This window comes from Falco punctatus (assembly GCF_963210335.1).
Source record: "Falco punctatus genome assembly, chromosome: 15".
NCBI classification, from domain to species: Eukaryota; Metazoa; Chordata; class Aves; order Falconiformes; family Falconidae; genus Falco; species Falco punctatus.
The window spans coordinates 1,819,179-2,098,048 of NC_137595.1; the positions used below are offsets into that span (position 1 = coordinate 1,819,179).

The following is a 278,870-nucleotide window of genomic DNA, read 5'->3' on the forward strand; positions in this document are numbered from 1 at the left end:
GTCTGCCTTGTCTCAGTATTTCCAGTATTACTGCACTGATACTCTGCTCTGTGATCTTCACACGAGGCTTGTTGAGAGTGGTGTGGGTCTCTGCTTTTATGTTGCACTAGCAAGAGCATCCCAGGCGGTAGCGGGAGAAGACAGACTAATGTCCACATTGTCCTAGCCAGGCACTCCTGCTTCTGCACACTAACGAAAGCAAGAAAGGGGGTTTCTGGTTTTCCGCCTTCCCAGTTGGAACTGGAATGGCTGCGGGGTGCGAAGGGAGGTGAATAAGACAGGGTCAGTGGTGTTTACATTCATCCTCAGGAGTGCGAGCAAAGAAGGCGAAGTGCCTCTACCTAGAGCTTGGAAGCAGGCTGCAAAAGCAGTAAGTGCAAGAGGAAGATGAATACTTAATAGAGCAGGCTTAGCAGATAGGAAACTGCCTCCACATTCCAGAAATATCACAAAGTCCCAAAGAAAATGCCGATTACCGGTTCCAGCGCCTCTGCTACTTTCAGCTCCTGCCATTACCCCAGAGGTATACCTTGCCCTAATGGGGGCTGCCTTAAAGTACTGCTGCTGTTACAGCAATTTGTGTTTTGTTGGGGGTTTTTGTTGGGTTGGGGTTTTTTTTTGGTCTTTTTAATTAATATTTTGCAAACCAGAACACATTTCTACAGGCTTCACCCAGCCATGTAGAGCAGACACAAATACTTGTGAAAACACTCTGAAGAAGTTTGTCATGTTTAAGAATAAAATATTCAAACAGGAAAATTTTTTTCTGTTTTAATAGCAACTGTCCCACTTTTAGATGTGGTTTTTATCCTTCCCTCCCCCCATCCCTTTCCTTTTGGCACCCTTCTACCTAAAATGTTCTAATAAGTGGTGGTGATGGAGTCTCTAGCAAAAAAAAAAAAAAAATGTATTTAAAAAGTCTGGTCCAGCATGAAGTCACCACTTTTTCTTTTCTCTGAGCCCTGCTGAGTCTAGTCATAACTCGATTTCTGGTGACTAATAGAAGAGCTGGGATGCTATTGTTTCTTTTGGCTTCTTGAGCAACTCTCTCCCGTTACCTCCCCTCAACTGTGGAGACCTAAAGCTATAAGATGTGCTCGAGCTGAGGAAGAGGCTGAAGCGCTAATTGCTCTTTTGTGTCATGCCTTGGCTTGTTGCTTGGTTGTGTCGGTTTTGTTTTTTTTAAACTGGATTTCTTTTCAGAACATGTTTTTTCTTTGAAAACTAAAGAGGGTGATGAAGTTTCAGCCTATGTAGCGAACGGGACAAGTCACGAACCGGCGTCTCGGTGATGACCTGCATCTCCAAGCAGAGGTGTCTCAGCCGTGGTCACCTGCAGGGCCATGGGAGCAGACGTGTCTCAGCACCGTGCTGTAGTGACTGATCTGACCGCAGAAGGGTCCACCCTGGCTGAAGCATTCTTGGCTCCATCGCTTTCCCCCATCCGTAGTGAGTGATCTCACTTGCCAAGTATTGCAGTTATTGGGAGATAAATATTTCTTGGGGGCACCCAGCTTTGGCTACAGCCTCGCTATTCACAGGAGGCGTGCAGTTTGTAAAATAACTGCTTGAAAAATTGCCTGCTATTTCTTTTTCAGTATGTTCTTCTCCTTTCTAGCCTTAACATGTTGGGCTACCAAGAGCCTTAGGGGCACTTAACTAGCCTTTGTGGTTTATTTCCTTTAAAATGGATTAAGAAGGACATGTTCCTTTGACAAGAATGAATCGGGACAACTGTGTATAGTGAGAACATTAAGCAAATCGTTAACAGAATTGCTTTAGAATACAGCTTGAACAGCAAGACTTAGGGCAAGCATAAACCATGCGAGGGGCGGCTTGGGAGAGGGCGATGGGTGTAGTTTGCATTCCTTGTCCCCCACTGGCAGGGTCTGTGATGTGCTCCTGACTGTGGCTGCGGGCAGGAGGAGGCAGGGGCCCTTCTCTCCACCAAAGTCCTTTGCATCGTTGCTGAGTTCCCTCTCTGGCATGTGCCTGGAATGCAGGACGAGAGCAGAAGGGAGAGGTTCCTGCCATGGAAAGTGTTAATGGGCTCTTTCTGATGCTGGCGTTACACCGAAGCATGAGCTTGGTGTAGGTGAGTTGGAGACGTGGAGTTGGATTCGGGTATGGAGTTGGAGAGCAGAGACTACCTGACTGCAGGTGGCCTTGGTGCCACAAGAGCCACGTTCATCCCGGAGATGAGCGGGCGGATCGCCAGTCCTGCAGCAGCCGAAGAGTCTGTATACTTGAAGCCCTTTGGCCTCTCCAGCAACAAGTTCTCGTTAGTGTGGTATTACAGTGCAGGTTACCTAGGCTGTAGTATAGACTCTTCTATATGATGCTTCTCCAGATGGTGTCCCACCATCTTTGGTGCCTCTTCCCCATAACTGGAGCCAAAAAGGGCCTGGAAGCAGCTCAGAGGAGCATGAGGAGGATGCGCATGGGAGGTTTTAGCAAACTCCAGCAGGAACAGGGCCTTGCTCCAGTCTTTCCGTCTGATGTCTTTGAATGTTGGTGTATCTGGGTTCCTAGTCTGGTTGAGAAGGAGGTGCTTCGTTTATAGACAGACTTCTGCGTATCTGAGACAGCGGACACACAAGCCTTCCGTGTGCCAGCCTTCCTCTCCGGCGGTACTTGCTGGCTCTGCTCTTACCTGCGTGCCTTGGCTCTGCTGCCCAACTTTCGGCTGGACTCCAGCTGCAGAAACATAGCGAACAGCTCATCGGTACGTAACGCGTCGTCCGAAACCCTTCTCTCTCCCGAGCTCCTCTCTACAGAGGCAATGTCCAGGGAAGCTGGCTTGGCTGTTGTGTTCAGGCCCCTTTTTGAGGGAAGGATTCCTTTCAGTAAAGGCTTTAGGTCACAGCTCCTTGCCCAAAACTACCTGGCCCTTGCTCGCCTCCAGCACCCGCCTCGCCCAGGTAGGCGGCCGTGGTCTCCCTGCCACCCTGTCCCCATCAGGGGACATGGCATCATCCTGCCACTGAACGCAGCATTGGCTGGTTAGAAAAGGGCACCGGAGCTGCCCCGGGAGGGGGATGGGCAGAGTGCATTGGCTCATCCGTTTTTCTTCCCCTCTTTCACAGTAAGAGGAGGAGTGCGGGGGGTCGGTCCCCCCCACTGCAGGCTGGTGGCCGCTGGCTCCCGTCCTGGCCCCGGGCTGTCCTGGCGCAGGCTTTGGGGGAAAGGGGAAGGGACAGCTGCAGCTGCGCCTCGTGGCTGTGCCCACTTACAGCCTCACCCCCACCGTGCCATCCCCACCCCCCATGTCCATCACTCTCTCTCAGACACCCCAATGAAAGCGTAACGGTAGAGGAGGTGTGGGAAGAGGGACACGAGTCCCCCCGTTACCCATTAGAGCTGCACGGTGATATACTGATGCTGTTTTGTGCTTCGGCATCTTTATTCAAGACACTATCTGTATATAAAATATACATAATGTATATAAATTAGGATGTAAGTTTATGTAAATTGTCAATATTTTCTTTGCAAATAAAGCTTTTTCCTGATCTCAGTGTTCTCGGTGGGACGTCCTTCCTCAGCCAAACCAGGAATTTCTCTGGAAAGTCTTTACAGCTAGTGCAAAGTATGTCGAGTGTGCTTGTGCAATGGGACGCAGCTGAAAGGCAAAGCATCTCCCCATCCTTTGGGGAGTAGTTGATACGCACCTGCTGCAGCCACCACCACTGATGCAAGAAGACCAGTCCCCCTCATCGGGCTCAGAGCTGCTCAGCGTTTGGCTTCCCAACTCCCTGCTGCTCTCTGCAGTCAGGGATATGTGCAGAGAACAGTGTTGTTATCGCTATTTCCTGGGGAAGTAGTACAGAATTGGTGTACCTAGATAACCAGGTGCCCTCTGCCTCCATAACGCCCAGGCTGGAGCAAGCATCTGTCACCCCACGGTAAGGCTATGACATTAGGCAAGTGGCTTTATCTGCTGTTCTGCTAAGCCTTTCATTCCTCCTGTCCTTTGGAGACCTCTCACATGAAAGCTGGGGGGGAGCAGGAGCATCGCTCTTCAACAGACCACTCCAGAGACTGGGGAGCCAGTCTGGAGGCTCAAAGTGGCAGGAAGCATGGGATGCCCTGGGATTTGCAGGAGCAAATCTCTTCCCGTTCATGCTGTGAGGTTCACTCTGCCTTCAGCACGGTCCCTGAAAAGCCTCTCGGTATTTGCAGGGCACCTTGGAGGGCTCGGTCCACGCCCGGCTTGCTCTGCAAAGGGAGTTCACAGCCTTGGGATGCAAATGCCCAGGGATTCTCCAAAGTCCCTGATCAAAATCAGGGACTTTACAGCTGAGTTCATGGGCTGTGCCCACTGTGCGGACCCGTGCCCAGCAATTCGGGGTGCAGGGAGGAGCGGGCCGGGGTTCCCCGGGCAAGGCGGCGCCGGAGCGGGGGCTGCACCAGGGGCAGGAGCAGTTGCGTGGAGCCGTTCCTCCCTCACCGCCTTCCGCTTTTGGGGCTCCGCGCTTGGCCGCCGAGGGGAGGCAAGGGATGCTGGAGGCGAAGGTTCATCCAGAGGTCGGTGTTTCCCTGGCCAGAGCCTGCAGAATTTCACATCTGCACAGATGTGCTATCCTCACCGCACCTCCGAAAACAATGGCAGGCTGTGCACCCACAGCTGCCGCTGGAGCCCGGGGCTGCTGCGGTGAGCGGGGAGGGTGCCAGCCTGGGACACCAGCCCTGGCCTCTGGCCCGAGCCTGCCTGGCTGTCACCCCCACCCGGTGTGCCGTGGCTGGTGACGCTGGTCTGGCTCCAGACTGAACCACATCCCGGGGGTGACAAAGTGTTCCCTGCCACACCAGCTGCCAGCAGGGCAAGGGGCTACAGCAGCAGAAACCTGGCTGTGTCATCTTCTGGGTGTATACGTGTATATACATTTTGTATATACGTATATGAATTATATATATTATATATATATTATATATATGTTTATATATGTCTGGCAGGAAAAATAGATGACATATATACGTATATATACAATTTATTTATTTTTCCTGCCAGACACATCTAGGACTAGAGCTGAAACTACAGAAAAACACGTCCTGAGGCAGCCATGCAGCAGCCTGGAGGTGCTCCTTCAGATGTGAAGGAAATCGGCCACAGTGAGCCAAAAACCCCAAAAGCATGTGTTTTGCAGAACGCCCCATGAAGCATGCAAGGAGCATGTCCCCGCGGAGTGTGTCAGCATTAGGCGGCACAGGGACATGGAAATCTCACTGCAAAAAAACCCACGTGGGTGGGGTGCAGCTCTGGGCACCCGGATGCCACTTGGAGCTGCCGCAGGGAAAGTCCCCACCTGGTTCCTGCCTTGGGCGAGGAGGTGACCCAGCAGCTGTCCTGCAGCCTGGCAGGGACACTGGGATGTGGCAGCGAGGAGCTCAGCCCCTGCAGCACAGCGGACGCCTGGGGAGGAAGACGAGGAGGAGCAGGGGAATGCCAGGTTTGCACATCCCGCTGGGAATGGGTGGTAAACCCTGGGGAGCCATTGCTTCACCAAGAAGGAGCAGGTGCAGCAGGAGAGTCCCCTCGGCTGGGCTCGTGGCAGTGCCGGGAGGGGAATTTGCTCTGTCTTCGGGCAGCGAGCTCACCTGCAGCCCCGGTGGTGCTGGCAGCCCCACGGTCATCCCCAGCGGCTGCAGCAGCAGCTCCGTCCCCAGCGCAGGGTGGCCGGGGAGCCCTCGCCGGCTGCTCCCACTGTACTGGCACTGGCTGCCCAGGGGAGCTGGCACAGGGCATGGTTTGGCCCTGGCATGGGGCAGGGGAAGCTGGAGAAAGAGCAGATCCACGCAAGGGAACTCCCCCAAAACCTCTTGGCGTTCCCAAGTACCACCTCTGCTGCCTGGCAGTTCGTTTGGGTGGCCGGTGCAGCCCATCACCTGAGTGCTGGTGCAGCCCTGCCTCCTCCCCATCCCGCCATGTGCCTTCCTTGTGGCTTTCTGCACTGTTTTTCCCCCTCTGTAATCTTATGTCTTTCTTTTCCCACTTCCGTAGCTACGAACACCCACATGCGTTATCTCCTTCCCCTGTCCCATCCTGAAGGCTATTTATACAGAGCCCAGCTTGCCGGAGAGTGCTGCAGGAGCGGAACAGGGCTGGCAGCACCCACAGCCCAACATGCTCTTGTTGGAACACCTGCTGGCTGGACGAGGCTGCTTGCTGCTCTGGCTGCTCCTGTCTGTGCTCAGAGCCCAGCCTAGCGAGGAGGCGAGGCCCAGGTCCATGCCATGCCAGCAGGTAGGGCTGCGTTCTGAGGAGCCTCCGGGCTGGGCTGGCCCCACCAGCATCACTGGGTCTAAGCGGGGCTGCAAGCATCCCTCTGCGCAGCACAGCGTGTGTCCCCTTTGCATGGCTCTCCCCTCCCTCCAGCTTCCATCTCTTTAACCTTCCCAGCCTTGTCTCTCCTTTCTCCAAACCGGTCTCCCACTAGCTGGTCCCCAGCACCTACCTGCTCCAACATCCCATGCAGGTGGCACCTTCTAGTGGTCCCTGCCACGGGGGTGTCAGCTCGAGATGCTTGCTCAGAGGCAGGATGGAGTGCAGGGTTCCGCAGGGATTCAGACAGCTGCCACGGATGTTAGCGAGGCAGTCAGGAGCCTGGATGCGCTGGTTTCTGTGTCGCACACACACACACGGCTCCATGTCGAGGCTCCCAACTCCAAACTGGCAGAGGTAACAAGTCTGGAGGGAGCAGGAAGGTGGAGCCCAAAAGGACGGTGCCTTTCCTGTGCCCAGACAGGACAGGGATGCTCTGGAGCAGTTCCTGGGCTGTCCCAGTGCTGGGTTTGCCCCACCAGCCTGATGCACCTCTAGTGCTTACACTAGCTTTTTGCCCATCTTCCTTGCTGGGACGCATGGGAGGACAGCCTGTGGGGCCAGAGGCTGAGCCTTCTCCTTGCACCGTCAGAAACAACTCCACAGTGTCTTGGAAAGCCCAGCTTAACCCTGGGGACGAGCTTCCTGTCTCTGAGCAGTGGCTTTAGGTGGTCTGGCCTCTTTCCATCCCAGGCTTGGGAAAGGGGAGCAATGCTCCCTTCCGCATTGCTCCTGACCCTCTTGGACAGCAGCTGGCATGGCTAGAGCTGTGGTTTGTAGACCCTCTTGTGCTGACAGCTTCTCCTGTCTCTCTGTAGAGCCCCATGAAGGTGTCTTGCAAAGGAGTTGGCCTGCGCAAGTTTCCAAAGGAGTTTGGCCAAGGAGTTAAGTACCTTGAGCTCTCCAACAACTTCATTCAAAACCTTTCGGGCAGCTACCTGCCAGGGTTTGGGCAGCTTGAGTACCTGGACATGTGCTTCAACCAGCTGGAAGCCGTGTCAGCCACGACCCTAGCTCAGCTGTCCCAGCTGCGCTCCCTCCTCCTGGGATCGAACCACCTGGACCGCAATTACCATGCTAACGGGCGAGCCTTTCGACTGCTCAGGAGTATAGAGGTCCTGGACCTGTCAGCAAATAACCTGGAGAGCCACATGGCAGGCTGGTACATCAGCAACCTCACCAGGCTGAGGATGCTGGATCTCTCCAGGAACAAGATGACCAGGCTGCCAGTGGGGATCTTCTGGAGCACGCCACAGCTGCGCGAGCTAAATCTCAGCAACAACTACATCATGGAAATCGAGGAGGGAGCTTTTGAGGCTCTGGAATTGCTGGAGGTGGTGAACTTGGCTTTGAATTCCCTCCACTGTATCTCTGGCTTCAGCCTCACACAGCTGCGAGTTTTAAATCTCAGCCACAATGCCCTGGAGCTCTTCATCTCGGAGGAGGGAGCGGAGCCCTACCTGCTTCAAGTGCTTGACTTGAGCCATAACAGACTCCTCTATTTTCCAGAGCTCCCCAAAGCCCATTATCTCACACACTTAAACCTCTCCAACAACCTTATTGCTTCCCTGCTCCCAGGCTCACGCCATCCGGAGGAGTTTGTACCGCGCTACACGGAGATGGCGAGGTTTAATAGGACCTTGCATACCGCAGCTGGTCTGACACATGTAGCTGACTTGGATCTCAGCAATAACCGGCTGCAGCTGTTCCCATTTACCTTCTTCCACAGCCTGGGCTCTCTGCACAGCCTCAGCCTGGCTATGAACTGTCTCCAGGATGTAGCCAGGGAGCCGCTCACCGGTGGCACAGAGCCCAGTGACCGCTCGCCCACACCGCTGGAGCATGCCACCCTCTCTGTGCACTCACTGGACCTCCACAGCAATGCCATCTGCGTGCTGCCGCGCTGGTTTTTTGATTATCTGCCTCAGCTGGAAACAATCGATCTGGGCTCCAACAGCCTCCAGCCTTGTGAGAGCCCGGGGAGTGATCGGGGAGGGAATTCGGGAGAGGGCTCTCCCGTGCCAGCCCCAGGAGGCACCTGCACCCCCTTCTACAATGTCCCTCACTTGAAGCATCTGAGCCTTTGCAAGAACAACATCGCCAGGCTGCAGCCCTACGCCTTCAACCGGACGTCACTGCTCTCCCTAGACCTGTCCGGGAACAAGGACTTGGTCATGCCTAAGGAAGCCCTGGGGGGGTTGGAGTTCTCCCTGCAGAAACTCTCTCTGAGGGGTAACCAGATGGACAACAGCAAGGCAGAGTTCCCCTGCCTGGACACACTCAAAGTTTTGGACCTCTCAGGCAACAATTTGAGCCTTTTGCCCACAGGTCTTTTCTGCTGCCCGCTGGAAAGCCTGAACATCCGCAATAACAACCTGCTGACGTTGGAAAAGCCAGCGCTCGTCAGCTGGTCCCACAGCCTGAAGGACGTGTCCGTCGCTGGAAACCCCTTCAGCTGTTGCTCGCTGGCCTGGCTGGACACGCTGCGGGCCGCTGGTGTGGGTGTGCGGGACCTGGACGAAGCCCTCTGTGCCTACCGGGACCAGAGCAGGAACTTCTCAGCCAAGATAACCAGCAGTCCTCGGTGGCTTTGCCCACCTCCCAAGGACACCACCTCGCTGGCTCCATTCGTGGTTGTGATGAGCCTTTTCTTTCTCAGCTTCGGGGCTTGCTGCCTCCTGAAGAAAGGGCAGAAGGTGCCGGAGTGTGCGGGACTCCAGAGCAACAGGGTGGGGGTCTTCCCCCCCCCATCCCAAAATTGCAGAGCCAGCCCAGGTGAGGCCAGAAGATAGTGTCACCAAAGTGTAGCCCAACCCTGGGGAGCAGGAACTGTAGCAATCGCTCAGAACTCTAATTATTATTAATAATATTAATATTATTGTATTTTAGGTCTCCTCCCCTCACCAGCATCCTGCGTGTTTTGCAAACCAAATAAAGGGAGTGTGGTTGGTGCTGAGCTCCGGGCTGGGCAGAGGTGGTCTCTGGGCCACCTCTCCTTCTCCAGAAGGATGGTACCCCCATCTGCTCTGTTCCCTACAAGATGTTAAATGTGCTATAAGCACTCGGGGGTGGGTTTTCTGCCCTGCCATCACACGTTCTCATCACCCGGGGCAAGAAACCAAGGCTGGGGCTGGTTGAATTGATCTGCCCCACGCTGAACCCATCATGCTCTCCTTGTGGAAAGGGAATTGTCTCCACTGGTGCTACCTCAGCGTTTGTTTCACAGCTTTCCCAGCAGCCCCTCTCTGCCTTTTAAGCAGATGTAATTCCTTGCTAAGCGGCTGCTCCAGTTCCCAAAGCACTCGCCAGCCTGGTGGGGGGTGGGCAGTGGCAGGGAGCAGTGCCTGCTGGTGGCTGGAGAGGTGGTGGGTCACGGTGCCGGGATGAGGAGGGGGTTCTGCAGGATCCTACCCACCTCCTTTCTGCCCTTTCCTGGCAAGCTGTCATCTGACCAGAGCGGTGGAGTTGGCAGGGCTGAAAATGACCCCAGGCACTGCTGTGGAGGAGATCTGCCCTGGCCTCACCCACTGCGACAGCGAGAACGAGAGACGCAGTCCTGTGTGTCCCTGGCTGATGCTGGGTCACCGGCTCTTTGCGGTGGGTGCACAGCATTCCCACCTGCAGCGTCTGGACTCCCACATTGCTGGTGGCAGGGGCAGCTCGGTCTCCATCGCAGGGGTAAGTGCTGGCAGGGCCTTGGTCCTTGGTGCATCTGGCACCCTCTGAGCATCTACAGGGGGGCTAGGAGCCCAGCTAGGGAGGGCGGCAGGAGAGGGTGCTGAGCGGGACGGTGAGCTGCAGCAGTGATGCGGGATGGCTGTTGGCATGATGTGATGCTCCTGGTGCGCACAAACAGCCAGCTGTCTGTCCTGGCTGTGAGGTGTCCAGCAGAATGATGCTGCACCCCCCCAGGACAGCAGCCAGGTGCCTGACAAGCACCTGAAGGCTGGGGCTGGCTCTGGGGAAGGGTAAAAACACAGCTGTGACGAAACCTTTTATGTTTCACATCTCTTTGCTTCCACCTTGAAAGCCCCCAGCTGGCCCAGGCCACCTACTTGTCCACACCTGTTGGGCTAGAGGCTGAGAGCAAAAGGGCTTGGAAGTCACTTAAAATCCCAATTACTTAACTTTTTTTTTTCTTCCCCCTTTCAAGCTTATCGTGGTTTTATTATGAAGCAAAGGGCATTTTTGCTGTAAAACATATGCCTTCCCCATGCTGCCTGTATTGCTGCTGGGGCTGCAGCTTCCTGGCCTTTGATGGGCATCCAGCTCCCGAGGGACCCCCAGTGCCTTTGATGGCCCCAGTTTCCATTCCCGCCTCAGTTTCCCTTTGATCTGGCACTCTGCGCCTTGTCACCACGAGCAATCAGCCATGCTGGTGCCTGGGGCATCACGGGGGAGCCTGGCGCTGTGTGTCACCACCCTGCAGAGTCCTTAGGGATGGGCAGGCAGCCATTGCCGCTGGTAAAAACCCAGCCTCCTGCTCAAGGGTGGCTTTTTGCTATATCTCCGCTTCCACACACACTCTTCCCCTTTTTGCTCCTCCTCCTGTGTCCCTCTGGTTTGCCAAAATCCCAGTGCATGCCGGCCACCCTCCCACCACTACTGCAAGCCCTCGTCCTCTGTCATGCTGGTGCTCCCTGGCTCCATCCCCTGCTCCAGCGCAGGTCCCAGCCGATGTCCCTAAGGAAACACAGCCAGCTGGGCTGGGGCATGGAGTGCAGCGTGCCAGGAGCTGTGTGCCCACTTTGGTCCCTTCTGCGCTTATCCTCAGCAGGGTGCCCTGGTCTCGGGTGGCACCTGAGCTCCCTGGGCAGGGACGTGATTTCCCGCATGCCTATGAAGCACCACAACAGCAGGTGGGTAAATCCAGCTTCGGTGAGTCCCTAAAGCTGTGCCAGCCCCCTTCCCCAGCCCAGGTGCTTGGTGACATTACAGGGACACTCTTCGGGGCCACCCAGCCAGAGCCCAAAATGCTGCTGTTGCCTTGGGTGGGTGTTTCTGGTACATTTTGAGTGGCCTCTGTTCCTCATTTAAACCCCCTCCCAGGCTGTACTTTCCACGCATGTCGCAGTAAGATGTCCTGCCCTTTGTGCTCCCCCTTCCCCAGCTTCCACCAGCATCCTCCTCGCACTGGGCTTGCGGAGGGCTGGAGCCAGGTGACAGGCAGGGACACTGCGTACTGCTGGGTGCTTGGGGACGCTGTGTGCCTGGGTGCTCGGTCAGTCAGTGCCAGGCGCTGGCCCCAGCTTCCCCAGTGCTCCCGAGCCGTGTTTATCCAGTGCTGCTGACGCAGGCTGTGTCACGTCCTCACGGGCCAGCAGCAGCTGGTGGCTGACCTGTGCGGAGATGGTGGCACTTGGGGACAGCGGGCTGCTGGTGCCTACGTTTTCTCCAGGGATTAGAGCATCTGCTAAAGAATGTACTAAAATTAGGAGAAAGGGTCCTGTTACTGGTTTTGCCCTGCAGGGAAGGCTCCCAAAAACACATAAAGCTTAAGGTAAGAGGGGTGGAGGAGAGAAGCTGGCCTTGCCAAGGGACAGGGAGCCTGCCGGAGCCCGGCGGAGAGGGGGGTAAGCTTTAAAAAAGACAAGAAAGCCTGGAGAACCCCCGAGGTCCAAGAAGGGTAGCTAAGGCAGGGAAACTGAGCCAGGGAAATGGCATGTCAACTTATCATCTTTATTGGTGTTCATGCGCTTTCCCGATTCAAAGAAAAACAGGATTCCAGGCTGTGGTCTCGTGGGTACTGCAAGAGCTGAACCTGCCCCAGCGCGAGGGCAATGCCCCCTTCCCCCAGTGACTGGACAAGTGACGTGCCAGGAGCAGGACACGAGGTGAGCCCCCGGGGCTTGGGCTGGCACAGGGGATGGTGAGGTGTGACCGGGCTGGCCGGACCTGCCCCTTGCGATCCGCACCGGTGTCAGCAGGAACCAGCACGACTCACCCATGAGGTGAGAGGGACCCGGCGGCCACACTGGCTGGTGTTCACAGGAGGGGTATGTTCTGGGTTCTTCATTGCTCCTCCACCTGAGCTTCCCACAGTTCAGGGGAAGCGGTCCCCTCCAGGGACCTCAAGCTTTTTCTAGATCAAAAATGAGAATAAAAGATCTGTAGAATATTGAAGTTTAAACAAATAAAGTGACAATGCCAAAAGTGTTGCATTTTTCATGTTAAGCTGTAAAGTAGTAGGAGTAGAATTTTGTTCTTAAAAAAAAGCAGTGGTGGTTAACATATTGTGACCATTTACAAATTTTCTAGAACACTAGTTGAGAAATCCAGCAAAACTCATTCTTTCCAGTGGAAAGCCTTCACATTTCACTGGATCTGCATTTTCAAAGAAAAATAGATTTTATCAAAAATTTCCAACTAGCTGTTCTGCTAACTCATGCGGAAATTACCTCGTCTGCAACTAACTTGCAATTAAAGCACACTTCCCTCCCCCCCCCCCCCCCCCCCCTTTTTCCCTTTTTCTCCATGGAGATGAGAGCCAGAGCTTCCCCTGCTTCAAGAGGTGAAGAATTTCCTGGTTGCTGGCTGGCTGATACCAGTTCCCTGCCTGGCAGAGCAGGGAGAGTACTCCTCATCCTCATGTTCGGACGGAGCACAGGTCAGCCTAAATGTCCCCAGCTCTGGGACAAGACAATGCAACATAATGTCCTTTAGGCTATTGCAAGGCATGAAACCGCTGCAGCAGAGAATGCCGTTTTCCTCCCTCTGCCCAGCAGCTCCTGCCCGGGGTTTCACCTGATGAAAGAGCTCGGGTACATCCACTTCCATGCAGACAGCAGCAGAATGGCTGCTGGAGGCATCACGAAGGTATCGCATCTTTTATTTTTTGCTGATGTTGCTGCAACGTGTTCCCAAATGCAGCTGATCTCATAAACCAGTGTCCTCTTACCATAGCCTGGCTCCCTGCGGCAGGATGCCTTTTACGTGCTCTCAGCTAACGCAGCTTTGCTCTGTGGCTTTGGGATGGGACAGTAGGCTGGTGGCAGTGGCTCATCCCCATGTGTCACCTCCAGGACATGAGCCCATGTGTTCCTCCCATTCGTTGGGCTGTGCCGCCACTGCTTTCCATTATCACTCACTGTCACAGCCTCTTCTGCGTGACTCAACAAAACTCCCCTGGCAGCTATTTCTAGCCTAGTTAGTGAGGTCGGGCGTGTTATTCATGACACTTTCTTCCTCTCTGGTGGGGCTCCAGCCAGGCTGGGACCTGCCACTGGCTCTCCAGCACACAGACCTTCAGCCAGAGGAGACTCTGGCAGGGGGCAGATGGGGAACGCAGCCCCCAGCACCTCCTCTGCCTTGCAAAGTCCTGTACTGCCTTCTGCAGCATCCTTGCCTGGGTTGTCCTGAGGTTTGTGGGGGGAGCGCAGATGCTGACACATGTTCTGCAGCTGGATCCCCCAACCCAGCTGTCCCCAGGCCCTGGGGACAGGATGTGCTGCAGAGCTTGCTCTGAGCTGCCTTGGTGTGTGCTGCCCGCAATGGGTCTCTGCCACATTAGCACACGAGGTGTCACCAGGTGCTCTGTCTCCTTACAGTTGGAACCCCCAGGCAGGTGCAGCCCCACGGTCCCTGGTCGCAGCTTTGGGGCACTGGAAGGCCACGGGGCCAGATGAAGCATCGTGTGTAAGCGGTTCTGGAGGAGATAGGCTGGCAGGAGCTGGTCCCCACCACCCCAGCCTGCTTCTCAGTATCCATCCTGTGGTGAGGTCACAGACTCCACACTACATCAGAAAGAGGAAGGAGGATGGTTTCGCTAAAGGAAAGCAGCTCTCTGCAGCAAGACAGTCTCCTACCACCCAGGGAGACCCTCACCAGCATCCCCAGCCTCCGGAGGGGATGGGATGCTCCCTGGCACCCCCCTGCAGCAGGGATCTCGTCCACAACCTGTGGGATGTGGCAAGAGCTGGCCAGGGAGCACAACCTGTCTCCTCGCCAAGACGTCAGTGCTACATGACAGTGTGCCATCACCACCTGCGTCACCACAACCTGGTGCTGTCATCATAACCAGGTGCTTTCACAGCCTCCCAGGCCAAAGGATGTGGCTCTTCATGCGGTTGCCCGGTAGGTGAGCGTGGGCTGGGGAGCTTGAGGGGAGTCACCAGGGGCTTGAGGGGACGTGGGGCACTTTGATGGCAGGGGAGCTCTTGGAAGGTCCTCATACAAAGCTGCCTCTCCTGAGCCTGGAAGACAAAAGCCATTGCAAGCTGGGATGGTGCATGGGGAGGGGTCCCCATGTGCTTACGCAGGTCACAAACCATTCATGGGCATTTGCTTTGGCCCCTGTCCAAGTCCCAGGGGTGGAGGACATGAACCTTTGGCCATCCAGGACAACTATTTGATGTTCTTCCACTAATTAGCTTAATCCCAGAAGCAAGCTCTGTGCGCAGGCAAGCCCCGACCCAGCAACAGGTCTTCTCCTTGCCCACCTGTGAGCTCCTCCTTGAGCCTTCCCCTCCTGGCTGTGCCCCCAAGGCAGCCAGCACCAAGCAGGCAGGTGCGGGGGTGACATTTTCCAATGTTCCTCCCTGCTCCCCACTGGTCTTTCCCTCTGCTTAGCACCTGCAGGTGAAGCCCCAGCACTTTCTCCCCACAGTGGCTCTCCATCACGAGCAGGCTGGGGAAGGGAAGCCTTTCTCCCGGGCTGGGAATCCCCTCCTGCTCTCCTCCTTCCCCAAGAGAGAGACATGGAAGGGGAAGGAGTATTTTTAGCACTTACCCTAGAGTTGTTCCACAGATGGAGCTAAGAGGAGGAATTGACATCAAACGTAGGACTACTTTTGCTTTAAAAGGAAGCCTTTTTTGCGTGTGTCCTACTACTTAGTCATTGCAAAAATTTTCTGTGAAGAGGGGTTGGTAAAAATCACCTTTCATCAGAGGCAGCAGGCTTGAGCAGGAGGCTGACATCAGAAATCACTGGACACCGTTCCCTACGCTGGCACTGGCTTGCCATGCCCTGGCCCCGCTCCCACAGGGACCTTGCATCCCAAGGAATGGGAGAGGGTGGTGCGTAGCCTCTCCGGTCACAGCTCCCAGCACCTGCAAGATGCCTCCACCTGCCAGACCGCCCTCGCACACCTCCTCTCTGCATTCCTGCTCTCCGGCAGCTTTTCCTGACCCTTGTCCACAGCTTCCCCTGAACCCCTTGGAACCCAGATGCTCTTGCTTTCCCATCTGCCATCCAACCCCAGTATGAACTGGCTGTGACAACCCATCTGAGGTCCTCCAGGTCCCAGAATAAGACGCCATCCACATCTTGAGGAGCTTTCCTGAAAGCAATATGGTTAGTAGGGGGGAAAGTGCCTGTGAGACTTGCCAGCACCAACGCGGCAGGCAGGAGCACGGTGAAAGCAGGTTCTCCAGGGACCCGAAGGGGTGGTGGTGGCCCTTAAAAGCAAAACCACTGGCCAGAAGGTGGCAACATCCCCTCTCCTTTCTGGGCCTCACACTGCACAGAGCAGAGACCCGGTCAGCCCCTTGTGCAAGGGATGGGTCCATTCTGGTCTGGAAGCTCTAAGCGCACTCAGACCAGCCTTTGGACCGAGCAGCTTGGGCAATGGCAGGGCAACGCTCCACGTCCCACCCGGGTGGTCGGGCATCCCTGCTGTCCGTCTCCTGAAGCTCAGCCTGTACCAGCCGCAGTGGGTGCTGGGGCTGTGCGTGCCACTGCACCATGGCCAGCAGGGAAGAGGGTGTTCCACGGTGGGGGGCTCTGGGGAGGACCAGGGCCAGGAACCAGTGTATGCTGGGGCCACCCAGCTGGAAAGCAGCTTTGCCTAGGTAGCAAGCCCAGACCTTCCTCCCCCTCCACCTGCACAGAGGTGGGCTTGCACTTTGCCCACCTTTGTGTCTCAGGAGAGATTAGGGGACTGCTGACCCTCCTGACCCTCTTGTCTGAAATCCTCTGTTGCTGGGTCTAGTTGTGCTGATGGTCACTTTTTCTTGGGCCGTGTGGGCAGCTGATGAGATAACGTTAGAAATCACCCCAGAAGGATTAGCATCTCCGACAGAGCCTGCAGTCCCACCGAGACCTCCTCATCCCTCAGCAGAGATGTGGCGCTGGGACACTTTGGAGCAACAACCAGGAAAGCAGCTCGTTCTGGCAGGCTGGATGCAGGACACCTGCCACAGAGGAGTCCAGGGCACAGTGACTGTAACTGGGAAGGACTGGAAGCCACTGGAGGTCCTGCATCCTTCTGGCCGGAGTCTGAAGAAGGAGGTGTCTGGTTAGATGTGCCCAGTGCACGGGATTGTTTTTGCTTGGCAATTCCTGCCTTCGCTGCCCTCCCTCTGCCCACTGAGCACATGATGCCCAAAAAAGTACCCAGACACCTCCCAACACTGACAAAGGCAGCTTTTCCTGGTCAGAAAATTCCTAATCCCTTCAGAAGCTGTTCAGATTTCCCCGCAATGTCCCCCTCAGGGCCCAAGGCATTTCCCCATTCCCCAAGGCTGAAAGGGGAACTTACAGAGAATATTTCATAACATCAAAATCCTCAGGGTTAATTGAAAGGAGCGCTTAGGCTAGCACAAGGGAGAAGTGCGGACACCGTATCTGATTTTGTGTCGAGGTAAGAGAAGGATCTGCAAAAGCCATGATCGGGAAGGTGGGATGTCAAAGAAATACCAGGGACTTCCACAGCACAGTGAGTGCCAGCAGGACTCAACCGGCTCAAGGAAGGTGAGAGCTGAACTATGTCGCTGTGGTGAGACCAGTCTCACTTGGGTCTTTCACCAAAGACAATGAGTAACTTCACGGCGAAGGAGCCCAGCTTTACGCCAGGCCCTCGGGAGTCTCGCAGCACCAAGCTGCCAGTCACGTGGCAGAGCCCCAGGCACCCAAGGGTGCTGTCACCCCGTCCCACACCGCACCAGCATCTGGCCCCAACAGCAGGTGCTGCTTCGTGGGGCTTTTCTTCCTCCACCCTTGGGATCCTGTGATGTGTATAGGCAAAATCCACCATGCCAGGGACTTAACAAGGACTATCTCTTACGAGAGAGCCCTCGGTAGAAGCAGACCAGGTTCAGAGATCAGGTTTGTCTCTGCCACATGCCACCTGGGGTGGAGGCTGGAGAGAGTTTGATCTTACACAGGACGGCAGGACTCAGGTACCACTGGAGCAAAACAAACAGCGGCTTTCTTAAATAGCTGGGGTGCTGGAGGAGACTTTGGGCTGATGACGGAGCAGCTGAGTCAGGCTGAAGATACGGGGACTTGCAGATATCTGAGGAAATGGTCTCCTGTCCTACAGTGCTGGTCAGTTCTGGCCCTTAGGGGGTGCACTGAGGTTGTCTCAAAGCTCAGGGACTGGGGTGGGCAGTGGGTCTTTCCAGCAAACCATACGGGACGTGAGCTGAGCAGTGGTGAAACCCTTCACAGTCAGCTCTGCCTGGCTCTTTCTGTACAGCACGATGCAGCTCTAACCCTTTGCACGCACTTGTGCCTCAAACCCGTTTGTGGGTTTTGTCACGGGTACTCTGAGGCCAAGTGAGTTCTCCAAGAGAGAGTCATTTCATGGGGATCACTTAATGGTGACATAAAAAAGAGTAAATTGTATTCTGGAAACAGGCAGGGTGCTTGAACCGCGTCTGGGACCATAAGGAAGCCTAGGAAGTGGAAGATGCTCTAAGGGCTCCCCAGGGTGGATGCCCTGTAGATGGATGAAATCTGCCCAGATGCCTGCGCTCGGCCTCCCTGGGGAGCTCCCTGGGGAGCACAAACTGTGCTAGCTAGGGTCTGACTTGCCCTTACATCTTCCTTCGTGGGGCAGTATTCAGGGCTGGAGAGGGCAGCAGTCGGGCAGGACCTGCCCTGATGTCCCACAGGTGCTGGAGGACTCTGTTGTACTTGCTGCTTGGTCTGCAGTGGTTGGGAGCAGCACGTGCTATAGGACTGGGCATGCTCCTTGCTACCTTATCCCATAAAAACAGGCAGGCTCTTGTTATTCTAACCAGCTTTGCCCTCATTTTGGGGACTGAAACCAAAATGCAGGATTTAGTGTTTAGGGAATATAGACTTGGCTTATCCCTTGTCCTCTCCAACAGATACTCTGCGTTCTGCAGCCGGGAAAGCATTTCACACCCTGAAATACTCGGGTCAATTTTCTAAGTACCGACTGCAGTGAGAAAAGGCCCCTGTTGCCCCAGACCAGCGAGTCCCAGCCCAACAGTGCCAATGTTCAGCCAGTGGCATTGCAGCCAGTGGGACGTCCAGAGCTGGACAGGCTTCCTGCTGAAGCCACTCCAAAGCAGAAATCCGTGGATGGTGGTTGCTGGCCTCCACATGCCCCCTGCAGAGACATCCAAGCTGTGCGCCCCGACAAGCAGCTCAGCAAATTTGCTTTTATCCTGTACCTTTCCTCTTCCTGCTGAAAAATCATTCCTCAGCTGACAAGAGCTTGCTGTAACTTTGGAGCCTTTTGGTGTCAGCCCACAGGCATGAGGGAGAAGAAGATTAATGGGATCAGGGCCAGCCAATTCCAGGGACTGAACACAGCGTCTCTTTGCTTTTCTCTCTGCCCTTTAATTAAGCCCCTTGTAACTCTGCTTGGGATTTGGGAGTGACCTCGGTGCTTTCCCAGCAGGACCCTTCCTCATGGGCCATTGCTCTGGCACAATGCACCTTGTGGCCTTTTCATCCCACGGGAGTAGTGTGGGAAGGTCATCAATTCAAGCTGCGTGTCCTAGTTTTAGTGCACATGATAGCAAGTCAAAGGGAGGTCATGAGGGGCTGCTAACCAGCCACCCAGTTTTGTCCTTTAAAGGGAAAGCACCTGCCAGTGAGAAGGGAAGTTGCACAGCGAGGGAGAAAGTGAAAGCCCAAAGTAGAGGTCTTCAACTTGTGGCTGTTACCAAAAGAAGCTGGTGTCAGCTGGACTTGTCTCTCAAATGTCACCTCCCACAGTGGGAAAATATCAGCCTACCTGGTCCCTGAAGGTCTTCACAGCAGCAAGGCTGCACTTGTGCTTTTCTGCTCAGGGAGGGGAAAGATTCAGAAAAGCACACCTTGTGACAAGCATGTGCAAGCCATGGAAATGTCACACCAAACTCGCTCCTGTCCAGGCAGATGCCGTTTTCCTGACTGCATCATTTCGGTCAGCTGTAATCTGGTCCCTGCAATGACAAGGGCACTTCTGCAGGTGACACCCATGCCCAGTGCTGGCCCATGGACATGCACACATCAGCTTGCCCACAGCACTGGGCAAACTCCCCTTTGGGCTGTCTGTGAGACAGCCAGTGGACTTTAAGCTCCTTTTCTTGGCCTGGAGAGGCAAATTGCTGTGGAAGCTGGTTACGCTGCTTTCAGGAGCCTGGAATTAGCGGTACCCATCAAAGCATTAGTCCTGACGCAGAAAGCCCAGCAACAGAGGTAAAGCGAAGCCCTTTAGCTGCCCCTCCTGCCCCTATGCACTTTGGGGTACTGAAGGCAACAGACAGCCCAATGCCAACTACAGACTGGGGTTTGAAGTGCTGACAAGCTAAAGACAGCCCCACGCTGAGTTAGATCCTGCTCTGACCACATGTCTTCTAATGGGCGCGTTCAGTTTTAGGGCTGTTTCTCAAGTTTGCATGGGCAGGGCTGTAGAACAGGGTGCGGCAGAGGGAGTCCCTGCACTGCAGCCCAGCACCTTCCTGCAGCAGGGAGAAGTTGCTTTAACCCAATTGCTTTGGAATGAGCTTGTGGGCTACGTGCTGAGAGCCCTTCTACATGTCCCCTTTCTGCTCACCCTCTTCCTCCGCAGTTACGAAACCTGCTAGCAGATGCCAATGCCCCAGCTGAGGATGGGGCAGTAAAATGGTTTGTCTGTAAGAAAAGGGGCTGGGGCTGAAGCTGTGAAGTTGTGTCTAGGGGCAGGATTTCCTCACATTCAATCAGGTTCAGTCCCAGCACAGCCTTTGGCTGGGTCCTCTCCAGGCTGAAGACACCAGTGCCCACACCCTTGATTGACACATATACATCTGGAGTTTTGGTTATTGCAGCATCCTGGCTGTTCTCATGGGGCTCTGGAGACAAGAGGAGGCAGGCAGCTGAGACTTTCACTCTTTCTGGGTCAGAGAAATTGTGTTGCTCAAAGCTTCTTGCAAAGAAAATAAGAAAAAAGCCAGAAATTACTACCAGCCTATGTCAACCCCTTCTGTCCTTTACTAATGTCCCCCTCTCTTTCCGATTCCTGCCAGCCAGTTACAGGCATGTTTTTACATCCTGAGCAAAGACACATGTATCTGCTTTGTGATCCGACAGCTCTCCTGAAGATGCCAGAGGTGGAGAATGCCATGGCTCTGGTCTCTACGCCTTGCCAGGGCGTGAAGGGGTATGCAGCATCCAAGCACTTAGTGGGGTGACGTGCCAGACCTGATGCCCCGCAGCTCCCCACCCTTCAGCCGGTCATCTCTTCATCAGTTCCCAGGTGCTGTTTCAGGGATGGTCGCTGCTGCTAACAGCTGTACCTCCCTCCACCCCCCCACTGCCCTAACCCGCTGTGAATGGCACCGAAACTGCCTTTGTTCCCCTCCCCGGGGGGGGGGGGGAGGACAGGACAGGACCGCCCGCGGCTATAAAAGGGGGCGGCAGCGCAGAGCAGCCCCAGCCCTGGTCCTGGTCCCAGCCCGGGTCCCAGCCCGGGTCATGGGTCACCCCACGGCCGCTGCCGTGCTGCTCTGCCATCTGGGGCTCTCCACGGCCATCCAGTGGCTGTGAGTAGTGGGATGCGCCCCACCTCCCCCGGTGCCCCCCTCGGCGGCTCCCTCTCCCCGGTTGGGTCCCCAGAGGGATGCCCGTGCTCCCCCCACCCTGCTGACACCCACCCTCTCCCCACAGCGGGCTGACGGAGAGCAGTAGCGGCGTGGCCTGGAATGAAAGCCACCACTGCCGGCTGCTGGCTGGGCTGGTGCCCGACCAGTTCCAGATGTGCCGCAGGAACCTGGAGGTCATGCACAGCATCGTCCGGGCTGCCCGCCGGACCAAGAGCGTCTGCCAGAAGACCTTCGCAGACATGAGGTGGAACTGCTCCTCCATCCAGCATGCCCCCAGCTTCGGCCCTGACCTGCTGAAAGGTAAAGGATGCTTTGTCTGCTGTGTTCATGCTCCTCTTTCTGCCCCACACAGCTTCCCAGGCCGCCTGGCAGCGCTTTTAACGTGCAGTCCTGCTGTTCAGCTGATGGGCGTTAACTTTGCCTTAGGTATATATTTTGGGGAAAACCTGCTGCCATTACACTGGAATTAGCAGTACACATCAAAGCATTAGTCCTGATCCGGAAAGCCTAGCAGTGTTAAACCTGTAGTAACTGTCATTTCAAACAAAAACAGCTGCTAGAGGCTCCAAAAAAGGCGGGGGGGGGGGGGGGGGGGGGCGGGGAGGGAAGTGGTGGGGACACAGGCTGTATACTGACAGTATAACATAATGGGTGGCACAGGCTAAAAATATATGCAAGAAAAACACTGGGCCTTGGTTTTATCCTGCCGCAAGAAAAAAAACCCTCATTTACATTGTGAGATCTTTGAGAGGAGTGTTTGGCTGGGCAGGGAGGAAGGACATCTCCCCCTCTTCTTCCCAGGAACCAGGGAATCCGCCTTTGTCTACGCCCTGGCTGCCGCTGCCGTCACACACTCCATCGCCCAAGCCTGCAGCTCAGGAGAGCTCCCTCTCTGCTCCTGCGGCTCTGTCCCCTCCGAGGTCCCCGGGCTGGACTTCAGATGGGGTGGCTGTGGGGACAACCTGCACTACGGCCTCCAGCTTGGCTCCGCTTTTGCTGACAGTCCTTTAAAATCCAGCAAGTTGGGGACACAAGCGCTCAAGGCCATGAATCTGCATAACAACGTGGTGGGCAGGCAGGTGGGTATGGTGCCCACCAAGGACTGCTGGTGCCCAGCACACCTACAGCAGCCTGGGGGGCAGAGGTGCCTAATGTGAGGGGGTAGGCTCTGGCCAGGCTACTGGGATGCTGTGCTTAAGGTCAGGAGGCAACTAAACGGTTAAAATGGAGTTACGTGTGTTTGCAGAGGCATCCCCCACTGCTACCCACCTCCCAAACATCCCTGCACCCTTTCCACAACAAGCACAAGACATTTATCACTTCACACCAGCGCTTCCAGCACTTATTTCTGCCCCTCTGACGGGAAGCAGGGGCCCATCCTGACCCTCTCCAGCTGGGCACCCCAGCCCTGCAGAGAAGTGGGTGTGGGTGTGCTTTTTGTGCTTTCATGCACTCACTTCCCCAGGTGAGGATGTGGCCATTCTGCACTCTGTTGGCTGGAGAGGCCACCAGCCCCACTGCAAGCTCCAGCAGGGAGTTCCCCAAGTATCAGGTTCTTATCATAAGGGGAATGGAGCAGGGCTGAGTCCTCGATTGCCCCATTATATTCATTTAAAGGTGGCAGTAAGCAGCTGAGCTCTTTCATCTCTTGAAACTTCCCATGGATGCTCTTGCAAATCGATCTGTAGGGTGGATACCAGGAGAAAGCAGAAGCAAATTCATCTGTTTTCCTGTCCTCTGCAGGTGCTGAGTGACTCCCTAGGTACCAAGTGTAAATGCCATGGTGTTTCAGGCTCCTGTTCAGTGAAGACCTGCTGGAAGGGACTGCCAAACCTAGATGAAATTGCCTCTGACCTCAAGTCCAAGTACCTGGCAGCCATCAGGGTGACCCACCGGCTCATAGGGCCCAGGAAGCAGCTGATACCCAAAGGAATGGATGTCAGGCCAGTGAAAGAGACGGATCTAGTTTATCTCATCAGCTCTCCCGACTACTGCACACTGAATCTCCACCTGGGGTCTCTGGGGACACATGATAGGTAAGAAACTGCACTTAATACGCTGTAACTCAGCCTCTGTTTTCATGAGTGTTTGTACCACTGGATCTGAAAGCGTGCTGGTGTGGATGGGCAGTCCCCCGTCAGATGGGACACCACAGGCACTCCTGTGAAATCTTTGCTTCTTAAAGCCCCAAGGAGGGCAGGAAGGCAGGTGCCATGCAGGTGTAAAGGCAGGGCAAAGCCCTTACCGAGAGTGCCTCAGCTCCACTCTCCAGGACAGGTCCATCCAGTGAGGAGTCAGAAAGGGAAATACCGCCTCTCCCTGCAAGCCTAATTAGGGTGCTGTCTGCCGGTAACCAGAACGGTTCAGCAGACCTTGGAGGCTGTGGTGCTTCCCAGATGTCTCCTTTCTGGAGCGACTGCAGGGCAGGCAGGGAGTTTTTAGAAGGATGGGGAAGCCTCCTCTGAACGCTGAGCCAGGGCTGCCTCAGGGCTGTGACGTGCAATCCCTGTTAGATCTAGCAGTAGCAGTTCCTGGTCCTAGCCATCCACCCCTCCTTCTCCCCGGGAGGTTCCTTTCCCCAGTGTGATACAGACTGAGTGTGCCCAACCTCAGCCACTCACACGCTGCCGTAATAACACCAGCTGACATCCACGCCAGTCTGCAAGCAGACCCGTGCATCTCGCTGCCCTCTGCTATGGGCAAGTCAGCTCTGGGAGGAGGTCAGGGCAGAGAGCTGTGGTCAGCGTCACTGCCATGGGTGGGCAGGTCCATGCCCTCAGCTCCCGCTTGTGCATCCTCCTCCTGACAGGCAGTGCAACAAGACCTCCGTGGGCAGTGACAGTTGCAACCTGATGTGCTGTGGCCGTGGCTACAACACCTACACGGAGGAGGTGGTGGAGAGGTGTCACTGCAAGTATCACTGGTGCTGCTACGTGATGTGCAAGAAGTGTCAGCGGAAGGTGGAGAGATACGTCTGTAAATAATGCCAGAGGCATCACGGCAGGTGGGAGGACTCTTGCGCTGGTATCCTCTGGGGCACAGCTGGAGACAGAACATCATCGCAAGGGATGCGCCGACCTCCGGCAAGAAGGGGGCTATGCGGGAAGCCTGGACTCTTGCATTACCACAGAAGACCTCAAACTGAGAGATGCCGGGAAGCCTAAGACCGGAGGCCGACCTCTGCTCCATCTCTCCAGAGCAGGACAAAGGGCTGCCCTCCTGCAGCTGGCGGGGAGTGTCCAGCCCTCTGTCTCCAGCTGGGGACAAACCATCTATCACTCCACATGCAGCACAGCCCCTTTTTTCCAGGGGTGAATGGGGACCCTGGGCTGCCATTGTCTCTTTGCAGGAGGTTTCTGACAGTGGCCTGAACGCCAGGAGTGATGGATGGGAAGGGGGGTAGAGACTTGTCTGTTGGGAGAAGGCTGCAGGGAAAGAAAGCTGCTTCGGGTGAGGAGGTCATGGGCAGCTGCTCTGGGGACAGGTTTCTGCTGTGGGCTCACCCAACTCCTCAGGGGCAAACACTGGTCCAGCACCCTTTGCAACATCTGAAATGAAACCCAAGCTTGGACACAGGCAGAAGCAGTTATTGCTGCAGGAGACAGAATCATCAATCCTCCCCATGACCTGTATGGAGATTGCTGCTGCTCTCAGTGATGGTCCACAACAGCAGACAGACCTAGGGACAGGAGCGGGCCCGGAGGCTGCCGACACAGGGCAGCATGGCAAAACTGCACCTAGAAGCCTTGTATTAACAAAGCAGCCATGGCAGCAGAGTAGCTTCTGCCCTCTGGGCTAGTGTTGGAGGTGGGTGCTCGCTCAACTTGTGGCATACCCATGGCTTGTCCTTCCTGCCCCTTCTTTCAGACCACTAAGGTCTTCAGCCCAGTCCTTCCACCCCCTTAATACCAGATGTGCTGGGACTCTGGCCGGGAGGCAGGACACAAGTCCAGGACCCTAGGGAAATAAGAATGAACCTTTAGTCTCTACACTTCATGTAAGTGGGATTCTGGTGTACATTTTTAAAATAAAAAAAATTATATCATACCTCTCTGTGGCATGTTTCCTAGGACAACCCCTTTCCCTCATGTCTTTCTCAGCTGGCCACAGAGGAAGCAAGGCTGTAAGGAGAGCATAAAGCCCAGTATCCATACCCTCACAGGCAGCAGCAGGGGACCGGTTCGGTTTTAACTCTTTCTGCTGCTCATTGGCCCAGGTTTGCCTTTAATTACAGATAATCTGTCAGCCTCAGGTGCCGTGCAGGTAAGGAAGGTTTCTATCCCCTGCTTCCTCAGGTCTCTGACCAGCCAGCAAGGAATCTGGCTTCCTGGGATTCAGGCTGGAAACAGAGGCAGTCCAGGATTATTTCTGTTCCTTTTGAATGCAGGCTGGACTAGCCAAGCATGCATGTGTGAACAGCAAGGAGCTGGGAGCCAGGGAAGGGGGCTCTCATGGTCCCCCATTTCCCCTAGCGCAGAATCTGGCAAAGCGCTTGCATGGGATAAGAGACTCATGTTCGTGCAGTCTTTCAAGAGGAAGGATGAGAAGGCACTGAGAAGAAACCATGGCACAAAGAGGACAGGTAAACATGATGGAAATCCTAGAGCAATTTCCTGCAGCTCACACCATGACCTAGAGACTCTGGTGGCTTTGCGTGCGCCTTGGTTTATTTGTGGTTTGCACTGAATGGAGTTGGCCGCCTTCAGCCCTGAGTCCAGCTGTACAATTACTCATTTCCATATTCATTCAATCATTTTTAATAGCCTCTGCTGGGTCACGGAATCAAGTCATGAGCTTTTATTGTAAACGGTCCCCTCCACTTAATGTGCTCCAGGTTTCTCTGTTAATAATGAATAAGAGCCAAGAGTCAAAGGTGGCTTGAGACAAGCCTGGGAGCTGGAAGTTGAAATGCTCAGGGGTGAAGCATATGCTCACATAGTTAACCAAGTGAGTTAACTATCATTATCAGTTGTTAATGTGCTATTGACTTGATCTGGCTGCTGACATCTAGCCTTCCCAGAGTGACAGTAAAGCCACAGCTGCGAGGCTTCCATCACGACTGCCAAAGGCCAAAAAGCTATCTCAAGTTTTTCTTTTAAAATGCAATTAGAGGGTTAGTCACTGGCATTCCTCGGAAAAGGGAGTCTTCAGGGGCCAGGCTGCAAAATAGCTGCAGTTGCTGTGTCCAGAGCCAGGCTGAGCCCAGATGTGATGCAGGTACTTAATTAGGAGGATTGCTTAAATACCTTCCCTACAGCCACCTTGCTGTGCATCACCAGATCTGAGGGAGGTGAAACCAGGAAGAGCTGTGAACTCAGCAGAGCATTGCAAAACTAGCTGGTGAGAAAAAAAATAAAAAAGAGAGAGAAAAAAAAAAAAAAAGACAAAACAGGGGAAGGATCTTGTGGAGTGAGAGATTCAGCCAGGAGGGTGGGAAATGTGATTTGCATTTGGTAACTACAAACACACATAGCCTGGGGTAGAGGAGAGGAGCCACAATAGCTAGGAATGCCCTGGGGAGATGTCGTGATCCCCTCCTAGAGAGGTTCCATTTGAATTTCTGCCTCGGAAAAGGCAGGGTCAAGTGCTGAATATGCAGAGTCCTCTACTCTCCCTCCTCACATCTTCACTGCGAGCCCAACCAGGAAGAGCTGGGGAAGGACTGGAGGGGTCAATCAGTAGCGAGGACCTTGGGCTCTGTTTGTCTCCTGCAGGAAATCGGAAAGCACTGTAATTAGTTGAAGGGTGCAAAGGGTCAGGCTGGCAGGAGGGACCATTGTGGGGAGGTGACAGTTATGTGACAATGCTCTGAGTGGGAGGTGGTGTAATCTGGGCTCACACCTGGATTTACCAGGGTTGTGAGATCTGCTGGACTGGAAGGGTCTCCTAGGGACCGAGACCCAGAGCAAGGCAGTCAGCATCAGGCTATGGATCTGGAGGGAATAAACACTGCACTTGGCCCCAGGGATTGAGGAGATCCATCTGGCTGGATGCATTTTTCTCTCTCTAACCCTGCTTGGACAGAAAAGCTAGCGGGAAGGTGCCAGGGGAACACAGAGCCCCATCCCCCAGACCAGACTAGCACAAGCACCCCCTGATTTAAAAAGATGGGAAAACTTGGACCCTGATATCACCCTCCGGTGGCTTCTAGCACCAGTCAGTGCAACACTGCCAAAGAAATTGGTGCAGGAAGGCTTACCTCTAACCTCTGCACCCTTGCTTCCACCCCAAACATCCCCAGCTGGGGCAGATAGCCCTTCAGGACCTGAATAAACCTGGGCAAGGCTGGTAGCAGTGTCCCTGAAACCAAGAACATCTCTGTAACAGCTGTGGCTTTTCAGCCCTTCAGACACTTCCTCACGTGTTTCTTTTGCCCCACTTTCACAATCGGTCCCCTCCAGACTGTGGTAGGCTGCTGTCATTACCCTCTGCTTCACGAGCCCTCGTCAGGCTCACTGCTAATGTGATGGATCTACCTCTTTGACTTTCCTGTCATTAGCCATTTCTCCCAATGTCTTGTGGCTTTTTGTTTATCTGTCTCTCTGGGAATGAGGCTCCCCAGAGCTGAATTCTCCATGGCCATGGCAAAAGTCTTTCATTTTCTGGTGCTGTGAATTGACATGGGAGACATGGCTCTGAAAATGGCTTGCCTAGAGAAGAAAACCATCCCTCCACATGAAATGTGGCGAGAACCAGGCAAAGGGTTTGTTTTGAAAGCCTCCTCTCCCTTACTGCCTGACTTTTAATTTGGGTTTGAAAAGAGTAACGCTGGTATGAATGTGATCATCTCCTGCTGGTTAGACTTGTGCAGACAATGAAGTCTGGAGAAAGGCGAGTGATTTTCATGGACTCTTGACTTTGCTGCTAAAGCACCAGGGTTTGGTGGGGTTTTTTTGCCTTTTATTTCTTTATTCATTGAGGGATGACACATAACTTATTCCAGGAGGATAATCTGAGCAAGGACAAAGACTGTTGGTAATCAAGTAAACATTTTGGAGGAAGAATGACTCTGTGTTCAAGAACATGTTGGGATATTTCTTCCCTTCAGCCCTGCATTACAGCTCAGACTGGACTGTGGGTCAGGACCTCCACCTGCTTTTTGCTTGTGCTCTTTACAAAGAAAGCTGAGCCAGAACAAGGAGAGGGCAAGGGATGGGACCACTGTCTGGGTGCTCAACTGTTGATCAGCATCTGTACTGCTGTAAATATTCGGGGGATGTTGCTTTGACCTTTGGGATGGTTGGTGCCTACACTGTCACACCGCAAGACACAAACATGAGTAAATGCTTGTATTTAAGGAAAAACCCTTGCATCTCTGTTCTCCTTTATTTCTGGGGTGTTCAGCAATATTGTGATGCCCTAAAGATGACAAATAATAATAGGGATTGTCCTTATGGGGATCTTCAGCCAAGGGACAAATCAACATAGGTGAGTAACAGCCATAAGACCAGAGGGGGAACCAGGCTGCAGACTGAGGGCCCTTGGGCACAGCTTAAAGGACAGCTGTGGCAACGGCTGTGTGAGGTTCAGAGGGGAAGCAAACCTCCATCCCTTCTCCTAGGCTGGGCAGGCTGGCATCCCTTCCACCTCTGAACCCTGTATTTCAACCCTGTATTTGAGCAGTTGCTTAATCAGAGTGGGAAAATCCCAGATACTGCAGGTTTGTGATATCTCCATCATGTCTGCAGGGGCCTGGAGGGGTGGGGTGGCATTTCTGAGCAGCCAAACCTCCCTTCACCAGCCTGTATTTCTCCCTCTTGCTTGCTTAAACTCATCCATGTTCAGCATGGGCAGCATCTTGGAGGCTGCTCACGGTGCACTTTTTGAATCGCTTTTCTGCCAGTGCAGAGAAGGTGCCATGGCTGCCTGGTTGAATCACTGAAGAGCAGCATCTTCCCTTTGTGCTTCCCTGGGGACACTGTCTGCAAGGTCCATCGGACAGCGAGTTAAAGCAGGGAGGGAGCTGCAGAACAGTCTCCTCTCCGGATCAGAAGCCATCCTGGGGCTGCCACTCAACTGGGCTTTTCCAGGAGTATCCTCCCACCAGCCCAGAACTGGGGCCATACAGATTTTGAGGACTTTCTCAGCTTGCATATGGGTCAGCTGTGACCACCGTGCACGTGCTGTGTGGTGGAGTAAGGAATTTCCAGGCATGCTTCTGGCTGGCTGGAGCAGCACCCGTGTGCTGTAGGGTGACATGCAGAAGCTCTAACACCTTCCAGGAAGACTGGATGTACATGTAATGTGCTGGAGCTCCTGGGAAGCGCCAGACAGGCCTTCTGGATGTGCATGGCCAGATGTTCTACACATGTGCGTTAAATGCAATACGCCACAGCGGTAGGTTTTACTACCTGTATAAATGGAAAGCACATGGTTACGTTTCATGTCTGGAAGTGTAAATGTAAGAACCCTCCAGAAGCTGAGGCTGATCCCTAGACATTGACTTTATGCTGAAAACCTACCGCATTGAGACACCTGGCAGAACTGGGGAGTGGGAGAGACCAACCCCCGGCTTGACGAATCCCTGGGAACTCCCCCTCTTCACATGCAGTGGGACTAACCACAGCTACTATTCCTGTAGTCTCCAGCTTAAGGCTTATTGTGGTGTGACTAGGGACTCGCTGGGTAATTATGCCTTCCAAAGAATCGTTTATTTTTTCCTTGTGTTGAGAACATTAGCTCTGTAATTAGAAGGGGCAGCTTGAAAAACTGTGTCCTGCCAGGCAGACCTCAGGCAGGAGGAGAACAACATGTGCGGGTACATGCAGTTTGCTATGCCGGAGTTGAAGAGCAGACTGTGCGTGATTCTGGTCACTAACCCTTTATGATTTCATGCTCCCACGGTGTAAATGAAACCTATTCTTGACTAGTTGGGACAGCAGATTGAAAACAGGGGGCTGAGTAACTTCTAGCAAGGAGATTCAGGGGCTTCCAGCCAGTTAAGCCACTCGGCTCTTAGAGGCAAAGCTTCTCCATCTCAAAGGAAACCAGGCCTCACACGATTTCCTATTCTCTTGGTACAAGTTGCCTGGTGAGCTGGGATAATGTGCTGCTCAAGGCCTGTTCTGTGCTGCCCTGACAATCTGGGTCAAAACTGGCTCTCCCACTCCCCCAGTCTGAAGGGAAGGGGAGGCAGGCTGAGATCCCATGCTCCATCATTAGCCTGTTTACAATTACTTGGAGAGCAAGCCCATGAACCTGCCTGGGCTGCTCGGATTGTTGGAGATGCCAAAGCATCTTCTTCTAGTGAAGAACAAACAGCTGTAGATTCCTGGCCCCATTCCACTCCCAATCGTTATACCAATTAATTTTCCCACTGCTGGACACAGCATTGCTCTTCACCTCTTGCCTGGTGTGCAGGAATGCCACAGAATGACGCAGTCAGTTCTTGACATACCTCACACTACCCGTGGCTGCCTTTGCAGCCTGAGCAAAGCAGTCACCCTGAGGAGTGTGAAGGGTATGCAGGGCACAGCGAACAGGAACCTAAATCCACAGCTTTTCTGGTTTTTATGAATAACTTTTTATCGAGCTATCTCAGGTAGGTATGAAGAAAATGGAGTAAATAGTAAACTGACTCATTCTTGGAGGCTGAGTGCTTCCAGCCAGCCCTGAATTATTATTACACCATATATATTTTTCACATCTGGATCAATTACCTGTGTTCCTAAGGGACCAACACCAGTTCCTAAAAGCTCAGCTTTAGCCCTTGCCTGCCTTATGCCTGTTTAAATTGCAGAGATATTGTGAGAAGGGACTTTGGAGCTAAATAAAAAAGAAATGAGAAAGGCTGCTCATCTTCTGTTAGAAAAAGAATACGGACAGAAGAAATGAAAGGTGCTGTGCTTAAAAAAATAAAATGCAGCAGTGTGCTACCGAGTGCTCATGCTGTGCACTGTGTTCTGCCAGGATCATCTGTCAGATGTAGGTCCCAGGCTAGGAAGTGACAGCCCTGAGCAGCACAAGCCCGTGCTGAACCCAGCTGGTGTCCTAAGGCTGCACCTCATCCGGGCTCTCCCCGGGGCAGAAGAGAGCACATCACCTGCCGTCCCAGGCTGAGGATCTGCCCTAGCACCTGTGGCGGGACATGCTCCCTCCGTGACCCCCGCACCTGCCTGGCACGGCCGCGGGGTGCTGCCTGCGTGGTGAGGTGTCGCGGCCAGCCCCGGCCTGGCTCCCTCGGGCCCGGCACCCCGCAGCAGTGCCAGCGCTGGGGCCCGGTGCGGAGCCGCTCGTTAGCTGAGCTGCGGGTGGGCTCAGCAGGGCCGCGCCGACCACACCGGCCGCTGGCGGCTCCAGAGCTATTTCACCGTCGTCAGGCCACCCGCACCCCTCGCTCCTTTTTCTAAAGGGGGAAGGTGCGCGCATCCTATCAGTTTATCTAATCAGCCTCACTTTTGCTCATTTATTGGAGCACGTCACGAGCACGCCTTCCCCCGGAGCTCCCCGGTGGGTTCTGGGGAGGCCGGTGCATCAGGCAGGAACCAGCAGGAGCTTTGGGAGTACCGGCTGCGTGTGAGGGTCCACGGCTCCACCGAGACTCGTAGGGGCGACACCACCCGCCCGCCGCCCCCGCGGGGGTCGTCGGGCGCTGGCCCGTGGGGAGGGGCGAGCCCCGAGCCCGCTGCCGCCTCACCAGGCCCTGCCTCCCGCCCGCCCCTACTAAGATACCGGCCCCGCTCCTTCGGCGGCTCCGCTGACCTCACCAAGATGGCGGGCGGGGGCGGGGTCACACGCGGGCGCCCCGGAAGTGATTGTGCGGCGGCGTTCCCGGCCCGGTATGGCGGAGGGGGCCGGCGCGGGGCTGCGGCTGGCGGAGCTGCTGGCGGCGGGCCGGCGGCTCTGGGAGGAGGTGGAGACCGGCGCCGAGCCGTCCTCGGGGGCCCCGGCCGTGCAGGATAAGGTGCGGCAGGGGCTGGACGCGCTGCAGCGGGCGGCCGCCATGGTGGCGCAGCTGGATCTGTTCAGGTGAGAGCGGAGGGTCGGGCGCGGGCCTGGGCGGCGCGGGGGCCCCAGCGAGGCCGTGCGAGAGCCCTCGGGCCTTCCGCCGCCTCCACAGGGGCCCCCGGGCCGCCGCGGAGCGCGCTGGCTTTGGCCGGGCCCAGGCGGAGCAGAACGGGAACGGGGGGGCTCATCTCTCCCCCTGCAGCGAGAACGAGGAGCTGGAGGAGATCGCCTCGGCCGACCTGAAGTACCTGCTGCTGCCCGCCTTGCTGGGGGCCCTGACGCTGAAGCAGGTTGACCTGAGCAGGAGGCTGGAGCACCTGGAGAGCGCCCGGGCCCACTTCTGGCGCTTCCTCAAACTCTGCAGGAGCTACGGGCTGGGCAGCTTCCACCTGCCCCCTGCCGCCGCCAGCCCCCCTGGAGAGGAAGATGCCGGGAGCCCCTCCCCGGGGGGCCCCGCTGCTGCCCAGCCCAGCCTGGTGGCCATGGCGTCCAGTAGGCAAGCCAAAATCGAAAGGTAGGCTCTTGCTTCGCAGTGTTTTTGTAAAGGGTTTTGGGAATCAGTTTAAGAGAAGGTGAGAGCTTCGGGCAGCGCGAGGTTGCAGAGTCAGGGAAGAGCTGCTTCCCTTGATACTGGAATAGTTTGGTCATGAAACATGCATTTTAAGATATGCACCACATATTATTTAATGGTGTTTGATTGTGCAAACTGAGGATTTATGTCTTCAGTTTCTGGTCTTTGAAGAAGAACTGCACAAAAGCTCTTATGGTCAGTTCTTTAACCACCGCTAACAGTGTAAAGCCACGCGTGTTGGAAGTTACCTACCAGTGGGCTTATTAGATCTTTAAAAAAGAGGTGATTGTCATGCTTTAGCTGGGGATTTTGACAATCAACTTGTTGTTTATTGTGGTAGCACTGGGAGGCCCAAGCTGGGCTGGAGAGCTGTTTAAACTGCATGAATACAAAGGCATGATTCATATTCTAGAGGGTAATTTAACTGAGGTAAGTTTGACATACTAGAATACACCTACTCTGTGCAGCGAAGCCTTTTCAGCGTGGGCTGCTCATCAGCAGTCTCTGAGCTGCACATCAGCTCCTGAGCACAAGTGAGTTTTGCTGGAGCTGCAGGTAGGACTTTGGCTACGTGTGAGCTGCCCCCTTGCTGAGGGCTTGTGTTTGCCTGTATGGCGACTCGTTCCTCTTGGAGACAAACGCGAGGAGCCTGCTGTGTTGGGGCTGGCACCCTCATAGTGCTGTGCTTTTAGTGGTAGCTAGAAGGGTGGTGGAAACACAGCAGTGTTGTGGCCTCTGCTGAGCACAGCATCAGGGCTGTCTCTCCACCTCTTCCCACCCCACCACCACCAGTAGGCTGGGGTGGGCAAGATTGTGGGAGGGGACATAGCCAGGACAGCTGAACAAAAGTGACCAAAGGGATATTCCATATCACATGATGTCTGCTCAGATGTAAGAGCTCAGGGAAAGGAGGAGGAAGCGGGGGCATTAGTTATTTATGACATTTGGCTTCTGGAGCAGCCACTACGGGTACTGAGGCCCTGCTTCTTGGGAAGTGGCTGAACATTGCCTGCTGAGGGGAAGCAGAGAATAACATCTCTTGTTTTCCTTTGCTTCTGCTTCCACAACTTCTTGCTTCATTAAACTGCCTTTATCTTGACCTGCAAGTTGTTTTTTTTTTAAAAATCTTACTTTCTCCCTGCTACCTATTCTGAGGGCGGCAGTGATAGAGCGGCTCGGTGGGCACCTGGCATCCAGTCAAGGTCAACCCACCACACCTGCATTGTGAGTTCTATTGCAGGCAGGTTAGTACTTGATCAGGTGTTGCAATGATATTCGCTTTCAGTAAAATGTGTGGACTGCATGAACAAAATTTTCCTAAGGCAGCATGTATCACCACTTTGCCTTCAGACCTGTCTCATCCTAGCTGCTTTTCACTTTGTTCTCTGCATAAGCATGCAATCCAGCATCCTAAGGAGCAGGTTGGGATTGCAGCAACCAACTGCAGAGAACTTAGCCCACTGTGGAGTGTAAAGACAAATGGGAATAGAGTGGTTTGCTTTGCTTCCCTGCGGGGCAGGGTTGGGCAGTCAGGTGCTCACCGGTTAAAATGTAGTTTTCAGGGTTCTTGTGGAGCACTTGTGGATGGGTTTGTTTTTTAGAATATCTCTTGTGTGCTCCTTGTCCTGTCAGCTCCTGTAGGTTTCTAATCCTTGGTTCTTAGTATTTGTTCTTCAGGTGGCACTGTAACTGGAGGAAGTAGGACACAAGGATTTAGCCTGGAAGTGTAGTATATAGGTAGTTCCCCCCTTTAATAACGTAACTCCTGAAGAGGTCAAAAAATCTAGAAATCCAAAATTATATTAAAAAAACAACCCACACCCACAGAAACACCTGAGACAGAAATTGGAGAAGTGTTTTCATCTGTCTTGTTAGTGGCTTCTGGATATCTTTTGCGTTCTACAGAAGTAACTCAAAATATCTATTGCATTGGTTTTTCTCAGTGAAGGAGGCAATGAGTTAGTTTTGTTTGCTCCAGGAGACTAATGTTGCCAAGCTTACCTAATTCGACCTGGGAGGCTTAATTTTCAAGGATTGCTTGACTTTTAGGAGAAGAAAAAATAATTAATAGAGATGTCTCTAAATTTCGAGTGTTGTCTTAAAGCTGCTTTTAACAGACAGGAGATACTTAAATTACAACAATAAACAATCGCCATCTCCCTTTTTTTTTTATACAATTTTCTTATTAAATACTTGAAATAATGTTAAACCTCTTACAAGATGTAGTGAAGATCCTATGTAATGCCTAAATTTGAGTTGTCAAATGGAAGGGATGGGAAAGATGCGGGGGGAAAGGTTTTGGTGCTGCGTGTATGTATATAACTGTGCATTTTCAAAATCGTTTGTAAGCAGATTGGAACTCTTCTGATTTTTGTAGTTTTCATTGGTCAAAGACCTGTTGTCAGATGAGGTGGGGAGATGGATCCTCTGCTTGATATTTTGCCTTTTGCTTACGCATTGTGAGAGGTCATCAGTAAATGACAACCAGTATGGTCTAGTGCTGCTCCTTTTCTTAATAGGTACTTCCTTCCTGTAAGTCTCTACTTTACTTCTACAGGACTCTTACTCAGTTGTTAAATGATTGGGGGTCCTTGCACAAAGAAATTTGTCAAAGACATGAGGAGCTTTATGAATGCCTGGGATTTGTGTACTGTAATGAGCGCTGGTCAGCAACTGGCACTACTGTGAAGAGGATTTAAAAGGGCAGGAAGTATCTCTCTTAACTACATTTGATTGAATTTCATGAACTAGGAAATTGTATATTTTGGAAAACGCTGTACCGGGGCTGGGCTAGCAAAAGGTTATTTAATGATCTCATTTTGTTCTCTTTGAGACAGATATAAGCAGAGGAAGGAACTGGAGAACAGGCTGGCCTCTATGAGAAGCTTTGTGGAGAGTGGGCAAGCAGATGAGGATCAGATACGGGAATTTTACATACTACAAATCCAGAAATGGATCAACACCAGCCTGGAGGAAATCGAGAGTATTGACCAAGAAATGGTCATCTTGAGGAGCAGAAGTACAGGGAAACAGGTATGAAATCTGTCTTGAACTGCAAGTCCTGTGGACTGTGGATAGTTAGACATGCTGAGAGTCACTGTTGCGGGTAAGTGCACCCTAGAGGAATTCAGTAGCAGAGCTACATTCATGTTCTATTCTGTGAATTCTCAGTTGAAATACAGCTCAATCGCAGCCCAAGCAGATGGGGTTTGGCTCAATTCTGGATGAGCAGTGGTCTGATTTTTGGATTAGTTGCTGTCCACTGCTACCACGTGTTCTAGACAGTCATGGCTTATGAACTGCTAGAGCACTGAATATCGGAGCTGAACTGGTCTGCGCGCAAAGGCTTTTGTCCACTTTGCTGGGTTCTGGCAGACCCTTACCTGTAAAGAAGTAAGTACATTTGTAAATTGAAAGGAGACTCTTGTGATTTCTTTCAAACCTGTGCTTCTGGTCTACAATGTGTCCAGATACTACAGAAAGAAACGCCCATTCTGAGTGATGAAAGCTTCTCATAGACCTGCAATTCCTGTGTAGAATAGTGTTTCTGGGCTTTATGTTACTCACCTAAAACATCTGCGTGGAAATGAAAAAAAAAAAATCATAATGTGCTGACATAGACCATAGTCCAGCTTGGTTGGCACAGCTCATTTGTGCAGTTCATTTTTGACATTGCAGAGCTCTGCTCTTCTGTAGTGCCCTGGGTGATACCATTGGGAATGACGAGCTCAGCTTGCTCCCTGGGAAAAATAAGCTATATTTCATGCTTCGATCTGAGCTGATCTGGTTTAGCTTTGTCAGCTTTCTGCTTTGATCACAGTGGGTGTAACAAAGGCACAAAGAGAAGTGATTTGTAGATGCTCACAGATGGAGTTCATGATTTAAACTGGATTAAGGCCCGAACTGTCTGTCTTAGGATGTTGCTGTGACAGCAGAGGCATCTCTCTTCTATGAGACCTTTAATAACTTGTTGTGGGGTGGGAAGCAGAGAAGGGGGTTCTCAACTAAACTATTATCTTGTGACTATTGTTTGCATCTTCAGTCTTCAGCACCACCGCACGCTACTTCTCGGCAAGTCAGGGCTCCGCTGAAACCTTTCATTCTTACCCGGGATGCTGCTCAGGCGAAGTATGTTGTTTTCTGATTACTTAGACATAGTATGAGGCAGTGCTCTGTTCTTATATCAAGCCTAAAATACTCTTTCAAATGCAGAGAACCAGTTCATCGAGATGGTGCGTGTTGTGCATCTGGGCAGGGGATCGGGGGAATGTCTAATGCATTTCTTGAACTTTCTCTGATTTCTTCTGTTACTGGCATGCTGCAGTGTCTTGGCTAATGCTGTTTCCTGCTGTTGGGGTGGCAGAAGAGGAGATTGTATTAAGCAAATGTTACTGTGCTAGTTTATAGGCCATGTGCTTGCTGTTTGGTAAGCTGTGGAGAGGCAAGGCTTATCTGCCCCTCTGAAACCACTGTGTGATATAACAGGATTGCTCTTCACTGTTAAAGAGCCCTGCAGTGAAAAGCGTATGTGGTCTCTTAATCTAACGTAAACTTTGGAAGATTTCAGTGAATTCAAATAAGTGGTCTTAGGGGCTGGGAAGATGTGATACCTACCAAGAATCATCAGTCACAATAATTAACTGTAAGGCTTTCCTGAGGGCGTCAAGATCTTAGCGCTTTGTGGCCCTGTGAGATTCTTGCAGGGAGTGTGGCAGCTAAAGCACAAAATGGGATAGAAACAAGATTTCTTGTCATGCTTTTGACATTATTTGCCCTGAGCTTTCCATATATCTATATAGCCAAGCCATGCCTAATTTGGTTCCCAGAGGCCTCCTTGGCAAGCTGTGCCAGCACAGAGTGTTCTGCTTTGGGCTGGAGAATTGGTTCAAGGTCTTTGGGCTATAAGAGTCCTCACCTCTCTAAACTAGCAGGATGAACTCTTTAAATGCCACTGTGGCTAGGTTACCAGCAGGTTTGCTGCTGAAGGCCCAGGCTGTAGGAAAAGGTTTGTTCTCAAACCCTCCTTGGTAACACACCTTTTATTTTTAGTACAGATCAGGTTACAGAGTAGTTCTGTGCATGGTTGTCTGTTTCTGCTCATTTGTAGCAACATAAAGTGCTGCCTTTGACTTGTCTTTCTCTCCCGGTAGAGTGTTTGGTGCTGGATACCCTGGCCTGCCTACTATGACTGTGGATGACTGGTATGAGCAGCGCAGGAGGCAGGGAGTCGTGTCTGGTCAGGGTGCACCTCAGAGAACACCAGGTACAGAGTGGCAAAGCAAAGATTGGAATAGAGAATTTGGGAAGTCTCATGAGGGGGAGGGTGAACAGGCATGTGTTCAGGGTGTAAAACACCCAGTGACTGAGGAAGAGTAAGAGCTGACTTTATTAGGCTGAGAATAACTGGGTTGCTAAACCGCTCTTTGGCAATTCCTGCTTTCTGTCTCAACTGGCAGGGCTTCTGTTTTGAGAACTTGACTAGGGACCTTCTGGTGTCTTACTGCCCCTTGCTCCTGTTCTTGACCTTCAGCAGGTATAACTGATGAAGAGTTGCAGAAGCAGCAGCAGGAGAAAAAAGAGGAGGAGGATGATGAGGAAGCTCTTCAAAAAGCTCGGAACTGGGATGACTGGAAAGATACACACCCAAGAGGCTATGGCAACCGGCAGAATGTGGGCTGATGCTCTTGCTGCAGAGTGGGCAGGGCCTGGAAATCCTGTAAGAATTGCCTGTGTCCTGGAGATATAGGAGTAAATACACTGTACATATGCAGAGGTATACATGGCTTCTCTGGGAGGCACTGGAATCAAGCGGAGTAAACATGACCGTTTGCTTTGGTTTGCATTAAATGTCAGACTGAGTGCACTGGTCATGTACAGTGACACCACAGAGCTCCTGTCAGGTGGAGCTCTTTCTGAGGGGTCAGGCTGCCTCTGTTCTCCCAGTCAGAGGAAGTCCTTGAAAGATAAGTACATGAATTTGGAAACTGCTCTGTGTATTGTGGGTGGATGTATTTATTTTTTTCTTTATATTTTAAGCAAAATAAAGTCTCTCGTGCTGCCTAGTTCTTGCGGTAAAAATCCCTTGCTCTTCATCCTAGGCTCTTCCAGAGCATGTCCATAAGGCTGGTTTCCAGCAACCAAGGGAGCTGGGGATGGGAGATAGGCAGTGTCAGATGGCCAGGGTTTTTTTTGAACAAGGCTTCTGAGCACAGCAGCTTGCAGTGCAGTGTTCACCTTGGCAGGGAGGTCTGTATGCAGCCGGGTGTTCGGTGGCCTTTCCGCAGGCTCATCCCACTGTTCCTCCCAGAGCAGCACACTGAAGTGTTTAGGATTTTTTGTGTTAAGTACATGAGGTATTTTGAGGGCAATGTCTTGAAGTGCTGATACTACACATAGTACAAATGCCTTAACAGAAATGTTTGTCCTTTTACTTAGTGTGATGGAGGATCTGCATGGTGATAGCATACAGGAAGTAACGTGCAACATGTGTGTTTACTCCGGACCCTCTTGCGGAGCCCTACAGGGACCAACACTGGGACAAACAGTTCCGTGTTCCAAAGCAAAGTAGTGCACTAGTTGTCAGTGTGCTTTGAAATCTACTTGCAGAATAACCATGAAGGGGTGAAAAACTTTTCTGGATTCCTCTGAAGCTAGTTTAAATAGCTGCTGGCCCTAATTCTGAACTGAGTGAGAAGAGAGGGTATGTCTGGTCTGCTGTACCTGGCACTGACCTGGCATGTGGCAGGCGTGTTACTGGGCAAGAAAGTGAGGAATTGTGGCTGGAAGCTCTGAAATTGCCCAGCATGGGCTGGCAGCTGTGATTGCAGTTGTTCTAAACCTGTTACAAATGTTGGGATAAAAAGCCCCAAAAAACTATTGCTGCTGTTTATGCATGTGGCAGTGTTACGTGGAGCAGGCCACGAGGCATTTATTGTCTTCGATTTGGCACAGTTGCGTTCATCAGCTCCCTTATCTCTGGGGACAGTGGGATGTTGAAGGAATTTGGATTTTTTTCTTTCCTCTTAGCATGATTCAGGCACGTGTGAGGGGCCAGCTAGGCTACAGGAAAGATTAGATGTTTCACATGTAGCAATTGCAGGTCCTCTTCGCTTCACAGGTGTACATCAGTTGTAGCCTGCAGCGAACCCTTTTTTTCCAGGTACTGAGTCTCTACAATCTACAAGAGCAGACAATGAGGTTTTGTGGGTTCCAGACCTCCTGTGAAACACATTTTCTACTTCAACAACACATGCAATTCTATACATGCATTTATTCCTTTCTTACATTTGATGTTAGCTGCCTCTTCCTGGTGAAAATTTCTGGAGAGGTAGATCTTGAGGAGTAGCTCAGCTGAATTAGTTCCTGTGCATTTTCACTGTTCCATTGGCTGTTGGCCTGAAGCCCCATCTCAGTGCTGCTTTTGTGCTGCACTAGTTTTCTTCTCATTCTTTTTCTTCTCATTTCCCACCTCTAATCTTCTCCAGGCAGCACTCCAGACTTCCTGGGCTAGCAGGCAGGCTAGCTGGCCCTGGCAACCCCCTTGGGGGTGGAAGAGGAGGGGATGGTGCTGGGGATGGCGGTCAGAGCCTGTCTGGTGGGCCGTGGTCCCGTACCATGGAGCAGGAGCTTTGGGGTGACATTTTTGGGCAGCTCTGGAGGGGAGTCACACCAGTAGAACATGACAGCGGTTTGTGACATGCCCAAAGCATGGACAGTACCCTTCCCCAGAGGAAGGTGCCCCCCGCCCAAGCCCCCACTGGTGCTGGCAGCAGTACCTTTCTGAGGAGCAGCAACTGCCCTTCGTGACGGCAGGCTCTCACCGCTTGTCGTCACTCCTTGTCCTCCCAAGGACCATCAGCTCTTCTTGTTCTGGCCCTGGCTTGTAGAGCAGGTCCACTCCCCTCTGCAGCAGACAGTTTACCTTGGATCAGCTGATTAAGGCAGCTGGATACACAATCAATCGCCCTCCGGTATTTCCAAACTCACCTTTCAACCTGCTGAAGCGGAGTCTGGCGTGGGGCTTGCCACGATGAAAACAATTATTGCAGCCTGTTCCCAAAATCTTAGTGGTAAGATATTTCCAAAGTGTGTTTGAATGGTTTCTGATGCTCCGGCAATGCGAGGAGCTGGTCAGGCAATGAGCGTTTGTTGTCACTATTGTGTATTTGCTTTAGGCTGCTTAGGGGAAAGGGAGGTGTTCGGAGCAATTTGGGGTTAGCGGCGCCAGAAGAAAACATACAGTTGCTCAACGGGAAAGAAATTTCTGACAATGCGTTCGGTAATGTTATTCCTGCAAGATGCTCTGGAGTGCTGCAAATTCCCCTTCGTCTTTCCTTGCTGCTCCGGGCTGCAGAGTCTGAGTTTCTGGGTTTGAAGAGGCTGTGGCCAGGGCCGGCAGCAGAGCCCCTGGGGTTTCTCCATTTTCTGTCTGCGGTCTGGGCATTGATGGAGTGCTTGAGGAGAGAGCTGGAAAAAGCAACTAAAAAAAAGCAACTGTTTGGTAGACACAAGTTTGCTAGACAAGAGCTCTGTGTCTTCCCTGGAAAAAAGAAATGGGGCTTTGGAAAACTGATGGCGGTGGAGCTTCTGGGGATGCCTTGCTGGGTGTGCGGGGACAGGCGGGAGGGATCGCTTAGAGCATGGCACACTGCTTGGGGGAGAGGAAAAACAATTTTTTGGTGCTGGTGGTGGCTCCAGTGTTTCTTTATTTCAGTTGTCTCATTCATGGTTTGGATTGAGCCTGGGAAGAGTTGAACCTCCACCAGCCACCTGAACCAGGGTTTGGTGGTTCTCCTCTGCCCTGGGGGTCCTGCTGCGGGCCTGAGGGTCCCTGGCCTGGGGAGCCGTGGGGAAAGGTCTGCTCCCATTTCACCTTGAGCATCTCTGTCTGGCCAGCATGGTGATTTTGGGTTGTTTTCTTGGGAAAACAAGGCTTTTGTAACACAAGAGGTAGCTCACTGCAGTCGCAGTGGTGGCTGTGACAGGTGGTCTCAGTTACAGTGGACCTTTGACCAGGAGCAGTGTACTGGCCGAACTGGTGCCGTGCGCCTGTTTCAGGGAGTAGGGATGGGGCTGCATGTGGAGTTTGGATCCTGGATCCTGGCCCGGGGCAGTTAATGGTTCACCAAGGTCAGTCGGAGGGAAGGGGGCGGCGGGGGGAGTGGAGCGGCTGCAGGCTGCTGGACTGTCCCTCACGGGAGCCAAGGCTCAGTGGGGATGGCCATGGGGATGGCCAGCTTTGGCCACCTTGGCTCAGCCCCTGGCCACTGTCCTTGCTGCTCGCTGGGAGGCAGATGCTGCCCCGCACCTCCCTGCAATGCCAGCTGAGAAAGCCCCAAATTCTCTGTGAGCCTGAACGAGGAGGTCACGGGAAAGGTCCTGGCCCTTCAGGAGCTTGGCCTGGTGCGGGAGCTGCTGCTGCGCTGAGCTCCCCCGGTGCACCCAGGCCGTTTGGGCTTAGGTGTGCCCAGCCTGCCAGCTGCCCCCTGCTTGGAGGGGGCATGAGCACCCCCCACCTAATCCCACCCCATCACATTCCTCCTTGTCCAGCTTCATCCTTCACATCCTACATCCCGTCTTGCCCCCATACCCCAACCCTGGCAGCTGTGGGTACCACTGGATTCACCCCCCTGCCAGCACGGTGGGGCAGCATTTGTGCAATCCATGCAATTTTGGGCTGGGCGCCGTGTCCCTCCCCGCAGGCAGCCGTGCCAGCATCCAGACCGCCCTGCGCACCCTGCTCACAGCACCCTGGCCCTCGCAGCGGGACATCCGCTCCTGGCTCCAGCTCCTCTCTGTCCTGCAGTGGGTGCTCAGCTTCCTGCTGCTGGGTGAGTAGGGGGCTGCGGGGGGTCCTGGTGGGGGTGGGTGCGTGTCTGCTCACCCCCTTCCCTGGCTTCCACAGGAACAGTCAGCCTGCTGCTCCTCATCTACCTGGTGTTCACCAGCTTCTGGCCCATCTCTGCGCTCTACCTGGCCTGGATCATCTACGACTGGGACACACCAGAGAAAGGTGGGGATGGGCACCGTTCCCCCTTCCTCCCTTGTTGCAGCAGGATGGGGTGCAGCGTCCCCCATTTCTCCGGATCCATCCCAGCATGCCCAATGGGGAGCACCACACTGTACCTCCTCCTGCCTTCCTCTTCTCCATCATCATCATGGCGGAAGAAGGACATGGCAGATCCATGGGGAGATGTGCCCAGCAGGGTGGGCATCATCTCCTGGGGTCCTTCCCTGGTTTGCAGGTGGCAGGAGGCTGCCGTGCCTGCGGCGATGGCCTGTGTGGAGGCACTTTCGGGATTATTTCCCTGTGAAGGTATGGTGCGGGGAGCTGGGCTGCCGGGATGGGACATTCACACAGGTGATGGTGGTGGTACCACCCAAAAGTATGTGCCACCGTTACGTCCCCACGACCCCTTTTCGTCCCCGCAGCTGGTGAAGACGCACGACCTGTCCCCCAGCCACAACTACATCATCGGCTCCCACCCCCATGGCATCCTCTGCGTCGGTGCCTTCTGCAACTTCATCACGGGCTCGACAGGCTTCGGGGAGATGTTCCCAGGCATCCGGCCCTTCCTCACCACCCTGGCCGGCAACTTTCGCCTGCCCATCTTCAGGGAGTACCTGATGAGTGGGGGTGAGTGTCCGTGGGTAGCAGGGTGGGCAGCTGCCTGCCCCCTACCCTCACAGGCAGCCCTGCAGGCACAGCTGGTTGTGCTGGCTTGAGCTGAGTGGGTGCCCCAGGGACGCACCCCCTGCCTGCCCCACTCCTGCCCAACTCTGCCCGCTGCAGGCAATGCCCATGGGCAGAGGGGCTCCAGGGGGGCTCCCCGGTCCCATCCACGGGAAACCTGGGACTGTTGGCCTCTGTGCCCCCCAGGAGCAGCCAGGGCAGGAGCAGTGCTTTGCCTGCACCCTGTCTGTGCCCTGCCTGAACTCCACCCTCACCTTGCTTGCACCCTCTCCCCACCCTGCCTGCACTTTGCCTGCGCCCTGCCCCCAGGGCTGGGAGCCTGGGGGACCCATCCCTCCCTGGGGGCTCTCCCGCAGCAGGGGGCGCCCTTGCACTGTCCCGTGCGGGGTCCCGCCAGGCACGGTCCCGTGCGCGGTCCCCGGCCCTGGGCACAGCGCGGGCTGGCAGTCCCACAGCACCAGTGGTCTGTTCCGCTGCAGGCCTGTGCCCAGTGACACGCCGTGCCATAGGGTACCTGCTCTCCAAGAATGGCACCGGCAACGCGGTGGCCATCGTCATTGGCGGCGCAGCTGAGTCGCTCTCCTGCCGTCCCGGTGTCACCACACTCATCCTGAAGAAGCGCAAGGGCTTTGTCCGCATGGCCCTGCAGCACGGGTGCGTCATGGGCACTGCCGCCACTGCTGCCACAGGGGTCTGGTGGTCCTGGCACACCATGACTGCCCACCGTGTCCCCTCCACAGGGCCTACCTTGTCCCCTCCTTCTCCTTTGGGGAGAATGACCTCTTCCGCCAGGTGGTCTTTGAGGAAGGCAGCTGGATGAGGAGCATTCAGCAGCGCTTCCAGAAGATGATGGGCTTTGCTCCCTGCGTCTTCTATGGCCGGGGCCTCACCTCCGTCCGGTCCCGGGGTTTCCTCCCCTATGCCAGACCCATCACCACCGTGGGTGAGCATTTCCCGCTGGGGTGGAGGGGCCCCCCAGAAGGTGGAGGGGCCCCCCAGAAGGTGGAGGGGCAGAGAGGAGGATGCCCCACGATGGGTGGTGTGGGAAGGCAGCCCTCCGCTCGTGTCCCCAGTGAGCCAAGCACTTCCCTGCGCTACTGCCCTGACCTCCCTTTCCTCCCGGCAGTGGGGGAGCCGGTGATGGTGCCCAAGATCGAGGACCCAAGCTGCGAGATGGTGGACATGTACCACGAGATGTACATCCGCTCCCTGCTCAAGCTCTTCAATGAGAACAAGACCAAGTACGGGCTGTCGGAGACGGATGAGCTGCACATCCTCTGAGCACGGCCAGCGCCGGTGGCCAGATCCTGGCTCACAAGGGCAGCCGGCTCTTGCGGGTGGGGATTTCAGCCAGCCTGGCCTGGGGGACTCATGGGGGACGGTTGCCACTCCAGCCCTCTGCTTCTCCATCTGAAAAACCTGAGCAGGAGGTGGGAGGAGGCAAGGGGAAGGGAAGATTGGGGGCCCGCCTTGAAATGGGGTTTGGAGGGGCTGTGGGTGACACAGCTGTCCCCTGAGGATGTGGGGCTGATGGGGAGAGCTGGTGCAAGGCTGGGGGCCAGCAATGGCCATGGTCCCCCCATGATAAGCAGGACACCACAAGCTGAGGGAGGGGGGTGTCATGGGAGGAGGGAATTAGATGGGCTCCTTGGGGTGGCGTCCCAATAGCAACCGGGAACCAGGCTAGGGAGACATCCTCCCCTGGAGTGAATCGGGGACACTCCCAGATTTGGGCATCCTTGGAAGTGGCCTCAGCCAGGACCGTGTGGTCCTGAGCAAGGGGTGGGCGCTGCTCTGGCCACAGTTGAGCCTTTTCCGCTCCCTCTATACCCAATACAGATTTCCAACCACGCCACGGCTGCCTGTGTGTGCTGGGGGGCACGATCGGCAGCACTGCAGCCATATCCCCGCACTCCTCATGTGGGTGGACCTGCCACCCGCCTCTGTCCCCTCCCTGGCACCCCCGTCTCCAGAGCTGGGGGCATGCATGGTGGGGACCCTTGCACTGCTCGGGTGCAACCCAACAGCTCCTGGGTCCACCTAAGCCATGTCGGATATAATGGGAAGTGAGGGGCGGCAGTTGCTTTTACTGGGCTAACTGGGTTTAGGAGGGAAGTCTCCTCTGTTTTCAGCTGAGCGGTGAGTGAGGGGCAAACTGGGTACCACTGTCTGGTGGAATGGTGGTGCAGGGCTGGCACGTGGCATCCCTGGGACTTTCTCCCTCCCCAGGTGACCTGGGCAGCTCCTGGTGGGATGTGGTTGTGTGTGACCGTGCCCGGGGGGTGGCACCCCGACGATGCTACGGGTATCCCTTCCCTAGGCATGTGCTGGCAGGACTTGTGGGGAGACAGTGGGGGGCAACCCCGCCTGGGACTCCCTGTGATGGGGACAGCCCTGTCCCATCCCTGCCCGTGGGAGAGTCAGCAGCACCGATGATAGTCATCTCTGCTGTGCTCCTCTGCGCAGGCACTTGGTCAAACAAAAGGGCTGGGTAAACATTTGGAAAGCAAACACCCATAAAGGCAGATTCCTGAGGACTTTTCCGTCACAGTGGGTGTCACCATTCCAGCTCTTTGCTCTCAACCTGCACCAGCATTTAAGGTGGTGGGTGGGTTTTCTCTGCTCTCAAACGCTTTCCAGGGTAAGGGTGGGCATCTCATCCCTCTTCTGCCGTGGGAAGAAACGGGCCTGAGCACAGAGAAAGGGGAAAGGGGCTTTATTGGGGAGTGATGGGCAGCAAGAGCCCTGTGCCACGTCCCTCCCCGCCTCTCCCAAGGCCAGCAGTGATGGGGATGTCCCCGAGAACCTCCACCAGGTACGTGGGCACCCAGCATTGACTCTGTCCCCGGGTTCAGTCCAGTCCCCACATGTCACTGTTGAGCAAACTGAAAGGGCTGTGTGTGCCCAGGGAGGGACCAGTGTCCCTTCTCTTTAGTCACTTGTCAGCCCCCACATGTCCCCAGAAGTGCCCTGGGATGGGATGCCAGCCTGCTTCCCCAGAATGGCTTTCTCAGCATCCTTCCCACCCCCACAGGTGCCCAGTGGCTGTCCTGCCCCGAGTGGCACCAGCATCCTCCTCCCATGGTAGCCCAGGACAGGGCTGGGATGAGCCCCATGGCCACCAGCCCTCAGCCCTGAGGCCTTTGCCCCTGCAGAGTGGGTCGGGTTTGGGGACCTGGGGGTGCCAGGGTGCCCACGCAGAGCCTAGAGGGGCTGCACCTTGTGGAGACCAGGGATGAAGTTACTGGAACCCCCTTTGGCCCCTCAGCACCCGCCTCCGCTCTGTGCTGTCCCTCGTCTGTCACTGGCAGCGTGGCTGCCACCCAGGATGTTCTCCATGGAGGGGGATACCAAGGCCAGGTCACATGTGGGCACAGGCCGGAGGCGCTGAGCTGGCCCCCGGCGCAGCTGCCCCCGGTACTTGTCCCCGACCATGAAGTACAAGATGGGGTCGAGGCAGCTGTTGATGCTGGCCAGGGGCCGAGTGATCTTGTAGGTGAAGTTGATGATGTTGAGGGTCGAGCAGTCGGCTTGGAAGTAGCGGGAGGTGTAGTACATGGTCCGGGTGATGTGGAAGGGCACGAAACAGATGGCAAAGACGGTGAGCACGATGATGATCATCTTGATGGAGCGTTTTTTGTAGGAAGGCATTCGGGGGCTGGGGCTGGAGAAGCTGGGCTTGCAGAGTCTCTTGGCCATCAAGCAGTAGCAGAGGACGATCACCAGGAAGGGGACCCCGAAGAGGAGGGCCATGATGGAGGAGCTGTAGTGCACGTAATGGTCAAACTCCTCAGGTTTGGTGGTGTCGTGGCACAGGGTGCTGTTGCCCTTGGAGCTGGTGGTGACAAAGATGAGGTTGGGGATGAGGCAGATGGTGACGACAAGCCAGGCACCCACACAAATGATGCGGGCGTGCTTGGTCTTCACCCACTTCAGGGAGCGGATGGGGTGGCAGATGCCCATGTAGCGGTGGATGCTGATACACGTCAGGAAGAGGATGCTGCTGTAGAGGTTAGCGTAGAAGAGGAAGCGCACGATCTTGCAGAGCCATTTCCCAAAGGGCCAGTTATTGCGATCGGCATAATAGTAGACCAGGGTAGGGAGGGAGAGGACGTAGAGTGTGTCGGAGACGGCCAGGTTGAACATGTAGGTGGTTGTGGCGTTCCAGGGCCTCATCCTGGAGATGAACATCCACATCGCCCAGGAGTTGAGGGGCAGCCCCACCACAAAGACGATGCCGTAGGAGATGGGCAGCAGGATGAACTTGAACTCCTCGTTGAAGACGCACTTTGCTTCTGCCACTGTGGTGGTGTTTCCTCCTGGCCAGGGAGCCAGAGTCGGTGTCCACAGGGCAACTGGGAACGTCCTCACTGAAGTGGCCATGTTCCCTGAGCCAGATCTAGGGGAGACGTTAATAAAAGCGTATTAGTCGTTGATCCTGACCATTGTCAGGCACAAAGCATGGAAGGGAGCCAAAGCTGCCAGATTTCCCCCCCCCTCCAGGAGCTCCGGCCACTTTGATGGTTCTCTGGTTTTTCTCAGCTCGTGCGTTCGAGCCTCACGGGGAGCCAAGGGGGACTTGACAAATCCTCCCCTTCGCAGCCCCCGCAATGACACCCATTAATCATCCCTTTGAGCAGCGCCAGTGACACCAGCACCGCGTGGAGCCAGGAAGCGTGCCTGAGACAGAGGACCGCGCCGGCCCCGCCGGCCAGCAGCCCCACGGCGCGCCGAACAATGAGACCTTTATGAGCAACAGCAGCCCCTGGCCGGTGCCAGCACAGCCTCTTGGAAGCCGATTCAGCCTAATTGGCACCATCCTGACAATGCTGCTCGTCCCAGGGGGCTCCTTGACAGAAGAAAGGCGGGAGGAGAAGAAAGGCTTGTCTGGGGGAGTATTATGGCCCAGGGAAATCCTCAGGGGGCTGTTAAAGAAGCCTTTGGGAGAGAGTGTCCCTGGACGGTGAGGGGCCTCCAGATGCTGGGTATTCTCCGTAGGAGAGGGATGATCTAAGCCCTGTGGAGAGGGGCTGCGCCAGAGCCAAGTTCCAGCTCAAGACAGTGCAAGTTCACAAGGCAGGCAGGACGTTTCCTTTCGCACAGAGTTGGGATCAAAGACTGGGATCTGCCTCCTCCTGGAAAATCAGGCCCCCAGGCCGAGGCGTGAGGGCAAGCTGTCCAAGGGTTGCATTCGCCTCTCGGGACATCTCAAGTTCGGAGCCCACTCCTCCAGAGGGAAGAAGGAGCTTCTGCCATCGTGGTGTCCAAGCAAAGGCTGCTCGCACCTTGGCCCCTCCATGCCTGCCACCATCCCTGGTGAAGCGATTTTGGAGTGGCTGCTTCTGCCAGCTGAGGATGGATGCTCAGATGAGTAACCTGGGAGCAGGAGCATCAGCCACGCTGCCAGCAGAGACCAGGGTGTAGCCAAAACCGTAACTGACGGAGGGAGTGCTGGTGCGTCTGCAGTTTCTGTTGGTCCAAAGCTCACACAGGAGGTGATGGGTGCCAGGACGGAGGAGGGCTCGGGGCTCAGGGAGACGATGTGCATGATGCTGGTGTCAGTGGCACAAGATGGAAAGCTGTGTTCTTTCAGGCTCCCTCATCATCATCATCATCCTGTTTGCCCCTTCACCACGGAGATGGTGGTGACAGCCTGACAGCTTCTCATGGCAAGCACCGTTGGCACGAATATCCCATAGGGTGTATCCACGGGGTCAGCTGAGCTGAAATCCATCTCCTCCCTTGGAGATGAGATGAAATCCATCTCACTTGGAGAGAGATCCCTGGCTTTACAGAAATGATCACAAATGAATCAGCAGGCAGGTGGCCGCTAGACCAGCCGCTCCGCCCCACATGCATCTGTCTCCGCACTCTGTTTGAGTTGTGGGCTGAGCTGCAGCTTCGGGCTCACATCAAACACCCTGCAGCTTCCTTCCCGCTGCGGCTGGCACCGGCAGCTGCCTGGCTTTATTACAAGGATGAGTTCAGAGAGCAACAGGCAAGTCCTGATCAAACATTAACAGTGCAAAGAACTTGCTCTCTTCTCCCTGAACCAGGAGGGAAATCCACCTGGTAGGAAACCCCAAGCTGCTGAGCGCTGGTGCCAGTGGTGGTCCCATGGGGTACTGTGCTGGTCATGGCGGTCCCAGCCCAGTGGCTGCATCTCCCCCGGGCTGTGATGCTGCTGAGGACACGAGGCTCCAGGAGATTTGTTTTCTTCTAACCTCTGAGTGCAAGTGAGCATGAAGCCTTGAGCCCAGCCGGACCGGAGGTGCTGCAGGGTTCAGTGGCCAAAGCCAATGTCCATGGCATAGGTCAACAAACAACTATGTATGAAGAAGCCAATAAATAAAAAAAATAAGTCTGGTGTGAGAAACGGTTAAGGAAAAAGCGTGAGCAGCTGTGTGGTGCTGAGCTGCTTGGAGGAGAGCACAGGTACATGGCTTTTGGCAGCTGATGAAGCCCCAGAAGAGTCAGTGCTCAGAGTGCAGTTTAGCCATTCCTAAGCAAGCTTCTTTGGAGGATAACCACCACAATATAACGCAAAAGAAGATGACGTTTGGCAAGCTTTATCTCAGTAGGTTTCCTGCTTCCTCATCTTGCTCATGATCAAAATCAGTAGTTTAAATTGCTGATTCGTGTCAGTCCGCTCCAAGGACACGTCACCACCACATCCATTCCTCTGCTCCTCCCTGACACCCCCAGCAAGGCTCTCCCTGGCCACAGCCTCTCTAGCGTGGGCTTTTCCAGGAGGGACTGACCGCAGGTGCAGTGAGGTCTGAGCCAAGCGTTCAGGCTCACAGATGGAGCAGGAGCTGGAAGGCGCTGCAGGGAAAGGACATGGAGCAGGGGAGGTGATGGCTGCTCCGGCCCTGCCCGTTTTGTGGATGCAGGAGGGCTGTGATGCTGGGGAATCTCTCGCCCATGGCAAGCAACATCCCGCTGGGACGGTGCCCACAGGCTGGCTCCTGCACACGTCCTGGGAAGCAGCAAGGGGACCTGCAGAGCATCCATGATGCCATCTGCCAGTGGGAAGGGGCAGGGGCCAGCCACGGGGCCCTGCAGCTGGGGGCACATGCTGCGCTTGGCCCTTTGCCGCGGGAACAGGAGCTCTGCCCTGGCTCCCAGCCCTGCAGCTGTGCCCAGCCTGAACCCGTCCTTTGGTCCCACAGGCGGCACTGGTCCCAGTGGGAGCCAGCAGCTGCCCCAGACCCGGATGCCCCCAACCCGGGGTGCCCCAGCAGCTGGCCTAAGCTTCCTGCATGGGGCATTTAAAGGAGCGTTGAAAAGACACCAATGAAATGAATGAGGCAGCACCGAAGACTCTGCTCCGGAGCCAAAGTTCTGCCCACTGGCAGGACGGGACAGACCATCGGGGATCGTGACATAGCAGGCAGGAGCTGGAGAGAGGGGAAACGAGAGAGGACTTCGGAGGAGAGCGAGCAGCCAGTGAGGGACATGGGGCTGGGTGAGCCTGGGACCAGTTGCTGCTGGAGCATGGGAAAAACAGGGCTTTTCTTCTCGCCTAAGCTCTTAGAAATTGCAAAACAAGGGAAAATTATGCAAAACATCCTGCACAAGGACCCTTGTCCCTAATCGCCACGTGGTTCATGCAGCCAAAGCCCCGGCACAAGGAAAGCATGACCTAATTTCTTTTCGATCCTTCCCTTTGACTGCAAGAGCAGCCAAAGCACGATCTGCCTGCTCTGCCTGGGCACTGGTGCCTCCTCCCCGGGGATGCCAGTGGGGCCGGGTGTTTCCCTTGCTGCCCATCATGTCTCCTGCTCCAAGGTGACCCCCTTTCTCGGCAGGGTGGGAGATGGGGGTTTCCTTTCGCCCTTGGCTGGGCTGTCCCTGTCCCTCGGTCTCCCTGGGGAAGGACAGGAGCCCACAGCATCCAGCGAAGCTGCAGCAGCCCGAGGGCAGCTTCATTCTGCGAGGGCACAGCAATTTGGGGGATGGACAGGCAGATGAAGGAGAGGAGGTGGCCACAGGGGGAAGTATGAAGGCCCTTGGTGATGGAGGAAGGCAGTGGCACGGTAGGCAGGAGGATGCACCAAGGGATTTGGGGACAGCGGAGGGATGGGGAGAACTGGCTGACCCCCACCCGATGCCCACCCTGCACTGCGAATCCCACCTCCATCCCTTGCAGGGCCCAAGCTGCTCGCCGCGGGGACCCCGGAGCCCGGCTGGCTGTGCGCGGCCACGGCGAGGCCGTCCCGGCTGCTGCTCTCCGCCAAGCGTGGGCTGCCCCGGCTCACCTGCGGACCTGGGCTGGGGTGGCTCTCAGGAGCGGGGCACCCCCGGGGAGCGCCTGTCCCCCGCGGGGCTGGGGGCCATGCTGGCGGGGCTGTGGGCTGCCCTCCGCCGTGCCCGGCCGTGCCGAGTGTGCCCGCTCCGGCTCTCCGGCTGGGAGCAAAGTGCCCAGGGGAGGCAGGGCTGGAGGCGGGCGGAGGCGGGTGCGGGAGCCCGCAGGTCCCTGCCAGTGTCCCTGCCCGCCCAGGGGCTGCCTGCAGGGCTCATGCCGTGCTCCCGCCCGTCACCCTCGCGGGGGCCACCTGCAGCCCCCCAGACACGGGATGTGTGGATCCCACCCATGGGGTCACAGCCCTTTCACCGTGGGGGCCAGGGACACTCGGCCGTGGGGACTGCAGCCTGTCGCTCGTGGGGATCACCGCTCCCCAACCACAAGGGCCACAGCCCCTCATCCGCGGGGACCGTACCCCTCGCCCCTGGGGACCGTGGCCCCTTGCCCAGCCCAAGGGCAGCCCCTCTGCTCCGCTGGGACCGCGCCAGCCCCGGCACTGCTGGCACCCTGGGGTGCTGCCCTGCTGCGCCCCAGCCCTGCAGGGCAATCCTGGGGACAAAGGTGGCCAGTGCCACCTTGAGGCCAGCCTGGGCATAGTGTCCCCAAACCAGGGCCGCCTTGGGTGTTGCAGCAGCCGGAGCCTTGCCAGGCCGGGGTGTCCCCGCGTTTTGGAGGCAGTGTGTGCCCCCTTTCCTGCGGAGCTGTGCCTGGCCCGGGGGAACTCACTCCCCTGCGGGCATGCAGGTGGTGCTGTGCAAACGCGCCTGCGATGGATGGGGCACGCCGGGGGCGAATGGGTGCACCCCAAGATGTAGGGGACCACAGCCAAGAGTGAGCCAGCTCGGGGTGAGCAGGGGCTGGGGGGGCTGGTGCGGGGGCACCCCCGGGTTGCTTGGCCACAGAGGGAGAGGAGGGGGCCCCCAGCTGTGCAGGGCTGAGCAGGCAGAGCCGACACAGTCGGAGGGGAACTGCGCTGAAGGCAGAGCCAGCCCAGCACGGGAGCCCCATGGGACATGGGCAAGGGCAGCCTCGAGGACTGGGGTGTGCCGGGCCCCCGATTAAACAGTGGGAGGCAGGGGGCAATGCTCCTGGGGCAGCCGGGGCACCAGGAGCCAGCGCTTTCCCCAGCTGGCTCAGCTTGGCACGCTCCCTTCTGGGCCTTGCACAGAACCAGGCACTGCACACACGCACCCCAGTGCCCCTGAGACTTTATTCTGGACAGGAATACAAGGAGTGGCTCCCAAGGAAATGGCGCTGCAGCCTCAGGAGTTGCTGCTGTAGAAGTCCTCTGGGAATGCCATCCGACCAGGGCTGAGCCCGGGGAGGAGGGAGCGGCTGCTGAGGCCGAAGGCACGAGGGCGCACAGGGCTGGGCTGGCCACAGATGCTGCTGTGCCCTTGCAGGCTGCAGCCTCGAGGCCCAAAGCACCCAGCAGTCCCCCTTCCCGACATCTCCCATGTCCCCCATCCCTCCTTGCTGGCGGGGCCCAGCGTGGTCCTTCCATCGCTTTGGGGAAGGAGAACAGAGTCAGGCGGCGCCACCTGTGGAGTGTCCGTCCCAGTGGCCGCAGGAGTTTCCTGAGACTTTCCAACTGCATCACTTGCTGGTAAGACCAGACAAGTCGGGCGGTGGCCAGTAGGTCCAGCCCTGGGTGCCTGCCTGCCCGGTCCTCAGGAGCTCGCTGCCTGCCCCGGGAGCTCCACGGAGGAGAGCACGTGCGGTGCTGGGGTGGGGGTAGGTGCTCTAGGCACTGGGTCCGAGGTCAGGTCTCTGCGGCGGGGTCACTGCGGCGCCCTCACCGAGGCTGCTGGGGCTGAGGCGGGGATGGGCTGGGCTGAGCACCCTGGTCTCCAGCAGGTCCCGCTCCATGATGTCTCCGCACATGGGGTGAAGGGGAGCAAGTGCTGGGGGAGCCACCGAGAGGGAGCGGGGAGACTGCACTGGCCTGGGGCATCCATGAGGATGTGGGGACTTGATACCCTCCTGCCCTGCCCCGTCCCCACACCAAGGCTCACCTCTCCTCCCCCCTGAGGTGTGGGGCTCTGCCAGGGACCCTGAGGCCACAGGAGCTGGCCTGCACGGTGCCCCCCTTTCCAAGCTCCAGGGCCTGGGGGTACCTGAAGATCTCCAGGTGGTCCCAGCCATGCTTCTGCAGCCCTTCTTCATCCTGCTGCAAGCCGAGATGGCCCAGGCACCTGCTGCCAACATGGCACCACTCCCCCTTGTTGTAGGGCCACTGGGGAAAGAAGATCAAGGACACATGCCAGCAGTGTCACATCAGGACCGCAAAGCTCCCACCTTCACGTCCTCACCCCACATGAAGGGCCACATTTCTGCTCCACTTCCCACCGTACTCCACTGCCTGCACCGTGGTGGCTCCATCAGGCAGAACACTGCCATAGGGATGCGACCTCACATCTGCTGGTGGCTCTATGACCAAAAGCAGGTCCCCTCCCCTTCCCGAGCTCCCCAAGCCCCTTGGCTGAGCTCCAGAGCCCCGCAGGGACCACAGCGGTACCTCTCCAGGGTGGCCGTGCTGGTGAGCATCCGACATGCACCTTGGCACCTCCTGGCAGGGTTGTGGGGGCGGCTCCAGGGTGCTGTGGGTCTGGTGCAGTGGGGTCTTCTGGCTATCCCCTCCACGCTTGGGGGCCACCCAGTCCAGCTGGCTCAGGCAGGTGGCCATGTGCAGTGCCATCAGTGAGCCGTCGCCCAGCCCCGGTGTGTCCCTCGCCAGGATGGCTGATTTGGGTCTCTTCTGCCGGCCCGTGCCAGGGGGGCTCAGTGGGTGCCCGCGGGACAGCCCCCCTGGCACACAGTGCGGCCAGCCACCCCACCGCTCTTCCTCTGAAGGCGACGGGACCTGCACCCCAAGGGGCCTCCGGCACCACTGGCCCCTGGGCGGGCTCTCCACCTGCTTGTTGTGGGCTTTGCCGGCACCAGGGGCTGGCACCCATGTGTTGGGGACCCCCTCAAAGATGAAGTAGGCTGGGTTGGTGTAGCCAGTGGCTGGCTCCGGGAGGCTGCGGGGCCGGCTCCTGCAAACACAGCAGGATGGGCTCAGAGTCACCCCACAGCCAGGGCTCACGGTGGGGCTGAGCCCAGCTGGGGTACCTGAGGCGCTGCAGGGGTGGCCTGGGGTACGTCGGGACGTCTGCTGCTGGCTCGGCATCCTCCTCCTCAAAGCTGATCCACTCTGCAAAGACACCGTAGTCTGGCCTCTCCCCACCAGGCTCCACACGGCTCCTGCCCGTGGCTGGGGTCCAGGGGGGCAGCGCAGGCATGGGCAGGTGGGAGCGTGGCCCTGAGCCCCCGTGCCCAGGGCAATGGGAGGGGGCTGGTGTGCGGCCGCCTTTACCGTAGAGCCTCTCACGGGTGCTGCACCTGTCCTTGGGGACCCGGACCTTCATCCAGCCACGTATGGAGCCCGTCTCCTCACCACGGTGGAAGAGGAAGGTCTCAAACTGCTGAGCCATGCTGCCAATCATTGACCTCATCGCGATGCAGCACTCACCTGCAGGCGCAGCACATGCATGCGTTGCCCCCCCGGGCAGCTCGGGGGGCAGGTAAGCCCCCCCAGACACACCCCGGGTGGGTGTGGGTGCCAGGGTCCCTTCCGCCAAGTTCCAGCCACAAAACCTTACACCCAGCAGGCTGTTACCTGAGCCCTGTGGGTGCTATGCTTGGCACCCCCCATGCCACCACAGTGGCCCCCCACACCACTGTCCCACACGTACCGTAGGACTCGCAGCTCTCCACACCCTTGATGCTGAGGAGCAGGTGCTGGTCCCCCAGGTACTCCAGGTCTGGCAGGATGGGGTTCAACTGCAGGAGGAGAGAGGGGTGCTCAGGGGGGCTGCCGCAGCGCAGGGTGGCACAGGGGTGTCACTATCCTGGGGGGAGGCACGGTGTCAGCCCCCGGCACCCCTTGGGGCTCAGGGTATGGAGCCAGCAGGTGGGATGGGGTAGAGGAGGGAGGAGGATGCTCGAGACCTGGGGGGGGGGGGGCAGCATCTGCCCCCACCCCGGTGCGTACCACAGGCAGATGCTTTGTGGACCAGCCCAGCCTGAGGAAGCCCGGGATGTCACAGCTCTGGAAGGTGTTCTCCCCACTCCGCTGGGCCTCTGCCGGGGGACAGCGGGGGGCACAGCTCCAGCTGGGGGTAGCTCGCCCCCACAGCACACCCCTGGCCCCCCAACGCCCCAGCCCCATGGGGCCACCTCACCCTCCAGGCAGTAGGAGTGAAACTCGATGTAGCACTTGCTGCGGCTGGTGGTTTTCACAATCACCTCGATGCTGTCCCACTCGATGCAGGCCAGGGGTTCAGGGCTGGATCCGGGAGCTGCAGGCAGGTACCGGTGGGTCGGCGTGCACCAGCCAAGTGCCCGTGGTCAGGGCTTACCCCAGCTGGGCACGAGGGGTGACAGACCCCTACCCCTTACCCTTCTTGGGCACAAACTGCGACGTCACTCCCACCTCAAATGTGGCGAAGACAGGTGAGTGGTCACTGGTCACGATGTCATCGGTGCAGCCTGCATGGTGGGAGAGGGCAGCTGGGTGATGGTCCTCGAGCCCTGGGGTTCTGGGCAGCACTGGCCAGCCTGGGCTCCCCCCAGCCACAGGGTCTCGCTTACCGTAGGAGTTACAGACCACGTGAGTCTCTGGGTGCGACTTCCACAGGATACGGTCACACCACGAGGGGACGTTGATCCTCATCTAAAAATGGGTAAAGGCAGACAGCTTCAGTGCCCCCCAGCACCACTCGAGCCTGCTGTCCTTGTCCCCCCATGATGTCCTGCAGCTCAGCAGGAGTCTCTGGGAACTCACCCCCGTGGCCTTGAACTTCTGCCACACGTAGCTGTCCCGGGAGCCCCGCTCGTACCGGTATGTGGGTGGGAAGGAGATGTCACCCTCACCTGGGAACCAAGACATGAAGGTGGCATAGGGGTCAGCATCCCTGTCTGTCCCCACAGTGGCAACCGACTGAGGAGAGACCCCATGGGTGTCATGGTCCCCGTGTGGGGCTCACACGGATGGCTGGCACCCCTGGCCACCTCTGACTGTCCCTGTGCTCACATGTTCTCAGGACTCAGAGCCCAGGGACCTGCCCTGGGGGACTTGCATGGTGCACATCAAGGTGCCCCATGCTTTTGGCACCTCATGCAGGGCTGTGCCGGGGCTGGGGACCACCGTGTGCTGGAGCTGGCACACAGAGAGGTCTGTGGGGACCCTGGGTGCCACTATCTTGTCGGGGGGAGCAGTGCCCTTGCCCCTGCACTCACTGAATCGCAGGAACACCTTGTTCTTCTCCCGCTCCAGGTTGAGCTGGTCAACAGCCAGGAGGGCTTCGAATTCCTTCTTGGTTATATGGGCGAGGATGTCCTGCACCAGGGGAGGAAGGCAGGGTGAGCCCCGGCTCCTCTCACCCCTGTGGCTGCACCGGTGCTGCCACCAGCGTGCCACCATCCCCAGCTGCGATGTCTGTGGGGTCCCACCTGCACATCCATGTCCAGGCGGTAGTTGAGGTCCCCGAACCAGAAGAGGTGGGTGAAGCGCAGGGTGAGGTCGAAGGCTGCCAGCCGCTTGTCGCCCAGGACCAGGGAATGCAGGATGTCACTGTAGTTCTGGTTACGCCTGCGGTGGGGACGGCAGCACCCTGTGAGCCACCCCCGGGACACCTCAGTCTCATCCTTTCCCTGCCAGGTGGGGACAGGAGGGGTACAGGGACAGCCCCCCAGGGCTATTCCAGCCCCCTGAGACACCCGCCTGTCCCAGGGCAGCCCCGTCCCACTGTGGCCCTCCATCACCTATGGGTCTTCTCACTGCCAGAGGCCAGGTGGCAGTTGACGAAGCCGAAGGAGGTCCCGTTGAAGAGGAAGGAGACGCCCACGGCTCCCTTGTTCCCTGCAGGGATGTCCCAGGCACTGAGCTGGGGGGGGCCCAGAGGTCCTGGGATGGCCCTTAGGCTGCCCCCTCACCCTGGGGATCCCCCCAACCCCATCCCCAGCCTTACCCAGTGTGTTGGCGATCCCAGTTTTCACACTGGAGGTGTGGACGTGGCTGATGCGCCGCTCATGCTCAGGCTTCACCAGCACCACGATCTTGATGCTCCAGAGGCACTGCAGGGCAACCTGCGGAGGGGCAGGGTGGTGAGTCTGCCTGCTCCCCTGCACCACCCCACAGCCAGGGGTGGTGGGGATGGGGAAGCAGCAAGGTCAGCCAACCCATCCGTGAAAGGTGGCACAGCCAGAGGGGTCCAGGCAGCACCCTGCGGTTACCACTCGGTAGTCGATGGCCATCAGGGTCTTCAGGGATGCGCGGAGGAACTCGACCCATTCACGGTCACCCAGGGAGTTCTCCTGGGTGCCGATAACGTAGACGTCGTGCGGGATGCAGGCAGTGGTCTCATCCTGCGTGTGCCCCAAGCCCCTCGCGGTCAGCCAGGAGGCAAGGGAGCGGGGCGGTGGCATGCTGCCTGTGGGCAGGGGACAGCGGATCACCAGGGGGGACAGCATGCCAAGCTCCTCGAGCTCCTCTCCAACCACAGACCCTACACATCTCCAGGAGCTGCTGGGGATGGGAAGCATTGCACCAGCTCCACGGTTCACCCATGCACATCCCAGACTGATGCTGGGATTTCCTGCTACCACCCCAAATCCTCCCAGGACCCCAGCTCCTCCGTTTCCCTGACAGCCACTGGGCGAATGGACCATGTTGGGACAGACAAACCCAAAAGCGGCCAGGTCAGTGTTTTCCCCAGCCTCCTCCTCCCACCTGGACCAACTCGGACCTCGGGTTTCCTGGGGCAGCTCCCCACAGCCCTCACCTCTCCAAACCCACCTGTGCTTACGACGAGCCATGGCAGCCTCCCAGGACAATGTGACCTTCTCCCAGCCCCTTACCCATGTTCCATGTCCCAATGTACACTGAGATGAGGTCAGGCTCATCCAGGTGGGAGTGCTGGATCTTCATCAGCTGCAGCAGCTGGCAAAAGGCCTCTCGCTTCTGCAGGATGATATGGTGGTCTTAGGGGCTGTTCCAAAGGGAAGCCAGGAGCTGCAGCACCCCAGGAGGTGCTGGTGGCAGGATCAGGGGGACATCACACCCAGACATGCAGGTCTCAGCCCTGAGACCACTTATTTGCTGCATCACTGCGTAACAGCTCTGTATTCCCGCAGGACACCCCGTGAGTGCAGCCGATGCTGCTTACCCGTGCGTTGGGGAAGACGAAGTCTCTGCTCAGGCTCTTCTGTGGCTCCCGGTCGTACACCAGCCTCACCTTGCTCTGCACGCTCTGGTATTTGATTAGCTGCAGGACTGAACACTGGGTGTAAGGGGGGCAGTGGTGGCCCCCCACCTCCCACCATGGGGCCTGCAGGCAGCTTGGGGTGGGGGCTCAGGGTGTCACCAGTTCTGCAGCCCATCGCCCTGGCATCAGGCCCATGCCAGGGAGTCCCACAGCCCCGCAGCACCCCACTGATGGCCAGTGTGGGGGGGTCAGCAGCCCCTTACTTTTTTCCTGATGGATGGTCTCCTCTGGGGACCCGCTGCCCCACTTGGTGATGGCCACAGTCCCCGACTCCACGTCCACTGTCAGGGCTGCCCGCTGAGACTTGCCCATCTTCACCTGCAGGCAGGAACGCAGTTCCCGGGTCGGCCCCGTGCCTGCCCTGCCTGAGCAGCAACATCAGGGCCCCACCGTGCCCCCCTGCCCTCACCTCAAAGCTCTGCATGGCCAGAGTCTTGGCAGCTGGCGGGGGGGCCACCGCCACGCTGGGCAGTGCCAGGTTGTGCCTTGACACCGTCTCCTGCAGCGACTTCAGCACCTGCCAGAGAGATGGGCACTGGGCTGGGGGCACTGGGCTAGCTGGTAGCCCTGGGCACCTTGCACCAGCCTGTCCTGCCCCGGCAGCCCGGGGCTGTGCCACCGCTGGCAGCTTGCTTTGCCAGAGGGTTTAATTGAAGTGAGGGGGGGTTGCTGGAGCAGAGTGAGGTTCCTGGGCACTGGCAGAGCCAGGCAGCGGCTGCCACCAACAGGGACTGTGCCTGCCCCTGCATGCAGCCAGCACAGCGGGAGCGGGGCAGGCACCTTCTTCTCCAGCGAAGAGAGGAGATGGTTGACAGTAGATATCTTGTTGAGGAGCAGCTCAAGGTCTGGATCACTGGTTAGGAGACCCTGAAGGGAAGGACAGACATTTTTGGAGCAGCACAGTGGCACTGGACCAGGGGATTCGGGATTCCTCCCCGTGGGTCTGGGCTGCACCCTGACATATGGAGGTCCCTGGGGTCTGGCTGGGGAAGCAGCTTCCCCTCCCACTGTGTCCAGGACCGGGTGCAGGAACGAGTCCCTGCTTGTCCCCAGGCCCCAGGGAGCCAGGTCCCCTTGGCTGGCTGCAGGGACCCTGGCACACACAGCACCCAGGGACCACCAGCAGTGCCGTGGGGCATGCAGCACCTTTGGGTGCCGAAAGGCACCAAAACCACCCCAACCGCTTCCCCTGCGGACCAGCTTCACCCAGCCACACACAACAAGGCACCTGCTGGTGGCTGCAGGGGCCCGGGGGGACCTCACCTGCTCCCTGGCCGGGCTGCGAGGGGACACGGGGGGGTCGAACACCCTGGCCAGTGTCTCCAGACCTGCCAGGGTAAAGTCAATCTCACTGCGGAGGAGAGAAGTGGGTGAGATCTGGCACGGGCATCTCCTGAGCCTCGGTGGCAATGCTCAGCCATCACAAAGGGGACAGGGATGAGGTGGGTGGCCGGGGAGGGTGGTCCCCTCCAGCCCTGCCACTCCTGGGCCACTCGCCTGTGCAGCGCCCGGCAGGCAGTGACGAGTGCGGTGCTGAGGTGGCGAAGCTGTGGGTGCCCGTGGCGCAGCACCTCCAGGTCCAGCTGCAGGTGGTGGTTCAGGTACTCAGCCATGAAGCCCATGAAGTCACTGGCTGGGCTGCAAGGTGGGGTGAACGTTTTTGGAAGGATCCTTCCCCCCGGCCATGCCTGCCCCATCACCCCCGCCAGCCCAGGGAGGGCAGGGGCGTGTTACCTGCTGTGAACCTGCTCCTGCAGCCTCTGGTGCAGCTGCTGTGAGATGTGGGTCCGGCCGGCGATGGGAGCGCTGAGCCACGTGCCCGCCATGGCTCCCCCAGCCGGGACCACGCTTGCCACATGCCTGCCACCTCGGCCATCCTCCCCATCTGTGGGCAGAGGACAGCCGGCTCAGCCGGACCCCCTCCCCGGGAGCCCAGCACGGCCCCGCCACCACCTCCCTGGCTCACCTGAGTCCTCGCTGGCTGCCTGCCTCGGCCGGGGCACTGGGTAGAGCAGCGGCATCACCAGCCCGTTGTTGGGCTGCTGGTAGGCGCTGACCAGGTCAGGGAGAGTGCGGAAGCACTTGGCCTGGATGCCCTGGATGGTCTGGGAGGCAGAGGAGGGGAAGCACCATCGCATCCCCCGCCTTCTGCCAGCTCCGTGTGCTGGCGCAGCCCCCAACTGGGCTACGGAGCAGCCTGCTGAGTCAAGTCAGTCAGTCCCCAGAAATGTGCCCATGGTGAGCTGGAAGTGCGGGCTGGATACCAGCCCTGTGGGGAGCTCACCCCCGCTCTTTTCAGAGCAGCAGAGCAAGGAGAGGAGCGAGGAGACATCTGCCTCATGCAGCAGATGGGGATGCTCCCTAGGGACCCTCAGGATGCTCTTTTGAGGGGGCTAGAAAGGCAGAGATCTGGGTACCACAAGAAACTGTGAAGTGACACCACAGAGCAGAAGTGAGGCCAAGCCGGTAGCCAGGACAGACATTGTGGGGACAGATGTCACAGGGACTGGGCCAGTGTGGCCAGGCTGGGGCAGAGGACAGTAGCAGGAAGGGGGCAAGTGTTTTGCCAGGTGAGCTGGTGGCAGCTGCGGGGCCAGTGGGGAGGCAGCTTTCCCAGGTGGCCCCGTGCCGAAGGGGTGGCTGCAAAGCACTCACAGTCTGCTGGTGCTGGGCTTTGCAGGCAGCTCGTGTGAAAAGCAAACCACACCAGCCACCACCCCTCCGGGTGCTGCATGGGGGCTGGCGAGGGTGGCGAGCACCTCAGCTCCTTCACACCTGCATCCTGCTGGCACCCTGGCCTACAGCCTGTGGCCCCGTGGCACAGCACCCGGCGGCGCTAGCCAGGGCAGAGAGTGCACCCCAGTGGCACCAACCTCTGGGCACCCATCACGGCACCCACCTGGACAGAGAGCAGCCCCTTGTCATCCGGGAGGATGCGGTAGGTGTGGACATGCCGCTGAAACCTGGGAGAGAGCAGACTAGGGTCCGCCACAGCACCCCCCACAATACCGTGGGCATGTGGTGGTACTGGGAGGGTGCCCAGCACCCAGCCCTGATGCAAACACCCCAGCCCCTCTGCAGAGAGAGGAACTGAGCTCTTATTACTGGAAATAAAAGCATCACCCTCAGCTCTGGGTCTGTAGTGGTTTGCAGGGGAGGATGCGCAGTGTCCCCCTGCCTCCAAACAACTCCCTGCCCGCAGCGGGCATGGCCCCGGCACGCAGCCCCGGCTCCGTCAGCATTTGCTGGGGCACCTTTGGCCCCATGGCTGCGGGTGGCAGTGAGGGTTTGCAGCCTGCCAGAGCCCGGTGCTGTGCTCCCCAGGGCTGCCATAGTACAGTCGTACTCGCTCAGAGGCCACTGCACATCCCTGCCCGTGCCACCACCCTGCCCAGCAGCAGCCTGACCTCCAACTCGGTGCTGGGATGCTGGGAAGAGCGGGAGCAGCTGCTGGCTGAACGCACAGCGTGCCCCGCACCCCTCCGCACCCCTCAGCACCATGTGTTTGCAATTTGTCCCATGCATCGGGCCAGGCCAGCCGTAGGAAAGGGGTGGCATCCTGCCAAAGCCGCCGAGACGCCGCCCCACACGCTCCCCACTGCAGACGTGTCGCTCGGCTGCAGGAAGGGTGCAGGCAGCAGCAGGAAGGGGTGCAGGCAGCGAGGAAGGGTGCAGGCAGCCCCAACAGCAGTGCTCGCAGGGGCTATGAGCCTGGGTCCAGGTGCAGGGATGGCAAGGGGCCCCGTGGGTGGCAGGGGATGCAGCCTCCAAGCCCCAGCATCTGAGATGTTAAGAGTGGGCGTTGCAGTCCGGATGTGGCCACATTGGGGGTTGGAGGGAGAGGGGATGTTTGTTTTCAAAAAGGGAGGGCGATGCAAGTCAGCCTCTCCCACTCCCACGCACGGAGCCAGGCCAGCCCCAAATGGCTTGGAGAGCCCTGGATTTCGGGTTCTCCCCTCAGCAACCCTGGTGCTGAGCAGGGCTGCTGGCCCACGCTTCTGCCTGCTCCCAAAGACACAGGCTTCTCCACTGGTCTGACCTGGAGATCGTTTGAAAACCCCCGTGCCAGCTCTCTGGCACCCTGCTCACCCCACCAGCATCCCTGCAGAAGGCTTTTCCATGTTCTGTTAGTGTCAGAAGTGGTATGCCCACAGCAGGGAGAGGGACAGAGGGACCCTGGCAAGGGGCAAAAGAGAGAAACCGCAAGCAGAAGCCAGGCAGGTGACTCACAGAAGGCAGAGGGCATATGCCCCCGAGACCGACTCGCTGTCCCGCACCAGGAAGCAGCCATCCCGCCCAGCCTTGGCCAGCAGCTCCTCTGCCACAACCCGGCTGATGTCCCGGTGGTACCAGCTTGCTGCTGCCATCCTCCAAAGTGGTGGGACATGGGCTGTGCTGTGTTCCTGTCCCAGCCCCGCATCCGGGCTTAGCAGCGCCTGCTGGCCATCAGCTGCCCCACAGGGTCGGTTGGGGAAGGTAAAGGTGGGATGGGGGCACCAGCCCCCTGGTACCCAAGCACGTTGCTGGCTGGAGGTCTCAGTGGGTGATGGGCAGCCACCGAGGTAATGCTCATGGGGATGGGGTACCCTGTGGCCAGGCAGTGTGGCAGGAGCAAGACCAGGGGGGCAGCTGGTGCAGGCTGGGGGTCCAGATGCTCATCACAGAGGTTCCAGCCTGCAGGGTGCACGGGGGCAGAGAGGGACAGCTCAGCAAAAGGATCTTGCCCATGGGAGGATGGCCCCACGCTGCTGCCCCAGCCCCAGAGCCACCATCCTGCCCTGGTGCATGGCAAGGACAGGCCATGCTGGTGTCCCAGCAGCACGCGGGAGCCCAGATCTGTCCCCACACACTCACCATCCCTCACAGATGTACTGTAGGCTCCTGCAGCTCTTGTGGGATGCTGTGGTCAGCGAGTTGAGTTTTCAGGGTGCAGCCGAGCAAGAGGGGAGCTGTGATGCTGCACCGGCAGCTGTGGGCTTCCTCCTGCTGGGCACGCTGGCAGCCCTGCCCATCACACGCTGCCTGCCGGGGCGGCTGCAGGGACTCGGGCAGCACCCACACTGGCCCCACCAGCAGGCACCCCCGCTCCCTGGCCCCACCAGCCAGGCCCACTCGCTCGGTGCCCCGTGCCGCTTGCTCGGCACCACGGCGCTAGCTGTGCTCTTCCTCTTTCTCTGTGCTCTGCTCTCCCTGCTGCCAGGACCAGCCTCCTCGCTCCTCCTCCTGCTCCAGCCCTGTTACAGGGGGAAGCCTGCAGCACGCAGGGCTGAGCATGGCAGGGTGCAGGCAGGAGCCATCCCGGAGTGGGGGCTCTGCCTCCACCCTGCTCCCCACTGTTCGACTTCTCCGGGGCCGAGGGGCAATGCGGGGGCAGAGCCCCATCCCTCGGGCAGGACCCTGGGAGAATGGACCGCCAGCAGTGTGGGACAGCAGCAAGCCCCTGAAATGTGTTTGGGGCGGTGGGCAGGCTGCCTGAGCTGCCCACCACTGGGTACCTTGCTGCATTGGGGCTGAGCTCTGACTTTTGCTGCTGGCTGCGTGGTGATGGAGATGCTGCAGGCATCAGGTGGCCACACGAGCCAGGCGCCCATGATGGTGTTCATGTCCCCCCACCTGTGCGTGCCTTGCTTGCAGGCAGAAGGGAAGCAGGGTTCAGGAGCTCCGGGAAGGGGTCGGGAAGGAGGGAGGTTTTTCCAGGCAGGACAGTGCTGCAAACAGCATCAGGGTTCCCCACAACTCCTGGGTGCAGATCCAGAGGTTTTGCTCCTCGTGGCAAGGCACTAGCAGGCCCTGCGCATGTGGCTGGCTCGAGCTGTGCTAGGGCAATTAGCTCCAATTAATTACAGATAAGCAGCCACCATTGTCTGCTGCCAGAGTGCCCAGAGGGCACCAGGGCTGCTCTGGGGGGAGATGGAACAGAGGTTCCTGCTGGAGGAGGATGAGGATAGAATGCCATGCTGAGCCACGCTCCCGGCTGGCTGCCACCCTTGGCACCACAAGCCAACCCTTGCAGCATTGAGCAAAGGGTCCGTGCCCCACGATGCCTGCCCCAGCCCACCGGTGCAGACGTGCCAAAAGCCCCTGCCAAGGTTTCCTCCTGGGCTACCAGCTTCGAGAGGAACCTGTGGCTGGGCCACTGAGAAGTTGGGCAGCCTACTTGATTTCAGGCTGGTGGCTCCGGGCTGCACAGCAGCAGCGGTTGCATCTCTCACCAGCACTCACCACAGGGACATGCATCCCACTGGAGACCCCTGTCCTGTCAGAGACCCACTCCTGCTGGCACTGCTCTCTCCCGTTACTTAACAGTGCGGCAATAATTCCCAACAGCCGCAGAAGTGCCTGGCTTTGGATTAATGCCATCTGTGCCGCTTAATCCAGATCAGGGAAGGAAGCCCTGGAGCTCTGAGGGGCTTTGAAAAATCAGCAGCGTGGGCATTTATGTAAGGTGTCTGTGGTGCACAGTGCCAAAGGCTGAGCTGGGATGTTGCCAGATGCACCAGCACCCAGGGAGCTCTGCCAGCACCTGGGGAACAGTTGTATTTTGGAAGGCAACATGGGTTCACTGGTGCCAGCTTGCTAGGTGGCTCCAGCTCCATTCGGGCTCCCTTTGAGGGAAGACCCTGCGGGCAAGGGCGCTGAAGCAGAAGGACACAGGAAGCCCCACGGCTGGTCCCTGGGGAGGCGGGACCCTGCAGGACACTGTCCATCTGGAGCCAGGAATGAAGCTGGGCCCCCACGTGCTCCACCAGCCCCATGTCCACTGGTGCCCTGCCCCGCTGGAAGCAGCCATTTGATCTGTGCTTCACACAGCGCATGGACCTGCAGGGATGGGTGGGATGAGGCAGAAGAGAGGAGCCTTTGGTCATTATTAAACAGGAAAAAGGAAGAAGCCCTCTCTCATTTTGTTATTTTTAACACAGCGCTGCATCCCCTAGCTTCCTCCCCCAGAGCGTGGTTCAAAGCATGGCATGAGCGCAGGAAGGGATGTGGTCTCTGTGTCTCATCACTGTTTTGGGGAGGGGAAATATCTGCCCTCCTACTTGGGCAAGGTCTCCCTGGATGAATCCACCCCATTAAACCGAGCTGAAGCTGCCCATAATGAAATCTGCTCCCCATCCTCACCATGCTCTGCCACGGCCCTTGTGAGTGGCACTAGTCTCGTGGGCCTTATTAAAAGCCTAATGAAGAGCGAAGAGCTGCAGACAGCTCAGGATTAGGCATCCCAGGCACGGTGCTGGGGGAAGCTGCTCCGCCTTCCCCCCTAGCTGGGCAGCGGGCATCCAGGTGGGGCTGCCTCCTCCTTCTCCTCTTCTACCCCCCCCCCCCGTGTGGGAAGGTCACAGTTCACGTGTCCCCTTGACCTTGGCAGAAATAGCACCCGTTAATCTGCAAACTAAGCAGCTCTCCTGTGTGCAATTAAAGAGATCACAAGTCCTGGCCCCAGGCAACATGTGCTGACAGCTAAAGCCCTGGGCAGCGAGGCTGGTGGGACTGGTGTGCTGCCGTGGCTCCCAGTAGCTCCCAGTGGCCCATGGGGTCAGGGGCACAGCTGGGCTGCATTTGGCAGGAGTTGGTACTCAGGTAATAAAGGTCATTGAGCTGATCTAGGGTGTTGGGAGGAGGTTGTTGGCAGTGCTGTGATGGAGGTGCAGTAATGAGCAGGGTTAGCTTGATCTCAGTGCTTAGCACTGAGGGTTAAGCCAGAACCAAGCGTGTACTCAAAGCAGAGGGTCTGGCTGAGCAAGCAAGGGCTTGAGGGGTGCTGGAGGTGAGGAAGATGAGTGGGATCTTGCTGGAGCAGTTTACAGGCTGTCCTGGGCTGTCACTGGGGTCTGTGCCTTGTCCCAGGGGCAGCATTCACATGAGCATCCTGCAGCCACCCCTGTGGGAGGGGATCCCAAGCGCTGACTGCTGCTGAGGAAGGATGGCAGTAGGGAGTGCTTCTCTCCTGGTGGACCGTAAGGCAAACCCACTATGTGCCTTTCTATTTGCAGCAGCAAACCTTGAATTAATGATGTGCTAACCAGGTCAGGTGAGGCCAGCCTGAGGTGTTATGAAATGATGTGGAGCTGAGCAGATTGCTCAAGGGGTGCTGGGGGATGGTGGCAGGTCTGTGTCCCACCACTGAGGGGTGGTGGGAAGCACAGCCTGGTGCAGGGGCTGCTGCTGCAGCACTGAGCCTTCCATATGCCTTTGCCCTATCGGGAAAGGCATACAGCCTTTGTTCATCAGCATCCCTGTAGCAAGGTTGTTCTGTGTGCCCTGGGACCACAGCAGGTCACCTTTATGTGACCACCCACATGGACATGTTGGCCACACAAGAAAGCTGCCAGTGCTTCCTGTCCATCTGTTAGGCATCCACAAAGTGCATCAGGGAGGGATAAAGCCAGGCAGGTTCCCTCCCTCCTCTCTGCCACCTCCATCCGCCCTTGTGCCCAGTGCTGGCCCTGCCCTGCTTCCTGTGGGAGCAGCCGCAGAGAGCCTGCGTGGGAATCTGTGCCCCTGCCCACCGGGAGCAGAGCTTCCACCTCAATTACCATCACCTTGCTCCCTAAGCCCACTTTGCCAATCTCCCTAAGCCGCTTTCTCAGGGCTCCAGCGGCAGCTGTATTTATAGCTCACTCTTACTCATGAAGCGTCTCCCTGGTTAATAAACTAATAGGATTCTTCCTAAAAGCACCTCTCCCACGGTGCACACACCCCCTGCATCTCCAAAGCCGAGCGAGTGCAACCAGATGCCAGGGGAGGGACCACTGCAGGAGTATAAGAAGCTGCAGGACAGGGAGCAGTCTGTAGTGACTGGGTGGCAGTGGGACGTGCTGGGAGAGGAAGAGGCGAGTGTCTGTGTGTCCATCCACCTGCCAGGTGAGTGCTGCCTGGGCCCTGCCAGTGCTTTGCAGCACAGATTCTGATGTTTCATTGAAGCTTTGGGGCACGGACATTGGTGCCGGGGTGTGCCTGGAAGGAGGGGGAGTTTGGGGCTGAAGGGGGAAAAGTGTGGCTAAAAGGATTCCAGCATGGCTGAGCCAGTGGGCACAGGTGGAGCGGTCTGGTAGCACCACGGGAGAGCTTAGCCAAGCCAGGAGAGGTTGGAGTCCCCTCTCTGGAGCTTGGGAGATGCAGAGGATGAGTTCAGCTCTCTTCCACCTTTCATCGCCTTGTCCCCAGTTCCCAGACTCTGGAGAGGGCCGAGCCTGAGGCACCACTGTGCTCCTCTTCCCTTTGCACCTTCTCTTGCTGTGCCCAAGAAACCCTGCAGGCAGGGAAGCCTGAACTCCACATCCCACAGCACCTGAGATCATCAAAGATCCTGTGTTTGGGACTAATCCCTTGTTTTCCTGTGGGGAAGAGGATCATCTGCTCTCCTCATATCAATTTCTTCTTTCTCCCCAGCTTCCCTGCAGTTGCATAAAGAGGCAACTCTGCCCACGTGCCCTTGGGGCTTAAAATCCTACCTGGGCTTAAGCTCCGCTAATGTCAGAGCTGCCTAACGTTAAGAAGCTGAGCTCATCCCATCTAATAGCCCATCGAATCAGCTGGTGATCAGCATGATATTTACGGTTTAATTCTGGATGCCAGACTTGAGCAAGAAAAACAGAGGCAGCACAGCCGGGCAGGGCTGAGCAGCCCCGGCGTGAGGGCAGGGCCACCAGCACTGACCTCCAGGGTCGGCTCTGGTGCTGCCAGCCAGGGCTGGGGACAGGGGACGTGGCTCGGGACCATGCACCCTGAGACCCCCCTGTCCATGGTGCGGTTAAGCTGCCCTCCACCTTTCTGCTGCTGCTTTCCCTGCTCTCCTGAGAGTGATGGGACAAAACAAGCCTGTTCCTTCCATTAAGCCATGACAGCAAATTCCCTGCAGACAAAAGAAAAATCATAAAACTGAAACTCCATAGGCTCTTCTGTTCATTTTCTTGCCTTTCCCAGCCTTGAACTCGCTCCTTCGGGAGTCACCCCTTGCTTCCTATTTTCTGAAGCCTGCTTGCCTAGGGCATCACTCTCCCTTTTCCTCTTCCACCTCCTCTTCACCACCTTTTGGGCCAGGGGCAAGGGGCTTGCTCAGCTCTGCTGCCCCACAGGGTCTCCAGCTGCTGCTGTGTGCCTTGCGTGCCACCCCAAAGACAGGCAGCCCCAGCTGAACCCCAAGCATCCAGGCTCGGGAGAGGTGAGAGGCTCGGCAGCACCGTGGCCCAAGGGCTCTGCAGTTTGTTGGGATGTGCACGACTCTGTCCCGCTGGCTGGTGATGGCCAGCAGCTGCCCCTTCCCCAGCGCCTCACCAGCACCTCCCCTCCATCTCTCCCCACAGATCCCTGCCTGAGTGACTGCTGATTTAAAATGGCAGAAGGAGCAAAGTAAGTGGCTTTTTTTTTCTTTTTCTCTCTCACTTTTTTTTTTTTTTTTAATTGCAATGGAGCAGGGTGCTGTAGGGCAGGAGAAGAGGGAGAAAGCGAGCCCCCCGGCTCCCCCATGAGCTGGTACATGAGCTCACCATAGAGAGATGGAGTGAGCCATCGTGGAGCCAACAAAGCACCTTCTCTTTTCTTCTGTGTGTTGGTGCTTTCTTCCTTGCCCTTAGGACACAGCCAGCTAACGCACCCTCTCGATGGTCACAGACTGAGCTCAGGAACATGACATCCCCTGGGGCAGGCAGACAGGGGGGTGGTTGGCTCTGAATATGCAGGACACCAAATTCCCCAAGGCCAGGACATCCCATGCATGCTCTGGCATAGCTCTTGGAGATGCATCATGCTTGCAGGGAAGCCCTCACCTCCTTGCCCCAGGGAGACAAATGGCCACCCCCTGCCTCCCTGCCCCAGGAGTGGGCTGTGCCACATCCAGCCTTATCCAGGGCATTCCCAACCTATCTGTCTGTGTTTCCTCTGCAGGGTGTTCAAGAAGACCAGCCCCAACAGCAAGGTGAGTCCATGCAGGCCAGAGATGGGACCATGTGCCCCGTCCCTGGGTGTGGGTCAGCCAGAGGTGCAGGCTGTGCTGGGGTCCCTCTGGCATGGCTCTGCCCACAGGATGGGATGCAGGCTGGGTTTCCCTTCCTATTGAAATGTGATTGATTCCTGCCATACCTGCCATGATGCCACCACAGGGCTTGCTTTTCAAAATAGAAATGAAAAAAATCCTATATGAACTTTAAATGCAATGTCTGATCTGACACGCTGACAGCAGGGTTAATGAGCTCCACAACATAACTAAGGGCTTGAAAATTTTGGCCGGTTCATCGGCAAACACTAACCTGTTTTGCTCTTTCCTTTCACCACGTGCTGCCTGCAGCTATCCATCTACCTGGGGAAGAGAGACTTTGTGGATCATGTGAGTTCGGTGGAGTCTGTAGGTGAGTGGGGCCATGCTCACCATGGAGGGGGAAGCACAGGCAGTGACCAGCTGGGGCGACTGGTCCCTGGGCTGGTGGCAGCTCACCTCTGCATCCTGCTAGAGTGAGAAGATCAAGGGCAGCTCCAGAAGAGCAAACGTCTCATTTTCCTGCAAATACCCTTACAGAAAAATGGCGATGAAAGGGACAAAGTCCCTTTGCAAAACATCCTGGCCACACTGCTGGTGGAGATGCCGGAGGAGGCATCGCCATCCCCCTGACCAGCAGCTCCCCTCGGTCACCTCCCCAGCTGATGAGCAGATTACTTGAATTTAAAAAGTGCTGTGGTTTTGTGAGGATCTTCCCGGGGAGCTGAGCTCACTGGCCCTTCTTTTGTGTTTGTCTGCAGATGGCATCTGCCTGATTGACCCGGAGTACCTAAAGGACAGAAAAGGTATTAATACAGAAAACCCCATGTTATAAGCGGAGAGGATGGAAACTGGTGCAAAGCTCACCAGCAGCCTGGGACTGTAGTCAGGCTAAAGCTGCAATGGGGCATCTACAGCTTGTTGTAAGTCAGGGCCACAGCAGCTGACCGGGAGGGGAAGGCTGCCTCTTCCTTCCCACCTCCTCTGCCTGGGGCACTGGCTCTGAAGCTACCTGTGCCTTGCAGAAAGACATAATGAATCGTGTTAACTCTATACTTAGTGCTTGAGGTCCAGGTCCTGATAAGAGTCATATATCTGCTGAAGAGTTACTGAAATAGGTTTTTTTTCTTTCCTCTTTATTCAACCCTTTCCTGCCATGCCTTTTCTTTATCTCACCCTTCCCCTAACCCCACTGCCCTCTGTTTCCATCCGGCTTAAGTGTATGTGACGCTGACTTGCGCTTTTCGCTATGGCCGAGACGACCTCGACGTCATTGGGTTGACCTTCAGGAAGGACATCTATGTCCTGACCACCCAGATCTTCCCACCAGTGCCGGACCAGGCACCCAAAACCCTCACTCCTTTGCAGGACAAGCTGATGAAGAAGCTTGGAGAGAATGCCTACCCCTTCACATTCGAGGTAGGGGCTGCTCAGCCCTTCCTGACCACACACCTCCGTGGTGTGCACCAGGGCTCATCTCTGGGCACACTCTTTATTTACTTTTTTCTCTCTTTCCCTGTTCTGCCCAGATTGCCACCAACCTGCCCTGCTCAGTCACCCTCCAGCCGGGACCAGACGATGTGGGAAAGGTGAGCTGCTGTCCCCAACCCATGTCCCCTGGAGCTGTTCCCCCAGTCAGGGGGTTAAGTCGTGGGGTGCCAAAAACAAGAGCTGCTTCTCTTTCATGGGGGATGTGGCCCATGGGGTGAGAGTTGGGAAGGAGGAATGGCTGGAGTTGGGACCAAGATCTCTGGGGTTGCAGTGGAGGAAGGATGGGAATGAACCTAAATCTCAGGCAGCTCTGAGCCCCTCCTGCTTAGTGACTCTATGTGTCCCCTCAGGCCTGTGGCGTGGACTTCGAGGTCAAAGGATTTTGTGCTGAAAATCTGGAGGAGAAAATTCACAAGAGGTATTTGCAGGGGATCCCTTTCCTGCTTCATGGCCCTAAAACCAAACCATGTGATCATTTTGGGGTGGCCATCTAAGGGGTTGGGCTGAGGGCCTGCTGTCAGCCTGTGCCATGCTTGGATGGGGTACTTTGCCCAAAAGAGGGGCAGTGATCCCCATGTCAGTGCCCTCCACATCCTAAGAGCAGGCTGCAGCTTGCATCCTTTGTCTAGAGACACTGTGATGTCCCCAAAAGCAGCTGATGTGTCCTCAAAAGACATGTTGACACATCCCTGCCGGGGGCACTGGAGGTGATCGCTTATTGCTGCACAGGAACTCAGTGCGCCTCATCATCCGCAAGATCCAGTACGCACCTGTAGAGATGGGGCCAGCTCCGAAGGCGGAAACCACCCGGCAATTCATGATGTCTGACAAGCCCCTGCACCTCGAAGCTTCCCTGGATAAGGAGGTCAGTACAGAGGCTGTCTGTGGGCTCATGCCATCACATGCATCCCCAGGGATGGGGACTGGGATACCTGGTCACAGAACTGAGCCTCTTCCCATTGCAGGTCTACTACCACGGAGACCCCATCAATGTAACAGTCAACATCAATAACACCACCAACAAGATTGTGAAAAAAATTAAGATCTCAGTTGAGCAGATCACAGACGTGGTTCTCTACTCACTGGATAAATACATGAAGACTGTGTGCACCGAGGAGATAAAGTAAGTAAAAAGGGGCTGGGGTGGTATGGCAGTGAGGCCAGAGGGAGGAAGAGAAAGGAGGAGGAGGAGAGAATGATGGGGGGAGGAGGTGGGAAAAATGATTTTACACTACCAGGCAGTGAAAATATCAGGGTTGGAAGAGTAGCTGAGAGGAGCTGAAAGGCTGTGGACACCATGCCCTGCAGAGAAACCTGGTGTCAGCTGGGAAGGTCCCTGGGGGGCAGCTGCACGCTTGCTTCCTCTCCTTGCTTTGCATCTCGGAGGCCAGCCACAGCCTCTGCACCCCTGAGAACAAGCAGGGCTGGAGCAAAGGCAGGGGTTAGAAAAAAGAAGTGGTTGTATAAGGGAACGAAAGGAGGAAACAAGCCCAGGCAGCTGTGTGGGGAGCGCAGGGCAGGGGGGTTTAGGTCTGCCCAGGTGCCTGGTGCTATGCTGAGCACCCCCATCAGGTGCTGAGCACCCACCAGGCTGGTGCTGGTTCTGAGCTATCCTCTCCCACTCCTTCCAGCGAGAACGTGCCAGCCAACTCTACCTTCTCCAAAACGTACTCTGTCACCCCCACACTCTCAGCCAACCGTGAGAAGCGAGGCCTCGCTCTTGATGGCAAGCTCAAGCATGAGGACACCAACCTGGCCTCCACCACCGTGTAAGAGCTGGGTGGGCTCTCCCTGTTCCCTACCACAGCCAGACCCATGCCTTCCCCCAACTCCAACAGCTTCCCACTGCTCAGGATGCTCTGGGCTCCCACCCAGGGTCCCCCACACCTCCGATACCTGAGCCTACACCATCCAGCTGGAAAATGTAGGGAATTTGTGACATGACCACAGCCCCATCTCTCCATTTCATAGGAGAGACACAGCCTCCCAGTCCCAACCATCATCTAAAGCCCTCATACCCCCTGCAGAGCTGCGATGGGTCTCACCTTGGGAGTAAATCCCAGCTCAGGCAGCTCGAGCAGCCTCCAAGGAACTGCTCTGTAGCTTCAGCCAAGTGACCTGCCCTTCCCTCTCTTCTGCTGCCATGATGTGTTGTCCTCTCCTGCCAAACCACAGTGTACCCCACACAAAATGGGGCACGGTGACAGTGCTGGGACTGCCATGGGGGTAGCAGACAGGGTCTGCGGGCAGCACTGCCTGCCTCACCACTCCACTCTGCCTTTCTCCTAGCCTGAGACCCGGCATGGACAAGGAGGTGCTGGGCATCCTGGTGTCCTACAAAGTGAAGGTCAACCTGGTGGTGTCCCGAGGAGGGTGAGGCTCTGCGGGTGTGGTGGGCAGGGACCGTCCCCTCGGGCTGTGCTGCGGGATCTTGTACTGCTGGGCAGATGATGGAGGGACATGTGCCATGGGCCCCCTTATCCCTGCCATACTCCTCCAGGCTGTGGAGCAGCTGGGCACTGGGCTGCTGACTCCAGCCCCATCACCGCTGCCCTTCACCCCTATTATAAATCATCTTCTACCTTATTGTAAAGCGAAGTCTAACACCTCCCCTCCTCTGCCTTGGCTAATTTCTGTCCCTTCTCTCCTGCTGCCACAGCATCCTGGGGGATCTCACTTCCAGGTAAGGGGGGGGCTGCCTGTGGGGCTGAGCATGGTACGGCACTGGGCGGATTTATTGAAAGAAGCGCTTTTCCTTCCAGCGATGTCGGTGTCGAGCTGCCTGTCATCCTGATGCACCCGAAGCCTGCGGACGGTAAGTAGTGCCTGGGATGCTGCCGAAACGCAGGGCAGGAAAAAGCAGTCCCTGTTCAGAGGGGAACTGGTAAAAGCAATGCTGATGCAGCCATCTCTGTGCAAAGGGCCCTGCTCTGCCCAGCAGCCTGGGCTGTGGGACTGGCAGAGCTGCTCCGGCTGTGCTGCAGCCACACTCTGTCCGGGACCAGTGCGGGAGCAGCTCTCCTCCCTGCAGCGCCCTGCCTGCTGCCCATCCCAATGTCTCTCTTTCCAAAAAACACACCTGAGCATTAAAGAGAGGTGTTAGTTGAAATATCCCTTCTGTATTAACCTGCATGTCTGTCTCTCTTACAATCCTCGCCTCCCTGTGCTGTGCTTATCAATGGACTACAGATAAGCCAAGGTAAAGAGATGTTTCCTTATTCCTCTAAGACATAAACCCTACAGATCCATTGCAGATGGATGCAATGCCCCATTCCAGTTTAAGGTTGCATCCTTGGATTAAATCACCCAGGCCTCAAAGCCCTGAGGCCCTGTGTCACAGCAGCACAGGCAGCAGGAGCATTGTCACAGGCTCGGAGGACTCAGATGTTGGGCTCAGCACATGTTCTGCCAATTTTCAGGGCTTATTTTACAACTCCCCTTGCTGCAAACACAGCAGCCTCTCCTGCTGCAAGCCCAGACCTCACCTTGTCCCTCAGAAGCAGACGGCAGTGCCAGACTGTCACCCAGTCACAAGTGCCATCACTGGACTTAGTGTCCCCTATAGCTCTGGTCCCCACACGCCCCACGCTGAGGTCTCTTGGCTGCTGGAAGCAGCAGCGGTCACAGCCCTGTGCCCCCGCACACTCTCCAGTGCCAAACCCTTCTTTTCTTCCCACCACATGAGCTTATTCCAGCTGAAGCCACAGCTGGGGTTGCTTCCCTCCGGGAAGCTGCTGCATGCCAAACCCATTCCTGGCAGCCGTGCCTGGCAGCCACAGCCGCCAACCAGCCCTGCAGCTGGCCCTGGCTTGCAAAGCCCCAAAATGCTGTTTTTGTGTCTGGTTACACCCTGCAATGGGACACGAGCACTGGGATTTGGGGCCTGGAAACTCGGGATGCAACTGCAAGGCTGTCACACCAAAACCTATCAGTTTCCCAGCTCAGCAAGGATTTTTAAACTTCTAGAGGAGGAAATCTCTTGGCCTGTCCCCACCATCGCTCTCTGTAGATTTTGCCAAGCTGTTTCACATTCGCAAGATTTTGGAATCTGTGTTGCTGACTCTTTCTTTCCGTTTTCTTCCCCCACTTTTCATTTTGTGGCTCTCTCTTGATGTCATCTACCACTTGCCTTTCGCAAGAAGGTAACTAATCTCTTTGTCTCCACTTTAATTTCTTTTCCTTCCCTTTTTTTCCCTTGACAATGCAAAATACTGTCTTGAAAAATGCCAACAGTTGCAGGCGAGAGCCCAGCTCCTCAGGTCACGCACACTTGCAGTCGAGCCAGCTATCTGTCTTCGATTCAGGCCATGGCTCACAGTGACCTGACTGTTCCCTGCAGTGTGTGGGGTGACGGGGCCAGGGCGAGCACCACAACTGTCCCCTAGTAGGAGCACGGCTTTGGTGTCAGCAGGGATTTCACCCTCTTTGCTGTGGTGTATCTAGGGCACCCAGACTGCGGGCTCCCTGTGGCCGCCTTTCCTGGGCTCACCACACTCTGGTCTCCTTTCCAGTGAGGAGGACATCGTCATTGAGGAATTTGCTCGCCAAAAACTCAAGGGGGAGAAAGATGAGGAAGATGAGAAGGAGGAGGCTGACAAAGAGGAAAGCTAACCTGCTGCTGCCTGCTTGCACAGATAGCCAGCGGTCCCACGCGCCCTGGTTTGGGACATAGATGCCCGTAGCACACTCCCCACTGTACCGCACACGGTGCGGACACCTCAGCCCTCTCCCTGCAGTGCAGTGTATTCCCCTAGGCACACCCTCCTCCCCTGGGTTCCCTGCACCGACTCCAAGCCCTGGTTGCAGTGGCGGGAGCCGCTGCATCTCACCCTGGTACTGCCACGCTGCAAAGCCTGACTGCGTGCAGGACGGTGCTCCCACCTCCTTGCACCCATGGGTGCCAGCGAGGAGACGGGGGCAGGGAGGGTGAGCCGGACCCCGGCTGAGCGCCGTCACCAGCACGTTCGTCGTTCGCCTGCGTTATGCAATACTCTGTGACACCGTTACAAATAAATCCACCCCAGTGGCCCGGTGCAGGCTCCGTGTGGTGGTGCTGGGGCGCGCGGCCGGGGGCAGCACGAAGCGGGCAGCCGGGGCCTCTGCGCCCGGGCAGGCTACCGCGGGCCTCGGCGGGAGGGTGAGACGCTCCAGAATCCGCCGGTGGCCGCTCCCGGCCGGGCCCCTCCGGTACAGGCCGCCCCCGGCGGACCCCGCCCCAGGTACAGCGGGCCTCTGCCCGCCCCCGAAGGCCGGCCCGGCGCCATGGCAACCGCCCCGGGGTGTGGCGGAGTGACGTGCGGGTGACGGCGGCGGAAGTGACGACGACGCGGCGGGCGGGGCGGCGGCGGTGCCGGTGTGCGCGCGGCGGTGTCTCCTTCTCCTCAGTCACGGCTCCAGCTCGGCCTCCCCGCGCCGCCATGTCCGCCCCCGGCAGCGGCGGCGAGTTCGGGAACCCGCTGAGGAAGTTCAAGCTCGTCTTTCTGGGCGAGCAGAGCGGTGAGCGGGGCGGCGGAGGGCTGGCCCCGGCCCCGCGCGGGGGGAGGATGAGGAGCCGTCGTGGGCCTTCCCCTGCGGGGGGGCGAGCAGCCGTCAGGGGCCCGGGGGGGCGCTGGGGGGGCGAGGGAGCGCCGAAGGCTCCCGGGGCGGGGGAGGATCCTTGAGGGCCGTGAGGGCCTGGCGGCGGCGGCGGAACCGTTAAGGGCCTCTTTCCGCCTGAGGGAAGGCGGTAAGAAGCCGTCAGGCCCCCCGCGGGAGGCGGCGGCCGGAGGGAGCCCGCCCGAGGGAGGGGCGGCCCGCCGAGGTCCGGCCTTGGGCTCCAGCCGGCGGGAAGCGCGGGGCTGCTGAGCGGCCCGGTGCCCGTGCCCGCCGCGCAGCCGGCCTGCCTGCCCCCGGGCCGGCCGCCCGCCGCCGTGCGTGGGGAGGCGCGGGGCCGGGCGCGGGGAGCGGCGGCGGCTCGGGGGCTGCCGCTCCGCCCCGTGTGCGGTGTCTCTGGCCGTCGCACCGCGCGTGTGGCGTACAGTGGAGAGAGGAAACAAGCGGCAGGGCGGTGCTGTTGGTGTGGCATGGCTGCTGCCTCCCGTAGCGTCTTTTTGTTTGTTTAACCTGAAGTCGATTCCCTTTTGTACTCCTTCCCTCGTAATATATGGATGAGTTGTATCTTTTCCTTGAAATTATGGTGTTCTTTGTTGTATTACTCTTTAGATCTCTTACCGCTTACCTTGCGTCAGACCCCAGAACTGTAGGTCTTAGAGGAATCTCTAGAATTTATTCAATTCCCCTGCCTTACCAAGGCAGGATCGACTTTACTGCTGATAAACATTTGTCTAACCTGTTTTTAACCCTCTCCAATATTCTCAATTTCACAACAATTCCAGGCAGTTTATTCCTTTTCCCTCTTCTTTTTCATCCATGTCCTTTGAATTTTTCATGGTTTCTTCCAGCTTCCCGAGAGAGAATCAGAAATTGTACCCATGGTTCCCATTTCTTGTCATTTCTGCACTTTGTCTCTTGATAATATTTGGAGATGTAAATGTAAAGTTTTTAAGCAAGCTACCAAAGTTTACTCTGTATCTAAAATCTTGTTATCAAGAAAGGACGTTAAGCCCTGAATGTTGCTTTTCTATCCAGCCAGAGGTGGCTAAACAGCGTTCAGGACATCACTCTGTCTTGGTTTGATGTTTATGCTTGCAAGTCCTAGACCTGGTGATTACATAAGTAGCAAAATATGAGTAACAAAGCAGATTTACTGCTTGCTTGAAGCAAAGACATTATTTTTTTGTCATATGCATTACAACATACCTAATTTGAGGACCAAGTTATAATCATGTTTAATTTTATTTACTGAGATTGATTTGGCTGAACATGCTTCTGTCATTTTGTAAATTAATTTCCTAGCTGGTTATTTTTCAGGAGTAGCCTTAGATTGGCAGCTGCATTCTGATCAGCACTACCAGTGTGTGGCTTCCAAAGCAGTGGTTATTTTTTCCCACTGCTGCTTGAAAGTAACTTTTCTCTTCTTTTGTAGTTGGGAAGACCTCTCTGATCACCAGGTTTATGTATGACAGTTTTGACAATACTTACCAGGTATGTGGTAGTCTCTTTTTTTTTTTTATAGATATGTAGTATCTATTAATAATCTATATTATTAATAGATATATAGGGTAAATCTATTCCTTGCTATAAAATTGTATGCCTGTGGGAACTGTTAGGGCCAAGCGCATTTTTCCATGAAATGTCATTTCAATATCATGTAAGGTTGTAATGTGCCTTGAAATGGAGATGAGACTTCATGATTAAGCCCAAGCATCTAGTATGGTGTCAGGAAATAGTGTACAAAAAAGTGAGGTTTAGATCCTGTCTGAATATGTGAGATGCCTTGAGGAAAAAAGGGAGAAATACTGGTTTATGGGGTTGGCTAATGGAGAAGATGATGGATATGGAAGTCTCAGGAAGCAGTTAGAGTGAGTAAGGTATGAACGTTGTTTCTCTAGCATCTTTAGAGGTTTTCCATTTAAGTAGGAATAGTTGAGTCCAGAGAGATAGATCTGCAAGAAGTCAGCATGGTATATTCTTTCTTTGAGTTTTTTTTATTATTACTGTTTTGGTTTTTTTGGTTTTTTTTTTTTACTAGAAGGCTATAGATGGAAAAGGCTAGGAAAGTTCTGGCAGGGAAGGAGCAGAGTAGGGATGAAGAGGCTGCAGGTGAAAAGCTGAAGATATGTAAGAGGCCTGAAGATTTCAGGAAGGGTTAGTCCTATAAAAAGTACTTAGCAGTATTTCAAGAGAATACCAAATACCTTTAAAGAAGATGAGACTAGGGTGTTTTCTTTTACTCCAGGCCAGAAAGAGTTGCTGGTTTAGACTGGCATAGTTTTAAGTTGGAAAAGGAAGAGAAGATTTTTTTTCCTTGAGGACTAGTCTTTCACTGGAACTGGATCCTCTGGTGCTTTCTATTTCTTTTCCTGACTTTTGTAAGGTGCTTTCGTAGATTTATCTGCTTATCATAGTTGTTATAAACTGTCTCCTGGCTGCAGAAAATTGGACTCCCAGAAATAAGTACTTGATACAGAAATTGACTGTTGTGGTCTCTTCTGCTTTGGAATGGTTTGCGTTCTGATGGAGGCCTTCCACAACACATTGTGCACCCTTGTTAATACTGGAGATAATCTGTCTAAAATACTAAAATTTGTTATATCTGTAACCTGTCTTCTGGTTAGGGCTAGGACATCTGCTTGATTTAAGTGCCTGGGAGCACATCTAACTTAGTAAATGACTTTAAATGTCTTTATCGGAATTGCTGTACAGCAATGGAAACGTGAATGGAAGGAGACCTACAGGAAGAACTGCTTGGGAAATGAATGTCACTGGAAAGGAAGCACGTTCTGCAATGGAAAGATCCAAATAAACAGTGCTTTTTAGCTTTCAGTGCAGTTGCCTGCAGTTTATATATGTAATTTGCTCTACCTTTTGATTATTTCTAATAAGATAATTCTTACCAGACTGAATTGTGGTAGACCAGGAGGGGATGCCTGTTCAGATACGATCTTTGTTAAGATGCATGAATGTCAGGCTGAAATTGAGACTTGGAGGTTCTTGTGCAATTGGGAAGTGTTGGAAGAATGATGTGAAGTGAAAATGGTGCAGATATCCAGATTGCTTTGTTTTTATCGATTATATTGAAGGCAAATGACTTCAGCAGCTAAATTGTAAGTTTGTGAACATTTCTGGAAGTTTGTGTAGAAAGATCTGATGTGCAGATGCTGGAAGGCCAAGTTGCAGTTACTAACGCTTTTCTTCTTTTCAGGCAACCATTGGAATTGATTTCCTGTCAAAAACAATGTATCTTGAAGATCGCACGGTAAGTGAGGCATCTGTGTGATAGCATGGCAACTGCAGTCACGGGAGCAGCAGTTGCTGTGCGTGCTGTTTCACCTGGCCATTCCTCCAATGGCTGCTGAAATCCCACAGCAGCTTTCAGAGGGACAGCCTTTGTTGAATCAAATTGCTGACCCACTCTCCTGTTTCTGATTCTTGTTAATATCTGCTATCTCTAGAATGAAGTCAAAATCTGTCATGCAAAACTGGGGCAAGCTAATGTCCATATACTGGGGAATGGGCTGTCTGTTATGTGTACCATAGGCATCGTTTGCTCCCAGAATTTGAGCTGTGCCTCTGAGATTGTTAGTATAAATAGGTCTAAGCAGATGCTGGGCAGTTCAAAGTCTTCAAGTCATTCATGGTTACCAGTGGTGGCAAAGTTCCTCCTCCTTGCAGAAAGGCTCCTGTTGTAACACATTTCTGATGCACTGTTAATAAAGCAGTTTTAGATTTAGCTTGCATGACACTACTTTTTGCATAAAGAGATCCATCGCATCCCTCTCCTGTCTTCCAGTATTTATCTTTTCATTAGTTCAGGTTTTGCTAGTTTTACTACTGGCTGGAAGTATGAAACTGTTGCAGGGAGGAAGGGGCCAGTGGTGTGGTGGAAGTAGTTTATGTTGCTTTGGGGTTGTTGTTTCTGAAGAAGTCTCATGCCAGTGCATGTGGTGAGTTTCATGAGTGCTTCTCTGCCATCTTAGCAGTGATTTGCTGTTAGAAAAGACCTTGCACAATCTTTGAGAGAAACTACTTTGGTAACATTCTTGAATGGTAGTGGCAGTGGAAGACAAAGATTCTGGGAATGCTGCTTGGCACCTGTGGAAGCAAGTTGGAATGCCTGTATGCTGTTTTCAGCAGTGTAGTCTTATTTCTTGTGGTTGTGTAGGTTAGGTCCCTCAACCGCTAGCCACTATCCAGAAAATACCATTTTCTTTGCCATGTTGGATATACTGTTAGCTTTCCTGGTTATATAAGTGGTCCACAGAGCCCATAAAGCTTGTTTAAATAACAGAGAGGTGTTGAATGCAGATAAGAGGAGGGAGAAATACAAGCACACAAGCTGGGAGAATTCAGACATTGAAATAACTTCTTATATGTGGCTAATGCTGTGTTTTGCAATAGGCTTTGACTGCTGGGCTTGAAATGAAGATTGCTAAGCCTCTGACTGCAGCATATGCTTTGGCGTATTTGATATGTCCTTACACCAAATGATAAATCCTGAAATTATACCTATGCTGGATCACTCTGCTCTAAATATGGCCTGGGTAGCATGTACTAGCCAACAGAATGGACAAATACACGTGGAGTGTGTTTCTTCAAAACAATCTCCAGTAGCCTCCCACAGAAGGCAACTGTCAGTGTGCCATTTCCAGCACGTTGCAGGTGCTTTGGGACCTGTGGCATTAAGTGAACTGGGGCCACGAGAAGCCCTGTCCTCGATCCTGACTGTCACGCTGCCAGTTCCATGTTACAGCTACAACCGCATTCTTGAGGGACAAAGTAGTAGTCTTGTCTTTTCTGTGTCTCAATATCCTCACAGACTTGTTGGATTTATGCATGAGATAAGCCAGTCAAGGGTGTTTGCTGTTCCGGCTTGTACCCTGCTACTATGCTTCACCGGATCTGGCTTTCCAGTGGGTTCATCAGTAGCTGGGTGGTGCACTCCTCACGGTTAGGAGTCACTGCATCTCACTAGCTGTAGGTTGCAGTCTGCTTGTGAGGCCATTATAGCCAGAGTCCTTACATGGCAGGATGCCCTCAGGTATGTATGCTTCTTTCCCTTGTCAGCAGATGGTGTGAGAAGGTATTTTCTAGGGATATCTTGGTCTTACAATGAAATGGAACGATATACTTATATGTGTGAGTTGTTAATGGGTCTGCAGAGGGAGGGAAGTTTCTCAGATGTGCTGGGCTGAGGTTGCTGTGCGAATGTGTTCAGAAGTGTCGTTGGCTCTTTTCACATTTCTGTTCCATTTTAACTTTTGTTACATTATTTTTGCCTTGCAATTTTTTTTTAATTATTATTTTTATTTCACTTGAGTTTTGGTTTTGTTTTTCATTTTCCTGCTCTTCCCCCTCCTTCTTCCCCTACACTTTTCCATTTCCCAGATCAGGCTGCAGCTGTGGGATACAGCCGGCCAGGAGAGGTTCCGCAGCCTCATTCCCAGCTACATCCGTGACTCTGCTGTGGCTGTCATTGTCTTTGACATTACAAGTAGGTATTGAGCCGGAGTGTCTGCAGGGACCTTGCTTTTAACATGTACCTTTTATGCGTTGGAAGTAGTGGTGTTATCTGAAAAGAGTTAAGATAGACCATTGTCCCCAGTTTCATGGGCTCAGGGGGACATAGCTGAGCATCTTCCCCCACAACCAGTGGTAACTCCATCCCGTAGTACAGAAATTGGGAAACTGGAAAACTCTGGTCTGCTCAAAGCAAAAATGATAAAATGACATAGAGGATTGGCAGGTAGGTGAATAGGGATTGTGACTTCTCGTTTGCTGGTTGGAATGAAAGGTGGTTGGTAGTCTTTGGAAAGCTGTGTACCTTTTCTGATTTGGGTTTCAGTTTTTTTTAAACCTCAATTATTTATTTTTTTTCCTTTCTGGATAACTTGAGAGGTAATACAAGTAACAGCTTCAGATGCCAAAGCAAAAGAACACTGTCAGAGTAGGTAAAACAGTACAACACCCATTTAAATAAAAGATACGTAGCAACTTAAGAGGATTCAAGACTCCCATTTCTTTGAAGAAGAGCGCTGGCGATTCATATGTGTAACGAGAGCTTTTGAAAGAGAACAGATGTAACTACCATAGTTTATAAAGAGTAAACAAGCGTAGAGGGAAATTCCCTATAACTTTTAGTGTGAATATTTTAAGTATAAGATACAAAGATATTAATTCATTAGAACCCATTCCAGTTGATCTGGCTCTTTTGGTTAAGCTACAGTATTAGCATAAATAACTAGACAGGATTTATACCAGTGAGCCAACACCATGTCTAAGGAAAGAATGCAGCGCAGATGAAAAATCTCTGGCCCGTGTTTATTCTGTCACAAACTCTACGGCTTTATGGGCCAGGGATTTGTTTTGCTTGGGTTAACTGAAGTGCTTAACAAATAATAGACTTCTGTTATGATTTATCTTGCATATTGAGGGCAGATAATCATGTGGCCTTTCTCCCAGTCCTGTAGCTTAAGTAGTTGACTTTGGGAGGATTGCTGGTTTGATGTAAACTAATGTAAAACTGAAGTGATCTGTTTGAGGTGTGCTGAGATGTGCATATGGTAACTTATGCTGGGAACTCGTCTAGGTTAGGCAGGCTGCATAGGCTGGCATCTTCTCTCCCCACTGTTATGACAGTACAGTACAGAATGCTGTTTATCCAGGCAGGTGGAAAAATCTTGCCAGTCTAGGCAGTTCTGAACAGCTTCCACACACGTCAAATATAATTAAGTGAAAGCTGATCTCATCATACTTTGTTAATGGTCCAATCTTTTCAGATAATTTCATTTTTTCTTTTTTACTGCTCATTGTTCTGTTCTTAGTGATTGAGAGGCTTTTAGTTTTCTTGTGTTAATGAAGGAACATGCTCGTGTACTTCTGGGGGCATCGTGATGGTGAGCACTAGTGCATTTAAAAAAAAAACAGTTTCCTTTATCACTCTGAAGAGCTGTATGTTGTCTTTTGTGGTGGGAACCTCAAATAGTCTCCTGTAAGTTAATCCTGGTCATGGTAGTGTAAAATAGGGATAGTCCCACAGGGTATACTTAAGTGCCAGCCAAGATACTTTTAACTTGTAGAGAAAAACTGTTAGCTAGCATGTGGGGAGCTGAGAAGAAAAATGAGAAATTGCTTAGTTACTGTTAATCTGCTGGGCATCTTGAAATGCAAGCAGCCTGTGGAGACATCCGTGGTGAAAGTCCATACTGCAACTTGGGCCCCTTTGTGAACAAGTTGCCTTGTTTCTGAGAGAGGCTGGGTTAATTCTTGGTTGAGGAGCTTTCATCTTTCCGTACTGGTAGGGTCATCAGCACACTGTTCTGTTTGAGCGGTTTATATTTTCTCTTCTCCTCCAAAATGGGTGCACACAAATTTTGACTTGTAGAAACAAGAAGCCACAGAAATACTGCAGCTCACTTTCTCAGGTCGCTTCAGGGGTGCCTGCATGTACTTGCATATTAGCTGAAGGCCTTCCCTCAAACAGCACTACCCTTCACTACAACAAGATTACTGGGACCAGTTCTTCCCTGGTTTTGTGGTACTTCCTCTGGTTGCTTCTTTGTGAGTCTGAAGTTTGGAGTGTTTAAATCATCAGTTTGGTAAACTTCCTGGGTGAATAGTCTGGTGTAGCAGCAATGTTTCGGGGACTCTGTGGGAGCTTGTTGTGAAGTCCAGAAACAAGAGCCAGGAGCTGTCATTATCAATCTGATCTTTCAGCACTGATGTAATATTGTCCAGGTGCTTGGAGATAGTCACCCTGAGTTTCCTGGGGTAGCAGAGCCCTGACTTTTGCTACTGTAATCAAGGCTGCCTTCAAAACAAAGCATGAGCTATAAGCCCTAATCTTCCTGAAGCCGCAGTTCATCAGATCTACATATCCTGATGTAGATAGGATGTTGTTTTGAATCTGCTAGTAGCAAAACACTTTTCAGGCATGTGCTCTGTCCAGCTTGTATTTCTTTTCTAAGCAAGCCAATTATTGGTCCTTCTGTAACTGCTTTCTCCTGTGTAGCCAGTCTCCTGCAAGCTGCCTTATTAACTACTGTTCTGTGCATAAACAGCTGCTCTCCCTCATTGGTGAATAAGTGGCTTTGTGAGCACATTTAACCAAGTCATGCAATTAAGCTGGGAACCGGTATCTGCCCTCCTGTGAAACTCATGCCTGTTGAGAATGCCAACAGCAATCGTGTTTTCTGGCAGTGAGTGCTACTTGTACTGCTCACAGTGTGGAGTAATGACTGGGAAGGAAATGTTATCACTCCCAGTTGTGAAAAGCTGCTGTTCAGCATTCAGTGTGGTAGTTGGGCATGTTTTGACTATTGTTGTTTCAAACAGGCAGGTCCCAGACCTTAGAGCTGCTTTGTACGATAGGTCAATTTGTGTTTGGGCATAGTTCTGGAGATCAGACTGTGCCTCTCATAGCATTTGTGCTTGTATCTGACTCTTGTGCTTATCTGAGATGGTGAGCCCTGTGCCATTTGTGTCTTGTGAAGCTTGCGGTGTGTAACACCTGCTTTTGTTTCAGCTGGAACGGAGGTTGTTGATTGCCTTAATCTTGCCTGAAGATCCTCATTGCTATCTTCTGGATGCTTGATGCTGAAGAATAGATGCTATTTTATTACATGGCTGGGGGAATTGCATGTCTGTCATGTGGGAATTGCCCAAGAAAGCTGTGATTTGAGATGCTCTATGCTAGGAGTCCTGTCATGACCCCATACATAATCCTGGGTAGAGCAGGAAAACCAGCTCTGTGTTGTTAGGCACTGCTATCAGCAGTGAGGTAGCAGTCATAACCTAGGACTCTTTGGGAATAACAGAATCTCTAGATGAGCAAAGGAAGTAATTAAAAGCACATTGTCTACAAACAGTCAAAAAAGCAAACTTCTGTGGTGTTTGGATATTTGGGGTAAGATTACAAGGTCAGCTTCTCAGACTGAGCTGCATACAGTTGATTGTAGAAATGGCCTTTTCTCTAAAGGACAGTTTCCTCCTTTCTTTTCTCTCTTGCTCTCTTTCTCTCTCTTTCTCTGTGCTCTCCCTGGCCTGGTACCAGCAGGTTCGGCTGCAGCTTTGGGACACAGCAGGCCAGGAGCGGTTCCGCAGTCTCATTCCCAGCTACATCCGCGACTCCACTATTGCTGTGGTAGTCTATGACATTACAAGTGAGTGATACTTTGATGTCTCATTATTTGAAATACTACATGTAAGCAGAACTAATAAGTTACAACCAGAAGTTCTGCAAAAAGATGATTACCATTAGAAATGTTTTTTCCCCCTCCCTGTTTTTCTGAGCAGAAAACAATTTATGGGTCATTTATATGTGGTGTGGTGAGATCTGGAGAAGCACCTGAGTACAGGCATAGCATTCTCCCTCTCTAAAAAGTTTTATCCTCAGTACTCCTATTTGATTCTTCTTTACAGACTTGAATTCTTTCCAGCAAACCTCCAAGTGGATTGATGATGTGCGGACAGAGAGAGGAAGTGATGTCATCATCATGTTGGTGGGGAACAAAACTGACCTGGCAGACAAGAGGTAATGGAGGGGAGCTGCCCTGTAAAAGCAAGGAACTGGCTGACTGGTCTGTCTTGAAAACAATTGTTGATTTTAAATGAAACATAAATGGCTTGTCATTAAGTTTAGTTTTCTGGTTTCAGCAAATGAAAGTTATTCCCTTTCGGTTAAAACAAACCCACTTGAAAAAACCCTCCTTTTATCTCTATACCACATTTCATGACAGTGTATTTTGTGTGATTTTTCTTTTCATGCTGAGATAAAGCCAGAAAGATGTCTTGGAAAAGTAAGGAAATCTACTGTAATCCTATTTACATCATTCTGCATGTGCAGCTGTTAAGTTCATAGTACAGTTTCTTGTTACAAGATGAAGCATGAGCTTTTACAGTAACAGTCTAAAAGGTTTCCTTCTGAGAATCAGTTTCATGTCGTAACACAAACTGAGATGTTGTGGATATGTGAGAGGAAACTAGATTAGTAAAAGTGGGCTTCCCCAAGAGATGTAAAAAGTTAATTAGACTCTTAAAATCATGTGGACAATGTACTGCACAAAAATGTCATGAAGTATTTTCCTGCTAAAACTCTTAATCCTACAATGCCACTTCAACCAACATAACCAATGTAATGGCTTCTTAGACCACAGGCTTGTGCTTTTGCGTTTCTGTTTCAGATTCTTCTCTTGATTGTTGATTTAGCAAACATTTTGTTTGTTTTCAGAGATTTATCATTCTTTATGAAGTCATCAGAAATTGTAGATAAGGAAAGATTTTTATTTTAATGGTTAGTTTCAGTAGTAGTTGGCAAAGGGAAGATAGAGTAAGCCATGCAGTTCCTTACAGTCCAAACAGTTTAAGCTGAAACATCTTCACATACACCAAGTACTCTAAAATGTGTGGTTTGTATGTCATGGGACATACAAAGTATTGAAATGATGGGGAACTACCTGATGCAAAAGAAAGCATCTTAAAAAGACAGAAGTAGGAAACGCCTGGATCGCACAGCAAAATGAGGTCTTACAAAATCAAACCCTTATACTTCGGTTGTTCATGAGACGCTTCTGATCTGATAACAGATTGAAAGGCCTTACAGGTGGAACATTAATGTTTTCTCAGGAAGATCTGGCATTATTGTCTGAACTGCCTGTTTACTGTTTCTTGGGATGATGGCCCAAATAGGGATCTCACTGTTTCACTGTTGGATGCTACCACATTTTAAATTCTAAGCCTTGCTTTACTCAGTCCTGCAGTGTACATATTGCTGCAGAATGTATTGTGATGTGAGTTTTCCCTTGTGGTTTTAGTGTTGTCCAAATGCTTGTACAAGACAATACCCAGCATCCTTGGCTGCACAAAACGGTGTCAGCAGATGCTTTCTGCCCTTTGTCCCTTAAAAGTCATGCTGTTAGGTTTTTGTTTGCCATGCCTAGTAGGAAAAGCACAGACGATTCTAATACTTGCTAGTGGCTTGAGTCAGTGGGGAAAACGATAAAGTTAGGCTCCAGCTGGGCACTGTATGGGCTTTGTACTGATGGTTCTTAGAGAAGTGTGTTCTCTGTCCTCCATGCAGACCACCTTAGGCTTGACAACTGTTGGCTTTTCCCACTTCCAGTGGGAGGCCATTCTAAGTGTCCTGTGCCTTGCACTTTGGAATTATTGGTGAAGCGTGGTGCTCAGAGCTTCAGAAATACGATAAAAATGTGTGTAGCTGATTTGGATTAAGAACTGCTGGTGGCAAGACCTCGATTAGTCTAGTCTCTGAAATCAGTTTACAAAAGCAGCAGAGCAAAATCCAAGGTGGTGTACTGTAGTCAGTTCTGGATGTTGACAACTTAGTATCTCTTGTGCCCTCCTGGGAGCTAGAAGTAACTGCAGCTCCCTAACTGAATAACCTGGCATTTAGATTGGAGGCCTTCTAATTTCTATCAAAATCCAGTTTTATCTGGAACTGGAAAACCCAAGGGGATAATTACAGCCTTGGACAATTTCCTGATAGTACATAAGTGAAGTGGAGTGCGTGCACAGGACAGCTGATGCAGCACTCCCATAAGAATTAAAAATACCTGAAAATTGTTTGAAACATAGCTACGTTTGAAGTTCATATAGTGCTAGAAGTTCTTATTTTGGAAGTTTAATGTGACAGTAGTCCTGGTCTAGGTTAGAATGTGGAATTATGGTGTATATCCAACTTCCAGGAGAAGAAGCTGCCTTGCCTTTCTTTTAAAAGGAGGTTAGATTGTGTTAGGCTGAAATACTGGTCCTTTTAAGGCTGGACAAAGCCACAGTATCAGTCTGAGCTTGGTCATGTTTTGCAAAATGGAATACAGTGTATTGGAAGCCATTCGTTCTATGGTAAAAACCAAGTGATGATGCAGGTTAAGTTCTGAGGCCAAAAAGCTGAACTAAAAATAACACTGTTCTTATCTGGTACAGCCTGTTAAATTTTTCTTCCCTGTTAATGTTGCTTCACTTAGTGGCTATTTTTTCCGTGCAGTTTTCATTTTGGTTTTGGAGTATTTTTCTTTGTTTAGTTTTTTCTTTTCTGTGATTTGTTCTCATTGCTGTAGACAGGTTTCTATAGAGGAGGGTGAGAGAAAAGCCCAAGAACTAAATATGGTGTATATTGAAACCAGTGCTAAAGCAGGATATAATGTGAAACAGGTATGTACAGGGTATTGATCAGAGATGCAATTGCAGGTGCTCGCTCGCAGGCAGCAGCCTAGCACTTGCTGTTGCAGTGTACTTGCTGCTGGAGCCTTTCTGAAGTCTCTCTGTAACCTCATGGAATTCTCTTCTGTTGACTTTTGGGAAACTGCTTTTTGTATCAGGTGCAGTGTATGGGGGTTCTTCCTTCCTTTGAGGATGCTATGAATGAGGTGAAATATCCTGCACAAACTTCATCCTGTGCTGACCATCCATTACTAACAGTCAAAGTCCAGGCATTCCCTGAGTAACTTACCTGAGGTTGTTTCATTCAAAGCTGGAGGACCTGGGGGTCTTAAAGACTTGGAGGTCTTGAGGACACCACTGATGGACTGAGCGCTCTTGGAAGGAGTGGTGAAGCAGCTCTCCAGTGAAAAGCATCTTGGTCACAGACATCTCTTAATGCTTCCTGTCTGTTCTTCCTTTCTGTCTTTGTGCTTCTGTTTGCGTCTTCATCCAGGCAAATCACTACAGAAGAAGGTGAACAGAGAGCCAAAGAGCTGAATGTGATGTTTATTGAGACCAGTGCAAAGACTGGATACAATGTGAAACAGGTAGATGAATGTTCTATTCTAAAGCCAGGAAATCTGTACTTTACTGCTCTGTATGTGTATGCTCTGCTTGGGGGTTGTGTTCTGTCAGGTATTTACTTGTATTGTTTAACGTCAGCCCCTGAAATGCCTTTTGCCCAATGATTACTGCTGCTGCTTTATCTGGAGGAAGCTCCTTCCCTGTCGAGTCAGTGCTTCCCTGTTAAATTAAGCAAACTTACATTGAAAGAAAGGAGAACCTAAAACTAGAATGTGCTGATGGATAGGAGTGGCACTATTTTGTGCAGCCAGCCAAACCCAGTTCTGTGCATTCCCTTTGCTTTTGTTAACAGTTAATGCACTGTTTTCTAAAATCAGTGTTGGCATTGGCTGGGATAATTGCTTATGATGCTGGTGCGCTAGAGTAGAAAGAAGTTCCTGCTTCTGTTGCAAGCCACAGAGGAAAATCTTGGAATAGTTGAGGTTGGAAGGGCTCTCTGGAGATCTAGTCCAACCTTCATGCTCAGAGCAGGCTGCCCAGAACTGACTCCAGCTGAGTTTTGAGTATCTCGAAGGATAGAGGCTCCATCTCTCCAGGCAACTGTTGCAGTGTTTGACTATCTGTACAATAATAATAATTTAAAAAAAGTTAAACTTTTTTTCTTATGTTTAAGCAGAATTTCTTGTGTTTCAGTTTGTGCCCATTGCCTCTTGGCTATAAGCTTGTGAATGCACTCTTTGCTAGTTCAGGAATCATTCTGAAGTGTGGCAAAACTTGGGGAGTAAGGCAGCTGTAAAGTCCAGGGGTCTGCAAGGAGCATAAGTACTGCTGGTGGCAGCTGGGAAACATACTTACCAGCTTGCTGCACACCAGCTGGTTAGGAGAACCTCACGATGGGATTAGGAGACTTCGGTTTTGTTTCTTTTGGCTATTCTGGATTGAATCCACTTTAGTCTTTGGTTCTAACTTACTATTGCTTTATTTGCCTAGCGGGTGTTTGCAGTGAGAACTTAAGTGACTAAAGAGATGCTAACTGCAGCACCTTGCTGGAACCTCGGTGGCTCGGTTTTTCAAATAATGCAGTTTGGAGGGGTGGGTGAGAAGCCCCTACCAAGCTACTGTGAGAAAAATGATCATTAGGACATCTTTCCTCTAGTTCTTTATGCAGCACGTTTCACCAGACTGATTAGCAGTGTCTGAATTGTGTTAGCTGCTGCATTGATGTCAGCAGGAGGAGCTCTAAGCATTGACTTGGAAATCTTTGCAAAACTATTTTCTGGTTTTTATGGGGATATGATAGTCCTTCCTAGCTCTAGCGTGTCCTTAATAGCTTAAATGCAGCTCACTGTTTCTGAGCTGTTCTGCTCAGAAATAGCTGTTTTGCAGCAGAATTGAACCAAAAGGATGGGCTGTAAAACCTCAGTCATTCCATAGGCTTCTTAAACCATCTGCCTCTTGCGAGGTCACTCATCAGAAGTCCTGAGTTGTGCGCTGTAATGGTGCTGTGTGCAAAAGCAGTTGAGGCTGGAAATAGTAAATGGCATGCTTAGTGCAGAGGGGAACTGTTCTGTGTGTCCCTGGAAGAACTGTTGGTAATTAATTCCATGTTGTGTTCAAGCAGAAAAAGGTAAAATAAACCTGCCTGTTTGATAGGCACTGAATAATAATTTAATAAAACTTGTTAGATTTCATAGATAAAATTCTCATGGCATTTGTCAATCTTTGCTTGCTAAAGTACCTACATTACAAGTTTGTACAGTTCTGTAAGGCAGTGGGGTTTTTAACATGTATTTTTTTTCTGACAAGCCTTCAGCTTTCCTATTGCTGTTTTTCAGCTTTTCCGTCGTGTGGCTGCTGCCTTACCTGGGATGGACAGCACACCAGAGAAGAGCAAAGAAGACAGTATCCTTGCTTTCTCATCAGTAACTTTTCCTGTTCTCATAGAATTTGGCAACTGTCTTTTGTTAGGTTGGGCTTACTGACTTTTTGGCACATTGTGGGGAGGGGCCTTACTGGGTTTTTGCAGAGAGGTGTCTGAAACCGCCAGTATAGTGTAGTGCTTAGCTGTGGATGTAAATTGATGACCCTGCTTGTGGTCTATATATAAACATACACAACTACTTATAATGGCAAGCACAAATTTTGCTTTTTCCACTTAACCTTAGGATAAAATGTGCAGTTTTAAAATACTGTTGATGTTTTCCTCTTTTTGCACAGAGCTGTCTTCTGTGCAGACCTAGCCACTTGGGCTCTGTTCTCTAAAAGGTCGTGACATACCAAGTCTGCTGGTTTGCAGTTAATTCTGTTCAGGCAGGATATGGTTTGCTCTGCTAAAACACATGCCCTTAGCAAGAAGGGACAGCTAACAACCTTCTCAGATACTGATCCCTTTCTCTGTTCTTTCCTTCTTGTTTTTCCTTGAATTGGGTGATTGCCTTAACTTGTCTGCTGCAGTGATTGACATCAAACTAGAGAAACCTCCTGAGCAGCCAGTAACGGAGAGCGGGTGCTCCTGCTAACAGGCCTGTTCTGTAGCAGCACATTCCCCAACCGGCCAGTCTCACTGAAGAACATCACCGCGCATTGGCTAGGCAACCCTACTTTGTGGGCTGAAAAACCAATCTACTAAGCGAGCGAACTCCCTGTTTACTGGTGGGGAGCAGCCCCGGCCGCCCCTGTTACTGCATGGTATGAGCCCTGAGTGCAGAATGAGTGTCCTGTCTTTTATTTTATTTTATGTTGTTGCACTTTGGCACTGTGGTGCCCTTTACACTCTCTCTCTTCCTCTCCTCCTCCCCCTCTTCCCCACCTCGAGCCTGTCTGCTCAGATGTATCTTGTGAATGCAATGGAAAAGCCACAAAGTTAGGGAAGACAAAAATAAAGCTTGGGTTGGGCTTTCCACCTTCCTTACTGCCTTGCATCCTAACTAGTTCCCTGTCCACTCTAGCCCTGTCTTTGTCCTGCATCCCGACTTCCTCTCCTGAAAGGCTGCTCCTTTTAAACCAGTCAGTTTGACTTGGCCTTGCCTTTTTGGACAATACAGGTTATCTGTTTCTAGGCTTTTGCTTCCTGCAGGGCACACACAATAATAGCTCCTTAGTTTCCCCTTCCTGTGGATAATCTTGGCTAACTCATTGCTCACGACTTCTGAGTTTTGCCCCTCGTGTTATACACAGCACTGGAAACCCCCAGACTCTTGATAGCTTTGGCCTTGTTGCTCCCGTTTGCGTAGCAGAGACATCCCACAGACTGCTCTCCTCAGTTGGAATATCTTCCCATCCAGAGGACGCTGGCGCTCGGTGAGTGTTGGGTGTCAGATGTGGGGAAGGAAGAGGGTACAGAGGCTTTGCAGCTTGAGGCTGGGTGGGGAGAGTTTCTCAGGGTGGTTTGTAGAGACCTGGGACCTGTCTGTCAACAGAGAAAGCAAACAGTTGGTCAAAATCCATCACTACAGGGCAGCAGCTGCCCTGGGAGTCACAGATGCTGTTCAGGCTCCTTTCGTAGTCTCTGTTCTCCTGTTCCTCATCATGTAGACTGGGAGCTTCTTCACGTGGAGCAGGAGAGCTACAGCAGAGTGAAGGGCAGCGATAGCTGTTCTACTCCCATACCTAGGTTGCTGCTTGGTGAAAGCATACATAGCTGCTTCTGCCTTTGTAGTAGACTTCTGGAGGATGGGGCTAGTAGCATTCTCATTTTTGGGGTAGTTTGAAGCTGCAGCACGGCCAAAGCTGAGATGAGCAGTGGCAGGGATTTATTGTCAGACCTGGGGAGAGGAATGGAGGATTGTATGCTGCTGAAGCGAATTTTGGTGTCACTTCTCGACCTTGGAGGTTGGGAAACACCTCTTCTTTCCCCTGCCCCTGGTTTCTAATTATGTTAATAGAGCTTTTCAGAGACTTTTGACTGGGTTTTTTTCATCCATCTGTCCCAACCAGAAGTCGTTAGGTTTGTCTGTTGACAGAGAGGAGGATAAAACAGTCAGATAATGGTAAGCCATTCGCTGTTTTTTTCATCTCCTGGCCTGTGTCATGCTGACAGGGAGGATGCTAGTAGGCAGGAGAGTGACTGACCACAGTGTGATGGGTGGGGACAGCAGCATTCAGTCATTAGTGACACTCCCCTAGCAGGATGTCCGTTGGTCACTGACACAGCCTGCATGCTTCAGAAGCCTGTGGGCTGTCATGGGAGGGGAAGGGGCAGCCTTGGACTGGAGCTGGCAGTCCCCACGTTGGCTTGCAAGTCACCTCTCTGCTGGTGACTGACATTCTGTTCCCCAGAGCCCTGTCCCTTCCCCTCCGGGTGAGCTGGCCTGCAGGAGGAAGCTGGGATGTGGTTTCCCATTCTACTCTGGAGTGTCCTTCCCCCCTTTACACACAGTCCCAGCTGGCAGAGCCAGGTCCCACTCGGCCCCCTCCTCTGTACATACCCCTGTTGTGTGGGAATTGCTGATGTTTGTCGGTGTGTCCGTGTCTGCCGTAGAACAGGTTTTGCTGTCCCCTTCTCACAGGCAGGTGTGTGCTGCTCTGCTGTCGTGTTGTTGAGTCACAGACCAGGGGGGAGGGAGGGGGGAGACCCTAAGTAATGGGGCAGGTAATTAGTGAAATGAAATAGTTCACTTCCCACTGTCTTCTCTATGGATGTGTATAATATTGAGTGTGTGTCTGGCCCTGCTGTCTCCTAGCTGTTAGCCGAGTAAGTGTGACTATTAATATGAGTATGGACTGTCTGACCACAGCCGTGTATCACACTAAATAAAGTTATTTCACCAACACCTTCACTGTCCTGCTGCTGCGAGGGCCCTTGGGCTGCCTCTGCTTGTTTTACTCATAGGTTGTACAAGTCCGTCCTGTGTAGAGTACAGTGGGAGAGGGGTGAGCTTCGGGAGTGGCATGAGAAGGGCTTTAAACCGGCCAGGTGGGGCCTTTAAACTGGTGGTGGGGTCCCTCTCCCCATGCCCTTGCCAGCCCCTTCCACCCCTGGTGGTGCAAGGCATTTGGGAACCTGATGGCAGTGTTCCCTTGCTGGGCACAGGCCCCCCCCCTCCCACAGGGACCTTGCCAGGGAGGGGTGCACAGCTGTCAGTACTCCTTGCAGTGCCACATTGATGTCCCAGATGTGCCCATGGAGACTGTGTGTGATGTGCTGCACAACATCAAGTATCGCTGGAATGTCATTGACACATGTGACATTGCCTGGGTGGCTGCCAATGCTGATGTGGGCTTCTGTGCCTCTGAGTGGGGGTGTGTGGGGGGATGACACTGGCTGTTTGCCACCAAAGTCTTGGCTTATGTTAGAGGGGCCACCCAGTCCGAGCTGCCTGGCAGGAGGGAGATGTTTAGGGTGCAGGACACTGCTTGGGACCTCTGCTACACGAGGTAGTTGATACCACTTGGGCTGGGAAGGGGCAGGGTCGGTGCTGCTTGGAGGAGACAGGGAGAACACCAAGTAAACTAGAGAACACTTGGGCCAGGCAGAAGCCTCTGGAGTGTCTGCACGTCCATGCAGGCCCTGCATGCTGTTCAGGCAGCTGAAACTTTTCTGCCTGTTAAGGGGTGTGGGAACACCGGAACTCCAGCAGCCGAGAGCAGGTGTCACACCATTGTCAGCTTCTCTGTCAAACACCCGGCAAGTGAAGAGCAGGCTGGGCTGGAGCAGTCTCCTAATCACAGTCATCCCCTGGCCTGGAAGGTCCCGTTAAGGGCAAAATTACAGCATCACAGAAGGGTTGGGGTTGGAAGGAACGTGACAGACCACCGAGCTCCAACCCTGTGTTTCCTTGGCACAGGGCTGAGGGTGGTAACAACCAACCCTCCAGAGATTTCCTGAGCGGGAATAAGGAATTCCAGTTGCTGCACTCATTTTATTTCAGTCACTACAGAGAAGTCAGAAACACCACCCACAAGGCCGGAGCAAGGGCTGTCCTGATGCCATCTACAAGGTGATACCACCACGTACCACACCCAGATTTGCTAGTAACGAGCATGTTTTCCTCTGTGCTTTGCCAGCGCAGGGTGCAGCAGGCTTCCTCCCCTTTCTCAGAGGAGAGACAAGGGGAGTTTACCTCGAAGTGGTGGGGAGTTCTGATGGAAGGTCGTGAGAGGGACAGGGCTGTGCCAAGTGAAGGAAGCAGGTTCAGCGAGTGAAACCCTTAACCGTGCAAGCACCACACCTGAGGGAAGCTGGACAAGTGCCTGCAGCAGTTCAGGAACATGCTCCAAGCGTCTTGGTCCTGTGTCGCGGGGGTCATTAAGCAGCAAAGAGGTACAAACATGCTTTGGCAGACTAGTGCAGCTAGAGATGTGCACTGAGTTTGAGGGGATTTTACTCCTGTTCCTTGAGTCCCAAGCAAACCCAGTAGCATAGAGCAGAGGTAGGACAGTGGAGAAGGAAAGAATTTCATGTCACAAGAGAAGCGAACAGGTTGATCTCTTGGAGGACACAGGCCATGCTCTGCTCAGGCACGCTCAGACCCTCTTGGCCTTACATTTAGCAACAAGGGCTGGATCCAGAACCAGGAGAGCACTCATTTAATTTAAGTCCTGCTAGAACAGAAGCACAGATCTTGCTGGAGAAGCTTCCCTCCAATACCCACATCAACACCATCAGCTTGTTTCAACACCCAGTTCAAGGAGTACAGACTAAAGCCCCATCCATCTTCCAGCTAAATGAAACTCTGTTGGAATCCTTCCATGCAGGAAACTGAGCTGATGCCTGTGCAGCCAACAGGACATTGTACTTCCAGTGACAGGTGAAACAGGATGTTTCATCTCAGATGTTGAGGAAAAGTAGTGGAGTTTTTTGCAGGATGACCACTCTGGAGACTCAGCAGACAGCTGCCTACTAGTGAACAGTTCTTTCCTTCTGTCTCTGGTAATCTGGAAGGGAAAGAGAAGAGAGGCAGTCGCTGATGGCAAGAGGGAATTAGCCAAAATGTTATAGGAAAACATATATTCTGTTTATATCTCACTAAGTAGAGAAAGCGTTTGCTACCCCCTTGGGTAGCAGCTGGCTTTAAAATAGCATATTTGCACCTCAGCCAGTCATTTCAAGTTATTTTAGGGCACGCAGAACAAAAGTTTGTTTGAAGTCCTCTCTTCTCCTGCTCCCTATTTTTGTTCTTTCTTCACTTAAGGGTCAGTTTCCATTTTATGAAGAATCCTTGTTTGCCTTGACTTGACCTTTTCCCCACACCCCCCTTCTATCTATGAACTTTATGGGTGCAGAAACCGAGTTAATATGGTCTTTTCCTTCACTTAGAATTTAAATGTTCTTAGGGAGGGATAAAAGCCACAAGCAGTGTCCACCACTGGCACAGATCCACTAGCGACAGAACTCATTCCTATGTTGTTCAAGGATAAATAGCTACTTCTACCACTCTGAAGTTAACATTTCCATTCAAAAGTCACCCCATCTTTTAGCACTGTGTGGATAAGCCCTGCTCTGCAAGTTTTTTTCTATGAGGGCAGCCAAAGCCAGTCCTTACTGTTTTGTACCTTTTGGTACCTGTCCTTATCCCCAAATCAAAGCCTAATGTTCTTTCTGATCTGCAGGCTTAACACCATCTATCACCTTAGACTTGCAACTGCTAAGCTCAGGTGGAATCAGCAGGGATGCACAGGCATCTGCATCCCAAGGAGAAAATGCTGCTAGGTGACTGGACTTGGAGCTATCGGGCACTTACTGTAGGGGAAGTAACGCACACGCATGGTGATTTCACGGGCCGTCTTCAGGATCTCCACAGCCTGAAAGCAGAAAGAGTCACTCAGTGACCAGACCGTGCTGGAGAACAGGAAAAAGGAATGCATCGCAACTGAGTTGGTGCAGGTTGAAAGGTCGGACAGAGATGGTGTGTGAATGGATTCTCTACCCTGTCCTTGCTCCAGCACCTGGGCCACAGGAGTGCTCACCTTGCTGTGCTCAATGTCCTGGAAATCCACATCGTTTACTGAGAGCACCTGGTCCCCTTCCTGCAGCCCAGCTCTGTGCGCATCCGAGTCAGGGATCACCTGTGAAAGGAAGAGCAGAGACAGTAGCAGTGACCCTTGGCATGGCCAGTGCCACAGCTCCCCTCCATGCAGCCAAGGCAGTCCAGCTCCAGAGCCGCCCCACTGTGTCCATCCAGTGCACTCACACGGGACTGGGGAGGATGGGGAGTACGGACTGCAGCACACCAGCAACACTGTGGGTGGGGAGAGATGAGGAAATGGTGCGGGACTGTCTGATTGCTGCTTAGTGTGTAGGAAATTACAGCTATGAGTCTGGAGGTGCATATAAAGCATATGACAGTCTCCCTGCACACCCAGCTGGCTCAGCAACACCCAAGGGAACAGACAGAATGCAGGGAGGGAACGACAGAAGGACAGACACACCTTAGAAATGAAGATTCCCAGCTGTGAGGCTTTTCCTCCCCGGATATTGAAGCCCAGCTGTGAGAGAAACCAGCAGTGAAACACAGTCACTTGCTTTGGCCCGGGACCCTTCCCACTGCTAACGTTGTCTCTTGGATGGAGCAGAGGTGTCAGTGCTGCGGCACTCGGCCGGGCAGCAGGGCGCACCAGGCCCTCTGCTACCTTCTGCACCATGGCAGCTTGGCCAGGCGAGGGGCCCCCTGTTCCCTGTCCTTTATCTGCTCCACATTCCAAAACACCGTACTGCTCTGCCTCGCCCACGAAGCTTTCCCCTCCCGCTGTGGCACGGCCCTTCCCGGCGGGGGGGGGGCAAGGCCTGCCCTTAGCCCCCCGCCACACCGAGTCCCCGGCTGAGGGGAGGGCCACCGCCTGCCCGGGCCGGGCATCCCCCGCTGCGAGGTGCTGCCGCTCTGGGAGTACAGCAGCCCCGCAGCTGCGCCCGCCGCTTTCCGCCAGGAAAGACACCGGGAAGGACGGCCGCGAGCCCAGCACGGGAAACCCGGCGCCGACGGGCCGGGCGGGCAGGACCCGCACCCTGCCGGGGGCGGGGGGGAGGGGTAAGCGGGTCTCACCTGCGCTCCGGGCGGCTTCTTCAGGACGATGGTGCGGGGCAGGAACTGGGTGAGCTCGTTGTTGTAGTCGGGGTGGTACACCCTCTGCAAGGCAGCGCTGCGGCCCTCAGGCGGCGGCACCGGCCGGGCCGCGCCGCGCCACCATCCCCGCCACTCGCCCCCGGCCCGACCAGACCAGGCCAGGCCAGGCCCGGCCCCCCGGCCCGGCCGCCCCCCGGCCCCTCACCTCATGCGGCGGCACCCAGGCGGGCGGGCTCTCGTAGGGCGGCAGGAAGACCACCGGGAAGTCGTCGTAGGGCAGCCGGCCCTCCATGCTGCCGCGCTGCCTGCCGGGAGCGCCGCGCCCCGCCCGTGCCCGCCCGCGCGGCCTCGCCATTGGCGGCTGCGGCGCGCGGCCCCGGTTTGAACGTTGGCGGTTGCGGCGCCACCATCACCCAGAGCAGTGGCGGCTCCAGGTGGGTCCCGCAGCCGCCGGTGAGCCCCCCCCAGCTCCGCCCCGCTCCCCTCCCCTCAGGTGGGACCGCCGGTGGTCGCTATGCTTCCCCGCTCCCCGCTGGGCCGGGCCGGGAGGTCGGTAGCGGGGGCGGGGCGCTGGCGCGGCCTAGGCCCCAGGGTGCCGGGTTGGGGGGTAGGCCGCAGCGCCGGGCTCCTCCAGGGCGGGCCCTACCGGGCCGCTCCTACCAGACCTCACCTGGCTGTGTTCCTCGGCAGGGCGGCCCCGGTGGGTGAAAATGGTGAGGGAAGATGACAAGGTGATCCCGGTGCGTGTGGCGCTGCGCTGCCGTCCCTTGGTGCCGAAGGAGACCAGCGAAGGGTGCCAGATGTGCCTGTCCTTCACGCCGGGGGAACCGCAAGTAAGGAGCCCGCTCTCTGCGCCGGGGGTGGGCCGTGCCTGCCCCGGCTCGCTGTCGGGGTGCTGGGGGGGTTGGTCAGCGCTACCTGCTCTCCTCTCCTCCACAGGTGGTCGTGGGGAGCAATAAGTGCTTCACGTATGACTATGTGTTCGACCCGTCTGTCGAGCAAGAGGAGGTCTTTAACACGGCTGTTTCCCCTCTCATACGAGGCATCTTCAAAGGTTTGTTATAACTGAGTTCAGGCTCTGTTTTCAGACATTGGGGGTTTGGTGGCCTCGGCTGTGTGGATAATGGTGCTGTTTAATTCTCTGTTTTGACTTGCTTTTTGATTTCCTCAGAAAATACAGTCCTGTGCTAACTACATACTGACCCCAGCCTCTCATGAGAAGTGCCAGATCTTGTCTGCTTACAACCTGTTGTACCCACAGGGCTAACAAAAGGACTTGTATGTGTTCTTTGGATCAGGCAAGAGGATTTTATCAAGAACGCTACGAGTATTGATAAGCATCCCATACCAGAACCTGTTAGCGATGTGCAGTGGAGCTGGGATGACGGAGAAGTTACACTGTGTTTCTATGACTAGCTCTAGTAAAGCAACAGCACGTTCTTGAAAGGGCTGGAATAATTTTATCAGCATTTTGGGGAGCTTTTCACTGACTTTTTTTCCCCCAGATGTTGCTATCTGTGACCTGTGCATAAAGATTGTGTGAACTGATAGTGAGGGGCAGTGCTTTTCTGGAAGGATGCTTTTACTAGAATGCAGCTTTGTTCCTCAAAGCTTCCTCTGGTTCCCATGTCTGGTTCAAACTGTCTCATCTGGGCTGACTGTCTGATCTGGGTGTCCTTTGTTCCCCCAGGGTATAATGCTACTGTCTTAGCCTACGGACAGACCGGATCTGGAAAAACATACTCTATGGGAGGTGCCTACACTGCCAATCAAGAGCATGACCCTAGTGTGGGGGTCATCCCTCGTGTAATCAAACTACTATTTAAGGAGATGGAGCAAAGGCAGGATTGGGAATTTATCCTCAAAGTTTCTTATCTAGAGGTAAAAGTTGCTTTGATTTTCAAAATATTATAAAGTTATGAATTAGTGATGAAATGAGCTTTAACGAGGCTACCTGCTTCAAGTTATAGGTATTTATTAAGTCAAAACCTAAGACTACATAAGGTCTTGTCAGGAACTGGGTTCTGAGTCCCAGGTATCTTTTTGTATAGGTAAAATGAATGGACTGTCATACAAAGTTAGCTGTGATTTCACTGTAACTGTACATCTTTATGCAAATGGTTCTCTTGCAAGGCTGTGAACCCTGAACTGCTGTTCTGATGTTTTCAGATCTACAATGAGGATATTCTAGACCTGCTGTGCCCATCAAGAGAACGGCCTTCTCAAATCAGTATACGAGAAGATCCAAAAGAAGGCATAAAGGTCTGTTGCCGTGTTAGATATGGGTAGGGGCAATGTGGCTAGGGACGGATGTTTTGGTGAAATAACTGTCTTGACTCCTTGACCACTGCTCTGTATTAGTACATATGTAATCACCACAACTACTCACTCCTCTCAAAACTGAGCTGTTGAAGATCCTTAAGTGTACTCAGATAACAACAATAGGTTAGGAATTCACAACAAAACCACTTTCAAGCCCTATTCTGACTTTTTTTTTTTTTTTCCAAGCTGAATGTGGTGAATAACTGAGAATGTTATACTTCAGGTTCCTTCACCAAATTTCAGATTCTGTTGCAATTGTATGCTTCAGTATGGCAGAAGTAGGGTGTAACAAAGGGATCCTGAGGGGAAACTATTTAAGTGGCCAAATTATTTTCTTAGCAGTTTTGTACAGATGTGTGCTTACAGTGTAGTGCAGAAAAACCTTGTGCTACTGCTTGCTCTGTGTACACATTTTGTAGTTAAACTTCCATCTCTCAGTTGTGTTTCGTTCATACAGTTTCAGTTTGCAGTGGTGGATAGGTTGGCAGTTGTTTTTTGCACAGCTTAGGTGTGTGTGACACCTGTAGCTTTTATCTATTAATATTTTTGTTATGTGTAATCCTGTGTTGCTCACTTGCCTCTAAAGTACTGGGGTGCGACTCATCCATGTCAGTAGTGGCATTGTGATCCAGGGAGACAGAGAAAGCACAGGCTTGCCAAGGAGTATGACGAGTCCCTACTACTTGGTCCAATCTGTCCTTTATGTCCCTAATACCTGCCTCCTCTCTACTCTATTCACACCAGCCTCCCCACCACATCAGCCAGTTTTCCCCTTCCTCTGCCTGTGACTGGCACAACTTTCAGCTACCTGCTTGGCTGAGGATATCTGAGAGCAGCTATGAATTTCTCCAGAGTACTGGGATGTCCTGCTTCCATCCCATAGCCTAGTTGACACTAAAGCAGGCACAGAGGAACTTGGTGTGTGTACACAGGAGTAGGATGAAGGAGAGGGGATGTGAATTAATGTTACTGTTAGGAAGTTCAGAACAAATTTTTGGTGGGGGAAGTTTATCTTAAGCCTTCTGTCTTGAAGCGAGACTGGCTATTATGGATGCAATAACTATACAGGGACTTCGTTTTGCCTGCTGTAGTCTAAGGATAATTTTTCTCTTGTAAGTTGGGGTGAAGAGGGAGAGGATAAATAATTCTTTCTTCCTGGATGCAGATTGTAGGGTTAACAGAAAGAAATGTCACCTGTGCCCAAGATACTGTATCCTGCCTAGAGCAAGGGAACAATTCCAGAACGGTGGCCTCCACAGCAATGAATTCTCAGTCCTCACGGTCCCATGCCATCTTCACCATTTGCATTGATCAGAAGAAGAAAAATGACAAGTAAGTGTGATCGTGCAGCCACTCCTAGCAGATGTTAGGAGTCAGACTTACTCAAAGTTTCATTGTCCTGTGTTGTGGTTTAACCCTAGCTGGTAATTAAGTACCACACAGCTGCTTGCTCGCTCCCCCCTCACCCAGAGAGCTGGGGAGGAAAATTGGAAAGGAATTTAAAACTTAAGGGTTGAGATAAGAACAACTTAATAATTGAAATAGAATAAAAATGAAAGAACAATAATAACAATGATGACAATAGCGGCGGTGGGGGGGTGGAGTATAAAATCCAGACGGGAAAGGAAGAAATATGTGATACACAATGGAACTGCTCACCGCCCACTGACTGATGCCCAGCCAGTCCCTGAGCAATGACCTGCCCACCCTGGCCAACCCCCCAGGTATATATAGCAAGCATGAGATCCCATGGTATGGAATACCTCTGGCTGGTTTAGATCAGCTGTCCAGGCTGTGTCCCCCCCCAATTTCTTGTGCCCCTCCAGCCCTCTCGCTGGCAGGGCCCGAGAAATTGAAAATTCCTTGACTTAGTATAAACATTACCTAGCAGCAACTAAAAACATCAGTGCATTGTCAACATTGTCCTCACATCAGAGCCAAAACACAGCACAGTACTAGCTTCTAAGAAGATAACTAACTCCATCCCAGCTGAAACCAGCACATCCTGTTGTCCTTTCTTGGTCTTGGATAAACTCATCTGAGCTATTATGGAGGCAGTTATTTGGCTGCCTCTAATATGCATTATATTTTTCAGCCCAGTAGCTCAACTATAGTAACCACTGGACTGCTCCTTTCCTAACTACATGTGTACTTGAGAGAGTAAAATAGTTTATTTCTGTCATAGGAACTGCAGTTTTCACTGCAAACTACACCTGGTTGATCTTGCTGGCTCAGAGAGACAAAAGAAGACCAAGGCTGAGGGAGACAGACTAAAAGAAGGTCTGTAGAAAAGGGCTACTATACCTTGGGTTTCCTATTGCTTTTCAGTTAATATTAAAGCATACCAGTAATTTAACCCCTCTAATGTGCCTTTTTCAAATCTTCTTTAATGTTTTTCTTTAATAAGAGCAGTAAATTGCCAGTTCCTAGCTATTGAGGTGGCTCTACTCACTGTCATCTGTTTGTATGCAGGCATCAACATAAACAGAGGTCTCCTCTGCCTGGGGAATGTAATTAGTGCTCTTGGGGATGAAAATAAAAAAGGTGGGTTTGTCCCCTACAGAGACTCAAAGCTAACAAGACTGCTGCAAGGTAAGAGACAGGTGATGATAAAGCCTAAATTTATAGATGCACTTTAAATAACAAAGTAGCAAAAACCCCAACAGCCATACAATCACAGTTCAAAGCAGTAGCTGCTGTTGACAAAGGGATTGCATTTATTGGTTTTGTTCCTCTTCTCTCTGAAACTAGACCTTTTCTATATGCTTATTTTTAGATTGCAGGTGTATTGAGATGGTCTCATTTATGAGTCTAGCTCTTCTGCTGTTCCCATGTGATAGGAGGAAACGAGCCAGATTCAGTGTGTGGGCTTTTTTTGGTGGGGAGAAGGAAGTTAAGGCTGGAAGAAGGGATCTACTATTATACCCTAATTATAGCTACTTAATGGAGGATACAGCAACCAGAATGAAGCCCCAGCTGTCTGTGCCTTCACTGTGTGCCATGTTTGTGGTGTTCTGTTAGTCTGAATATCTGGTCTTAGTGGTACTTATTTTTCTTAGAGTTGCAATGTTCTTTTAATACATTTTCTCTAAATTAGCCTTTGATATGGCCATAGCTATAGTATTGCAATTTACTGGGATTTTTTTGGTAGTTAAATAATTCAGTACACAAAGTTAGTGTCTTGAATGTTATTCATATCTGAAAGTATCTAATGAAAAGAAACTGGATTATGCAGAGCTTGATGTGGGGCCCTGTTTTTTTTTTTTTCTCATAAAAAACTTTTAAGTAGCCAATATGTGTTAGTGTAAAACCAAAGGATAAAATGCCATGCAGCTTGATGATCTGAAGAAACGTGTTCTTAGGCAATAATTCTTTAAATTGGAAGACAGTGTGAATTCTGGTGTCTGGACATGTGTGAAGGTCTTGAGTATTATTGTGTGGGAGGAGATGGGATAGAATTATGCCAGAAATTACATACAGAAATTGCAGCAATTACAGAAATTACTTAACAGGACAACAATATTACTGGGGCATCTGATGTGAAATCATTGATGTTTAGAGCTGAGACGTAACTTTGGCTTTAAAAAAAAGCTCTTCAGTATGGTACTGACTGGGGCAGAGGAGAAAGTAGACGACAATGACACAAAACTACAGCTGGATATCTTCTAGCTGTAGTTTGGAGAGGCACTTGTGTCCTTAGATAATCTTACTAGTCGTTCTTACTCACCCTCAAAGCTTTAATTACGCTTTATTATTTTTTTTTCTCAGACTCTCTGGGTGGTAACAGCCACACTCTCATGATTGCCTGTGTAAGCCCAGCGGATTCCAATCTGGAAGAAACTCTAAATACTTTGCGCTATGCTGACAGAGCAAGAAAAATAAAAAATAAACCCATTGTGAACCTTGATCCCCAGGCAGCTGAACTGCATCATCTAAAGCAGCAGGTACGGCATGCTTACTTCATGTGAGAGGAGTAGATATGTTGGTTTGGTACTAAGTTCAGTAAACAGTGAGCAAAGGCATAGGATGTCTAGCTACACAAGATATACAAAAAATATTTAGTGTGTGATTCTTGATGGCCCTGTAAGTGCTGTAGAAGGAAATACATGAATGTTTCTTGTAATCCTACAGCAGTTATTCAATGCTATAGAAAAAAGGTGATGTTAGTGTGATACACATTTCCCTTCCACTGAACAAATTATCTCCTGCCCATTAAGCTACAGGCAAAATTGGAAATACAGCGCTGGTTGCCTTGCTGACATCACATGCCTGTATCCAGCATGGAGTGGGAAGTGGAGAGTGTTCCTATGTAGTCAGCTTCAGAGGGAAATAAGTTGCATAAACTAGAAGTGGTTAAACACAAAGCCAGAAGTCCTCAAGGGCTGGTCTGTGGGTGAGGGTTAACCAGGCTTGCTGTGCTCACTTGGCAGCATGCATATGATACAGTCTTTCGTGCTGCCTCTCCAAAGGAAAGCTCAGTAATCTGATTCCACAATGGAGCAAGTAAGTGGTTTTGCTGACTGCACAGGAGTGTTCACCAGAGCCTAGTGAATGTTTATTAACGTACTGTAAATTCAAACGTATTGTAGTAGCTTAGGAAGATAAGTGATCTGACACTCACGAGTCATGTGAAAGGTAGCAACAGAGAAGTGGTTCAGCAAAGTGGGAGACCTTTAGATCAGCAAGGTTTCTTGACACCCTGCACATTCAGCCGTCTAGTTACTGCATGGAAAAGTTTTACAAGAAGTAATTGTTTGTCTTTCTAGGTTCAACAGCTGCAGGTGTTACTGCTGCAGGCCCATGGAGGGACCCTCCCAGTGTCTATCAAGTAAGATCTGTAGATTAATGCTCAGTATCTGATGGCCATCACATATCAGCAAAGGCTCTCGATCTCCTTTGCTCTAGACAGTACTGTAGTATGAGGCTAGAGTAAACTGGTTGCTTTCTGATAGGATCTGGACTTTTTTTTCTTCTCTTCTTTTTGTGATGCTTACTGAAAATTCTATGCATGTATGGCTCATCTACTTTTGTAGTAAACCTCTTGCGACTGCAAACATCTGTTGTAGAAAATATGAGAGGAACTAGGCAATGTATTAGAGTTTCTCAGGCCCATCCATCCCTCTTTTCCTCACCCCTCTACCCCTAAGTGTAGAGCATCTCCATCTCCATTGTTCTTGAGCACAAAATGCAGGAAAGAGTTGGATTGTGTAGTGGTTGTCTTCTGAGGACATTTCAAAACCCAAGTAAATGCAGTTTATAGACTTATCATTGGTTAAACAGCATTGCTGTTTCAAAAGGATGTTTTCTTCTCTTGCAAATGTCTACTTTTGGTATGCTGCAGTACTTATATTTTTGAATTCAGATTAGACTTCCTCCAGTTACTTCTGTTCATCTGCTACAACCTATACTTATTGTAAGTTATTTAGGAAACTTGGAGGTAATTTCAGTGCTGTTACAAACCTCTGGCAAAGCCAGTTCACAAGCAAACTGGTCCTTAATGTTTCAGTAGTACGGCACCTTTAGAGAACCTTCAGTCCCTGATGGAGAAGAACCAGTCACTAATGGAGGAGAATCAGAAACTGAGCCGAGGGCTGAGTGAGGCAGCTGGTCAGACAGCACAGATGTTGGAGAGGATCATTCTGGTAAGGTTCAGTTACCCAAGAAGAGCTTTAAGTTGCATGACTTGCCCTGTTAGCTGAAGGATTATTCATAGCAGCTCCTGTACTAATGGCCTGTTAAGAATCTCTCTTCAATGTTCTTTTCACATTTATTTCAAATCTCTAGCTGTCAGTCAGAACCAAAAGTCTTCCAGACCCTGTCAGAGCCTACAGATCTGGTGACTTCAGTGGGGAAACCCAGACCTGAATATTTCAGCTTTCTGTTGCTTTAATGTTTTAAATACCAGCACTTGTGCATGCTTTCTTTCCTTTTTCCCACGCTGCTCTGCTTTGTTTTGATTCACTGCAGTGTATATTCCTGTGGAAAAGGCTAAACAAACTGGTAGCTATGATCATGCAAGATCTTTCAGCACATTGATTTGACACAGACTGACAAATCTTTTGCTACAAATAAATTAGCTGTTTTCTGACTTGTCTCCTACAATTTATATAATTCTGACTTCTTTTAGACAGAACAAGAAAATGAGAAGATGAATGCCAAACTAGAGCAACTTCAGCAGCATGCTGTGTAAGTCTATTCCCACACCCTGCTCATGCTGAGGAAATGTCTTTCAGTATTAAATGTTTTTGTTGGGAAAAACTGAATACAATTTCTCATTTGTATGTTCAGTGGGGAAGTTGTTCCTTACTGGCACGTGTGACACAAATGTGCCATGTAGTACCTGGGGACTTATTCCCACATCTGCATTACAGGTGCAAGCTTGATCTGCAGAAGCTGGTAGAGACTGTAGAAGATGAGGAACTAAAAGAAAATGTAGAGGTGATTCGTGATCTGCAGCAAGTATTGGCCCAGTTGCAGGTAAGACTGAATCCAGGAAGAGTGAATGCCAAGTGAGTTTACTAATTAAACTTAAGGTTCTTCTGCTAATCCTCTGAGCAGTGGATTCAGTTCTGCAGAAACCTTGCTTAAGAAGCTCAGGCATTACAAGTATTCAATGACTCTTGATATCCACTTCAAAACGAGCTGTCCTGCTGTGCTTTTAATGCTGCAGAAAGGCCACTTGTGCTTGAGTGACTATGTGTGGTGGAAAAAAAGGAGGAGTCTCCATAAAAGAATCTGATAGTGGGAGATAAGTGTGGGTTTACTATTCAAAAGTTGGGAGGAGAATTATAAACTTGGTAGTTGTAATGAGCAACACAAATTGCAGGGACCTGAAATTGTTAAATAGAAGCTGTCAAATCTTTGTCTAATTTAATAACTTCTGTTCTCCCTTGCTAGACGTTCCTCCTGTTCCCAGAATCCTTACTCTTGTGAGGAGCTGGCTTGCCAGTGCTGGAGTTCAGGGAATACTAGAAAGAATGGCTTGTCCAGCTGATCCAGGAGGAGTATGCTCACTTTTACTAAAGGATGAAAACAATGGCATCTTCTTTCCAGAGAGAGCTTTCTGAACAAGGAGAATAACCAATAGGCCAACAGGCTGCTAGTAGCTTCATTTTACTTAATCTTTCACTTTTGACCAATGTCATCTTCTTTGTCCTATATAGAGTGAAAATGCTGCCACAATGGAAGCTGCTGCAGAGATGGCAAACTCTGAGCAGGATGCTACAGCTGTAAGTGAGGGGAGTACAGCAGTGCAGACCTTACCAGGGGCATGTTTTTATACCTTCATCATTTCTCTTTTATCTGCGTTCTTATGCTAGTTTTTTAATCCAAATGTTTGGTAAATAATATGTCACACTTGTGCTGCCTTTCTGTGCTTTTATTTGCTCAGTGTGTTCGAGATCGATAACCTGTTCTCATTTCTGAATAATTGGGGGGGGAGAAGAATTTGAAGCAGTCACATAGAGCTTTCAATTGGCCTCTCCTGCTCATTGCTGTCTCCTCCAGGAAGCAGAAATGGGCCAGGATACCAAGAGACCATCAGATGAATTCAGCACTCAACATGCCCTCCGTCAAGCACAGATGTCCAAAGAGCTGCTTGAATTGAATAAAGCTCTGGCTCTGAAAGAGGCACTTGCCAAAAAAATGACTCAGAACGATAGTCAGCTGGAGCCCATTCAGTCCCAATACCAGGTAAACTCTTCTGAAATAGTTCTTGTAATGATATACTCAGTTTGTTTTTCCCAGTTAATGTGGCTGCTCCATGCTGAGGAGGGAAGGAGGAAAAGATCTATCCTCTCATGAGCATGTTCTTAATGGGTTTATTTCCTTAAGTGATTCACTGCCCCCTTGGGCATAGTGGGGAGTTAACTGTAGGTATCAGCAGAGAAGGTGGAGGGATGACCATGCCCAGCTATTTACAAAAAGCTCTACCACCAGAAGATGGTCTTTTCCCTGAAATAAGCTATTAGCTACTAGCTGTTGTATGTGAAATGGGCTCCTCTGCTTTTTACTTGGAGGTTTGCTTGGCTGCACCAAGTTAAAATGCAAGTACTTCATTGTTAACTCTCGTAGTACAGCCAGCTGTACTTCCCCTGTTCACCAGCTGTGCTGGGATCTCCCATCTCTGAAATTGTTCAGTCGTAACTTTTAGTTTGTCACAGTGGTTCTGTGGACCAGCTAAGGTTTCAATGTATGGCAGTGTAGCCCTTTTGGTGCTTATAGTGCTTTCAGATAAGGTGGTCTACAGCCTATTGGAATGTGGTTTCTCGAGTTTTCCTGTCTTAAAGCTGTGTCTCAGAGTGTAATTTCAAGGTTTTTATTTGGGGGCTTACTACTCTTGTCCTTTCTAGGCTAATATCAAGGACCTGGAATCAGAGGTCAGCAGTTTGCAAAAAGAAAAGGAGGACTTGATCCTTGCTCTGCAAATGGCAAAGAAGGATGTCAACCAAGCCAAGTAAGAGTGACTGTGCAAGCCATGTGGCTTATAGCACTAGAAGTTGTGTTAGTGCACCTGTGCAAGTTCATTGTCTTGCACTTTTACAGTTTGTAAAAGCTCTTATTTTGATGCAAATGCATCCCTTTAACACGCCATGTGAGTTGTATGAACTGCAGAGAAGCCTGATAGTGGGCATTCATCGGTGGGAAAGATGTTAATACACAACTGCTTCATTCTTCAGAAGGTGTTTCTAAAGTTGGAGAGTACTTGTTTGAGAATAACAGTTATTGGGGAGGCTGTCTTTAAAGTGTGATTTCTTTACAGACTGAGTGAACGGCGTCGGAAAAGACTTCAGGAGTTGGAAGGGCAAATCAGTGAGCTGAAGAAAAAGCTGAATGAGCAATCAAAGCTCTTAAAGCTGAAGGAATCTACAGAACACACTGTCATCAAACTGAACCAGGAGATCAGGGTAACTAACCCTAGCATGGAGTTCTCGGGCTCGCTCCAGTGTAGACAAAGCAGTTTCCAGATGGAAGGCACTTGCTTTCTGTTTTGTTAGACTGTAAATCCAGTTTTTGGCACAATTCCTTTCGCTATGTGACCACGATTGCTGGAGTAATATAATAGGCAGGTGACTACTGGGACTTGGAGGAATAAGAAGTCCAAAGTGTGTTCTGGCTATAATCTGATCATGTGTTGCCTCAGTCTAAGCACTTGATTTCACTTTGATTTCCATGTGTATACTGTGCATGTGTTAGTCTCCCCTTTATGCCTTAAGAAATGAATTCCTGGGGTTTAGCACTTTGAGAGTGTCCTTAGGCGTGCACTCTGAGTGGGCAGCACACTGTAGTATTTCCCATCTGCCACTTCCCACCCCGACAGACGTGCTAGGGGAACATAAGTTGAAACTAACCAGAATGCAAGTACTGGACAATTCTTCCAGCCATTTCTGTTTTTCAGGAAATGAAAAACCAAAGGGTACAACTGATGCGCCAAATGAAAGATGATGCTGAGAGATTCAGGCAATGGAAACAACAGAAGGACAAGGAAGTGATCCAGCTGAAAGAACGGGTGAGCAAACAATAAGCCCCCAAAGTGTACTTCCCTCTGAAAAGTGAAACAAATCATTAAAGTGTTTGCTGCAAGGCTTTGTTTAACTAGCAAGCATCTGAAAAACATCTGGGGACCGCTTTGAAGATAACATAGTTCATATGGTTGCCACCTTTCACCGGCTGTAAACGGACTCGCTTATGTCTGCAGATCTTAGCTGTTAACACACTTGTTATGATTCAGCTCTAAAGCAGAAAGCAAAAATTAATAAACATTTTAAAATATTTAAAGTTGTAGGATTTGGCCACAGAAAGGTTGGAATTTAAACTTTCAAAGGAATATTGAATGTGCAGGTAAACAGAACTGTTAATGAAACCCAGCTGCTTGTAGCATTCAAGTGTAATGGACAGCAAACATCTGTTCTTGAGTTCTGGTCTCCCAGGAGTTCTTACTGTAACAAGTTTGCTCCTCGGTGCTTCATGGTTCTAAGTCTTAAGCTTTTGATTTGCAATCTCTTACAGCCTTTAGGCTCCTAAACCTTTTAATGGAAAGTGTGGAGCCCTTTCAGGCCTAACAGCCATTTGTTCTCAGAGGCATTACAAGGCTTAAGCTTGTAATGATCACTGAAATCCTTATCGTGAAGCACTTGCATTACAGAACAGCAAATGTAATTGTACTGTTCTAGGAAGCGTGAAATTGGCCATAGGTGTTACTGTGACACGTTAGGACAGATGGAAAAAAATTACATTATTTCCCTGCAGGATCGCAAGAGGCAATATGAGCTATTTAAGCTGGAACGAGATTTCCAGAAGCAGGCCACTGTACTTCGGCGCAAAACAGAAGAGGTAAGGAGCCAGTATCTGCTAGAAACTCCTGGCCAGTTCCAAAAGTTCTGCAAAGTGTGGTTGGAGGTAGTAACAGAATATGCAGAAACTTCTTAAAAGCAGTTTGGAGGTCGGGAAATAGGTGCTTTTCTCTCTGTAGAAAAATACCATGCTTCTGTCTTGTGGCCTTTGAGGGATTCTAGTTAAATGTTTCTTAAAGGCTAAGACACCCTTTGACATCAGGTAGCTGTGACAAAGCTAGGGAGTGTAGAATGAGCTCGGTGGCGGTGAATTTGCTAGACTGCAGTTCAGAATTCTTTCAGGATGGCTGTATAGAATAAACCCATCTTGAAGCCATCATTTGGGATACTACCTTTAAGGCCTGGAAGCAGATTTTTTTTAAACTAGGAGTCTCAGCAAAGGAAATGAAGTCAAGGACTCTAGTCTTGGCTTAATTCTGAAGTTGTTCTGGCTCTATTAACCTTACACTCTCTTCTCATCATCTCAATGTCTGGCTTGCATTGAGTACCTCATGTTTTCAACCATTGCAGGTTAAGTGAAGTAACTGCCGTTCAACTTTTGTGTAAAATATTTTACAGGCAGCAGCTGCTAACAAGCGCCTAAAGGATGCTTTGCAGAAACAAAAGGAGGCTGCAGATAAACGGAAGGAGAGTCAAAATCGGGGAATGGAAGGAGTTGCTGCACGAGTAAAAGTAGGTGACTGTTGTATATTCCAACAAACAACGGGCAAGCTTAGATTTGTTAACTCAGTAGGTGCTGCTGGGGTTGATGGCTGGAAAGCGGAGGGGAGGAATATGGATTTATGTATTGAGGGAGGTATTGTGATTGTCCAGTTTATCTATGCAGGCATTTCAGAGAATTCAGTCCTGAAGTTGAGACTACAGTGAGCCACTGTACTGGATTTTGGCTTTTGATGTGCTTTTCTTCCTCCAGAGCTGGCTTGCAAACGAAGTAGAGGTTCTTGTTAGTACTGAAGAGGCTCGACGGCACCTTGCAGACCTTCTGGAGGACAGAAAGATCTTGGCGCAGGAGCTCCTTCAGCTTAAAGAGAAGAAAGAGGCTGGGCAAAACCCCCCTCTAAAGCTCAGAGTAAGAGGGGGAAGTACTGTTTTCCTTGTCCCACACTTCTGGCTGTTCAGCAAGTACTGTCACTTATTCATTCCTATTTGACCTTTTCCCTCAAAAGGTAGGGATGGCAATGGTTACTTTTCTGGAAGAAAGGGTTAATGTTGTTACTGTCCTCTGGCTTCTCAGGGAACAGTTACTAAAGTAACTTGTTACTTATTGCAGTGAATCAGATGGATGTGAGTGGGTCACCCCCCCTTATCACAGGCTTATGCTTTTAGGAAGGAGCAATGGAATTGAAGCCATAGGGAGATATTAGAGGCTTTTAGAGTAGTATGGCTTCTCTTCGCTGAAATGTCTGTAAATGAAAGCTCGGTCTTGCATGCATTTCTTCACCTGTTGCTTACTTCTGTCCATTGTTGCAATTCTTTAGAGACGCACGTACTCCCTCACAGATTTGCAGGCTTCAGAGATGGACCTTTCCATATCAAAGCAGATTGAAAGCCTGGAAACTGAGATGGAGCTCAGGTAAGGCAGTACGGCAACACTGACTTGCACATCCTTGTCTCTGTGTTTGGGGTTTTTTTTCCTCATATCTGTCCACAACTCTTCTGTGAAACAGAAGAGAAAGTAAAGTAACTTATACACTGACACTAAAAATGAGAAGAACATGTGGTTTTCCTGGTTTGAATGTTTCCAGAATGGGGATACAGGGACACTACTTGGTCACTAAGATTGCTGTTTTCTCAGCTGTTTGTGAGCATCTCTGTATGAGGGAAACATGCACTTATAATTGGAAGTGTGGCAGGGAGGAGGAACTCCCTGGTATAGCATTGCAGACTCCAGGTGCCATATTAAGCAGTCAAAACTTTTAACTCGATCTAGTTTGTCTAATATTCTGCTAACAGTAACTTTAGCCCAGGTTTTCACTCGTGTTGTAACCTTGAATGCATGCATTCTCTCAAAGGAGCGCTCAGATAGCGGATCTACAGCAGAAACTCTTAGATGCAGACAATGCAGATCGTGCGAAACAGTGTTGGGACACTATTGCAACAATTCTAGAGGCTAAATGTGCTTTGAAGTATCTCCTTGGAGAGGTAAATTCTGAATTTTCCTATTTGTATTACTAATGACAAGGGCTGTAAATCTGCTTAGCCAGGAACGAAAGGAAGTTACTAACAGGCTGACAGCAGTGATGAATAAAAGTGAAGCACTCTTGTACTGGATGAGGTTTATTTCCCTCACAACTTCTGATTAAAAAATTCTCCTGTACTGTAGATCACTTTGGGGAGGGAAATCCAAAAAACAGGAAGAAGGAAATGAAATCTATGTGGGTCTGGAGATACGAGCTAAAGCTGTTCTTACAGAATGCTTGCATGGGAATAGGAAAAGGGAAGAGAAAAAAAGTACCTAAAAATACTTCCTGAACAAGTAGGCAGTCTGCAGGGAAATGAGGGACATACGCTCCGAGGTCAGAGCAGAAGCAGTGTGATGGATATTGAGACTGGAGCAGACTGAACAAGATTGATGGTAGGAGAGGGTAGGAATTGGGCTCATGTGGAATCAAGGAAAGAGCAACTGAATGATAGAATCGTATATCAGTCCCTGGTGCTTGGAAATCAAAGGAAAAGAATGAAGGAGCTAATATGGGAGAGCATTTGTTTTGGGGGTCCCCCCAGTACTCAAAATCAAAGTGCTGCAGGAAAGGAGATCAATCTAGAACTGCTAACAAGACTTCCTGCTATCTGTTTTGCACTTCCATACTAGTTGTCAGATGTCTAGCTCCGAATCTCTTGGCTAGTTCCCTGTTGCTGATGGCCAGTCCAGTTCTTAGGGTGGCTGGAAGTTAAACAGAAGTGCTTTGCCGTCAGACCACCATGTCTGTACCAACAGACATCAAATGTGGAACTCATTGACCCAAGCAATTAACTTGCTTTTCTTTTTCAGCTGGTCTTCTCAAAAGTGCAGGAAAGCAAGTTGGAGAGCAGCCTACAGCAGAGTAAAGCCAACTGTTCAGACATACAAAAGATGCTGATTGAAGAGCGAAACCATATAACAGAGATGGAGGCTGAGTTCCAAAATCAGCTTTTGGTGCAGGAACAACATCACCAGGAAAAGGTAAAACCCAGGTGATAGAAGTCCTGAGGGCTCCTTTGTCTTGGGACTCTGGGTCTCAGATCTGCCTGGTGATAAAGGCAAAGGGGATGTGCTGAAACAATCTGTCGCTATATGTCTGATCGGGATTTGTTACTCTTGCAGACTGTTAACAAAAGCCCAAGAAATCTCCCTATTCATCTTCTGTCCTATGCAAGTTGTCTTACTGAATAACTTTTTGCAGTGCTCTAAGCGAGGATGTTCCACCTGAACGCAAGATAACTTTTAAAGTAGATCAGGGTGGAATCGTGCTGGGAGTAGCAGAAAGAATCTTTCTGAAATTGTCAAGGCCTTTGCCTGGGTTACCAGATTTCTCTTCAGGAATTCATAGCTGTTTACCTCTGCCATATTAACTTGCTTTTAGGTTCTGTACCTGCTTAGCCAATTTCAGCAAAAAGAAGCAGCAGAGAAGAAATTGGAAGATTCACGAACTGAGCAGGAGAAACAGCTGCAGGAGCGACTCAGGTTTCAGGTAAAGTGTCTGGAACGTGGCTTGGGGAGAGTGTGCTCATTAGGGCTATCTGTTACTTAGAATAGTAGCTTTAGAGTAAGGAAGGTGCAGCAGGATTGAGAGTGCTTCTGTCTATAGCTAAGATTGCTTGATGCAGTTGTTCAGAGAGGATAGTTGCTTTACAGGTTTGAGTAAAGCTTGTGGATTTTTTCTCTTGTATATCTTCTGTTAAATAAATGTAAATGCAGCAATGAAACCCACCACAATCTGACCAGTTCATGCAAACGTCTTCCATGCTCAGAACATGTTTAGTTAGGATATTCAACATGCTATTACTAATCCTTTGCTGTACAGCTCCACTGTGCTATCAGCAACAGAAGAACTTGACCTTATAAATATGTTTGCGTTAAAGGGGAATGGAGTAATTTAGCAGGAAATAACCCCTCCAACCCTGCCTTCCAACTCCTGTCACCGAGGTGAGAGATTTACAACAACACGTTACAAGCTGCACTTTGTCTCGTCATTAAGAATTAAGTGGTGTAGCAAGCTCCTGTGGAAGGGCATGTTCAGTGATGTATTAAAGCAAAACCAGTCCTAGGTGCACCTAACTGGGAGACAAACCTTAGAAATAGAGGGAGTTTTTGATCCTTTCAGAGTGACCATTTAAGATATAATTCCCTCTGTATTAGCAGTTATGCATTAAACAAGGTAGTAGCACTAATGGTTTTCCTGATCTAGAAAGTCAGAGCTGATCTCTCGTTGGAGAATACAAAGAAACCCCTCTGGTGTTGCAAGAAAGATACAAACAGAAAAATCTGTCCCAAACTACTTGTGATACCCCTGCGTAAGCCTGCAGATTTCATCTTGTCTTGCAAACAGGAGGAAGAGCTGGAGAAAATGAAGGAGATGTGTGAGAAGAACCAAGAAATTCTCCAGGAAAATTACACTCTTAAACAGGTAAAGATCTGTACAGACGTAAGTCACAAGAGCTTCCTGGCAGTTGGGTTAATGTATTTAGCAAAGCTAACTTTTTTGTCTCTCAACAGAAACTAGTGCTCCTCCAAGTTGCCAGTGGACAGAAGCTCCATCACATTCAGCAAATGCCACCTGAGTCCCCAGATTCTTCTTTTGATTATATTCCACCCAAGGTAAAAATGCTGCATGCCAGTTCCCATGCTTACATTGTACCTGGGTTCTTTTCAAAAGTTAGTGTTGGCTATTAATAGTTTCTTTCTCCCAGGCTGCTTTTTACAAGGCATCCTGTTCTGCTTGTTGAAGTAAGCCGGGTCCCTACTTCAGACAGTCCTTAAGGCTTCTGTTTTCAGAATACTTCTGAAACTAGCTTGCAGTAGTTCTTCAATCTTAAAAAAAGCAAACAAAACCCTAAAATTGTTTCCTCAGTGTAATTATGTCTGACTCTGTATCTTCCTTAGTAATCCAGGTGTTTTCTCTGTAGCATTTCTAGTCTGTGAATCACGGAGCAAGGCATCTGTTAAAGATGATGTAATCATTGCCTTGCAAAAGAGCTAAGTCTTAGTGCTGGGAGAAATAAATGTTTTATTTTGTCAAGACGGACACAAATCTATTTCCAAGTGTTTGTCAACTATAGCAGTTTAAAAATTCAGTCAGTCAATTTAATCCTGACAAGTTGATCTCCTCTCTAACCGCCTTGGCTGTCTTGAGAGGAATGGGGCTGTGGTAGTGGTACTCTGATGTGCTTTAACAAAATGTAAACCTTCTGTTATTTCTTCTGGGACTTCAACCCTTGTAATTTCTGTGTGTAGCCAAAGGCTCGCCGGCGAACGACAGCAAAACCCCATGCACCATACAGAGAAATGGATGTCAAAGAGCTGTTCTCTGACTCGGAGGAGTCTGGAGAGGAAACGGAGGATGCAGACTGGGTTCCGGTAAAAGTAGTCAAAGGAGCAAAGAGAAGCACGATGGGGGTAAGATCCTGTTACCTTTTGACTTGTTATTACCTACGAGGGATTCACGTGCCTGTCTCCCTAGGATCTAGTATGTGTACAGAGAAACAGTGAGACTGTAGTGTCTTCACTATTGTTCTGAAAAGCCTTAATATGGTGGTACTGCTGGCACTGGTTGTGTATGATCTTCTGACAGAAAGAGCAAAAGTTTCCTATAGTCAGCAACACCTTCCTAAATAGTTTTTTATTGGACAAGTCGTCTTCTACCACAAGACACAGGTGTTCTGTCCTGCTACCTGTGGCTGAACTGGCCTATATGTTTCAGATGGCAGCAAAATAGTGAGCCCTAACAGCAGCCTTATTCCTTCACGGAGCCTATTTTAGGGGAGAAAAAAAGGGCTGGCCTGTCATGTATTCCTGTGTACCGTTCCCACTGTGGTGTACTGCGGCTCCTAGTCCTGATAGAAGCCTCAGCTTCTATCTTCTGTTTGTATCAGTCTGCTGGGCCTGGAGCTTCAGCCTGCCGCTCAGTTAATTCCTGACGCGGTGGAAGAGATGACCTGAATGTGCTGAACACAGGCCGCTGTGAGCCAGTAGGCATCTTTGGGCTTGAATTGCTACGAAGCCACATCTCCACTGTGAGCCTTGTTCTTCCTGTTTCACAGGGGGGGTTAAATTATTACACACTTCACCGTTGAGTGACTGAAAATGCCAGCAGTTACCACAGAAAAGCTTACGGATTTTAAGACCTAGCTTTAGTTCCTCTCAGTGGAGCTTGTCAACCTGAAATACAGTACTGTTAGTGGTTTGGGTTTGGGGAAGTTCTGTTTGGCCATGTTGCAGGAGGAAGGGTTTGTGCCTGACACTTGGCTCCTCTGAGTTCATTTTAAATTAATTCAGCCCTGCAGAACTCCAATGCAAATTACTGCTAGTTCACACCTGTAGCTTGGAGCAGCTGGGCTGTGCAGTCTGCTACTGCTTCACATACCCAGATTAGCAAAGAGATTCATTGTTCTGATGTGCCGTGAAAGAGCTAAATTAGGTCACCTCCATCTAGATGGAGGACGCTAGGTGTGGTGACTCAGGTTTGCCTCCTAGTGTGTAAATGGTAGCTTGTCTAACTGACACTGAAAGTGGCATCCCTTTGGATAACTTGGTCAGGGACTGAGTAACTGAAGATGCTTATCTTGGAGATACTGAAGCAAGAGATGCCTCTGTTGGGGGAAAGGCCTTGTTTCTTTTCCTGGGGTGCAGGACTGGCCAGAAAACAGCGAAAGATTTGTGGCAGCTTGGGGATGGTACTGTCCACTAGATCACTTCAGGTGTTGACAACTGTGTCAATTCAGATGCGGTCTCTAAAACACCAAAGCTCTTTCTGCATGGAATTCTTTTCTTACTCAGTGCTCTTGCAAGGGCTGGTGTGGAAATAGACAGTGTGGCTGCAGGAAGCAGAAGATGAGCTGCACTGAAGGCTGTAGCTGTGACTCAGCAAAATGTAGAAATAGAGACCGTGGCTTCCCGGTGAGTAGTGCTGTGTTTGTGCGCCTGAAAGGGCTTCACCCAACATCATGCACAGTTTATCAAGGTGAAGCATATGCACCTTTCTGAAACATTACTAACTGTCACTGTAATTCAGTGTTTATCTGTGGTAACTGAGTATAGAGTCTTCCACTGCAGTACCAGGCTCGTGCACTAAATACAGCAATTTGGGAGATATCACGTAGGTTTACCTGCTGCCATTTGTCAGCCACAAATCTGGGGACAAACAATTTAAGTCTGTCTTCTACAACTTCTATTTACTAAGTGCATCTTTGGCTTCAGATGGCACAAAAGCTTAACTAATTTGCAGATATTCTCTTTTATTAAGCATGGAAGGGTTCATTTGGGGAGGGAGTTGTAGCAGCAGGAAGGTTCATGAGCAGCTGATGGTCACTAAAACTCTTGCTAGAAAATTCTGCCTTGCTCTTGGATCTTAAAGATTTGAAGCAGAGACCTCCCACAGTAAATCTTTAATTATTGACTATTTTATGAAACCAGTTGCCTGACAGGCATCTAGCATCCTGTACTATGAATTACTTTGCAACTGGAAAGAAGGTGGCTTAGGTACCCCTAGTGTTTCTTCAGCCGTTGGTGGGAACGGAAGGGATGGATGTTGTAGAAGTGCTTCAAAATGCTACTGCCCCTCAGGATGCCGCACTGTGTCAGGACAAATCAAGGGACTCTGACGGCTGCTTCAGACTTGAAGACCCCACTGAAGTGGCTTCAGGAGAGACTTTCTTTCAGCCTGTGTGTGTCACACCAACTACAAAGGTAATGCCTAAAGCTGTAAAAACAAACAGTGGTTCTGATTGTGCGCACACTATAGCTGGTGATGGATCTGAAAGGAGAAAAAAACCAAGATGATAGACTGCGGCTAGAAAATTCTGAACAGACTACAGCTGTCAAAGCAGCTTGTATTTAAGTCTTGAGTCTGTTGAGTTTCCATACGAAAATCTTGCCGTACAGGTTTGTCATGCTTTCCTGCTGCACCCTTCAGCTATAAGAGAGGGCAGACTTAGGGCAGATATTGGGAAGAAATTCTGCCCTGTGAGGGCGGCGCTGGCAGAGGCTGCCCAGAGCAGCTGTGGGTGCCCCATCCCTGGGGGTGCTCAGGGCCAGGCTGGACGGGGCTGGCGGCAACCTGGGCTGGTGGGAGGTGTCCCTGCCCCTGGCAGGGGGTTGGGGCTCGGGGGGCTGTCAGCTCCCTCCCAGCCCAAACCAGGCTGTTGATAATTGAGGAACTCACGGGACAAAACTGTCTAAATCCAAACTTACTATTAAGCCATTGTGTACTCCAACTTGGCAGCTGTAATCTTGTCTCAGCTGAACAAATTCACTTTTCCCATGCGTACCTTTGCCCACTGTTCCAAATACTGTCTCTTCCTGCTCAGCCCATGAGTTTCTTTAGAATTTTGACTGAGTAAAGAAATCAAGCAACTCCTGATATTGGCCTGGCAACTTCTGTATGTGCTGCCCCCAGCACAAGCTGGCTGGCTTCTTCAGGGTGGGTACCAACGCCAGAACTGTCTTCCTTGCTTTTCTGATAGGTCCTGAAAGATATCACAGACCAAGATGTGTTCATCAAGAAGCCCAGCACTACTGCTGCTTCGCAGCTTGTGAGAGATGAGGAGTCACAAGAGAACCAGATACCATTTATAAAGAGAAAGAAGAGAATACTGAGTAGCAATACCAGCTTCTTCTCAGGTTGCACCCCTATCAAAGAGGAGCTTGACTGACGAGCCCAAAAGATGCTCCATGACTGGGTTGTGCTGTGCTTCTTCACGTGATGTTGCTCGTGACTTTTTAAAAAAGTGTTGGGATCTCTCCCTGTGGCAAAAGCCTGATGGCTGTTGTGCCTGGCAGCTTCTGCCTCAGCAAGGGAGCCAGACACTAGTTCTTGCTAGATGATGTTCAATGCTTTGTAAATATGTGTATGTCTGAGTCTTGGGCCAATGGTGAGAGACTTTCCTTTGGAATTTCTGTAGTGAGTGGAGGTGATTTTTATCCAGGTTGCTCATTCCAGCTGCTGCCTTCATCCTGAGCTGTGAACATGTGGGGTACAGTTTAATCGGTAGTCTTGAACTTTGCATTTGCACTGGAACTCTGAGTAGTGTCTCTCTCAGCACAGATGAGGAACTGTCCCAAGCTGCCACCCGAAGTGCAGTGGCGCTTGATCTCGGGCGGCACTGTGCCTGTAGTCTTAAACTAGCTAGCAGGTATGAAATGGTCAGTATTCCTGTACCCTTTGGGGCACCGGTCTGTCCTTGTTCGATGAATTTAGAAGATTTCTAGCCATCTGTGAATATTGTAGTAATTTGAACTTTGTTGTAGCTTTAATAATAAAGTAACTAATAAACACCCCTGACTTTTGATTTTGCATTGTGTACAATGAGCCACACAGGCATGCTGGGGTCTCTGCAATTAAATTTGGCCTCAAAACTTTCAGCAGTTGTGGTGCTGACTGCCAGTAGGACTAGCTCTAGCTCTTTTTCTGTCATACCTTACTCAAAACCTAGGTAGCCCAAACAGGGCACTACTCCTTTCCTTTTCCCTTCATTGTCTCTTGGTCCTAAGTTTTGAGTTACAGCATGAAGGAAAAGCGACAGATTTTTTTTTTTTCCTCTAGTGGTACTAGTAATAACCTAGGCCTACCCTTTGACTTGCACATGGATGCCGCCCCTTCCCTGAGCTTGTGGAGTCCTCTGTTTATCTTGAGCTTGGTACCATAATAAAGATTATGTTGCTTCTGGCTCGGTGTGAGCTCAGCAGGCTGCTGGGTGCAGGAGCTGTTCAGGCATGCCTTTGTGGCTTATTAAAGGGTAACTGGATGGTTTCTCGTGGAGTCAACACGTAGCTTTCCCTTTGCTCTCTTACAAGCTTGTTCCCTGTATGGGGAGTGGTTGGAGCAGAGTTCTCAGCAAGCTCCTGTGCGTTTGCGGTCGAAGCTGGGTTCCAGCTGTACCTGGCAGTGCCTCTGTGTGCTGAGCTCTGCTGCCAGCTGAGTCATGATCCCATGCAGTCCGCTCAAGAAAGAGCTGTTGGCTGACTGCTCTTCTAACTTCAGTCACCTCTCTGCTTTCCAAGTCCCTGCTTTTAAGATGTTTGTTTCAAGGTGATTTAAACAAGCATGTAAGCTGCAAGGACCCGACCTGCTGAAAGGGCATCCATCTCCCGTTCCACGTTCCACACACCTTCCTGTCCTTTCTGCAAGGGCTTAGAAGCTGTGAGTCAGGATCGCTTCGTATTTGAAGAACAAAGGCACAGCACAAAGGCAACTAATCTTTGTGCAAGTGAAACACGAGGTAACAAATGCCTGTGGTTTCAGCAAGCTTGTCCCACTTGTAGCCAGGATTATGAAGTAATCCGCTGTGGTGCTGGGAGCGAGTGCCAGGGGCGGTGTTTGGGGAGCAGCCAGGGTGGCAGGTCTGGTCTCTCCCCACCTTTCCCAGGTGCTGCTGCCCCGCTGGAAGGCACCGGTGAGGAGCAGCTCCCCAGGACTGCAGCTCACCCCGACCGGCCGGCGGGGCCAGCTTAGCCCCGCTGCTGGGAGGGGATGAGGCCCGGCTGCACAGGGCTCCTGCCCCGAGCCCCGCTGCACCTCCGTGCCGGGGCGGGGATCCTGCTCTAGTCAGCTGTAAGAGAAGAAAAGCCATAAATCAGGAAAATGGGGTTTTTTTGAAGCTAAGGCAACTTAGCTCCATGCCCTTGTACTGCCCAGTTCCTCCTGTCTGGGTGCTGGGTTTAGTGGGGGCTGCACTGGCTTACGCTGGAGACTCCAGAAAGGCGCTTTCCCCACCAGCGTGAGGAGGCGATGCCACCGGCTCCCCCCAGCCCGCACCCCGAGCGGTGCCCAGCCGCGCTTCGGCCAGCTGCAGCGGGAACGGGGCCAGCATGGGCCCCGGGAAGGTGACCCCAGCACCAGGTGCTGCAGGACGTGCTCGAGCATCTTCATTTGGTGCTGCTGCGGTGCTGGGAGCCCAACCGCTGGCAAACTGCCCTGGGGGCACAGCAACCCCCTCTCCTATATGTTAAATAGAGTAGAATAACGTATAACACAATTTTTATATATTTGCGTGTGTGTGTATTTGTATAGCATATGTATGTCACCGAACAAGAGTGCACATGTATGTGAGAATTTAAATTATACATATGTTAGAATAGATATATAAAAGAATAGGTATTTGTGAACATTGGGTGTGGATATGTATCGATATTTTTTATATACAACAGATAGTATTTTACAGATTAAGTTATATGTTTTAGCTATATAAATATATGCATACTATGTATAAATATAGAATCATGGACTCAGGCTGGAAAAGACCCTTAAGATCATAGTAGCCAACCCTTTCTTTTTTAATATATATACACACCCATACGCAAACAAACGTGTTTTATAGCTATGCTATAGGATATAAAAGCATTATATAAGATAGTGTTATATTTTCTCTATTACATTATACGTTTTATGTTATAGTTTATATTACATATTGACTATTTCTTATATATACACACATAACCCTGCCCTGAAAGGGTGTCTGAGACAGTGTGCATAGAGTATAAAAAAATGTGTACATAAAAGCATAGATTTATATGTCTTTTAAACTCACTATGTAAGTATTATACATGCTAGATAATAGATAATATTTTATTGTATGTTACATATTATGTATTATGTGCTAGGTATCATATAAAAATGTTCTCGGGGAGGGGTGTGTGTGTGGAGAGGGTACAAATACATACAGGAGAACAGGTCTGTGTGAGAGCCAGAGTGAGTATGCATGGTGCTCGTAAATATTTAAATAGAGAGACTATGGATTTTTTTAATGAATATATTATCACAGTATTACAATATATACAAGGACACGTGTCTGTCAGAGCGTGGGTGTGTGTACACATGAGATGCATTTTATATTAGGTATTATCAGTGTACTTTATATAATGTATTGTAGATATGAACAAGAGTACCCGAGACTGCAGAGTACAGCTATGCATATGTACATAACAGAATAGGAGACGGGGTGTGTGTTGGGGGGGGTTGTATATATAGAAGTATAAATAATGTTCAAATATGCTTCTTTAAAAAAATACTTAATATGTAGACAAAGTGTGTGTGAAAGGATATCATATAGTTTTATTTATGCATATATATTTGAGTAGTATGTATGTAAGAAGTGTCTGTGAGAACATGGATGTGTCTAAGAAAAAAATACATATTACATGTTATATATTGTCAGATGCTATATACTGTATATGTTACACATATAAAAAGGGTGTCTGAAACTATAAATACTGCTATCTACAAGAGTAAGTGTGCATGAATGTGTGTGTATAACACAAGTGCATATAGACATAAGTATTTATTAAAGGGTGGCTTAGTGTGTTTATGTGCATGCACAGTTAACTACTCTATATTCTCTAGCTACACACACTATATTCTATATATACTACCTATACATATATAAAAGAATAGCTGTCTTCTGAGTTTGAGTGTGTAAAATACAATTATATGTGTGTGTCTGTGTATATGTACATGCATATATATATACACACACACAAAAATATATATAAAAATACCTTACACATATGTTGTGTGTATATAAAACACCCCCCCAGCAGCCTGGCTGCCAGGGCAGGTCCGGGTCCCCAGTGCACCCCGGTCCCCCGGGCTCTGCTGGGGCAGGGAGGCTGTGCCCCTGCCCCTGCCCTCACCGCAGCACCCACCACACGCTGCTCCCTCGCCCGTGCTGCTGAGCACGGTTTGTTCTTCCATCTTGGCATCACCTTGAGAAGCCGCCCGTGTCCATGCAGCGCGGACAGAGCAGTCTCAGGGCCTGCAGCAGGAGACAGCCGAGAGCAAAGCAAGGGGGGCTGTCAGCCAGCTTCAGCCCTGAAAAATGTCACGAAGCATCGCCATCCTTTTCGGTATTACCTTAAAACTGGTCGATCCCATCGCTTACCCCTGCCTGCGGGCCTTAGCAGCAAGGAGGGGTTTTGCACTTGTAGCTGAGCCAGGGTTTGTGGAAGAGCTCCCCCCGCCCCACTCGTGCCAAGCTCAGCATGAGAAAAGCGCCATTAGGAGAGGCGGCACAAGCCAAAGCCTTTACCAAGAGACACTGGTACAAACACACACCACTTTATTTTTAAATATATACAGCAATGTTAAATTTAATCAGTCTCTTAGTATGGCAGGCTTGGGGGTCACGATACACAAAAGCATCTGCAAGTACCCGAGGCTTTGAGGCTGACCCTCGAAGTCAAGCTCAGGCGATTTGCCCTTCGCCAGATCCCCCAGTGCCACGGTGACAGTGGCACTTTATACACAAACACACGCTTAATGAAGTGACAACAGACAGAGGTGCAGCTCTTTGGAAATAAATAAAAATCTGGGCTGGGTTTTTACGTCTTCTCTAACTTTACACTGGAGTTGTGGGTCGTGATGTAGGTATGTACCCATGGATTAAGGGGTACGCGAGGTCAGCCTAAGTGTTCTCCAGAAAACCCCTCCTCTACCTTTTGTCTGCATTTCTACTGTTAAGAGATAGTCTTCACACCCACTGGAACTGCACAAGTGTATGCAACTAACACAACATAGAAGCAACAAATGTGTTTGGGGGAAAAAAAAACCCACAACAAATGCCGGCTGACACTCCCCAGCTACATCCCGCCCCGCGCAGGACTCCGGTTTTAATGTTACTTGAAATGAATACCTATGTCCACCACCCAATGTTTTCTGAAAATGATTTTTACTAGGCACGGAACAGTACTACCAGCACCTGGCTCAGCGGGCTTCAGAGACACAGCCACACCTGTCAGAAATAAGGCGACAGAAGAGGTGTGAGGGCTGTTCTGTGCAACAGTAACCAGCACTCACCACTGCTGCTGAGGTTCAAAAGACATTATGGGCCACAGAAAAAGATGAGGTGCTTTTTCATCTTTCCACAGGCAAGGACCTCTCTCTCACACCACACGCAACCGCATATTAGCAGAGTATTTACATGCTCTCACCCCCTTTACAAAGAACTCTTGGCAGAAATCTTGTCAGGCTCAATACGAATCACTGCAGGACAGTCTCTTCACAAGTTATCATAGTCGTCGTCATCCTCATGCTTCCTTTTCAAGGGATTTGATTCATTAGGTGTATTCTGTGATGATACCATATTTGTAGTAATAAGAATGTTCTTTGGTCCAATTAATGAAGGATTAATTAGAACATTCTGAACTGTCGGAGTAGTTGGTGTGGCTGTGAAGAAAAAAAAAAAAAAAAGAATAAGTCATCACTCAATGAAAAACAACGGTTGATTTTCCCACACTGAAAGAGAACTTCCAACCTAAAAGCAGCACGCTAGTAGAACATTCCAGGCTGAAAACCCGGGCAACACAGAGAAAACAGGAAAATACTAGTGGAGTGAGCACAAAAGAGCGAGAGAGCACAGAGGTGGCAGGTAAGGTGCAAGGGGAATCCGCCTGAAACGCTGTGTGCTCTGGCTGACACCACTGTGCTAGAACTGGGAATTGTAAAATACCCAGAGAGAGGACTGCCTGCCTTACATAAGGAGACACAAAACATCAGCAATCTTACAAAGAGACAGAAGAGGTGAAGTAATTTCCCACGTTATTGCCATGAATTAATTTCTGTTCTGCTAAGAACAACAGCAGGAAGCACTGCTGATCTTTACAGCTTGTGTTACCTGACTTGACTGCTGCCTGAGAAGACGGGATCTGTACGGTGAACCTCTGACCGGTCAGTGACACTGGAGTGCCAACTTTTGTTGAGACAGATACTGTCTGTGCTGAAGGTGTACCTGAAAGTCAAACCGACTCAGTCAAAAGATAAATTTAAAAAAAATGTATATACTTGGCACTTGTGCTTTCAAAGTGGAACCTCTTATCTTCAGAGTGGTGGGAATACAGAGGAACATACCAATACTAGATTTATAGGAGTCACGTTTTCAGGCAGAACTGCATATTTACTCAAGACCTATAAAACTGTAGGCTACAAACACACACTAATATGCAAGGGCACATGCTCAGGCATAAATTCTGTGAACCTTTTAAAAATGGATTTTATTTATTGCTATTGGTAGTTCAATGCAGTGCTTACACTGAGGGGAAAAACCCTCAAACTTACGTAAGTTTCTTGAATAGTCTCTTCGCATAAGAAGTTATCACAAATACAGAAATAAAAATACAGAATGTCAGTAATGTATGTATGTGTCAAAGATTATTCTAAATAAAGAGTATTCTGAAATTAATTTCATTTTCCTGATGCTGTCAAATGATACCAAGTTCAGGCAGCACCCAACATTTCCTCAGCGGCTGGAGCATACTTTATATTATGCCTCTTTTTTTTTTTTCATTCATCGAAACAACATGGGAAACCCCAACTGAGCTGTTTCCTACCTAAAGTAGGAGTGCTGGGCCTGCTGCTCACAGCACCCACACTCAGGCGAGGGACTGTTATTCTCCCTGCAGAGGAAGAGACCTGTTGAGAGAGAACATTCAGTTTAGCATCCCATTAGAAATTAACAGTTCTTTAACGTGAAAAAAAAAAAAAATGGTTCTTCCTACAAAACCACAGAGAGCCTATTTCACAGCAACAATTCACGAGCTGTGTGCCAACACAGGATCTTTATGGTGCAAATGCCCTGGTGCAAGCTGCAGAGCTCCTGGACATGACATAATGCCAAAGACCAGCAAAGTGCACTCAGGTCAGTCAGGTTGGAGAGGAAACTAGAGTATTTTAATCAGCAATTATTATTCCACCCTATACCTAGCAGAGAGGCATGTCCTGTGTCAATACCTGGAACCTTAAGTTCAACTTTTCAGATTCTTTCCTTAAAATGGGGGAAAGAAATAAAAAATCCCACACACCAAGACATTCAGTATTTTCCAGCAAGAAAACTAAATCTTCTCTCTTCCCTCTAAAGCGGAATCAAGTGAAGTATAAGTACAAAAGACCCTTTAACATCTATACTAAAGCCTTACTTTCGCCTTTTACAATCTGATATTCAACTTGACAATTTTAACACTGAACAATTCACACGTGCATTTTATAATACACTTTCCATTCGAAACTAAATACCAACAAGAACACTTGCAAATTCCTAGAGATAAAGACCACTGACAGACTTTCAAACACCCCTGATGCTCACAGGTCAGTATTTGCCCACACGTATCCTTCAGAGCTGTGGAAAACTCTTAATTCCAACATTCCCGACAAACAAAGTGGGCATTAGGTGAATCCTTCCCTACCCGAAGCCCTTACCTTCTTCTGTAAGGACTTCAGTCTGTAGTTGGGAGCTGTCAAGCAGTATCTGTCAGGTGGAAGCCTGGGTCCAGAATAAGGCTTTATCAATGGCAACGGCGTCTGATTTTTCTGCCTTGCAATATCTAACAAGAACTGGAGAGACACCATTACATTCCCACCTGTAGTCTTTTATTGTATTCTGATGCCATCAATACAGTTTTACTTACATCCCTTGGAGGCGGAGATGTAAATGACTGGTCTGTTCGACACTGGATTGCCAACCTCACGTCATCCGCATCGACACTGGATTTCTTTGCGTGGCTCGAGTAGATTTTTGCATCTTCCAGTATAGTGGTCACATACCCTTTGAAACACCAAATCACTCATTAAGGCTGGATTAAAAGAGAGTAAACCTTCCCGCTCCCGATCCCACCCGGCTGTCAGCAAAGACACCGCTCCCCGCTGGATTGTTTCTGAAGGCTGACAGCAGAACCCTGTCACTGCCGGTATCTCTCACACCAAATCAAACACAAAATCATACACTCCCGGTATCTCTCAAACACAGCACTGTACCAATTGCTATGGAGAAAATTAACCCTGTCCCAGCCAAAACCAGGACCCCCCCCCAAAGGGAACAGGGCTAAAGGCAGCATTCCCCTTCTCCGCTCGGCTTTGCCCGGCGCACCCCCTGCCCGGGGGGCCCGGCAGAGCTCACCCAGCCCGGCCCCCAGCAGAGTCCCCGGGAAAAATCCCCCGGCCCGGACCCCGGCAGAGCCCCTGGCCCCCGCTGAGCCCCCGACCCGGCCGCCGCTTACTGTAGGCGAACTCCAGCATCTGGTTGATGACGCGCGGCTCGTACTCCGTGATGCCCATGTCCTTCAGGATCTGCGCCATCACCTGCAGGGCGGAGAGGCACCGCTCAGCTCCGCCACGCTGACCCGACCCGACCCGACCCCTCCAGCCCCCGCCGCGCCCGCGGTACCTGCGCGTCTTTGGGCGCGCTCTTGGGAGACGCCATCTTGGCCGGCTCCATCACTTCCGCTCGCCTCGGGCGCCGCTTCCGGTCGCGTGGGCGGGGAGCGGCGGGGCCGCGAGGGAGGCCGGGAGGGCGGCGGTTGCCATGGGGACACGGCCCGGCGGTGCGGGGAGCGGGGAGCGGGGTGCGGGGAGCGGGGTGCTACCGCTGCTCCACCCGGTGCCGCAGCCAACACCGAGCCCGGGGGTTCGGTGCCCGGTGGCGGGCGGGGGGCAGCGCGTCCCCCAACACCCTCCCCAGGCCCCGCCGGCGGCTGGGTGCGCCGGGCTTCCGTTCTGCTTCTGATTGTTCAAAACTGCGTTTCCGCGAGGCAGAAATTCTTGTTAACAAAACCATTCCTGGGGACAGCGTGCTGCAGGAGCGCGCGGCCGTGCCTGATGGGGTCGCAGCCTGATGCCCCTGTTGGCCCCGCGATGAGCCGGAAGGGTGTGTACCTTCCTTACCGGCTTTGAGGCCACTTTAATTGTCAGCTTTCCCAGGATTAAATAAAAATAAGACTATCGACAGCAGAGCTTCTTAAGCTTGTTTTCGTGGCAGCCAAATGATCCCCACGTACATTCCATGCAAGTCTTGTCAAAAGTTTCTCTCTCGCTTTCCGAGGCAAAACAGAACCAAAACAATGTTTTCTTGTGGTGCTGTCAAGCAGGGATTAGCAGCATGCCAGAGGGAATTGCAGCAGCGTTGCCGTTAGCTGTGATGGTCCAAATGAAGCAAGGTCTGGAGGGAGGCGCGATACCCGCGCTGGAGCAGCTGACATCATGGGGAAGGGGAGCCAGCTTCGCTGAGAGCAAGAAGAAATAAACAGCTGTTAACGTGTGTTCCCTCTGACTCACGCCTGTAACACGTTGCAAAACAGTCCATCAGCAGGGAGAGCCTCCCTGCCTCTCACCTGCACCAGGGATGCTGCGTGACACCTGCGGGCCCTACACCCAGCCCTCCGGGATGTAAATGTAACTAACCCTCACGTCTGACTGGGCCCGTGTATCTGCACCGAGGTGGCGGCTGGACCCCCCTGCCGCAGGTTTGCGGGTGACGGGGGTGCCAGGCTCGGCCTGGCGGGGGGCACAGGCAGCCCTGTGGCTGCGGCAGCGGCTGGAGGAGCTGGAAAACCTGTGCCCAGCACATGCCAGCGTGAAGGTGCAGGCGGGCAGAACGCCTCTGCTGGGGCTCCTTGGCTGGAAGCACTGCGGCGTTAGAGTCCAAGTCATTTGACTTGCATGAGTCAGAGTATATTACACAAAAACATCCTGCAAGGAGGGAACGGAGGATGAATTCCAGACATTGACCTTAGACAACAAACAAAACCCACTTTTTTCCCCTTGTTTTAGGGCAGAGGGGGAGGGGAGCTCTTCCACTATGTACTGGATGCAGGCCGTGGGTCAGGCTGCAACTTGGCATCATCGGGCTGTTGGCCGTCACTGCCATTTATCGCTGATGCAGTAAAAAATCCCAACGTACTTTGTACTGCCAAAGGGCTCTGGGTTTACCCCAAAACTAGGCAAAGACCCTTTGCCCCCCTCAGCCGTTTTGTCTGTGCTGTGAGTGCCTTCCCTGCCAGCGCTGCTGCACACAGGTGACTTTCCAGGCTGAGCAGCACAGCCAAGAGCTGCAGCTACTTGCAGCATTTCTGCCTGGAAACCAGCAGCGAGGAGAAAACACAGGGAGCCAGTTTCCACAGGGGAGATATATGTCCCCGAGGCCACAAATGCCACCCTCATGGGCAGCTGAGTTGGAGCGCGTCTGCCCGGCCGTGAAAGCTTTGTCCCCGCTGCCAGTCACCTGGGGCACGGCCGTGCTGTGATGCCTGCGTTCGGTGGGCTGCGGGCACCGTGTGTCGGCCAAATGAAAGAGCGGTCACCCTTCGCCTTTGCTCAGACACTGGGGTTTCTGAGCACTGGAAAACAGGAAACTGGGTCACGGCGCGGCCAGGCCGAGCGCTGACTTCTCTGTCTGCTACCGCCAAACCGGGGACATTCATCAAAGGCAACTGCCCCGCAGCTGGGAGGGCTCTGCTCGGAGAAATAGGGATGACAGGCCGCATGCCGTGCAGCCCCTGCGAGCACGCACCGGCCAGGGCTCAGCTCTGCTCGGGGTGCATCGTTTAAGTCACCAGCGCAGAGTTAAGCGTTGGGGATTTCTTTTTAGACTTTTTTTTTGAGATGTTTAAGGTGCAGCAAAGTAAAGCCTTGGCACATGGACGATTTTTCTTTTTTTGAGGTGTCCAGGTACCTAAATCCCTTGAAGAAAACCCACAGCCATCACATTTGCCTCTTGGAAGTGGCAGCAGAAATCTCCCTAATGTTAGAACCAGGGACCTGTCGACACAATGCAGCGACTGTGTTCGGCACTGACCTTTCAAGCCCGAATCCCACACTATTTGGCTCTACAAAACACTGGCTTTTGAATAGTCCTTCAGACAAGAAACACTGCAAAGAGCAGAGCTCTGAGGGGAATGGAGGAGGTTTATTTCATATCGGGTACCCCACTCACTTCTGCCCGTGCCCCAGTTATGGAGAAATTGCCGCGGACGGTGGCTGAAGGCATCCTGCTGTTGAGCTGAGCAGCATACACAGCCTCTCCTGCACCGTGTCTGTGCTCTCTCCGGCTGTGTACAGTTAACCTCCAGCTTCCCAGAGCCTTCCCTTGCCTTTTCCCTCACACTGACCCCTTTTCCCCTCACCTCCCCCTCCCTGGTGCTTTCCAGCTTATCATCTCTGATCTTTTCTGAAGTGGAAAGTAAATCAGGGCCAAGTGTCAGACTGTCTCAGTTAGAAGACTGATGCTCAAACGAAGGCTTTCCCATCCTGTCTTAATAATGTCATTAAAACACTGTCACTAGAAATTTCTCACTCAGAGGCATATTTCTTGGGAGTCTCTGGGAATCTGATAACGATAGTAATTTTCAGACGTTCACACAAGATGAGGATGACGGTGAACATGTACCCGTCCATGTTCCTGACAGCATGGCGCTGTCAGACACACTGATCTTCCTTGGCCTGCCTTCGGACCTCTACCGCCTTTGGAAGTACAAGCCCTACATATTTGGGGATTTTCTCTGCAAGTTCTTCACTTCACTGAGCGAAACGTGCACGTACTGCACCATCCTGCACATCACCACAGTGGGCGCAGAGCGGTACTTTGCCGTCTGCTTTCCCCTGAAAGCCAAAGTGACCATCAACAAGTGCCGGGCGAAACGGGTCATCCTGGGTCTGTGGGGCTGCTCCCTCCTGACCGCCGGCCCCATCCTCTTCCTTTTCGGGGTGGAACACCCCAACGGCAGCCTGCCCCAGGAGAGCCAGGAGCGCAGGTCCATCGAGCGCGTGGTCCGCATGGGGCTGCTCGAGACGATGACCTGGGTCTCCACCGTTTACTTGTTCCTGCCAATGCTGTGCGTGGCTCTGCTGTACGGACTGACCTGCAGAAAGCTCTGGCGCAGTGGGCAGCGGCTGCTGGAAGGAAGAGGTGCCACCACAGACTGTCAGAGTGCTGGGTAAGAGTATTTTGAAAACCAGCTCTGAAGAGCTGCCCTCTTTGATCACTTCCACTGCAGAGCAGTGCAGGGGGTGATGGAGAGGAGATATGAGCCACACAGGGTTACACAGATTTAGAATCAATGGATTTACATCTAATTTGTGTTCCTGGCTCCTGCTGGTGTGAAGGGGAGTCTGTGACTGCGTGTGCAGGCTAGGGATCTTACCACACGCAGGGAAGCACATCAGCGTGGCTTTTAGTTGTTTTGAGATCACATTCTTCATGTTCTTCCCCCCCATCTCTAACCCTTATATTTCCAATTTAAAGAAATTGAAAAGTTCTATGACTTCATAGCAGACCAGGCTCTTCCCCTGCTGCAGCAAGGAAAGGTTTCAAAGCCATTTCCCTTGCAAAATTTCTCAAGCTTAGCAACGATGACTTCATCCAGGACAGCAACAACGCACCTGTCTGGGCTGACCTGTGCACGGTCCTTATCCTGTGCCAGCAGGTACCTGTGCCTTGGTGCAGACCAGGAGTTTGGGTCCCCCCCCATCCCTCTGATCACTCTACCCCGAGCCCCCCCCCCCCGGCAAGCAGCAGCACCCACGACTGTGGATACTGTCAGCAAAACGTACCGCAGCTACTCACTGGTTGTTTCCTGCCAGGTTCTGTTTGCTTATTGCACGCTCAGTTTTCCCATCCTCTTCCTCAGTGCCTCTGGGTCCAGCTGGCTCCCCTTTTCCTCCCCTCTGCTGCCCCAAGGGGCCCCCACCTCCCGTGTCCCTGGTCTTTCCCCTCCGATACCCACCGCAGCATGCCAATGGTGACTCAGATTTTCAGGCCAGGAGTGAACGTGCCCCATTTTAATTGCATACAATTAATTTTGTATGCAACCTGAAGTCCTCGTCACTTGAGATGACCGGTAACCACAGCACAGAAGCAGCTGGGCAAGGCACTGGGCTTGTCCTTGCTGGGTTTAGCTTTGCAGGCTCACGTCTTGGTCCTTACATAAAGGGGCAGAATAAACTGTTGTGCTCTTTCCTCCTCAGCTGTCCTCGTCTTTGCCTTTGTGGTGTGCTGGCTCCCGTTCCACCTTGGCCGAATCCTCTTCGCCCGAAGTGAAATTGTCCTGTATGACCTCATGCCTTCAACCTCATCGCCATGCTCCTCTTCTGTCTTGGGGCTTCCATAATCCCCATACTGTACGACAAATACAGGAAAGCGATGAGCACAATCCTGCACCACAAGTGAACCCGGTGCTGCAGGCACCTGACCCGGGGTGCAGAGGTTTCTTCTGAAGGTACAGAACTGGGGTCTTCTGTGCCAGCTGTTCAGCAACTCTCACAACGCAAGTGTTTCGCCAGCTGCACTGTGGGTTAAACCCCGGGTAGATGGTGCATATGGAGACTGGAACAAGATTTAAGGCTGTCCTTTTGGCTTACCTCTCCGCAAGTGTTTCCTGAGACACGTTACGAACGTTTCGGGAAGGTTAGAACCAATTTGTGTTATTCTTGCACGGGACGGACACACACACACGATGGGACAGGGGGAGGCTGGACTACTCTCTTCAGTGAACTTACCAGCCACATCGTCAGCGTGAGCTGTCCACAGAACTCCTGTGAAAGGGTTTGTTTCTGTTTTCAGGATCAGACATTTTGTTAATTGCAGACCTGTAAAACATAATTCTTCCAACAGAAGCCAAGAGAGATAAAGTGGAGGTCAAAGCCAGGCCAGCTGTCTGCTCTCAGCAACAAGGAAGAGAGTCTGTAATACAGGTACTTGAAAGTGCTAAGAAACTACATCTTTTGTAAGACTACGAACACATTGCCGCCTTCTTAAATGATTTATTATTCATCCCTCAGGTCTCTTGATTTGCTTCCCTCCTTTTCTGTTTTTTATCTTGTTCTTTATCCAAACTTTACCCAACTTTCTGCAAAGTCAGGCCCCGTACCTGCTAAGCTCTGCAGGAAGAAGCAGCCCTTGCCTTCAGAGCTCACCTGAACGCACCAGGGACAAATTACACAGGTGGGCGGTCGCTGGGGAGGGAAGGGAGAGCAGGAGGAATTTCCCCATCTCCCTTGGTTGTAACACTGGCAAACGCCGAGCCCGGCTCACCAGCTCGGGGGCTCAAGAAGTGGCACCGCTCGATCCCCAGGCTGCCACAGCCCTTGGGAAGGGACAGCGCTGAAAAATCACTTTTCTTTCCCTGAGGAAGATTAAAATCCACAAAACCACACACAGCCCTGTAGTCAAATTTGAATACATTTGTATTATTTATTGGCTGTATTAAATATATTATCTATTTGATAGTTACAATTTAGTAATACAATGCATGGCAACTTTAACATAAGTTTGAGATACCTCAAAATTACAATACAAGAAAACTGAAGATACCTAAATACATTAATGCCACTAGGGTACATCGTTCTGGAATGGACAACAGCTGATGTAAAAATCTGTATTGCAGTAGGCTTTCCCCAGATATTTTCTGGAAACATGAATATCGTGGCAATTACAAAATAACTTTTTTTTCAGTTTTTAGGAGTCATGACTTGTTAGTATTTGCTCTGCAATCCTAATTTATCAATTATCAGAAACATTATTGCCAAATAAACCTCTATAAACTTTGTTCTAAGAGTTAAAGAAATAACCCTTTGGCAACAGAGATTTGCTGAAAGGCAGTCTTATCTGCTAAAAGTAGGCTATGAAGAGAAATAAAGACAGATTGTAAACTCTTCTGCAAACTAAAGACTAATATCTGTATAAAACTCTTTCCAACACTGGAGGGAGAGATTTCTATGATATAATAAAATGATTAACTTAAAGTTCTGCTACAAGTAGAACAATACATTCAAACATACATTTTCCAGGACTTTTAATCAAAATAAATAGAGTACAAAATGAAGAGTACATTTTGAAAAGATTAATTTCAGATTGCACCATAAATCTACTTTTAAGAGTATTAAGCGATACTATGTCATAATTTAGGTTTTCCATATCTGAAATACAACACAATGCCTCAAACTATAACGCAACATTATTCATCAACTGCCATAGGAGAAAGACCCTTAAAGTGATTAATTACTGGAAATACTTAGCCTGTAGCACTATCACATCCAACATTCCACGTACAAGTGCATTGCTCTGAAGTATATAAAGTGTAGCCGCAGCCTTTGCAAGATACGCTAAATCTACCTTTCTATGGCATATTCCAAATGCTGTTGGGAAGACCCACTCCGGAACACATTCGAAATCTGTGAGTTCCAGCCTTCAATGTATTTGCTATAAGGACAGCCGTCAGACTCGTCTTCAGGTATTCGCGAGCAGATTTAACAAGAACAGTCATATGTAGTGCACAGTGTCCACAAAAACATACCCCCCAGACAAACAGGACGCGTTTCAGAAAAGTTCATAGCAGGCTGAACATTCCCATCTAGAAAACAATGGAATGTGAAGCTGCTACCACTGGGATAGCAAGTAATTTAAAACATTGTACAAATGTTATCTAAAAAGAGTTCTTTCACGTACAATTTGATAATTCGGATTAAGTTAGAAGGGCATCCAAAAGCAGTTTGAACTTTTTATTTTTAGGTTAATAATAGTACAAAAACATTTGCTCAGTTTGAGCCAAATAGTGTAACATTTATCATAAATGCACTCTTTCTCCTTAAAGACAATACCTGTGCTTTTCTGAAAACACTGCAAAGATTTAATCAGAAGCACAGGAAATTACTTTTCTCTCAGGCACTGAGAGTGAAATGTGGATTGGGCCAACAGCTGCTCACCAACAGCAGAAAGCATTTCATTCAGAAATGTACGATACAAAAGGGGCCTTTTCTGCGATGTGATATAGGAACGCCTTTGCTGTACGTACATCACGTCCTGCTAACGTTTTGTCTAGCATTTTGATTAAAACTTTAAAAATGCTGGCACCCTCTACTTTAACACTTGAAATGATTATTACTGAATCCGAAATATTAAAATAACTGTAAAGTAGTAATATCGCTAAGTCATTATTCTGCTTTCCTTCTACAGTATATTAAATGTGGTATGCTCTAGTAATTGCAATGCAGGTTTGCAATGCAGTACTGCTCTAAGCTTAAGCATCTGTGCTGCTGTATTCCACGTATACCAAACTACAACGATACCTGATTAAACATCGCGGATCGACGACCACTGCTCTAGCTGTACTTGAAAAGCACTTGTTCTGTCAATGCCTTCTCTCTCGAACTGGCCAAAGGGCCCCGCTTTGAATTTGGAGAGAGGAAGAGTGTGCATGATAAGGCAGTTTTTTTGCTGTTTTATTAACAGCTAACCCTGATTACAGAGGACCCAGGATTACCCTTTCTACAAGAAATCTGTGTTCAGTATTTGGAAAGGATCTGCCAACCCAGCCTCACTGTTAGCCAGCAGCAAAAGTAGAAATGCATGTAACCATACATTTCCAGCTAGGATTTTAATTAAACTAACCATAAATACCCGAAATAGCTTCTGTACAAAAAGCTGAGTACTGAACAGGCTCTCGTCTACTTGATTACAAAGTACTGAATAACAACAGCAAATAAAATAGCAACCACCGCAAATCCGCAGAGAAGAACGATGGCGATGAAGCGCTCTTCACGTAATGTCTTCTTAGTCTCTGCCAACTCCGTCGTCAAATCGGCACACTGGGGGCCCAGCTCTTGTTTCTGAGATGAGAACACTGTACTGGGACTGTAAGGTCCATACAGTTCTTGTGATCCAGTAGAGTCTTGGGACTGACGGCCAGCGCAGACTCTGATCCGATATTCACAGTTTGTCTGCAAGCTCGTCAGACGGAAGGACGTCTCTGGTCCCTTGTACACCTGGTCAGACGAAGAGAGAGAACCACTTTACAGGGGATGCATCTCACGAACAGTACGCAATGCTTTCTGTTCCACTTCACGAGCACGCGCAGTGCTGGACACAGCCTGAAGTTGTTCTCTTCAAGCCAGCTCAATAAAATCTCAGCTTTTATTTCTGAAGAATTTACGATTCATTTTCTTGTGAATAATCCAAAGCTTCCTGCTATGCCTCACACCGTCAGACCTGGACTGTGAAGCTCAGAAGAAAAAACCCAATTGTTCAGCTCAACTCCTGTTCCATATAGCTCCCACAAAAACGTGGGGCAGGTGCTGTCTATGACTAACAAAGGCAGTGATGCCACAAAACGTAGGATTTAACAAACAAAAGAGCCAAAGGAAATGCTGGAAGAACAGGGTAAAACAGTGTTAACCCACTTCTAGATAACCAGCTTTCCCGATGACTCTCAAGCCTGCCTTCGCAGTCACTTGCTTTTATGGAACAAGCAAGAGGTCAGCAGGGAAATGAAACTTTATGATCTTTAATCTGGCGCAGCCTTTGATGCCGTGAAGAGGCCGAAGGGCAGGACCCTATGCTGGAAGCTGTCTGCACCCACTGTAAACTTAAGTCTCACTGAGAGGATCCATTTGTGAAGTAAAACAAAGCACCCTGGAAGTCAAGATTGTTGAGTCCCTTGCCACAATAAAAAGCGTCCCCAAACAGAATTTCAGCTTTCAAATACAGACATCTTTTTTGGAAGTATGGAAAAAGCTCCTCAGGTTCATGACATTAAATAAAAAGGTACCTGATCAAACTCTCTCCCAGCAGCAAGCTGAAGGATGTAAACAATGGAATCTCCTTTCATCGGCTGTAAAGGTTCCCATGTGATTTCATAAGTGTTTTCTTCCAGCTGATTTGCTTTGGGTGCTAGGGGAAAAAAAAAAAAAAAAAAGAAAAAAAAAGTGTGATTTGTGGGTATTTTAGAAGAGAACAATGGTCTCTACAAATGTTCTTGTTTTTCCCATCAGAAGAAAAGGTCCAAAATCACCAGTGACTCATTTCACAGTTAATGTAGCAAAGGGGCACTGGTTTCAGTGACATCAAGGAAGTTTTCTCACTCTGGCTTAAAGTATGCTTTGCTTTTCTACACTGTCCATTGAAAATGTTTCAGTTTAATGCAAGTGACTGGGCAGTGTAAATCTAAAAGCTGAAGGTTTTTCCAATGTATTTGTTAACAATGCAAAGGTAACTGTTGTCCTTTGAGGCACCAGTCATACAAATAATTTTAAACAATTACCTGCAGGTAATTAGCAATCTGATCTTCAGAACGACTTTCTCTAATGGCAGTCCTTAATGTTCATAATAGAAAAGCACAGAGCAGAGGAAATACTTGTGTTTTCATTTGCCTAAATGCTGTTGTAACTTATATAAAGTGATAAATAACCCTGAAAAATTACTTTCCAGTTAAAAAAGGGTAGAAGAAATCCTCACTGTCTGGGGTGGGAAAAGCTACAGTTCAGGAGATGGCCACATGCCGGCCCTTGTACCAACATAAAGCCCACCACAGCTAGTTTCTGTTCTCTGCCCCACAAAGGCCCTGGAAAGATGCTGGGCTGGGAGAAGGGTCAGGCTGTAGCATTCCATCTAGTACGTAAATGGATCGCAGAAGGGTCCTTGTGCAGTGTGAAGCTCACCTTTAAGAGATGCGGGTGGAGACTTAGTTGTAGTGAAAGCGTAAACTTCAGAAAACCTTCCCTCTCCAGCATCATTATATGCCTGGATTTTAAAATAGTACGTAGTGGATTCACTGAGTCGCTGTACCTTGTATGTGTGACAAGGACCGTTATAAACAGTTACAAACCTGGAAGAAACACAAATTAGAATTATTCAGGAATCACACCTTTGCACATCAGAACCGTAAGTGGAACACTTTCATATCTAAGTACAAAAAAGTGACAATGCATTTCGGGTGCCCCAGCTTTCTCCATGCACGCATGATGAATGTTAGGCAGTTTGACCTCTGTTATTGTTATAATTGGTTCATGATGTGCATTAAATCAGCAACACACACCATTCATACTGGTGGGGAAGTCTTAATTTATATTCATGAAGCATTCATTCAACCTGCCTACAAGCCATACACAGGCTACAACGAAACTACATGACCAAACTCTTGATTTGAATTCAGAGAACAACCCTTGCACACATTGGGTACCTAAGTTGTCATTTCTAGTTAAAGAACAGCTGTCAACCCTGCGATTCTTTACATGCGAACTGGCTTCACTGTAGAAAAAATAAAAAAACCCTGGCAACATAGGAAGATGGTAAGATATTACTATTTAAACAGTAAATGGTATTTACTGTTTACAAGTAAATATTTGTGCAACAGCTATTAACAGCACTGCCAGTTGAAAGATAGGATGCAAAAGTGCAAACAGAAGTGAGAAAAAATGTCTTAAAAACTTGGTAAGTTGTAAAGTGACAATATATCCTTAATGTTCCGAATATCTTACCTGCCAAACCTGTCCTCCATCTGCAAGTTGAATTGTGTAGGGTTGGTAATTAAAGCTCTGCTCGGACCTTCACCCCATTTAAGTTTAAGGCTCTGGTAGCTGAAGACCACACATTCAAGATGAGGAGGGTCAGGAGGTAGTGGTTTTGTTTTGGCTTTAATGGAATGACTGAAAGGACCAACTCCAAAGCTGTTTATGGCCTGTATTCTAATTCTAGAAAGGTGAAAAGAGCAGCTATATGGTTAATTTACTGAGGTCCTGAAAAACTGCTAGGTAATAAAACAACAGTTAAAATTTGTAAAGAATTTAACAATTTAACTCCAAACAATTAAGTAATTAAAATGCAGTTAGAAGTTAACTATACAAATAATCTCCTTCCAAACAAGCCAACACAGTTACATTGTTTGCAACATAATGAAGCTTCAGTGTTTCTCAGTATTGTTGGGTTTAGTGCACAAGCGCCCAGGTCCTCCATGCTGAGTCGTTTGCCTCCCACTGACAAAGTCCATGGTCTGAACTAAGCTTTAACCAAGACTAAGCACGTGACACCGGAACAGCTGCTCTACTCTTGTCCCTATAATCATCCTCTTTTGGTGAGATAAACTCATAATTACATGCATTGCTTCAGAATAAAAAAAATTCTAATCCCAGAAAACTTAGAATAAAGCCTTAACTTCGAGACAGAACATCCGCCTTAACACAACAATCTTAACTCTTGCTGCTAAAACATCGTGGTTTCATTCTGGATGTGACAATTCTGTCTTGTTTTTTGGAGTTGCAGAGTGAATTAGGCAAACAGTCTGTAAGCCGAACGAAAAATTATTCTAAAAATTTAAAACCCTACCCTCAAAGCTATTGATTAAAAAAATCCTGCAAATGTGGTTTCAGAATAAAATGATTAATTATTACCTGTACAGAGTGTCAGGCAGCAGATTCTCAAGAACATGGCTTGTATTTCTGCCAACAGTTACCAGCTGCTTTTCCCCATATTCTATATTATATCCAGTGATCTCTGACCCATGACAACATGGTTCTTCCCATTGAATTGCAAGGCACGTTGATAAAGGAAGAAAAATTTCCATTTGATCTTCTTCAAGTAAATGCAGTACTGACACTGCTGCAGGCACCGACGCGGGGGTTGTCACCACAGCAGCCTCACCGAACAACCCAACTCCAGCGACATTCACAGCCTGAAAGAGAGACGTTTACCCAATCTATGTTTTTTCTAACCAGGCACGTCTATCATGCTTCCTTTTGCATGTAACAAAATGCAGTTTGGAAGAGAATGGAAAATCTCCTGAATAAAATGTAAACACGGCAAAATTTCTGGTATTTCATGCAACACTGGATCTAAACCTCTTTTCTAGATACATGGAGTTAGGAAGGACTTGGGGAGAAGGGAAAGTATATTTACCAGTTACCTTCTATATTTCATCAGCAGGTGACGGTACATCATTTTATTCATTTCTAGCTGAAGTTTTTCATCAAGCTGTATGTACTTGTTCACAGGCTTAGTAACATGTAACAAATGCTTTTCTTACCTGTACTCTGCAATAGTAAGTGGTTGCAGGTGTGAGACCTTTTACTTCATAACTCTGGCAAGGGCCAGTGTAAATGATATGCATTGACCCTTCCGCCTGTCCCCAGTCCAGCCTGTATTCACTGATTTCTGCACCATTGCACGCAGGGCTCTGTGGGTTTAAGTCACAAATTTTCTTTCAGCTGTTGCACATACACACATGCACCATACAGGTGTGATCCCCTGTCACAATGAATAGAGACACTGGAAAGGAAGCACTGGGCTTGAAACCCGAGGGCTTTTCCACCACAGCCAAGGGCATGATTTTAACTTCAGCTTATTAAAAGGTTTCCATCTAGACACACGGCTGTAACAACACAATTCAGACCAGAATTCTGAATCAGAGCATCACAGCCTGGTTTGGGCTGGGAGGGAGCTGACAGCCCCCCAAGCCCCAACCCCCTGCCAGGGGCAGGGACACCTCCCACCAGCCCAGGTTGCCCCCAGCCCCGTCCAGCCTGGCCCTGAGCACCCCCAGGGATGGGGCACCCACAGCTGCTCTGGGCAGCCTCTGCCAGCGCCGCCCTCACAGGGCAGAATTTCTTCCTAATATCTACTTAAATTTACCCTTGGTCAGTTTAAAGCCATTCCCCCTTGTCCTGTTGCTACAGGCCCTACTAAAAAGTCTGTCCCCATCTTTCTTCGAAGCCCCCTTGCAAGTACTGAAAGGCCACTATAAGGTCTCCGCAAAGCCTTCTCTTCTCCAGGCTGAACGACTCACCATCTCTTACCACCTGGATAAACTAAATATATTATATATTAGTTACCATAAGGAGGATTAAATGTCACCCAGTTCATTCAGTTAATACGGAAATTCACAGCTGACATTTACAAGACCAATGTACACCTCTGTAAAGAAATGGGCTTAGAATATTCCAGCTCTACATTTGTTATTTCTTCCGTTTCTGTGTATCAGATGTGTCACCACCACTAAAAGCCACATATTAATTTGCGCATTACTGAAAATCATTAACACCTACCTCCCATGAAACTACAGCACAAGTTGCACTTTTGCAAGTTACCAGGGGTTTGCAACATTGATCAGGGGGTCCTGGAGCAGTAGAGATCTCTGCTTTGTCAGAGTGAGGGCCAAACTGCAAGAAAATACAATTGCATCAATACAGCAACTGCAGTAGAGCAAACACTGATGTGCAAGGATATGAGCTGAAGAAAACAAATTATTTTCAACTTTATAAATAAATAAATAGAGGAGTTCAGTGCTTATTTCCACAGCACCGTTTAAGATTCCTTTCAGGTAGTCTACTCTAAAAGCTGGCCCTGTGCCTACAGGGTATCTGTAATCCTCCCACTGCTATGGTTTCGCAGTCCTCCTTCCCCTGTAGCCAGGCTCCGGCTTCCAGAAGCAGCTGGGTACTGTTTCAAAAAGCTTTTTACGTGACCAACATTCATCCCAACCTTTTTCAAACCTGGCATTATTTGAACACACCCCTCCCTACACAATAGAGTTCCCACACCGCTGATCCGCAGAGGCTACACTAATTGTAAAACACGAGGCAATTTCTTAAGACACAAACATTAAGTGGTTATTCACAGCCAGAAATTCAGGGTTTACACTACAGTCAAAGACATGACTAAAAGTAGGAAGAGAACGTCTAGCACTAACTTTGGACTAGTTACTTTCAGCACTGGCAGTAACCCAGTAAACGACAACAGAAACACAACACCGTGAACATCCCCTTAGGGCTGAAGGAAGGACTGAATGTCCCTGACTAATTTATTGATTCTTCTTTAAATCGTGGTTTTTTACGCTGCAAGAAATTGTGCTCCTTCAACAGAACTACAATAGACGCTACAAATACTATCAGGCTTTTAAGACAGTAGTATCATTACTATCTCTTGTGTAAAAAAACCCCAGATCCCATTAGCACAGTCGGTTGGTTACCCCAACTTTATTTGCTGCTCGTATCCAGAAGCAATACGTTCTCCCTGGAAGCAGATTGTTGACTACGTATTCAGATGCTGGACCCTGATACACTTGTCTGCGTTCATCCTGTTCAGAGTTTGCCATCTCTATAATATATTCCGTAATGTCAGAACCTCCATCTACAGATGGTGGGCCTATAAAACAAAAAGAGATTTTTTCCCCTATTAATTTCAGAAAGCACTTTTTCTTCCAAGTAGTTTCTAATCAGCATTCTCAAGCTAAAAGTTGAGCCAGATGAATTCTAAAAGTTAAGAGTGCAGGCTTTATCATATATCTGAGCAGAAACACTTCTGAAGCTTGCTTTTTTCCCTCCAGTTACTGATAGACTACTTTAAGATGGCCTTCATAATTTCTTTTCAGATATTTTCCACACGTTTCCTTCAAAACACATGGTATCTTCATTACTTTTTTCAGTATCTCCTTTACTGAGATCAAAGTAAGAAAAAGAGGGTTGATTTTTAAATTGCCAAACACGTGTCAAGTAATGAGGCAGCTGGCAAGCTTTCTCACTGAAAGACATTTATGTCTGCTTAAGTCTCACCATATCATTGCACATGCATGCATCGGCAAATCACAGGCAGTTAACAAGCTTTGGTCATCTTAAAAAAACCCCTAAAATAACCCAACAAAACCCAAACAACTAAGGACACGGACTACATCTATCTATCTATCTATCTATCTATTTATTTTTTTTCCCCTGAAGACTTCTACAGATTTTTCATTGGTGTTATGACACTTAAAATCAGGAAAGTATTTTGCTCAGAAACACTGGAGCTTACCCCACTGTAAAGTGATTTCCTTGGGCTTTGCTTTGCCTGCCAGGCATGGAACATGACACGGTCCAGGAGGAACAGCTGATGTTGTAACAGTCATAACATCAGAAGCCTAGCAGTAATACACATTATTTTAGAGTGGAGACACAAAACAAAATGTCACTAAAACATAAATGGAAACAGTTTTCAGAAGCAATTTTCATTTTTCTCACCTGGCTTTCACCACCTTTACTGACACAATAAACTCTCATCCTGTATGACGTCCCAGGCTTGAGGTGATCACACACATGTTCCCTCTGGGGACCACTGTATATGCTGTCCCATTTACTTCCTGAGGAAAGAAAGAAAATACTTTCTACTACAAACTTTTGCAAAAATAAACCTTGAAAATTCTCTCACACCATTATTAATTAAGTCAAGCCACAGAATCAAATTTGAATGATCAACTATGCAGAGAACATGTGCAACACAACATACACATGAAAACAGAACAGGAATTGTGAAAGCAATGAGTAGCGAGTGCATCAGTACACTGAATTAACACACAAGCTGAATTAGTACTGAAAGATGATTGCTTACCAACTGATGTTTCTGAGATTTCCAAGAAGTATTTAGAAATGTCTGATCCTCCATTATCTTTGGGTGGTTCTGAAAGAAATCAACATCTTAAGCTCAATTACAGAAGATATAAAACCAATGCGTTGTTTTGTTACCAGCTTTTCCAGAAAACTTATTCATTCCTTGTAGAATATTCAAGCAGAAAACTCAATTCAAACAGAAACAGAAAACTTCTGTATCCACAGTACATTTTCCAATTAATCGTGATTATGCTAGAAAGAAAAGTAACTAAGCAAATACTGCCAATGTCAGGGATCACCTTTTTTTTTTTTTAAGAATGAATGAAAATTATTTAAGCATCACATCTAGAGGCTACCATAACTGTGGCTACCACAACAGCCTTGCCTGCTTCTCTAAAATGAAAAAAGTAAAACACTACTTTTGTACAACAACCCCAAAAGAAACCAAGCTGCCATTTTTTGGTAATGCTTTCTCCTGCAGTAACAACATCTGCAGAGACAAATAATTAGCCTGAATTCGCCTCTTTTTTTTTAATGTGCATTGGTGAGTGACTGCACAGACATAGACAGCACTCAAATACAGCACTAACAAAAGGTAACAAAAGGTAACCTACCCCACGTAACTTTCACACTGTGCGAATGGATCTTGCCCTTCACGGTCGGTTTACTTGGTGGTCCAGGTTTGTCAGGATTGGTGCTATGTTCTACCACCTCACTAGGACTACTTTTTCCTTCGCTGTTGTAGGCAAAGAGCTGTTTCAGGAATGAAGAGAATACATAATAAATGCTTTATTTAATGATGTTAATATTCTGCTGATCTACAAAATTCTTCTATGAAAAAACCTCCAACCAAAATCCCAAGAAAAGGCAACAATTTAAAAGAAAACAAAACTAGCTAGTGCAAAAAAACCATCGATCTGTATTATGCTTTCACCAAAACCTACTACAACAAAAGTATTACAGGTAATTTTCCGCTGCCTCCACAGAAAGTGTCTTAGCTGCACGAAAACACTGAAACTCCAGAAAAGCATACAGTCATAATTAAATTTGAAACAAAATATAGTACAAACCCTAAACTTGTAGGATGTATTCCTCCTAAGATTTCTTAAAGTGCATGAGAGCTCATCTCCGTTGTACTGTGGCTGGAAACCATAACCCTGTAAATGAAGGAAAATAAGAACACACACAGTCACTAATTTTCCACAATAAACCAAAACCCAGCTCAGGTTGATCAAATATTATTTTTAGCTTGAACTTCACCTTTGTTTCATTGAGTACATGTAATACTTGCCAACTGTTGCTGTATTTTGCAGCACTTTTATTTAAAAGTAAAATACGAAGTTAATTTTATTTGAGCACCACTGTGTATCATGCTTTTACACACGTAACAAACCCCAGCACTTACAGAGCCTTCTTCTTCCATGTCTAAACTGTAAGTGAGAGAGTCATCTGAGGACACCCCACTGGGTGGGCTCCACTTTACTGACAGCCAGGTCACCCCTGCTTCGACAAGCACGGGGGGGGGTGGGGCTGGTGGGACAATTCCAGCTGTATAGTATGTCACTGTCTCGCTGAACCCACTGGAAAAATAATTTTAAGAATTGTTAAAAGCAGCGGATGTGGCTGATCAGAAAATAAATGGTATGATAAATTGTGTTCATTACCTCATTCCAATATCATTTTTAGCAGCTAATCTGAGCGAGTATTTTGTAGAAGGAGAGAGTTTTGTAAGTTTATGCTGCTTCAGATGCCCGTAGTAGCATTCTTTGAAGGGTCCATTCTTCCCCTTTAAAGAAGCGAGAGAAACCTGAGGGTTTTTTTGCATGGGGACTGCATGCTCCCTGCTAAGGTCAACTTCTTCACTCTAAATCTTCCTAAACTTCATTTCACTAATTTAAAAAAAATGAAAAAAACTAACCCAACAAAACCCACCTAAACCCAAACCCAACATATGAGTAAGCCTAAAGAATGTAACAAGCTAACACCACCACTGTCACACTGAGCATGCTGATAGTTATCCTGAGATTTCCTGATAACAAAACCACATTCCGAGATATCCGTTTATTTTTCGGCACTGTAGATTTCACAAAATGGTAACAAATTACTACAGTTGAAAGCAACACAAATTTTTGAAGTTTTTTATCGCTTTGGAATATGTTTCAGTAAGAATTTCAAAAGCCAAGTGGTATTTGTGACAGCTACTGAAGACACAAGCCAAATGCTCATTCATTTAATGCCTAGGCTTTGCTTAATGAAGCTCTGAAAGACAAGAACCAAATGAAGGAGCTTTACGCTGTCCTCTCAGAGGATCTGAAAGGATTGTCTGCTTTTTTTTTTTTGTTGGATTCAAGCTTTTAAATTGGCTTGTCCCTTTAAAACTGTCTGGACAGTTACACTGGAAATAGCTGACGTACCTAAGCAAAAGGTATTTTTAAGTATAATTGGTCTACAGGTGTCATTATGATTTTTTTTGTACTAGAAAAGGTCTTACCTCATCCCATTCTAAAAGAAAATTAGTTATTTTGGAACCATTGTCATTTGAGGACTGAAAAATAAAGAAACAATGAAAAAAGTTAAAATCAAATGGTTGATGTTTTTGCACATTAAAAAACATGTCAGCAATTTAGTTTAATATACTCCAACTGCCTTTAAAAACAAGATATTTAGTGTTGAGCTGAAAGGAATCTGCAGGAGGCACAGAGAATAGCTCTCTTCCACAAACGTGCTTGTGATCTGAAACTCTGCTGTGGGCACAGACACAATTATTCGGTAAAGTGAGTCAGAAAGGGTAAAAACTAGTAGGTATTTTAACTAGTTTCATTCCTCATTCCTGATGGCTCTCCAGGCAGCTATACTACTTCTATTAATTCTGATAGTTTAGAATGTGAACTTATGAATAGTTTTACTTTACGATTAATCCAAATTATATTCTTAGAGCTTTTTTCCTTGTGTCCTAGCACTGTGTGTTTGCCAACTGTCAACAGACGAGCAACGTTTGCCTTGTTAAGACATACAAATTGGGAAACTCCTTCATTTTTTCAAGTACAGGTTACACAAATATTTTAACTGAAGTGATTTAGATATAAATTGCTTTCCAGGTGTAAGTGTAGTAATAAGAAAAACACTAAAAGACAAGAAAACACAGTTACCAAGAAGTCTTCACAGATAACGTATATATTGAAAAGTCAGATTAAAAAAAATAAAGTTACAAACTAACCAAAGGAATTTACTTTGAACGGGTCAGAATAACCATAAGAACTCTGAATTATAATGTTAAGTCATATGTATTTATCATCCAAGAACCCCAAGCAAAAATACACATGCTTCAGCCTCTCCTATGCTGCCAGTTCAGAAGAGAACTTTCCTATGGAATATCCTGCTCCTACTTGGAGACACCTGCTCCTAACTATCACACTAAAGCCATACGCATGAAGCTAAGGAGACAATGAAAGGAAGAGGAAGAAACAATCGTGATTTCAGTTATCAGTCTCAACTGCGCAACTTAAAAGCCAACACCTAAAGTACACACTAGATTACTGACACAGCTAATTTAAACATACCACACATGAACACACCAGACTGCTTACCTTCCACTGCAAACTCAGGCTGTTTTTCGTTCTGTTAATGAGTTTCGGTGCAGCTGGACAGTCTGGCTCACAACTTTCTGTAGTGAAACTCACTAATTCTGAAATGGATTCTTTTATGGAACTGCTGGTTGCTGAAACTCTGAACAAAGGACAATTAATTATGATGCTATTGCATTAGCACCTAAAAATTTAAGGAAAGGGTTGTCAACTTTAGAAATGCACTTAATCACAAGCAGTGGTTACAGCAACAAGACCAGCTTGCTCCTGACATAGGAGACAAGTGCCCAATCCCTCTTCTTTCAGATCATTGATTTTAAGAGACAACAATTTCATGTCTCTTTATTCAGGAAGAAACAACAGAAAGTGAGTTTACAATGTTGCTCCAAGTTCTAGTAACTGATGCCCACATCATAACACTGCTATCTGTTCTATGCTCAGGGAGACAAGGGCATGCTGACAAGAGCGGAGTGATGGAGATCACATAGGTACACTTACTGATCTTGAAGACTCCATTTGGCACCCTTCATTTACTTTACAATTGCTATCTAGCACAGTGGAGATATTTTAGTGATGAAATACACAAGGGAGGCATGATAAAAATTACAGTAAGTATTACCAAATGGTAACAGAACACCTGACTTGAATCTTTTGCTAAAAAGACCTTGAGATTCAAATATGGACAACACTTGTACAAAAGTATGGATACTGAAATGGGCTAAATCAGCTGTTCAGGCAATAAACCCACATTTGTCAGTGCAATTGTTAAACAGGATAGAAACTCAAGAACAGCACTGCTCATTTATGTTTGTTTTTGAAGAGCAATGACTTGACTTATTTGTCAGAAATACTGTCCATCTTATCAGGCCAATTGTAGGTAAAAGAAAGCTTGCCTGCATGGAAAGCAACAGCATGAACCAAACACACACAAAGTGCAAATGGAGCTGTGCTGGGTAACTCACTCAGAACTCCTGCAGTTTAAGAATCTGAGTTTACTTCAGCAAGTCTTAAAACTTGTCTCCTCCTGTGCCCAAGCATTTGAGGAGCTCTCTTCTGCTACTGGATCACAGTGTTCTCTAAGCTTGTTTAACCAGCTTGTCTTTTTCCTGACCAGTTAAACATCTCCACTAATGCTTATTTACTCTACGTGGCAATTCTTGAATGTCACGTCTTGTTCCCTTGTAACACAGCGTCTAAGTTCTCCCAATTTCAACCAGTTTCCACTTCCCCCCTTGCACTGCTACTGAAGTTTGCAGTTTAAAGAAGCAACTTTGCAAATCAAGCTGACAAGTCAGACTTGCAAATCCATGTTCAAAGCTAAATTATTATTTACCACTGCCTTCAGCCTACAACAATCTCTTTCACTGAGTCCACTCTTGTTCTAAAAAATACCAACAGAGAATAACTTCAGTCTGTATCTGAGAAACATGAAGAGACAGAGAAGATGGTAGGGAAGAAAATGAGGTTACATTTTAATGAAATTAGAAGACAAGTGAGAATTCAGATAGCAAAATAGTGTCTATAGCTACGCTATTTTTGTAGAATATTCCTCAAGTTATTTGCGATCACACCTTTTTCATGAAGCCACAATTTTCTAACTCACATATCAACAAAAACATTAAGTATTTAATTCCCAGCAGCATACCTGGCATGATAATCAGTTGCTGGCCTGAGATCAGGGAGTGTAATTGTTAATTCTTCCCCACTGTGAAAAGGGGAAGAAAAAAAAAAAAAGAAAAAAGTGTTACAGCTCTTCCTTATACTTTAGAAGAATAAAAGCTTATTGAAAAGCAAAACCATGTAGCGCACATTTAATTTTCATGTTTCCCATTGTCCATGTAACTCTTAGTGATATTACTTAATATTTATTTCATGTGAAGTAGGTAGGTCTGCAAGTCAACAAGCAGCTCCTGATAGAGAGATTGCTGATCGGTTAATGTTTTTAAACATTGGTATTGTGCTTAAATGAAGAAACTAAACTTACACATAGACAGATTTAAATTTTCCATTTTTACCACTGTTGGATATTGCTACTTCAAATGTAAATGCTGCTGGACTATGACTATGGCTCTCTCCATTCTGTGAACTAACTGGGAGATTCCAGGACAGAACGGCTGATCTTGCTTGTATATCAGAAACCTATTAAAAGCATAAATAATGCAAGTAAGTTTGCTTTCTGTAATAAAAGGTATATTAGTCAATAACACGGTGTCCCTAGTTTGCCTATGAAGTTCCTCAGTGGAGGAATTCTTTACCTTTGCAGTGGAAATACCGAGTCATCATTTGAATTTAAATTATTTCCTCTTTTCACTTCTAGAACACCATCTTAAAGGATTTCCCTTCAAACACTAAACAGACAGACCCACTACATTGCCTCAGTGTATGAAGACAAAAATCTGTATTTCACCTGTGCTGTTTGCATCACTCATCTAGAGCAAATTTTCAGATTTGGAGTCTTGAACGCTGACGCAAGGTCTATACTTCGGCAGCCAGATGGCCTAACTTTCTAACTCTATCACAACTCCCTCACATAACCTTAATATTTAACTACTAAGCTACAGGATAGCAAGAGGCTCTGATTTTAAGTGCTTATGACTAAAACTTTTGGTCTAAGTTTTTTGCTACTTAATGCCCATACTCCAAATTTTCTGTGACAAAGTCAACACTTTGCTTCTGTTAGCATTAATTACAGATGTCAGAAGCAGCAATGAACAAATGCTACCATCAAGCTGGAGCAGAACACCACAACCCTTGCTTACTGTATAGATAATGCAAAGAAGTTACATTAAGCGTGCTCAAGATCAAAAATATCAGTGCAGTACTAGCCTTTTAGACACTGAAATTAACATCACCAGACTCCCAACTTACTAAAAGTATTTAAATACTCAAATATTTGCTCCAATTTCTAAACATAACATAAAAAGATGATCTGCTTTTGTAAGTTCTATTCCCAATACTCTTAAATCCTCTGAAGGGAGGATGGTTCCAAGAGAAGATAAGACTCCCATTAGTTTAGCAGGCCCCTGGTTTGCAAGGTACCGAAGCCCTTGCATACACTAGACAACTTCAACAGTGGATATATATTCTCGGCTTACAGACTGGGAAACTGAGTCAGCCAGACTGTTTTCAGAAAGTTGAGAAATAGTGGGTTTCCATAGCATGGTTGCTTTTCCCAGCTATGAACTCTGACAACTAAAATACGTTTTGTCTATTAAGAAAATAAACCACTAAGAAAAAAAAGAAAAAGAGATCAATAAGACATATGTTACTTTATAGAAAGAATATGCACAGAAAATAAGGGTATTTTAAGGATATTACTTACGACTGGCTTGCCAATGCTCAAGTGAATATCACATTTCTTGGATTCTGTGTCAGATTCTGAAATTTCAAATACAAAACAGATTACCAAAAACCCCAAGAGTAAACCAGTCTGTTACAAAAATGCCACCACAAGATGGAGTTCGCCTCATTAAGAGTTTAACAATAGTACTTATTGTGCAAAGTTCATTTCCCCTGTTTGTTTTGGCTGTGTGAGGGGTAGAAACATGAACTATCCAAAACTAACAGTGTTACAAAACCCCTTTTAGTACATCCTGCACAAAGGGTATATTTTCCTAATCTGAGCATAAATGGGTTTTCTTTGACAACACAAAAACATTCCTCCAAAAATGAAAGGTGTTCAAAAAATGATAATAAGTTCTTATCTCTCTATTGTATGTGCTTTCCTTAAATATCTATTGCAAAACACTTGGTCTTGGTCTAATTCGGAAGCCAGATCGAAACTGCGCATTAAAAATACATAAAGGTACTGAAAGGGTTACATCTGTAAGCTCAATCCTATCTTTGCAATTGTCCACGTCGAACAATACAGGATGTTACTCTGGCCACATACACATTTTTTTTTCCCCCCCTCTCCAATAAATCTGTATTAAGACAAAGCTTTAATCAAGTATATTTTTCATCCTTGAAACAAGCTGGATAAAAGCTTCCACCTCTGCTTACTTCTCAAGATACAAAGTCAGATTTCCCTTTTATTTCTCTAACCAAAGAGTTAACAGTGACACTGACAAGGACTAAACTTCACAGCCCAACAAGACCGCTTAAATGAGGACACATACACCCCCCCAAACTCTAAAAGACAAACAAATGATTTAAGGAATCATGATAAGAAACTTTCTGCATTTCAGTGACACTTTCAAACCAAGAGGAAAGACAACAATATCATATATAAGCTATACCTGCATATACTAATATATCGTAAATAGCCACAAGCTATTTTAAAAGCTCAAACATTCATTTGAGCAGAATAACGCATTGAACTGAAACGACAACTGATCAAACAGCAACCTGTACAGACAGTTGCTCAAGCCTTCCTATTCCCTGTAGTTTTAAGTAACTCAGAGTCATGTGAAAAGTACCACAAAGAATGACACCAGAAGTCTTTTATGCAAGTACCCACAGGTCATCCTTGCTTGGAGTATTGGTCAGTCCCGGATTAGAAAAGGTACACAAGGGGAAAAAAAAAAAAAAAGTTTCAAATTAAATCTTCCTGAAGATCTTATTTGAGAAATCTCAAATGAACACACTTGACATTACTATGATTTCTAGAGGGGAAAAAACCTAAACATAATGAAAAGTATTTCAGGCTTTCTCTAATCCTGAACAGCTAAAGACATCTACAAATTAATTTTTTTCAGAAACCGTTTTGCAATGAACTTACAGTATCTTCTGTTACAAAAGACTCTAGATTTTTTTTTTTTTTTTTTTTTTTTTACTCTGTCAATGCAACCTACCTCCCACCTCTGCATCTGGACTGCCCTTTGTTTTTCCTATCTGCTTCTGCTTTAGTGGTCCTCCGGCCCCTTGCTGCCCCTTTCCATTTCCATTCTGAATTGTTGCATTGGAAGAATTAACAACTTTATGTGGTGAAGATGGAGGGCTGTTAAGTTTATTGTTAGTATGACTACTAGCTTGTCTGTCTTTTAGTCTTTTCTTCAGGTGTTCTTGCATTTTGAGACTCCTTTCATCTCGCTGAATGAAGTTTGTCCTTCCATGAGAACGAGGTTCTACAGAGAAAGGAGAATTTACTTCATTATTCAGTACAATTTATTTGACATCTGAGAAACGCTTTGTAAGTTAGAAGAATAACTGCAGCAAAACCAGAACCTGAAAACCCACAGAACTTCACTGTGCTTGCTTTGCCAGTCTGTAGATGCGTGGAGCTGCATGGCTCACATAACGTCAGCTTGGGGCATCTGTGAAGTCCCAAGGAGTTTTACAGCTGATACTCAGGGGTCTCTGGGCAGCTGAGCAACAGATAAGAAACACGCACGTACCGCACTGCTGACTGGTAGAGCTTTGCTAAACCTTAGGAACCTCACCTGATAAAGAGTTTATGGATTGGGTTCAGATCAGTGTATGACCATAAAGATCAGTTAGCAGGAGAAGAACACACCTAGAGGTTTAATTCTGGTTTTGAAACAGTCAATGTTAGCCACGATGCTACAGTAAAATACCCAAAATATCTGCAAACTTCCATTTTTCCTATTTAACCCATATCCAAATTGCTGATTTTTTTTTTTTTTTCTTTTTCTTAAAAATTATTTTTCACACTTGCTGAGTTCAGGTTGGGTTTTTTGTTTGTTTGTTTTAAATGTAATTCTTCAGGCCTTTCTCTTTTGTTAGCTGCTCAAGATTACCCCTTACAGCGCCTTCCCTGACACAGCCATCCATGCACATTTTCGAAGAAGTGTAAGCAAATTTAGGACCCGAACTGACTTTTTAAAACATAGTTTGGGTTCTATTGAATATTCTACCCTAGAAATGAGCTGAAATAGCTTGATTACTAATTTAAACTTGAGAAAGATAGTGAATGGTCTTACATATTCTAATTTCTTTGTGTCAAATGCCTGTTCATATAATAAGGCTTACAACTTGGTTTAATTCAGCAGTGACCCCAGTCTTCCACTGAAGTATTGCTTCACTTGTATTTTAAACATAGAGTGGACTTGCACTTCATCCTCCAACATGGATTACTGTGTTTTTCAGTTGATGTATGGTATTCTCATTTTCTTTCCAGTCATACCTGAACTTTGCCTAGTCAAAAATATACATTAATGTGTCACATTAAATGCATTTTCAGAATACTTCATGCCCAGGCTGTGACAAAACACAGCAGTTTTGGAGAGCGGAATTTTAGATGAAGGTAGAAGCAATCATTGTGGCACTTACAGTTAACAAAAGTACGGATCCATGAAAAATATACACAGTATTAGAACACTTCTAAGTAACTGGTTTTGCATTGAATTCTTAAAAACTGAACAGCAGAAGATTTAAACTTCATAAAAATCATACTTCACACACACAGAGTGCCTTCAAACCAGACTCCAAAGTACTTTACACACAAATGTATTTTAAGACTGCTCCCTGAGCCTTATATGTGTTTATGGGGCTAGTAACTAACACCAAAACCACATAAATGTGTATGTAACACAGCTACTGACAGAACTCGGCTCCCTCAACCTAGATGCGCTGAGTGAAAGGCCTTGTCACATATTTAAACACCACCTGCGCGCTCACCTTGTTCTTGAAAAACGTGTGGTGGTGGATGCTGGTGAATGAACTGTGGCGGTAGCTCTCCTGTCCCAGGAACTGGAGGGTACACTGGGTGAGGTGGGTGGGGAAGCAAAGCATGGTGATGATGCATGTAATGTGGCACATGGGGAGGAGGAGGAGGAGGATGCATGGAAGGATGGAATTCAGCTGAGTGTGGCAATACCACCACTTTACGAACTCCATTTTCTTCCACCACCTGTCATGCAACATAAGAGATTAAAAGTTAGTACAATAACAATCTTATAAATTTAATAAAGAATCTCCACGCTTATGTTTATACCCACGATATAACATACAGGGATAATACCTATCAAAATGAATTCCAGTGGAAATGCAGCATATGCTTGCTGCTGGAAGAAACTGGAGTTTGAGGCAGTCAGTTTTAAAAAGCTGAACCCCACACACTGAAGTGCTAAGCGATCTATAATTTATGAATAATGTATATATTCTTTTAAACAAGAACTGTGAATTGATTAGGGTGTAATTCCCATCTACTTGTAATTACAGTTAGAACTGCTTTAGCCCACATCCGGACCGACAGCGCTACCGTATGTACAGGTCGCTGCATGCCGCCTCACCTGTGGTACACGTCTGCATGCATGTTCTTAGACTATGGCAAGCACAAAGCATTACAAGTCAGCCCTGCTGTCTTGTACTATGATCCAACCCGACTCAAATGTCAAAATATTCCATGTTTGCCACAGGCTAAGAGAATTCAGACAAGGAACCTGTCTGCATGTCTGAACTCTAGGATAAGAAGATGCTAAGACAGTGCATGCATACGCACACTTCTAAGCATGTGTCCTAAACCAGCCATATATAGGCTTCTTCTGGAATCTAAATTCTGCCAGCGTGCAACACGTTAATAACTCAATGTACTGCTTTTCCTACAGGAAATTTAAAATATGTTAAGGTTTTATACAATAGCATTTTTCTAAATCTTAAAACTGAGGAGAGACTTTGGACAGAACACAGGCTTTGAAAGACAAGGTGAGAAAATGACACCAGCCCAGGATTCACAAAAAGACATATTTAACAATGATGATGATGAAATAAAACTATGCCCAGTGTAGTCTCATTTTTAAGACAGCCAGAACAGACAAGCCAAGGCTGAGGCTTACAGGGTCCTTTCTCCAGGTAGGGCTCACAGGTTGTCATTCTGTGGTTACAAGTCCATTTTGCTCATCTGAGGGATTCCAGTTTTCAGGATCTACCATTCTGACTAGGTCAAAGGCTTCCAGGCTGACCATCAGAGAAAGCACCTGGTCATATCCCAGTTTGTTTCTTCTGCCACAAGACAGAAGTCCACTGGTGTAAAATTCAGATTGTACCCAATGAGAAGTCTGACTCAGAAGTAAACTAGACTCCACTAAACCCTATTTAAAGGCAGACAACAAATCAATCGTTTTCTCCTTCATGCAAAAAAAAAAAAAAAATAGGTATGAGTAACATAATTGGGGAAGGGGGGGGGGAAACAATGATAGAAAAATGTCCAATATTAAAGACAAGCAGACACTTTAATCAAGTCTCAGTAAGAAAACCAGGTGTTTTTTCTTAAGATTGGTTTAAAATGAGTCTGTAGCTTTATGCTTCCTTCCTTCTACATCAATCACCTCCTCCAAGGTGCATTTAAAAGTGCAAATCACAAGTGCTACCAGGCAGGGCCTTACAAGGCTTTAGTATTAACAGAGATGAATCATGTAGTCAGCAGAAAACCTCTGTGGATTCAAGTGGGGGGTGCATTCCAGCTGCGGGCTGGCATACAAAATTGAGATGCAAAAAAAATTTATTTTTTTTTAATACAATCCATAAAGTAAATAATACAAAATAAACCCTGCTTTTAGAAGATTTGCACTTCTATTACTATTACTAAAAATATACACAATTTGTATTTTCAAGCATTTAAAGAAAGCACTTACACAAAAACAGGCCATACGTTTTATCCTGTTAGTTCTTTCAAGATCCTCCCTTAAAGCATATTTAGTTTGGCTACAAGAAATCACTGTAGCATTTCCTAGCTGGCCAAGAAGACATTATGGATGTTGAAATACTGCTTACTCCAAAAGTACATTTTGAAAATCTCCTCAGCAAAAGACAAACTAATGAGAAACCATTCTTCTGAAGGGAAACAGAATGTGTCCACTCACAAACTGCTATGACAAAGTTCAGCTGTGAGACAACCTCAGAGTCAGCTGTATTATTAGCAATTCTTAACAGACTTTAAACAGAATAAAAAAAATTTACAAGAAGTCACTTAAGACTAAGCTTACATTGAATACACTTTGTTCTAGAAACAATGTGGGGGGCTTTCTGGTTCATCAACGTAACTAAATACACCACTCAACTGCAATACACTGCATAACACTAACACATGCTCTAACACATACAAGTCAAAACTCACAGCAAATTTTGATGGCTATGTTACTCTGTTTTATGTATACATTAAGCAAGAACAGGTGGCAGTTTTGAGTAGAAGGCATACATTAATATAGCAAGACTTTCCTATGATTTTACAGCCCAAAGTTGCTATGTCCCCATTCTCCACTACTGAATCACTTCATTCCACTTTGGCAGAAACCAACATAACTATCCCTGGGCTCCTCCAGACAGATTAGGGAACAGAAAGTTCAAGTCTCATCTACTGACACAAACAGTAACTCAAGCTCTGATTTAGAGTTGGTTTCAAACTTGTCTACCCCTGTCAGAATGACCCACAGAAAACAACCCCCCTCGGTTTCATGTGACAGCAAACACACAACAAATGTATTTTTCAGTTTGTACACCTCAGCATTTGCCAGTGCTTTGCATACTGTTTGCACTGAAGACTCAATTTCATATTGGTGCATAAATTATCTGGGGAATCTTTCTTCAGGATCTGCATGAAAGTAGTTAATTGTAATACCAGAAGCAAAAACGGAGAGGCAGCTGTATGCAAAAAGACAACTGCCTGGAGAACTCAAGAACATACAGCTACAAGGTTTTCAAGCCTACTCAGAAAACTCCTGTTTTGAATGTCACTAGAAAATTAGAAACCTAGCCTGCCCTGTTTAAACATTTGTTTTTAATTAATTTCCTTTAAAAATGCATTAAAGTAAATTGAACTGGCAACTTCAAATATCTCTGTGATAACAGTTCAAATACCACACACAGGTCTGATCTGCTGTGACTTAACAGCACAGAGGAGTGGAAAAATCAGTGACAACGGAAAAGTAAAGCTGGGAGAGAAGCCCAGAGTCCTGCTCATTTCATAGGCACACGTCACTAGCATTAACACTCCTCTTCACACTTCTACTGTAACAGCAGAGTGCTTTGCTGAATGTTAAGGAGATCAGAGCTGGTAAAGAAAGGGGCATTGAAAACTTTGATAAATAGAGTTATATTAGGAGAGAAAAATTTGAATTATGAAAAGACATGAAAGAGAAATATCTTATGCAGTCCGGGAAGGGGGGAAGACCCAAGGGATGAAAGAGAATGATACTGGTATACGACCCATATAACCTCAGCGTAAGAAACACGAGTCTCACATCCACAGTATGCGTGAGACACATTCTGTTCCGCTGCTGCCCCCAGCTCCGCTCCCAGCAACGCCAAGCGCTGTCTGTACCCATAGCCCTCCGACACCTAGCCGGCGGCAGTCAGCTGGGATTGCTCGAATGACCCACGCACCTACTTTCACCTTGAAAACAGGACTGCAGAAAAACCAAGATGTGGGTCCTGCTAATGGGGCTCTGAGAGCCAATTCAGAGCCATCTACAGGATTACTAAAAGTAATCTTTTACTGCCTGGAAGCATTATTAAAAGAATCCTGTAAACTAGATCAAATTTTGCTAAGTCAACAGAAGGTGACAGAGCCTACAATAAAGTAAGTTAAATAGTTGATAAGTTCAATGGAAAAAACATGAGAAATGCTTTTAACAGCGGTTCCAGATAAAATAATCAATAGCCTTATTGTTAAAGCGCCACAAACATACTGAAATAGAAGAATAAATTAAAGTTTACCTGAGATACATAACCGGGAGGCACAAATATAGGCGGCATAGAACCATTTGGTGACATCATAGGAACATGTGCTGGACCTGAGAAGTAACAAGGTGCCACTTTTTAACAAATGAGGCTTTTACAGACTTGAGACACCTTTTTTTCCAAAGGTGGTGGCTCACTTTGGTGCCTGAAAAGCCAGCAACTGCATCCAACTCTGTATTTATGGAACTACTTTCAGACAAGTAGATTTAGAAGCAAGGCTAAAACTATCCAATTAAAGTGTCAGTCAGGAGAGAAACTTAAATAATCCGGACTGCGAGTTTCAAAAAAATAGAAAAGTGGCTGTAGCTGTACCAAGTTGCCACCAAGAAAAGTGATGCAATTTATGTCACCGATGGACAATGCGTTTTCACATTCAAAATACACATTAAGTAGGACTTAACTTTCAGAAAGCATCCAGAATTTTAGACAATATTGCTGAATGCAGGTATGGCTGTACATTTATTCTACAAAAAGCACAGGTTAGATTTATTCCAACCATCACACTTAAACAGCCAACAGTATTTGTTTAATTGTACAAAACTCAGCTCAGATAATTTTAGTTCTTTTTTTGTGACAGTTAAAAGTCTGTAGCAACATCATCAGCACCACAGTAATGCTGACACAGCTGGTCTACCAACATTTTTTGGTTTTAAATAAGAATATATTATTTTTCATATCAAGTTGAAAAAGTATTTCTGTCTAGGATCTGATGAAAGCAGAATGGACACGTTTTATATAATATCATTTGGAAAGATGAAAAATATTCCAAAAATGGAAGTACTGATAAATTCAATTTGACTTACAGGAGATATTTTGATCCGACTCAGATTTGCAGTTCTGTAACTTACCCAGAGGTAAAAAGTAGTTTGCAGCCACACACAGAGGGTAGCAATGCTTCCCACAAAATCAGCAGACAGCTAATGCCACTACCTTACAGTAAAGTGAGGTCGCACAGCGTCTATTAAAGTTGTTTAGATTAGTGTGGACTAAATCCCATGCACACTCACGTGATAAGATTCTGAGAAGACAGTTATTCAAGGATCGTTACAAAAACAGTTGAGATGCCAGCCTTTTATAAATTAGCAAAGACTACAGAGACGCAGGGGATCTTGGCAATTTCCCAGTGCTCATTTGTGCTTTAAGTACAAACTGAAAAATCTGATTTATTACATTGCAGAACATATAAAAACACATTTGACATTACAGAAACAAATACTGGTAGTAATTCTGTGATATTCGCAAAATCAAGATATTTGGATTCAGTACTTCAGTTTTTCCTTTACCTTGAATACATTGAATGTGTCCATCTTCAGTTGTAATTGTAAATGTTTCACCTGGGTTTACCTGTACAAGAATAACCTGTAGATAACAAAACACAGAAGAGGTGGTGGGTTTTTGGGGGGTTTGTTTGTTTGTTGTTTTTTTTTTTTTTTTAATTTTAGGAATTACCTGGGGGGGTGTGCAAAACCCCCGTGTCTTCCTTATACCCACATTAGATTAAAATAATACAGCTCTGGTAAACTTAAAAGAGTAAAAAAGCAAGATGAGAAACACTGATGGGTACAATGAAATTTCTTCATACTTTTGACATAAAATCATTAGTGTTGCTTAATCAGTCTGATTACTACCAGAAGTGCTTCCCTTGATACAACTGAAATAATTAACTAAGCTTTTATTTTCAATGTTTTCACACTGCTTTTTCTTCTTTTACTGAAGCAATACATACCTTAAGATCCACTTTGCTTTCCAAGCTTTGCCTGAGATTATTTCAGTTGCAGGGCTAAACTGACAGAATCATGACTACACACACAAACAAATGAAAAGGAAAGAAAAAAGATCCTTTGTGCAAAACTCAGCCATATTTTTTCATTGAAAGCATGCTGGTACGTATTTTGATGATATATTTTACGGTGCCATCAAGTAACTTAATGAAGTGTGCAGTCCTTTGGGGATGGAAAGAGGGTAGAAGAGGTGATAAAGCAGGTCACTCCTACCACCTCCACTCTACAACTCCTGAAAGATCAGGTGTATTTTCTCACATACTTGTGTAATCCTGTAGCTAAAGAAATACAACCAACAGTGAGATTCTGCAGGTCAATTTGAAAGAGACGGCATGCACTTTCACACAGATCAACGTAGACACCTGCCAGAATTATTCCTCAGGCAGGGTACAGCACCATTTCCCTCGTGCTGGGTAACACAAATGATCACCTCATTCCATCCCACAGCACATGCTTCAGTCTTACTGTAAAATAATGGCAGCTGTGCTTCAGTTTTATTCTAACGTGACAACTTTACTCCAAGAATTTTGTAGTGAGATTCCACAATATGACATAGGGACAGGTCTAATTCTTAGGTAAAATGAGGGGTTTGGCCATGTCAGAACCGCACAGTTACAGAGTCAAAATTCCACCCTGGTGACAGCTAGCACATAAAGAAGGCCAATGTAAACACCAAAATAAAATATATTTGTAAAACTAGTTACGAAACTCAAAAAGTATAATTTTCTTTCATTCTATTTTTATAAAATATTTTTATACTATTCATGTAATCACAATTACATCAGGTAGATGCAACCCAAAGAGATTACCTAGTCATCCAACTCCTGGTAAAAATGAACTACACATGATGTTAATGAATAAACCCGTCTATTTTGTGCTGCTGTATCTCCAATGATGAAGCTCCATAAACTCCCCAGGCATCTGCAGCACCGTTTCACTATCCTCAACGTTACAGATTTTATCATCTAACTTCAGCATTCCCTGCTTCAACCTGAACCCTTACTCCATGTCTTAACCACCAAAGAAATAAAGAATAAAACACCAGTAAAGGAAAGATTGTTTCCTGTGATTTAGGTGACATACCCTGTATATAAATTTTGGGGGATTTTTATCTGCCTTTTTTTGGAAACAGTGCAACACCGATGACTTCCACTTGCAGTCTTTACCCATCCCTTGGCAGACCTTTTTCTTAAGGACCACTACCAACGAGATATTCCTTATGATAAGCTGACTACTCTACCCAAATACAGGACCTGTTGCTAATTTTCTAGATTATCTTTCTAGTAATCAAAATAATTTCAGGCTTCCAAGACGCTTGCAATTCCTCCCACTTCGTATCAGCTGCAGATTTATGAATTATACCTCAATTCTACTGTATTGGTCATAAACAGATGACTGAAAAGAATGAGACTTAGAGAGATCTTGTGGCCCCTCATTCAACCTCTGCATTTTGACCAGCTTCACTGCCCACTCTTTTCCAAAGACTTTGCCAAGTAGCTTATGCTGGCCTCAACTAAAGCACATTTCTTCTCCTGCTAACATGTAAAGGAGTCAGCACGAGCATACCCACGTTTCCTGAAGTTACAGCCTATGCCTCCTGCTTCTGTCTCCCTCTGCTCTTGAGTGTGCAGCCTCTGCACAGAACGAGAGTGAGGTTGCACCGATCTGTTCCATTTAAACTCCTGTGTGTAAAGCAAGACTCAAAGGAGCAGACTGATAGATGGTGTTTAACACTCATTTTGCTGCTTTTACATATTGCTATATTAATCTTAGCTTTTATTTTTTAACAGGGGATGCAGAAGCATTATGAACACAGACCCTGCTCCAGTGAGTTCACAAGACAGGACTTTTACTTTAGGTAGACAAGTTGCTTCTGGACATCAGTAAAACTCCAAAACCCCCTGAAAAGGCCATCCAGCCAGTCAGCAGTATTTATTACAACTCTAGAGAAAGACAGATGTCAGAGAATACTTTTAAAAATGGCATAATTAAAGCACTGAAATTTAAGCAGATCTGTCCTTTCAGATACTTATAAATTTATGCCACTGAATTTCAAGGAGAAAAAGAGAGATTAGCGATGTTAATTGTTTAAAGACGACTGACAATAAGGGGCTGGGGGTTTGCCAGAGCACAAAAAAGCAGGAAAGATGAGGTCTGCTGCAAACAGCTGCTAGGTTGTCTGTTGCAAACAACAGCAGGCAGAGGACAGGGCTCCATAGGCAGGTATTAAACCTCACAGCAAGCCTCATCTTCGAGGGCAAAAAAATCCAGAGACAGGAAAGCGATTCTTTTAGAAATTCAGAGCCTCTGACCGTGTCAGATCTTCAGAACAGGTTTCAATTAACTGAAGTTCTCAGAAACAGTTCAGGAAACTATTAACTGAACTCAGTGAAAAGGATCATAAGTAACTGGTGTAATCACAGGGCTGTAGAGCCATTCAGAGACTGGAATTTCAGGAATGCATGGGGCAATGTGTTATAGGAATGACTCACTATAATTAATGAAACAAACGCAGTTCCATCTACCTTCCACCAAGGAAAATTTCACTCAAGGAAGCTTTAGTGTTTCTAATGAGTCAATCTAAGCCAAGTTAGAGGACAGACTAGCGCTAGGAGTCACAGATCTGTTAACGCCTTCAGGTGTCCCTGCAACCATCTCACAACTAGCACAATCAACACAGTTTGAAAGCTATTTCAAAGCACTGGTCAGTGTTTTGCTTTTATCCCTTACTCACACACTTACCATTGCTGAAGGTTTTTTCAGAACAAGAAACCTTTCCAGAAAACTTCCAACCCACATTTTATGTGAAATGAAACTAACAAAGGGGGTGCTGCATCTGACTGTTCAAAGTGATTGGCTGAACAGCACAAGTTTTTCTGAAAACAAAACCACTGTACAATACTCTACAATTAGCCTACCCTCAACAGCATTGGCAGCAAAATAATTAAAATTCATCTGCATAAATAAAGCTTCTAAGTTAATACTCTATTTAAACGCAAACTTGCAAATGTGAAGAGACTGTGGCTCAAAAGCCTCTCTAGAGGAAAGTGCCACAAATGAGCAGCAAGTGTATTCACTAAGCCTCTGAAGGATGGCAACACAACACGGATGGCAGCACAACATTGTTGTTTACATACAGACATGTTAGAATGAGAAATGTTGGCACATTAACATAAAATCACTTTCCTGGTCCTGTGAAGAGTTTTCATTAGAAAGACTTATTAGTTACTTTCAATATAATTCAATTACAAGTCTTCAAGTCTACTCTTCAAATGCCATTTTCCCACGCATGTCCAAGACACAACTCTTTTTTTTTTTTTTTTTACCCTCACCTAAATTGGCAAACAGTCTCCACTAGGTTCTGAAAATTTCAATGACTGTCACCTTTTGAGTCATTCCATACACACTAGTATTTTACACCCTGATCTATACATGCTATACAGATACAGCTATGGAGATGGTATCCAATTAGATCTACTTGGATCTCTTTTCCTTGTGTAACATGAAACACTACCTACTGAGTAGCCTCACAGCTGGTCAGTGTCTAAAATTTCATGTTGCTAATGCGAGAACTTCAGAAATAGCTCAGAGACTCTGTAGCTTTACTTATTCCAAACTACATCTACGTTGTACTTTTATCTCCAGAGTCTGAGAAAAAAAAAAGGGGGGGGAGGAAAAAAAGTACACTATTTTTTAAAATAAAGCCTATTTTTCCAAGTATACCAGAACTGAAACAATGCAGACTTCTCCTTCTTAATCTGTAACAATTACAAAGTAAATGGTATCTTATTTAAAACCAGCTTTAGGGTCAATCAGATCCTCAATTCACGACTATTTTGCTGTACCTTGTTTATCCACTGTACATTCAAACATGCCAAGGTCTTCACTGTTACCCTTCATAATCATTTTGTATGACAGTTATCCTCCAGAAACTTTTATGCAACTTTCCCATCTGGATTAACCCCTTAATTCCTATTTCAATTAGTGTCAAACGCTTGAAGTTTTTTTCAATTAGTCAAACTAATTGAAGTTAGACGCTGATCAGATTAAAGCAATGGGCACTTCTGTCCCTTGCTTCAACAAAAAGATTATTTAACTACAGGCACATAAAGCCTTCAAATTTATGTTTTGTTATTACAGACTCCTAGAACAGCCTGGGTTGGAAAGGACCTAGAGAGATCATCTGGTTCAACCTTTTGTGGGAAAGGGAGCCCTGATCAGAGTACCTAGCACCCAGGCCTAATCGCAGCCAGCCAACAAACAGCCGCTTTGCTATTTAAAATCAACAAACTCACTCTCTCCTACCAGGATCTATCGTGTTTGTAGCTGCTTCTTAAAATCAAGAACCAGTGTTAAAATGTTTGGATGCCTGTAATATTTCTGAGTGCACTGGAAGCCTCTGAATGATGGGAAGCTATCTCAGCATTTGTAGTACAAGGCACTTGGCTTCCACTGCCAAATGGTAAATCCACTTCAAGTTTACTCACAATTTATATAAGCTTGTGACTCGAACTGTTTTGCTTTCGCTTCTGTCTGTGCTTCTAATCATACTAGGTACTTCTGAAGAGTTGTGTCCAGTAAAATTCTAAAGTTTCAACTCAATATCTCAAGTTTCACCACTGCACTGTAATTATTAATGAAGATACTTAATATCATGAAGCCAAGGTCTTTCCTCTCATTTCCTTGCAACAGACTTCTTGGTTTTGAGCACTGCAACCACCTGCAAATCTTTATTGATTATTTTACATGAGCTTCAGAAAAGCTTTCAAAACCTTAGTGCTTTATTAAATCCCTATTTTTTTCCTTTTATTGATTTTTAGTTCAATTTTAAAGCACTTAAAAACATGTGTGTAACAAATATTCCTTTTAATCTGTAATCTTCTCACATTTCCACTATATTAATGTTGATTTTCTTCCTCCATATATTTGCACTTCTATTTTACTGATGATATCAGGGCCAAGAACCATATGCTTTTCTAACATTGCAAATCAGTATCGTAGTTGCTTTATTTCAGGCTCCTCCTCTTCCAGCCATCATGAGTTGTACAACAAATAGTTTTTCTATCTGTTCTGTTTTCTACAGTATGCTTGAATGTCAACCTCCCTACTAGCACCGCTGGCACAGTATTACATGACTTGTGCAAAAGCAACCCGAATTTACTTGCCTGCTGTATGCTGTCCCCATTAACCATATGAGGTAGAAGTGGCACTTCATTCAATATAGGCGTAGCTTCTAATGGAGGCGGCTGGTCGGCCATCATGTCTGAAAACTATTCATTGACAACTGCTCACAGTAACCACCTGCTAAAACAAAAAGAGAGTGACAATATTAGATACGTCTCTCCCCTCCCCCAAATAATTCTCTACTTCATTTGCCAAACTTGGTACCAGTATTTCAGAAGAAAAATACCGCAGTGCCTTCAGGTCTTTTTTTTTTTTTTTCCCCCTCCTTCTTCTCCACAAAGCAAACACTTGCACTATGATATTAACTGAATCCTTTAATGATAGCAATTCAAGAACATCTGAAAAATCCATAGGAAAATATGAGACTTCAACACTCCACAACTCTCCCTCAAAGATTTTCAAATAATCAATTTTCAAATAAAGTCAGAAAAACTGACTTTAATTGGAGACAAAGTTACAATAAAACATCCACTTTAGCTTCACCACACATTTAAAGACTTGTGCAAACTGACAGTCTTAAAAGCATGGAGCATCACCTGTGATCTTTAAGGTCCTTTCCAACCCAAACCACTCTACGTCATCTAACAGAGTCCTTCACAATGGAGTACACTCAAGTAGTCTAACACATTATCTGACTTTTCACTTTAAGTACAGCATTTAAGCAACACATATCCTTCCTCCAAAAAAATGCTTCCTAAATATGTATCATGCATATTTAATTTCACATGCCAGAAGTGATGAAATCAGTTCATTAAATGAAGCAATTACACAGTAGTGTATTTTACACTTATGCAGCACTTTATTCCTAGATTTGTAGTTACAATTTCTAAATTGCTTGTACTCCAGAATCCATGACCCAGGTTTTAGGCCAAAGAATTCACATACTACATGTACATGTCAGTCCTTGTGATGATCAAAAGAAATCCTAAACTGTGCAGTTTCTTCAGTGCTGCAACATGTCATCAGTACAGAGGTCTGACAGTGAAAAGAAGGCTTAAGGCAACACAAGAGAGTAGAGAGTACTTTGTACTAAGTCTTCAAGTGAGTACCATGGAGAATTGCATACGGAAAAGTGCTGTATAGTTTTGGGCTTCTAGTAAATCACCTGTAATTATAAGAAGTCAAAATACAATCCAAACGTTAGTGAATTTTCAGCGTATAGTTAATTCAGCAACCATAAAAAGCACAAGATAACAGGATACAGGAAATGCTGACATTTCCTTCTCCCTTCCCATTACCTCCTATAAACCCATACAGAAGACAAAATGCAGTTTGGATAGTCCAATTCATTAAATTAAAAAGCAAAGTTAAAACAAAAAAACATTTCCCCATCCCCTTGTTCACTTCTCTATATCCAGTACAGAAATGACAGTGTTGGGGGGGGGGGGAGGAAAAAAAAAAGGAAAACTCCTGATTAACTGTGTACTTGTGGAACTGAATCTTCAGCAGATTAGCCACAGTGGGGGAAATATCATAGCATGACTGTTACAATTTCTTCTGGTGTTAACTCATTTTGTTCAGAAAGGATCTGTAATAAAAGCTGAGATTACAAGGATTTCTCGTGTATTACCATCGCAAGTTACAGAGGCTGGTAGCATCCATTGGTAAAAACCACATCCCCTCTTATTTGCAAAAGCATCTCAAAATAATTGATACTATCACACTGCCACAAAACACCACATAACAAAATACCCAAGGCTGCCAAAGAAACCAGCTCATTTTGCATACCAATTGTTTTCTGGGTGTGCTCCAGTTACAACTTTAAGAGGCCAAATATGACTGCACAGGTGCAAGGGCTAGACACAAACTCCAAAGATTAAATTTGTATCAGGTTTGTCCCAAATATACTTAGCTACCTTAGCATGTTATTTATTTCCCTAATAAAATAATCTTCCATCTTATTTGTCAGATTTTTAATTACCTCTGCCAGGGAAACAAACTCATCTGATTGTATATAACTATTCCACTTAAAAATACCTGCATGGTAACATATGTTAAAATTAAGGCAGAAGTTTCTTCCACTACATGTCCCATTTTTAGAGCTTTAGAGGTTAGATCTAAGTCTTAAGGAGCTATTAACGGGAATACAGTGTACACAAGCAGATTGAAAATATTTTATATATGCTTATAGTCTCAATTTCTTTCATCTAAGAACCTCAAAGATGACAGAAATTAGCACTGAACATGAAGGGGAAATCCCTTTACCATAAAGCAACTACATTTGCACTCAAATGTTCAACTAACCAAAATTACCAGCTGCAGAAAAACATGTTCTGAAACAAGTCCCAATATCACCTGCAATTTTAAATAAACATTCAAAGTTTCTATACTAGCCTCCTACATTGGCTGAGTATAATTCTCTGAGGCTTTGTCTGTATTAGTGAGCAGCACAGTCTAGTTAGTACAAATTGCAGGGCACAGCACCAACATCCACATGGTTTTTAGAATCCTTAATCTACTGCCTAATGACACAGGCAGTATTTACATTTACACCTACACACACATATGTTCCACTTGCTTAGTGCTGTAACTTCACATCTTTCAGAGAAATAACTTAATACTTGGAGCGTTAGGAAACAAGTCTCCAAAACCAGTAAATAAGATTTCATGTCTTAGCAGGAATCTCCTTACAGACAGCGGAAACAGAAATACTTGCATAAATGAAACAGTTCTAATAACTCTTGGGCAGTGTCAGTTGGCTCAGAACACAAAACATTTCACTGTACAGCTGGGCTCAGATGGTGGCAAGCTGCAGAACACTAATGACAGAGAGGAACATCCCCCAACATACCAACAGATTTGCAAAAACCAAGGGGTTTTTTTTTTGTTTTTTTGAGCACAGCTTCATTCCTTGAAAATACTGGTAAGAGAGCAGCAAAAGACACTGCCGCTCTCAAAGGTCGTACCTCTAACGGTAAACAAGCATGGGACTCAACCCCTCCCCAGTTTACCAGGTAAAAAAATTTCCAAGGGAAATAAAGGACTCATTCTGAATGCGGTATCAACAGGTTCACCTCCCGAAAGCCTCTGTTTTATTCAAAGAAGTAGGTGGTATTTGGGTAAATAAAAAGGAAATTCCCCAAAAGTTATTATGTACTCAGCACAATTTCCTGAAAAACAAAACAAAGAAATAGACATCGATCTTGAAAAGCCATTACCCACAGCCTCCTAGCAGTAGCCTAGGAGCAAGGAACCCGCCGTCCTCCAGCTCAGCCGCAGACTCTCGGCCCCGCAGGCAGCGGCAGGGTAAGCCATGCAGCACGCTGCTGCCAGGGAGGAAGGCAGCTGCTTCCCAAGAAAAGATGGAGGGCAACCACTGCACCGGCAGAGAGGAGATTTGAGCATCCTGAACCCACCTCCATCTACAAGTCCCACCAAGTCTCACAGCTTCCCTCCTACGCTGTTGCTGGGTGTTCTCTGAACCCTCGGCTTTACCCCAGACCAAGTCAGCTTGGATAGGCAAATCCACCACGAGCTGTAGACAGCCCATAAAGGAACAACCTACCCATGGGTAGAACTGCATCAAAAAGCTGCTCGGTCCCCTAAGGCTAATTTCTTCTACCACATGCTTGGTAACAGAGGCTCTGACTGCTGCTTTCCATGGTCTGTTCTTGGCAGCTAGTGTTTTATCATCACTACTATCCAAGGGGTCTGAGCAAAAAAAAAAAGAAAAAAAAGTATTTGCACTAAGAATTCACAGGCTGCATTGACATTAAAGATGAGCTAATACACATAATTTTAAATTCTAGACTAAAAATAAACAAAAATCCCATCTGCAAGCATTAAAGCCTAGACAAATATTGTTATTTTCAGAGCTGCAAAGGAATATACTGAGAATTAGTGATTCATTATATATGAATCAAGAGCAGAATTTGTAGAGGTATCTTCTAGAGCTTTGTCACCATGCATTGGAGATTTCTGAGTCAGTATGGAATTAAACAGATTAATTTTTAGAAAGGTTACATTTTGCAAGGGTACTTCTGGCCTGATTCACTTCTTTGCAGTGGTTTCTATTAGACATCAGCTAAAGGTCATTTCCAAACCTTGTTTGAGCCGAAGGATGAATTCAGCCCATATAAATAACTGGGACTAACCATTTCAGAAACAAACCTTCTGAAGCACTGTTTTAGCAAAGCTGAAAGAATTAATAGTGGATATCACATTTCTAAGTTAACAGAAATCTACACCAGAAATAGCTTGAGCTTTTGCTTTCAAAGACTATTTGCTCAAGACAGACATCTAAAAAGCTGAAATATTTTGTCATTTCATAACATTAAAAACTAAATAAAACCAGTTCGTATTTCAAATATGTACTGAGAAGTGTTCCCCGGGTAATTAAACACTGTGCTAATGTAATATGGTTAATCATGTTAACCATATTAAAAAAAACCAGTATTTTCCACTGACAGTCTCACACTACAAAGGCTTCTAAGAAAAACAGAAAATCTTAATGACTAGCCTTCCAGAAAACAATTACGGTATACAGTGGCTGTGCCTGACCTCACTTCCTGACATAGTAAAAATGCCGAGACTCTGGAAGACTGAAACATTGGCCTTCCCTTTTCTCTAGCCCAAATTCTTCTCAACCAGCGCTGCAGTCATCCTGGACCCCATCCAGCTCCCGAGGATTCGCACTGAACTCAGTGTTCACTGATTCATGCCTACTCCCGCCTGAAGTCAGCGCCTCAGCTGAGGAAGCTGGGCTCCTATTTACATACAGAACAGCTATTATGCTCCCTACACAGAGCCAGCAAAGCACAGGTAGCTAACTGAAATCTACACAATACTAGATCATCACACCTTAAGTCTGGAAAACATCATCAATCCTCACGAGATGTTTTGAAATTAAAGTCTAAAATAGCTTCAATCCAAAGTGAAATAAATACACAATTCTAGGACGTCGGGGTAACAAAATGTTTACTAAAACTACGCACACCAAAGCCTACTGCATTACAAAGCCTCCTTTAGCCATTCGCCAACAACATATGGCCACGTTCAACTCAGTCACTTCTACCTGAACGACACAACAGAAACAACCTCAAAATTTTAACAGTAATACCTCTAAGAAAAAGTTAAAATCACAATAACTTCCCTGTATAAACACATCAGTTCTGTTTGATCAACAGCTTTGAACAGTCACCAAACACCAACACCACATCAACAATTTTATAGACATGGTTTCTCTTTAGGCAGTTAACAATGAATTCGCAACTATTGATGTGCAGGGTATGTAACAACCAATAGAAGTTTGTATATTCATTAAATGTCTTTTATAGGGCTATCAAAAATAAGAAAAAAATCATACTGAGAAAGTAACTTTTTCATTGGAATTAGATCCTTTAATCATATTAATAGAATATAAGATTATCTATTGTGCAAATGTGTAGGTATTATGTATTTAGCAAGTTTTAAAAATCCTGTTATCCCATACTAAAATATTGTCCTATTAAAAATCTCTCTCCAGAAAGTTACTGCACAGAAACTAAATGGGAGGAACACTGTAGACAGAAATGGATCAGCTTTGTTCCACTGTCCAGAGCAGAAGCTGAACAGATTTCATAAACCGTAAAAAAAAAGTTTATCATCCCACACAGAAGCTATCACAAAGACTGTATTTTCCTTTTAGTAAGTGCTGGATTTAATATAGGAAGTTCCTATTCTAAGGAACTTATTCCGTAAATGGAGACTTTTTTCTTTTATGTTTTTAAATACAGTATGCCCGAGTTAGAAAAAACAATGTGTCCCGGACCAAAGAGGAAGTCTGATAGAGAGCTAGAAATTTAGCTCAGACTTCCTGATTTCTAGGTTCAGTGCCTCATGCAACCTTCTAGTCTGATCATCTTTATATTTATTGCAGGAAGTACACTGCTAAAGTATTGCTATTTATTAAAAGCAGTACTGTATAAAACCCTAAATCTTTAATTATACCTTTTATATTAATATAATTCTTAGTGTAATATATTTACTTTTACATATATTTATTTTCTCTAAGTTGTGGGTGGGGGGAACCCAACCATCTCATTACAAAGCAACATACTTTGTGTCTCTTACCTTTGGAAAAACATCTCAGACTGGACACACGGACACATACACCTATGAACCTCAGGTACTCTGATAAAGAAAACTGAGACTCTACCATGCTTTACACTCTAGATCTCTTGCAAACTGGGACTTCAGAGTATTTTAAACATACTCCAACATTAATTTTTGCATTAGTGATCTTCAAAGGGTTTTAATAACAAGAGGCCCAAACAAAAGTCATCCCCAAACCATGGCTAAGAAACAGCCTCAAAGAGATCAAACCTTATTTATGAATTCTAAAAAACCTTCACCCCTCCAGATTTGAAATTTATGCCCCACACAATTTTGAGGTAGGAAACATTTTGGAGAAAAGACACAAGCTACCCTTTCCCACCCAAGTTTTTCAAATAAACAGTATTAACAAGGTGTTTTAAGATAATCATCCCAATCCTAAAATAGTTCTCCTCTGCCACAGGACCACACATGAGCCGTTCTAGGTGGACTGGTTTACTTTTAGCAAGATTAAGGGAATGAGAGACTTAACAGAAGCTCAGTTACAACTCTAGCTCTGAAGAGACCACCATCACTCCATAACAGTCATCTGTTCAAAACTAAATATATGTTTTGATTAACATGTTGGAAATAATTTATAATGACACCCAAGTGAATTTGCCTGCGCCATCTTGTATAAAGTTTGGCTTCTAGCCAGAAGGGCACAACTTTGATACTGAAAACCTTCACGACTCACCCAACAAATGTGCTCAATCAAACATTTTTAATATTTACAGCTGTAAAGCTCAATGTCATTTTGGTGTAGGTATTGCTAGGACCTTGCCATCTTGACCTAGGTGAGGTCTGCCACCCAAGTAAAACAAAAATAGCCAACAAAATACCCACCCCAACTCCACAGATACATAGTAGGTTTCTATACTGTGCCAAGTGTTTTCTTCTAGAAATTATTTTAAAATCTTTTTCTCTTTTGACCTCTAAAAAAGTGACAATTCCAAACCATTTCTCTGCATTTCCCAAAAAGTTTTAGAATAATCATGTAAGTAAAAGTTAAATAGTCTTAATAGTTGCTACAGCAAAATACAAAAGTGACTTCAAGCCTGTCAGTAAAGTCCAGGTAGACCTTCTGTCCTCACAAAGAACATCTGGGGATCAAACACATCAGGCCAGTTGCTAGAAGGACCTCTAGTAACTTAATGTTCACCTCAGGGTACCGTGAGATCTGATGGCCCACAAAAATTCTCCCTGAAGGAGGAGTAAGATTGAGATGGAAAGCCCACATTACATGGACACCAAAACCCACTAAAAATGCAGAGAAACAGCAGATACAACATACCAAAACACACGGGGACTGACATAAGTGATAATATCAGCTTCCACCCTCCCGTACCAATCTGGATCAGGTTCCTGATGTGACTGTGCCAGAAAAGCAATAATAATAAAAAAATTGCTTCCCTCCACGTTCAAATAGAAACTAAACAGGCAACCACCCAGAGCACTTAAAATTGTTTTCTAGGCTAAAACTACATCCCTCGAGATTTGAGAGCTCTAGCCCATGGGGACGAAACAGGCAAGTGCACAGTTTGAAGGGCAGTGCTCACCCTACAGGGTTATACGCGTTTTCCCAGTGACTGCAGAACTTCTTGCTGTTCTTCACAAGAGAAAATCCACTGTTAAGAACTGTGAGCTGGGAAGAAAGTATCTGTCAATGCCCAGAGCACATTAGGTTTGACTTGATTTGAGCTGTTATTCAACAATGTTAAATTGTTAATTAAAAATACCCAACACACTGGTCACATTAGGGTGATGTTTGTCCTCTTAATTATTAATTTATGAGGCTCACAAAGCTTGCAGTAGCAGTTTCTGTAATGCAACCAGGACACTACTTTCAGATAAATATTTTCCTTCGTTGTTTTAGTTATTTCATAGCTTTACTTTTATTGCCAGAAAAGCAAAGTTATAGCCTAAACACTTCTGCGCTGCTTCCTAAGTGATCAGCCCCATGAAACGAAACCCAGTAGTTCCTGAAATGTTCTATTCCTGCTTCTGTAAGTGTTCCAGAGAATTGCACACCTCAAAGAAGAGCTGAACACCTCTCCTGGCTGAATGGTTGGACCTGATGATCTCAAAGGTCTTTTTCAACCTAAATGATTCTATGATTCTACGAAAGGACTGAGCCCTTAAAGTGTTTCATTCTTATTTCAACTTTATGGGATTAAGATATTTTCCAGCTGTATCAATGTTGTTAAAAAACCCCCATAAAATAATGAATTAAATGCAAAACTGCTTCTTTCCACCAGCCAGGAAGATGACATGTTCTGGATAAGCTAAATCGCTCATTTTAATATCCTAAAGCTACACAAAGCATGACATTTTCAAGCTTAGATGAAAAAGCTTTTAATACATGCAATGTAACAATGTATTTATTTTAAGTATGATTTCACAGTGTGAAACTGTGCCTCGTGAATTTCAAAACACTGTTCTGGTTTTTCAGGCCTCGAAGGAAACTAGTTTATTTGCACATTAACAACATACTATTGAAATTCTATACCCAAATGTCTATCTATATCACTTCGAAGTTATGGAAGTAACATACAGCATGGTCCACTGGAAAGCAATTCTTCTGACTAGAGTCACAAGACACACTGTCAAAAAAACCAAACAAAACATTTAAAAATGAGAAAGGAAAACCCTACATAGAACAAAGGCAGTGACAGTGTCTTCACAGGATTCGTGGCGCAGTCTTCATGTTAACAGTGGTAAAGAACAGCAGGAAAGCTAATAGGGTGTTTCTCTGCAAATAAAATACACAGCTCTAGAAAGACAACCCTATTACTCTTAAGAGCACAAACCCTTCTATGTACCTGAAAAGACATCTTGGTGATAATGCAGTGATGGCCACAGAGAAATCTTAACAGGTCAGCAGAAAGGTAGCTGCAGTTTACACCTTTAAGTAACCACAGATCTGAACAGATGAAGCAAAATGTTTAAAACTGTGCCAAGATTTACAAGATAGGAACCGCAAGTTTCTACAGGGAGCTGCACGTGCTCCAAGGATCTGAAACAAGTTCTACCCATTTATTTACCAACTTTCTTCAATTTGAGGGGAGAAAGTTCTGTTTCAGACTGTAAATAGTCCAATGAAACAGCTATTGTATGTGCAGACAAGTTCACTGCAACAGGAACACATATTCCACAGCACCTTGTTCATCTGAGTTTCCTCCCCATGGTGAGGAATACCTAGTTCATAGCAAGGAATAAATATCTAAGTATTTTTAAAAGTTTCTTATAATCTTCAAGTAAGAGCTGGTTGAGGACCAGCCAGCAAAGCAGCAAATTTAAGTGCACTCTGAGTGTGCCTTTGTCCTTAGGTGATGTATTTCCAAGTGCCAAACACGTTTCACACTGTGTTGTGCAGAGACGTGGATGTCAGTTTGCAGAGCCAATAAAACCTCCCAGGATTAGGCCAGGAAAGTACCAAAACTCCGACCTTTTCAGTATCAGAGCTGGGTAATACCTGTCCTAAATTAAGCTAGAGAGCATTATGGGATGGGAGACACATGCACAAAGTTGGTACAACTGGTATGATACAATCAAGATGTGATACAAAAGTTATTTTTCAAATCTTGAACAATTTATTTAAACTTGACTCTAGGAGAGCACAATTATCCAGATTATTAAAACCAAAAGCAATGCTATTTCCATGAAAGGCTCCCTACCATGAGACTGGTCAAAGCAGCCAGTTGTTGTCTAATCCAACAGAAGAGAAATAAAAACAGGACTTCACAAGATTAATACAAGAAGAAGTTTGCTTTCAGATTTCTGTAGACACTAAGGAAAGCAAAGGCTGATTTTCCACTAGCTCTGACTCAATTTGCTTCTGTGAATCAGAAGTGTGCTCGATGCATCCTGCCAATGTATTGACACGAACAAGCTTTTCAATTTAAGAACTCTCTTAAAAAACATGACTTCCAAAACAAGCACAAAAATACAGCGAAAGCAAAGGATTCTTTTCAAATTGTAACAGATCATGCAAAATTCAGGCAAGAAAGAATTATTTTGATACACAAACTGAAGACCGTTTTCCTTGTGCAACATGAGAAGAGCCTGTAAAGAGCTTTAGCTACACAGCGGATCAAATTAGTTAAACAGGTTATACTTAAACCAAGGGCTAAAACAACAATAAATTACTTAAATTACCACATCTGAGCAGTCTCATGGTAACAAACCATGTGCATTTTTATAGTTCATGGAAAATGCAAGTATGAGATCATACACGAAGTTCAAGCACACACACTTCACTCTGCATTTGTGACAGGCCTGGAACATGCATATAAGCATTAATCACAGTTCAGCTGATGCATGGTAACACAATAAAATAAGTTGCCTCTATATCTGAGCTTTAAAGATTTATCAGTAAATCAGTTAACCTGCTACAAGTTTGGGGATGTACACTTCACACAAGGGTGTAAGTGGAAATTATCACAGTTTTGAAGAATCTAAGGACGAGAGTTTATTTATATGTGGTTTTACAAAGTTTTTATTTTAAGAAATCTAGGCACTGAAAAGCAAAACGACAGTTTACAAAACACCAAAAAGTTGTTTACATAATAACTTCCAAAACTGAATAATTCTTCTAAATGATTATCACGCCTGACATTTTGAAATGGACAAAACTATATGCATCGGTAAGCAGATTAAACCTTCTGATGAAAACAGTCATTCTGTTCAATATGACTTACGTACTGTCTTGCAAGTACTTAAGAGAGTACCAAAGCTACTTTCATCCATGCAAACACTAAAGGCTGCCTTTATTCCTTCAAGTAACTGTAGTATAACAAACCCAAATGAAGTTATACATTAATGGTACAGATCACTAGTTTGGAACACTTCAATACTTCACATAATAGAACTGAAAGCAAATGATCCCCACTAAAGAGATAACAATGTTAAAGCTGTTTAATAAAGGACATTAATCAGCAGATAAAAATACTTCATCTAAATTTATAAACCCATATTTAACACTGCTACATGATTTTCCTCCCAAAATACCTATTTCACTCCAGGAGACTATAATATAGTTAATGATATTATTTTTTCCTTTGTATCTTGTAAGAAGTCCACCTGCTCATTGATCTTTTGCTCACAGGACATTTTCAACTTTTCTCCCCAAAGGTTTGTTTGGTACTTACGTAGTTTCACACCACATTCTATAATACATTGATTAGCTACCACTCAGTTCTTCACTGAATTTCTTCTGTTCCACCAGACAATTGTAAACCAAACATGAAAGGGCTTGGGCAAATGGGGTGAACTGCTCTTCACAAAGTTGAAACTAGCATATTACACTTGAATTTTGGTGTGCATTCATAACATGAAAAGTAATACTCATTAGAGGGGACCCAACCTCAGAAGAAATATACCCCCACCACAGGAAAATGAAAATCTGCTTGGATACCTTTCAATTCAATGAACAGCACGTTAGCTGTGATGTAATGCAAAAATGCAACCTCATCCTCTAACATAGCTGATGTGTGATTGTTTTCCACAATGCAGCATTCACGTTAGGCTAACGAAGACACTGCTGTAAGCTATCTAGAGCCAACACCACATACACAGTGATCAAAAACTGGTCAAAGGATAGGGTTAATTAGTGATTATACAACAGCTGCACAGTATCAACAGATACACTTTTTGAGCAATATTAACAATTGCACTCTTCTAATCCACAGATAGGTTGTGAAACAATAATTCAAATACATGAACTGGAAAGACCAGGCCTCCACCAATGCAGCGGGTGGTTCTATACCTAAATGTTCTTTTTTAGAAAATGCTTGGTGACAGTCTTCAGGACACACGTAAACTCTTCAAAAAAAATGATAACTACTTTGTCCTTTTACATCAAAAAGGTGATTTCTGATTCACAAATACTTTACACTGCACCTGCTTATTCCCCTGCCATGTAAAACACATTGTTCTAGCAACAGCTTCTAAAATTTGTCTTTAATTTTGGCTACTTTGTTTTTAAGAATGCAATTCCCATGGTTTCGTAACTCTTACAGTATTGTACATCACAAGATAATTCACAGGAATCTTCCTTTAAAAAAAGGAAAGAAAGTTGGATATTTCTTGTTCTCACAAGTGCTGTACCATGGCAATTTTCTGACAGATTTCTTTCCGCTTTTCCGTCGGGTCAGTTCCATGACCTGATCAATTCCATGAGCTCCAACTAAAAACAATATATCTGAGTAAGGCCACCTAGTCAGTCACTTGTCAGTATGCTACCACCCACTTGCACTGTTTTCTATACAGGAAATGCACTTTCCTAAAACCAGAATTTAGACTTGCATAATTGGCCTTAGATAAAGAGTAAGACAAAACTTCCACCTAAGGGAGTAGGGGGGGAAAGACAGAGAGCAAGTAATGTGAAAATAGAGATAAGGTTGCTACCTTACAAAACCAATAATGTTTATGTGGAAATACTGAACCTCTTACCTCAAAAACTCTATCAGTTCTTCCTTCTCTAATTCACTTTTTCCATCTGATAATAAATGATCCAAAAATTCGTTCCCAAAGAAGAAAGAGTCCTAAGTTTAGAAGTCTGTCAAATACTTTTATATTATTTTTACCTTGAAGTGTTACTTAGCGACTCAACAAGTAAAAAATGCTTCATAAAAATCTAGAATACTAAATTATGTTTAATTACCGTTAACACTCTCCTGATGTGAATTTGCTCCTGTTGATAAATGTTACACCGTCAGTGCCTGCTGCAGTATGAACAACGTGCTGTACTGGCCCTCAGTCTTCTTTCTGCAGACAAGAAAAAAGATACAGTAATTTTCTTTTCAGTGACTTGGCAAGCATGAAGTCTTAAGAAGAAAAGGTACAGAAAACAATCTACATCCAATAAAACGGCGAGAGACAGCAGAGAACCGCCAGTGATTAACTCCACTAGAATCAGCAAATGAAACTCAAGGAAGACTCCACCAGGAAAGAACCAGAAAACCTTATGCAGCCCTCCTGCATTCATTCACTATGTACAGAATGCAGAACCTGCCATTTCATGTTGTACTAGCCAAAGACACTCCATCACTTAAGCTAGGATCTAATTAGTGAAAGGTAACTTGAACACTACGAAGATGGTTCCCATATGAGGTGCATTCTATGGATATTAAGTGTATTCACATAGTTAACTACTCACTGCTGTATTCCTCTATATGGCAACAGTGATAAAAAAATACCCATTTCCAAAAAGCATGTGAATTTATTCAAATTTAAACTATCAGGCACATAGTTATCCTCTGATAGGGTACCCAAAAAAAGACATACATTGTACAATCTGGAACGTACAGTCACAGTTTACTAACACGGGGCAGCACAGCTTTATTCTAGAAACTGTTGTACTAAAGATGCTCCACCATGAGAAGGCAATGAAGAGCTTCAGTAGTCACTGAAGCCATTCAAGATGTTATAATAACGTAAAAATCATCACATTTCTCAAGCTACTAGATCTAGTACCGAACTCCAGCTCCTAAACTATTTGCACACTCAGGATTATAAATCATACTGGCTTGTCTCTCCAAACTTAGTAAGTCTTTACAAATATTGGTCAATTCCCAATACAGTCTTTCTAAAGATAAGGCAGAGGCAGGTATGTTCTGCAGTTTTGCTGAAACACTCCAAGAAATTGCTGGCCCTGAAACTCATTGAGGTAGTTTATAGACTAAGCTGGGGAGCTCTGCACTGAGCCAGCCAGCAGAAGCTCACAGCTTCCTCCAGCAAACACAGCAGATCCATTGTTATTCTCACCAGAAAGGTGATACTGTCTTGAAGTCGCAGATGTTTCTGAAGTCACAGCCTAATAAATGTTCCTCCTGGAACCTTTTAATAAGACATGGGCAAAGAAATATAAAGCAGCAGGCCCCAATGCTGGAAAAATGAATATTGAGCAAACGGAGGCATTTTCCACATCAATCAAGATACTTGGAACAATAGCAGAATTACATTAAGATTGAAACGGACTAAGGGCTCTGAGCCAGTGGTCTGTCTTTGCTGGTCAATACACAGAAAGGATTGTGTTAGCACCACTGAAAGAATAAATTATCGCTGCTTTTACAATAAGCTCTTCAAGAATGCAATAAAGAGTTCAGTGTGTGCTCCTCACTCAAGGATCCAAAACTTTTCAGTTAAGGTCTGGCTTGCAGCAAAGATAACAGCTGAAAACTAACCATTTTGACCTTGGTAAGCTTCATGACAACTTGTTAAAAACAGGTGAAAAAAAAAAAAGAAAAGGTTACTTCTCTGATGTTCACCAGCCTTGAAACTAGAGCAGTGAGCAACCACATTTTTAAATACTGATAGTTCAGACCCATTTGTTTTGTGACACAGCAGAATTAGAAGCAAGAAATGTAATTTTTTGTCTGAAGACTCTTGACTGCTGCAGCATTACTTATATTGAGGTTTTCTCATCTGCTTTCAGACAGAAGTTCAAAATTCTCCTCTGATTAAATGAAATGACAGGAAATTAAGAAAATATGTAACTAGGGAAGAAATTCTTACAATATTTCATACCAGCCTATGACTTTGATGCAGAATATGGTAAGAATGCCTTCAAAGTTGCGTATTTTCTTAAAAGTTACAAGTCTACTTCTACCATTTGACAAGAAGTCTTCTAAATTGGGGGAAACCGCAGGTCGTCAAAGTGCCAGTTTCAGTCTTCCAAGCTCAAAACATGCATTTTAATTTGCTTGAAATTCACCCAAAGGGATTCCAAAACCTTTTTCAATAATGGATGTACAAATGGGTCTACAAACATGTACATAGTACCGCTCAAATGTACTGCATTCCCAATGGGCATCTGCCAAGGCCAGGCACTCTCTCTTGGGAGCAGAACACTGGAATTTTTACTGTTTGCACAGTACATAGGAAATCTTATTTTTTAAGGACTCACAAAACCTTTCCTAAAAATAAACATAGCAGATGAAAGATTGCTGGCATGGGTGTGACAACCCGCACAGTCAATACCATGCAAATGCTAACCTCCAAAAACCACCCAAACAAAAGACCGCTAAAAGTGTTATATAGAACATTTACACTCAACTTTGTTGCAAATCGGGTTTCGGTACATCAAGGAAAGATGCAGTTTGTGATCAAAGGTTGTGGCAGGAAACGCATTTGTGTGGTCAAAGTTATCTTTATTCTCTCTAAAGGTGAATACATCAGGAGTTGTTGTTCTAAACATTTCTAACATCCAATTCCTCAAATCCATTGGCAAGCAAAAACACTGTAGTAAAATTAACTACCAAATTTTACAAACAAAAATAGGCTGTCCTAATATAAGAGTTGAAAATGGCCTGCATCTGTGCAGATACAAAGCCCAAGAAGTTGAAATTATTCCATTTCATTGTCAAAGTGCTGCTTAATTCCAGTTAAGGCCAAGTTTTTCAAAAACTTGCTGCAACAATACTGAGCCTACAACCAAGTGAACAACTTGTAATAGCTTGCTCCAGGAGAGGTTTTAAGACAGTCAATTCAAGTGCTGTTTATTCACAGACTGCTGTATTAAGAATCACAAACTAAGATCCAGGATACCAATGAACACAAAGTAGATGGCTTTCGACTCGGCTTTATAGCATATTAGATTTATTTGATCCTAGCTAAGAACAAATTATTCCCAGACAACAGCACTCCAAAACTTTCTGAGATTTGGAACGCAGTAAGGTAGAAAGACCTAAGAGAGAGGACAGCGTAATAGCTGGCTGTTTTTCAACGTGCATGATCACACACACACACCAAGAGCCCTGAGAAAGTCAACATCTTTCCCATTTTACCACCTTTTCACATACAAATTACATAAAACAAGGGAAAGAATGCAAGTATGGGAAGCAACTGGGGTTTTGCTTCTTACAATGATACCGAACAAAACACAAAGTACTTTCTTCTATGCTGGATATTAACTCCAAGGTCAATTTATTGGCTTAAAACACAGAGAGGATGCTTCCCTGGTTAAAATGCTAATCTGAGTCTCAGGAAATCTAGATTCAATTCCCTGCCTCACCACATACTTCCTGTGTGACCTTGGGCCATAAATATTTCGGTGTCTCAGTCTTTCCATCTGTGACCGAGATAGTATTTCCCTATTGAACCAAGTGTTGTAAAGATAAATACATTAGAAGAACATTAGGAATCACAGACCATAGGCATATGCGTACCAGGTTACTGAGGAACTTATCTGTGGCAGTCCTGTGTGTCAATATTCACAATTAGGCATCAGGTAAAGCAAGGAAGGGCTGCCCACGTTAAATACCCAGCTACCACAAGACAGAAAAAACATGAAATATTCAAAAAATAGCTAGAAATCAAAACCTCAATTATAAAAATAAATGAGCTTTACAGGAAATTTCCATCATTCCAATAAGAAGTCTCAGCAACAAGTTCTAAACAGAAACAAAACTCAGAAACCAGCTGAGAGGGAGATGCTGAAGGCAGTGGATACACCTGCCAGCAACGCATTATTACCCTGTTTTCCGAGATTATCACGACGTGCTGCACACAAAGCGCCTAAAATGAGAGGTAGGAGAGGGGCTGCTGAGGCTGGGGGCCATGAATCCCTGGAGACTGTCCCCCAGCCCTCCGCAGGGCAGCAACTGCACGCTGCTGGAGTCAACAGCCTTTTGTAAGAGGCAGTAAATAGGATTGCGCTGAAAAGCGGTCACAGTAGGGTCCCCACCTTGCTGCTGCCCCAAGGCAGAGGGGGACAAAGCAGAATGGGGGAGGGTAAAGATGGTCACCACCCAAACACTGGATGACAGGACTGACCTCCCCCTGCCCCGACCCCAGGAGGAGCTGGGGGAGGTGTCTGGTACTGGAGCTGCTGATCGGCCAAGGGGAACAACTAGAAGGCTACGTGGCATTTGCAGGCAGCAGCTCCGGCTGCCGAGGAGGGAGAACTAGGGGGGGGGGGGGGGGGGGGGGGAGGCGGCGAGGGGGAAGCTGGAGCAGGGGGAGCCGACTTCGGATCTCAACCCCCTCTACCCACAGAAACAGGAGAAAAAGGAAAGGAAGGGGTCAAGAGAGACGGAGGATTTGTGGGCTGGGGAGAGCGGGAACGGGCGGAGGGAAGAGCGAGTCGGGGGAGCTCGCTGGCATCAACCCCATGCGGGGCGGCTGAAGCACAGCCCAGACCCCCGCCCGCCGCAGCCCCGCCGCCCCCCGGCTCCCCCCCGCCCGGCAGCTGCCGCCGCACCGGGGCTGTCCCGTTAGGGGCTGCCCCCCCGCACGGCCCCCGGCCCCTGCACCCCCCGGCTGCCCCTGGGCAGACCCCCGCGCCCCGTAGGGCAGCCCTCCCCCTGCCCTGCCTCCCCCCTCGGCCTCCCCGGACCCGCCTCACACGCCCGCCCCACACCCCGGGGTGCCGGTGCTCCCCTCAACCGCCCCACACCCCGGCCCCGTCCCACACGGCGGCCCCCGGCCGCCGTACCGCACCCCGCCGCCTCCCGCCACGGACGGGCCGGCACCCCGCCGCCTGCCCCCCCGCCCCGGGCCCCGCTCCACACCGCGGGGCTCCGCTCCGCTCCCCGCCGCCGCCGGCGGGGCGAGCCGACCGCCAGCTCCTGGCACTGCCCACCGCGCCTTGGGTGGGGAGCGCCGCTCTCCCCCGGCCCGGCTCCGCCGCCCTCTCCCGCCCGCCCGGGGGGAAGAAGCGGCGGGCGGAGGGAGCCCAGAGGAGCGGCCCTGTCCCAGGCGGCGGCCCCGCGGCAGCACTGACCGTGAGCGGCGCCGCAGCCCCTGCCTCAAGCCCGGCGCTGCCGTCCGCCAACCGTCCGTTCCGCCATGATGGAATGCGGGCACTGCGCCTGCGCTACCGCCGCCGCCGGCCGGAGGCGGGCGGGCGCGCCAACCACAGGCCGGGCCGATCTTCGTCTTCAACCACCCGGTCCCGCGAAAAGAGGCGCGGGGGGGCGGCGGGGGAGCCCGCAGGTGGCTGGAAGGCCCTGGCCGGGTGGGAGTATGGCCCGCGGGTGCCTGACGGGCGAGGGAGGGGACGCAGCTCTTCATGGCAGAGCTGGCACCAAGTGGAGACAACGGTGCGACGGTGGCCGGGGCATGTGGCTGGCCAGCACCCACCATCCTGCCATGAGGGAGGCCTGGGCCTTGTCCCCTGCGGTGTCTCGGGGCCTGCGGCCGCTGCCAGGCCCTGGCTCTCGGTGGGTGGAGGTGGTGGCACCTGACGGGCCATGCCCTGCCTGGGCCACTGCCTGTCACCACTGCCTGTCACGTCACCCCATGGCACTGCCACAGCTGCTGCCCAGGCTCTGGCCAGGACACCGAGCCCGTGCCCGGCTCTGGCCGGATGGCTGCAGCCTTGGCCCCTGTCCCCCCAAACCCCGGCCAATGCGTGATGTTCTGCACAATTCACACATTTTGCCTGTCCCCCAGCAGCGCAGGGGGATAGATGGGTCACAGCACATGCAAAGGCAAAAGGCCTGAACTCTAGTATCGTGTATTAACATAAAAAGCTTTAATGCCAATGACTGTAAGAACTGAGGGGTGTTACGCTAGCGATTTAAGTGGGAAGAGCGAAGAGGAAGGCAAGATTTCATTACTGGCTTGTCAAAATGAGGAGTTGGGTACCTTGACACAGGGCTCCATTCCCATCATGTCATCAGACATGATGCCAAGCCCTCAGGGGCACCGAGCCCTGCTCCAGAGAGGATCAAGGGCAGGGGCTGAAAAAACAGCACGGGCCGAGGAGCCCCTCCGGCACATCCATTTTCTCTGGCAATTAACGCAGCAATAAACGTTGCACCCTTCAGCTTATTTCCACTGGACGGTTTGTGCCGATACGCCTCCGTTAGCATGTTTCAAGCAAGTTTGAGGCACTTTTTTTGAAGTGGTGATTTGAGCAGTGTTTTGTGCACAGCATGGAAGTCAGCATCTGTGTGGATGCAAAATAAATGTGACAGCTGTGCTCTTACACAAGCTCCGCATAAACTGTGGATTGCAGCAGTTTAGAAGAAAAAGGGCAAACTCTACATTTATATGCAAGCTATATAATATGCATATAAAGAAACTAACCTTTTAAAATGAATGGCCATGTGTTTTCCCCTGGATTGATCTTAGATGTATTTTTAATGAATATAGGAAATATTATAATGAAGAGAAGAATTTGTTCCTTTATGTCAGAGAATTTCTCTCTGGAGACTAGTGGAAGTGGTTGATTTGACATACTGAACAGCCTATGCTAAACAGGACTAAAATAAATTCCCATCCATCTTTTTAAATAAGAAAGCAGTGTTAAGGAAGGCCAGAGGTGGTCAGGTCTGCTGAATTTCTAGGCAACTAATAGCTTGCCTTGTAAAATAAATGCCACAAAACCACTCAGTGTAACCTTACAATTAATTTTACTCATATTGGCCCATAAAGCAATGAATATATTCTCTGCAAATTGATAGCAAATAGCGAAAGAACAGATAAAATAATCCTCAGATTGTGTCTTTGTGTGTTTGGCACTTGCTGTAGCATTGTTGCTTTCTTCTTTTCTGTTGCATTTGATCATCTAGCTATTACAAGACCACCAATATTCTTGGATTTTACATTTGTTTTGGGGAGAAAGCAAGCAAGTGCTATTATTATGCTTCACCATCACTGAAAATGTACATTTGATGCAGAATAACACTGCTGGTGCTTTAAACAATGGCTTTTGCAAGGAGCCCATTACCTTTTCATTCTCTGATGTCTGTTGTCACCCCTATTTATTTAAGCTTCTGAACACATACGAGAGCTTCTTTGTCTGAACAGCTCATTGTAATGTTGTTTGTGATCTGAAAAGCAAAATGTGGTAGCTGAATCCATGGCCAATTCCAGGTGGAGAAGGCAGGAGAAACCTTTTCCTCTTAAGAAGATAGTCGGCAAAATGTCTGTCATGGTCTCTGCACTGACATTTCCTCTTCTTTCTACCCCTTCCACAAGCTTTACTGTACACGTGACTACTGGCCTGATTCTGGTAAAAGCAGCAGCAGCACTTTTGCTCTGTGGAATAGTGTGGGTCAACACATGACATGTTTTATTATGGTTGTAGGAAATTAATGCTTCTTCATGCCTATGAAATAGATTGAAGTCTTCAGAAAAGGATTCAGAGGAAAAATAAGCTTCTCCTCTGTTTTGAGTCATGCCATACTTTTGTCAATAATATTTGGCTCTTCATTTCACTGAAAATTCCAAAAGGAAACTAATTCTGGCTCAGATTTAAGGCTTGTGAACACTTCAGAAAAGGTAGAAGACAAGACCATCATGCAGACCTGCTTTCTGCGTTATTGTGCCATTAATAATTTCACCTTTGAGAGAATTCTTGGAATCTTCAGCACTCCATCTCGGGAATCTTATAACTCCACAGGCTCTAACTAATCTGCAGCAAAGCATATCTAGTGCCCTGGGGATTTAATTTCTAAAGTGAAATATTTGTACTTAATTTTTGGGAGATCCTCTGAAAGAGACCCATCAGGATGTGATTTGGAAATCTGAAATATGTTGCATTAAATGAATGTTGCTGTTGAAGGCAGCAATTCAAGGACTATTTTGACTTCACAGGCTCAGTATTTATCCATTTCCAGTTAAACCTTAACAGTTATGACTAGTGGTCTTGTGTAATATAGGAAGGTCTGATTCCCCGTCATGAGCACACTGTGTCTGATACCCAGAATAAAGAAGGTCTTCGGGGGTGAATGCTGAGCATTCTTTGCACTGAAGGCTATTGGACCTCCCAGCTTTGATTATTACAAGAATTCCTTTGTAGGTAATAATGCAGTATTCTAGCACTTAGAAAAATCCTTTTCCTTTCTCTCCAGCCTTTCATTAAATAATTTTTTCCCCGTAATTTTCCATTCTAAATATACTTTATATCCTAGCAAGGTATTCACTGGTAGTTCTAGCAAACATCATGTCTGATAGAAAAGTTTACAGACTTGTAGCTAGTTTTTAGTGAGGCTTAGTATGAAAGATCTAAAAACTGCCCACATTCCACAAGCTCCAGGGCTCCTTTAAAACTGAAATTGCTTCAAGTATGAGAACTATCCCCACACCACGGAAAATAAATGACTGAATGTTTGCTGCCTACATCCTACATTCAGATTGCTATGGCATGACCGTAAGGGAAAAAAATTTTTCAGCTGAAGCTGGAAGTTTTACAGCCAGCTGGTGGAGGCTGAAGGCACACAGGCAGGCTGTTCCAGATGGCAAGGCTGCACAGAAGAAATATTTGGCACAAGCAGCATTGTGACCAAACTGCCTGGAAAGAAGGCCCTGATTAGATGGGTCAGAAATTACAGAACAGCATGGAACAAGTCTGAGGGGAGCCTTAACTATTTTTAAATTCCTGGAGAGCCATAAGGAGTGTACAAGGCCAGCGGTGATACAGGGTTCCACACACAAAAGCCAGCAATGCTCATCTTGAGTCGCCGGATTAGAAGTTGGATTTTGAGGAAATGATTGCCCAGACTGCCCTTTCAGTCTGGGGAGGAAGAGGGTAGAGAGGCACACACACCAGTGATACCGGTCGAGGGTAGATCCAGGCCTGGGAAGAAGGAATTAAAAATAGCAGAATATAAGATCAGAGAACATTTGGAGTAAGGAAAAAGAAAGAGAAAAGAAACAGCCAACATGGGAAGGGGAAATGCGTCAGGAGGGAGGGAAGAGAGCACAAATGGGAAGAAATCTGGGCTTATAAAGGAAGGGCAGTCTCTGAAATGGAAAAGGAGAGTTAAGGAGAGTCCGTCTTAGCAAAACAATGGCAAGAAGCAGTGCCAAAACCCATGCTCATTCTTCCATTAGAAAATTTTGAATTGTAATCGCTACTTTTTTCTTTGCTAATTCAACTGCTCTAGGTGAGTTAATGAACCAAAACAAACAAAAAAAAAGGGGGGGGGGGCAGGAGGAAGAAGGAGGAACAAAAATATTAAAGACATGTAATTCCTTTGACAAGAAAGGGGTGAAAAGACAGATAAGATGGATATCAAAATTACAACATATTCCAATCTGAACAGGGGTGGGGGAGGTTGCTGAAAGGCTTGAGTAACAAAAACCTGCTGCTTACAAGCTGCACACAGTAAATACCTGGATGCACAAAATCCCTACACACCAACAACCCACTTATGATGATTAGCATCTGCTCTGGATTTCTAGTTCCAGTCCATAATAAAAACATTTCTTTTCCATACTTGCATGGCAATAATAATGATGATTATGGTTATTTTAACTAGTGTTTAGCAAAGCCTCCCATCTCTTGAATTCATTAGGACCTGCGAATGAGGTCTTGGAACACATTCACTTCATTTTCTCTTATTATATACAAAATACTGTTGTGTACACTTTAGGAGGGACCGAGGCAAGGCAACCTGGCAAACAAACTTCTATCAAACAGCACTTTGTTGGAAGTGTATGTGCTTAGATCCTCAAAAGTAAACAGCATATACTGGAGCGGATTTTCCGCCAGTATGTATTGGCATTGCTCCATCCACCCCAGTGGAATTCGGAGTGTTTTCTCCAGTTGAGGATCTGGTCCATCAAGAGCAAAACAGCACTCTGTGTTGTATGTTTTGAAAGAAGCACAATGGGAGAAGCCTGTAGGGCATCAGGAGCGGGAGTTTCTTTTGTAGGTGTATGAAACATGCCTGCTGTTCTGCATGTACAGGTACATTCATCCTAAATCCAGAAAATTTGCTGTTTGTTTGCCATTGAACCCCAGAAGCAACTCACCACCAACATTTACATTTAACATTAAACCACACTTATTTAAATAAATAGGTGATACCATCAGATGCACTGGATTATACCAGCATTCTGCTCCATGCTCTGTGTGGTTTTGTCCACTAGGTTGTTAAAAAGTAATGCCATTTTAAGTGAAGAAATTTAAGCAAGTTTGGTGATTTTCTTTGGAGTCCAGTAACATTAATAGTGCTTTCTGCCCTCTCAGTGGGCACAGTGGTTTGCATTCCTGGCACAACTGGAGCGGTGGTATCTTACAGTGGGGAAAAAAAGAGAGATGTCTTAAGAAGAAAGAACAGATTCTTGGCACCAGTATGGACAGGCCGGAATGGATCAGCAAAGTTTGGCAGGTGATGGAGATGCAGGTGGGCATTGTGTTTCGCTATCTGCACTTCCTTCTCCCAGCAGGACCCAGAACCCTGCTGTGGACCCACCAGTCCGGACCAGAAACTCCTTGCAGAGAAGTTCTCACATGAAACCCCACATGAACTCACTGAATACCATCACTGGATCCGCAATGCTGTTGGTACAAAGTAATGATGAAGTTGCAAAACAAAAGCCCTTCGCAACCCACAGTAAACATACCTTGCGTTTATGGCTGTTGTAAGTGGCAAGGGATGAAGTTCAGTGCCTGGGTAATTTACACTTGCCACAGAACATCTGTTTTACAATTCTCTCACTTACTACACGGCACAGTCGGTGTACAAAGACTGCATGTCCTGACCTACAGCTGCACCCACACCTTCATTTGCCCCACTCTTCAGGTTCGACTGAGTTCATTAGAACACATTAGAAAAAGCGAATTAAACCCTGGCTTGTCGCTGCAGCCCCATTGCTGACTTCTCTGTGAGCAAGGAGAAAAAGCTGAGCTCGCCCTCATCACCCTCCCAAGCTGCTGTAATGCTGGGAGCAGGGATGGCTGGAGCTTCCACCCTACTCGCTGCCAGCAGATGCCTGTAAATAATGACAGAGGATGCCAGGGAGCACTGAAAGGCAGTGCAACTCCTCCAGAGCTTGACACAGGCTGCCGCAGACCAGCCGTGGCAAACTAATTGCACTCTGGCTGCTTCTGAAATGAGGGGGAAAAGTGGCTGGAGGGGCCTCTTCAGAGCCAGGAGGATCCCTGGAGGCTGAAGGTGCCTGTTAGTTTGTGAGAGTCAGGAGCGTTTGGCTGCCTGGCGTCTTCATCTGAATGACTGGCTGCTTATATTTAGCAGCAGCTCTGACTCCTTGCTGAACTCGTCCCCTGTAATTAACACATCGACATCTGCTCTTTGCTGAGCCACGGGAGTCCAGTGGGAAAGTGCTGGTTGTCAGAGGACTTGTAGCAACTGGGTCTGATGGCTCTGAAGAGCCTTGGAGAAGCATCGCGAACACAGGGGCTGCTTGGTGTTCCGGCCATGGAGAACATGGCACCCTCCAGCTCTCCTTTACTCGAGCACTGCCCCAGCACCAACACTTTCCTCGCCTGAAAGCCTGGAGCTGGGAAGCCAGTGCTTGCTTCTCTCAGACCCAGCCTGGAGCTGCTGCTCTTCTGCAGCACCACCATGGGAGGAGATGGCCGTGGGACACCCGCCCGGTCTCTCCCTTTACCACCTTCTGCAAGCTCTTTCTGCTCGGTTCCTCCTCAAATTATTCAGCAAGAGTCCAGATAGGAGTCACATATCCCAATTCCAAACACTAGCTGTGTTCACCCATAAATTTATAACTCTTCCCCCAAGCCAAGAAGCAAACACCCCCCCCCCCTCCAAACCAAACAGCGCAGCACAGCGCTGGGAAGAGGCAGGCCCAAGCAAATGCCGAGGGAAGCACATGCAACATGGCACCATACCTTGTGCTCAGAGCAGAGCTTACAGCTGAAGGAAATCACAATCTCCTTGAAAACAGCTTCTCCTTGCAGGAGGGAGCCCATCCCAGCCTCGCTCCCCAGCGTTATGGCATCCCCAGGGCACACGGGGGATGCATTGGATGTTTCAGCGGTGGGAAGGCTCAGGCTCCGAGTTGCTGCAGCAGTCGCTGCTCCCAGGGTAAATACACAGGCGGCTCTTCAGCTGCCCTGGTGGCAGTGCCAGTGGAGCTAAGTCAGGTCTGCTTGCCTGGCCTGACATGAATGTAGTCATAGTTCGAAGTAATCCAAGCAGCTGGATCCTCAGAAATGCTCAAAACAACTGTAATTTAAACATGTTAGAGCTGGGGGCTGCTTGTCCTCGTTCTGGCGAGGAAAGGAGAAAGCCAAAATGAGTTCACCACTAGCTCTTATAAACCAGACTGAAAATGTTTAAAAAACCATCATTGCCATTCTTTACTGTTGCTTTGTGCAAAGATAAAATTTGCAAGATGCTGAAGCACCTGGGTCATGTGTTTTTATCCCAGAGATGGAGGGTCTGGACGGAGCGGGTTGGCTCCCTGGGCTAGGCAGGGCAGGGGCTTGTTTCCTGCTGCATGAAACTTAGCTGCGGAGGGTCTTTGGGGAGCAAGAACCAAGCATCAGAGCCAATTGCTGAAGAACAGAGAGGAGGGGAAGGACAAAAAGGAAAGAAAGCAAGCAGAATAAATCTGAATTGTAACAAAATTGTAGTCTGTATTGAAATTTCCACATTTGGAATTGATTTTTTTCCATCAGACAAAAGGCTGAGACTTTAGCTGTTGAAATGCTGATCTCTTTTTTAACTGGATGAGCTGCAGGTGAACCATCAGCAATAAAGGACTGATGCAATCATATTTTCATGTCAAGTGTAATGTGATGCTCTCCCCTTTGTTTGCGTTGTTTTCCTTTCTTTCTGTGTGTGGTGCAGGTTTCCTACCTTTCATCAGGTGATACAGGTTCCAGGTTCCTTATTTTTCTGGCTGCTGCCCATTTCCTAACTCTGCCCCCCCCCCCCCCCCCCCCGCCCCTTCACATTTAGGGAATGAAAAACCATCTTCTTTGTGGCATCACATTAGCACTGAAGTTTCAACTTAACTATGTACACAAGGTGTTTTATTTGCATCCCCCGTGTTGCACGTGGTGGAAGCGAACAAAGCTGCAGCACCTTTGTGAAAAGTGGCTTGCCTGTGATCAGCAATCTCCCTGCTCTGTTTTAACATGGGTTTTCAATTGTTTCACTCTATTTCTCCATTGTCTTTCTTCAGAGCACTATTTCTTTCCTATCTGGCATTTTCTTCACTGTCCCGAAACAACCTCTTTTACTTGCTCTCTCCTACAATAACCCCATTCCTCATTATTGTTTCCATTCCCAGTTTTGGTTGTTGTTTTTTTTTTTTTTTCTCCTTTTTTTCACTTGCTGGAGGCCTGGGGGGCCCTGCTCTGTGTTGGGGGTTCCTCTTCCAGCCACAGCACTCTGCAGACACGTCAGGGCTGCAGCATTGTCTCCTTCGCGTAGGATCGGTGTCCGCACCACTGCGGAAGAGGCTCACCATACTCTCCGATGAGCATTTTATATCTGCTTTGTAGGAGCATACATAATCTATCAAAGTGCAGAGAAGCGATGAATCAGGTCTTTGATGCAAATAAGAAGCAGCCACATGGCATGAAGCATTTGGGAGCACTTCAGGCTAAAAAGAAAAAAAAAACACCAGAAAAAGAAAAAGTTGCAGCTGTGAAGAATACAAATATTGGCTCCTCGAGGAAACCTCCATATTGTATCCATTATTGCAATCTACGTATTTGTTCAGGGCTAATGCTCTCCATTTTGAGATTGTCATGGATCTAGTTTCCCATCCTCAGAGAGCAGATGAGAAGGTCTGAGAGGCAATATTCTGCGTGAGGTAGCTGCATAAGGAGTCTTTCTCCGCTGTCTGGCTGACAGAGCAGATTGCTGTGAGAGAACCTGCTATTAAAATGAATAAGGACCCTTTTGTGCATGAGAAAGCAGGAAAAAAAAATTGGCTTCTTCCCACCTTCCCCATCTTTTGCTATGGAAAAAAAAATCTGCACTGCCTTCCCTGCTGCAGCTATTGTGAGTGCCTTGCAACGGAGACTGCTGGAAGAGGGGAGGTTTTGCACAGCCTTCCTGAAAGCTCCTCGGCAGGAACGTGGAGCTTTGCCGTGTTCCCTGCAAGTGCCGTGCTCTGGAGAGGGGGCTGGTGGCTCCGGAGGCTGAGAGTGAGGCCCCGAGCAGCTGCCAGCTGAGGTGACCCATGGGGATCACCGTGGGGCTTGTCTCTGACACTCCAGCAGTGAATTTCCCGATCATCTGCCAGAAAACCAGAAGACAGAAGGTGAGGTGTAAGCCGCACACAGAGCAGTTATGTTGCTGCGGGCATGGCCTGAAGCTGCCTTCGTGCCTGGAGCCTGGCTGGGTGATGCTGCTGGTCACCACCGCGGTCTTGTGGAGGGTGAGCTCAGGATGCACATTTCAGCAGGCAAAACACAGCTGCGAGCGGTCTGGTGCTCCGGCATCGGTCACTGCCTCACTTCTTAATTTACAGGCTGGGAATAACAGTCACTCCTTGCTTAAGAGGGAAGCTACGAGCTGGGGGTTGTTAAGGGTTACTCTGTTGCTGTGATAATGCGGGCAAGATAATCATACATCCATCAACTGGTTTGGGCTGTGAGGGAGCTGACAGCCCCCCGAGCCCCAACCCCCTGCCAGGGGCAGGGACACCTCCCACCAGCCCAGGTTGCCCCCAGCCCCGTCCAGCCTGGCCCTGAGCACCCCCAGGGATGGGGCACCCACAGCTGCTCTGGGCAGCCTCTGCCAGCGCCGCCCTCACAGGGCAGAATTTCTTCCCAGTATCTGCCCTAAGTCTGCCCTCGGTCAGCTTAGAGCCATTCCCCCCCGCCCTGTCACTGCACCCCCCCGTACAAAGCCCCTCCCCAGCTTTCTTGTCGGCCCCTTCAGGTACTGGAAGGTGCCACAAGGTCTCCCCGGAGCCTTCCCTTCCCCAGGCGGAGCAGCCCCCGCCCCAGCCCACCGGGACAGCAGAGGGGCTCCAGCCCTCTCGTTGTCATCGTAAGTGCGGCAACAATGGAGGACAGCATTCTGTTAGAGCTGCAGGAGAGGGGTGAGAAGCTGCTGTGTGCCAGGGGCTGATTTGAGACCTCTGAGCCAAGTGCTCCTCTGCTATAGCGAGGGGCAAGTCAGCCAGACCCTGCAGATGAACATCGCCCCGGCCATCACGCAGCTACAGAGGTCCCATGTCGTGGCTGGTGCAAAGCGCAGTCTCCATTAAACCCAGCAAACTGAAAAGTTTCGCTTTGCATCCCACTTACAACTTGATGGTGGGTAAAGCAGCATCACACCCTGCAAGATGTGTTGGGGAGGAGATCTGAGAGGAGATTCTCCGTAGCGCTGTGTCATGGCACAGCCTGAACTACCATAGTGTTAGCCATCAAAAATTTGCAGTGACCTTCTTTGGTCTTGTTCATCCTCAGCATTTCAAGTGGAGCTGAGGGAAAGCCTCCAAAAACACACTATTTGTACCTGTGAATGAGCTACTGCGGGCAGTCACCCCAGGAGGGCCACCTGCAAGCAGCAACCTGCGTCCCTCCCCCACCTACACATGTGTCCTCAGTATCTATTCCAGCCATTTCTCAAAAAACAAAACCACAGAGCACATATTTGAGAGAACTGCAGGATTCTTGTTTCATTAAAAAAATGAAGCAATATGCCTTGCACTTCCCCTCTTTGCAGCCACTTCAGCTTCTCCCCCCCAGGCCATGGGTGCAGCAGCGTGTCCTCCCGCGGCGCGGGCACGTGGGCAGGGGTGAAACATGCACGAGGCTGGCCTTTTGTCACAGTGTCACTCAACGAGGCTTGCTAATCCCTTGTCTTATTAAAGGGTATGTGGCTGAGGCTTTAAAATCCTCCTTCTGATGGACAAAAGGCTGGGATGCCTCTCTGGGTGAACCTGCTAAGGGACCCTGGCCCCTAACGTCTTTGAGAGAGGGGGAGAAAGTGTCTTGCCAACATGGGGGGCTGCTGTTCACGTACCGTGTAGCTGCATTTCCACCGCTGCCCTTGAATAAGTGGGTTCGCATTTATATACAGAATATGGCAAAAACAATCATAAAAGCCACGAGTTTTTAAATACAGATCCCTTCATCCAAAAGGAGCCCAAAAGGTGTTTACACAAGCTGGGATAGTAAAGGTGACACTGTCCTGCAGTGTTTCTGCACTGAACTTTAAGAAAAGCCCCTGAAGTATAACATAAAAAGAAAGAAACAAATCCCCCAATTTACTGTTTTCCCAAACAGCCCCATATCTTCTCTCTCTCCCAACAGCCCCGGGAGAGTGCAGCCCGGATGGTTTGTGGGACATAATCTCTATCATTTGGATAAAGAGCTGGTCGTCGGTAAAGATTTCCATTTTCTAGGGAAAGCAGGGGTTGAAGCATTTCATATTTTTTGTGTAATTCCATTCAATTTGGGATTGAAACGTCATCTGTTGGGCTTCTCTGCTCTGAATTCTTGAGTAATTCACAACTTTAACTTTCCATTATCACTATTCTTCGTTTTTTTGGTGGGAGTGGGATGGAGGAGGGGTTGAACAGTTTGCTGCCCAAGGAATCCTTTGGTTAGACAAAGCAGGCGAGATGATACCTGAACCAAAGTTGAGAGGCTCCTTGTAGATGGTGTGGCCACAGCGACGGTGTTTTGTTCCTTTCTGTCTGCCTTGACGCAGGAGGACTATCACAGTGGAAGTTCTAGCTTGAATACCCTGTATTTCTACTTTTTTTCCTTTGCAACTATCAATGAATTCTCACAACTCCCAACTAAGAAGAGTCATTTTGCCATGAAACGTGCCCTCCGTGAGCGTGAAGTGTAAGCTGTATCTCTTACTGCAGCACTCCTTGCTGGAGAGGAACATCCAGTAGAAATGAGTGGGCAAATAAAAATACATGACAGTTCTGCAGGTCAGTGGCTGTGGAGGAAGCCGTGGGCTCAGGCACCCCTCGCTGGAAGCTGTGGAGGCTGATGAGCTCAGTGCCTTTGTAGTTATGTGGAATCAGTGTCACACTGAATGTCTGCAAATTGCTGGGGTTATTTCACCAGAAGAACTTCCCGCCATGGGAGAAATTTAATTTGGGTGGACCACGACTGAATCATTGGTGCCACTTTCTATGGCTGTTGATTCTCCTGCCCAGCACTGACCTGCTACAGCAGCCTTGGCTATGGACCGGCGGCAACGCAGAGCCCACACAGGTGCGCCAGGGACATGTGTCAACCTTCAGAACAACCCCAGATTGCAATGATTAGGTTTGGTTTTAATTGCAGTGAAAGCAAACTCCACCTCAGCTCGGTATCAGCAGCACAATTCAGATTTAAACAGGCCCCTGGTAGATCACAGGATAAAAGTACCCAGGAGCTCAGGATGTGCAGAGCTGTCCCCAGGGCTTTGGCAATCATTTCTCAGTGCCTGTTTTATTAGTTCACATCCCTGAGGCCTGTTTTTCCTACCACAGGATATGATTAACCCTGACTGGAGTCATCGCGCCACATCCCGAAGCACAAAATCCACCTGAATTCAACACAAAACTGCTGCCTGCCTCAAGTCCCACACCACGTGGGACCGAGCAGACCTTGTGCAGGGCTTGTGGATCTCCTCTGGGGAAGGTCTTCTGGGCCACCACATCACGGGGGCTGGACCGCGCACACGGAGCCTTGCTGGTCATCTTTGCCCAGGTAGGGAGCAGGGTGCTGGGTCAGCCTGGAGCTGGGGACCACGAGCTTTTCTGCCCAGGGTGAGGCTGTTGCTTTAGGTTTGTAGAGGAGCTACAGCAATGGTCTCCCCACCTGAGCACCCAGAAAAGCACAAGGGGGAACAGGAACCAGCTCTAAAGTCCTGTGAACCTTTGGCATAGTAAGTCAGGGTGATGAAGGACAAGAAGGGATGAGGCATGTGGGAGGAGATGCTGCTGACAGGAGGCAGAGGCTCAAGGCCAATTATGGGGAACTTCTCATTCCATTTTCCTTGAAAAGTAGTGGTGAAAGGGCACTGTAGCATTTTTCAGCCCTCACTCACGTAAGCACTGTGTCCTCATCACGCCAGCATGCTTCCTGCCGTGAGTAATATGGAAGGAGAAAAGGGCAGAGAGTAGGGGCTGTCTCCTTTCAGATGGTTACTCAGCAGGGAAATAAGCCTCGGCTGCCTCCTGGGATAGATGCAGTTCTGCAGCCGTCAGGCCACACGCTTGCCTTTTGCAATAACTGCTCGCAAAAAGTGAGCTGCCCTGAAGTCAGCCCTTTGCAGCGCCCCTGGCACAGGCTTGCTAGACAAAGTAGCTGCAGAAACCTCCTGTCTTGTGCTGAGAGCGATTCCCAAAATGGTCACGCAGGGCAATGCTGTGTCTTTTGCCCTTGATCCCGCAAGGCGTTATCTGAGGGGGTTCATGGGGGCTGTGTGGAGCTTTGTTGAAGCAGAGCATCACAGAGACACACGCCTTGCAAATAAAGGGATTTCAATGGGCTAAACCAAAACCAAGCTCTGTTTAGTCTTCAGCATCCCTAGCAGAGACACGTAGCAACGTTCCTGGAAGTTAAGTTTTTATTAATGACCAAAATAGGATGTGTTTGCTACCTCTTCCCCTTTACCCCCCCTCCCAACCTGGTGAATATCCATCTGGAATATATTTATTGAACTAACAAAGAGTCCCTGCTTTGCTCTGAGAGCAGCCAGGCTTCCTCTGAAGCGTAAGAAGCTGCACTGACAGGAGAGAAATGGGCACATTTCACCCTCAAGTGAAGTTTGCAAATACTCCAAATATTTGTTTGCACATGTGGCCACTCACAGAGCTGAAATTAATAGTTTGGGAGAAGTAGGGTTGAGTTCCCAATCTTGCCAACCCATGTGCTGGGAGATGGATTTGTAACCCTGAGTCTATGCTCTTCATCCCTCGGGTTTGCTTTCAGTGGTGTCTGTAAGACATTTTATGGCTTACATCGATGGTATTTTAAAATCTGATGTACTTTGCTTTGCATTTGCTGCTTATTTTTCCCCCTACTAATCAGGTCATACCCTCCGCTGCCATACGCGAAGGATAAAGAGCCCAGTATTCTCCCCCCTGCCATATGGAAGAAGTCCCTCTTTTAATGTCAGACCACAGTAGGAATGGGAAAAAAAAAAAAAGTGCTAAATTAGAATTCAGTGTGAGAATTAGCTCCTCCTAAGGAACCTGCAGCCTGTCAGTGCCCAGACACCTATTGCAGCTGGCGGGGGGGTTCAGGCAGTGGGAGCTGCCCCTGGGTTGCACCAAGCCCTTGCACTGAGCTCCTCCAGCCCCCAAATATGTGCCCAGGCTCCTATAGATAGCAGGGGCAGAAAGCACCTTGCTCAGAGCAGTAACTCTCTCTTTATTGCCAGTGCTTGCAGTTTATTGCTTGTTAAACTGAGGGGTTGCTTGCTTCTTACATCCTGCAAGCATTTTTTTATGAAGACACTTCCTACAGAATAAGGGTGGTTACATCCTACGTGTAGTTTCTGAACTACCCAGCCTGTGGCATTGGAATTTGGCACCACAGCAGCCAAAAATCATGTGGAGCTAAAAAGCCCCAATGACAACTTTTTACACTTGTGTAAAAAAAGGAAATATTTTTACAGCCTGAGGAAAAAAAAAAGACCGCTGAAGGCTTGTAGACAGACGTGCCACTGAGTATTAGAAATATGGCTTCATCTCATGTGATTTGTAACATATTCAAGCACATACCTGCAAGGGAGGAGAAACCCCCTTGTCAAAACTTAACATTTCCAGAAGCAACCGGCAATTTGGGCTGATTGGGTTTGGGGACACACAGCCTAAGAGAAAGCAGAAAATGCCCTTCCGCCTGCAGTCAGGGTCAGATGATTGTACAGCAGCTGAAGAAGAACGTTAAGAAAAGCTGAGAGCAAGAGAGAGTCCTGCTTGAAAACGCCTGCCCAGCAGCCAGCAGCAGCGCGGGGAGGGAAGGCAGGTGGGCTGGATGCGCACGCCGGAGGGGACGCCTGCACCCGGCAGCTGCTGAAAAGGAGTGCAGAGCGGTCAAGGCCAGGATTTATTGGAAACCAAGGTTTGTACTGTTCTCTTGGAAACAGAAAGATTGTTTTATTTTTGCAAACAGAAATCTAGTTTGTGGTTAGCTTCTGGCAGCAGGTGGCTGCTTTGGACCGTCTCTGAGAATAAGCACAAAGAAAAACACATTTTAGCCTGCTATGAAGACAAAACAGCGCCCATATGGTTCTCTTCGCTTGCACAGAAGTTTATCCTGAAACCCATCCTCCAGAGGTAAAGGGGAGAGGTTTTTGTCCATGTGGGAGGCACTGTATCCTGGGCATCTGCTGGACCAGGATTTGTTTTGTTAAGGGAAACTCTCTGCCCCATCTTCCCATTAAGGAATCAATGTTGGCTGCTGCGCTGTAATCCCCCAGCCAGAAAAAGATTACTGCCTCGATCAACCCGATGCAGATTTTCCTCTCTTGTATTTAAACACTTTGTTCTACTTCCTGGTCTAAGAAGCTGGTGGTGCCTATTCAACCTGCTGGGAAGACCCCCCCAGTCTCCCCATTTTTTCAAAACCAGAAACCACAAGATCTATGATACATGGTTTGCATGCTGAAACTATGACAGGAGAATAAGGAATGTGTGCCTCCTCGCAGCCTCAGCCCTTGCTTACGCTCACACCTGCAGGCTGTATGTACTGCTACATGCTTCAGCTGAGATGGGCCCTTTTTCGCCCCTCCGCCCTGGCAGGGGGAGTGAGCACCACCTCACTTGCAGCATTGCTTGTTTTCTGCCTGGTGGGGCATCAAGCCCTGAACACTGCATCCAGCAACTCCACAGTTGTAAAACCCAACAGTAAGAAAAGTAGGTTAATGCACTTATTTTTTACAGTAAATATACAATTAATCAGCTTATACTTCAGCGTGTAGAATACGCTTTCCACACTGCCCAAGCCCCACATGTAATTTAAAAAGGTTGCAATGCACACATGCTAGCCCCAAGCAGACTTTCTTAGCGGCTTGACTTACGCTGGCTAAAATCAAAGGTCTAGAGCAGAAGTTTTCACTCCTGCTTTCTTTGGGGAAAAAGTGTCTTTCTAGTTGTGGAGCTTGCAGAGCGAAGCCTGAAGACGTTACCTGCTTGCACCCTACAGGCACAGGCCCTGAACAGCAAAGAAAAACAGTGCTGAACGATGATTTGGAAGGTTTGCTTCAAGGTTTTTGAGCACTTAGGGCTGACGGTGTGCGCACAGCAAGCACCAGTGAGAACAACAAGGCAGCTGGCTGGGAGCCTTCATGGTGCACCAGTTATTTTCCCACCTTTGAGCGAGCAGAAGCGATGCCGCAGAACAAGTATGACCACCGCTGCCTCACTTACCTGCTGAATTATTACAGTTTCCCAAATCAGGCAGTGCATAAGCGAAAGGTTAGCACAAGGCACAGCCTGTCAACACCGACAGCTGCGTGGCGAGCCCTCCTCCTCCTGCGCTGGGATGCGGCCAGCTGGGCTGGCGGTGCTGGGCCAGCACTGGGGCGTGCGGAGGCAGCCGGCAGCTTGTTTGCTTTGGGTGGGGAGACAGGCAGCGCCATTTCAGTGCTGTGCCCAGGGCTCGGAAATAACCTGAAATAACCTTCGCAGACAAATGAAGGCCAAAATGATGGGACTTCGGTTGCAATGAGGGGATGCCAAGGGGCTGTACTTACCACCAGCTTCCAGCGAAAGCTTTGCAGGTCCGAGCTCTGCGCTGGGCCAGCCGTGCAGCACAAACCCAGCGCTGGCTTGGCACAGCGGATGGTGCTGTTGGAGGCCAGAGCAGGAGGAGGGACCCTGCTCGCTGCCCCTGCCATGGCTGGGGTCCCCATGGGGACCGATGGGTGCTGCTGGACCCCATTCTGTGGCTGGGTCCTCCCCAGCCTGAGCATTCCTCCAGGATGAGGAAGAAAACATGGAAAAAAACCCCAACCCCAACAAAAAAAAAAAGAGGAAGGCAGAGAGGGAAGACCCAAAAATTATAAAATAAAAATGCAATACAGGCAGGGGTGGCACAGGGGCAACTGAGTGTGACCAACACCAGGGAAAACAGGACAAGGCTACAGGTGAGGAGCTGAATCTGCGCTGTCAAAAAAAAAAAAAAGAAGAAACCTCATCAGGCAACAGGCAGCTGCTCCAGGAATAATTAAGCACTAGGGGACACTATTGCACCATAAATTGCGCATATGTAGCAAAAAAAAAGTCCCGTTTCAAGCAAGAAACCCAATGCTTCCCCTTCCCTTTCTCAGGCGTTTCCGCCACCGCGGCAGTACCGGGATGGCGCTCCGGCCCCTCTGCCCAGCTCCTGTCATCCAGCCCACACAAACGCCCCAATTTCCAACTCACCGCGTGGCGGTAAGGGGTCCTGGTTCTTGGCACGTATTTCTCTCCAGATCCCTGTTTCTGAGCAAAACCTGATGAGCATTTGCTGCCAGGACAGCGCTCTTCTGTGCCACAGGGCAAAGTCACAAGCAGGGGACAACTGCCCTCGCCTCTCCCCGGGAGCTGGGTTACTGCCAAGCCGACAGCAAAGCTCCCACCACACCAGTATGGGGCTGGAGTTTTATAAGCAAATATCACACTGCAGACCCTGCACCTGTTTTGGGAAAAGCTAAGCAGAAGATGTCATTCTCTACAGACTTTTCCGTGCAGGAACCCATGTGTGATATGTGACCACACATGACACCTGAACTCAGCATCCTCACCAACAGCATCACTTCCCTCCAAGTGTCTTGCAAGCATTTGCTGTTTGTAAATACAAGTTTATTGAGGTCCCAGCTGCTATTTGTCAGGGTGCTCCACCTCTGCAAGACCTACAAAGATCCCAGTTTCCACCAGAGCCAGTTTGGCTCCAACAAAAGCAGTTTGGTCCCCCCACCAGCAGCCACAGATGGTGCCCCGAGTCCAGCAAAGCTGGGCTATAGCAAAGGCAAGTTTGGCTGGACCAAATTCCAGCTCCCAGAGCCTGGGACAGCAAGTCCTCCAGCATCCCAGCCCACTCTGAGTGCTGCCCTCAGCAACCTCTGTGCTGCTTTGACTAGGTTTTTATTGCATCATTATAAATTATTATTACATGAATATCAAGCTCTAGTGTTGCACATAGATAAAAACGTACTGTAGGGAAGAAGAACCTGCATGCAGAGACTTTAAAATAAGACACAAACCCCAGCAAGTGTTAAAGTCTGACTTGCAACATTTTCATTTAATTTTCAGCAACCTTTTTTAAATAGTCTCTCCTATTGCACAAAACCCACTGCCATTTCTCTTGCCATAATCATTGCCTAAAAAAAAAAGAAAACCAAACCAAAAAAGAATAAAATCTCTGGTATAATAAAAATGCTTTGCAACAATGTGTGTGTACATATATAGCTTTGCTGTACAATATTTTAAAATTTGGGAACATGTGTATTATTTCTACATATTCTGAAACTCCGTTTTCCATGTTATTTCTATTTACAGTTGCACAACGCCTTTAATGTTTGCAGACACGACTATAACAGTCAATGCTAACCCCTGAAAAGAAGCTTTAGCCAACTATTCCCCACTTCCTCAAAGCAGGCTATAGCTCTACTCTGAACGTGCAGCTCTGCCCTCCTGTGGGTTTAGAGGGACCAGTAACGCTCTTCTAGACAGGAGCTTTCAGCTCCCTTCCACTTCACAAATCCCTCAAATTCTATAAAGGGGTTTCAAATCTCGTTGAAAATTCACATCCATAAATTGTCCTGCAGGTGAATTTGCTTTTTTAAGTGCCTTTTGCTGACCTGGGGATATGCAGACTGCAGTGTAGAGAGTGAACTTCCACTCTTCTGTGTATCTGCAAAGATATTTCTCAAGCAGACCCCTGCCCCCAAGCCAAACGCCTTTTGCTCATCTTACTCTACAGTACTAAAACTGTTTTCTTTAAGGTAGCAAGAAACATCATAAATCCCATATCAAAACATGCTTTGATATTAATTTATCAACCACTTCTCCAACTAAAAGCCTTAATCCTACACTAATTTCTATTTCTGTCTTTATGCATCATGCATCTTGGGCTGGGCTTTGCTCCAGCAAATGGCAGGCAGTGCTACTTTGCCATGGGTTCCTTAGAAAAGCACAGGAATGTTTCCTTCTGTCCAAGATTCTGAAATTTTTCTTTACATAATAAACACAGCCCAATCTGTTTTTTTTCCCACTGTACTCAAAATATTCACTCGTGTCTCATCTGGACTCAGACTCTTGAGCTCCAGGTCTTCCTAGAGATCTTTCCAAGGGCTTTGGGCTGCTACCTTTCTACAAGGCGTGAGCAAGGTGAATGTTCTTGCACAGGATCCAATACCATATATAGCTATTGGTTTTAGAAATTATTTATACTTCGCCCCCCCGCCCCCCCCGCCAGGGACTCTGTCAGTAGTTCAGCAAGGCAGCCCTGATCCTGCCTGGGACTCCAAGCACCCAGAGCCCTACTTTTCAGTAAAACCTCCTGAACTGCAGTGATAACCCACATCCTACAGCCATCTCTTGCAGGACCAGTCCCCTTGAAGTAAGTTTCAAATGCACACTAGGATACTGCAATTTTAAAACTGCTCTCACAGACAAGGTTTTCCTAGAAATTCCAAAAATTTGGCAGATCTACTGCCCATGAAAGCAAGTCCGAGGAGCTGCTTATTCGAGGTGGGAGAGGGGCTGAAGCCCGAGTTCCTGGATTTGCAGACAGAGGCACCAAGCCTGCAAGCGTTACACACGTAATTATCTTGAAAACTGAATTCTAAAGCAGAAGCAGCTGGGAGCAGGGCAGGAGTCATCCTGGTTTCTATTGTGTAAATAATTCAGTGGCTATTTGAAGATTCAGTGAAAACTTTGCTCTCTTTATTAGTCAGCAGGTCCAAGCGCCGCATACAGCAAAAGCCGTGTTTGTATTTCCCACTCACTCAGAGAAGTAAGGCTCTTTGTGGAGCTGCAAAATGAAGCGAATGCCCAAATACAGGCTTTGAAGAGTTTATCATCAGATCAACAGTTTTCTGGTGCTGGGTGGCACTGGCTCCTCCATCCTAAGTGGCTGTGCATGTCCAGGCAGTGCTCCCGGGAAAGGGGCTGGCCATCCGCAGCAGCAGCTCTGTTACCAAGTAGCATCAGTCATGGGCTGCCCACCATTATTATTGCATACTGAGTTGCGACGAAGGCTCATGGGCCTCCACCACATCTTCTGGAAGAGTTCCAAGATCTCCATCACCCATCTGAGATCTTAGGGGAAGGTTTAGCCTCCTTATGAAGGGGCCACAGCCGCCTTTCCATTCTCCCTATGGCTTCCTCCAAAGGGTTCCTCATCCTTCTCTTTTATGGAGAACTTTTTCCTGAAGGCTTGTGTTAAACTGGAGGAAGAAGCCTTCCTAAACGTGGTAAGTCTCTTCCGAAAGTTGCCCCCTGAGAAGAAATAGAGGAGTGGGTCAAAGCAGCAATTGGCAGCTGCCAAGGGGAGCGTAACAACGACCGATTTCTGTAGGTATATGGCATCCTCGCAGCTGGCGTTCTTCAGCCGCAGCACGTGGAGGTGGATTGTACGCAGAATGTGGTACGGGGTGAAGCTCACCAGGAAGGTGGCAGTCACAATGATGATCATCCAGACTGCCTTCTTGCGGTTAGCCTGGTTCTTCTTCAAGGAATTTTTCAGTAAGGTCCTTATGATCATGGTATAGCAAATGGTTATGACAATAAAGGGAAAAATGAAACCCACAAATAGGGCAATAAAATCCAGGATCACGACTAGATTTGTCTTCTGAGAGTCTTCTGGGGGTTCAAAGCACTTGGTCTTGTTGCCATGTTGGTACGTCCCATTTCGCAGAAAGGGAGCGCTTGTCAGGGTGACGAAAATCCAGATGCCAATGCAGACAAACTTAGCCTTCCTCTCCGTTACTAAATTGATGTTCTGGACGGGAAAAACAATGGCTATGCAACGGAAGAAGCTCATTGCAGTCATGAAGAAAATGCTACAGTACAGGTTGACGTACAGCGCATAAGAACTGACCCTGCACAAGAAATCACTGAAGAACCAGTTCCCTTTGTGCACGTAGTAGATGACGCGCAGGGGCAGGGTGCACACACAGAGGAAGTCTGACACGGCAAGGTTCAGCATGTACACCTGGAAGGCTGTCTTTTGCCGGTATGTTTTTATGAGGACGTACAGCACAACACCGTTGCCGACAAAGCCCATAATGCTGATCATGGAGTAGAGTGTGGAGTAGACTTTGTTTCGGAAGTCGTCGATGGAGTGGTGGCACGACAAGTTATCGAACAGGGCCATCATGCTGCCTGGCCAAGGCACCGATGCCTGGTGAAAGTCAAGCCTAAGGACGAAAAACTCAGGTGAGATGTAAAGCAGCACATGAAAATAAAATCCTGTTATCGAATAGGAGGAAAAACCCATCATCTCTTGTACAGGAGAGAATATCCATGAAGGGATGTGGAGCTGCACAGATCTGTGTTATTGTAACTATCTGCTACAGCCACCTCTCTTAACACGGTACCAACAACTGGTGATGTAAAGGCAAGAGCTACACTTTCGTAAGCCCTCAGTACTGGTGGCATCCTTCTTCCACCGAATTACTGAAAAGCTCCAACTCCTTGCAAACCAGGGCAGCTACTCATTCAAACAGCGGAGAGGAATAATGAAGGTGGCAATAGCACTATGCAATTTGAAATATAAAGACAAGATCTGGACCCCAGTAACTGTTCAGACCTGCCTCTCCGCATCACCTGGCAAATGCTGCCTCCCTGTGCTCCACCTCCACGCCTGCCTGCACAAGGACAGGCCACTGCAGGAGAAAGTCTGCAAGAAGGTTCCTGAAACAGTGAAGGAAAACTGTTCAAACAAAAAAAACCACCCTAACAAATACTTCACTGAGAAGGTGGAAGACAATTCCAAGCCAGAGGCTGCTCAGTGCACGACCAGACAGTTGTCAGCTCCCTACGTTCTGCATTGCTGTCCTCTGCTCACAGGTAGCACCATATATTTTTTTTAAACTTGCTTTGTTAATAACTATGTGTAATTACTAGCTGTAGGAAAGCTACTGCCTATTACATCTGACGAACAGGAAGGATCGCTGTAGCACAGAGGATGCTGCAGGGCTCTGATTTCCCTGGCATTGCCTGCAACACCCAGCAGATGGAGGGGGAAGCTGCAGGGGTGCTCACTCACATCAAGGAGAGTGAACCTCTTGGTCTGCAGACATCTCTGCTCTCCATGGAACTCCCTAGCAGAGGGTTTTTCTGGGATTTGCTTTTGCACGTTTTACAACTACAGCTAAGAAGAGTTTTCAGATTCACTCAGCCAGTCTTTCATGACATTTTATTGTTTCCTTTTGGTATTCATTTGAGTGCGCTGAGATATGACACTTTGTTTAGGTTGTCCTAAAGTAAAGCAAGAGAAAAATACACACTTACATTTTTTTCCTATTCATTTTCAATTCCTAATGGTTCAAATGGTCCAAATGGTTCAAATACAGAAACCCATTTGCAGTCCAAGACCACAAAACCTCCAAGGATCAGAACTTCAGGATACATGTAGGCTGAAGGAACAGGACTTCATAAAAACAACGATGAGAGCAACAGCTCAGACAAGATCGGTTCTAAGAACCCACACCATGTATGTGCTCAAAATGGATGTTAAATGGTATGTATTTTCATCCATAAAAATAGCCTGGCAGCGTTAAGGTTCCTGTTTCCAGGTGTACTGGGAATTCAGCCCCACACTAGGATGCTCAAGGCTCCAGTTTTCAGTCAAGTTTCAGCTACTTGGCAGTTCGTACTCTTAAAACCAATTATTTGATTATTGGCAACGCACAAAATACATTAAAACTCAGCAGCGAGGTGGCACAGACAGGAAAGGAGGGGTTATTTTTTCCCCTTGGACCACTTGTGGACACTCTTAGTGGCTCTTTGTAGGGGCGTGTGAGCACCCGAGCGAGCGAACGCAGAGATCTGTGGCTAGAAGAGGCAGCCGAGACCCACCACTGCTCCAGCCCAGCTCTGTCAGAAGCTGCACATCAGTATGTTGTACTTCATCACTTCCAGTTCACCTTAGCTGGCACAGAAGTCGCTTATCCAGCAACGCTCATCGCAAATAACCTGTCAGTCTGAGAGGCAGCGAGTTTGCAGCCGTGTCCTCTCCCTGCCCCACAAACGCCGCCTCTCGGCAGCCTGGCTCTGGCGGTGGCAGAATCCAGACCTCAGCCCCAACTCGGATGAGTCTGGTCTCCTCGCACACACATGATGGAAAGCCCAGAGTGGGTCTGAACATCCCCAGGCATCACTCCTGCAAGGTCCTCGCAGCCCTGGCCACCCCTCCTCTGCGGGGACCGGCCCCGACACGGAGCTGCTGCCCCCGGGGAGCGGTGCAGAGGACATTGGGTCCCCTGGGAGGTGCCGGGAGATCCAGCCGTCATCCCACCCCACCGGCATCCTCACTTGCCTGAGGTCTTCACTTCAAACTTGAGGTTCAATTTATATAAAAAGCAACATTCCAATGTTTTAAAGTCTCCAAGACAGAGCTAAAATTAAATTTGTGGTAACACTGGTCTGATTTTAACCAGTTGCTGCATGATCTCAGTTTCTTGTTTTTATCTGTCAAGGTAATCTGACACAGGTGATAAAGCTCTTACTGCTGTTACTGTTGTTGCTGGGTTAATACCTAGCACACAGACCTGCCGAGCAAAACTCTGCTGTGCTATGCACTATAAGAAGATAATGAGATTAGTGCTCAATTATCTAATATAAGCCTCATATAGATAAAAATCTCTGTACTTACCAAGGCACTGTTTATCAGTTCTTTCTCAAAACTAAAATAAACTCAGAAAAACACACACAACCAAGATGCTTGAGATGAAGAGGCTGGCATGATCTCTTTTGCCTGTTGAGGCTTTCTTCAGCTGCCTCAGCTGAGGCAGTTGTGACCAGCACAAAGAAGGAGCAGCAAATGGGACAAACTGGGCTGCACGACCAACCCAGGTGATAAACAATGATGTTTCACCTAAGATCAGTAACACGATGCAACACTTGGAGAAGGGAAGAAGGCACAGAATTACAAGCACACGCAAGCGCTGGGGGATGCGGGCAGAGCCTGCATCTCCCACCAGCACGCTTTGGGTTGGGGTCCTGTGTGCCTTCTGAGATGGCACAAGCGCTGCAGGGCTGCCAAAGGGACAGCCGTGCTCCCACCACTGCAGGGCTCTTCCCTTCGGCCAGTTCAGCTACCCTGCCCAAGAGATAACAGCAAACATCTCTGCCCACCACATGCCCACTGGCTCAACTTCCTTATTTAATCTCTACGCTTATTTGTGCGCCCTTCTTCTGTGGCATTGAGCTGGATGATAAACTTTTTACCTCCTTTGGGGACTAAATTTCAGTTTTTCAGCTGCTGTTCTTAAAGACATCAGCAGACAGCAAACAACCATGTGAGGAATTGGTCTAAAAGACAACCAAAACCTGCTGTCTTATTTCTAAACATAATTTTAAAAGTCTTGTGCAACCAAAAGGAAAACTGCTGATTTCAAGACTGAGGCAGACTGCTGAAGCATAAGTGAGCTTCACGCTCAGAAACGTATCCGTAAAAACCACCACCACCACCACCCCCCAAACATAATTTCATAACTGAGGCTTTAGGCTAGGCTTGCATCATGAAGATATCACTTCTGCCACTTTTATGTGTGTAGTCATGGCTCACAACCACTTCTTTATGCGCTGGTGAATTCAGCTTATTAGGAAGGTACGGGAGCGAGAGGGAGCAGCAGTGGCTGGCTGGGAAAGCATGCCAAAGGAAGCAAACCCCTGCACGAGTGCTACCCTCGGAGCCGGTGCAGCATGGCTAGAGCAAAGGTTGATTATAACCTGCTCTAATTCATAGCCGACTATGCTGCATTTAATCGCACAAGCAGAAGGCATCCCACCAATGCAGGTACCATCGTTTCAGCACAGAGGAAGCACCAGCACCCCCCGGCACAGCCCCAGCGCGGAGGCTGCCCCAGGGACCGAGGGCGCCCCCGGCCCCCACGGCCAGGGCAGCGGGGCTCGGTCTCAGCAAGTCACAGTAGAAAGAACCCAAGCAAGAAGCAGCAACCGCTAATTAACAGCCCGACTCATTAACACGCAACAGTGCGGCGGAGCCCAGCCCGGGTGCAGGCGGGACCCCCCGGGGCTCCATCCCCGCCGCCCCCGAGCCCCGCCGAGCACTTACCGGAGCTGAGCCGGGCGCAGCGCTGTGCCCCGCCGCCCCGCTGCCGCCCTTAAACCGGGGCGCGCCCGGCCCCCGCCGCCCGGGGAGGAGCCCGGCCCGCCCCGGCCCGGCCCCGGCCGCCCCCTCCCTCCCCGCTGCCGGCCCGCTACCCCCTGCAGCCCCGGGGGGAGCCAGGGGCCGGCTGGGGGGGCTGCCCGGCGGGACAGGGCCGGGGGCGCGGGTGGCACCCGCCAAACGCAGCCGGCAGCGTGCCCGGGTGGCCACGGCGGCCACCGGCATGCCGGCTTGTGCCAGCACCGGCGTGGCCAGCGGCAGCGGGGCAGCGCCCGTCCCCTGCGCCCGGCACTGGGGGCGCCCCGCGAACGCGGGGTTCAGGGCTGGGCCCCCGCTACAGGACAGACCCTGAGGGGCTGCAGCGTGTCCAGGGACGGGCACGGAGCTGGGGAAGGGGCTGCGGCACCGGCTGGGGGGGCTCAGCCTGGAGAAACGGGGCTCGGGGGGGACCCCATCGCTCTGCGGCTGCCTGAGGGGGCTGGAGCCGGGGGGTCGGTCTCTTCCCCCAGGGAACCAGCGACAGGACAAGAGGGAACGGCCCCAGGCTGTGCCAGGGGAGGGTCAGGGGGGATCTCAGGAGAAATTCCTTCGCGGAAAGGGTGGCCGGGCAGGGGGACAGGCTGCCCAGGGACCGGGTGCTGTCACCGTCCCCGGGGGGGCTCAAAACCCCCGCAGACGCTGTGCTTGGGGACACGGTTCAGCGGTGGGCTTGGCAGCGCTGGGTTAGGGGCTGGGCTGGGTGGCCTTAAAGGTCTTTTCCAACCTACGTGACTCTGTGATTCTATACGCCTCCGTCTGTGGTGGGGATGCCTGCACGTGTCACTTTACTGTGGCACTTAAGACAGTTACCCCTGCTGGGGTAACCCCCCCTTGAAGAGCTCTGTCCTGATGTGCAGCCCCGGCTCCTGGGGCCTGCCTGGCGCCGGTGTCCCCAGGTCCAGCCTTGTCCGTCTCCTTTTCCACGAGCAGGTGGTGTAAGCAGCGACCCTGGGTGCTCCTGCTGAAAAGACACCTACAGCCCCACAGCCTTCATGCAGTGCTGTGTGGTCAGTGACACCTAAGCCGTTTTTTCTGCCCCACTTCCATTTTCATGGCTGGTTTTTGCAGCTTCCATAGACCTGTGTGCTCTCTAGATGGGTGAGGACCGTCTGGCTGCACCGTCCACCCAGGCGGGATCCAAAGCAGTGAAGTACACAGCTAGGGAACCGTGGTAGCTCGACAGAATCACGGGGGGGCAAGCGCAAATGGGGGACCCTCAGCTGCACACCAGCAGCGGGACAGGCAGGTGCCCCAGTAGAACCTCTGGTGTGCTTGGCTAGTTACTATGCTCGGAGAAGTTGCACTGGTGGAGGCAGCTCTTTCCACTTCACAGTAAGTCAGCTACCAAAAAAAGACCCCGCGTGCTGATGAACCTCTAAGCACTTTGCTGCTCACCTGTTTAAAAAACGTAGATCACACACAAACGTGTTCTGTGCCGACTTCTAGTTGCACTGGACCAAGATATGCTCCAAAATGATCTTTTTCCTGCTCTCAGAAGCAAACTTTCCCTCTGTGCTGTCCTGGAAGTGGTGGCATCGCCCTGTCTTCTGCAGAATCGGGGTTCCCAAAGGTACAGTTGGGGGATTCTTGACCGCTGACACCCAGCATAGCTGTTGGGGCTGTCCCCGCAGCATTGCCAGCCCTGCAGCCCCCGTGTCCATGCTGGGGACCGGGAGGAGCCGAGCATTCTGCCAGCCCTTCCTCCGAGGGGATACAGAGGTGCTGCAGTGGCCAAGGAATAGCTTTGACTCTCATTCAGGATCCAGAAAGGTGATTTTTTTCTTCCGTGTGTTCCCAACTGACCTCTGGTAGTAACTGTAATATTAAGCTTCAGCTTCTTATGGGAAATAACAACACTGAATAAATACACTTCCTCAGAATTAAGGATTAACTTCCGAAGTGGCAGGCACAAAACCACACGATAGTAACCAAGAGATCCGGTAAACACTGCTCGCAGCTCACAGGATATATGTCTCTCCATGTTCTCCTGTTGCCACGGCACCTCTGTGGTGTGGTCACACAAAGGGACCCCTCCCCGCCTGTGCGAGGGTCCCTGCGGCTGCTCCTGGCCGAGGGCTGTGTTCTGCCCAGCAGCACATCCCACGGTGCTATTCAGGAGTGTTCAGTGCAGGAAGGAAACGTTCTGGCTCAAGGGCTTGCTCTCCACGGTATGGCACGGGTAGAATCCCACCACAGCATAAGGGGCTGGGGAGGGAAGGGTAGGAGGGGGAGGAAGGCGCATGGGGGAGGGCGAGGGGTTCCTCCCAGCCCTGCCTCTCCTGTGAGCCCCTGGGACCCCACCGCCCTTGCACACAGGCCAGCATGGGCTGTGGCTCTTCCCAGAGGTCGGGGCTCGGCGCGAGCATCGCTCACGAAGTTCCTACAGGTCTTTGATTTCTTGTAGGCTGTTTCTACATCTTCAATTCTGGCACAACAGTAGGTGATAACAATTAAAAATGCCCTACAGATGGTTTGGCAGTGAGATCCAGGTGCTGGGGCTTCCCAGACCCTCCTTTTCTCATTGACAGGGAGCAGATCCCAGGTCAGTGGCAGCTGAGTGAGTGTCAGCGCCTCAGCGTGGGGCAGGGACTGGGGCGAGCAAGGGCAGCCCACAGCCATGTGGGTGCAAAGGGCCGAGCATGGCCCCATGCCGGGGCTGAGGTGGGGCGATGGCATCTGCTGAGCTGGGGGAGAGCTGGAAGGGTGCAGAGCTGAGCAGCCCCTGTGGGAAGGCTGCTGGAAAGCACTAATCACACATTTTACAATTTTGAAACTTTAAAATAAATGGTTTACAATGGAATAAATGCCACCATGTCAAACTCCTCGTTGCTCTCTAGAAATGATCCCCAAGTAAGACCAACAGCACGCTGAAGCCTGCTCTCGTGGGAGGTGGGTGGGTGATGGTTGCTTTGGAGCCTGGTACGGCACGTTCTGCCCGGGCTGTGCCGTTCTGGGCTTGTACTTGTGTGTTTTATTTAAGTGTCTGTCCTGGTTTCAGCTGGGGTAGAGTTAATGTTCTTCTCAGTGGTGGCTACAATGCTGCGTTTTGGATTTGGTATGAGAATAATGTTGATAACACACTGATGTTTTAGTTGCTAAGTAGTGCTTGCTTTAAAGCAAGGACTTTTCAAGTTTCCCGTGCTCTGCCAGTGAGCAGGTGCACAAGGAGCCGGGAGGGAGCGGAGCCAGGACAGCTGACCCGGCTAGCCACAGGGATATTCCGTACCATAGAGCATCATGCTCAGTATATAAACTGGGGGCAGAAAAGGAAGCAGGGGGACATCTGGAGCTATGGTGTTTGTCTTCCCAAGTCCCCATTATGTGTGATGGAGCCCAGCTTTCCTGGAGGTGGCTCAAAACCTGCCTGCGATGGGAAGTGGTGAATGAATTCCATATTTTGCTATGCCTATTAAACTGTCTTTATCTCAACCCACGAGTTTTCTCACTTTCACCCTTCCCACTTTTACCATCCCACTGGGGGTGGTGGGGTGGTGGGTGGTGAGGGTGGAGGGGGACGAGCAAGCAGCAGCGCGGGGCTTAGTTGCCAGCTGGGGTTAAATCATAACAGTGTCCCTGTGCTCAGCCACTGCAAGCCGCTATTCACCATGCTCTTATTCTCCCTTCTTTGCTGTTTTACATCGAGTGGGGAGAGCAAAGGCTTAGAGATGGGCTGAATAGAATGACAAAGCCCCTGTCCATGTGGCGCTGGCATTATAGATCCATTAGAGACCCACCCGGAGGCTTTGCAGCACCCAGCATTGCAGCTGTGCCTGCTTCCTCCTGCTGTGATGCCAGGTCTTTTCTTTCTTTTTTGTTTGCATCTTTTCCACCCTGGTGTGTCCTAGAGGGTTTTTCTGCTGTCAAACACAGCAGTTTGCTCTTTTGTTGTGGGTCCTTGGCACCTTTCCATATCCAGAATGTGCAGGCTTGCATTTCAGACAGAGCCGTGGTGCTGCGGAGGTGGCAGTTCCTCTTTTGCACCATCTCTGTGACAGTGACGGTGTGTGAGAAGCATACTTCATCCATGTGCCCTCCTGCGAGCCTTCCCTGCCCTCCTTGCCTAACCCATGTGCAGAAAAGCCTGACTGTCTCCCCAGAGCTACTTGGCAGCGTATTAGGAACACTCAAATCGTAGGATCACAGGATAATTCAGGTTGGAGGGGACCTCAGGAGATCTCTAGTCCAACTACTGCTCCAACCAGGCTTGGCCAGGCTGCTCAGGGCTTTATCCCACCCGGTCTTGAGGACTTTCAAGGATGGAGGTCCAAGGACCTCCAAGACTGAGCAACCTGTTTCACTGCCAACAGCCTCCTACACTGTGAACTGGTTCTGCAGTTCGCTTTAGTTGTGCACTTGTTGATATTACTCCATTCTGCCATTCCTTCTGCTTTTTCTGGTGCCTCTTTTTTACTATTTCTTCTGCTTTTTGCTACTCAGTTTTGTTATTCCTTCTTCTTCTTCTTTTTTTTTTCCTTTTTTTTTTTTTTTTCTTTCCCTGTTCCTTCTTTTCTGCATTTTACTCTCAACAACAGAAAAATTCCTAGTTGCAAGCTCAGGCTGAGGTTGGCATGGGAGCGAGGAGGCTGCTGCTTCTTGAGATGTGTTGGCAGAAGAGCCAGTTTTGCTGTGGGAAGGGTCTCCTCGCTGGGCTCCTAAGAAAAGGTCAAACTGCAGCTGTGATATGAAGCCAAGAAGACATGGTATTTGATGGAGGCTGGACATGACAGCTAGGGACAGGAGTGGGGTATGCACTGAATGTATCAACACTGTGAGAGGAACTATGTGAAACCTCTTGTCCTCTGGGCTGGGTGGCTGGAGGGTGGCCAACCTCGACACCTCCATGCACCATGGGGACCTCTGTGCTCCAGAGAAAGGCGGGATCCACAGGCACACAGACCTGGCGCCTCAAGAGAGGACAAAGCAGACCTCCTTGGCTGTGGGGCCGTGGGTAACAGTCCAACCACAGAAGGTCATCTCCTCTCTCTTCTTCCCCTGCTTGGTTTGCTAAAGCCTTCCTGTAAGGTGAAGTCCAAACCGAGATAACCTGCCATGGGGACTGGTAATTCAAAGTCTCAGCAAGGTGGTACAGGGTAGGATGGACAAGGACTTGGGAGGGGGCAGTGGAAAGGATGAAGGAGATAGCAACAAGAATATGGATGTATAAAGTCCAAGAGATACCCAGAGGAGGGCAAGGGAAGGGGAGGGCTCCCCAAAGGAACCCTGGATGTATTGCCAGAGAAGTGGGAGTGAGGACCCCCACAAAGTGATCTCTATCAGGTCTGGAGAAAGAAGTTACACACTACCTCTCATGAGGGGTCGGGCTTGCAGCATTAGCCCAGACAGGGCTTTGGAGATGGGGAGGCTTAAGGAAGACCAGGGTCACAGTGTGGAGCATGAGAACCTGTTCTTGGAGGCTGAGGCTGGGTCAGGAGGAGAGAGACTGGGGTCTGTAGTGTGGGTGTGCTGCAGTGAGAGCATGCGGAGCGATGCAGGGAGGGTGGCAGGGTCAAGGCTTTGTTGGTCTAGGGCAGCAGCCAAGGGGACATTTGTGTCCTGAGGGGAGAGATCCTGCTTAGACACGGGACCTCAAAGAAACAAGGGCTGGAGAAAAGGTAAGAAGCCGTAAATTTAGAGGAACGTAGGAGCAGAGGAGGATGAGGGGGGAGCGATAGGTAAAAAGTTAGAAAACTACAGGAGCTGAGACAGTGTGAAAAACAGACAAGGAGGTAACAGAGCCTGAAAGAGGAGGGAAACCCCTAAAAACTTCCATGATGGGGGTGGGGATGGGGTGAGGGCTGGAGATAAAGAGATAAGGAAGAGACTTGTAGGGTGTTTTGGGAGTGGGATGGAGTTCAGCGAGGAGAGGAGGGCTGCGCAGCAGGGTTTGGGACCGGGTGAGGGTAGCTGTAACCTCTCCTTTCACTTCTTACTTGGTGTAGAGCAATTTCTTTGCTCTCCTTCAAAGTGACAAGAAGTCTGGGCTAATTAAGTGACAATTTGAATTCTAGCTATGCTAGGGAGCCAGCCACGTTTTGGAAGGGGTCGTTTAGCTACGTTAGTAAGAGAGACATGCGTGGTGAGGGGAGGAACGAGCCACCGGGCTGTGGACTCATTGCTCTGGAGTTTCAGAGCACTTTACAAAGCCAGGCGATGCGGCAGATGTTCACAGCCACCTTGCCGATCCTAACTGCTGACATTTTCCAATAGTCAGCAGATCTCTGTGCGAGTGGTGACTGCATTGAAGGCATCAGCTCTTTCAGTGTTTCACCAGAGGATCTTGCCTAGATAAGATACCTTTTGCCTGTGGGAAACATTTTAACTGATATAAAGGTGATTAATAATTAACACCACCACAAATTTTAATCACTCGGTAGAGATCTGGAGGCTGAAGATCTGTTAGTGCTTAATAAGAGCAGTTTGATGCTTAGGCTGTAAATCAGTCTGGTTCCGTTTTCACAGGACAAGGGGGATAAAGCACAATTTAGGGGTACAGGCTTTGAAAATCTTTCTGGGACCATCCAAATCTGGAAAAAGCCCGATCATGCTTTAGGGTTAAGGTAAGTTTCCACTTAGCACTGAATGACCCTCCATTGCCTTCTCCTCCTGGACCCCGAACGCCTGCAGCTCCAGTCGGACAGCAGGCTCCCAGGATGTTGAGCCCTATGTTAAGTATCACAGATGTGAGATCAATCCAGCGCACTGGAGAGTTTATTTCTGTACTGCTGGAGTTCCAGGAAATTTTCCTAAAAGCCTAAATAGTTTACAGCCTGAATGAAGAAGCTCTTCAGCTTTGGCATGTGCTTTCACATCGGCTATTGAAGAAGCAGAAATCACAAAGACAGGATTTCCATCTGTTGAACACGTTGCAGTTTCTTTCCTCTCCTGAGACTTCCTAAAATAGGTTGTTTCTCTTTGAATCTTGCCTGAAAAGGATGGCAACCTTAACTTCAGTCCAGACTTGCTCAGAGTTGTTTAGAGTAGGCTGGGCTGTGTGACACTGGAGGAAAACTACCAGTGGCAATGTCACCTGCCAGATGCAATTTCTACAGGAAAGCACAACCGTGGCAATGCCTGAAATCAGGGATGCAGACCCGGGCGCAGCTCTGCCTGTTCTGGCGTAGCTGGACTTGATCCAGTCCCAACCTGGGAAGTGCATAGCTGCGGTCCCTGTGCTCTGCTGAGGGAGGGCTCATCGACCTGGGCACCTCCTTCCCTGGAGACGGGAGAAATAAAGCGAACGAGGAAAGCAGGGGGAAATAAAGGAGGAACAGGGCATGGGAAGCTTTTGGCATGGATTAATGGAGGGAGTGCACTGGTATGGCCCTGGATCTAGCAGGTATGGGGGGCACTTCCATTGCAAAGGGATGGGAAAGCTGCAGGGAAATGGGAGCTTTGGAGATGTTGCCCAAGCGTAAGAGGACATGAGTCTTCTTACGCAACAGTTTCAATGCCCTGATGCCTGACAGCCCTTAGTCATTCTGAAACAAACGGCTTTTGGTTTGTGCCAACTTGGGAGGTGCTCAGCCAGGGCCGTCCCCTCCCTTTCTGTGCAGCGCGAGCCCGGAGCCACCCCAGGCCGGTGGAGTTGGTGTGTTTGGGTGGCAGAAAACCACACTGAGAAATGATGACACCTGCGGCTGGAGCTGAAGGGGTCTGCCTCCCACCTCCTTTGTCAAGCTCACAAATGTGATGCCTTATTTAGAAGAGTAATTTCTGCTTGTTGCCAAGGATGTGCAACCCCTTTTCCACTCTGCTTTTGCTATAACAGTCTCTGCGAGGGTCCCCACCCAGAGGGACCTGTCTCTCCAGGGGACCATCCCTTATTGTCACCTAGACCTTGCCTCCATTTGTTCCCTGAGCCTGCGCAGACCTGATGTCACACTTCCAGCCCTGGTCCTGTCTTCCACTTCGTTTTTATGGACTGGTGTTAATATGTATAGCCCATGCTGGCAGCTGTAAGAAGCTGCTCCACCCCAGCCATGTGAGAGCAACAAAGCTCCCTGTTCCCCTGATTTCTCTGCGAGAAGAATAGAGCTGGGGAACTTTGTGTGAAGAAAACCTCAGCCCTTGTCACTCTTTCAGATCGGGAAGTTGTTGATCGTACCTGACTGCAAATACAACCTTTTTAACTAGCTGTTGTGGAAGAGCGGACTGAGAGAAGATACAGACCTGGGTGAGATGGTAGGACACCTTCCACACTGTCTCTAGTTAGCATTTTTTTGAATAAAGCACTTGCTCTCCTCAGATGAATGAAATAAATTACTACCAGAAATACTGCAAGGGGAGCATTCATCAATTCCATCATTGTTAACCTAATTATTTGGAGAATTACATTATTCTTTCACAGGCACAAATCTCTCTTCACAAAAGGAGGCAGTAATGGGGATGCCTCACTAACTGAGAAATGGCAGAAGACACCAGCCGGGGAACAATGCTGTTCCTGTTTCATCGAAGAAGACCAGGTTCATGTGGTTTCCACTCAAAACACAAATAAAAAGGTGAGAGTTTGTGCTGCTTTTTCTGAGAAATGGAGCAGATTGTGTGGCCCCACCACAGAGGTGTGGGTACGGGCATGGGCACGGGTATGGGGCTGCGTGCGCTGCCTCAGCCGCCCTGGGGTGCTGCAGCCAAAGTGCTTCATGGCACTCCTGCAGCTGGCTGATGCACACCTGGGTTTGGAGGGGTCTTTGGGGCAGGGAGCAGTAATTTCAGGGTCTTCTGCCAGGGAAGATTTCTGGAAGTACGGCTTTTAGGGACCCTTTAAGCTGCTCCGATCCTTTCACCTTGTGTGCAATGAAAGGATGGGCTTGTCAGGCCAGAACTCCAGCCAAGGACCCAGAGACATCACCCCTCTGTGAGGCTTCACCTGGTGAAGGACCTCAGCCAGCCATCAGAACTGGCCCCTGTGCGACCAGCTGATCATACTCCATACACGCACACTACATATGTGTTTGCAAAAGACAAGGTTTGAATTACCTTTCTGTAGACATTATGGGATTGGCTCGACCAGGTGCCCAACACCTCCAGGTCTTGCCGTGTTCGCTGGCAGGCAGGGATTCCCGGCGTCTGGCAGGTTGGCATACTTGCATGGTCAACCACCTTCGAGAAGAGAAAAATTAAAGACATTGTGAAGACTTCTGGACTGCTGATTTGAAACGTTTTTGGGGTTTTTTTGGGGGTTTTTTTTATGGTTTCAACATGTCAACCTGTAGTAAACAGACTAGCCACGCTGTCAGGAGATGCTGTCCTGATAGAGCCAATTGCTGCTTCCTCTTCCTGTTCGGTACACGTAGCAAAAGAGCGCTTCAGCAGATGGGTGAGATGGAGCTTTGTTACGCTGTGTCTCCATTAGTTCACAAGTCAGGCTGCAGACATACCAGTCAAGAAACGGGAAACATTCCCTGTCCCTTCGTGGATGACATATTTTCAGGCAAAAGCAGAACGTTTTCCCGTTCCTGGAGGCTGCATTTATCAGGATCTGGGAAATCATATAAATTCTCCTGTTTTTGTTTAGAATGGAGGTGAAATCTGTATTATATGTCATTTGCCCAAAGTATTCTATCGTTCTAGTATTTTTTTCCCCAGAATGGGGCAGACCTAAGGTGCATTTATTGGCCCTTGGACTGGAACTGGGCGTGAGGGTCTATGCAGGTCAGCCGTGACCTTAGCCTTCAGAACCTGTGTTACTGGGAGTCTGTTCAGGTAATCTTAACTAGCATTTACTTTCAAACCAACAAAAAGTCGTGCTTCGATTTTCTAGTTTTGTTTCAGATACTGACACTAGCTTTATTGCTGCTTGCCACTTTTTTTTGTAAAAAAGTATTCTGATGTACAATTTTTTTTTTTAAATGTAATGAGTCTATCAGAGATTTTTTGTTACAGCTTTTTCTCACTGACAAAAGCAAAGCAGCATTTTCATTCTGTGATGTTGATTTTTTGGTACCAGAGTTATCTGACTACATAAACCACCGGGGTCCTTTTTCTCTGGAATATAAGAAAACAAACTTATCCCTGGAAAGTTCAACAGTATGCAAGTAAACATTTCTCATGGTGAAATTTTGCTTTAATCTTCTTTTGGGAAGTGATCTAACCAGCCAGAAATAGTATATCCAAGTTGGTTTTCTCTTTTTAGAAAGGGAATGGAATAAACATCACAAATCTGAATTTTTGCCATCAAAACTATTTCGGGGCTTGTATCACTTGGAAATTTTTTAAAATCTAAACTGAAAGGCAAATTCGTGTGCATCATTGAATCTTAACACTGATAATAGAGACACTTTACAACTAACTAAACCTGTACTTACCTAGTGTGTCAGCATCATCTGATATACATTGCTGTTACGTGTTTGAAGATGGTGAGATAATTATCTATGACACAACGTAACTCAAGGAAATTACTGCAGAACATCAGAAATCATGTTAATCTACTTGTATTTGAATAAGATTGTAGGCCCTGCCAACTGGCTTCCTGCAGAAGCTTTTCTTAGGAAACATCCACCAGGATACAAAAAGCCCGGCCCTTCGGCGTGCAGTTCCACCTTAGCCGTGCGGATACCCATGTGGGAATCAGACCCACGCTTTCCCTGGGGCTGGATGGCCTCGTGCCGGGGCTGCTCCAGGGACTGATGTCCACGTGGCATTGAAACCCCTGCAGCCAGCGTGCTCCATCTCTGGGAGGTGTGCGTGTGCTGGCCGCCCTCAGCAGCGTCCTGTGGCTCCCTGGGGCTGCGGGATGGGGTCCTGCGCAACAGCGGCGGTGGGCGGCCACTTCCCAGGGACCTCCCCGGAGCTCTGCAGTGATCGGCACGTCCTGATTTACACCTCTGGAGAAGCCGGTCATTTAAAATGGCCTGACTGGCCAAAGGTGGTTGGTTTGGGGTTTGGTTGGTTGGTTGGTTTTTTTTGTTTGTTTGCTTGTTTTGGTTTTTTGTTTTATCAAGAAGAAATTAAATTTCTTTTAAATTTAAATCAAGAAGAAATTAAGCCAGCTAAAACCTGCACAATTAATCTTTGCTGATCAAACATACACTGCCACGGGCTTAACCCCTTCATTGCTTCCTTTATCTACCAGCATCTTTCCATTTCATTGAGGTTGCACCTATGCTCATCTGCTCTTATTCATGGTTTTACCCTAGAAAGGCATGGGGAACACAGGGGTATGGCTGACTAAGCTCGTTCCCAGAGGGAAACTCATTCTTCAACTACTACATATCAGTCACCAAGACAACCCACAATAAACAGCCTGGCGTGCCTGGAAGCTCTGCACGCAAAGCTTATTTTGCCCCATTGTAGATGCTGGGAAGAGAGGCCAGTTATCTCCACTGGATGTAGGTCACTGAGCGACCAGGACAGCCAGCAGCAGGAAGAGGAAGGAGCTGTAAGCATCGTGCTGGCCTTAAGAAGGGGCTTGGGGGAAGGACATGGGACCAGAGCCGTGGTGCCCAGCCTTCTGCATGCAAGAGCATGCTCATCCACAACCCAGCATCAACAGGAGCTTGAGGGAGCATCACCACGTTTCAGGAGGGTCATCACGCATCTGCTCTTCTGGCTCTCAGACTCTGCAGGCGCTCCACACCTGAGATGTGTTGGATTGCCAGGGAGCAGTCACTGAAGTGCTTTTGGGGTGAAGGCACCAAGATCCATCCTGCGACTCTGCCTGCTGGCCGTGCCCCCAGCACGGCTGGTCCCTCCTGTTCCATTTGACACTGCCTTTTTGTAATTTATGCTTGACACAACGCTTTCTGTGACAGACTTTTAAATGAATAGGGTAGTTAACGTCCTGTATCCGTAGCTTCTGTACTCTGATCTCAGCTTGTGAGAGATCTAGAACAGCAGCTTCACTATTAGAATCATAGAAATATTTAGGTTGGAAAAGACCTTTAAGATCATCAAATCCATCCATTAACCCAGCACTGCCAAGTGTTTTGTGCATCTTTCTTTCCATTTCTTCTTCAGATAATATCTGTTGGTTTCTGGACTAAGTTTAGGAGGTATAAATAATCTGCGTCAGGAGGACAATGCTGCTACTGAGTGGTTCATACAAGGAGAGCCCCATGTCCATGTCTAACCTGAGATCACAGGTGGGCATCCTTGGACCTGAGTAGTCCTGGGCTTCTAACATTCACAAAGGAGCAAATGCAACAGGTAGGCACTGGTATCAGATGGACTCTGCATGAAGAGGGAGAGAAATAAGATCTTTGAAGGATATAATTTAAAATAGAGCAAAACTAACATAGCAAAATCCTACCCAAGCTCTCAGAGAAAGGAGAAAGACAGCTGCAAGCTGTGGCAATGCTTAAACACGCACCTCCACACCTGTGCAGAGGGGTTTGCCAGCCAAGGAAAACATCAGGGGAGGTAATGTCAACACAAACTGACCCAAGCAAACTTTGAATCAAAATAAACTGTAGCACATAATGGCAACATCTCAACAAATAAACATTTTGCCTGGTCTAACAACTAATGCAAGGGTAGGGTATGCAATTGTGGTGTGAGAATGTAAGTCCACAAAAACTGAGCCATCCAAGGTGAGAATGATGAATACAGATCATCAGATATGCAAAGTAGTTTGGTTAAAATCACCAGAGGAAACAGTAATAGAAATTTCCTGTTCTTTGAGCATTTAATTGCTCATCCTGTTGGTTGGTTTTTTTTTTTCCCTGTTGATTTAAAAGGAAAAATGTAAAGAGAAAACCCCCTGACAAATGATGACATACTTAAGTAGGCTCTTTGTTCAAACCTGAGGTTCAGATAAGAGGACCCGATATACCAGGAATCCGTGAAAAGATGCTCATACAGCCACCAGTGTCCACCTACAACACTTGTATTTCTGCTTCTAGAACAGATCATGGAAGATAACACCAGAAAATTTCACAAAATAGTAGAACTTTGGACTTTAATAGCTACATCCTCTTATTTCCTTAATTCATGTTCTCGATCAGAGAGACGAGCTGTGGGGCATATACTGCCACGCTGAGCTGCTTTTCCTCTCATCCAGTTTTTATCCACTGCTTCAAAATTTCCTATATGTCTGTCCTGTGCTTTCTGCTTGGATTTAATTAAGTGTGGTCTCAAAGCCTAAATAACATGCCTGGTCTAGGCCAGCTATATGTTTCTGATAAGCCCTGAAAGTGCCTTGCTCAGGCTGTGAATTAAGTCTTTTAATTGTATAAGCTGCTGCTCTCTGCAGCTCTGCTTTTATCTGATGTGCTGAGAAGTGGATGCTTCTTTTTTTTTTTTTTTCTTAATAAAAAACCTCACCAACACTCACTGGGGAAGGATGTGACTGGTTTTCTGCCATGATTCAGATGCTCTGTGCATTGCCATTGTCTGCGGATGAACAAGTGATTTTGGTTTTTACTGAGCGAGCTATCACTTTGGGCATGTATTTGTAGATTTTGGAATCTCCCTGCAATAGAAGAATTTTCCTTCCCTTATGCTTACTCCTTGTTCAGCAACATGTGTAACTGCCAGTCCCTGGTTAAAAGACTTGTTCTCCACTGGACTTAAACCCAAGGGATTTTACGGTGGGTGTCATGTAAGCCTTTGCCAGCGGGCACCTGCAAGAGTATTAACAAATGGGTATTTGCTCTAGGTTAGCTCAAAATCAGCGTGTGCTTTGACGTCCAGCGCAGCTGTACCTCCCGCTGCTCCAGTGAAGGCAGCCTTGCCTGCTCACCCGTGGTGCTCCCCGGAGAAAGCATCGCTGCTCAGTCCAGTGTTGAAACACCTGGCAACAGCACTGGGCTGCTAACGCTCGGTGGGCACTCAGCAAGTGCTCTGTGGGGCCAAGTGAGAGCAGCACGATCTCAAGCCTTCATGGTAAGGAGGAACTGAAGAAACTGGGAAAAAATTGTGAAATTATGTCTTTCACCTCCAGTGCTCATGTAAAGCACAAAGCGGAGGGGACCATATTAGTCCTGACTTGTGGGGCATCTGGTCCTGGGACAGACAATGTCCGCCTCCAGGAACCTTCTATATGCATCAAATTCACAGACTGCCTACGTGGACAGACAACGTGAGATACCTTTCCACTGACTGCAATGGATGGCATCTTGCTGTCCCAATGTGGGATGAGGAGCATCCTTCTTCCAGTCAAGTGCAAGGGCTGTTTAATTGACATGCTCAAATTGTCCTCTACAGACCATGCACACAAAACGCCATGAATATGCTTTAGAGTAGAACAGTTCGGGTGGCAGGGACCTGCAGCAACTACAACAGCCCAGCCCAAAGCACCAGGACACTCAGCTGGGTTAGGAGATCGCCAGTATTTCTGGAGCAAAGAATCTCAGCTCAGCCCTTCTTAGACACCAAGTCTCTTTGCCTGTGATGTGAAATAGCTACACACCACACAGGACTTTGCCAGTGATAACCAAGCATTCTTTTTCATTCAACAATGTTTTTAGGACCTGGATATTTTCACTAATCACTACATCCACGCTAATCTAGTCCCATTGTTAAAAACGCTAATCACAGGCTGTTGCAGTTTCAAAACTAAGCGTTTCTTGTCAAACCAATGCTGTAATATCTTTCAAAAAATGTTTTTTTTCATTATCTTTATTTATTATCTAATGCAATCCTCAATATTTTGAAGTGCACTTTAAGGTTTTGCACTTTCATATTTTTTCCTATGGTGGAAAGAATTGATAATGCATTTAAGCCAATTTAAACCAATTACATGTTTTTTTCCCCCCATTGGGCTTATTTAAAAAGCATTCTCAGGCAGATAACAGATGGAGGACAAAGGTCAAGCAAGAAAAAAGTCTTTGTGATTAGCAAGTAAAAGTGCACTGGAAGCTGCTGAAGTAACATCCGGGGACACCAGCAAAATTAACGGGCTAGTGAAGAGGATTTGTAATGGTAGATCAAAAAAAGGTACTCTGCAGTCAGAGCACAATATATTCCCTTTACTGAATTTCATGTAATGAAGCACACACAGGAAACAAGTCACCTGTCTTACCATACCTGTGAAAGTCAAATTTTGCAGGAAGAAATGCTCCTGATTCCTCCTGACATGGACTGGAGAGGGCACCAGCATGTCTCCATACTGCTCCCAGGTGGGGGTAAAGCCCCGGCCCCGCTCACCCCAAAGGCAGCAGAGGGTGCAGCTTTACTGGAGCAGTTTTGTTTCCTTGTACTATGTCAGATCTTAACACAGCTCTGGATTTGTTTTCTTCCAGCTTACAAGGCAAAAAAGATTTTGGCACGTGCAGGCTGTCAATACGTTAAAGGCATAAAAAAGTCTCTGGGCAAGGTTCCTCTGCTGGCTCTCAGAAAAAAACATTAACGTTTCAAATCTCAATAAAACCATGGGATGCACTTTTCTCCTGACATTGCTCCCACTTCCCACAGAGCAGAAATAGGGAGCAGCCCTGGAAAAAGGAATTTCTCCCCTAGAATCTGAGCATGCAAAGTCTACCCTTCAGCTTCAGCTAAGCACAGGCACACATTCTAGTTATTCACGTATGTTGATCTAATTCCCGGAAACCAAACTCCCCTTGGGACCCCTCTCTATCAGGAAGTTATTCCAATGTTTACTTTCAAATTAACTTCTTATTTTAATTTTGTACTATTATTTCTAGTTCTAACCTGAAGCATCACTTCCAATAATTATTCTCTCTTCCTGGTGTTAATAACCTCTGACTGTTTCCAATTCCCTCTTCCCCTCTCTTGCTTGGGCATTTCTAAATCACATTGCAATTCTCTGGCTGTTAGATTCAGTGAAGTGTTTTAAACCTCTCTGGTTTGATTTCAGATGTTTTCAGCTATTTAATTGCTTTTAAGCCTCTAATCCATCATCCTTCCTCTTTTAGGCAGTGCCTCAGGCTCTTTCTACTTTGCTGCTCCTTGCCAGTGTGTCCGTCCCCCCGCACCGATAAGCGTTGCCCAACAAGCTTGCAGCGCAGGACCATTGCCTTCCTGTTTACCAGCGCGCTCTTCTGTGCCAGTTCAGATCACATATGCACCTCCTGCCCGCATTGGTCTGATTTACAGCCTGCAGCCAAACATTTCTGTACTTGCTGCTCTTGCCTACTAATGCAGCCCCAGCATCCCAGTCCAAGACATGCTTGTCTGCAAGATCTCCCTGGGCAGAGAGGAAAACCATCGGCAATAAGTGACCGTCTAGCCCTGCAGATGCAGTCTGAAAGTCATTCAACGTAATTCCTATTTTTCCTCCTCTTTTGCAGCCAGGTGAGTCGAGCCAACACAACAATTACAGCAGAACAACTTTGAATTAAAGTGACAAGAGAAGAGCATAAGATGGGACTAGCTGTATGACAAAGCATGAAACAGCCACTGTGCCAACTGATTGTCCTTTTTCAGAATAATGTTTCTTAATTCTCCTTAGTACCAAAGCTTCTGAGCTTTGATACTAGGCAAAGCAAAATATCTGACAATGAACAAGAACTGAATTTCTAACACTTAATAAACTAATCTGTACGGCCATGCTGAGGAACCATCCTTCTTTCCGATTTTGGAAACAGGAAAAAACCCAGCAGATGAAATGAAGGATAGTATGGAAATGGAAGGAAAGGAATACATCTGAGGCGCTGGGATGGTTTCTGTCCGTGGGCTGAGAAGCCTGCTGAGGGCAGGAGGGTAAGTAGAAATATATTATTTTGTTTTCCACTTTCCTTTCATTGAGATGCATAAACTTCAGAAACCATTTGGTGTGAAGCAGGGTTGGAAGGGTTCAAGGGCAGTCTGAGCCTTTATCCTCATTTCTAACCCCAAAGGACCACCATTTTAAAAAAATTACTCTTGCTAGACTCAAGCCATTTGACACTGGAAACTTGCCCTCATTGCAAAAACCCACGCAAGAGTCAGAGTCATTAAAGGCCTAAAAAGCCCGAGCATGGCTTGTTCTTTAATTATGGAAAATAGTTCCTTGGTTTTGAATTGACCTATTAATTCTGAGTTTGAATAAACAACATATTAATTTTTGTGGGCTTAACATACTAAGATTCTTGCTCTCATCTTACTCCAGATGTTTCAAGCACCCTAAAACTGAGTTTAGTTATACAAAGATGACCCTCCCATGGCCCTTCTGCCCTGACAGCTGCTCTGCTTGGTCCCCTTCTCTCAATGTGCTGGGAAGAGGGAAGAAAGTCACAGAAAGCTCCCAAATCTATAAACAAACCAGAGAGGCACACACTTAATGATGTTTGAGGAGAGCGTGCAGCAGAAGCATTTCTAGTTGTGGTTGCCCCAGTCGCTTACTGATAGGAACGATCTCTTTCCTGGGAAGCACTCGGTCATGCAAACTTACTCAGCTGCCAGGTGTCCTTCAGGAGAAGATGGATTGCTGATCCCAAGAGGAGATGGGTTAGATTATCCCTGTCAGCCATCAGAGCTGGGAAGGAAAGAAGAGCAGATAAGGAGGCTAGTGTGAAAGCTTTTTTCCTAAAATAAAAATAAAATTATACATATATATATATATCTCACACACAAGATCATCTCCCTTGTGATCACTGATAACTAAAACGCAGTGGTACTACATGTGATGGTGGAGGCTGGGAGAAACCTGCAGTCCAGGCTGCAGTCCCTGGTCAGCCACTTCTAGGGAATGCCATGCCATGGGGCTCAGGCTGAGGGTATCAGCCAGGAATGTGCCATAAAATGATTCATTAGCGTTGATCTCAAATTCACCACAGCAGCAATTAAAATCCTAGTTTTCTAATCATATTGACGCTGAGTTTTGGCAACAGCATTTAACGTCCAAGGTCAGTGTGCCTATTTCCATCCATCTGAAGATTGCTCAGAAGATGAAAATACTGCTGGAAAAGAAAAATTCTCCTATGGGAGATGACAAATAACATACCCTGTCCAGCAGACACTAGTGGAGCTTTTGCAAAACCGAGATGTGCTCATGTTGGAATTAATGCCTTTTTAGCTGCTTCCAGTAAATTTCCAAGTGCTGAGAAGCAGAGAGCACTGTAGTTACTGTCTAGTAAAGGCTGTGGAGTTCATTACCCATTGCCAAGCAACGTCTTGAATGCCTCTTTGTGCTGCTTCTGATCCATCACCTTGCTAATCTGAGAGGCAGGTCACTGGGCAGTCAGTGGCCTGAGGTACCACTGGCTGGGAAAGGTCTTCCCCCGGCTTTCCATGAGCTCCCTGAAGTCATTGTTACGAGGTTTTGTTTCAGCACTTGGAGTACACAGAGATACAAAGCACATCAGCACAGCTCTATCTATTTACTCTGTGGCTGTTTGTGCATCAAAGCCATGCTGGCTTTGTGAGGTTGGGCTCGGGACGGCCAATGCCAATCTCTTCTCTGGAGAATTCAGACTTCTGTGCAAACTGTCTGCATATCTGTGAGATTTATGGCTGATGCTTTCTCCCTGAAGATCATGCTACATCATGGAAGCTGGCCTTTTTTGGCCATCTGAGTACTTCTGAGATAAATCTGCTATGCTTCTGTTTAGCTTACAGGCTGAGGCTGACAAGGAGTAGCTGTTAAAGGCTGTTTGTTTGGATGCTTGTGCTTAACCTGAATGACTGCTCCCTGCCTGGCAGCCTGCGTTCTGCCAGGGTCCTTCCCGATGTGCGCCATGATGTTCTACCTCACGCAAGTCACACGGGGTTACTGTATAGCGTGTACTTGGTACCTGCCTGCCCCCCGCAAGGCAGCAGACCCAAGCAGAGCAACCTGGTTAGAGACGATGACTTCTGCAGCAAGGGAAGCTTTTTGTGCCCACTCAGTGCTAAACCCAACAACCGATTTCTGCATCACCTTCCGACGGACCTACCCGCATTCAGGTTCATCCATTGCCTTTGAAAATCAGATTTCAGTTTCTCATTCCTGCCTTAAAGTTCTATATTAGGACAATTAAAAACAACCAAGCTGATGTTTCCTGCAGTGAAAGTCTGAGGGTCTGGAAAACATGAGCCATTAGTTCAGCTGAAGTCTTGGCTTGCTCCATTATTTATTTAGTTGTATGTGTTATTCCTTCTGTGTTGTGTTTGCCTTCTGATTTTTCCCACAATGCTTTTTTCTAAGGCGCAGCAGGACTCCATAGAACAGGATCATCATTCTTTAGCCTTTATTTTTGTTCTACAGAGATTTTGAAAGGACTAGCTGTTCTAGAAAATCCATAGGGCTGTGTCAGTGCAGAAATCAGCATGAGTACCTGCTGCATCCCCTGCCAGGACCAGCTCTCAGTACGTCTGCATCTCTGCAACCTCCTTGGCTACTGCCACTTATAACAGATGGGTCCTGGGTCCTGTTTTACACAGCCCAGTGCTCTCTTCAAAAGAGAGGGAAAAGCAAGTCCCAATAAACCTACTGAAAGCTGGGTGTCCTTTAACCTGCTCTGCACAAGTCGTGGTGATAGCCACCAGCATCAGCACCATCAGCCACACACACTGGGCTGGGCTGACACCACTAACACTCCAGCTGCAGTTTCAGCTGGCAGCGAAAGTAATTTTCTTCTGAAAACCAGTGGTGTGGCCTGAAAAAAAAAACAACAAAAAAAACAACCAACCCCATAAAAGCCTAACCAACTAACAAACTTCTGGCAATTCCCTCATTTAATAGATACATTACTCCTCCTACCCCCAGACTCTCTCCAGATCTTTTATCCTATCAGATTCAACAGACTTGTGATCTGCCAAGCGACAAGCTCCGGAAATCCTGATACTAACCTGCTCCGATCTTAAGGCTAGAATTTCTTTGAGCAGCAACCAACATTTTCCTCTCTTTTGCCCTGGATCACAAAAGCTACAGCTGTCCCAGCTCAGAGAGAACTCTCTTCCACTCCCACCAGCACCAGTGCTCAGGCTGAGCGGTTCCTCAGCAGCTTTACCCAAAGCTCTGTCTTTGCCGCAAAAAACACCTATGCGGCATTTGCAGGGAGCTGAGGATTTTCATGAGAATTGAACCATCAAGTCTCTCCTGATCTCTTTCATGGGGAAAGTAGGGTTTGTTGGAGAGGCTGGGTTGTTCTGGCCCTTGCTCCTTCCCAAACTTTGCAAACCCAGTGGCATGCACCACCAGGGGGGCTGGCCAAGGCCCCATGGCCACTGGGATGGACCCATAACCGCTCTGCCCAGCCATGGCACCAGGCCAAAAGGTGCCCTCCAAAAAGGGTGTGGGTTAAGAATAATTTCTTACACCAAGTGTAAGACCTGGGGAGCTGCTTGGCCAGACACAGCCTGGGGCCAAGGCTTACCAAACTTACAGTACTGAAGCCAACCCTATTTTAACTACAATTTTATCCATATCTATAACAAACTTCTGAAAACCAATCTAGTCCAGTAGCCACACACAAAAAAGGAGCCGGAGAGACAGAACAACTGAAAGAGAGGATGGGAATGAACAAAGTTCCATTTTTGTTTAACAGGTGTTTATGCTGCTTCCAAGCTTTTTCTCAGTTACAGCATCGCTATTACAGACAACAAGAAGAAAGAAGAGTAACGGCTCATGCGAGAACCTGCAACACTACAGATGAGCTGCAGCAGGAGCGAGAAGGTGAAGCAAGAGGTGATAACACAACTATGAAAAGGCAAAGGCTTGAGGAAATAGCGAAGTGCTGGTACTCTCACCCCTAAGTCCTTGCTTGCTTCCTCATATGAGGCTGCACTTACAGGAAAAGGCGTGATTTTCACCGCAGTGGCAGGAGAGCAGCAGTAAGCACTCAGTAGGTGACATAAGATGGAACAAGTCATGTCAAGAACAAGTGTCAGGAAAGGGGAATCACTTGCGCTGAAATCCCACTTGGGTGACCAGAAGGCTGCAGAGATCCTCCTCCATCACAGCCAGGTGCTAACGAAGCTGCGACATGAAGGCGTGCAGGTCTGCTGAAGAAAGGACACGGGTAAGGGAATTTTCCGTGGAGACCAGAGCTGAGGGTGTGCTGGAGGCTCCACATAGCTTGGGAGTAGCATGTTTTGGCCAGGAGTAAGCAAGATGTGAACAACTCTATCCTTCCTCTTTCCTGAATCCCAACTGATCTGGCCAAACCCACTTTCCCCTTCTTCTAAATTGACCTTCTCGCCCACAGCTGCACAACCACCAGCAAGCCCTCCCGCTCCACAGAGAGAGCCCCACCTGCCTTTTCTTGACCAAGGGAACCATATAAACCTGTGATTGCTCAGGAGGAGCTGCTGTGCTGCATTTGGGGCTTGTATTCCGTGTGAAAACCCAAGGTGGTTGGTCTCCTTTTGAGAGGAAAGCAGGGTGGGAGCCTGGCAGAGCCCCTCCCCAGCCCCCCCACCCCCCAGGGCCGCCTGTGCAGTTGTTTCCCCGCCAGGCCCAGGTTTGCTCCCTCTGCCTCCACTCGGGGCTGCCGGGTACAGCCCGACCGGGCTTACTTACAGCATTGACTGTCGAAAGCATTAGATGGGAACACAAAGAAATCTTGGTAATGAGGGACAATGGCCAGTTTTTAAATGTTTAAACAATCTAAGTGTTAAATGGGCCTAAATAACTCCCTTAGGACAACTGTGCTTCCAAAACTATTTTCTACAGTTGTCAATGAGGTTGCTCAGATTGCCAAAAGTTTGGCAATGGTGCAGTTAGGTTGCTCTCTTAATTAACTCTTTTCCTATGTGAGTTATTTTTGTTCATCTCTGTGGTCCCACTAGGAAACAATTTACTAATGTCTGTCATCTGTCCAAATAAAATACATCTACTAATAAGGGAACTGCATGGAGTAGCACGGAATTTATTTCTGCTTTTCATTCTTTTCGGCAACAATAAGCTCTAAATAGCTCTTAAGATCTTTTCTAAAGAAATAATACATTATTATTTCTGTCAACTAACTTTCCCCCACACCAGCTGAAGACACTAATGTTAAATTTCAATACAAGAAAAGCAGATTATTGGCAAACACCAAAGGCAGTATCAGCAGTGAATCTTGCACGTTTCCAGCTCCCCTTGGCAGTAGAAGGGCTGCATTATGGGGTGGCTGCATGTACAGCCACCCGGATGGGGACAGATCATGGCGTTAGCACTGCTGCTGCTGGTAGGTCGGGATTTCCAGCTCGGCTGCCAAGCGAGCTCTCAGAGCCCACTGCTCAGCGCAGGCTTCATCTGCTCAAACCCTGCCATGCTCCAGCCAAGCCTTCGCTAAACTCTTAAAAGTCCCAAACACTCCTTTAGGCTTTTTCAATGACTGCATTTACCTCCCACCACTGCCACAAGCATTTGCTCTGCTTTCTTTTGCCACGGATGTGTAAAGGTTGGAGAATACCTTTACTCCAGGTAAATGTGCATTTGGTGAGACACAGGACACTGCTACTTCTGCTTGTATGTCACCTACAAGACCTGCTCTGGGCTGGTACCTCATTCTGGAAACGGCACTGATGCTGTGTCACCCACCCCCAAACTAAAACCCAACAAGACCCGAGCAGATCTTCTGTTTCCTGGTGCTGTTAGGAAACAGGAATCCCATCCTACTAAACTCAGCCATTTGCAGTATGGCCAGACCTCCAGTGCTGTTTTCAGTTCACGACTGATTTTTCAGTTCCAGAGTTTCTTCATTCTTTACTTAATAATAATTTGCTATTCCATTTACAAGCCTGAACAAAACTGTTTTCTTAAAAAAAAAAAAAAAGAACAAAGCACATGAACCCCCAGACATCAGGGAACACTACCCTCACCCCCACCCAAAAGAAAATCTTGATCTCAGACCAAGATACCCTTGGAAAACAACTAATGCCAAGTTGAAAAACACATTTGCAAATATCTTTTCCTATTGTAGCCCCAGTTACTGGAAAACTATTTCCTTGATGTCTTCGCTATTTCCCCTCAGGGGAAACCAGAAATTAGAGTCATATTTGGGAGAAGCATCACAAGCCTTTATGGAGGAAATGATTCCCAAAGAAAGTCTGGGGAGCAACATAGTGTATCCTCCAGGGTCTCAAAGACAGCAAACAACGCTTTTCTGGTGAATCTGTGTTGTACCTATTCCAGAAGAGCCATGGCAACCACATGTCTACGTGACCATGTCCCTGTCAGCTCCCTGGATTTGCTGCCTGGGGGATGCTCACCAGTGCCAGCAGATGTCCAGCCCACGCTGCCACTGGTGCCACAGTGGACTGCACCCATACAGAAGAGATACCATCCAAGCCTGCTGCAGGGTTTGTCAGCCCTGAGAGACAGCTCAGTTTCTCCCCACCTGTTTGCCACCTCTGCACAGCACACATGGCTAGTACCTGCTCCTGCCTGGCTCAGCCGGGACTCAGAGCTCACATGCAGCAGAAACTGCTTTTCTCTTGTGCCGGCCATTGAGTGGCACCCACCAGCATCAATGGCTGGAGATGCTCAGGCTACCAAAATTTTTAAAAAAATGAGGTCAAAAAGTAAATTTGCTGTCGCCACTAGAAGCCACACAAATAAATTCAAGTGGACCAAGACCATCTGTGTCTCATTACATCTGATTGTAGCAGGCTACACCTAAGAGCAGCAGAAGGCAAGCAGCGAAACAAGCAGGCTGGGTGGAGAGGAGCAGCATGGGCAGGTGCCTGGGGGAGCACGAAATGCGGGTGCATCGCAGACAGACGTGAGAACAGCAGCGTGTTCCTGGGGAGCTTCCAGCATGACTCAAACTACGGATGTCCTTGGAGCACACCTAAACACTGAGCACGGTGGTGTGGGACGTGAATCCAACTTTGCTGCCTTCAATTCCTGGCAACATTAGAATCACAGAATCATTTAGATTGGAAAAGACCTTTCAGATCGTGAAGCCCAAGCATTATGACGTGAATGTTAACAACCAAAACTTTCTAAGGGGAAGGAAGGGAGTGAGTGGCCCAGTTGCTCCCAGTGACATGGCTCCCTCCCATTTCCCCCCTGCTTGGGAGGGCTGCGTTAAGTGCAACTCTTGCAGGTATTTATGTTTCCAAGAGGCACCTCAGTGCTGCTCTCATGCTTTAGATTGCTGTTAGGAATAATTATAAACAGAGGCTGCATGTAGGATGCAGCTCCAAATTCAACACAATTCCTGTTTAAAGACCACAGAAAAGAGTGCACTCTTCCTTTTTGTGGCAAGCCGGGGGATGTGGGTTTCTGCCTTCTCACAGGCTTCACACAGTGTATTTGTTTGTTCTCAGGTGTGAGGAACTGCAAAGAAAATAAATGTCTCAAAAGACTTTTGGTCAGATGAGTTATGAAAAGCAAAAAACACAAAAAAAGTAGAATTTTGTATACATGTATGTTGGCCTGAGGTAGAAAACCAGACTCCCTTAGCCATGCAGCACATACAGGAAAAATTCTTCCTGGTGCTTATGGTTTTGGCTCTTGCTTTCCTGGAAAAGCTGGTAAAGATTCACCAAATATTCTTACTGATTGTCATATATACCTTGTCCAAGCTAAAAAAGTCAAAACAATTGGCCCTATTTATGAATATAATACCAGACTGTGAGTAAGGCTATACATTTTTACGTATGTGTTAAGTACAAAGAAACACCAAGAAAGTAATAAATAGAGGGAGCACATAGGATATGAATCGATGATGGTTTAGATAAATGGAGGCAAGTAACAAGGAGACACTTAGCCAGCAAACATGCCATTTACAGTAGGAAGAGCTCCCAGACTGTGCTTCCAGGAAGGGGAGGAAAGGTCATTAGATGGAGACATTAAAATCTAATCAAGACAAAATACTGGACAAATAATTGCAGTGAAAAAAGCCTTCTGCATTGATGGAATGTAGTAAGACCTTTAAAATTCAAATATACTTAACTTTCTGATTCAATTAGCTAAGTAATAATATTATGCCTTGGAAAGAGAATAATGCAAGATGGCAGAATGTATTGTGGGGACATACGGAGGCATTGCCTTTGGAGGAGATATCAAAATTGCTTCTAATGCTCCTCCAAGGGCAGAGAAAATAACTCTCAATTTTTGGCACTGAGAAGAAAACACTGTATGCATGTCGCTTCATGCTGTGTGGTCCGTGAGGACCACCTGTGATGGAGGCAGCCTGGTGCGGGGCACGGTGAGGGTGCGTTGGGTGCGGAAGGTGGAGGAGTTCAGCAGGAAGCTGCAGTACCAGAGCCAAGGAAGTCTGTGGGTGCCAGGGAAATTCCCCCCACCCTTCTCCTTGGAGCTGAGCTGAGGAATGGCAGCGCAGGAATGCTGTGACTCAAAGGAAAACACTTAATTGAGAACAGACTGGATGGCCCACGGTAGCTGCTGCGGGGGCTGCGGCTGCTGCGCGCCCCGAGCAGGAATGGCAGGCTGCATGTAAAACCATGTCGTGGACAAAAATCAAGAGGCGCAAAGGCTTGTTCGTCACACGGCACAGGGAGAAAGGAGTGAGCAGCCGCTAGGGAGGGATCCGTGCAGTAGGGTGGTAGCTCTGCAGGGCGAGAGCCCAGACGCGGTTAATCTGGGCTGTGGGGCGGCTCAGGCTTTCCTGCTTTATCCCTTCAAGAGAGTTGTCAGCTGAGAACTCACAAACTCATTCAAGAGATTCCTAAAACTTCAGCTGTGGGCGACAATGGGGAACTCCTCAGCCACTTTTGTCTGGATGAGGGGCATTTCCCAAAGTGCTGTTACCACCATTACTTCCAGATGGGACATGTGAGTTAGTGAAGGAGGAAGTCAAAACCAAGTGCGATTTGCATTCATCTTTTTGTACCTAGTTCTTCCCCCCCTGTTTTATGAATCACACCATTACTTCATGCATTTTATCTGTAATCATGATACACTCAATATCTTAGACAAAAAGGATTATGCCATCAACCTTTTCACTGTTTCCCTTCAAGGAAATCTTTTCTGTCAGCTATGTAAAAAGGGCTGATGAAATACTGGAATCCACTTGCAAAAATGTCTTACCACTGGACACACTGTCCACAAGGAATAAACATTACATTAGTAATGCTTTATCCCAGCATTTGCCCTCATTAAAAGCAAATTTCCTTTTCTATAGTGAAAATAGAGAGTAAAGGCAGTAAAACAAATAAGCGGATTATTTGCTTTGCTGATGAGCTATTTGGAAAGGTGGAAAGTGGAAATTTCTGTTCTTGAGAAAGCTGCAGAATACACCCAGGTCACACATCTCCTGCCCTTTCGTATTTTACTGAGGGGCCAACATAAAACATCCTCTCTGTAATGGACATCTTGGAAGGTTCTTGTCTTTGCATGGCCAAAAGAGACAACCACTGCCCTCTGGCAGCAAAGGTGCAATTGCCTTCCCTTGTGTCCTGTGATGGTGGTTATGTCTGAGAGGCAGCTGCGTTGGATTTGAGGATGCATTGGAAAGTCTGTCCACCCCTCCCTTGGAAAGGATACTAATCTTCCTGCTGCTTGAAGCTCTGGACCAGCAGGACAGGGCTGAAACTCTCCAGTTCCAGCTTCACCAGCATGCAGGCTCTGCTGGTTTTCCATCAGAAAGGGCACAAAGCAGGTCAGCTCAGCAGCTTACGGGAAGCCCTCCTGTCGGTTTGCTGCCTGTGAAGGTCTGGCTGTCCTGCCTGCAGCTCAGTGCCTGTAGGACCTGCTACGTGTCACTGCTGTCCTTGAGATTCCTCCCTTTGTCACCCAACCCTTCCTCACACTTGCAAATACCTGCCTGGCTTCTTCTCTGTTTTCTAGTCAGAAAAGACAGTCATTTGCTGGTTTGTAATTTTAGAATGAGTTTCTTGAACTCTTCGAGGCAAGGGAGAGGAGGTAATGATAAAGGATTGTGGAGAACTTCAGTGAGGAATCACAAAAGGTGCTAGAGAAATGTGTATTCTCTGAGGATAATGAAGGTGGGTAACTATATAAAGTCAGGTACCCAGGCAGGAGACTCTCCATCCATTTACTGAGGGGAGAGACAGGAAATCTTGACCTGTCTTGATCAGAGTGTATTTGTTCTGGTTTCTCAAGCAACCTAAGGGAAAAAAAGACCCCTAAGGTAAAAAATGAGAAGAGCAACACAGACTACGTACCATAGCCATAAATCAGGGTGGCCCAGGGAATCGCAGCACGTGGCACAACTTTAGGACCAGATAATTGGCTAACTACCAAAGAATAAGAGTTAGGACTTGTTTTGTAGGACCAAGGTGCAGTTATTTACAAAGAAAACTTCCTTCCTACAATCTCCTCAAAGTCTTCAAGCTTGTTAAAAAATTTCCCACAACCGCAAGATAGTCACATGATGTAACTTATCTGGATTTCCTTGACAAAGTTCTTCATGGCACAGTATAAAGGAAAAGAAATGGGAATAGAATTGTTTTCAGTATCAGCAAGAGAAAGAGGCAGTAGAGTTGATGGGCAGTTTGCGCGGTGCCCCTTGGCAGTGTTTTGAGGTGTACAGAATTGCATGACAAGGAGGTGGAGATGGGACACCCCATGAGATGGCAAGGGAACAGTGCTGGAAACCCTCTGGGGTCAAATTTAAATGGAATACTTCAGACAGAAGAAAACTGAAATTTTCTTACCTATTGCTGAATTCTAATTAAATTGTTCTTCTGTGCCAAGGAAAAAAAATTAAAAATCCTCAGCTGTAAAGAGCACTGCCAATCAATGTACAGATCTGGCCAAAGCCTTCAAACAAAGGTGTAGTGCAAAGCAAACAGGTTATGGAAAAATACTGGAAACCATCCCATGCCACTGCAGAAATCAAGGTGTTTGTTCTGCCTATGTTAAGGGAGACGTCGGTGGTTCAAAGAGGAGCACTGAAAGGCATCAGTCATCAGGAGCAATTACTAATGTGGGTAAAGATTAACTGAGGGGAACTGATTAAAGATTTCTCCACAGCAGCCTTTCCCATGGTCTGTCCATGCCGGCTCTGCAGCCGCCCGCCAGCCCTGCAAGGTGAAGTGGGGCACAGCTCAGGTCCGAAGCGCTCCAGAACCCCCTCCCCCCGTCCCTGTGATTTCATTCTTCTTTTCACAGAATGGGTGCCATGGGGGAAGGACGCTGACCAAATGGGTGGTGCCCTGGAGAAACAGAGGATTTGTTTTATCTTTCCGCAAGCTATTATGAAATTTCAAGCTGCTGAGAAAGCGTGTAGCTTGTCTGCAGCACTCTTGCAGCTGATCTTTCTGTTGTATCAGCTTGCCATGCAAGCAAAATAAGCAAATGCAATAGAAACAGTAAAACTGCTATGGAGAGCCTCTGGCAAAAGCTAGCTCATTGTTGTTAAAGTCAAACACAAACCCCCAAATATTTATACACTAAAAGCACAAATTATGTTAACCACCAACCAGTCAAATCCCTTTTTTTCAGAGACTTTCTCCAGCTTTGGCAGGTGTCCTCTTACCAGCACTGCAGTGCAAACCAGGACTGCCGCTGCTCTGAGCAGGCGGGAGAGCCCTGGGCTGCCTTCCCTGCCTGATCCTCAGCTTGCAGCTGCAACGACAGCCCTTTACAGCACCTGCATTTTCAAGCTGCTTTATCTTTCTACAGCTTTCCATCACTTAGAGAAGCGATGAGGGGACCGGCATGCTGCTGGCAGCACAGGGGTTGGACCGGCAGCAAACCCTCCCCGTTGATCAGAAACGCGGCGTCACTGCCTTCAGTTCCCTGCTCTCAGGTGGTGACTCCAGGCATGAGATCAGCACCCACGATAAGGCCGGGAGCTGCCGTACGTGCTCACATAGCTGTGAACATACCGGTTTGCTATTCTCCAAGATGTGTGTGGGATGCTCCTCTGCTCTCCCACCGCACCGAGACCTCGTGAAGAGAGTCCCCTGCCCCAAAACAGGGGTGAACTTGGCTTAACCACCGTCATACCTGGAGAAAAACAGAGCAGGATTAGTGCAAACATTATCAGCACCAAACCAGGGTATCCCAGGCAACACCAACACAAACACTTACTGGGGACAGCCCAGTCTGGCTAGATATAGCACTGCTTTTCATGCCAGAGGACATACTTTCTTTGCTTGGAATAATTTTTTTTTACTCATGGATAATCTGTGTTAGCTCCTGCGACACCCAGACAAGTTCAGGATTACACCTTGTACCCTGCTCCATCTCGAGGCACGTATTTAAGAAGTGTCTGGGACTCCTCTTCCACATGAGGCATTCCTTTTTCCAGACAGATGAAAGGTTATGGCTACCATGATTTGAATGAGCAATTCTTGTGAAACCAGCTCTGGGGATGTTGCCTAGCAAAACAAATTCTGTCAGCGTAGCCCCGTGCTCTGACGTGGTACTGGAGATGCAAGGCTATATAAAACCCAGGAAGCAATCCAAGGGAAATGGCACGTTTTAGCTCTGCTGCAGACCATACACAGAATACAGCGATGCAGAAAACTATTCCTGGATGCTTTTTCCAGCAAATGTAAGTATTTTTGCTTTTAAACTAAGTAAAATCTAATACCACTTAATTACAGTCAGGATATGCAGTGGTAATCTGGGTTTCCAATTTGTTCTCCTTTTCTGTATACTCTTTGACAGAATTCCAGGAGGAATTTTGAAAGGAAGCATTTGTTTAAGAGTAAGAGATGTTTTTGTGTACCTCTTAGACTATAATGACAAATGAGAAATTATTATTAACTGGAATTTGTAAAGTGTCTCAGGAGAGCAAAGTAAGTGAAGATAAAAAATAGTACTGAAAACACAAAGTGCTAGTTCAGGAAACCTGTGAGCTTGAACTGAGGTTTCATCGGAATAAGGACTAAACAAAAACTGTCTTAAGTGTCACTGTCCGTGGGCAGCAATCGTCCCTGCAGGGGATCTGTAATAAATACTGCCAGAGGCTGCGTTGAAAACTGTAAATAAATAGACGAATTGGCTCAGGTTGATGCCTTTACTAGTTCTGGCCATTCTGGCAGGATGGAAGCAGCTGTTCTGGGAACAGACCCTGTTCCTGTTCCCACCCGTCCCAGTCCCAGACATGATCCCTGCTGCCCAGGCGGGGCGGAGGGAGGGAAGCTGCCCTGCCTGCCTGCCCCTTTGTGGGTGCGGGCAGAGGGACAGCTCTGCTGGTGGAGCGTGCCTGCTGCCGATGCCCTGTGCCGGCTGGCAGGACTGCCCAGCTGGAGGGAAGCTGCTGGGCTGGCTGTGGAGGAGGGTGCTGGCAGCAGGAGCTCAGGAGAGCCACGCTGGCAGCCACCTTCACCGAAGGAGGAGCCTGTGGCTTCACACCCTGCTTTGTGCACTCTTCCTACATCTGTTCTTTATCCAATGACTCCTTAATCTTATATATGTAAAGGTTATGTCGGACTATTCATGTGCCCCAGCCCGATCTCTGGCACTGAGCTCTGCTAGGGCAAGGAGGGCTGTGCCCTCGAAGCATCCTTGCAGCGTGGGCAGCGGAGCCATGCTGCCTGCGGGCAGTGCTCCCTGTACAGTACAGCCTTTGGGAGGGTGTGCATTGGCAGGGGCCAAAACTGTGCTGGGGGCCATTAGAGCTCTCTCAGGACTCTGCAGCACTGAGCTCCAGCACCAGGGAACATCTCCAAGCCCTGCTTGATTTACTAAGGCAGGTGCATCTGAACAGCACTTGGAGCAAGTATCAGAAACCAGAATGCCCTTTTCCCCAGCAAACATCTGCAACTACCTGTGTGGGGATCCATGAGCCTTTTCCTGATCCCTACCCCTTGGCTCACAGTGTCAGCTGTTTTCTTACACTATGCCCAGATTCCTTAAGTGGTACAAAAAGTGTCCCCGCCTCAGGACAACCTGTAGCCTGCTGCTTGGGACACCCCTGAGAGATAAACAGCTAAATCCCCTGTGGCGAAGGAGGAAATCAAACCTCGTTCTGCTACATTCTGGATGAGAGTTTTAACAACTAAATCATAATGTGAAAGGGGTGGAGAGAGGCAGAAGGGAGCCACAGCAATGATCTCGTCTCCTGGGGCATGAAGGAAGGAAATGACTGACACCTCTCTAACAGAAAGCAGGAAGGCATCTTCCATCCAGAAACTCCAGTTCCTTTCCAGAGTCATTGTGGTATGTAAAATGCTGGCAGCATTACGTATAATGATTACTTTAAGAAGACACGAAAAACACTCTGAGTGCCTCAGCATCTGGACTGGCTGCTTCGGGGCACCTCCGGCTGTACCGGCGGCTTGGCATCCTTTCCTAACGCTCAGCGTTAGAAGACCCTATGGGCTCGTCACTAAGTCTGGGAAGGTAAGGTAGTACCCAATGCCCAGAGCTCAGAGTTGAAATGCTCCCCATGGAGAAGTTAAAGTTGTGCCACAAATCCAGCCATCGAAGTTATCTTCCTTTTGAACTTAAGAGAAAAAAGAAGGATGGTGGGATGATATGAATGAGACTGACTCACTGCAGATATCTGGTTTTATCTGCATGGCAAATTTCTGTTTGATTAGTTTGTTTTCCAGACAAGGTTTATTTTGACATTCTCCAGAAGAGATGTAAAATCCCAAAGTTAATGAACTGCACATTTTGCTCACTCATTCAGCTGCTCAAACCAGTTTAGATTCATTTACTACCCCTCACTGGGGAATCACAGCCTCAAATTTAGCTGAAGTCCTCTGGCCAGGTATGCTGATCTTCAGCACGCAGCAGCCTGGGCCAGGTTACATGTGCTTTCCAGCGTACAACAATTCACAGCAGTGATCAGTTGCTGTAAAATGAGCAAAGAACTTTGTCAAGGCTTATAATGTCTCCTTAATAATATACTTGATGAAAATATACACAGAAATAGGCTGCAGTAAAAAAAATAAATAGAACATTATTAATATACCTTTCCAAAGGAGGAGTAGCATTGCGTGAGTAACAAGCAAGTTAAATCAGTAAGAAAGCAAGATAAATTTGTATTCAAGTGTACATATCACAGCTTGGTTTCCTCCACTTCTGGCTAGTGAGTTGTATGAGCTTTCACACTGTGGATTCTGATGGTTTTGTTCCGATAGGTCTTAATTTCGTTAATGCTCTGTATTGAAAGAAATGGTCAAACCAATGCTCAGACATAAATGTTCAGAGATTAAACCTCCTCTTCATCACCTCCTGCAACCTCAGCAGTGAAGCAAAGCCACTTCTTGGGATGTTAATGTAGACTAAAGGAGCTGCACCAGGCTAGTGCCAAAGCCCATTGAATGGAAAGAGCACAGAGCACAGACCATTGATGTCAGAAAGATTTTGTTTTTGATGGAAAACGCAGAATCATTTTCCTAGTTAATCATTATGGAAAACTGGGGTAAGATGTGCTGTATCACAGTTCAGCTGTAGAGGACTAAATTTTTCCTACCTCTTCCCTAAAGGATTCCACTAACAAGTTGGCTCAGATACTTAAAAAAAAAAAAAAAAAAGAGAGAGAGAGAGAGAAAAGGTGCATGTGAATCTTGGATGAGTCAACCTGGTACAAATCAAGTTTTGACAAGCAACAGGAATCCCACTCTTAAAAAAGCTGGCTTAGTACCTTTCATAGGAATCACTCAGAATCATCAATTTCCCATCATGTCATCAAAAGAAAAAACAGGCAAGGACTAAAGCAACCACCCAGACCTGTTGGGTAACCGTACTGGAAAAGCTTTGTAGTACAGGCTCCAAGGTGCTCACATCACTAACACTGAGAAAATGCATAAGGAAATTAGTGCTCAAATATGAAAGAAATGGCATTGTTCCATTTAGCTAAATCTCCGATCCTCTCAGTCCCTTTGAAAGATCTTTCCTGAACTGTTGGCCTCAAATTCGGTCACGTACTTTAATCAAGACCTAACTTCTGCCAGGCAAAATCAGAGGCTCACCCTGTCTGGTTATAGACATTTCTCCTGTTCATGTACCGCAAGATGGCATCTGCCTTTCCTGGCACAGCTGTTGCCGACTCCAGCTGTGAGTGTTACCATCACCAGGCTGTATTGATACCCACTTGTGCCGGCATCGCTACCTGTGGCAGCCATCCTCCTCCCCTGGCTTGCACTCTCCTCTTGCCCACGTGTTTGCTTTTCCTCTTACTCACTGCACAGCAGGGACCAGCCCTTGTATGGATCTGAAATTGTACTGGCAGACTGGTGATAGCTAAATGGTGATAGATAAGCAAACTTAAGCATGAACTCTATTCCTTACCATAGTTAATGAAATGCCCAAAATGTCACATCTCTGCAGAGCCCCACCTGATACACCATTCCTCTAATTTCTGATAATTAGCCTTTTCTTAGTTTCCCATTCAGCTACACATGACTTAATCATAGTTTTGTTTAGTCCACATTTCCTTATCCTGCTCCTCTATAAGAATGCCTCATGAAATAATACTGAAAGTCTTAACAATATTTGAGATATATGACACTTGCTGGTTCTCTCCTCAGCCGTGAGATTCTGTTATCCTGATACAGACAGAAGCTGGGCTCAATACATTTGCTTTATCTGTGAGAAATCCACATTGCTCTTCCTTATCTCCTCTTTACCATTTAGATATTTTGCTTGGTTATTTTAGTAGTTTTTAGGGAACTGACAGTTACAATTTTATGGCTCCTCTTGCCCCATTCCTGTCTTTTAAAGATAAGCCCCATCTTTGCCATTTCAAGTGTTCTGGAACTTCTATTGTTTGTCTTTTAAAACTTCTCAGTGACAACCATTAATCTCTCTGAAATTGCTTCAGACTTTCTAAGTGCGCTTGGATAAATCACTTGAAGCTCAGGAATTTGAAACCACAGAATTTATCTAAGCAACATCCATCTCGTTCTTCCTTTAGTTTAGTCAAGAAGCTTACTGTAGCCCTTCTGTTGCTGGCTCTTGCTTGGCACATGTCCAGCCAGAAGTGTGCCTTTCAAAGCAAAAGAATCATTGTCTTCTAATTTTGCCACCAGCAGTTGGTGGGTAATGCGAACTTTGCAGGGAGCAGACTCTTCCCTTGGTCTTCCTTTGTCTGACAACGGATTTATGGAATGTTTCCTCCTTACCCATACATCACTTCTCCACTGCACTTAATCTGGTGCCTTGGTCTTTCCAATATCATCCTTATACATTTATGCTATTCTATTATGCTAATCTTCATCACATAATCCTCATTCAGTTTTTTTGAAAATGTCTTTCTTGCTTTTGAGATGATAGAAAACTTATGATTTAACCAAATTAGCCTTTTACTGTCGTCGTAGCCTTATCTCATACAGGGATTGTTCACACTTAGGCCCTTTTGATGCAATGTTACACAAATCAGGCTAATACCTAAAAATATCTGGGCACTTTACAAACATCATTCCTGCTTAAGATATGACTATGTAAATACAAGGTCAGATCCTGAGCTGTTAGTCACCTCCACCCAATTCTTTATGTCATGCAAAGCTGTAGTTGAAGTTGACGGGTACTTCGGGTGTATAGGAAACGAGTAAAGCCGTGGGATACAGCCCTGTTCTATCAGGTTACTTCAGCATGTTGGCACAAAATGACTGTGAAGAGTTGCTAAGCAAACTTAATCTCAGTCATGCAAAATGCTTCACTTGAAGCTGCCCACTGAGATGTGAAGGAACCCCAGGCAGAAGTGGATCACCCAGGTACCTCTTTCCACTGAATTCAGTCGATTGAGACTTGTATCAGCCCTGTCAAGAAAGAAACTCAACCCCACAGCACACTATGGCTGCAAAAGATTGCAGGCAACCCGTGATGGGTGAGTACGAAAGGTCTTCAGGCACCCAGAGGCACCAGGAGCAGCAGATGCTGTCCTCCTCCAAATGCCTTCATCCCAGGCTCATTTGTGTAACTTCCCACAAGGCTATAAACTTTCCCTCAGATTCCAGGTCAGATCTCACAACTGGTTCATAAACATCCAACTGGATGCATTAGGAGATTTGACTAATAAATAAACTGTTTTACATAGAGTACAGTGCTCTCAGGGCAAAATTAGAGTTGTACATGGTTATAGCTCTATTAGGACCAAGGAGTAAAATGCTAGTGGTTGCCAAGAGACACCCCACTGGTGGGACAAGAATTAAAATGAAATTTTAATTAATTTTTATTTTAAAGACATCAAAGATCTAAATGTAGATTGATTTTCCCTGCCTAAACATATAATTTTTGAAATGGTACTATTTTGCAGGTGCAGTTTTGTAGGTATTACCTTAAGTGCTAAATTTCAGGAATTTTATCTTTATGGACATAATTCTGAGCTACGTTTCATGGTCTCTTTGGTTATAAACAAACACTAAAGAGCATATATGAAATAGCTCCTGTTTGTTTTAAGGCTACTACACTCATTCTTGCTTTTTTAGGCTTTGTTAATGGTACTTAAGAAAAAGAAATGTAAACAATACATTTAGTGGTGGACTTGGCAGTGCTGGGTTAATGCTTGGACTTCATGATCTTAAATGTCTTATCCAGCCTAAACGATTCCATAGTTCTATGGTTCTATGATTTTAGCAATAACGCTTGAAACAGCTCTTGGCTTTTAGTTTACTCCCCCCCCCCCGCAACGTAGATATAAAATCAGAACATTAGAGAAACATTTTAAATGGTGCTGTAGCTGGGGCTAGGCACCAGCCGGACCAGCTTCCAGCCATGCAGCAGCCGGCAGGGCGTGGGAAGCCCCACTCCTGCGCTCAGAGCTGAACGCTGGCCGGGACAGGGAGCTCCAGTGCACACAGGGATGGTGTCACCAACCACACATCAAACCAGAGACCACATCCCTTCCCAGCAAAATTTAACCCTCCCATGGGCTTCTGCAAGCAGCAGCTGTGTGCTTGTGAAGCTGTGGTGGCAGGGACTGCTGAGCCCACCTTTCCCCAGCAGCCCAGCATCTGGAATTTATTGCCATTTCCCACACTGTGCCCAGGTATTCAATTTTATTTAGAAGCTATGGACACCATATGAATGTGCATGAAGAATTGTGCTAATGACAGGAAAAGGAAATCAAATGGGTACTTGTATGGTAATTCTCAACTGCTAATTCTGCTGGGACATTTCCTGGATAGCATTCCCTAGGGTTTCTTACTTTTTTTCCCAGAGTAAGTAAAAAATATCTCATTTACTCTTCTACACAGCACAACTGGAAATCTTTTTCTTGCTGCAACACTGGAGAATGGATTCTTCAGATTTGAATTGACCCACAAAGGCAAGCAGAAAAAAACTTACAAAATGAAAGTAGCCTATACTGACCTTAATTTTTACAGTGTTAGTCCAGAGGTATTCCAGTTCCCTTCAATGACCCCTGTGTTAGTTACAATAAAATGCTATCGCCTAGGTTTATATACACTTTATTTAATAATCAGTGCAGTCTGAGGGTTTCACATACTGAACACCTCTGAAGCTGGGTAACCAACCAATGCCATGATAATGCTGGAGTGCATGTGTCTGTACAAATGCAGGTACATAATAATTTGCCCGGAATCTGTCCCAATAATTTTACTTTTATATGTCCTTCTTTGTATGTATTCTAGGTATTCTTCCCTAACTGGCATTTCTATGGAGAGAGACCACATGAAAGATCTCAGAAGATACCTGGTACTTAAATATATCCAATACCTTGTCCTGTCTTCTTCAAATGCTATCAGCTCTTTTCTGGGCCTGCTGGGCAGTTTGTACGCGATAATCATCCTGCAGTCTGCAAAAGTTTCCTCCAAGTCCACTGTGGTTCTCATTTCGAGCCTAGCAAAGGCAGACATCCTGGTTGCTATCAGTGTTGTTTCTGAGATGGTCACATGGACCTTCGATGTCAGTACCTCACCTACGGCGTTCACATCGGTCCTGCTGCAGAACCTCCTCACTGCCAACACACACGTCAGCTGCTTGCTGCTGAGCTGCGTTGCCTTCGAGGCTTACTTGATAACCTTCTTCCCCACGGAGTCTCGACATTTACGGACAGTGAAAAACGCCAGGCTGACATCCAGGATCATCTGGACGCTGGTGACTGCAGAGTGCGCCCTGTTCCAGATGGACGGCCTCCTGAGGGCCGGCAGCACTTCTGCTCCCACCCGCAGCCCCTGCGTTTTGTTGCTGCATTTCTCCAGCGCGGCTGCGGCCCTTCTCAGGTCCCTCAGTTACTTCTTGGGCATTCTTTTAAGGATTGTCCATGTATACTTCTACTACAAAATATTTTTTAGCATGTCTAACAGATCTATGCTAAAAACAAAGTAGCGCGTAGTCCCAGGGGAAGCACTCTGGGACACCAGACAGAAGACAGACACTTCAATGCTCTTTCAAACTATGGGTTTGAAAACTGATCAACAAGCAGGACCAAGGCTCGTGTTTTGGCACGCCGCTGAGTTTAAACCTGCCTGTTTCCTGATGCTCTTTAGCCTTGGTGGCTGTGAGGAGCTTGGGGCTGAGCAGCCCCTTGGCACTGAACACAACGAAGCGGGGCGATGGGTGCTCGTCATGGCAGCCTTACAGCACCGCTTCGGTTGTTTGCAATCTAAAGTTTGTTTACTGTACAGGTGAAACAAATGACATTTCATGAATGGTTGTAAAAACTAAAGCAACCCAAAGATATTTTTTTAATATATATTTTTTTAAAAGGGTGCTTAGAGTATTACTCAGGGATCCATTGAGCTGAAAGCTGTGTAGTTGATGCTAAAGACATGATCTATGTCCTAAAATTTCTCTAACCCAGGTGACCCACCAGACTCAGAAGGAAGGATCGAGAGACAAGGTGGGCGCCAAGCTGGCCTAGCCTACCTGGGTTGTCCCGCAGGTGGCATCAGCCCCACCGTGAGCGTCCCCGGGACAGAGCGGGGCCGAGCTGCCACAGCTCGGTACACGCCTGGAGCCATTGCTGGGAGGTTGCTACAACAAAGTAATAAACAGCTTCTCTCACATCCCCCTTCAGAAATAAACAAGAGGTGGAAAGGCAGAATGCAGTTGTTTGCTGCAGTCCTACAAGGTGGGGACAGAGTCTGAGAAACTCCCTGTGCTGTGGGCTCCACGTGCTGTACCCAGAGGGACCACCACTGATTTCATTTGCCATGGTTTTGGAGGCAGGGGGGGATGTGCTGGGGTTAGTGGTGCTGCTCTAGCTCCCTTGGAAGTGGTGCAGAAAACCAGGGCCATGGATGTCCCTCTGCACTGGAGCTCGGGTGGGTGTGTAACAGAGCTGCTACCCAGCTGATGATTCCTGGGGTGACCTCAAAGCACTGGGAGGTTATCAGCAAAACAAAGTACTCCAGATACCTCAGATGCTCACCCACACACAAGTGGGTGTAGCACTTCCAACTACACTTGCCCTTGCATGGGAGATAGCCTCCAGCTTCAAGCAGACTGTGGTTTTGAGAGACTGAACTTCTGTGATATGTTCTGCAATGCACAGATTGTAAAAGGTGGAAAGAAAAATGAAATAAGCCAAACCCCAAGTACTAATCGCCAATACACTACATACAGCCTCCCTCCGTCATGCTTCCAGACCTTCAGTACACCTTGCCCACCTAAACACAGCAATAAATTGCCTCTGCCCATTTGAGAACAAGAAGGACATGGGGCACAAAATCCAAGCATGATAGATTTCAGCTCTAACCTTCCCTCCTTTAGCCTGCAGTAGGTCCTCACACTCAAACTGGTACCAGTGAATACCTGATGTGCCCTGCTGGTAGCAGTTACTCAGCATTTAGACTATTAGAGCTGAAAACTGAAGCTGTTGCCACCTTCCTGAGTGGCCTGTAGTCCAAGGTGACCAGAGGCACAGGAGCTGTCAGCTGAAGATCTCACAAAAAACACAAAGACCAAGCACGGAGGAGTTCACTGCTCTTTCCTCTGCTCACCAGCCGGTTTCTAAATTTCGCAATCACGCTTTTTGTAGTTGGCCTCAGAAGTGGTTTTTCCTCACACCAAGATGAACTTGACTGAAAGGCAACATGCAGAAAAGAGGCAGTGAAACTGGGTCGTGCTGCTGGGCTGGAGGTGGTGAGCCGCGGGGTGTCCTTCCCTTCTCCTGACTGTCTGCCTCGCAGCCAGGCTCCGTGGTTCTTTTACAGCCAGATAAAGGGCGCACCATTTCAGTGAAAGGCAAATATTCCAGCCCGAGGAGCATGCACCTTCCACTGGGATCTCTGAGATCTGTCAAGTGCATTTTTTCTGACATGGACTCCAATGAAAATGTTTTTTACATGACTGTACCCAGTTTAGTGTCTCCAGAGTTGTTTTAGAGATTCCTCCTGCTTCCTTTCCTCCTCTTCTTTGTGTTCCTTCATGATCCTTGCTGCACTGTCTGGGCAAAAGGCCAAATCTTTGCTTTTACATCAAAAATCAAGCAATAATAATAATAATGCAAGAGATTGATGTACTGAGCTCTTCCTTATGACTGCTAAAATAATTAAAAATATTCTAATCCCTTTCGCTGCAGCAATAAACTTCAAAAAACTATGAATATTATTGTTATCAGAATTCACAGAAGTTATCTGACTAAGTGCAGTTATTTACGTTGAATATCAGCAGTGTCAGAGATGCTGCGAACAGTGCAGGGCCAGAAGCGCGTGCTTGACATTGTTTCTCAGAGGACTGGAAGGAAAACTGTTGTTAAGAACTGGGTATCCAGGAAAAGCAGAACAGAAATGTAATCAAGTCACTTTAAAAAGACTTTGATGCATGTTGCCTAACAAAACGGATTCCTTCTGCAAGAATGATATCTGAATAATTTGACACACTGTGATACAGTGCTCTCAGTTCTCATTCTGAAAGCCTGAAAACCCACTTTCAGGAGAGATGAAATACTACTTGAAGTGCTATAATTAATAAAACCTTGTTTTGTTAAAGTGTGTGCATTATTTATTACAAATGTGTATATTTATTCTGAGGATCTGCTACACTTTTGGCACCTCCTACAGAAGCCCATGCAGATGGATGAGCGTTCATGAGCAAACTGGAGCCACGTTTGGCACACAAGGCATACTGGAATTTTATTCTTTGAATTTACCACTTGGCTCACACATTTTTCCTGCCTAATTATCCTGATAAGTGTGTCTGCCCTAGAACAATCGTTTTCTTATGAAATTAATGAAAGCAAACACTGAGCGTGACTTGGCTTAAGCAGCGAGCACGTAAGAAGAAGGTAGCCCATAGCAAAACGCTGTGGGTATCTACTCGTACCTGGCAGCGAGGATCCCCAGCACTGCTCTGAGGCAGCACCAAGCTGCGTGTGTATGAGCAGGTGCCGTGGGTGGTACCTGCTGCTCTCTTGCCCAGGGGGATGTGGGGACACTGGGCTTTGAGCAACCCTTTCACTGCAGCAGCTGTAGAGCAGTGCTGCTTCTTTCTGAGCAGAAAGAAACCAGGCAAGGGGAAACCATGGTGCCTGTGAGCTTTACTCTCCCAAACGCCCAGACTGTCAGCTGAGCTTCACATCGGCAAGAATATGTGAATAGATGAGTCCAAAGCTCAGCTCTGAGGAAGTGAGGACAAGTGGATACAGCAGAAGAGATGCTATTTTTCATGGAAAATAATTTGATTTAGCTTTTAAATTGGTCCCTGTGCAAGATGGACTGCCTCCCTGCTGGGTAGCACATTGGAAGCTGTCCTGGCTCTGTGGGGGGCGGGGGTGTCAAGTGGATACAAGGGGCCAAAAATGCTGCCTGGGCAGCAAGTGGAGAGAGGTGCTGAGTGGGCAAGAGGGAATGTGGGCAAGAGGAAGGTGATTTTTTCAGGTTGTTGCTCAGTGTCCTTGGTTGTAGACTGTTTCCTCACCTTGGTCAGGGGATACGGTTCCCCCATCGGGATTCCCACCGCCCTTCAGCTTTCCCCAGGTGCTCTGCAGGGAGATGAGTGATGAATGTGTAACAGCAAAGGGAGGGCCTTTTTTTTTTTTAATTTTTAAGGCTTTAAATCATTCTTTTTCTATCCAGATATATTGATAGTGATTAATAAACAGTTCTTGCAGTGAGTTCATCTCCTGGGTGTCACCTCTGTGTCTGATGAAACTGTACATCCATGGCAGTATTGAAATCAAACCAACAGTACTGCGGTGCAGAAAAGTGAGGAAACTGAGCACAAGGTGACACTGAGTTCTGAAGATGGAGAGTTCATCAACCACGCTGAGATGTCAGCAAGCCCCCTGCAATGCTTGAAAGCTGTCCTAACTAACTGCTCAGCTCCCGCTCTGTGATGGCAAGGGAATGGTTGATGCTTTGCAGCCCTGGCAATTTGAGATAGCCAGGGAACAAAATGGAAACACTTGAAGGTGCTGATGAAAGCCAGGAATTGGGACTTTTGCTTGGTGACTGGGAACCTGGCGGTCCTGAATGTGATGAGCCTCACAACCCCTACCACTGGGAGCTCTCCTGCATTCAAGCTTTCAGCTCCATGGGAAACTGGGCAGTGTTCCTATATCTTCACTACTTATTCTGTTATATCACCATTTTTCAAGGAAAAATCTTGACAGAAAATTCCCTGCAGAGAGCTCTCCTGGGCTTTGCTGTACTGTGCCTTTTCTGTCTTACCTCAAGACCTTTGGGATAGGAGACGTTTAAGCAATGAGTTTGTCTTACTGTCTTACAAAGCCGAGACATGTCTTTCAGCTGACTGTGAGGTCAGGCTTTAAATAACTCCATCCACTCCTTCCTGTCGGCTTTTGAGCACCAAAGCAATTGTTATTCTAACATTCAGAAACATCCAAACTTCACATGCTCTGGAAAAAGTCAATCATTCACTGTAAGACACCACAAAATGATGACTAAGCAGAGTGGAGACTCTCACACTGTGCAAAGCAAGAGGTCGAGACATCTTTTCTCACTCCCAAGTTACTCATTTCCACAGTATGAATGAACATTTTACTAATCTTAAATAAGCTAGCAAGTAAAATTATTTTAGCTGAAGCTAATATGATGGCACTCCCCGTCAAAAGCAAAGCAATCGATGATGGTTATCAGCTTACTCCAGTCAAACGAAACTTACATGAATCCCAGAACACTGTGTTGGGGACTTCTTCACAACAATGTTTATTTTCTGGGAAGTCATTGATGGAGAGCTATTGCAAAAATACTAAGAAAACTAGGTTATCTGTAGAGCCTGGCAGGAAACAACCTGGCTGTTTCCAAAGCTGGGTGACCTGTTATCCTGCTGTCTCTCTTGTACGTATTAAGAACCACCAAACTCTTTAGTGGCCTTTCCTATTCAAAACCTGAGGAATATACACATAGAAACAAGTAATCCCACAGCTCTGAGATTTTTTTCAGCATCTTCTAACTATACACTCCTCTGAAAGACAAATTAATCCCCCAAACAGACTTCATCAATAAAAACATATAATAAAGAAAAAACCCAAAGCTTAGGGACTGTCTCCATTCTGCAAAAGTAACCACACACCACATAACCATGGCTGCTCTCATTGCTTTGATTGCTGCATCACCACCTTGATGGATTTGCAGGAAAAGTGCCAGGGAAGTTGAGGAACAGCCTGGCAGGGACTTTCTCAACTGTGTTCAAGTTGGAGGCCTGATTTGTCTCTAATTTCAGTGACCGCAGATCAGGCCTGCAGTGGAGCTTGAAACTTCCCCCATCTGACGTGGTTTGAGGAACAGAGCTTCCAAAGTTGCGTCATAAGCTTATCGAAGCTATGATAGGTGTAAAATAAAGTGTTGAGTATTGGATTCACCTAGCTGAGATCAACCTTATCACAGCCAAAGTTGCAAGATTTTTATTAGTGAACATGTAGACACATTTGACTCAGGTGACAAAGAGGAATGCAGAGAAAATGCAAATAACAGAGAAGCAGTGCTGCATGCTTGCACCTCCTGTCCTAAATTGAAGCAGTGCAAGCCAATTCATATTTTTGCTGTTGCATGCCTACCAGCAGTTTGTCCCCATCAGCCCCACTTCTGATCACATTCTCAAATGTAAAGGAAACAAACCTTACACAGGATGATAAAACTGATAAATAGAAAGCCTTCCTTTTCCCCTGTCAGCAGAAAGCTACCAGGGAGCTTGACGATCCAGGGTCTACTCACTCTGTCAGTGCACAGCTTGCGGGTGCTGTGGAGGGGAGATCTTCCTCCTGCCACCCAGGGCTGAAGTGCTGCTTGGTGTACACCCTGCAGCGATGGGTTGAAATATCCCCAAGAGCTGAACGGCCTTTAGCTTTTCCCTGTGCTGGTACAACCTTTGTGCACACAACAACTTGTCCCCGTGCATGACCTGCTGCCAGCATCCCCTGAGAGCAGGAGGGTTTTCTGGGCAGTGGTCAGGCTAAAAGGTATGGAGATGCTCCACAAGGAATTTCTGTGCTCCAGCCTGAAGCTGGGGCAGAAGACTGGGTTGCAGAGAGATTTGCAAAGCTGGAATCTCGAGAGAGCTTTGCGGTCAATGACAGACCCTCCATTCCCTTTATCTGCATCCTCCTATGAAGCTTTAAAAGAAAGGGGATTTCTCTACAGCTCTACTAATAGACACAGGCTATTTTTCTTTTTCACCTGAAGTACAATTCCCTAAGTGATTTGGGCTGGTTCATGAACCCGCATGTTTGATCATTCACATAGCTGTGGCTGTGAGGTCAGGTCGCTCTCTGCGAAGGGTTCAAGGACCCATCTGTCTTTGCCCAGGCTTGGAGCTATCCTCTGCACCAAAGAACTACAGCACTTCCCCTGGTTACACGGGCACTGCTGTTCCTTTGGGTGCCTGAAGAAGCCCGGTCCATCCTCTCCTTGACCACAGAAGCCTTCTCTGGGGCGTGGGGAGAGGAACCCGGCCTCCTGCACCGGGGCTGCAAACCGATGGGGATGGCCAGTGGAAGGCACCGCTGGGCAGGACAGAGCCCCGTGTGGGGCAGCAGCTGCAGGCAGGCAGGCACATCTGGCAACAGCTGTGTCCTGCGCTTCCCACAGCCCTTGTGCCGGCTGGAGGGAGTGAGGGGGCACCCAGCCCTGGCAAGGGGACACCTCTGCTAAACAGTGATGTCTCAGGGCATGCCCTGATGTCCCCCTCATAAATGCTTTTACCTCCAGCTGCTGCACGTGTACCAGTGGGTACCAGACCTTTGGTTTGTGTTTACTGAGGATGGTGTATTTTGAAGATGCAACAGAAACCAGCATTTTGGGCGACAACCTAAAATCTTTCCAGAGCTTTATAAAAGAGTAAGACCTGCTGTGCAGGTCAGGTGGTGCTTCTAAGGGGTTTTCTGAAGTGATGTGAGGCCCAGGGGTCCACGCAGAATGACAGAAAGTCCATGGGAGATCTGCTAGAAGCTCTACACAAGGCAGCCAGGTGCACAGTCAGTGGTGGGGCTGGGAAGGAGCTGTCAACAAAAGCAAACACCACGGGGCAAGCGTGAGATGGTGATGGAGAAAGCAGGGCAGGCAGGCCACATGCACATCTGCACAAACAGCTGTTGTTTAGGCTTTGGTAACCTTAGACAAATCTCTCCAAAGCTGGAAAAAATCCCTGGCTACAAGATAATGGGCCAACTGGGAAAACCAGCCGGGCTGCAGTCTGTTGGGAGAATATCCTAAAAGCAGGGCAGGGGTGAAACAAAAGCCCAACCAACCTGGGCTGTGCCGAGAGCTTTGCACCGCAGAGCAGCCCGTGAGCCTGGCTCAGGGACTATCTTTGGCGCAAGTTCTCTTTTTCAACACCTGCCAAGCAGTGTAAAATAAATTGCAGAACATGCACCAGCCCCAGTGGGCAGGGGTGTGAAATCCTGGCCGAGCCTTTCATTATCTGCCGTTTGAACACCCTGAAGCTTCATGGCCAAGTCAGTTTATCTTGTACTACTGACAACCAACAGTGCTCATGCACCCCTGCGCAGATAAGCAATTCCAGCATGTGAGTCCCGAGGCAGCGGTCAGCACAGCCCTCTTTCTGGGGTGGCAGCACCAAGCAGACCTTGTCTTTGTGATTTTTCTCTTCTCACCATGCAGAGGTTGCTCCCAGCAGGTGACTTCTGTCTGTTCAGCCCAATAGGTCACTGCACTGATCTAGGATAAGAGCAGACTTTGCCTCTTGGAAGAAAATTAAGTTACATTTCAATGTTTTTAAGTGTGTGTCGGTCAGGAATCACATCACTGTGGTAGTACTATAGGAGCAGAAAGTTGAAATAAAAGGAATTTCAGAATAGATACATGATGGTGCACAAAGAGGGAAATTTCCAGGTCATGGAAATTACCGGAACAGTTTGAATATACAGCTGAGGCTAAACACCATGTTTGTCTCAATTATAAAGGCAAGAATTGGAACACTCCTCATGCCTTTGCTGGGAAGCCTCTTTCAAAGAAAGTTTGATAATAATCCAGGGAGTAATTTCTGAGAAGGAAAGTCAGACAGGAAAGCACGCTTCTGCAATTAGGTCACTTTCAGAGATCTATCTTCTTAAGCACTGATAATCCCCCCAAAAGACTTTAATTTAGACCTCATACAACCCACATTAAAAGATTGAATTCAAGAGATCAATTTGCTCCCTGAAGTAAATTATGTTGCTCGAAGACATTGAGCTGTCTTGGAAAATATTGCTACTTTGACTTTAATTTAACTTGCTATTATTCAAAATTATGGAAAATGAGGAGCAACAACATCCTTCTAACAGATGTTGGCTCTGCTTTCTTTAATTTGCAGGAATTTCTCTAAATTACATTTAAAATAGCTTTGATGGTGTTTTATAATGAAACCGAGTGCTTTCAAAAGTGCGGAAGGTACTTGGCCACTGTGGCTCCGGGCTGGGAGCAGTCAGCAGCACCAGGTGCTCGCTCGAGAGGCAGCCAGACCCTCTGCACGGCACGGAGCAGCCCCAGCTGCACGAGGGGCATGCTGTGCCCTGACACGTCCTGCCTGGGGGGGGGGTGTGGCTCTGCTCACTTGTCCTTTTTCTTGTATCATTTCTGAAATTGTTTCTGGAGGGGTAATCACCGTTGTCATTTGGACATCAAGCCTTCTGCTGGGAAAGCAATAGTTTAGGCCAGCCAAAAAGAAAATCTTCCCGGTTTGCTCTGGGAGATGCTGTGGCACAGTGCGATGCTGGGAGGAGGCAGCAAGTCACAGCCAGCTCCAGACCTTGTCCCACAATGGAATCTTTCATCTGCCACCCCTGCCATATGATGCCCATTTATTTACTCAGACCTGGTTTGGGGAGCTCTCCCTTGCATGCTGCAGCCATGGCAAATAAATGCCACTGAGGATGATTATCTTTGCCCCAAAGATACTCCTTTTGCAATGATACTCCTTTGCCCCAAGGATTATCTGAGTTAGGGCAAGCAATTACTTTGCTATACAGCCAATGCTGAAGAATGAATGTGTTCCATTTGGGTTGTGGTAAATAAACACTGATATTCATGGAAATTAATACTGAACATGGGTAGACCTATAGTTTGGTCTAAGAGCACTCCTTTTTAAAACTTTTAATCCAGATGTGGGTTTCCTCTCTGCCAGTTGCATTTGCATTTTGACTTCTGGTGTTTGTGAGTGTGTTACTTCCAGTTCCCTGAGAACAAAAGCAGAAGCTGAAAAATAGCACATCTTTCTTGGTTTCAGCAGTTCCGGCCACGGTCAGAATGTGCTTCTGCTGCTGCTGGAGATTGCAAAGCCTTTTGCTCCCCTGAGAAACCAGCCCTGTTAAATGCCTGGATGTGAGCATGCTGTAGAACAGGGCTTCCAGTGACATTTCTAAAATGCTGTAGAGGTGCTGATCCCTTCACCCTGATGCGCTTGAGCTCACATTGGTGGGGTACCATGTTTGCCTGATCACAAAGAACAAAACTGATCCATGTAGATGGTGGATTTTAAAAAATGAGACATATTTTAACAAAGCCTCGAGCATCCAGTCCACCACCAATAAGCCACTACAGGAGAAACCATTAAGACCAGTAGACTTTGATCAGATGTTGACAGCTGAATGAGGGTGCGGGGTTACAGCATTATCCCACTGTGAGGTGGGTGCAGGTGAGAGGGATGCTGCGAGCACTCTGCATCTGTCCCAGCGTGAGCCTGGCAGAGCAGCATCCCCAGCCCGGGGCTGCCTGGGCCAGCACCATCTTGCGGAGGCAGCTGAGAGATGCTCTGCAAGCTGTGCTGCTCAGCCAGGCAGCAGAAAACACTGGCAGAGCCTTGCAAGTCCATAAGATAAATAGATTAAAACTCAGAGAAAAAAACGCTTTCTCCCTTTTGTGGCTATCAGGTCTGTCAATCCTGCTGCTCGCGGGTAAATGGGGAGAAGTATCACAGCTGAGCACGTCTCCCTAAAGCACCGAAACAAGCGAGCAGCCAGGCAGTGGTTCGCTGCCTCTGGTTTAAACAACAGCGCCGTCACTGTAACCCCAGGGAGAAAAGGGGAAGCACAACGAGTCACCTACAGCTTTTACAGAAGAAAGTTGTTTTTTTTTTCAAGCAAAAGTATTAAAAACTTGCTTCTTGGAACCTGCATTTTATACGAGTCCCATAATTTATATATATATATAATTGATGAAAAACTTATAAAAACAAGGGATGTTCAGTTCGATCCTTTGAAGGGCTCTTCAATGCAGCACAGTTTTTGTTTCTCTCTGAATTGTTGGTCTGGTATCGAGAAGGCTACTGGAGAAATACAACATAACTGGCCATTTTCTCTCATTCCCTGCATTTGGTAATCGCTGAGCTCATGTGCCTGACTCGTGGCAGCCTGGGGAGCAGTGCGGGGACGCTGGAGTTGACAGCAGATCCCAGGGCTGGGGGACGTTGTGGCTCATTAGTGGACCCATGTACAGCACACAAGATTAACGAGGGAGGAGAGGCTGCGAGGAGCCTGCTGGGCCGGGCTGGGAGCAGGAGGCCAGGGTCACATTGGCTACCAGCAGCTGGAGGAGGGCACGGAACCAGTGTGGCTCTCGGGCAGCTGCACGGGTGTTCAGCCCTCTCCTCAGCATCCCAACATCGCCCCTCCAGCTCTCCTTCCAAATGACAGGGTGTTCAAATGATTAGGAACTTAATATATAGGAAATATACGAAATCTACTTATTATATGTGCGTTGTTTGCAAAAGACCTAAATAATGAAAAGTTTAATAGCTGAAAAATATGCATTCACTATTTCATGATGCATGACCTTACGTTTAACTATTAAGGCCTGTGCAACAGCATGGCTCGCTACAACTTCTGTGGAGTTTTCAGTGAAATCCTGCATTTTCAACTAAATAAAGCCTTGCACAACTGAAAAATCAATTATTTCATCTGGAAACTGAGAACAAAAGTTGCCACCTTAAAAAAGCAACTTTGTAGTTGCCAAAAATTCTCTCCGATCAGACTCATTTTCTCAAAATGTCTTTTCCACAGGCAAAAAAATCCCTTTTTGCTTTTATGAAAAGTGACCTCTAGGACTGTGATTAACTACCTTCCTGCACACGCCCTTCTGCCAAAGCCATCAACACACCTGAAACTGCACCAAACAACTTCAGAATATTAGTGCTGGGGGAAATGATCAGTAACAGCTGTTTGCAGGAAAAAATAAAGCCCAGAGTTTGCTCATGATTAACAAACATTACAGCAACAGGGATGACAGCAGTATCCTGTCCAGCATTGCTCACCCGAGGAGAGCACATTGGAGCAGTAGCTGGTAGCTCATCTCAAAGTGTGGATGTGCGTGAGCTGGGTCTTACAGCAAGTAATCGGCCTGGGGCAGATGTAACCACTGTGTAGCAGGTTTATACACCAGGTGTGTGTGAATCCTCACTTAGCGACTTTCTAGGCAGTGCTCTGACAAGCAGGAGCAGCAGAGGGCTGCTGGCACCCGAGACTCCTGCACTGCTCTGCAACTCCCTTGCTCACGATTCTGGTTCTGCTGGAGGTGCCTGTGGGCAGCCAGGAGCTCCCATGGATCAGAACAGCAGGACAACGTGTTTGCACCTGAAGATGAAAAGCCAGTACAAACAAAGGGGTGCAGACAGCGAGCCCGTGCAGGCAGCCATCAGAACAGGGCTCCTGCCCACATCCCACAGACCTGTGCTGCACTTTTCCAGGAGGTGCTGCTGCGAGTGAGCCCACGTGCAATGTGGGTCATGCAGTTAGGGCACAGCCTGCCCAAAACTCCCTCTATGACATATGCTTTTCAATTTAACAGGAGCTTACCAGGGTATCAGATGACACCGTGGCGTGGAAGTCACCCCCTGGCTTGATGTTTGCAAGAAAAAGTGCTCAATTCCAGCTGCATGACCCAGCACTCCTGGTGTCCTGGTCATATATCTTAGTATATAATTAGGGGAAAACCAGATTGCAGGTACAGATGTGGCACCAGGAGGCTGTCCCCAGAGCGCTGCGCGGTGCATGCAGGCACACAAGGCTGTGAGGATGCGACAGGGTTAGGGAAGGAACATAACCGCTTGGAGCAGAGTGGGGTGAGCTCCGCTCACTGCTACTAGCACTGGTCCCCTCCAGCCACCACACCACGCGGGGGTAACAGCTCCTCACCTCACACAGCGGATGAGTTAATGGCATTTTGGGATTTGTTTCATGTTTAACACTATTTGTGTTTGTGTTTTGATCCCGCTCGGTGCAGGTTCAGTCATGCAACAAAGCTACCTGTTGAGGCTGGTGCCAGTGTGTATCATCAGAGGGGGAGCACAGGCATTGCTGTCCCTGTTACAGGTGTAGTGAGTGATGCTTTCAATGTCCAGTCGGTTCTACGGCTCCACATGGGGCCTGATCCTATCTTTCTCTCAGGGCACAATGCACTTCTCAGTGCTACAGTGCCTCAGAAGGTGTCGGTCAGCTTTGTGGGCTTGTCTGCTTGTTCCCCAAAGATATAAGTTGATGAATGGGTGTAAATTCCCTCCACATTAATCATGATAAACTGACAGAGGACAGATTTGGATTAGGAAAAAATTCTTCCCTGTGAGAGTTACCAGGCGCTGGCAGAGACTGCCCAGAGCAGCTGTGGGTGCCCCATCCCTGGGGGTGCTCAGGGCCAGGCTGGACGGGGCTGGGGGCAACCTGGGCTGGTGGGAGGTGTCCCTGCCCCTGGCAGGGGGTTGGGGCTTGGGGGGCTGTCAGCTCCCTCACAGCCCAAACTGCTGTGATGCTCTGATTCTGTATGTACAGGGTTCAGCCAAGTCCCTCATCAAGAATCCTTTTCACTAGGAAACACAGATGATTTCATCTAGACAAAAAAATAAAATCCTCTCTTCCTTCATGTATTTATTTTTAGCTCCACTCTGATAATGGATAACTAGCTAGAACTTACAGGAAATTCTGAACAACTGAACATGCCAGAAAGCAGCTCTTTGGGGACTCCTTTACCTAGCACACGCTCTGTAGGAAGCTCACAGACCCACCACATGTCAAGCTGCGCTACTACAGCTTGAAGGACTTCTAAACAAGCCCCAAAGCTCTGAAACAGAGGAACTGATGGGAGAACTTCCTTATTATTTCCCAATAACTTCTGCAGCTTTACTTTCCTTTGCAGCCCAGGGTTACCCCAAGGGCTGGTGACTGAGTGCCAGGAAACCCTAGGAAGAGGTTCCGCGTTTCACCCATTTCGGTCAAGGCGATGTGTAAATGATGCTGATGGAAGAGCCCTTACTGACACATCTTCAAGGCTTGCTTTGGGAGGCAGGTCCAGGCACAGCTCTGCCTGAACAAGCTTCACCCCCTTGCAGCGCCCATGCTGCCTGGGACAGGGAGGCTCTGACTCAGCTCAGCTGCACTGAGGGTCTTGCCTGTTAGAGGGGAAAACCTGGCCACCCCAAGACCCAGCAGCTCAGCATGACCCAGGCTCCTATCCCCGTCCACATGGCAATGAGAACATATTTTATCCCAGACAGAGAGCATGACATTATGACTTTATAATAAGTTATTTGTTTGCCTTGCCCACATATTTGGTTGAGAGGAATGAGATATAATTATGACTTAACTTGGAGCTTTGGGATAATTTCCAAAGATGGGGATATGTTCCTGTCAAATTTCACCTTGTGGTAGAATGCATATTAAAACAATAAATAGCACGTATGAAATAATACAGTGTTCAAGTCCACAGCAAATATTTCACATCCTCACCACAGCTTACCAGGAAGGAGAGACAGGTAAGTGCTGCCAAGAGCTGTTGCTGGACTGACCTGCCATGGACATGACAGCATCTGAGCTGAGGCTGGTCAGATGCAGGAGGGTGCTGGTGCCACTCAGCAGGGATGTGCCTGCAAGACACAAGCACTCTAACCCCATCAGCACTCTCGGGAGAATTTGTAATGAAATGTGTTTCATGATCTAAATCCTGCCAGTTGTCTATTCTAAAAAGTGACAGGGCTATGAAGAGGCTGGCTCTTGCCCTCATCCTTTTTTTGGGTACTGTCTCTCCAGGCACTGCTCAGACAGACAATGTGCCAGCAGCACTGCTTAATATGTTGCTTCATCTTTTCTTTTTACCTTTTATGGCAGTAAAGATAATTATCCAACCAAAGTCCCTGTGCCAAGGGCCCATTTGAGTTGTGTACAATGCTTTTGCACATCCCGGTGCTCTCCCAGTTGCAGCCCTCACGTTGCTGGGAGCAGGCTCTGGGCTGCCCTTAATGCTCAGATCCAACACATGCTCCTTTGCTGGGTGTTGCTGAAGTGCAGCCCAGCCCTCCAACAGCTTGCAGACTGCATGCCTTGCTGGGCCTGGGCTGGGATTGCTCTCGCTCCGTGGGTAATGCAGCGTGAGGGCATGCAAGGGAGCTGCTGCAGCAGTGCTGGTGCGGCTGTCTCACAGCATCGGTGTTTTCCAACAATTTCACCCACGGCATCAGGCCACAGAGGGACACAGCCCAGCGTTTGGCAAAGCCAAGCTCATCTCCATTTGGTGTAGCAGCACATGAACAATTATGACATTTAAAACTGGAGATGGGACAGACTGTACATTTTGATTCCTTTTTTTCCCTCCCTCATATCTCCGATATTTCCTGAAATTAGGTTGGACAAGCACCCAAACCAGAAGCATCTGTTTCTCCTTTCAGTGGCGGCAGTGTAAATAAAATATACTTCTGATGTTTGGATTTCATAAACATATTGTTTTTGGCTTTTGAGCATGCTGTGGAGCTTTGCTGCAGAGCTGGATGGACTGATGAGCATGGCTCTGATCTGTCGCCAGGCACACAGAAGTCTGTTTACAGAGCTGGGTCACCATTGGGAAGTGTGGGACCCTGCCTGTCATTTACAAGAACTGCAATTTACCCTGGCCCTTTGCTGAAACAGCTCCTGTAAGAGCAGCTGTGGAAGGGGCGATGGAGCTGGCAGGAGGCTGGGGGTGCCAGCACCCCACAGCCAGCCACCACCAGCCAGCCATCGCCTTTCCATCCTGCTTCTACCTCCGTGTGGCTCGCCACGCCAGCTAAAATCACGCTTGTTGCCACGGTGGGGAGCCAGCACCCTTCTGGAAGGGTGGTTAGTCTGTCCGGCTGCCAGCTTGCACAGGCCAGACCCCACAGCGGGCTAAATCCGTCCTGGCGCTTAGAAATGATTCCCGGGGGCTCCGGCTGCAAGGGGCACTTGCCTGGTCCCAGCCCTGGCACTGATTTTGGGTACAGTAACCAAACACCTCGATGATTCTGTATCAGAAAGTGACACAGAACCCGAGGAGGTAGCACACGATTATTTAAATCTTATTTTAGTGAAATTCTTTTTTTTTTTTTTTTCTTTTAAGTAGTGGAATAGGAATATTTATTTGCTGCAACTTTCTTGGGGTGAGCAATGCTAACTAGCCTGCTTTTCCCAAAGAGGATTTTAAATGAGACACGCTGTAGCCCTGAGAACACAGAAAGCAGGCATTTTCCTTGTAAACAGAGCAGCACAGTGGTTTGCTGGAATTCACCCCAGAACAGAAAACCCCCTCAGGATAAGAGGTCACACTATAAGCAGATATTTTACCATAGTTTACATTTTCAGATCTACTAACATGCATAAACACATCAGATTTTCCTTCGTCTACTAAAGAAAACCGGCGGATGTGAATCCAGGAGGACACTGAGCTCGGTGCTGCTCCACTGGAGGGCTGCTCTTGGGACCACCAGGGCTTGCAGACCCTGAGCCCACCTGGCCCCAATTCTGCTCCATGTTTCTTTCTTTGAAACTCCTTATGCTTCTTAGACACCAGACAGAGCCATGACCTGGCAGCTTTTTTCCTGTCTCTTTTTCCTACGATGGGCTGTTTGCCCAGGTAGCTCAGAGGAAGGTGAGGAGGAGGAGGGAGGCAAAGCCCATGCAGCCCTCCAGCCTGGAAGGGCTGGTGATGTTTCAGACTACCTCACCTGAGCGTGGGAGTGCTTTCTGCCTAATAAAAGTCAGTTGTGGGGCTTTAGTGGCTATCTTCACTGCGATCATCTATGTGAGAAAATGCAGATTTGCCTGTTCCATGGCTGATTCAAGATGCAAAAGAAGCTCAGCTGCAGAAATATAGATACTGTAGCATGGAGGGATGTTATTCAAAGGACAAGCTTTGTCCAAGGAAATAAATAACAAAGAATGGTAAAAAACATCAAAAGGAGGGGGATTTTCCGAGAAGAAAAAGGGCTTTTCTCTGAGGTGGCTGTAGTGAGTACCAGAGGAAGGAGGCATCAGTGTATTTAGCTTGTATGGCTTGTGGAGCTGCTGACCTTCAATCCAGGTAAAAATCTGCTCCTTGCTGAGGTCAAAAGTTATATTTTCTTTTTGAGAAATGCCTCAGAGCTCCTCAGAGCTGCAGCCTCTTTATCCAAAAGCAACAGCTCTGCGTTTATTGGGAAGGAGGAGAGAAGGGAAGAAAATTGCAGGCTGAAACTGGTATGGGATATCTGCTTAAACACAGCCCCTCCGCACGTGCAGACCTCCTTTATCAATCATAGCTGGGTAAAGAAGAGCTGCCAAGACCCACTGTCGTGGGGCAGCAGTGCTGCTCAGCAACATTTTCCTGCCAAGTAACAACATAAGCCTACGAACCAGCTATTTCTGACATTACGGCTAGATGCTCAGCCTGAAGAAGCTGCCCACCCAGGAAGCCTGATGTTCTGAAGATGGATCCTGGGCTAAAAGGCTAAACCACATCTTGGGTCCTAATGGCCTAAAGTGAGGAAGGGAGAGGTTGGAGGTTGGGAAAGCAGCTTAGAATCATCAGGCAGAAAGGTGGGAAAAGATCTCAACTTGAACTTACAGAACAGGGGCTCAGCCTACCTTCAGATTCCTGAGAAATTTCAGGCTCATCTTGCTATTTCCCCCCCATCTTCCTTTATGTGGAAGGCAGGGGACATTATTCCTTTAATTATTTGTGTGTAAAATATGCAATAACCTATTTTTAAATGATTTTTTAATTCAATTAGCTGTACGTTGCATTGACAAGATACATAAAGACACACAAGACATACATTGGCAAGGAGACACATAAAGCAGCTGAAAGAAGAAAGGCATTTTTGAATACCTACATGGATAAAGAGCAGAGATGAAAAGCAGATGTTGGAGGCAGCTGTGTAAAACAAATATTGAGTAGGCCAGAAGAGAGATCATAAAAAAATAACATCCCTAGTGATATGCTTCTTGAGCACCATCTCTGCATTACTGCTTGTAGCAGCCACGTTTTTAGCTAGCCAGGTCTGCAGACACCACCTTCTGTCTCCCTGCCGGTGGCCACGCCAATAGCCCAGAACTGCAGGGAGCAGCAGAGGCATCGCTGCAGCCTCCTCCAGGGCTGGGGGATGGCTGGCTCCACGCAACCCTCCGATAACAAACCTTGTGAAACTCACCATCTCTGCATTATTTACTGGCTGTACAAATACATGCTTAAAAATGTTGATCCTTGCTGTATAACAATATCTAGGGAGCCAAAATATGCTGCCTTCAAACAAACACGGTCACACATAAACCCATCAGGTAAATGCATTTGGAACAGCTAAAGCTGTGAGGTTAAAAACGTTGAGACTGTATTAAGACTATACTATCTTTTTTCCCTGAGAACCTTAATTTCCAGCTTCAAAAATACTTTCCAGACTACAGAAGGAGCACCTGTAAAGCAAAGGGCAACACTTCCCACTTGCCTGCAGTACCGAAACAAACACACGCACAATTTGTTCTGCAGCAGCTGAACACCCTGGTATGTGGGCTGTTCCCGTACTGCCCCTGCACTACGTGGCTTCAGAAACTTGGCTGAACTGAGACCAATCACACACAAAGGTCTAAGTTACCTACTTTGCCAGAAGGACTCTTCTCTCCTGACTGCATGGGATGTGCTTACTTGAATTATGGTCTACCTGAATTTTCATTAAGAGCAAGGAAATTAAAGAAGAAATTAATCACAGCTTCTACTCTCTCCTTTCCTTAAAGGGGGGAAAAAGCAACAAAGGGAGGGGGAAAAAGGATTAACTACTTGCAAAATAAAAGTTCTTTGTTTCCTCTACAAAGTAAAATGCCTTTCATAATCTGTTTCATGAAATCCTTCAAGATCATTGCCGATGCTAATTAAATTAGGGGCAGACACAGACATCCCCACGCAGCCTTTTCATTCCCCCTGTCGGAGGCCACGCGGGTGGTCACGGCGTGTCCTCCACAGAGGTCAGAACCACCCTGTGTCCTGCTGCCAGGCCACCGGTGCTGGCCCTTCCCTGGTGGCCGCGGTGGCCAGCAGGAGGTTCCAGGCCAGCACAGGGCAGCCCCGGGGCCAGCGCCGATCAGTGCAGGGCACGTTACCCGCTGAACCCGGCCCCGATGGTTACGGGGAAGCCAAGGGGAATGAATACCAGCCCAGCCCACAGATTTGTAACAGGGGTAAATGCCCAATTCTTTCCAGCCACTTGGAGTATCAGTGCCAATCAAGTGCAGAAATCAAAGGTAGGGCTTTGAAGAAAACAAAAAATTACTGCATTTCACTTCGTCAAGTACAGGTTCATCTGTTTTCTGGCTAATATTGCTCGCTTGTTCTGGGAAGAGGAAGACAAACGCCTAATCTGTTCATAACCCAGCTGCAGAAAATTCTGCTTACTTCTTCCTCCAAGGAAATTACAGTTCACGAGCAGGCAAACGACGTATCAGTTTGTACATTTTTGGTCAACCTCCATATACAGTGTAGCTATGGTATCTGCCTGGTACAAGCTGTCACTGCTGCGTATCTGCCAGCCTCATTCAAGCTGCCTCAACTCCTTCCATAAGGAAAGCGATGCTGAGAAGTGTATTATAGAAAGGCCTTAATTAGTTTTTTTCCAGTATAAAACTGAGACAACAGAAAACCAAGCTGTATGGCAAGATTGAGGCTTGCTCGTATATTCCACTGTAGATCAAGGCTTGACCCAAACTGCTGAGGATTTCTCTCACTGTCATGAATAGGCTTTCACTGCATATCAATGCACCATGCTTGGGAACTGAAGAAAGGAAAAATTGATTTTCCTTTCGATTTGGCCATTTTATCTTCCCCAGCCCCATGGATGTTCCTGGAAAGTGTGCTGTAACACTAAAAGCACGAGAGGTAATCAAGCCTTCCCACTGCATGCAATTGTTTGATCCAGGTATTTCTAAGGACTACAGATGGTTTCAGCCCAAATTTAATACAAAACACAGAAATGAGATCTCTTTTCCCCTAATAAATAAAATCTATAACAATGACAGTACAGGATGCCACAGAGATCTGGTGATTAAATACACTGCAAGACTCTTTGTCCTACTCAATACGATATAAAACTTTAGTAAAGTTCATGACTTACAAAATCCCTTGTCATTGTAGGGTTCTCTTTGACACAAATGTTGAAGATTCCACATTTCATTGTCTGCAATAATTCTCCAAGGAGAGAAATTCAGGCAATGAAAAGAACTTGGCATTTGACCAACTATTTAAAATATTTAACAATGACCTTGAGAATTATGGAAGGATTCATTTAAAGCCCTAGTTTAAGGGGGAAAAAAAGACAAAAATACATTGTCTTGCAGAATCTAGTACTAATGTGTGTTTACTGCAAATTTTATCTCAGATATGCTCTGTACACAATGAAAATGATCTTAAATACAAAGGAAAAGGACACAAGCCTAACTCCTTGTCTTAGAGTTACTCTGTGACCCTGCATGTATTTGGCAATGAATTTAATTTTCAGAATACCTGATCACTTTATTCCAAAGAGTCAAGCAGTTGCTCAGAGCAAGGAGAGTAACAAGACCTTAAGCTGATGCTTAAGTGGAAATTTGTTTTACTTATGAAAAGGATATTTGTGGCTCATTGCATTTATGGCAGGTCCAGTTGGCAAAGTAAATGAGCCATGGATCTGCCTTAGACAAGACTACTCAAGACAAAGCTCCCAAGTGAATATACAAAAGGCATCGGCTTCTGCACCTTCTGGGCAAGGGCAGGTCACCTGGAGAAGCCCAAAAGATGAGATCAAAGCTCTCTGTCATGGACAATGTGCTCTTGGGGACCAGCGGCAGTGCAGGGCCCCGGCAGGTCATCAGGGGATTATATGTATGTATCAAGTCTCATTTATCCTTCCTGGTTTCCCACCCAAGAACTTGCGGTAGAGGGGGTGTATTTGGCTAAGAGGAGCAGAAAGCCGCTTCCCTGGTCAGTTAAACCGGCACCACAGGGCCACCTGGGTGGGGATAGGGGTGGGAGAAGGGGGCTCATGTCACCCTGGGGTCCCTGTTCTCGGGCTTTGGGCACAGACGGTTCAGGCTGGCCCTTTCCCAATCACCGTGCCTTCCTGTCTTTAAACCAAAACTGCTTCTATTTGTATTTTCCATGTGCCTGTCTTTGCCGCTTATTATTGTTTCTAAACACAAGCACAACTTCAGCACATTTTAAGGCTTATTTTGTACAAAAAATTTAATTTAACAGGTGTGTAATGACCTGCTTGCTGCTGTGATACGTTGTCTGTGTGTTAAAAACTGTTACTTTCCTCTTCTAGCAACCTGAAAAACAATCCCTGGAGCACCAGGTGTGGCTCTGTGTTTCTTCAGCATGGTTTTTGTGGTCCAACAGACAGGAAGAGGAGCTTTTTGGTGTGAAGGTCCTCTTTGTCCTTATAGATGAGCGTAGCTGGCTATTTAACGTGTGGCTTTAATGCTGTGAAACTGTGACTTCTTTTTCCCATACTCATGGGCCTGCCAGACTTCCTTGTATTTCTTAACAGAAAACTATTTCTTGGCTATTTCTTGGAGAACCCGCACAACAGCCCTGGGGAAGCGGCACGCAGATGTGCTTTGAGTCAAACTGCACAGAAATGTGGGTCTCTCCAACTTGGAAAGCTCAGAAGGGTAAGAGGGTAGACGTGACATCCTGTGGTACTTGAGGTCAGATAAGTATGTTGGGGTCATTTGTGCTTTAACCTCTGCTAGCAGTTATCTGTCTTTTTAGGGACTATGGACTATCAGCTGCTAAGTCACATCCCAGAAGCACAGAAATTAGAAAGGAAACCATAACCACCTCAGTTTTGCCAGCACAACACTCTTTGCTTCAGCCTGTGCGTTTTGTTTTGGCCACGGCTTTTCACATTTAGTGGAGTTTCCCCAGCTCCCAGTCACTCAGTGATGGTCTTCCCATGTGTTAACAGAGGGATCTGGGAAATGCCAAAAAGCATCCAGACTTCCAGCCAGAAGCCACAAAGAAAGATAAATCAAACAATTTAAGTTATGGTACATCTTCTACTAAATGCCCTTATAGATCTATCACATTTCTGCTCCATTTACAGGAGCTCACTGCTCCAGCAGGACCTATGTTATCCATCCTGCTACTGTAGCACTGCTTAAGCTTGCATCCATGCTTACTTTTTATAGACCTAGAAGTAACCTTTCTCCCAGATACAGCATGAACCTAGTAGGTTTATTCCACAAAACAGTCTTTTGAAGGAAAAAACCCCCTCTAAACCCAGCAATTTTTATTATCTTCTACCTCTTAGGAGGCTGTAGGAAACCACGTCATGGATCAACACTTCAAAGTATTATTCAAACAAAGATCATAACAAGCACTCCGAATCTGAAGAGCATGTAGAAAGTTATGCAAACAACCCCAAGGAGACCCAGCAATGCCAGCAGACTTCGCAGGGCCTCTGCTGAACCACAGTGTGCCTTGATAGACAGAAGCATTTTGTGTTAAGTTTGGTCAAAAAGACGTATCAAGGAAAAAGATACGTATAAAGCAATCAAGGTAAGATTTAGGCAAGCAGCAGGCAGCTGGTTCGTGGCCTCTGGAACTGGCCACATTGTAAAGCTCAGATTTGTTCAGTTTTGTGTGACCTGCCCAGGGATGGGAGGAATTTGGCACGTGCACCTGAGCTCCTGTTCATGCTGAGGCTGCCCGTGGCGAGTGCAACACGGCCCCTCTTCTTTGCAACTCAAGACAAGAAACCTGGATGAAATTCACCAGCACCTGGCAGCATTTCTTGCCATCTTTATACTTAGACATTTTCAATCTTAATTTCCCTTTATTTCCACAAAATGTATACGTGCTCTGCATTTATTTTCTGCAATAACATTTGAATTATTTTTATGGTTCACTTGATGTGTTAAATAGTTACTATTGCCAATAACATGGTTTCAAAACAATCTTTTGGATGACTTTGTGAACTGGTTGCCAGCTGGACAGAATGTGGAACCTAGATCAAACTTTCTATTAAATGTTTTTCAAAAAACCCAAGACTTCTTTAGGCATATGGAAAGTTTTTCTAAGATTTTAATTGATTTTCCCTCTATCCACAATTTTGGCATCTGACATGGACCCACCCGGACTTGCTGATGGATGGCAGGGACATGGGGGGTCAAAAGAGCATGCTGAAGACAAAAGCCACCCTGGCAGCTGCCAGGCATCGCTGCTAACAAAGGAAAAGAGAAGCAAACACTGTATCTGTATAGCAGAGGCAAAGAACTAGCTTATCGTGAATATTAAGGCCACAAATTAAAAAAGCATTTATTACCAGACTAAAATAAGTGATCCTCTCCAACACTGAGCCCAGTGTAGCGTGCCAGGGGTCTGGGGAGAGTGCAGGGAGAAGCCGGGAGCTATCGCCGCAGCTGCGGTGCCGTGACAGCCGTGTGGCTCAGCGCCGCCCGGCCGGGCTGGCAAAGTCCCTCGCGTATGAAATGCCAAACACGTCCACCTCGTACTCAGAAGATAAAGCACATGTTGAGGATTGCACAAACAACAAGAAACAGTCGCACGAGGTTGTGTTAATCACTTACATGTGCCTATTATTAGTTAAAAAGGCTAAAAGGAAGGGAAAGATCAAGTGAGACTAGACTTCGTTTCATACTTTCCAGCCACAACAATATAGATATTTTTTAAATCCCGAGCGCATGAGCTGTGCTGTCACGTGCTCAGGCCCCACGCCACTCGCTGTGGGGGTGGTGAGCATCCATGTGCTGGTGAAGGCTGTATGAAACCCTCCCCAGCCACAGAGCACGTTCACGGAGTAAGGAAAGCTGGGGTGAGACCTACAGCCACCCAAACTATGTGAGCTTTTCTGCACCCAGAAAGTTGTCCCTTCTCCCAGACAACCTGTTGCGCTCCAGTGTGGCTCTGCCCGTGCCGGTAAGGACAGCCACTGCGGCACGGTCTGCAGCATCCTTCCTAACCATGGGAACCAAGGCAGTAGTAATGAAGAGCAAGACTTCACCCAATACCAACAAAACCAACCAAATGGGAACAATTCTGTGAAGCAAAACCTCACTGTTACTGGTTTCCAGTGCAGCTCCATACTGCAGTGTGACTGTGCAAGTGCAAGGCGATGCTCACTTCAAGCTGTTCCAGCAACCTATCCCTTAAGAAAAATCTATTAGCCAGAAAGCAAACAGAGAGTGTTTGGTGTTAGCTGCAGCTGCAGTGTCAGCTATGGGAAGCATTTTATGGGTCTGCCTAAATATTTGGGTTTCTACTCTCTTGCATGTTTCCATCAGCCTTCTAGTTATCCTGCAAAAATAGAAATTCCTCTTTTAAGGAGATAATTGACTAAACCCTGAGCAGCTGCAAGGAATCAAACACGACAAAAGACACTGAACCCAGCAGTGCTCATAGCCAGCTGCATAACATTACTGATTCCTACCAAGGTCTTTCCTCAACATTAGGCAAAAAAAAAAAAAAGGTAAATGAAGACATAAATCAGGCAGCATCCATTCACTCTTTTTCAATATAATTTTAATGTGAAGTGTGCCTTGTGCAGTCTAACTCATCTGACTGGAGTCAAGCAATGACTGAGACCTTTTTTCTGGGGGACTGGAGCAGCCTGTGCATTGGGAGGGCTCGCTGGGCATCGAGCAGCGCACGAGGGGCTGGGACCACAGTGCCTGCACAGCCTCGGTCCCTGCCAGCCCAGCAGGGAGATGTATCGGGAACCCACCCTGTGTACAGCTACACCTCTTGCTGCGCAGCTCTTCAAAACCTGTCAGCCAGAGCACAGCCCCTGACAGCTACCCTGGACATGTCCTACAGCCCCAGAGCGAAATGTTGTCAAAGAGAGGATAAAATCAGACAAAGGGATGCACTGCCTGGGGCCATCTGTTACAGTGGGTTGGATGAGCAGAGAGGGGGAGTCACTGTCTGATGACTGAATAACTTCCAGTGCAAGAGTGATTTGGGTAAGCTCGTTTGCTTTGTCTGTACCTTCTCACTGCTGTTAAGCAACTGGTTCCCACTACTGACACACAGAGAAATGATCACCCAGAGTACCAGATGTTGCAGGTAGGAAGCAACATATTGGAAAAATATATTTTTGATCTGGCAAAAACGTCTTGTATTTAAAGCTGACCATGGTGACAGCTGGGAGGCTGACTGCTTGCCACGAGCGGTCTCTCTGAATCAGGACACCAAAGAATCTCTGTTTCATTTGCTCTGGCTTCAGAGAGAAATAATTCACATTATTTCAGGTAACAGTCTGCTGTGGCAGCACTACACAGGTTGCTCGTACACTAAATTTTTTAGGGGGAGAGAAGTCTGTAAGAGCAAGCTATATGTGTGCCTTAAAAAAGAGAAGCCTCCAAGCTAAAATTGCAAGAATAGTTGACAAGTTACACAACCACAGCTCACTTTTCAGTGTTATATGAAAAGCAGAAGGAGTATACATTTGCAGTGACCCTCAGAGACAGAATCTGGCAAAGCACTAAATGCTCTTGGTGAAATAAAACAGTTGAGGGAAAGACATGCCCTGCGATCCTTTTGCTTATGATATCAAGTAAAGTATTCAATGGTCTTCAGAGACTGAAAACTGCTCTGCTGTTTTTGGATTAAAATGAATCGATTCAACTGTAAATTAACAGCAGATGACTTGTGGGAATGTTTATTCCCATATTTACAGTTTTGGACTATTTTTCATTCTTTAAAAGCATGACAGCAGAAGGCAGCCTGGGCAGGGCTCACCTGGAGCTCCAGGTAGGCAGCAAGAGCCACCTCTACTGGCACCATCTTGGTCAGCGCTTGGCAATACCACTCCAGCCCCTGCAAAAATATATAAATGCAAGCTTAAAAATGAGCAGCTGCTTAACTTCTATAATGGGCTGGGGTATGATTGAGCACGTGCTGAAATGTTTTGCTGACTCAGAGCCCAAGTCCTGCACTGGCACAGAACCTGTGTTTATAAAGCACAGGTGAGCCCCAACCGCAGCTGAAACAGCACTTCATAAACACACGGCAGAGCGGGCAGCTGCCGACAGAGCAGCAAGAGCTCCTCGGCCCGGGATAAAGGTGCAAGGGCCATATCCTGCTCATGTGAACACTACTGCAAATCTCTAGGACAAGCTTTGCCATGGATGCAAACAGGCACAGCTCTGAACACAGGCAAAACACATCCACTTAAGCAAGCTGTGCTTCGATCAGCTGGTTTCAAAGGTCTGCACCAGTGTGAGCTGGAATGGAAGCATGAAATGATTATTAAGAAAAAAACCTCATAATTCTCTCATCTGACAAATCAGCCCTGCTCCACCTCATCCCTCTCCTCCTACATCAAGTTTCATGTGAACAGTAGTTAGAAATAAGATCTCTATCAGAAGAGGCTCACACCTGAGCACCAAACGGCCGCTCTCAGCTCCGCAGCGCTGCCCACTTGCCTCCCTGCCAGCAGTCCGCACTCTGCTGCTCTTCTTTTGCAAACTGCCTGGGTGTTTTGGCACCCTGTTCAGGAAGCCTTAGTGCCAGAGGGTGCTGGCTGCTCAGAAACAAAATACTGCTCTCCCTCTCCAAAATTTGTCAGTTTTGTTTTGTATTGGCAATCTTAAATCACAATGCTAATCTAAAAAAATTTTTAACAGGGAACTTAATTATCAGAACTTCTGATTTAAGCCCCTTGTCTGTGGATTTTCATTGGAGCAAGGCCAGAGAAGGGCTGTCCCCCACCATCCCATCACCTCCTGGCTCAGTCATTACCAAATTAACCCAGGTGTTTGCAGGTCTGCACCAGCCCCAGCGCATCTCAGACTGGGGTGAATCTCAGCTCCTGCTGTGTTAGGCTTAGGGATGCTCCCTCAGTGCTGAAGTTACACCTGGTGTCAGCCCTTCCTTAACCAAACTGCTGCTTGGCCTTGTCTAAGGACTAAGACAAAACAGCAAAACTCCACAGCCAGCTCTGGCAGGGAGGATTACACATTCATTTCACCTCCCTGTTGTAGTAGCTGAAATGTCCACACTCATGAGAAAGGGTAGGCAGCATCTCCCACTCCCTTCTCCTGGCCCCGCAGAATTTTATCTGAGCATCAACACGACTTTGTGGGTCCAATCTGACTTTTTCTCAGGTGACAACAGTTTATTGAATGTAATACCGTTAGCATTGCTTCCACTGCCCCTCTCAGCCACACTGCGGGATGGCTGCATGACCAATAGCTATTCGTTCACAGGCTCTACGCTGCTCATTGCAGAGCTGAGACAACTGGACACATTTGCCAGTCAGCTGGTAAACAAGGCTTGAATTATTATGGGGAACTTATTTTTACAAATGCACCTGTGGGCTGTAGCTAGTTGACAAATGGTCGTACCTCGGATGGTGGCTGAGGACAGGCAGTACCAGTAAGACTATCCTCTCTGGTGTGCAACCAGAGGGGCTGCCACACGGGTTTTGCTCCCTGCCCCCAGCACCACTGCTGTAAAAGCAGCAAGAAGCAAAAGGGAAATAGCTAATGCTCTCCATGGTAACATCCAGCAAACTCAAGGAGAGGGAATCTGCCAGCTGTCTGCAGGAGTTAACTGATTTGCACTACATGACCTGGGTTTCCGTGCAGGTTCGAATGGTGCCTGCAGCTCCCCACCAGCTCAGCCTGCTGCGCTCCGTGCAGGGACACCTGAGCCGAACAAAGTCCCTCAGTCCTCAGAACAGTGCAGGGCTGTCAGCAGGCCCGTCCTTCCTGGCTGGCAGGCTTCATTTCTCGGCAGAGTTAATTAGCACAGGATGAGCTGCCTCTTGAGCAGTAGCTCAGGCCCCTGCACAGTGCTACCTTGTCGTATTGTCACACCCGGACAGATCCAGGACCCCCCATCACAGCAGTAAAAGTGGGGATATCTGTAGTATTTATTTCTAATTCAAGGCTATGTTTGCAAATGCAAACATGTAAATGCACACAAAACAGGTAGGAAGATGCCCCACAAACACCCCTGGAGATGTTTAAAAGGTTCATTATGTTTTGGAGCACCCACCCTGACAGAAATGTTGACCTCCATGTGCTGAGCACCTGCTTTCTGAAAGTCAGGTCTTCGCAGCATTCGCAACCTCCTGTCGACTATCCTAGGTACTGACTCCAGGCATCAACCACTAAAAATCCAAACACACACAACCGAATGGTCCCTGCCGTTTGTAAAAGGGAGCCAAGCAGGCAGAGCAACACAGAATACTAGGTTGGTATCTCATTAGAGGCGAGAGAACACAGGCTTTACTGATTGATAGGCTGTGTGGGCAGGGTCACAGAAAGCAGCAAGAGCAGCATCCTGAAGACTTAATGTCAGCCACGATGGATCTTTCATTTGAGGGAATAAGCAGATTTGAAGAAGAGAACAGGAATATCTGCATCAGTCCTCTACGAGAGATGATATTTGGTGCCTCCAGGGCTGAAGAGTTAATCAGCAAAAGCAACAAGAGAAAGCCTGTGGGCACTTCTCAGATGAGTTTTTCTAATACTGAAAGGGAGAAAAATGATGGGGTTTATAGTTTGATGTTTCGGGGGTTCTTTTGAGCAGCTGGAAAAACCACATGTTAGAGATGAGCTCAGGAGTGTGAATAACCCAGAGGCATGGCTGCATCTAGAAAGTGTTTGATTTAAGCCTGCATCAAATGCCTCAGTTTTGCCCCGCTCAAGGCAGGCTTGGTGGCTGTGGAGCTCCTTGCTGCAGTTCCCCAAAGAGTTAAAGTTAACCAGGCCATGTTTATACTGCTTTGCAGTCATTTCAGAGCCATAAAACACAGCTTAGCTTCCTCTATGTCTTTGGATCTCATGTTCTTGCTCAGGCTGCATCTCTGAGTATTTATACCTGCTTGCACTTGGCCTCAGCTTCAGGTACCTTTTCCAGAAGCCCAATTTGTTTAGTTTTAGGAAAAAAATCTCTCAACTTTACATGAGCTTCAGCTCCCATCAGTAGCTCAGCCTGACATCCAGCAGTTTAATTGGCTCCACTGGAAAATGTAGACATCATCTTATAAAACTAACAGATTGCCTGTCATTAAAGCATTCTCAAGGAATTCCCTTGAGACACCAAAGTAGTGCTTTTCACTGTCACAGCAGAGCTAAACACATGGAGCTGTGGCTCCTCTTAGGCAGTTGGACTAGATGATGATTTTAGGTCCCTTTCAATGGAAATATTCTATTCTTCTACTATCTATTCCATTCTATTCTATTTTATTCTTTCGCCATGCTTAGCTATGGGAGGGGGCTGATGATGGGTGGGTAAGATGGCCTGAAACACCACAGGTGGCAACTCCCTGGCAGCCCTGCTCTAGAGAATGTCCTCTTCTGACCCACAAACATGGGTTTCTTTATGACAGAAGTGGCTACTTCTTCAATACATAGAAAATGGGGTTTATTCTCCCAGTTATCCACAGAACTGCTGTTAGCCAGAACACTGATACTGTTGTGAGGCTGTAAGAATGTGTTAAATTATCTGTTTTCCACTAATATAGAGAGCCAGGGGGAAAAAAAATCATTAAGAAGTCTAAGTTTACCTGAAAATCAAGCCAAACAAGTTTTTCTCTCCCCACTTCTATGTGCTTCTGTAATGGAATGAGTTTGAATCTGGAGGTATCAAATTCAGAGCTGTTTATATGTTAAACGTGGACTGAAAAAGCAGAGCTTTTAAAAAGATTTCATTGAACGTTGTTTTGCCTTGAGCAGTCTCCCCGCTTGTGCAAATTGCACATAAGCCTTTTTACAAGCAGTCTATTCATAGAGACACTGGCTACTAGGTCTCCCTCTGCTCACAAAGTTGTTGGTCCAGCCCCAGTCCCTCGGCTTCATTAAAGGGTTTGTGTTTGGTGGACATACTGTGGGCTCCTTTCATCTCTCAGCCTCCGTTTGGGCTATTTTTAAACATCAGGTTCAAGAGCTGCGCCCGGGCAGAGCCGCTGTCAGGATCACTGTGCCCTGCGTGTCTGCGGGGACCCACCCAGCTGAGAGCCAGAGCAATCTCAATGCACAATATAGTGTCCTTGCTCAAGAGCTCAGAGCATGCTCAGAACTGATGCAGCTCAAGAAATCCTCCCAGGTAGATTAAGAAAAACTCACCCAAATAAACAAAACCAAACAGCGAGTGCTGCACCGACTGACGGAAAGCCTCGGGACAGAGGGATGAAAGCCAGACACCTGCCTGCGGCTTGGTGACGGCACAGGGACCTTTGGTGAGCAGAGATTTTGCTGTATCTATGTTCCAGGGCTCATTCTGTGGCACTTGACAGGGTTTTTATATCATTTGCCCTGGTTTGTGGAGCAGGTTAGTGCAGCATTCCCTTCTGCTCGCTCCTCTCTGGGGGAGAAGGGATGAGAAACTTGCCTTCCATTCCCCCTTCCCAGTCTCAAACCTCCCTTCAGAGAATGGGGACACAGGCACCGTGCTCTGTGCTTCTACCAGACTGAAGGCAGTTCTGCCTGCAGCCAGGAAAAGCGGCATTACTTCGTCTGTGCCTCTCTGAACTGAAGCACAGCCCACTCCCCCGCAGAAGACCAGAGATCCCTCTCCCCCAGCTCAGCTCCCTGCAGGCACTTTTGCTGGGTTCTGGCCCTGCTTTCACACATGTAGCTAGGCCAGGCTCTGTGCCAGTTGGTTTTTTTGCCTGTGGCTCTCTGGAGCAAACACAAGACACGTGCAAGCCGTGCCACGAGCACAGGTTGAGGTTTTCCAGGCAAGGTGCTGGGTCCAGCCAGGCTGCAGGGCAGGCTGAGCTTGGGCTGCTCCCAATATCCCCGGGGCTAGGGAGATCTTGAAAGTGCTCTATGCCTGAATGCATGGCAAGTAACTCCAGGAGTAAAACAAATCATCATTTAAATCAGATTATGAGCTAGTACCCACATTTCAAATCTCTTTTTCTCTGCACTATAAAGGCAAGTAATAACAGCTCCCAAATTACATTTTAAAATTGTCTCAAAAAATATCCCAAGAATTTCCATTGCTGTCATTGTTCGAGGAAGCCTTTAAAATCTGGCAAGGAAAAAACCCTCTGAGCTAGATAAGCTCTTTCTTTGTGAAGAATTAGCCAGTTTTTCAAGTCCTGAAACCTGTTGTTTACCATCTTGTGCACCAAAATGGAGTGGCAGCTTGTGGAGAAAACAATATATTTGCTGGTGCAAAATGCATATAACTGAAACAGTGGCATTTCTCAGCTTTGAAGTGCTCTGTTTGCAGTCTAAATTGATACCACTGCTCTCTCCACACGTGTCTGAGGTTAAGACACTAGGTAGGAAGCAAATTCTACATGATAGTGTGTAAAATTGTTTTTATTTGTAGAAGCAACTTGTACAAAATGGTCTCAAAACCTTGTCTGTGTCAATGCTGCCAAGGCAGGTCTGCAAAATGCAAGTATTTTTTACATTAAAACCTTCCTTATCATTTACTGAGGAGTTCCTACCACAACTGAAACTCCTTCTGCACGGGCTTTGTAAATCTGATTGATAGTCATGGCTGAAAAGACTTAAAATTTTCCAGTGTAAGGTGTATGGAGAGCTGTTGATTTGAATCATAAACAGCACAAATGGTTTCCAGTTGTCCTCATCCAGCGTGTCTAACCCATGGACATTGGTGTAGGTAAAGCTATACAATCCATTGGCAGGGCTAAGCAACACACAGCAAGCAAAGAAGCTTTTGATAGTTATCATGAGTGTTGTGAACACCACTGTCCACCTATGAATGATGCAAGATCTAGTGGTGGCGGCTCCAGGATAGGCTCTCTCTGCAAAGCTTTCCCTCAGGATGTAACTAAACGCAGAAATCAAAGTGAATCACCAAAAATATTCAGGAATCTCACAAGATACAACTTTAGAGTCAGGCTTTCCCGTATTTTCTCTAAGCTAACATATGCTGCACATTCCAGAAAAGTTGATATAAAATAACCAGCCACTTCTTTCAGGATTCCCTGGCATTTTGAACAACCTATATTAAGATTTCCATAAATTCTTTTCTGGGGGCTGACTACAGGGAGCCATATGGATGTGTAAAGCACTGCTTGTACCTCTCCCCCGCCCCCCCCCCCCCCCCCCCCCCGCAGTAGACTTGGTAGAAACAGTAAATCGAGATTCCTTGCCAGATCCTGCCCCAACCTGCTGCCGGCATGCAGGAGGGCTGTGCTGCCCTGGGCGGTGGAAAAGCCTCGCAGTAGGCCTAGCTACCCACTGCACATCCGATGACAGACTGCCTAGCTAAACACGGCAATGACGTCTTGATTAGAAAAAAGAAAACATCAATAAATGTTAGAGACCAGCAGCTGGTAAATCTATACATAGGAAAACAAATAACCATGAGCTTTGATTGTTCGAGTTCACAGCAGAAGTTACTTACCTTGGCAGATACATATTCAAGACATACGGCTTGTAATTCCTTAGCTAGTGCTAAGCAAAACCATGTGTTCTTCTAAAACAAGGGGAAAGTTTAACTCCAACACTGTGCAAAGACAGAGTTACGGTCATAACTTGTGCTCGTAGCAAAATTAAACTGAAAAGGGCCAGGCAAAAGGGTCCTAGAGAGGAGAAGAGCAAAGACTGAGCAGCAGCCTGGAAGAGAAGCATAAAGCAGGTTCCAGACCCACGCCAGGGATGGAGAGAACATGCCCACCTGACCACAGATATGCCCGTGGCGACATGGGCTGCAGTCCAGGGTACATAATCATGTTATGGTGCTTCCTGTGACTTCAGGTGTTGCAGTATCTCAAAAAACAAAGCAGGGGACATTGCAGTGGCTCCTTTCCCTTCCCCTCCTTCGAAGTGAGCCTTAGCTGCAGGGCTGGCTGTGTACTCGCCCTTCTCCACTGCCAGCTGGGCTGCAGCATCGTGTTTAACAAGCTGAAAGCTCTGGTGCCTATAAAGGGTCCGAGTATGAGAAATACATGACTTTCAAGTCAGTGCGCTCTCACATGACCCTCATGCAACCCAAACCAACTGCAGTGGTAGCAAAGCTGAGCCCACTGGGCAATTTTTTCCTTCCATCAGGCACCTTTATTAAGATTCTTCCTCCCTCTCTCCAAATAAAGGACCATTATTAAAAATGGTTGTAAAGCTGCTGCAACCACTGCTTACCACCCAAAAAGGCCTTGATTCTGGTTCATTTCCTACAGATGGCATTTTGTTGGTGTTGCTGAAAGCTTAGACTGGACTGTCATTTGGCAACAGTGTCCTTCTTAAAAGACAATGCAGTCAACAACCAAATAAAAGCACTTGAAAAAGAGATTGGGGAACATAAGCAGTGCATCGAACCCTGGGCTGTGCTCACCACCAGCCAGGACAGCAGCCGCTGCTCTGCCTTGGCAGCAGCTCCCCAAGCATGGGCATGGTGTCAGAGCCAGCAGCTGCCAGAGGTACGTGCAACATGCTCCTGTAATTAAAGATGCATCTGTCACCATTATAAATAAGCAGAAGCCAATTTACATGTGAAGAGCCAAGAAGGAGAAGTTAGGAAAAAAAAGCTACAGTTTTCTATCACTCATGCTGCAAACAGATGTCCCACCAATACTGGAGCAGGGCACCCCAGCCAAAGAGGTGAAATCATACTTCTCAAGGGATGTTTAGAAATAAGTCATTTACTCCAAGGTGAAGCAGAGGACCACATGCTTGGCAGTCGAGGGCAGTATGTACCAAAAGGCTGTGCTGAGAAAGGGAGGTGATGAGGAATTTGGAAGCAGTTCAGCAGGATTTGGAAGATGGTAGGAGAGGCGATTTGGGAAAGCTAAAGAAAACAAAAAGAAGGGAAATAATGTTTGTAGAAGAGGTGTAGCAATGACTTGACAGAGAAGGGAAAGTCACTGGCAACCACTTCTGGTCAGAAAAATGTTAGTAGGATCAACACGGTGCTTAGGGGAGCTCTGCTCCTTTTCAAACTGCTCTGAATGAACTACACTCAGCAAAGGTGATAGTGGTAAACTCTTTAAACAGGGACCTTGTAATGTAACCATGCTA

General features: G+C 48.3%; 14 protein-coding genes and 2 long non-coding RNA genes across 57 annotated transcripts in view; 10 read left to right on the forward strand and 6 right to left on the reverse strand.

Moving 5' to 3' along the window:
• Positions 1–3,882: 3,882 nt before the first annotated feature.
• Positions 3,883–20,730, forward strand: LOC308054079 (transforming growth factor beta activator LRRC32-like). Of its 9 annotated transcripts, none has more exons than XR_013923945.1 (4): positions 6,103–6,241; positions 7,138–9,094; positions 9,209–9,997; positions 13,867–20,730. XR_013923945.1 is itself a non-coding variant. In XM_080366296.1 (3 exons), the coding sequence occupies exons 2-3, from the start codon at positions 7,144–7,146 to the stop codon at positions 9,364–9,366; spliced, it is 2,109 nt and encodes a 702-aa protein (XP_080222422.1). In that variant the 5' UTR covers positions 3,883–3,902; positions 7,138–7,143; the 3' UTR covers positions 9,367–13,070. The 9 variants fall into 9 exon arrangements, 5 of the variants coding, with proteins under 5 accessions (XP_080222422.1, XP_080222421.1, XP_080222420.1 ...); XR_013923946.1 differs by lacking the exon at positions 13,867–20,730 and adding an exon at positions 12,032–13,070 and having other exon boundaries at positions 9,209–11,178; XR_013923947.1 differs by lacking the exon at positions 13,867–20,730 and adding an exon at positions 11,094–13,070.
• A 17-nt stretch (positions 20,731–20,747) lies between these two features.
• LOC308054081 (protein Wnt-11b-like) lies at positions 20,748–31,662 on the forward strand. Of its 5 annotated transcripts, none has more exons than XM_080366302.1 (7): positions 20,748–21,022; positions 21,147–21,382; positions 21,884–22,161; positions 22,826–23,118; positions 23,892–25,664; positions 26,340–26,422; positions 28,026–31,662. In XM_080366302.1, the coding sequence occupies exons 1-5, from the start codon at positions 20,751–20,753 to the stop codon at positions 24,064–24,066; spliced, it is 1,254 nt and encodes a 417-aa protein (XP_080222428.1). In that variant the 5' UTR covers positions 20,748–20,750; the 3' UTR covers positions 24,067–25,664; positions 26,340–26,422; positions 28,026–31,662. The 5 variants fall into 5 exon arrangements, with proteins under 5 accessions (XP_080222428.1, XP_080222427.1, XP_080222430.1 ...); XM_080366301.1 differs by having other exon boundaries at positions 23,892–25,345; positions 25,470–26,422; XM_080366304.1 differs by having other exon boundaries at positions 23,892–25,079; positions 25,183–26,422.
• Positions 31,663–31,801: 139 nt separating this feature from the next.
• On the forward strand, positions 31,802–38,662 carry IGBP1 (immunoglobulin binding protein 1). 2 transcript variants are annotated; one of them, XM_080366330.1, is made up of 6 exons: positions 31,802–32,050; positions 32,232–32,543; positions 35,438–35,633; positions 36,643–36,728; positions 37,751–37,863; positions 38,134–38,662. In XM_080366330.1, the coding sequence occupies exons 1-6, from the start codon at positions 31,863–31,865 to the stop codon at positions 38,277–38,279; spliced, it is 1,041 nt and encodes a 346-aa protein (XP_080222456.1). In that variant the 5' UTR covers positions 31,802–31,862; the 3' UTR covers positions 38,280–38,662. The 2 variants fall into 2 exon arrangements, with proteins under 2 accessions (XP_080222456.1, XP_080222455.1); XM_080366329.1 differs by having other exon boundaries at positions 31,808–32,050; positions 38,131–38,662.
• Positions 38,663–40,869: 2,207 nt separating this feature from the next.
• Positions 40,870–44,581, forward strand: LOC308053664 (diacylglycerol O-acyltransferase 2-like; the record flags this gene model as incomplete). The annotated part of the gene is made up of 8 exons (XM_080365200.1): positions 40,870–40,878; positions 42,061–42,430; positions 42,505–42,612; positions 42,845–42,915; positions 43,032–43,236; positions 43,773–43,947; positions 44,034–44,236; positions 44,420–44,581. 8 exons carry the CDS (start codon positions 40,870–40,872, stop codon positions 44,572–44,574), a joined length of 1,296 nt encoding a protein of 431 aa, XP_080221326.1. The 3' UTR covers positions 44,575–44,581.
• A 1,973-nt stretch (positions 44,582–46,554) lies between these two features.
• On the reverse strand, positions 46,555–52,685 carry P2RY4 (pyrimidinergic receptor P2Y4). 2 transcript variants are annotated; one of them, XM_080366307.1, is made up of 2 exons: positions 51,555–52,685; positions 46,555–47,692 (listed from the first exon to the last, which is right to left on the reverse strand). In XM_080366307.1, the coding sequence occupies exon 2, from the start codon at positions 47,674–47,676 to the stop codon at positions 46,558–46,560; it is 1,119 nt and encodes a 372-aa protein (XP_080222433.1). In that variant the 5' UTR covers positions 47,677–47,692; positions 51,555–52,685; the 3' UTR covers positions 46,555–46,557. The 2 variants fall into 2 exon arrangements, with proteins under 2 accessions (XP_080222433.1, XP_080222434.1); XM_080366308.1 differs by having other exon boundaries at positions 51,431–52,685.
• A 107-nt stretch (positions 52,686–52,792) lies between these two features.
• On the reverse strand, positions 52,793–64,050 carry LOC308054077 (phosphatidylinositol 3,4,5-trisphosphate 5-phosphatase 2-like). Of its 2 annotated transcripts, XM_080366289.1 has the most exons (28): positions 63,766–64,047; positions 63,142–63,585; positions 61,811–61,874; positions 60,878–61,016; positions 60,646–60,796; positions 60,409–60,549; positions 60,175–60,262; positions 59,692–59,778; positions 59,321–59,428; positions 59,115–59,229; positions 58,813–58,919; positions 58,505–58,607; positions 57,881–58,077; positions 57,616–57,733; positions 57,410–57,506; positions 57,098–57,236; positions 56,885–56,984; positions 56,430–56,518; positions 56,237–56,318; positions 56,045–56,134; positions 55,828–55,944; positions 55,638–55,726; positions 55,339–55,426; positions 54,960–55,115; positions 54,716–54,797; positions 54,120–54,639; positions 53,617–53,837; positions 52,793–53,477 (listed from the first exon to the last, which is right to left on the reverse strand). In XM_080366289.1, exons 2-28 carry the CDS (start codon positions 63,276–63,278, stop codon positions 53,345–53,347), a joined length of 3,558 nt encoding a protein of 1,185 aa, XP_080222415.1. In that variant the 5' UTR covers positions 63,279–63,585; positions 63,766–64,047; the 3' UTR covers positions 52,793–53,344. The 2 variants fall into 2 exon arrangements, with proteins under 2 accessions (XP_080222415.1, XP_080222414.1); XM_080366288.1 differs by having other exon boundaries at positions 53,719–53,837; positions 59,692–60,262; positions 63,766–64,050.
• Positions 64,051–64,255: 205 nt separating this feature from the next.
• Positions 64,256–76,398, forward strand: ARR3 (arrestin 3). Of its 3 annotated transcripts, XR_013923950.1 has the most exons (16): positions 64,256–67,776; positions 69,219–69,264; positions 69,799–69,829; positions 70,199–70,259; positions 70,648–70,692; positions 71,106–71,305; positions 71,416–71,475; positions 71,728–71,795; positions 72,107–72,242; positions 72,343–72,500; positions 73,009–73,146; positions 73,667–73,750; positions 74,037–74,060; positions 74,140–74,192; positions 74,567–75,519; positions 75,889–75,991. XR_013923950.1 is itself a non-coding variant. In XM_080366306.1 (15 exons), exons 2-15 carry the CDS (start codon positions 69,248–69,250, stop codon positions 75,986–75,988), a joined length of 1,182 nt encoding a protein of 393 aa, XP_080222432.1. In that variant the 5' UTR covers positions 64,256–67,776; positions 69,219–69,247; the 3' UTR covers positions 75,989–76,398. The 3 variants fall into 3 exon arrangements, 2 of the variants coding, with proteins under 2 accessions (XP_080222432.1, XP_080222431.1); XM_080366306.1 differs by lacking the exon at positions 74,567–75,519 and having other exon boundaries at positions 74,140–74,199; positions 75,889–76,398; XM_080366305.1 differs by having other exon boundaries at positions 74,567–76,022.
• A 274-nt stretch (positions 76,399–76,672) lies between these two features.
• On the forward strand, positions 76,673–94,488 carry RAB41 (RAB41, member RAS oncogene family). 9 transcript variants are annotated; one of them, XR_013923954.1, is made up of 10 exons: positions 76,673–76,873; positions 78,402–78,460; positions 80,181–80,234; positions 82,364–82,469; positions 86,396–86,507; positions 89,646–89,739; positions 91,552–91,618; positions 92,171–92,404; positions 92,894–93,016; positions 93,653–94,488. XR_013923954.1 is itself a non-coding variant. In XM_080366335.1 (9 exons), the coding sequence occupies exons 2-9, from the start codon at positions 78,435–78,437 to the stop codon at positions 92,233–92,235; spliced, it is 633 nt and encodes a 210-aa protein (XP_080222461.1). In that variant the 5' UTR covers positions 76,722–76,873; positions 78,402–78,434; the 3' UTR covers positions 92,236–94,488. The 9 variants fall into 9 exon arrangements, 4 of the variants coding, with proteins under 4 accessions (XP_080222459.1, XP_080222462.1, XP_080222460.1 ...); XR_013923952.1 differs by having other exon boundaries at positions 92,171–93,016; XR_013923953.1 differs by having other exon boundaries at positions 92,894–94,488.
• A 2,875-nt stretch (positions 94,489–97,363) lies between these two features.
• On the reverse strand, positions 97,364–99,010 carry PDZD11 (PDZ domain containing 11; the record flags this gene model as incomplete). The annotated part of the gene is made up of 4 exons (XM_080365201.1): positions 97,364–97,459; positions 97,625–97,723; positions 98,698–98,781; positions 98,924–99,010. 4 exons carry the CDS (start codon positions 99,008–99,010, stop codon positions 97,364–97,366), a joined length of 366 nt encoding a protein of 121 aa, XP_080221327.1.
• Positions 98,925–120,864, forward strand: KIF4A (kinesin family member 4A). 4 transcript variants are annotated; one of them, XM_080366290.1, is made up of 31 exons: positions 98,925–99,171; positions 99,409–99,551; positions 99,658–99,772; positions 100,409–100,599; positions 100,888–100,980; positions 102,206–102,372; positions 103,226–103,320; positions 103,513–103,632; positions 104,809–104,984; positions 105,807–105,868; positions 106,547–106,682; positions 107,168–107,226; positions 107,412–107,517; positions 108,204–108,269; positions 108,547–108,732; positions 109,392–109,495; positions 109,802–109,946; positions 110,438–110,548; positions 111,289–111,372; positions 111,951–112,064; positions 112,306–112,461; positions 112,871–112,965; positions 113,405–113,534; positions 114,385–114,555; positions 114,956–115,063; positions 115,922–115,999; positions 116,089–116,190; positions 116,827–116,988; positions 118,369–118,488; positions 119,155–119,277; positions 120,054–120,864. In XM_080366290.1, the coding sequence occupies exons 1-31, from the start codon at positions 99,009–99,011 to the stop codon at positions 120,240–120,242; spliced, it is 3,870 nt and encodes a 1,289-aa protein (XP_080222416.1). In that variant the 5' UTR covers positions 98,925–99,008; the 3' UTR covers positions 120,243–120,864. The 4 variants fall into 4 exon arrangements, with proteins under 4 accessions (XP_080222416.1, XP_080222417.1, XP_080222418.1 ...); XM_080366291.1 differs by having other exon boundaries at positions 106,550–106,682; XM_080366292.1 differs by having other exon boundaries at positions 99,051–99,152.
• A 3,762-nt stretch (positions 120,865–124,626) lies between these two features.
• Positions 124,627–128,878, reverse strand: TAF9B (TATA-box binding protein associated factor 9b). Its single transcript, XM_080366332.1, has 7 exons — positions 128,739–128,878; positions 128,572–128,653; positions 127,984–128,120; positions 127,775–127,909; positions 126,910–126,991; positions 126,198–126,311; positions 124,627–125,749 (listed from the first exon to the last, which is right to left on the reverse strand). Exons 1-7 carry the CDS (start codon positions 128,787–128,789, stop codon positions 125,583–125,585), a joined length of 768 nt encoding a protein of 255 aa, XP_080222458.1. The 5' UTR covers positions 128,790–128,878; the 3' UTR covers positions 124,627–125,582.
• A 123-nt stretch (positions 128,879–129,001) lies between these two features.
• Positions 129,002–134,385, forward strand: LOC308053666 (growth hormone secretagogue receptor type 1-like). Its single transcript, XM_080365202.1, is given in 4 exon segments — positions 129,002–131,748; positions 131,751–132,282; positions 133,278–133,404; positions 133,407–134,385. Coding segments are annotated over 4 exon segments (804 nt in total). The 5' UTR covers positions 129,002–131,711; the 3' UTR covers positions 133,515–134,385.
• A 127-nt stretch (positions 134,386–134,512) lies between these two features.
• On the reverse strand, positions 134,513–183,613 carry LOC308054092 (fibronectin type-III domain-containing protein 3a-like). Of its 6 annotated transcripts, none has more exons than XM_080366340.1 (27): positions 183,457–183,613; positions 178,396–178,499; positions 165,641–165,776; positions 159,978–160,053; positions 158,671–158,747; positions 154,636–154,867; positions 152,850–153,122; positions 151,379–151,434; positions 150,041–150,195; positions 149,702–149,761; positions 148,060–148,198; positions 146,964–147,017; positions 146,137–146,258; positions 145,878–146,052; positions 145,543–145,629; positions 145,087–145,225; positions 144,474–144,542; positions 144,107–144,225; positions 143,901–144,006; positions 143,080–143,255; positions 142,157–142,270; positions 141,139–141,288; positions 140,507–140,787; positions 139,598–139,810; positions 138,779–138,945; positions 137,890–138,011; positions 134,513–137,107 (listed from the first exon to the last, which is right to left on the reverse strand). In XM_080366340.1, the coding sequence occupies exons 3-27, from the start codon at positions 165,734–165,736 to the stop codon at positions 136,790–136,792; spliced, it is 3,576 nt and encodes a 1,191-aa protein (XP_080222466.1). In that variant the 5' UTR covers positions 165,737–165,776; positions 178,396–178,499; positions 183,457–183,613; the 3' UTR covers positions 134,513–136,789. The 6 variants fall into 6 exon arrangements, with proteins under 6 accessions (XP_080222466.1, XP_080222465.1, XP_080222469.1 ...); XM_080366339.1 differs by having other exon boundaries at positions 165,641–165,779; XM_080366343.1 differs by lacking the exon at positions 183,457–183,613 and adding an exon at positions 182,208–182,408 and having other exon boundaries at positions 165,641–165,779.
• Positions 183,614–201,426: 17,813 nt separating this feature from the next.
• The window catches only part of CYSLTR1 (cysteinyl leukotriene receptor 1), a 117,459-nt gene continuing 40,015 nt past the window's right edge, over positions 201,427–278,870 (reverse strand). Inside the window, exons 1-4 of one of the 7 annotated variants that reach the window (XM_080366352.1) lie at positions 217,905–219,142; positions 217,675–217,797; positions 210,094–213,350; positions 201,427–204,721 (exon numbers count right to left, since the gene is read on the reverse strand). In XM_080366352.1, coding sequence (XP_080222478.1) covers positions 203,644–204,681 — 1,038 coding nt within the window. In that variant the 5' untranslated portion in view covers positions 204,682–204,721; positions 210,094–213,350; positions 217,675–217,797; positions 217,905–219,142 and the 3' untranslated portion in view covers positions 201,427–203,643. Of the gene's footprint in view, positions 204,722–207,180; positions 208,559–208,605; positions 208,686–210,093; positions 213,351–217,674; positions 217,798–217,904; positions 219,143–220,766; positions 220,867–237,246; positions 237,368–278,870 lie in introns of those variants that run through there. The other 6 variants (XM_080366349.1, XM_080366350.1, XM_080366351.1 and 3 more) reach the window with 6 other exon arrangements.
• LOC308054114 lies at positions 215,921–231,264 on the forward strand. 2 transcript variants are annotated; one of them, XR_013923969.1, is made up of 3 exons: positions 215,921–216,879; positions 217,046–217,196; positions 219,142–231,264. It is a non-coding gene; the product is annotated as an uncharacterized lncRNA (long non-coding RNA). The 2 variants fall into 2 exon arrangements; XR_013923968.1 differs by having other exon boundaries at positions 215,921–217,196.
• On the forward strand, positions 237,265–248,217 carry LOC308054109. 2 transcript variants are annotated; one of them, XR_013923959.1, is made up of 3 exons: positions 237,265–237,917; positions 244,519–244,589; positions 244,915–248,217. It is a non-coding gene; the product is annotated as an uncharacterized lncRNA (long non-coding RNA). The 2 variants fall into 2 exon arrangements; XR_013923960.1 differs by lacking the exon at positions 244,519–244,589.

Excerpts from the sequence above, each read along its gene's own strand:
- LOC308054079 (XM_080366294.1), top strand. The coding sequence starts at position 6,122 with ATGCTCTTGTTGGAACACCTGCTGGCTGGACGAGGCTGCTTGCTGCTC. Across the intron at positions 6,242-7,137 it reads GGTCCATGCCATGCCAGCAG|AGCCCCATGAAGGTGTCTTG; the intron begins GTAGGGCTGCGT and ends GTCTCTCTGTAG. Across the intron at positions 9,095-9,208 it reads AAATTGCAGAGCCAGCCCAG|GTCTCCTCCCCTCACCAGCA; the intron begins GTGAGGCCAGAA and ends ATTGTATTTTAG.
- LOC308054081 (XM_080366300.1), top strand. The coding sequence starts at position 20,751 with ATGGTCGCTGCTGCTAACAGCTGTACCTCCCTCCACCCCCCCACTGCC. Across the intron at positions 21,023-21,146 it reads TCCACGGCCATCCAGTGGCT|CGGGCTGACGGAGAGCAGTA; the intron begins GTGAGTAGTGGG and ends CTCTCCCCACAG. Across the intron at positions 21,383-21,883 it reads CGGCCCTGACCTGCTGAAAG|GAACCAGGGAATCCGCCTTT; the intron begins GTAAAGGATGCT and ends TCTTCTTCCCAG.
- IGBP1 (XM_080366329.1), top strand. The coding sequence starts at position 31,863 with ATGGCGGAGGGGGCCGGCGCGGGGCTGCGGCTGGCGGAGCTGCTGGCG. Across the intron at positions 32,051-32,231 it reads GCGCAGCTGGATCTGTTCAG|CGAGAACGAGGAGCTGGAGG; the intron begins GTGAGAGCGGAG and ends CTCCCCCTGCAG. Across the intron at positions 35,634-36,642 it reads GCAGAAGTACAGGGAAACAG|TCTTCAGCACCACCGCACGC; the intron begins GTATGAAATCTG and ends TTGCATCTTCAG.
- P2RY4 (XM_080366307.1), bottom strand. The coding sequence starts at position 47,676 with ATGGCCACTTCAGTGAGGACGTTCCCAGTTGCCCTGTGGACACCGACT.
- LOC308054077 (XM_080366288.1), bottom strand. The coding sequence starts at position 63,278 with ATGGCAGCAGCAAGCTGGTACCACCGGGACATCAGCCGGGTTGTGGCA. Across the intron at positions 58,078-58,504 it reads CATTGGGACATGGAACATGG|GCAGCATGCCACCGCCCCGC; the intron begins GTAAGGGGCTGG and ends CCCTGCCCACAG. Across the intron at positions 55,427-55,637 it reads CCACAAAGCATCTGCCTGTG|TTGAACCCCATCCTGCCAGA; the intron begins GTACGCACCGGG and ends CTCCTCCTGCAG.
- ARR3 (XM_080366306.1), top strand. Across the intron at positions 71,796-72,106 it reads GAGGAGAAAATTCACAAGAG|GAACTCAGTGCGCCTCATCA; the intron begins GTATTTGCAGGG and ends ATTGCTGCACAG. Across the intron at positions 72,243-72,342 it reads AAGCTTCCCTGGATAAGGAG|GTCTACTACCACGGAGACCC; the intron begins GTCAGTACAGAG and ends TTCCCATTGCAG.
- RAB41 (XM_080366333.1), top strand. The coding sequence starts at position 76,795 with ATGTCCGCCCCCGGCAGCGGCGGCGAGTTCGGGAACCCGCTGAGGAAG. Across the intron at positions 78,461-80,180 it reads GTTTTGACAATACTTACCAG|GCAACCATTGGAATTGATTT; the intron begins GTATGTGGTAGT and ends TCTTCTTTTCAG. Across the intron at positions 89,740-91,551 it reads CTGGATACAATGTGAAACAG|CTTTTCCGTCGTGTGGCTGC; the intron begins GTAGATGAATGT and ends GCTGTTTTTCAG.
- KIF4A (XM_080366290.1), top strand. The coding sequence starts at position 99,009 with ATGCTGCCGCGCTGCCTGCCGGGAGCGCCGCGCCCCGCCCGTGCCCGC. Across the intron at positions 99,172-99,408 it reads GGTGGGTCCCGCAGCCGCCG|GGCGGCCCCGGTGGGTGAAA; the intron begins GTGAGCCCCCCC and ends GTTCCTCGGCAG. Across the intron at positions 99,552-99,657 it reads TCACGCCGGGGGAACCGCAA|GTGGTCGTGGGGAGCAATAA; the intron begins GTAAGGAGCCCG and ends TCTCCTCCACAG.
- TAF9B (XM_080366332.1), bottom strand. The coding sequence starts at position 128,789 with ATGGAGCCGGCCAAGATGGCGTCTCCCAAGAGCGCGCCCAAAGACGCG. Across the intron at positions 127,910-127,983 it reads CATCTCCGCCTCCAAGGGAT|TTCTTGTTAGATATTGCAAG; the intron begins GTAAGTAAAACT and ends GTGTCTCTCCAG. Across the intron at positions 126,992-127,774 it reads TGAAGTCCTTACAGAAGAAG|GTCTCTTCCTCTGCAGGGAG; the intron begins GTAAGGGCTTCG and ends CTCTCTCAACAG.
- LOC308054092 (XM_080366340.1), bottom strand. The coding sequence starts at position 165,736 with ATGATGGCCGACCAGCCGCCTCCATTAGAAGCTACGCCTATATTGAAT. Across the intron at positions 153,123-154,635 it reads ACACGTTTTTCAAGAACAAG|AACCTCGTTCTCATGGAAGG; the intron begins GTGAGCGCGCAG and ends CTTTCTCTGTAG. Across the intron at positions 144,007-144,106 it reads GTAAAGGTGGTGAAAGCCAG|GCTTCTGATGTTATGACTGT; the intron begins GTGAGAAAAATG and ends TATTACTGCTAG.